At 44.5% G+C, this 252,723-nt stretch overlaps 1 protein-coding gene across 4 annotated transcripts; it reads left to right on the forward strand.

The window, feature by feature from the left end:
- Positions 1-45,744: 45,744 nt before the first annotated feature.
- Positions 45,745-217,157, forward strand: LOC122557045 (gamma-aminobutyric acid receptor subunit beta-4-like). Of its 4 annotated transcripts, none has more exons than XM_087991800.1 (9): positions 45,745-45,856; positions 47,618-47,709; positions 48,543-48,610; positions 190,010-190,230; positions 197,655-197,737; positions 204,669-204,806; positions 205,185-205,337; positions 206,519-206,763; positions 215,739-217,157. In XM_087991800.1, exons 3-9 carry the CDS (start codon positions 48,563-48,565, stop codon positions 216,087-216,089), a joined length of 1,239 nt encoding a protein of 412 aa, XP_087847926.1. In that variant the 5' UTR covers positions 45,745-45,856; positions 47,618-47,709; positions 48,543-48,562; the 3' UTR covers positions 216,090-217,157. The 4 variants fall into 4 exon arrangements, with proteins under 4 accessions (XP_087847926.1, XP_043560216.1, XP_043560217.1 ...); XM_043704281.2 differs by lacking the exon at positions 45,745-45,856 and adding an exon at positions 46,237-46,602; XM_043704282.2 differs by lacking the exon at positions 45,745-45,856 and adding an exon at positions 148,526-148,681 and having other exon boundaries at positions 47,651-47,709.
- Positions 217,158-252,723: the final 35,566 nt, after the last annotated feature.

Raw genomic sequence — 252,723 nt, forward strand, 5'->3', positions numbered from 1 at the left:
TCCAAAAACGCACAACCCAGATGGCCTCCTTCTTCAAGGACCGCAATTTCCCCACCAACGTGGTCGACGATGCCCTCCACCGCATCTCTTCCACTTCCCGCTCCTCCGCCCTTGAGCCCCACCCCTCCAACCGCCACCAGGACAGAACCCCACTGGTCCTCACCTACCACCCCACCAATCTTCATGTTCAGCGCATCATCCGCCGTCATTTCCGCCACCTCCAAACGGACCGCGCCACCAAGGATATATTTCCCTCCCCTCTCCTATCAGCATTCCGTAAAGACCACTCCCTCCGTGACTCCCTCGTCAGGTCCACACCCCCCACCAACCCAACCTCCACTCCCGGCACCTTCCCTTGCAACCGCAGGAGGTGCAAGACTTGCGTCCACACCTCCCCCCTCACCTCCCTCCAAGGCCCCAAAGGAAACTTCCATATCCGCCACAGATTCACCTGCACCTCCACACATATCATCTATTGCATCCTCTGCACCTGATGTGGCCTCCTCTATATTGGGGAGACAGGCCGGCTACTTGCGGAGCATTTCAGAGAACACCTCTGGGACACCCGGACCAACCAACCCAACCACCCTGTGGCTCAACATTTCAATTCCCCCTCCCACTCCACCAAGGATATGCAGGTCTTTGGACTCCTCCATCGCCAGACCACAACAAAACGACGGTTGGAGGAAGAGCGCCTCATCTTCCGCCTAGGAACCCTCCAACCACAAGGGATGAACTCGGATTTCACCAGTTTCCTCATTTCCCCTCCCCCCACCTTGTCTCAGTCTAATCCATCGAATTCAGCACCGCCTTCCTAACCTGCAATCTTCTTCCCGACCTCTCCGCCCCCACCCCAGTCTGACCTATCACCCTCACCTTGACCTCTTTCCACCTATCACATTTCCAACGCCCCTCCCCCAAGTCCCTCCTCCCTACCTTTTATCTTAGCCTGCTGGACAAACTTTCCTCATTCCTGAAGAAGGGCTTATGCCCGAAACGTCGATTCTCCTGTTCCCTGGATGCTGCCTGACCTGCTGCGCTTTTCCAGCAACACATTTTCAGCTCTGATAAGGGATATGGAACATCAAGTCAAGATTAGATTAGATTAGATTACATTACATTACATTACAGTGTGGAAACAGGCCCTTCGGCCCAACAACTCCACACCGACCCGCCAAAGCGCAACCCACCCATACCCCTACATTTACCCCTTACCTAACACTACGGGCAATTTAGCATGGCCAATTCACCTGACCTGCACATCTTTGGACTCTGGGAGGAAACCGGAGCACCCGGAGGAAACTCACGCAGACACGGGGAGAACGTGCAAACTCCACATAATCAGTCGCCTGAGGCAGGAATTGAACCCGGGTCTCTGGCGCTGTGAGGCAGCAGTGCTAACCACTGTGCCACCGTGCCGCCCACGAGGAAGAAAGAAGTTTACTTAAGGTTGAAGAGGCAAGGATCAGACAGGGCTCTAGATTAAATTAGATTCCCTACAGTATGGATATAGGCCCTTCAACCCAACAAGTCCACACCGAACCTCCGAAGAGTAACCTACCCAGACCCATTCCCCAACCCTACATTTACCCCTTACTAATGCACCTAACACTATGGGCAATTTAGCATGGCCAATTCACCTGACCTGCACAGCTTTGGATTGTGGGTGGAAACTGGAGTACTCGGAGGAAACCCACGCAGACACTGGGAGAATGTGCAAACTCCTCACCGACAGTCACCCGAGGCTGGAATCGAAGCCAGTCCCTAGTGCTGTGAGGCAGCAGTGCTAACCACTGAGCCACCGTGCCGCCCTAGAGGGTTACAAGATAGCCACAAAGGAACTGAAGAATGGACTGGGGAGAGCTAGAAGGTGACATGAAAAAGCCTTGGTGGGTAGGATTATGGAAAACCTGAAGGCATTCTATGCTTATGTGAGGAACAAGAAGGTGGCCAGCGTATGGGTAGGGCTGATGAGGGATAGTAGAGGGAACTTGCTCCTAGGCTCGGAGGAGGTAGGGGAGGTCCTTAATTAATACTTTGCTTCAGTACGTATTACTGAGGGAGACCTTGACGTTTCTGTGGACAGCATGAAACAGAGTGATATGCTAATACTGGTTGATGTTAGGAAGGTGGATGTGCTGAAAATTTGAAAAGTATAAGGATAGCTAAATCCCCTAGGCCAGACAGGATATACCCAAGGTTACTACAGGAAGCAAGGAAAGGGATTGCTGCAGCTTTGGTGATGATCTTTGCATTCTCACTGTCCACTGGAGTAGTACCAGATGATTGGAGGGTGGCAAATGTTATTCTCTTATTCAAGAAATATGTCAGTGGTGGGCAATGTATTGGAGAGGATTCTGAGAGACAGGGTTTATGATTACTTGGAAAACTGTAGTTTGATTGTGGATAGTCAGCATAGCTTTGTAAGGGGCAGATCATGCCTCACAAGCCTTATTGAATTCTTTGAGGATGTGACAAAACACATTGATGAAGGTAGAGCAGTGGATGTGGTGTGCATGGATTTTTGCAAGGCATTTGATAAGGTTCCCCATTGTAGGCTCATTCAGCTGGCCCATGGAAGACAGAATATGGTGGTAGATGGGAAGTATTTAGCTTGACCAGTGGTGTTCCGTAAGGATTGGTTCTGGGATCTCTGCTTTTTGTGATTTTTATAGATGGCTTGGATGAGGAAGTGGAAGTGTGGGTTAGTAAGTTTGCCGAGAATGTGGTGCTGGAAAAGCACAGCAGGTCAGGCAGCATCTGAGGAGCAGGAAAATCAATGTTTTGATTCCTGATGAAGGGCTTTTGCCTGAAAAGTCAATTTTTCTGCTCCTCAGATATTGCCTGACCTGCTGTGCTTTTCCAGCACCACACTCTCAACTCTAATCTCGAGCATCTGCAGTCCTTACTGTTGCCTGAGTAAGTTTGCCAATGAGACAAAGGTTGGTGGAGTTGTGGATAGTGTGGAAGGCTGTTATAGGTTGCAGCGGGACGTTGACAGGATGCAGAGCTGTCAGATAGTGTTCAGATGGAGTTCAACCTGGAAAAGTGTGAAGTGATTCACTTTGGAAGGTTGAATTTCAATGCACAATACAGGGTTAAAGGCAGGATTCTTAGCAGTCTGAAGGAACAGAGGGATCTTGGAGTCCATCTCCATAGATCCCTCAAAGTAGCCACCCAAGTTGTTAGGGCTGTTAAGAAGGTAAATGGTGTGTTAGTTTTCATTAGCAGGGGGACTGAGTTTAAGAGCCACAAGGTTATGCTGCACCATTACAGAGTCCTGATTAGACCACACTTGGAATATTGTGTTCAGTCCTGGTCACCTCATTATAGGAAAGACGTGGAAGTTTTAGAAAGGATGGGCGGCACGGTGGCACAGTGGTTAGCACTGCTGCCTCACAGCGCCAGAGACTCGGGTTCATTTCCCGCCTCAGGCGACTGACTGTGTGGAGTTTGCACATTCTCCCCGTGTCTGCGTGGGTTTCCTCCAGGTGCTCCGGTTTCCTCCCACAGTCCAAAAGATGTGCAGGTCAGGTGAATTGGCCATGCTAAATTGCCCGTAGTGTTAGGTAAGGGGTAGATGTAGGAGTGTGGGTGGGTTGCGCTTCGGCGGGGCGGTGTGAACTTGTTGGGCCGAAGGGCCTGTTTCCACACTGTAAGTAATCTAATCTAATCTAATCTAATGTAGAGGAGATTTACCAGGATGCTGCCTGGACTGGAGGGTATGTCTTGTGAAGAAAGGTTGAGTGAGCCCGGGCTTTTCTCAATGGAGCAAAGAAGGGTGAGAGGTGTTTTGATGGATGTAGACAAGATGTTGAGAGGCATAGATAGAGTGGATTGCCAGAGACTTTTACCCAGGGTGGAAATGTCTACCAAGAGAGGCCATAATTTTAAGATAATTGGAGGAAGGTATAAGGGAGATGTCAGAGGTAGGTACTTTACTCAGAGAGTGGTGGGTGCGTGGAACATTAGGGACATTTAAGCAACTCTTGGATAGGTACATGGAAGTTAGTACAGTGAAGGGTAGCCACACACGCAGACAACAAACAACATGAATTTGACTGGGACAACACTACTATCATAGGGCAAGCCAGACAGAGAACAGCCAGGGAATTCCTAGAGGCATGGGATTCATCCACAAACTCCATCAACAAACACATCGACCTGGACCCAATATACCAACCACTACAGCGGACAGCTGAAACTGACAACCGGAAGCGGCAGGGACAGACCACTATAAACACCGGAGGAAACATCAAAGAAGTGCTTCGCAGGAGGCTCCCAAGCACTGATGATGTCGCCTAGCCAGGGGACGAAACGTTTGCAACAAAAACTTCCAGCTCGGCGAACAGAACCACAACAACACAGTGAAGGGTATGTAGGTTAGTCTGAGAGTAGAATAAAATATCGGCACAACATTGAGGGCTGCTGGGCCTGTAATATGCCATACTGTTCTATGTTCTACAGCCACTTTGACTGTCTATTGTAAACTTATTCTTATCTAAGCGTATATTTAACTTATCGTGTATTGTGGCCTTCATTCATTTTCCCACTGTCGATGTCAAGTTGGTAGTTTCCTGGGTTATCATTTGCCCCTTTCTTAATAAATGGTTCACATTTGCAATGCTCCAATCCTAATCCCTGGCACTAATTCTGTGTTCAGGGAGGACTGGAAAATTCCTTTCTGCAGATCTGCAATTTTGTCCTATACCTTTCTCAGCAACCTGGATTCATCCCATCCAGACCTGATGACTTCTCTATCAGGAACGCAACTAGCGCTTTTAGCATCCCTTCTTTGTCTATCACTGTAATGTCAGCTACTTAACACCCACGTAAGCCATTGTCACTAATTTTCTGATTTGGCAAAAACAGAAGCAAAATTTTCATTTAGTACCTCTGCCATATCCTTTGCTTCAGTGAGCAGTTTACTCTGCTTGTTCCTTAGGGGCCTCACTCTATCCTTCACTAATCCCTTGCTCTTAATACGTTTGAAGAACTTTTCTGATTACCTGCTGTACCTGCACATTAACCTTCCATGACTCAGAGCAGCTCTGTAGGGAGAGAAACAGAGTTACTGTTTCACATTCACTATGAATGCCACTTGTACCTGCCAATCAGTCTACACTCTCCTCTCATGCAGTATAATTGCTAGTTCTCTCCTTAAATTGGTATTCTTGGGAGTTGTCCTGATGATTTCCAGAGAGTAGAATTTTTAAAAAACTTCAAATGCTGGAATCCAAAACAGACAAACAGGAGGCTGGAAGAACACAGCAAGTCAGGAGGTGGAGAAGTTTCAGGTGTCCTTCTAGCCTCCTCTTTGATTTCCAGAGGGTGTTGGGGATCTGGAATGCACTGCCAGTAGAGATGGTGGAAGCAGGCATCTTCGCAAAGTTTAAGGCATATACTGGAAGACACTTAATGGGAAGCAAACAGAGGGATAGGAACTGTGGATGGGCAATATGTAACAGATCTAAATAAAGATTAGGAATTAGAGCAGGCTTGGTGGGCCAAAGAGCTTGTTTCTGTGCTGTGCTGTATTGTATTACTATATTGATTGCATTATATAGTATTGTTCAAGATGAATATTCATGAATGCATGCTTACTGACAAATAACAAGTATTTTGGTGGTGCTGGAAAAGTACAGCAGGTCAGGCAGCATCCGAGGAGCAGGAAAATTGACGTTTTGGGCATAAGCCCTTCATCAGGATGTAACATTATGAATACATTACTTTATACCAACTTAATATAATGAAACAGAGCTCGCGTGGTATTTGATGTATTTCTAAATAGTCTGTTGTTACGTTATTTATAATAGAATCTTCAACATTTTCCCAATAATAGATGTTAAGCTAACTGGCCTATAATTACCTTTTTTATTGTCTCCCTCCTTTCTTAAATGGAAGTGTTACGTTGGCAATTTTCCAATCCTCCAGGACTTTTCCAGAATCTAAGGATTCCTGGAAGATTACTGCCAGTGCATCCTCTATCACTGTAGCTACTTCTTTTAATACCTTAGTAAACATCCCACCAGGACCAGGGCACGTATTGATCTTTAGTTCCATTAGTTTCCTTCATATTTTTTCTCTTATTATTTTATACATTTACCCCTTGAATACTTAATAATTTTGTATTGTAGTAGTGTCTTTTATTGTGAGGACTAATACAAAGTATCCCGCTAAATCAGTTCCCTTTTACCTCAGTACTGGTGTCAACTTCCCCATGAATTAAAATCCATTTCACCCACATCAATCTTTGAGATATACATTTTATTTCTTAACTTTATTTACCCCATGCCAGTTTTCCCATAGCTCAGGTAGTAATCCAGATATTACTACCTGGAAGGTTCTGCTTTCTAATTTTGCTCCTAACTGTTCAAAATTATTCAGAAGAACCTCATTTCCAGCCCTGATGGTACAACTGTAGACAATGACAACTCCCCAAGTTTTTTCTCCAGTGTTGAGGAGATGTCCTTAACCCTGGCACTGAGCTCACAACATAGTCATCAGGCCTCCCACTCATGGCTTCAGAGAACAGCATCTGTCCCCTAATTGTACTGTCCCCTGCCAATACTACATTACTATTTCCTTCCTCCCTCCCCCTTGAATAGCTTCCTGTACTAAGGTGCTGTGATCAGTTTGCTTATGCTCCCTGTAATCTTCATGCTCCTCCACACAGCTCACAAGAATCCTGTACTTGCTAGACAACTGCAGGGACTGAGGCTTCTCAACTGTAACACCTTGATTTGCAAACACTTACTAGATATGCCTTCACTCTGGATCACATTGGTTTCCAGAAACTTCCACATGATTCAGCAGCAATGCATCACCTAACCTGCCATCACAAACATATTTGATTTCTGAGTTATTCCAGATTCCCTGCTCTTTGTAATTCGCTGTAATCATATTTCATTTTTATAAACTAAAAGGAGAACACAAAAAAATCACCAGTATCAATCTAATATTTAAGCAGTTATTTTTAGAAAAGAAGAAAACACTGGAGACCCAATCACAAACTAAAGACCTTATTTTTACTTTAAAGACTAGAAACATTCACTAGTCCTACTAACCAATCGGCTTCTTTTCTCACATTCAGTCACATTACAGTTTGTGCCATCTCTTTGTCATTGGTTTCACTGCAGGAAGGCCTCTCGATCCAAACCTTTTATCCTCGCCCACTCATCTCTTGCTCTGGACCATTTACTTCCTGCAGTAAATCCTAGTTAAAACATTTCTGTCCACGGGTTGCACCAAATTTCCACTTTGAAGGAAATTTCCAGCAGTCGTCAGTCAGTCATTCTGTAACTTGCTTGTTCTTCATACCACTCTACTAAGATCCCACACTGCTGCAGTTCCAACACTAACTGTGCTCTTTGTAAACCACAGGGTGCCTTCTCTCTCATATGAAGGTCTGTTCAGAGAACCTGCTTAGCTACTTTAATCAATATCTGTTTTAGACAAAAGTGCTTGAATTCTTAAACAGACAGCAAGTACTTCTTTTAACTCAGCTATTTTACATACTTATCTAATCTAATTTCACTTCTACAAACTAAACATGGAAAGGACATACAGTTGAGTTTACACTTTGAATTAAGTTCCAAAAGTAATCAATCAGCAATTCACTTGGTCTTCATCTCACATTGCTGAAGTCCCACACTAACTATGTTCCCTCCCTTCCTGAATAGAGCGGTTTTATCTGCTAATTTCCAGAACCTTAACATTTTTGTCTCAAAATTACTTTCAAATTGTTTTCCAAATTCTCAAGCTCGAAATCAGTTGAGTAGCACCTGTTCTCTCCCAAGAGAGTCCGTTCCATAGACTGGCCACTCACTCTGAATTACTGTCTCCGCTACATTTGAATTAATCCCCTGTAACAGTATCCTCTGGTTCAATTTTGCTGCTGAAAGGATGTTGCCCCTCATGTGGGAATCTAGAACTGGGGAATATAATTTCATAATAAGGGTTCTCATATTTGAGATGGAAATGAGGTGCAATTTCTTCTCTCAAAATGTCATTACTCTAAGAAATTGTCTTCCCCAGAGAGCAGCAGATGCTGGCTCATTCAATATATTCAAGGCTAAGTTAGATTTTTAATGACAATGGAGGCCTGACAGAAAAGTGAAGGTAATGTGCAAAACAACTTCACAGAGGGTGAGATCCCACTCCCAAATTACTCTTTATTTACACATGTACAGTCCTTGAAGTAAGTGTTGCATCATACAGGGTCAGGCACCAGAGTGTCAGTATCTCTGACACTCAGCATTTTTATCTGTCAGTCAGGGCTGCCTGACTGAACCAGATTAACAACCCTTTTAAGAGAACTCATAACTCTGTGAAACCCAGCTGACTGACCTCTTTACAATCATTACAAAGTGATTATGTCACATCAGCCATAGAGTCATAGAGATGGACAGCACGGAAACAGACCCATCAGTCCAACCCGTCCATGCGGGCCAGATATCCCAACCTAATCTAGTCCCACCTGCCAGCACATGACCCATATTCCTCCAAACCCTTCCTATTTATATACCCATCCAAATGCCTTTTAAATGTTGCAATTGTATTAGCCTCCACCACTTCCTCTGGCAGCTCATTCCATACACGTACCACCCGCTGTGTGAAAATATTGCCCCTTAGGTCCCTTTTATATCTTTCCCCTCTCACCCTAAACCTATGCCCTCTAGTTCTGGACTCCCCATCCCTAGGGAAAAGACTTTGCCTATTTATCCTATCCATGTCCCTCATAATTTTGTAAACCTCTATAAGGTCACCTCTCAGCCTCCGACGCTCCAGAGAAAACAGCCCCAGCCTGTTCAGCCTCTCCCTGTAGCTCAAATACTCCAACCCTGACAACATCATTGTTCATCTTTTCTGTACCTTTCAAGTTTTGCAAGTCTTTCCTATAGCAGGGAGAGCAGAATTGAAAGCAGTATTCCAATAGTGGCCTAACCAATATCCTGTACAGTTGCAACATGATCTCCCAGTGCACTGACCAATAAAGGCAAGTGTACCAAACACCTTCTTCACTATCCTATCTAACTGTGACTGCATGCTACAATGTTGCTGCTCCTGATGCAAGGATACTATTGTGGGGTGTCACCATTTCACTGCCTTTAAGTCCTGAGTGCTGAAGCATTCAAAAGGCCATTCAATAGTTATTTAAATAGAAACAATGTACAAGGTTATGGGGAAAGGCCAAGGGAAAGGCACTGTCATCATAAACATCATACAAACATGATGGGCCAAATGGTCTCCTTCTGCACCATAATAATTCAGTGTGCAGAATAGGGAATAGAGTATTGGGTGAACAGGATTGTTATGGACCAGGCCAGACCTCTCAAAACATTTCAAGAAGATAACCCATGTCCTAACTTTTCTAGTCATTTTGAGCAGATGTACAGTGGATATTCCAGGAGGGTATGCAGCTGGCCCAACCACTCAGGTTTAAATAAAACAGAATTAATTTATACATGGACAAAAGAAAACAAAATTTACAATAACATAAACTAGATTGGCGGCGGAGGGGGAGGGAGGGTGGTTGGGTTGTATGAACCTGAGTATGGATCAGAAGATGGGGTAGGTAGTAAACAGCCAGACACAGTGTGCAGAGAGACTGTGAGGAGGGATAGGCACTTGATACGACAAAGGTGCAGCCACTGTGATGGGTTGAATTGCATCTATTTTAATGCAAGAAATATCAGGAATAAGAGGAAGAATTCAGAGCATGGATCAGAACTTGGAACTATGATGCTGTGGCCATTACAGAGACTTAGATATCACAGGGACAGGAATGGTTGTTGGATGTTTCAAAAGGAAAAGGGAGGGCGGTAAAAGAGGTGGGAGAGTGGCATTGCTAATCAGGGATAATGTCACATCTGCAGAAAGGGAGGTCATCGAGGAGGGTTTGTCTACAGAGTCAGTATGGGTCCAAGTCAGAAACAGGAAAGGAACAGTCACTTTATTGGGAGTTTTCTACAGGCCCCCCAATAGCAACAGAGACACGGAGGAGATGATTGGGAGGTAGATTTTGGAAAGGTGTAGAAGCAACATGGTTATTGTCATGTGTGACAAATGTTCTAAAAGAAAGACAGAAAAGCATTCTCAAGTAGATAAATCCAAACATATTGGAATGTCTGACTTTACAACCCCTCTGAAAAAAAACACAAGGACAATAGAACCTTGTTAAAGGAGCAGCATCGTTACAGGATATTGGTGCAGGTTGAGTCCACCTAGGTGGACATTCAGAAAGTTCAGTGTTGTACTGGGGTGACTGAATTGCATTCTTGTGGTGACTAGATGTGGCAAGGTACCAAAGCTTCTTCCAGTGGTGCGATCAACCAGGAGGTCAGCCAGTTACATGCTCATTGACCTGGAAAATGCAGCCATCCAATGTGCTTCCATCACTGGAATTCCTGAGCAGGAAAGCAAGCCATTGGAAACTTGATTCAGGAGTCATTACCTGAGGAAGAGTGTTAGCTCCAGGATTGTGTGCTGCATTACAGAACAGAGAACAGTATAGCACAGTATAGGCCCTTCGGCCTACGATATTGGGCTGAACATTTATCTTAATCAAAGATCAACCTAAACTACACCGCCCTCAATTTACTGCTATCCATGTGCTTGTCCAGCAGTCGCTTAAATGTCCCCAATGTCTCTGAGGTAAAAACAATGACTGCAGATGCTGGAATCCAGATTCTGGATTAGTGGTGCTGGAAGAGCACAGCCGTTCAGGCATCATCCGAGGAGCTTCAAAATCAGCGTTTCGGGCAAAAGCCCTCATCGATTTCGAAGCTCCTTGGATGATGCCTGAACGGCTGTGCTCTTCCAGCACCACTAATCCAGAACCCAATGTCTCTGACTCTACTACCACTGCCATGCATTCCACACACCCACCACTCTGTGTGTAAAGAACCTACCTCTGACATCTCCCCTTAATTTTCTTCCAGTTACCTTAAAATTATGACCCCTTATGATAGCTGATTCTGCCCTGGGGAAAAGTCTCAAGGCTATCTACTCTCTCTGTGCCTCTCATTCCCTTGTACACCTTTATCAAGTCACCTCTCTTCCTTCTTCTCTCCAGTGTGAAAAGCCCCAGCTCACTCAACCTCTCTTCATAAGACAAACCCTCCAATCCAGACAGCATCCTGGTAAATCTCCTCTGCACCCTCTCAAAAGCACCTACAGCCTTCCTATAATGAAGCAACCAGAACTGGACACAATATTCCAAGTGTGGTCTAACCAGGGTTTTATAGAGTTGCAGCAAAACCTTGCAGCTCTTAAACTCAATCCTGCTGTTAATGAAAGCCAAAACACCGTACGCCTTCTTAAAAACTCTAACAACTTGGGTGGCAACTTTGAGGGATCTATGTACATGAACCCCAAGATCCAGCTGTTCCTCCATACTGTAAAGAATCCTGTCTTTTAATCCTGTATTCAACATCCAAATGTGACCTTCCAAAATGAATCACTTCACATTTATTCAGGCTGAACTCCATCTGCCACTTCTCAGCCCAGCTCTGCATCCTGTCAATGTCTTGTTGTAGCCTGCAACAACCCTTGACACTATCTACAGCACCAGCGACCTTTGTGTCATCACAAACTTACTATTCTACCCTTCCACTTCTTCATCCAAGTCATTTATCCAAACTACTAAGAGCAGAGGCCCAAGCACAGATCCCTGCAGGACACCACTGGTCATTGACCACCAGGCCGAATACTTTCCATCCACTACCATTTGTTGTCTTCTTTCAGCCAGCCAATTCTGTATCCAGACAGCCAAATTTCCCTGTATCCCATGCCTCCTAACTTTCTGAATGAACCTAACATGGGCAACCTTATCAAATGCCTTACTGAAATCCACATACACCACATCCAGTGCACGACCTTCATCAACTTGCCTCATCACATCCTCAAAGAACTCAATAAGGATTGTGAGGCATGACCTGCCCCTCACAAAGCCATGCTGACCATCTTTAATCAAACTATGTTTTTCTAAATCGTCATAAATCCGATCTCTCAGAATCCTTTCCAGTACCTGGCTTACCACAGGCATAAGACTGACTGGTCTGTAAATCCTCGGGATTTCCCTATTCCCTTTCTTGAACAGAGGAACAACACTCACCTCCCTCCAATCATCCAGTACCTCTCTCGTGGAGAGTGAGGATGCAAAGATCATCGCCAGAGGTGCAGAAATCTCATTCCTCACTTCCTGTAGTAACCTTGGATATATCTGGTCCAGCCGTGGGGGCTCATCTGTCTTGATGCTTCCCAGAATTTCCAGCATGTCCACTTTCTTTAATATCAATCTGTTCAAACCTATTAACCTGGTCCACAGTGTTCTCACTATCAACAAGGTCTCTCTCTCCCTTTCATGAATACTGAAGCAAAAAACTCATTTAGGGCCTCCCCTACCTCTTCAGACTCCAGGCACAGGTTCCCTCCACTATCCCTGATCAGCCCTATCCTCTCTCTAATCATTCTCTTATTCCTCATGTAAGTGTAGAACACCTTTGGGTTTTCCCTAATCCTTCCTGCCAAGGCTTTTTGTGCCCTTTCCTAGCTCTCCTCAGTCCATTTTTGAGTTCTTTCTGAGGTACCCTGTAATCCTGTAAATCTGGAGTCTTTTTGAAGTCTTCCATTCCTCTGACTGTTGCCCAAATACTACAGCTGTTGTGAGTTTAATCCATTTTCTGTTCCTGCACATCAGATCAGGAAATTGTACCATCAACTCAGGCTTCTTTTGGAAATCACCAGTAACTATGAAGAATTTATGGGAACACCGGAAAGAGTGACCCTTTGCCTAATTGGATGTCATAGAACCATTTGCAGACAAGCGTTGCCACAATAAAGCAAAGATGGCATAGAACCATACAATCCATTGAGTGCAGACAGAGGCCATTTGGCCCATTGAGTCTGCACTGAACCTCCAAAAAGCATCTCTGTAACCCCACATTTACCTTGGACAATCCATCTAACCTGCTCATAGAGTCATAGAGTCAAAGTGATGTACAGCACGGAAACAGATCCTTTGGTCCAACTCATCCGTGCCGACCAGATATCCCAACCCAATCTAGTCCAACCTGCCAGCACCCGGCCCATATCCCTCCAAACCCTTCCTATTCATATACACATCCAGATACCTTTTAAATGTTGCAATTGTACTAGCTTCCACCACTTCCCCTGACAGCTCATTCCATACACTTACCACCGTCTGTGTGAAAATGTTGCCCCTTAGGTCTCTTGTATATCTTTCCCCTCTCACGTTAAACCTATGCCCTCTAGTTCAGGACTACCCCATCCCAGGGAAGAGACTTTGTCTATTTATCCTATTCACACCTCTCATGATTTTATAAACCTCTGTAAACCTCTCAGCCTCCGAGGCTCCAGGGAAAACAGCCCCAACCTATTCAACCTCTCCGTATAGCTCAAACCCTCCAATGTCCTTGTAAATCTTTTCTGAACCTTTTCAAGTTTCACAACATCCTTCCGATAGGAAGGAGACCAGATTTTGTTTGGGCTGAGGGAGGAAACAGGAGCACCTGAAAGAAACACATGCTATCACAGGGAGACTATGCAAACTCCACACAGACAGTTGCCCAAAACTGGAATTGAACCCAGGAACCTGATGCTGTAAGGCAGCAGTCCTAATCACTGAGCCACCGTGCATTTCATGGTCATTCAGCCAGCCATAGTAGGTCCCAGCAGTCGTGGGAGTACAAAACATTTATTTGATATTTTCCACCCCTCTCCATCCACAATTTTTGAAAAAAGACGTATGATGCTGGATTCTGAGTCAAAAGGCACAATATAAGATTTTTCATCTCTCCATGAAGGATTTACAATGCTCTGTTTCAATCTTGAATTTTCAAACAGAAAGAGGTTGTGCTTTAATTCTGTTGAAAAACAAAACAGACATTGAGGATATTTATAAAACCAAGCAAGGCAGGTTGAGAGTCCCAACTCAAAGCCAATGTTCCATCAAAATCCATTAGTCTAAAGTGGCCAGGATCCATTTTGAGATTGAGTGTCAACATTTCAGTAGACTTTCTTCAAGGGATCCCTCATCTCCCAAAGTAACTTAAGAGGAAAATTGGCCACTGACCAACAAAACAGTCTGCTCCAACAACTTGCATTTATATAAGAAATGTATTTAAATATAGTTATTTCAAATTTCCAGCATCTGCAGTATTTTGCTTTTATCTGCATTATAATAACATCTTTAAGGCAAAGTTAAAAATCACACAACACCAGGTTATAATCCAACAGGTTTAAACCTGTTGGACTATAACCTGGTGTTGTGTGATTTTTAACTTTGTACACCCCAGTCCAACACCGGCATCTCCGAATCATCTTTAAGGCAGTAAAACATCTCTTTACCGAAGAATGATTGGATAAAATTTGAGATGAAACATGTGAAGAGATGTTGGGGGGAAGTGACAGAATTTTGGCCAAAATGGTAGGTTTTAAAGACTATCTGAAAGGAGGATGTTATAAGATGAATCCTCAACACTGCCCATCACAGTGTAATATCCATCTGGTAAACTTGCTGCCACCCTCCCTTTCCTGGTTGGGATCTCCAGGGCCCAGTTGGTCTGGTGTTGTGCAGGAAAACCACTTGGTAGTCCAATCTGATGTAGTTTATTGCAAGTTAATGATCAGATTACATTGATCAGAGAGACATTGGAACTGAGACCATGACAGAGACAGAGTCCATCTCCCTCATGATCTAGGGCAGTTCTCCCCAGTCTGTCATCATCATGTGGGATGTTCTTTACTCTTCAGCATTAACCCTTTCAGATTCTTATAACAGAAGAAAGCAAGGGAAAGAGGTTTGGGTGTGTACAAAGAAAGTCCAGAGCTTGGGGCCTCAACAGTTTAGGCCATAGTCGCCCACGGTATAGCAGTTAAAATGAGTTAAAATTATGGGCGGCACGGTGGCACAGTGGTTAGCACTGCTGCCTCACAGCGCCAGAGACCTGGGTTCAATTCCCGCCTCAGGCGACTGACTGTGTGGAGTTTGCACATTCTCCCCGTGTCTGCGTGGGTTTCCTCCGGTTTCCTCCCACAGTCCAAAGATGTGCAGGTCAGGTGAATTGGCCATGCTAAATTGCCCGTAGTGTTAGGTAAAGGGGTAAATGTAGGGAATGGGTGGGTGGCGGGTCGGTGTGGACTTGTTGGGCCGAAGGGCCTGTTTCCACACTGTAATGTAACCTAATCTAATCAGACTGTACAAGAAACTAGAGTCAGGGAAGTGCAGAGATTGTGCAGGGTGCAAATGATTGGAGAAGATTACAGAAGTTGGGGAGGGACAGGACTAAGGAAAGATTTCAAAACAAAGGTGGAAATTTTGAAATGAGGGTGAAGCTGGATCCAAAGTCAGCGTGGAACAGCAACGAGCCTGGGGTAATGAGTAGATCGGACTTGGTGGAAGGTAGGACATGGCTAGCAATAGTTTGAATGAGCTGAAGGTTACAAAATTTATTGGGGAAACACAAATGAAATTCTACACCAAGTTTTTCATGGTCATTCACAATAGGATTCTGTTGAGATTATTCTACAACTTGGGTTGATAATGGGTCATACAGACATAAGATGCTTGGACTACTTCTGAAAGCGGATATTATCGTGGTACCTCAGAACTTATACAGCATGCAGAAAACCTGTAAAGAATGGATTGTTACTTGTTTAGAATGTTAGATTATTCCTGTGCTTAAACATTGACCTACAGAAACTTATTTCTGGAGATGGTCAATATGTGCTGGCTTTAGATTTTGTACTTGGGAACCATACTCCTCAGACCTGCTGCTCCTGTATTATTTATACAAGGTAACAAAGAGAGAACCTGCATGAGTGACACCTCATGATCCTCAAATAGGGTTCAATGTGACACCACAGAGAGATACTGTTCCAATGAGGCCTTTGTGTCACTGGTAACTCTCTGCAGTCAGCTGTTGTGGTTAAAGACTACAGGTTAAATAAGCTTGCATTGAGATAACCTCTGTCCCCCAAACCTTTCAAAATCAAGTCGCCAAGATTGCACAGAATAATTGTAGATTTGGGGACACAGGGATTTAGGGAATGTGATTGATATCTCAGTCCTGGGACCATACTCTGTCACAGACTAACTCAGGAGAAAGATGAAGGATTAGGCAAGGATGGGATCAGCATATTAGAAAGCTGCTAGCTAGCCTAGTGTGACTTACTAGATCCTGTTGCTTGGCAACATTGCATTGTGATTGAAGCCAGTGTAATTTTTTTCTTTGATTAAAAGCACATTTTTCAACACAAAGCCCGAGCTGTAGGGGGAGAAACTCCATCTGAAAATGAGCACAGTGAATACAATTAAACTAAAGCAGGAGAATACAATGCTCTCTTAGCCCCAGGGGCAAGAATAAACAAGGAGAGGTTAGAAATACTTTCAACACCAAATGTACAAGAGGTAATGTAATCACGGTCTTGTTCCCTGTCTGTCAAACTCTAAGAGTAATTTATGAACATCAAATTTTAAACACACAATTCGACACACGCCCACACCTCTCACAGGCATGGAATCTGGACATATAATCGAAAATCAATGCACACACAATCTTGAGTTTGCGTCAATAAATGGCACAGCACAAGGGAAGGCCATTCTACCTATTTTGATTCCACTTGAAAAGGTTCTCCAATTAATTCCACACTACCTACTGTTTTCATTTAGCCCTGCATTCCCTCCCACTCCTCACTCTCAAAATTATTCAATTCCCTTTGGAAAATTTCTACTGAGTCCGCTCCAAGCTCCCTCTCAAATGTTGCATTCCAGACCAGCAGCTGACTGGATCAAAAACATCTCCACGCCATCTCTGTTGGTTCTTTTCTGATGTATCCTAAATCTGGTGCTCCAGTTACAAAGTTTGTCCTTCCTTACTTTACCAAAGCAGCTCCTAATTTTAAACATCTCTGGTTAATCTTTACTAGAATCCTCTCTGCTCTAAGGGAAATGAAATCAATTCCTTCAGTCTCTTGTCAATGCCAGACTATATGAAGAGGATACAAAGAAACTTGTATCCTCGTCCATACTTTCAAATTTAAATTCGGGTTCTTTTTAAGATGGAAAACTTTGTTGGACTTATAAAATGATTCAGGCTGATCACATGATCATATTTCCTGAAGCTTGTGAAACTCACAAAGGACTCAGATGAGTTTTCTGCTTCAAAATTGCTCTGGACAAAAGAAGGTCTACATAACTCTAAAACTTTAGTTCAACCACACTTGGAATATTACGTACAGTTCTGGTCACTACACTACCAGAAAGATGTGAATGCTTTGGAGACAGTACAGAAAATGTTTACCAGAATGTTACCTGATAAAGGGGGATTTTAGATATGAGCAGAAATTTTAAAAGTAGGTCCTCAAGGGTAGTAATATCTGGATTACTCTCAGATCCATGAGCAAGTTAGGGGAGAAATAGACGGATAGAGCAGATAAATGTCTGGCTGAGTTGCTGGTGCAGGGGAGCAGGTTTCACTTTTATGAATGATTGGAATGTCTCCTGGGGTAGATGTTACCTGTATAAGAAAGATTGAAAGGGGACTAATAAACTAGTGGGGAGATTTGCTACAGCTGCTTGAGAGGATTTAAATTAGTAGGGGTGGGGATTGGGGTTGGTTAGGACCCAGGGAGACAGTGAGGAAAGACTTCAGGAGGAGCAGGTCAAATTGTCAGAGCAGGCAGGAACAAAGTAGTGGATGAGGTAGGACTGATTAATTAAACTGCATTGATTTCAATGCAAGAGGCTTAACAGGCAAGGCACATGAACTCGGAGCATGGTTAGGAATATGGGATTGGTATCTTAGCAATTACAGAGACCTGGGTCAGGGATGGGCAGGACTGGCAGCTTCATGTTCCAGGATACAAATGCGACAAGAAGGATAGAAAGGGAGGCAAGAGAGGAGAAACAGTGGTGTGTTTGATTAAGGATAGCATTACTGCTGTACTTTGGGACGATATTCCTGGGAATACGTATAGGGATGTTATTTGGGTGGAACTGAGAAATAAGAAAGGGATGAGCACCTTACTGAGATTGAATTATAGACTCCCCAATAATCAGCAGGAAATTGAGAAACAATTTTGAAAGGAGATCTCATTTATCTGTGAGAATAATAAGGTGATATGGTTGAGGATTTTAACTTTCCAAACATAGACTGGGACTGCCATAGTGTTAAGGGCTTGGATGGAGAGGAATTCATTAACTGTGTAGAAGAAAATTTTCTGATTCAGTATGTGGATGTACCGACTAGAGAAGTTGCAAAACTTGACCTGGAGTGCTCTGCCCCAGAGGGCAGTGGAGGCCCAGTCTCTGGATTCATTTAAGAAAGAGTTGGATAGAGCTCTCAAGGAATGTGGAATCAAGGGTTATGGAGATAAGGCAAGAACAGGATACTGATTAAGGATGATCAGCCATGATCATACTGAATGGTGGTGCAGGCTCGAAGGGCAGAATGGCCTACTCCTGCATCTATTGTCTATTGAACTACTCTTGGTAAATAAGGCAGAGCAGGTGACTGAGGTAGGGTGACTCAGTCAGGGAGATCTTTAGGATCAATGGCCATAATTTTATTTGTTTTTAAAAAGCGATGGAAAAGGATAAACTGCATCTAAAATTTAAAGTTCTAAGTTGGAGGAAGGCCAATTTTGAAAGGCAAGAACATTCAAAAACTGATTGGGGCCAGATGTTCACAGGTATCAGGATGGCTGGAAAATGGGAAGCCTTCAAAAATGAGATAACGAGAGTCCAGAGATAGTATGTCCCTGTTAGGGTGAAGGGCAAAGCTAGTAGGTGTGGGAAATGCTGGATGACCAGAGAAATTGAGGGTTTGATCAAGAAAAAGACGGAAGCATATATCAGGTATAGACAGCAGAAATCAAGTGATTCCCGAGAAAGGCATAAAGTCTGTATAAATATACATAAGGGGAAAATCAGGAGGGCAAAAAGGGACATAAGATGTCTTTTGCAAATAGGGTTAAGGGGAACCCAAAGGGGTTCCACAAATACATCAAGGACAAAATGGCAACTAGGGAATAGCGCCTCTTTAGGGATTAGCAAGCCTGATCAGTTCGCCTGACATTGGTGGTAGACAAGTTGTTGGAGGGAATCCTAAGGGACAGAATTTACATGCATTTGGAAAGGCAAGGACTGATTAGGCATAGTAAATGTGACTTTGTGCTTGGAAATTTTGTCTCCTGAGCTTGATTGAATTTTTGAAAAAGTAACAAAAAGAATTAATGAGGGTAAAGAGGTAGGCATGATCTATATGGTCTTCAGTAAATTGTTTGACAAGGTTTCTCGTTGAAGACTGATTAGCAAGATTAAATCACATGGAATACAGGGAGAAATAGTTATGTGAATACAGAACTGGCTTGAAGGTAGAAGACAGAGTGTGGTGGTGGAGGCGGAGGGCTGCTTTTCGAACTGGAGGCAATGGTCCACAAGGATCAGTGCTGGATCCTTGTCATCAATATAAATAGTTTGGATCTGAACATAAGAGTTATGGTTAGAAAGTTCGCAGATGAGCCCAAAATTGATGGTGTAGTGCACAACGAAGCACATTACCTCTGAGTATAATGGGATCTTGATCAGATGGACCAATAGACCAAGGAGTTGCAGATGAAGTTGAATTTAGATAGATGTGAGGTGCTGCATTTTGAAAAGACAAATCAGAGCAGGACTTATACACTTAATGGTAAGGTCCTGGGATGTGTTGCTTACAATGCTATTAGGCAGGAACTGGGGTGCCTAAATTGGGAACAGATTAGATTAGACCTGCTGCGCTTTTCCAGCAACACATTTCCAACAGATTAGATTAGGTTAGATTAGATTAAATTAAATTATTTACAGTGTGGAAACAGGCCCTTCAGCCCAACAAGTCCACACCGACCCTAAGAAGCGCAACCCACCCAGACCATTTACCCCTTCACCTAACACTATGGGCAATTTAGCATGGCCAATTCACCTGACCTGCACATCTTTGGACTGTGGGAGGAAACCGGAGCACCCGGAGGAAACGCACGCAGACACAGGGAGAATGTGCAAATTCCACACAGACAGTCACCCAAGGCTGAAATCGAACCTGGGTCCATAGCATTGTGAGGCAGCAGTGCTAACCACTGAGCCACCGTTCTCAGGGAAATGCACAACAGAAATGTAGAGGTTGTTTAAGAAGCTGAAAGTGCTGGACAGGTTTGTCCCACACTGAGACAAGGAAGGGATGGTAGGTTGAAAGAACTTTGGGTGACAAGGGATGTGGAACATCTAGTCAAGAGGAAGAAGGAAGCTTACTTAAGGTTGAGGATGCAAGGATCAGACGAGGCTCTCGATGGGTTACAAGGTAGCCAGGAATGAACTGGAAAATGGACTTAGGAGAGCTAGAAGGGGCATGAAAAGTCTTAGCGGGTAGGATTAAGGAAAACCCCAAGGCATTCTACACTTATGTGAGAAACAAGAGGGTGGCCAGAGTGAGGGTAGGACTGATCAGGGATAGTGGAAGGAACAAGTGCCTGGAGTCGGAGGAGGTAGGGGGAGGTCCTTAATGAATACTTTGCTTCAGTATTCACTACTGAGAGGGACGTTGTCATTTCTAAGGACAGTGTGAAACAGACTGATATGCTTGAACAGGTTGATATTAAAAAGGAGGATGCACTGAAAATTTTGAAAATGATGAGGATAGATAAATCCCCTCGGTAAGGTGGAGGAGCAGAGCGATCTTGGGGTCTATGTTCATAGATCTTTGAAAGTTGCCACTTAGGTGGATAGAGCTTGTAAGAAGGCCTATGGTGTATTAGCGTTCATTAGCAGAGGGATTGAATTCAAGAGTTGTGAAGTGATGTTACAGCTGTACAGGACTTTGGTTAGGCCACATTTGGAGTACTGTGTGCAGTTCTGGTCGCATCACTTTAGGAAAGATGTGGAAGCTTTGGAGAGGGTGCAGAGAAGATTTACCAGGATGTTGCCTGGAATGGAGAATAGGTCGTACGAGGATAGGTTGAGTGTGCTAGGCCTTTTCTCATTGAACGGAGAAGGATGAGGGGTGACTTGATAGCAGTTTATAAGATGATCAGGGGAATAGATAGAGTAGACAATCAGAAACTTTTTCCCTGGGTACAACAGAGTGTTACAAGGGGACATAAATTTAAGGTGAAGGGTGGAAGGTATAGGGGGGATGTCAGGGGTAGGTTCTTTACCCAGAGAGTGGTGGGGGCATGGAATGCGCTGCCTGTGGGAGTGGCAGAGTCAGAATCATTGGCGAACTTTAAGTGGCAATTGGATAGGTACATGGATGGGTGCTTAAGCTAGGACAAATGTTCGGCACAACATCGTGGGCCGAAGGGCCTGTTCTGTGCTGTATTGTTCTATGTTCTATGTTCTATGTAGGTTGCCACGGGAAGCGAGGGAAGAGATTGCTTTGCCTTTGCTGATGATCTTTGTGTCCTCACTGTCTATTGGAGTAGTGCCAGATGTTTGGAGGATGACAATTGTTCACCTTGTTCAAGAAATGGAACTGAGATAATCCTGGGAACTACAGATCAGTCTGTCTCACTTCAGTGGTGGTTAAAGTATTGGACAGGATTCTGAGACACAGGATTTATGATTACTTGGAAAACCATAGTTTGATTAGAGATAGTCAGCATGGCTTTGTGAGGGGCAGGTCATGCCTCATAAACCTTATTGAATTCTTTGAGGATGTGAAAAAACACATCGATGAAGGTACAGCAGTGGATGTGGTGTGCATAGATTTTAGCAAGGCATTTGATAAGGTCAAATGGAAGTCTCATTCAGAAAATAAGGAGGCTTGGGATACGGGGAAATCTGGCTGTCTGGATACAGAATTGGTTTGCCCATAGAAGACAGAGGGTGGTGGTAGATGGAAAGAATTCAGCCTGGAGCTCGGTGACCAGTGGTCTTCTGCAGGGATCGGTTTTGGGACCTCTGTTCTTTGTGATTTAGATTAGATTACTTAGTGTGGAAACAGGCCCTTCGGCACAACAAGTCCACACCGACCCTCCGAAGAGCAACCCACCCAGACCCACTCCCCTACATTTACCCCCTCCCTAACACTACAGGCAATTTAGCATGGCCAATTCACCTAACCTGCACATATTTGGACTTGGGAGGAAACCAGAGCACCCGGAGGAAACCCACGCAGACACGGGGAGAATGTGCAAACTCCACACAGATGCCTGAGGCAGGAATTGAACCCGGGTCTCTGACGATGTGAGGCAGCAGTGCTAACCACTGTGCCACCATGCCGTGATGTTTATAAATGACTTGGATGAGGCAGTGGAAGGGTGAGTTAGTATGTTTGCTGACAACACAAAAGTTGGGGAGTTGTGGATAGTGTGGAGAGCTGTTGTAGTTTGCAACAAGACATTGACAAGATGCAGAACTGGGCTGATAAATGGCAGATGGAGTTCAATCTGGAAAATTTGAAATGACTCAATTTTGGAAGATTGAATTTGAATGCAGAATACAGGATTAAAGGCAGAGGTCTTGGTGGTGTGGAGGAACAGAAGTACCTTGGGATCCATGACCATAGATCCCTCAAAGTTGCAACCCAAATTGATGGGGTTGTCAAGAAGGTGTATGGTGTGTTGGCTTTATTAACAGGGAGACTGAATTTAAGAGCCGTGAGGTTATTGCTGCAGCTCTACATTCCTTGTCACCTCATTCTAGGAAGGATGTGGAAGCAGACGAGATTTACCAGGATGCTGCCTGGACTGGAGGGCATGTCTAATGAAGAACGTTTGAGGGAGCTCGGACTTTTCTCATTAGATTGAAGAAGGATGAGGGGTGACTTCATAGAGGTGTACAAAATGATGAGAGGCATAGATAGAGGGGATAGCCAGAGACGTTTTCCCAGGGTGGAAATGGCTATCACAAGAGGGCATAATTTTAAAGTGATTGGAGGAAGGTTTAAGGGAGATGTCAGAGATAGGTCCTTTTCACAGAGAGTGGTGGGTATGTGGAATGCACTGCCAGTAGTGATAGTAGAGTCAGATTACATGAGGGACATTCAATCTTGAATAGGTACATGTACAAGGGTATGTAGGTTTGTTTGATCTTTGAATCTGATAAAAAGGTTGGTACAACATCAAGAGCCAAAGGGCTTGTACTGTGCTGTATTGTTCTATGTTCTATGTTCTAAAGAAAGCTTGGAATGCAAGTTCATAGTGCCTTGAAAGCTGAGTTACAGGTAGATAGGATAGTGAAAAGAGGAGTTTGGTATGCTTGCCTTTAGTGGTCAGTGCATTGAATAAGGAGTTGGGAAGTCATGCTGTGGCTGTACAGGACATTGGTTAGGTCACTGTGGAAATACTGCATATAATTTTGTTCTCCTTGCTATAGGAAAGATGTGGCTCCTGAAACAGCTCAGATAAGATGTACAAGGATGTTGCTGAGGTTTTTGGGCTTGAGCTAAAGGGTGAGGCTGAATAGACTGGGACTACTTTTTCTGGTGTTTTGGAGGCTGAGCGTGATTTTATAGAAGTTTATAAAATCATGAGGGGGATCGGGAGGGTTAATAGACAAGGTCTTTTCCCTGGGCTGGGGGAGTCCAAAACTCGATGGCCTGGGTTTAAGGTAAGAGGAGAAATATTTAGAAGGGACTAAAGGGACAATATTTTCATGCAGCGATGAATGAGCTGCCAGATGAAGTGATGGAGGCTGGTACGATTACAAAATTTACAAGACCTCTAGATGGGTGTTTGTATAGAAAGGGTTTAGAGGGATATTGCCCAAATGCTGGTAAAAGGGTCTAAATTTAATTAGGATATCTGGTTGGCATGGACGACTTGGACCACAGTGTCTATTTACATGCTCTATGAAAGGTTGGATAAACTAGGTTTGTTTTCACTGGAAAGCAGGGGTTTGAGGGACAACCTGATAGAAGTTTATAAGATTGTGAATGGTATAGATAGATTGGAAAGTGTGAAGCCTTTTGCACACAGTGGAGATGTCAATTACTAAGGGACACAGCTTCAAGATGCAGGGGGATGTTTAAAAAAGATGTGCAAGGCACACTTTTCACACTAAAGGTGGTGAGTGCCTGGAATGTGCTGACAGAGGAGTTGTTGGAAGCAGACCAAATAGCAAGAGGCATCTGGATGAACACATGAATAGGAAGGGAATAGAGGAATATGGATCCTGTAAGTGAAGACAGTTTTAGTATGGAAGGGCAGAATGTGTCAGCACAAGCTTGGAGGGCCAAAGGATCTGCTGTATTATTCTGTGTTTATTCTAAGACCTATAACGTTGAAATGGGCATTAATGGTTTTACAGTTACCTTGTCACTTTGTAATGCAAACACTAATGGGGGAGGTAAACTACACTGTTAGCCTAATAACCTTATCATTGTCTGAAATACCTGGCCTTCTCACAGGACTGAAATCAGAGCTGGTTGTGTGAAAGCACAATTCATGGATTCTATGTCAGTGATTTGACTTCCAGGAGGACAGCAGGACTCCAAACTGAGTTGGCAGCCTACCTTAGGACTCTCCTGCAAGGAGAAACCAGTGGATCCAGCACACCCAGGAAACTAATATTGGACACTGACTTCCAGGAAGTTGGAACTCATATGCACCCATTTTTAATATAGGTGTATTTATCTAAAGTGTGTAATTATAAACTATTTCAATTTCTGTCCTGACTTCCCAAACTTCCTGAGCACATATCCGATACAATTACCTGTGTTTTGAATGTTTTGTTAATAACCACTATCTTTGATTTCATCGTGAAAGTTTTTGCTGTAGGTTTATTTCAAGAATTGTAATATGAAGACCAGGGTTTGTGGAACAAACCTAAGGGTCATAATCCCTATCTATAAATCCATGTTGACACTGCCACAAAAAATTTGGGCTTGTTTAGGACAAGGATGGGCCAGGACAAATTTGTTGGTGATTGTCACTCCCAGGAACTTGATGCTCTCGACTTCACCTCAGCACCATTGACACAGACATGGCTGTGCCCTCCATTCCATTTCCTGAAGTCAGTGACCAGCTCCTTGATTTTGCTGATGTTGATGGAGAGATTGTTGGCTTTACAGCATGCCTTTGTGCACTCTATCTCCTTCTTGTACTCCATCTCATTATTGTTTGAGATGTGACCAACAACGGTGGTGTTGTCAGCAAACTTGTAAATGGTGTTCATGTGAATTTGACACACAGTTGTGTGGGTCTCAGGAGCACAATTAGGGGGCTCAGTACGCAGCCTTGTGGGGCATCGGTGTTGAAGATTATTTTTGAGGAGGTGTTGTCACCTATCCTTATTGATGAAGGAGCGTCGCTCCGAAAGCTAGTGTGCTTCCAATTAAACCTGCTGGACTATAACCTGGTGTTGTGTGATTTTTAACTTTGTACACCCCAGTCCAACACCGGCATCTCCGAATCATCCTTATTGACAGTAGTCTGATGGTCATTAAGTCTAGAATCCGATTACAGAGTGGTGAGCAGAGACCTAGACCGTGGAGTTTGGAGATGGGTTTGACTGGAATTATGATGTTGAAGGCGGAGTTGTAGTCAATAAGTAGGAGCCTGTTCTAGGTATCCTTGTTGTCCAGATGTTCCAGGGATGAGTATAGGGCCAGGGAGATGGCATTTGCCATGGACCTGTTGTGCCAGTAGACAAATTGCAAAGGATCAAGGCTGGAGTTGAGGTGAGCCATTACCAACCTTTTGAAGCACTTCATAATTATGGAGGCAAGAGCCTCCATTAGGGCAGTTCAATTTGAGGATGAATGACTTTCAATGACAGACTTTCAATGAGAGGCAATTATGACGCAGAAGCATTCCTGTCCTCTAAGGAATGCCTGATTTATGTTTTTTACATATTCAGCTTTTTTATAATAGAGGTTGTGATTCTCTATTATCCACTGGGATGAATGTCAACTCTGGAAAACAGGAATGATGATTGGGTTTCAGGAGTTAATCAGCACAGTGTCACCTCTCTGCACCTCACTGAGAGATGAATGGTCCTTGCAAACCAGTCAGGAGTCATATAAACACAGTCCACTGTAAATATGCTTAACTCCATTCTGATGTTCTGACCAGGAAATTGAAAGGGAGGTTATTGTTCAAAGGGAACACATTAACTGATAATTAATGGCAGAAAAAAACCACTGAAACCAAATCATTGAAGAAAGGATAGGGAAGGTGATTCAGGAGATGAGTGACAGTAATAGGGTGGTTGTTATGGGGGACTTTAACTTTCCTGATATTGATTGGGAAAGCTATAGCTCAAGTTCGTTAGATGGGTCAGTGTTTGTTCAATGTGTGCAGGAGAGTTTCCTGACACAATATGTAGACAGGCCAACAAGAGGTGAGGCCATACTGGATTTGGTTCTGGGTAACGAACCAGGACAGGTGTTAGAATTAGAGGTAGGTGAGCACTTTGGGGATAGTGACCATAATTCGGTGATTTTTACTCTCGTGATGGAGAGGGATAAGTGTGTACTACAGGGCAAGAGTTATAGCTGGGGTTAGGGAAATTATGATGCGGTGAGGCATGACTTAGGATGTGTGGCTTGGAAAAGTAGACTCCAAGGCAAGAGTGTAAATGATATGTGGAGCTTGTTCAAGGAGCAACTATTGAGTGTCCTTGATAATTATGTACCTGTCAGGCAGGGAGGAAAGGGTCGTGCGAGGGAGCCGTGGTTTAATAAGGAATTGGAATCCCTTGTGAAATGGAAGAGGGCGGCCTATCTCAAGATGAGACGTGAAGGTTCAATTGGGGCGATTGAGAGTTATAGGGTAGCCAGGAAGGACCTGAAGAGAGAGCTAAGAGCAGCAAGGAGGGGACATGAAAGGTCCTTAGTCGGTAGGATTAGGGAAAACCCTAAGGCTTTCTATAGGTATGTTAGGAATAAAAGAATGACTAGGGTAGGAATAGGTCCAGTCAAGGATAGTAGTGGGAAGTTGCGTGTGGAGGCGGAAGAGATTGGGGAGACACTGAATGAATACTTTTCTTCAGTATTTACTCAGGAACAGGGCATTGTCGTCGATGTGAATACTGAGTCACAAATAAGTAGAATGGATGGCTTTGAGGTATGTAGAGAAGAGGTGTTGGAAATCCTGGAAAAGGTGAAAATAGATAAGTCCCCTGGGCCTGATGGCATTTATCCTAGGATTCTCTGGGAAGCAAGGGAGGAGATTGCAGAGCCATTGACCTTGATTTTTATGTCCTCTTTGTCTACAGGAGTAGTGCCAGAAGACTGGAGGATAGCAAATGTGGTTCCCTTGTTCAAAAAGGGGAGTAGGGATAACCCTAGTAACTATAGGCCGGTGAGTCTCACTTCTGTTGTGGGCAAAGTCTTAGAGAGAATTGTAAGGGATAGGATTTATGCACATCTGGATAGGAATAATGTGATCAAGGATAGTCAGCATGGTTTTGTGAAGGGCAGGTCGTGCCTCACAAACTTTATTGAATTCTTTGAAAAGGTGACGAAGGAGGTTGATGAGGGGAAAGCGGTAGATGTGGTATATATGGATTTTAGTAAGGCATTTGATAAGGTTCCCCATGGTAGGCTACTGCAGAAAATATGGAGATATGGCATTGAGGGTGAGTTGGAGGTTTGGATTAGGAATTGGCTGGATGGAAGAAGACAGAGGGTAGTAGTTGATGGCAAAGTTTCTTCATGGTGTTCCGCAAGGATCTGTTTTGGGACCATTGCTGTTTGTCATTTTTATAAATGACCTGGAAGAGGGGTTAGAAGGTTGGGTGAGCAAGTTTGCGGATGATACGAAAGTCGGAGGAGTTGTTGACAGTGAGGAAGGATGTGGCAGGTTACAGCAGGATATAGAGAAGCTGCAGAGCTGGGCAGAAAGGTGGCAAATGGAATTCAATGTAGCTAAGTGTGAGGTGATTCACTTTGGGAAGAATAACAAAAAGATGGGGTACTGGGCTAATGGTCGGATACTTGGTAGTGTGGATGAGCAGAGGGATCTTGGTGTCCATGTACACAGATCTCTGAAAGTTGCCACCCAGGTCAATAGTGCGGTGAGGAAGGCATATGGCGTACTGGCTTTTATTGGTAGAGGAATTGAGTTCCGGAGTCCTGAGGTCATGATGCAGTTGTATAAGACTCTGGTGCGGCCGCATCTGGAATATTGTGTGCAGTTTTGGTCGCCATACTATAGGAAGGATGTGGAGGCACTGGAACGGGTGCAGAGGAGTTTTACCAGTAAATGATATGTGGAGCTTGTTCAAGGAGAAACTATTGAGTGTCCTTGATAATTATGTACCTGTCAGGCAGGGAGGAAAGGGTCGTGCGAGGGAGCCGTGGTTTAATAAGGAATTGGAATCCCTTGTTAAATGGAAGAGGGCGGCCTAACTCAAGATGAGACGTGAAGGTTCAATTGGGGCGATTGAGAGTTATAGGGTAGCCAGGAAGGACCTGAAGAGAGAGCTAAGAGCAGCAAGAGGGGACATGAAAGGTCCTTAGTCGGTAGGATTAGGGAAAACCCTAAGGCTTTCTATAGGTATGTTAGGAATAAAAGAATGACTAGGGTAGGAATAGGTCCAGTCAAGGATAGTAGTGGGAAGTTGCGTGTGGAGGCGGAAGAGATTGGGGAGACACTGAATGAATACTTTTCTTCATTATTTACTCAGGAACAGGGCATTGTCGTCGATGTGAATACTGAGTCACAAATAAGTAGAATGGATGGCTTTGAGGTATGTAGAGAAGAGGTGTTGGAAATCCTGGAAAAGGTGAAAATAGATAAGTCCCCTGGGCCTGATGGCATTTATCCTAGGATTCTCTGGGAAGCAAGGGAGGAGATTGCAGAGCCATTGGCCTTGATTTTTATGTCCTCTTTGTCTACAGGAGTAGTGCCAGAAGATTGGAGGATAGCAAATGTGGTTCCCTTGTTCAAAAAGGGGAGTAGGGATAACCCCAGTAACTATAGGCCGGTGAGTCTCACTTCTGTTGTGGGCAAAGTCTTAGAGAGAATTGTAAGGGATAGGATTTATGCACATCTGGATAGGAATAATGTGATCAAGGATAGTCAGCATGGTTTTGTGAAGGGCAGGTCGTGCCTCACAAACCTTATTGAATTCTTTGAAAAGGTGACGAAGGAGGTTGATGAGGGGAAAGCGGTAGATGTGGTATATATGGATTTTAGTAAGGCATTTGATAAGGTTCCCCATGGTAGGCTACTGCAGAAAATACGGAGATATGGCATTGAGGGTGAGTTGGAGGTTTGGATTAGGAATTGGCTGGATGGAAGAAGACAGAGGGTAGTAGTTGATGGCAAAGTTTCTTCATGGTGTTCCGCAAGGATCTGTTTTGGGACCATTGCTGTTTGTCATTTTTATAAATGACCTGGAAGAGGGGTTAGAAGGTTGGGTGAGCAAGTTTGCGGATGATACGAAAGTCGGAGGAGTTGTTGACAGTGAGGAAGGATGTGGCAAGTTACAGCAGGATATAGAGAAGCTGCAGAGCTGGGCAGAAAGGTGGCAAATGGAATTCAATGTAGCTAAGTGTGAGGTGATTCACTTTGGGAAGAATAACAAAAAGATGGGGTACTGGGCTAATGGTCGGATACTTGGTAGTGTGGATGAGCAGAGGGATCTTGGTGTCCATGTACACAGATCTCTGAAAGTTGCCACCCAGGTAAATAGTGTGGTGAGGAAGGCATATGGCGTATTGGCTTATATTGGTAGAGGAATTGAGTTCCAGAGTCCTGAGGTCATGATGCAGTTGTATAAGACTCTGGTGCGGCCGCATCTGGAATATTGTGTGCAGTTTTGGTCGCCATACTATAGGAAGGATGTGGAGGCACTGGAACGGGTGCAGAGGAGTTTTACCAGTAAATGATATGTGGAGCTTGATTCAACGAGCAACTATTGAGTGTCCTTGATAATTATGTACCTGTCAGGCAGGGAGGAAAGGGTCGTGCGAGGGAGCCGTGGTTTAATAAGGAATTGGAATCCCTTGTTAAATGGAAGAGGGCGGCCTATCTCAAGATGAGACGTGAAGGTTCAATTGGGGCGATTGAGAGTTATAGGGTAGCCAGGAAGGAGCTGAAGAGAGAGCTAAGAGCAGCAAGGAGGGGACATGAAAGGTCCTTAGTCGGTAGGATTAGGGAAAACCCTAAGGCTTTCTATAGGTATGTTAGGAATAAAAGAATGACTAGGGTAGGAATAGGTCCAGTCAAGTTGCGTGTGGAGGCGGAAGAGATTGGGGAGACGCTGAATGAATACTTTTCTTCAGTATTTACTCAGGAACAGGGCATTGTCGTCGATGTGAATACTGAGTCACAAATAAGTAGAATGGATGGCTTTGAGGTATGTAGAGAAGAGGTGTTGGAAATCCTGGAAAAGGTGAAAATAGATAAGTCCCCTGGGCCTGATGGCATTTATCCTAGGATTCTCTGGGAAGCAAGGGAGGAGATTGCAGAGCCATTGGCCTTGATTTTTATGTCCTCTTTGTCTACAGGAGTAGTGCCAGAAGATTGGAGGATAGCAAATGTGGTTCCATTGTTCAAAAAGGGGAGTAGGGATAACCCCAGTAACTATAGGCCGGTGAGTCTCACTTCTGTTGTGGGCAAAGTCTTAGAGAGAATTGTAAGGGATAGGATTTATGCACATCTGGATAGGAATAATGTGATCAAGGATAGTCAGCATGGTTTTGTGAAGGGCAGGTCGTGCCTCACAAACTTTATTGAATTCTTTGAAAAGGTGACGAAGGAGGTTGATGAGGGGAAAGCGGTAGATGTGGTATATATGGATTTTAGTAAGGCGTTTGATAAGGTTCCCCATGGTAGGCTACTGCAGAAAATATGGAGATATGGCATTGAGGGTGAGTTGGAGGTTTGGATTAGGAATTGGCTGGAAGGAAGAAGACAGAGGGTAGTAGTTGATGGCAAAGTTTCTTCATGGTGTTCTGCAAGGATCTGTTTTGGGACCATTGCTGTTTGTCATTTTTATAAATGACCTGGAAGAGGGGTTAGAAGGTTGGGTGAGCAAGTTTGCGGATGATACGAAAGTCGGAGGAGTTGTTGACAGTGAGGAAGGATGTGGCAGGTTACAGCAGGATATAGAGAAGCTGCAGAGCTGGGCAGAAAGGTGGCAAATGGAATTCAATGTAGCTAAGTGTGAGGTGATTCACTTTGGGAAGAATAACAAAAAGATGGGGTACTGGGCTAATGGTCGGATACTTGGTAGTGTGGATGAGCAGAGGGATCTTGGTGTCCATGTACACAGATCTCTGAAAGTTGCCACCCAGGTCAATAGTGCGGTGAGGAAGGCATATGGCGTACTGGCTTTTATTGGTAGAGGAATTGAGTTCCGGAGTCCTGAGGTCATGATGCAGTTGTATAAGACTCTGGTGCGGCCGCATCTGGAATATTGTGTGCAGTTTTGGTCGCCATACTATAGGAAGGATGTGGAGGCACTGGAACGGGTGCAGAGGAGTTTTACCAGTAAATGATATGTGGAGCTTGTTCAAGGAGAAACTATTGAGTGTCCTTGATAATTATGTACCTGTCAGGCAGGGAGGAAAGGGTCGTGCGAGGGAGCCGTGGTTTAATAAGGAATTGGAATCCCTTGTTAAATGGAAGAGGGCGGCCTATCTCAAGATGAGACGTGAAGGTTCAATTGGGGCGATTGAGAGTTATAGGGTAGCCAGGAAGGACCTGAAGAGAGAGCTAAGAGCAGCAAGAGGGGACATGAAAGGTCCTTAGTCGGTAGGATTAGGGAAAACCCTAAGGCTTTCTATAGGTATGTTAGGAATAAAAGAATGACTAGGGTAGGAATAGGTCCAGTCAAGGATAGTAGTGGGAAGTTGCGTGTGGAGGCGGAAGAGATTGGGGAGACACTGAATGAATACTTTTCTTCATTATTTACTCAGGAACAGGGCATTGTCGTCGATGTGAATACTGAGTCACAAATAAGTAGAATGGATGGCTTTGAGGAATGTAGAGAAGAGGTGTTGGAAATCCTGGAAAAGGTGAAAATAGATAAGTCCCCTGGGCCTGATGGCATTTATCCTAGGATTCTCTGGGAAGCAAGGGAGGAGATTGCAGAGCCATTGGCCTTGATTTTTATGTCCTCTTTGTCTACAGGAGTAGTGCCAGAAGATTGGAGGATAGCAAATGTGGTTCCCTTGTTCAAAAAGGGGAGTAGGGATAACCCCAGTAACTATAGGCCGGTGAGTCTCACTTCTGTTGTGGGCAAAGTCTTAGAGAGAATTGTAAGGGATAGGATTTATGCACATCTGGATAGGAATAATGTGATCAAGGATAGTCAGCATGGTTTTGTGAAGGGCAGGTCGTGCCTCACAAACCTTATTGAATTCTTTGAAAAGGTGACGAAGGAGGTTGATGAGGGGAAAGCGGTAGATGTGGTATATATGGATTTTAGTAAGGCATTTGATAAGGTTCCCCATGGTAGGCTACTGCAGAAAATACGGAGATATGGCATTGAGGGTGAGTTGGAGGTTTGGATTAGGAATTGGCTGGATGGAAGAAGACAGAGGGTAGTAGTTGATGGCAAAGTTTCTTCATGGTGTTCCGCAAGGATCTGTTTTGGGACCATTGCTGTTTGTCATTTTTATAAATGACCTGGAAGAGGGGTTAGAAGGTTGGGTGAGCAAGTTTGCGGATGATACGAAAGTCGGAGGAGTTGTTGACAGTGAGGAAGGATGTGGCAGGTTACAGCAGGATATAGAGAAGCTGCAGAGCTGGGCAGAAAGGTGGCAAATGGAATTCAATGTAGCTAAATGTGAGGTGATTCACTTTGGGAAGAATAACAAAAAGATGGGGTACTGGGCTAATGGTCGGATACTTGGTAGTGTGGATGAGCAGAGGGATCTTGGTGTCCATGTACACAGATCTCTGAAAGTTGCCACCCAGGTCAATAGTGCGGTGAGGAAGGCATATGGCGTATTGGCTTATATTGGTAGAGGAATTGAGTTCCAGAGTCCTGAGGTCATGATGCAGTTGTATAAGACTCTGGTGCGGCCGCATCTGGAATATTGTGTGCAGTTTTGGTCGCCATACTATAGGAAGGATGTGGAGGCACTGGAACGGGTGCAGAGGAGTTTTACCAGTAAATGATATGTGGAGCTTGATTCAACGAGCAACTATTGAGTGTCCTTGATAATTATGTACCTGTCAGGCAGGGAGGAAAGGGTCGTGCGAGGGAGCCGTGGTTTAATAAGGAATTGGAATCCCTTGTTAAATGGAAGAGGGCGGCCTATCTCAAGATGAGACGTGAAGGTTCAATTGGGGCGATTGTGAGATATAGGGTAGCCAGGAAGGAGCTGAAGAGAGAGCTAAGAGCAGCAAGGAGGGGACATGAAAGGTCCTTAGTCGGTAGGATTAGGGAAAACCCTAAGGCTTTCTATAGGTATGTTAGGAATAAAAGAATGACTAGGGTAGGAATAGGTCCAGTCAAGTTGCGTGTGGAGGCGGAAGAGATTGGGGAGACGCTGAATGAATACTTTTCTTCAGTATTTACTCAGGAACAGGGCATTGTCGTCGATGTGAATACTGAGTCACAAATAAGTAGAATGGATGGCTTTGAGGTATGTAGAGAAGAGGTGTTGGAAATCCTGGAAAAGGTGAAAATAGATAAGTCCCCTGGGCCTGATGGCATTTATCCTAGGATTCTCTGGGAAGCAAGGGAGGAGATTGCAGAGCCATTGGCCTTGATTTTTATGTCCTCTTTGTCTACAGGAGTAGTGCCAGAAGATTGGAGGATAGCAAATGTGGTTCCATTGTTCAAAAAGGGGAGTAGGGATAACCCCAGTAACTATAGGCCGGTGAGTCTCACTTCTGTTGTGGGCAAAGTCTTAGAGAGAATTGTAAGGGATAGGATTTATGCACATCTGGATAGGAATAATGTGATCAAGGATAGTCAGCATGGTTTTGTGAAGGGCAGGTCGTGCCTCACAAACCTTATTGAATTCTTTGAAAAGGTGATGAAGGAGGTTGATGAGGGGAAAGCGGTAGATGTGGTATATATGGATTTTAGTAAGGCGTTTGATAAGGTTCCCCATGGTAGGCTACTGCAGAAAATACGGAGATATGGCATTGAGGGTGAGTTGGAGGTTTGGATTAGGAATTGGCTGGATGGAAGAAGACAGAGGGTAGTAGTTGATGGCAAAGTTTCTTCATGGAGTGCCGTCACTAGCGGTGTTCCGCAAGGATCTGTTTTGGGACCATTGCTGTTTGTCATTTTTATAAATGACCTGGAAGAGGGGTTAGAAGGTTGGGTGAGCAAGTTTGCGGATGATACGAAAGTCGGAGGAGTTGTTGACAGTGAGGAAGAATGTGGCAGGTTACAGCAGGATATAGAGAAGCTGCAGAGCTGGGCAGAAAGTTGGCAAATGGAATTCAATGTAGCTAAGTGTGAGGTGATTCACTTTGGGAAGAATAACAAAAAGATGGGGTACTGGGCTAATGGTCGGATACTTGGTAGTGTGGAAGAGCAGAGGGATCTTGGTGTCCATGTACACAGATCTCTGAAAGTTGCCACCCAGGTAAATAGTGCGGTGAGGAAGGCATATGGCGTATTGGCTTTTATTGGTAGAGGAATTGAGTTCCGGAGTCCTGAGGTCATGATGCAGTTGTATAAGACTCTGGTGCGGCCGCATCTGGAATATTGTGTGCAGTTTTGTTCGCCATACTATAGGAAGGATGTGGAGGCACTGGAACGGGTGCAGAGGAGGTTTACCAGGATGTTGCCTGGTATGGAAGGAAGATCGTATGAGGAAAGACTGAGACACTTGGGGCTGTTTTCATTGGAGAAAAGAAGGTTTAGGGGTGACTTGATTGAGGTGTACAAGATGATTAGGGGGTTAGATAGGGTTGACAGTGTGAACCTTTTCCCACGTATGGAGTCGGGTATTACAAGGGGGCATAGCTTTAAATTAAGGGGGGGTAGATATAGGACTGAAGTTAGGGGTAGGTTCTTCACTCAGCGAGTCGTAAGTTCATGGAATGCCCTGCCAGTAGCAGTGGTGAACTCTCCCTCTTTATGGGCATTTAAGCGGGCATTGGATAGGTATATGGAGGATAGTGGGTTAGTATAGGTTAGGTGGGCTTGGATCGGCGCAACATCGAGGGCCAAAGGGCCTGTACTGCGCTGTATTCTTCTATGTTCTATGTTCTATGGAAGGAAGATCGTATGAGGAAAGACTGAGACACTTGGGGCTGTTTTCATTAGAGAAAAGAACGTTTAGGGGTGACTTGATTGAGGTGTACAAGATGATTAGGGGGTTAGATAGGGTTGACAGTGTGAACCTTTTCCCGCGTATGGAGTCGGGTATTACAAGGGGGCATAGCTTTAAATTAAGGGGGGGTAGATATAGGACTGAAGTTAGGGGTAGGTTCTTCACTCAGCGAGTCGTAAATTCATGGAATGCCCTGCCAGTAGCAGTGGTGAACTCTCCCTCTTTATGGGCATTTAAGCGGGCATTGGATAGGTATATGGAGGATAGTGGGTTAGTATAGGTTAGGTGGGCTTGGATCGGCGCAACATCGAGGGCCAAAGGGCCTGTACTGCGCTGTATTCTTCTATGTTAATATTTAAAAAACATAAATCAAGCATTCCTTAGAGGGCAGGAATGCTTCTGCGTCATAATTGCCTCTCATTGAAAGTCATTCATCCTCAAATTGAACTGCTCTCAGGTTCTCTTGAGCCTGTCTGCCTCATCTCACCACTGCCCTGGATTCCTCAGCTCCGTCAGTATCTCTATTAGATTCCCCTACTCCCTCATCATGGAAAGTAGTTGATCAATCCATGTCTTGCTCTTCAAAATTGTCCCTCTATTATTGAGCTCTGGTGTGAAGGCTGCAGTGAACAATCATTGTTCTGGAGACACTGTCCAGTGAGGAAACAGGAGTGTTCCTAAGTGGTCCAGGTAATAGAAGCAAATCTTCAGAAAAGCCAATGTTCAATGGCTCAAGCATTGTTCCATGGTTTGCCATCAATCAGAGGGTCTCACACTGGGGTCACTAGTCATGTCTTCTGGGGTTGACCCTTGTCAGCCGCAAGCCAATGTTGATGATGACGATGATGGTGGGGGAGGCATAACAAATGAAGCAACTTGGGAGGAGTGCAGAATGTAAACTGTCACAGCTCCCTGGAGAGTGGCAACCCACCTTCAGGATTGCTGCCTGTGTTCACACATGAGCTGAAGATTGAGGAGAGAAATCTGACCCTGTTCAGCAACATGGGTGGATGATGCCAGGTAACTCTGAGCATTATGTGGGCTACGGCTGGCCCCCTGTCCCCCAGGATGACTGTAAACCTGATGCTTCGGGCAGTTCAGTTCGTGGTGAACTAGACAAATTGCCCTGCATTCCTGTAAAGGGTATGATGATGGGAAGGAAACTGCAGGGGATGGACACACTTGAAATGTGGAGCTTATTCAAGGAACAGCAACTGTGTGCCCTTAATAGGTGTATACCTATCAGGCAGGGAGGTAGTTGTCGAGAGAGGGAGCCATGGGTTTAGATTAAATTCCCTACAGTGTGGAAACAGGGCCTTCAGCCCAACCAGTCCACACCAACCCTCCGAAGAGTAACCCACCCAGACCCATTTCCCTCTGACTAATGCACCTAATACTATGGGCAATTTAGCATGGCCAATTCACCTAACCTGCACATCTTTGGACTGTGGGAGGAAACCGGAGCGCTCGGAGGAAATCCACGCAGACACGGGGAGAATGTGCAAATTCCACACAGGCAGTCACCTCAGGCTGGAATCGAACCTGGGACCCTAGTACTGTGAGGCAGCAGTGCTAACCACTGAGCCACCGTGCCTCTTACTAAAGAGGCATGTGGCACAGTGGTTAGCACTGCTGCCTCGCAGCGCCAGAGACCCGGGTTCAATTCCCGCCTCAGGCGACTGACTGTGTGGAGTTTGCACGTTCTCCCCGTGTCTGCGTGGGTTTCCTTCGGGTGCTCCGGTTTCCTCCCACAGTCCAAAGATGTGCAGGTCAGGTGAATTGGCTATGCTAAATTGCCCGTAGTGTTAGGTAAGGGGTACATGTAGGGGTATGGGTGGGTTGCGCTTCGGCGGGGCAGTGTGGACTTTTTGGGCCGAAGGGCCTGTTTCCACACTGTGAGTAATCTAATCTAATCTAAAAAGGTTGAAGCTCTTGTCAAGAAGAAGAAGGTGGATTATGTGCAGATGAAGCGTGAAGGCTCAATTAGGGGGCTTGAGAGTTATAAGTTGGCCAGAAATGATCTAAAGAGAAGACTAAGAGGACCCAGGAGAGGACATGAGAACTTGTTGGTGGATAGGATCAAGGAAAACCCTAAGGCCTTCTATAGGTATATCAGGAGTAAAAGAATGACTAAAGTAACATTAAGGCCAATCAAAGACAGCAGTGGGAAGTTGTGTGTGGAATCTGAGGACATAGGAGAAATGCTTAATGAATACTTTTCATCAGTATTCACATTGGAAAAGGGCAATGCCAGTGAGAATACGGAGATACAGGCTACTAGATTAGATGGGATTGAGGTTGACAAAGAAGAAGTTTTAGCAATTTTGGAAGATCTGAAAATAGATAAGATCCCTGGGCCAGATGGGATTTATCCTCAGATTCCCTGGGAAGCCAGGGAGGAGATTGCAGAGCCTTTAGCTCTGATGTTTATGTCATCATTCTCGACAGGAGTAGTGCCAGAAGACGGGAGGATAGCAAATGTTGTTCCCTTGTTTAAGAAGGGGAGTGGGGACAACTGTGATAATTTTAGGCCAGTGAGCCTTACTTCAGTTGTGGGTAAGGTGTTGGAAAAGGTTATAAGAGATAGGATTTATAATCATCTGGAAAGGAATAACTTGATTAGTGATAATCAACACGGTTTTGTGAAAGGGTAGGTCGTGCCTCACTAACCTTATCGAGTTCTTCGAGAAGGTGACAAAACAGGTGGATGAAAGTGAAGCGGTTTATGTGGTGTATATGGACTTCAGTAAGGTATTTGATAAGGTTCCACATGGTAGGGTATTGCACAAAATATGGAATTTCGGGATTGAAGGTGATTTTACAGTTTGGATCAGAATTGGCTAGCTGAAGGCTAGCTGAAGGTGGTGGGTGATGGCAAATGTTCATCCTGGATCTCAGTTACTAGTGGTGTGCCGCAATGATCTGTTTTGGGGCCACTGCTGTTTGTCATTTTTATAAATGATCTGAATGTAGGCGTAGAAGGATGGGTTAGTAAATTTTCAGGTGACACTAAGGTAGGCAGAGCTGTGAATAGTGCCAAAGGATGTTGTGGTTACAGAGGGACATAGATAAGATGCAGAGCTGAGCTGAGAAGTGGCAAATGGAGTTTAATGCGGAAAAGTGTGAGGTAGTTCACTTCGGAAGAAGTCACAGGAATGCTGAATCCTGAGCTAATGGTAAAATTCTTGGCAGTGTAGATGAACAGAGAGATCTCAGTGTCTAGATGCATAAATTCCTGAACGTTGCCACCCAGGTTGATAGGGTTGTTAAGAAGGCATATGCTGTGTTGGCGTTTATTGGTAGGGGGATTGAGTTTCAGAGCCACGAGGCCATGCTGCAGCTGTACAAGACACTGGTAAGACCACACCTGGAGTAATGCGTGCAGTTCTGGTCACCGCATTATAGGAAGAATGTGGAAGCATTGGAAAGAGTTCAGAGAAGATTTACTAGGATGTTGCTTGATATGGGAGAAAGGTCTTATGAGGAAAGGCTGAGGGAATTGAGGCTGTTTTTGTTGGAGAGAAGAAGGTTGAGAGGTGACTTAATCAAGAAGTATAAGATAATCAGAGAGTTAGATAAGGGTGGACAGTGACAGCCTTTTTCCTCGGATGGTGAAGGCTAACATGAGGGGACATAACTTTAAATTGAGGGGTGATAGATTTAGGACAGGTATTGGGGTAGCTTCGTTACTCAGGGAGTAGTCGGGATGTGGATTGGCTTGCCTGCAACAGTAGTGGACTTGCTGACGTTAAGGGCATTTAAATGGGCATACATATGGGTAATAATGGAATGGTGTACATTAGATGGGCATTAGATTAATTTCACAGGTTGGTGCAACATCGAGAGTTGAAGGGCATGTAGTACACTGTAATGTTCTATATTCTATGAATTCAATAAGTACGCAGTGATCTCCCGATCAGGAGATACCACACAACTTTCTAGCTGTGGTTTGAAAGAAGTCAGTAGTGAAGACGTTCATTGTTGCTGTGATTTTTCAACACATAGGCATCGTGTTGCCTCCCAAGCCGACCAGCTGTAAATCCATCTGTACAAGGTGGCAGATGTTGTGATGGTGTCTTGAGTCAAGTGAAGGTACCTCCAACATCATAGTACACACATCTGGAAGGAGCTACAATGTCACAAATACAGTCTCTGCCGTAAACCCCCTTCTCACCCTTGTAAGTACAGCCTCTCCCTGTATACTTCCTCTCTACATGCCTCCTCTCTGTGCACACCCTCACTCCCCCTATTCTCCCTCTTAATACATCCCCTTCTCAGTACACCCCTTCTACTACACACTCTCTCAGTATAACCTCTCTCAGTATTTCAGCTTTCCACAACTCAGTATGATCCCCTCAGTACACAACTTCTCAGTATACCCTTATTCAGTACACTCACTCTCCATTCACACCCCTCTCAGTACACCCTCGCACAGTCCGCCCTCTCTCAGATAACCTCTTGATACACCTGCTCTTGGTGTGCCACTACTTGGTACACCCACTCTAACCAGGGGGTCAAGTTTAGAGAGTGCAATACTGGTGGGGTTTTATTACTCAGGAATGATGCATTTTCAGAGTTTCAGATCTGACAGCGTGCTGCTCAGGAACAGTGTTAGGGCTGCAGGGATGCTGCACTGTTAGAGGGTCAGTACTGAGGGAGTGCTGCACTGATGGGAGGGATGGTGCGGCTAGGTACATGCCTGTTGTCTAGAGCTGGGTTTGTAAACACACCTTCTTCTCATTTTGCCTAACACGTCTGTGCCTGTGAACGATACTCCAGCAGGCTGAGGTGTTAATGAGTGTTTATGACATGCTAATGAATGTAAAACAGGTTTGCAACAATGAAGCTTCTGAGAACTTAATATCACTACTTTAAACCAGCCATTGCGAAAGAACATTTTTGCCATCTACCCAGTTTGGTTCCTCCACTTACCCTTCCCAAAGATTGGAGCAGGTCAGAAAGATTCCAGCGCAGACTCTGTTTCTCCCTGCACAAAATAACCAAACCTGCCGAGTGTTTCTAGAATCTTCTTTCTATATTTTATATTTTCACTATGTTTGAGAATTACAATATGTGACATTTTGTGGGATTTCAAAGTCATTGTACTCAAAACACAGGAAATTCATGTTGATATAACCCACAAGTAGGAAACAAAGAGAACACAAGACGTTGTGTTGCAGAAGGAGGCCATTCAGCCCATTATGTCTGCATCTGCTGGTCAGACTAGCCACCAATTCTAATCCCACTTTCTAACACCTGGTTTATAACCTTGCGGGTTCCAGTGTTTCAGACGCAGATCAACGTTCCTTTTCAATGAGTTGAGGGTTTGCACCTCAACCACCAAACTGGGCAATGAATTCCAGACACCCACCATCCTCTGGGAATGAAAATGTTTTTCTTCATGTCCCCTCTAATCATTCAACCAATCACTTTAAATTTGTGTCACTTGGTAATTGACCTCTCCACGAGGAGTTACTTGTCCAATCCTATCCAAGCCTCTCGTTATGTGAGCACCACAATTAAGTTATCTCTGCTTCCTCTGGTCTCAAGTAAACAACCACAATCTCTCCAGTCTTTCCTCATAGCTGCAATTTAGAAACCGTGGAAACAGGGTATGTTCAATTTCATGGTAAAGCTGTTGGAGGATACAAATAATGAAGTCTTCCTGCAGGTATTTGGGTTTTGGCAAGATCATGTGTCTAGTTTTGCACCATTAATGAGAAAAGTAAGCTTACTGTAAAGGGAGGGTTACATATTTTGAGGATAGATGGTGTGAAATTAGCTTAAGTTCTCCTGATTTTAGAAGAATGAGATTGATCTCAGTGAAATCTATAAATTTCATTCAGAGTTCAATAGGGCAATTTGTTCCCCTGTTAGAAAGCTGAGATCTCAGAGTCTTCATTAAGATGCAAATAAGGAGATATTTGACAATCTTCTTCATTTTCTAACCCAGACAATTTGTGGCTGTTTCATCATCGATAATATTCATGAAAGAGATTGATAAGTTTTTCAATATGAAAGCAATGATTGGATGTAAAGAAAGGATGAAATCTTGGTGTTGAAGTAACTGCTCAGCCAGGATTTATCTCAAATGTCTCAATGTGTTAAATGTGATTTCATTCACACTGGACTAAAAACAAATCAGAATATTTCCCAAATGGTGTGGAATTTGGGAATGATTAAATTAGATTACTTACAGTGTGGAAACAGGCCCTTCGGCCCAACAAGTCCACACCAACCCTCCGAAGATCAACCCACCCAGACCCATTCCCCTACATTTACCCCTTCACCTAACACTACGGGCAATTTACCACGGCCAAGTCACCTAACCTGCACATCTTTGGACTGTGGGAGGAAACTGGAGCACCCAAAGGAAACCCACACAGACACGGGGAATGTAGAGGACTAAATAGATTAATGGATCTCAATGCAGAAATCACTAAAAATCACTAAAGAAAAATCTCCTCTAGTTGGCCAGAGATCATCATTGAAAGGGTGATGCAATCTGGAATACTCTTAAGTCTGGAGGTCATCAGAAAATTCTAAATGGATTTTTGTTGAACATTGATATAATAGATGTTGTTATTGAGACTGAGGGAGACCTCAATGGTAGTAGCCCCTTCTCCCTATGCCTCCATGACAGTTCTCCTTTCACCGTCCAAGTTCATAGAACAGCAATAGCTTGTATGGAGATTAATGCGGGAGAAAGTAAGGACTGCGAATACTGGAGACCAGAGTTGAAAAATGTGATGCTGAAAAAACACAGCAGACCAGGCAGCATCCGAGGAGCAGGCGAATCGACGTTTCAGGCATAAGCCTTTCTTCAGGAAGGGCTTATGCCCGAAACGTCGATTCTCTTGCTCCTCGGATGCTGCCTGGCCTGCTCTGTTTATCCAGCATCACATTTTTCAACTCTGGAGATTAATGCAGTCTTCAACATTAATTCTTTCAGAACCACGTATTATTTTCGAAATAGACAAGAGCAAAGGTGATACCATAAAATGTAGAAGCAGCAGTAGGTCCTTCAGCCCATTGGGTGTGCCCTGCCATTCACTCAGATAATGGCTGATCTGATAATCCACATCTGGACTTTCCTGCCTTTTCCCCATAGCCCTTGATTCCCCTCCTGATTAAACATCTGTCTGTCTCAGCCTCAAATATACTTAACAACCCAGCCTTGACAGGCTTCACTCATAAAGGATTCAACAGATTCACTCCCCTCTGAAAGAAGAAATGTCCTCTCATCCCAGTTTTAAATGGACAACCCCCTGTTCTGAGATTACCCCCTCTGGTCTTAGATTTCCCCCACAGAGGAAATAACCTCTCCTCACCTATCCTGTCAAGCCCCCTTAGAATCTTATATGTTTCATTAAGATCACCTCTTATTTTTCTAAACTGCAATGAGGACAAACCTACACCAGTCACAGGGCATATATTTGCAGCTCACATTGACCTGCAGAATGACATGGGGACAGGTGAGAAGTTGCGGTGAGGGGGAAACTGTACTCAGAGGGAGGAGTGGGATAGCTCTCAATTGAATTCAGAGAGCATTCCTCTTACTTATTTCCTCAGGAAGAAGGATGACAGAAGCAGTATTAACTAGAACACTGTCAGAGACTATCAGTGTCCTTCAATTATACATCAGGATACTTATTAAGCTGCAGACAGCAACATCACCTACATTTCTCAGTTCCCCACATGTCATTGGATCTGGGAGCTCACTAAGGTCCTGTTCAGGACAGGAGACTACTTTATCTTCTCTCTAACTAGAGAAGGTCAGGAGGAGTGGACTCCTGACATTGTCAAAGTAGTAACCATCCCCATGGAGCCATGTGCACATGTGGTTTTGTGCGGACTGGACCTTAAAACAGAGAATCATGACAGGTTACACTTTTCAACACTCAGTTAGTGTATGACTGCTCTTAGACTATCATATTGATGAATTCCTGTTATCTCACCAGCAGTCACAATGCTTTTAAAAACCTTGCACTAGTTAAGACCATCTATCACCATGTTGAGCCTGAGGATGGTTGCTCAGTGACATGATCACCCACCCTACATATTGGGGAGGACAGATATCACTAACTATCACACATCCCAGGGACTAATCAAGTGAAGCTTTCTAATAATTTCTCCATGGCTTCCAGAAATATGGAGACCAAAACTATGCTCAGTATTCCAGATGTAGTCTCACTAAAGGCCTGTACAATTGTAGCAAGACCTCTCCATCCCTGTTTGTCAACCCCCTAGCAATAAAGACAAAAGCCAATTACCTTTCAAATTTCTTGTTTCACATTGATGCTAACTTTCTCCTCACCCTGAACAAGCCCACCCAAAAGCTTGAATATCAACATTTACAAGTTTCATAGAACATAGGACAGTACAGCACAGAACAGGCCCTTCAGCCCACGATGTTGTGCTGAGCATTGATCCTCAAGTATGCACCCTCAAATTTCTGTGACCATATGCATGTCCAGCAGTCTCTTAAATGTCCCCAGTGACCTTGCTTGATCACACATTTTAAAAATATTCTTCTTTTCTAATGATTAGATTAGATTCCCTACAGTATATAACCAGGCCCTTCAGCCCAACAAGTCCACACCGACCCGCCAAAGAGTAACCCACACAGACCCCTACTCTATATTTACCCCTGACTAATGCACCTAACACTATGGGCAATTTAGCATGGCCCAATTCACCTGACCTGCACATCTTTGGTTTGTGGGGAGGAAACCCACACAGACACAGGGAGAATGTGCAAACTCCACACAGACAGTTGCCTAAGGTGGGTATCGAACAAGTGTCCCTGGTGCTATGAGGCAGCAGTGCCACCCACTGAACCACCATGCCACCCACACTAATCTTGTGACCACACAGTCCCAAAATACTCTATCTGTTATCTTGTCTTCCAATTTACTGAAGCTGACTCTATCTCTTTGCAGCCCCTCTGTAGCCTCCTCATAGTAAATTAAACCACTGACTGCAGTATTGCTGGTGGAAGGTTGCTGGCACTCACCAAGGAAGACTGTCAATGGCTTTGGAAGATGATGTCAACTAACTTCAGGCTTTGTGGGCCTGACTTCAGACTGTACAATCTGTATTTGGGAAGTTTTGCTCATTTGATCACATTCTTGAACACTGCTGACACGGCGGTCACTGGACTCGAATTTTTTAGCACTATTCTATCTTCGCAGATGCTGTCAGATCTGCTGACTTTCTCCAGCAATTTTTGATTGATTCAGATCTCCAGCAAACAGAATTCTTTGTTTTATTTTAGTGGTCTCATCAAGACCCTCTACAGTTGCAGCATGGCAATCCTGTTCTTTTACCTGAATTATCTGGCTAAGAAGGACAACATAATATTAAAGGTCTTTACTACCTGCTGCATCTGCATGCTTACTTTCAGTGACTGGTGCACAAGGACAACAGGTTTCATTGCAATTCCCCCCCTTTCCCAATCTATCTCCATTCAGATAATAGTCTGTTTTTGCTACTAAAGTGGATTTATCCACATCATACTTCATCTGCCATGCATTTACCCATCACTCGGCTTGTCCTCAACTTCAACAATTTTGTGAAATGGGCAAATAAAATTTGAGGTGGCAAATAAAATTTAATACAGAAATTATTGAAGGTGAAGGACACGTTGAGAAAAGCCATTAATAAAGCACATAGGACCCTCAGATTTAGCAGTCAGGGCAGAGACTACAAAAGCAAGGAAGTTCTGGTTAACCTGTACAAAATACTAGAGTATTGTTCTAGACATAACACTTTAGGATGGATGAGAAGACAGTAGAGAGGATGTAGGCTCACAAGAATGATTCCGGGGATGCGGACATTCTGTTAGAGATAAATTGGAGAAAGTAGGACTTCTCTTCTTAGAGAAGGGAAGGTTGAGAGAAGATTTTATCGAGGTGTTCAAAATCATGTGGGGTTCTGGAGGGAATGGATAGAGAGACACTGTTCCTACTGGTGAAGGAATCAGTATGAGACAGATTTGCAATGAGACCGGATGAGACAGATTTGCAATGATTGACAAGAGAAGCAATGGAGATACTAGGAGAAATATTTTCACACAGTGAGTGGTTACGATCTGGTATGCACTACTCAAGGATGAGGTGGGAGCCGTTTCAATTGAGGTTTTCAAAAGGGAAGATTTGGATAATAATCTGAAGTGAAAGAAAAATCCAGAGCTAAAAGGAGAAGGGAGGGAATGGGATGAGGTGAATTGGATCTTGCAGAGAGCAGACACAGAGATGGTGGGCTGACTGGGCTGTAACTATTAGATGACTTGAGTGTGTCAGTGTCAGTGGAAGAGAGGGCCCTGTGACACAGTCTCTCTCTCTCTCGATGGGTTCTCCTCTCTGATAAACATTTCAAAGTAGTCGTACACCCGTGATGTCGTGTTGACACATTTTCAAATGTTAGGCGGTGGGATTGGAGGGGAGGGGCATGTAGTCCAGACACACAGTGACATCTTTCAAATCGGCTCCTGATATTACATAATGTGTTCTTTATTGCCACATCTGCTGTGTCTGTAGGAGTGACTTTATTCTCTTCATTGTGGATCAGTGCAGAGACTGTGGACATACTGTAAAACACACAGCAAGCATTCTGTACCTGGCTTGCTCCAAGCTGGGCATCCAGGGTGGGGGGTGAGTATCAGTCTGCTGGGCGGGATGGTGCTGTCCATATCTTTAGGTCACATTTGAACACACCTGCTCCCAGCCCTCTCTATGGTGGTTGGCAGGGAAGGCAATTCTGACGTCAGGAACAGTCTTTGACAAATGTCTTTCCATGGGATTAGGAATTCCCCCCCACCCCGCCTCCCCTTCCTTCCTCTCTCCCTCCCATCTCCAGCCAAGCCTGCCACCTACCCTTGGACACAAGCTCCAGAAGAAAAATCCTTCGTCCACATCAGTTGTCCCTGAGTGTAGTGGGGAGGGGGCGGTGGTGGGAAAAGGAAAAGGGGGGCGGGAGCGAACGGGAAGAATTCGAAGAGCCAGCTGATCTGGAAGAATGCAGGAGCTGCAGCTTTCAGTCTAGAAAGAGAGAGAGAGCGAGAGAGCACTGCAGCGGCGGCGGCAGCAGCAACAGCAGCAAACTCCCATCGCAGCTCGTCCCATGAACCATCTTCCAGTCACACAGTCCGGCTGCATGCCCGGGCCGCGGCCACTGTCCCTCCTGGCCTGCCACGGGCAGCTGCCGGTCGGACTGCAGGGCTTGTTGTGAAATTGTGTGTGTGAGTGTGTGTGCTTCGCCCATCCGTGGCTGCGAGCCGGAGGTCACCGTGTAAATGAACTGAACCCGGAGACCCTAAAATGTGGAGACTCCACGAAGAGCGAATGTCTAGTTTTTGCTCCTTTCTCACAGGACTGTCTGTCATGTGCTGGCTACAAAGGTAAGGATTTTTAGTCTCTCTCTCTGAATACAGGATAGGCTTCTCTGGGCAAACGTGATTTGATAATGTATTTGCTGGGTCCTGTCAGGGTTCAGGAGAGCACGTTTTCAGTCCTGTCTCTCCAGATAGCACCTTAGACCGAAAGCACAGATGGATGGATCTGCTTCCATTCATCTCTACCATGTCCAAATGCTCTTTCCTTCTCGATCTGGAATTCAGATGCGTTTGACATATTCAGTCTTCAGCAGTCACTCGCAGGGCTGCTTTTATATAAGGGGAGACATAATGCAAGAGGAAGACACACAGACACATATTAACTATCGGTGTGCGTCTACACTGCTCAATAAACTGGGGCTGAATCATTGCATTCTGTTTACACCACTCATAGTGCATTCACGCATTGTCAGGTAGGTGTGTGCACAGTGGTCTGTGCTCTTGTTTGATAGGGCTGGGGAGGTCGTTTTGGGCTAAATGTTCCGTGCTGTTTGATGCTATGACTATATAATCACAGTGCATTCATTTGACCATTGGAAAAGCTGGTTATGTTTGAGGGGTGTTGGGTGCCTTTTGATACTCTAAATGCCATCTTCAGATGCACACAGTTGGGCCATGGGGCTGCATGGTTTTGCTGGAGGCCCAGTGAATCTCCTCTTCCAGGCGCCACAACCTTGCCCAATCTCCTACCTGCACATTGGCACCCGAACCAGCCATACCACGAATCATAGGATATCAAGGTCCAAGACTCCAAGTACCTCCCCCCTCTCACCCTCTGTTCCAGGACCTCCCCATTTGAGCACGGGGCTGCTGGTGTGTGAGGGTCAGGGGCTTGAATTTAGGCACTTCCAAATATCTAGGCCTGTACATACTGATACCTGCCTCTGCTTTTCTCAGTGTCAATGGACTGTCAATGTTTAGACCTGTACAGACTGATACCTGCCTCTGCTTCTCTCAGTGTCAATGGACTGTCAATGTTTAGACCTGTACATACTGATACCTGCCTCTATTTCTCTCTCAGTGTCAATGGACTCGGCAACATTTCCCTGGTTAAAAGAACAGTTGACAGATTGCTCAGAGGATATGATATTCGCCTTAGACCTGATTTCGGAGGTATTTCACATTGTTCTCAAAACTAAATATTATTAATTAATATTATTACAGGAACAATATATTGTCAAAGGTTGAATAGCTGCACTGAATATTCTGAGAACAGATTGCATGAAACAGGCTTGTGCTTGAGAAGATATTGAAGATTGACTGGTGACCTGATTGAGAAGTTTAAAGAACTTGATGGAGACAATCTCTGCTGGTGGGAAAATTCAAAGTATTGAGGGATGGAGTTGTGAATGGGGGCAGAATCTTATAATTCAGATCCAACCCCTCAAGAAGTAGTTTTCCAGCCAAAGGGTCGTGCACACATCTAAACTACTTTTCCCCAGCAAACCATTGAGGCTGGAGGTCAATTGAAAATTTCAACACTGCTTGTTAAATTTTGTGAGATAAGATAAGGTTGTGGGATGGATACAGCTCAAAAACAATTGAATTGAATAATGGTACAGGCTTGAGAGAATGAGTGCCTTGCTCTTGTTCTATGTTCTAAACTAGCATCAGTGTCTAATATTATAGCTCCACCTATGTCACTCAAAATGTTGCTCCTCACTTGTCATGAGGACTTCACTCTCCTACAGAAAGTTTCAAGTGGAAACTTCAGATCTCTCACTCATGTGTTTTGTTTGGGTTGGGTTTCCTTTAGTAGAATTGCTTTCTTCCCCATGAACTACTGTGGAAGAGTCTCATCATTTGGACGGTTTAAAGTGGGTGTCTACCTTCAGAGTGGAAGCAGTTTAAAGAGAGCACCTTTATTATATGTATTTAAGGAGGGATTGCAAGGAGAAAATGTGAACCCAATGAAACACTGTTTGTACTTTCTCTTCTGTTACCAGGGTCTCCAGTTACAGTGGGGATGAGTATTCATATAGCCAGCATAGACATGATCTCGGAAGTTAATATGGTAAGTCTGAGCAAAGGGTTTGATTTTGCTGTTGTGATTAAGTTGGTTAAAATTCAATCAAATGTGGATTCGACTGTGGTCAAGAGGTTACGTGGAGGTAGCCTGGCATGAGTGAACTTTTGCTGGCAGCTGTTGGTGGCAATTGAGATTGAAATACTGGGTAAGCCATCTGCAAGTGAAGTTGGTCAATCCATGTCACTTGATAGTGATCTCTCCAGTATGTAAACTTTAGGTCTGAATCCAGCTGTTTCAGGGTGTCATCTGATGAGATGCTAATTTAAGGCTCTGTTTGACCTCTCTGTTGAGCAAAGAAGATCCCATAGCATTATTAGAAGAACAGGAGAGTTCCCACTGTATCCTAGCTAGTATTTAACACTGGCCTAAAATCACCAAAGCAGGTTTTTGGCCAAACGTCACATTGCTGTTTCAGGGAGCTTGCTGTGTACACATTTTCTGCGGTGTTTCCGACATTACAAAAGTGTTTCCTACATTACATCTCAAAAATACTTCATGGCTGGAAGACACTTTGAGACATCTTGATGTTGTGTAAGGTGCTGTATCAATGCAAATTCTTTCTGCTTTTATGAATGAATATGGTATTTATTCATCAGGAATTTTGTATGTTTTGCACCAAACCATTGATCTACATTTTGTCCAACTGCATTTTTATTGTTGCTATAATTCTGAGTCAGGAAGGAATGAGCATCAAGGTGGGTTTTAAACTTAGAAATTCATATGTATGGATGTGGAATAGGAGTTGGCTGGATGTGGAATATCATTATCGAAATCCAGCTCCCGTAAAAGATGTTGAGTGAGCCTTGAGCTAGATAAAACCAGGACTCATCCATGGACTGTCCTTATAGCAATATTTTATCAAGTGAGCCCTGTATCATAAGAACTGTACTAAACATTGCACCAATGCCATTGCTGGATTTGGTGTATTATAGCTGTGAATAGAAATGGGAAAGTGACATTGACGCAGAAGGAATTTATTGTGGAACTAAGAAGTATCCACTTTTACAGGGAACATAAGTACATTAAGTTAAATTGGAAATTGAGGACAGGAACACTGGGGTAGTCCAAATACAATTCTCGCCTTTGTATGGGCAAAAACATTTCCCATTTGTTGATTTTCCTTCAGGATTGTGATCTATTAATATGCTCAACAGATCTACAGCAGGATTTGGAAAAATCAGAATCAAATTAAAACTTCAATAGATTTGTAATCAGGATTCAGTATAATCAAGATTACATTTCATTCTGTGCAAAATCTGAAAAAGGGAGTTCACTCCTAGGCCCAGCTCAGCCTCACTGTTAAGGATCACGCTGGTCAGAGAACATGATTTTGTGTTTGATTGAATCGGAAGCACTTCAGGATTTGTGTTTAAGAGAATAGCTTGTTCTGGGATTGAATGGATGCTGAGAGAGCCTGTGTAAGAGTTTCAGTGTTGCAGTTATTCAGGTGAGAGATTAGGGCTAAACATTGACATAGAAGTAACACATAGTGTAGGAGTATTAGAAAGGGAGTTCCAGGATTTTGACTCAGAGACAGTGATGAACAATGACATAATCAGCACTGATGTGTGTCTTCTATGGGATCTTGCTGTTGGTGATGTTCCCATGTGTCTGTTTCCCTTGTCTTTTGAGAGCTAGAAGTTGTTGATTTGGAAGATGCTGTCCATGGAACCAAGAGGTACTGCAATGCATCTTATAGATAATACACACTGCTGCATTGGTGGTGGAGGGAGTAAGCATAGTACCAATTAAGTGGGCTGCTTTGTCCTAGATGATGTTGAGCTTCCTGAGTGTTGATACAGCAAGTGGAGGATACTCTATAACAATTCTGAGTTGTGCCTTTAATTATGGCTGATCCAATTTAGTATAATGACATTCACTGACTGAATCAAGATTTTACTTCTGGGACAACCATAACAGGTTCCAGCTCTAGTGCAGTGTGAGTCTAATTTGTAAATGACATTAACAGAAGAAAGCATTTAGTCCCATCTGCTGCAAGAGTTTGTGGATCAAAAGCAGGCTGGATCACTCCAGGATTTTATACCAAAGAATTTAAAACACTGGAAAGTAGAATTGAAGTCATGCTTAAGTACGGTTTAAGCATGGTATTTAGTTTCCGGCAAACATCTTTATAGCATTCAGCAAAATACCAGCATCTGTGCACATCTCTGTACCAGCACTTATACCAGTGATGGTGGCAGCACCCAGAACATTCCTCCTTTTAATATTAATAGCCAGAATTTGTAGCTATTCCTATACCAACACTGGTGTGAACATTAATGCTAATATCTATACCAGCTTATGCATCAACATCCACCACCAACTGTATCAATACTTGTTTTAGAATCTGCACACATATCTTCCAAAATCTCTACCCTTATCAGCATCAACATTGGTGCAGTTACTGGTTCCAGAAGCTGTACCAATACCAGTTCTGATTCTAGTTCCAGAAGCAGTTTTCATAATGATACTGCATTCTGCACCTATGCCAGTATCTGATCAGGTTAATTGCCAAGATCAGTAGCTCCACTGGTACGTCAAATAATCCATGTGCTAGTTTCTTTATCAGAATCTTGAGCCATATCTGAAGCACATTAATATACCCATACACAACCTCTGTACTTATGTCTATTATGTCAGAAGTCAGATGACACCAGTTTATAGTCCAACAGGCTTATTTGAAATCACAAGCTTTCGGAGTGTTGGTCCTTCATCAGGCGTGATTTCTAATAAGCCTATTGGACTATTACTTGGTGTCGTCTGACTTCTGACCTTGTCCACCCCAGTCCAACACTGGCACCTCCATATTATGTTTATAACAACAATGTATCTGTGCTGCAACTGGTTTGAAATTCAGTACCTATACCATCACCTTTTCCTGCACCCACATTTTTGTCAACATGTTGGCATCAGCATCCCTCCCCATGCCATAAGAACACAAAGAATAGAAATAGACGACTCTGTCCTTTCAACCTGCTGTACCACCCAATCTGATCATTAGCTGATCTTGGGTTTCAAATCACAAGAATGGACCTGAAAGCTGTGTCCACCAGTGAGAGGAATGATATAGGTGCAGACATCAGGGAGAAGTCTGTGATGTAATTAAAGAAATTACCACATGCAGATTTTTAGTTTCTGGCAGGATTAAAAGTACATAAATTACCAGGACTGGTATCCCAGGCTGTTGAGTTAGGCAAAGGAGGAAATAACAGAAGTACTTGCAAAAATGTTCAAATCCTCTCTGATCTCAGGAGAGAACTGAAGCCAATGCGGTATGATTATTGTATAAGGTAGCAAGGAATAAACCAGGAAACTATAGGCTGACCAGTCCAGACTTGGTAGTGACAAAACTGAGAAAATGAGGACTGCAGATGCTGGAGATCAGAGTCGAGAGTGTGGTGCTGGAAAAACACAGCAGGTCAGGACGCACCAGAAGAGCAGGAGAATTTCGGGCATAAGCCCTTCATCAGGAATGAAAACTACTGCAAGCAATTCTGACGGCCAGAATTAATCTGCATTTGGAGAGGAGGTCTAAATCAAGAACAGTTCGCAAGGTTTTGTTAAAGGGAGGCCATATATCTGACCAATTTGTTTGAAATTTTTGTATAGGTGACCAGGTGTGTAGATGAAGGCAATGCTTTTGATGTAAATTAGAACATAGAACATTACAGCACAGTACAGGCCCTTCAGCCCTTGGTGCCGCACTGACCTGTGAAACCAATCTGAAGCCATTCTAACCTACATTATTTCATTTTCATCTATATGTTTATCCAATGACCATTTAATGCCCTTAAATTTGGCGAGTCTACTACTGTTACAGGCAGAGCATTCCATACCCTTACTACTCTCTGAGGAAAGAAACTACGTCTAACATCTGTCTTATATCCGTCACCCCTCAATTTAAAGCTATGTCCCTTCATGCTACCCATCACTATCTGAGGAAAAAGACTCTCACTGTCTAATCCTCTGATTATTTTATATGTCTCAACTTGTTCACCGCTCGACCTTCTTCTCTTGAACAAAACCAGCCTCAGTCCCTCAGCCTTCCTCATTAGGCCTGCCCTCCATATCAGGCAACATCCTGGTAAATCTCCTCTGTACCCTTTCCAAAGCTTCCACATCCTTCCTACAATGTGGTGACCAGAACTGTACGCAATGCTCCCAAGTGCGGCCACATCAGAGTTTTGTACAGCTGCAGCATGACCTCATGACTTCGAAACTCAATCCCTCTACCAATAAAATCTAACACACTGTATGCCTTCCTAATAACCCTATCAACCTCGGTGGCAACTTTCAAGGATCTATTTACCTGGACACCAAGATCTCTCTGCTCATCTACACAACCAAGAATCTTGCCATTAGCCCAGTACTCTTTATTCCTGTTGCTCCTTCCAAAGTGAATCACCTCACACTTTTCCGCATTAACCTCTTTTTGCCACCTCTCAGCCCAGCTCTGCAGCTTATCTATGTCCCTCTGTAACTTGCAACATCCTTCGCACTATCCACAACTCCACTGACCTTCATGTCATCTGCAAATTTACTAACCCATCCCTCTAAGCTCTCATCCTGGACATTTATAAAAATGACAAACAGCAGTGGGCCCAAAACAGATCCTTGTGTTACACCACTTGTAACTGAACTCCAGGATGAACATTTCTCATCAACCACCACCCTCTGTCTTCTTTCAGCTAGCCAGTTTGGATCAGAAATTGTCTTCTTTCAGCTAGCCAATTTCTGAATCAAACCGCCAAATCACCCTCAGTCCCATGCCTCCGTATTTTCTGCAATAGCCTACCGTGGGGAACCTTATCAAATACCTTACTGAAATCCGTATACACCACATCAACCGATTTATCCTCATCCACCTGTTTGGTCACCTTCTCAAAGAACTTAGTAAGGTTTGAGAGGCATGACCTTCCCTTCACAAAACTGTGTTGACTATCCCTAATAAACTTGTTCCTCTCCAGATTATTATAAATCCTATCTCTTATAATCCTTTCCAACACTTTACCCACAACTGAAGTAAGGCTCACTGATCTATAATTACCAGAGTTATCTCTACTCGCCTTCTTGAACAAGGGGACAACATTTGCTATCCTCCAGTCTTCTGGCACTATTTCAGTAGACAATGATGACATAAAGGTCAAAGCCAAAGGCTCTGCAATCTCTTCCCTGGCATCCCAGAGAATCCTAGGGTAAATCCTATCCAGCCTAGGTGACTTAATTATTTTCACACTTTCCAGAATTGCTAACACTCCTCCTCGTATACCTCAATCCAGTCTATTCTCCTCAACAATATTGTCTTTTTCCAGAGTGAATACTGATGAAAAATATTCATTTAGTGCCTCTCCTATCTCCTCAGACTCCATGCACAACTTCCCACTATTGTCCTTGATTAGTCCTAATCTTATTCTAGTCATTCTTTTATTCCTGACTTACCTACAGAAAACTTTTGGGGTTTTCTTGATCCTACCTGCCAATGACTTCTCATGTCCCCTCCTGGCTCTTCTTAGTTCTCTCTTTCGGTCTTTCCTGGATAACTTGTAACTCTTACGTCTCATCCTTACATAAGCCTCCTTCTCCTCTTGACAAGAGATTCAACTTCTTTAGTAAACCACGGATCCCTCGCTCGACCTGCCTGACAGGTACATACTTATAAAGAAAACACAGTAACTGTTCCTTGAATAAGTTCCACATTTCAATTGAGCCCATCCCCTGCAGTTTCCTTCTCCACCCTATGCATCCTTAATCGTGCCTAATCGCATCATAATTGCCTTTCCCCCAGTTATAACTCTTGCCCTGCAGTATATACCTAGCCCTTTTCACCGCTAAAGTAAACACGACTGAATTGTGGTCACTATCACCAAAGCACTCATCTCCCTCCAAATTTAATACCTGGCCTGGTGCAGTAGCTGGTACCAAATCTAGTGTGGCCTCACCCCTTGGTGTCCTGTTTATATACTGTCAGGAAACCATCCTACACACATGGGACAAAAACTGACCCATCTAAAGTACTCAAACTATAGCATTTCCAGTCAATATTTGGAAAGTTAAAGTACCACGTAACATCTACCCTGTTACTCTCGCTCCTATCCAGAATCATCTTTGCTATCTTTCCACTACATCTCTGGAACTTTTCTGAGGCCTATAGAAAACTCCCAACAGAATGACCTCTCCTTTCCTGTTTCTAACCTCAGCCCATACGACCTCAGTAGACGAGTCCTCAAACATCCTTTGTGTCACCGTATTACTGTCTTTGATTAACAATGCCACACCTCCCCCACTTTTACCACCTTCCCTGTTCTTACTGAAACATATAAACCCCAGTCCCTCCTCTGTCCATGTCTCTGAAATGGCCATAGCATCTGGAGTTTATATTAGATTCCCTACAGCATGGAAACAGGCCCTTTGACCCAACAAGTCCACACTGACCCTCCGAAGAGTGACCCACCTAGATCCATTACCCTACACTGTATTTACCGCTGACTAATGGGGTAATTAGTGGGCGGCACGGTGGCACAGTGGTTAGCACTGCTGCCTCACAGCGCCAGAGACCAGGGTTCAATTCCCGCCTCAGGCGACTGACTGTGTGGAGTTTGCACGTTCTCCCCGTGTCTGCGTGGGTTTCCTCCGGGTGCTCCGGTTTCCTCCCACAGTCCAAAGATGTGCAGGGTCAGGTGAATTGGCCATACTAAATTGCCCATAGTGTTAGGTAAGGGGTAAATGTAGGGGTATGGGTGGGTTTCGCTTTGGCGGGTCGGTGTGGACTTGTTGGGCCGAATGGCCTGTTTCCACACTGTAATCTAATCTAATCTAATCTAATGCACCTGGCACTAATGGCAGTTTAACATGGTCAATTTACCTGACGTGCACATCTTTGGATTGTGAGAGAAAACTGGAGCACCCGGACAAAACTCACGTAGACACAGGGAGAATGTGCAAACTCCACACAGTCATCTGAGGTAGGAATCGAAGCTGGGTCCTTGATGCTGTGAGGCAGCAGTGCTAACCACTGGGCCACCGTGCCATCCCAAGAGCAAGGACAAAGTCCAAATAATAAAGAAAATTCCAGCACATGAACAAGCCCTTTGGTCCTCCAAGCCTGCACCAATCCAGATTCTCGATCTAAACCTCTTGCCTATTTTGTAAGGGTCTGTATTCCTTTGCTCCCTGCCCATTCTTGTATTTATCTAGATACATCTAAAATGACGTTATCATGCCCACCTCTACCACCCTCTGCGTAAAGAACTTTCCATGCATGTTCATAGCACGGTGGTTCAGTGGTTAGCACTGCTGCCTCCCAGTGACCAGGGACCCGGGTTTGATTCCCACCTCAGGTGACTGTCTGTGTGGAGTTTGCACATTCTCCCCATGTCTGCGTGGGTTTCCTCTGGGTGCTCCACTTTCCTCCCAGAACCCAAAGATGTGCAAGTCAGCTGAATTAGCGATGCTAAATTACCTGTAGCATTAGATACATTAATCAGGGGTAAATATAGGGTCTGGGTCGCTTACTTTTCAGAGGGTCGGTGTGGACTTGTTAGGCCGAAGGGCCTGCTTCCCTACTTTAGGTAATCTAATCTAATCTAATCTAAACTTTTCCCCTCTCACTTTGAACTCATGACCCCTCATAATTGAGTCCCCCATTCTGTACCCCCTCTATACCCTCATGATTTTGTCGACCTCGATCAGATCCCCCCCAACCTTCGTCTTCTAATGAAAATAATCCTAACCTACTGAACCTCTCTGTAGCTAGCACCCTCCATACTAGGCAATATCTTGTTGAATGTCCTCTGCACCCTCCCAAAGCATCCACATCCCTTTGATAATGTGGCAATCAGAACTGTATGCTTTATTCCAAATGTGGCCAAACCAAAGTCTTATACAACTGTAACATGACCTGCCAACTTTGTACTCAATACCCCATTCGATGAAGGAAAGCGTGCCGTATGCCTCCTTGACCACTCTATTGGCCGTATGCCTCCTTGACCACTCTATTGACCTGTGGTGCCACCTTCAGGGAACAATGGACCTAAACACTCACATCTCTCTGTACATCAATTTTCCCCAGGACTTTTCCATTTACTGTATAGTTCGCTCTTGAATTGGATCTTCCAAAATGCATCACCTCGCATTTGCCCGGATGGAACTCCATCTGCTATTTCTCTACCCAACTCTCCAATCTATCTATATTCTGCTGTATTCTCTGACAGTCCCCTTCACCATCTGCTACTCCACCAATCTTGGCGTCATCTGCAGCCTTGCTAATCAGATCACCTGTACCTTCCTCCAGATCATTTATGTATATCACAAACAACAGTGGTCCCAGCACGGATCCCTGTAGAACACCACTGGTCACAGGTCTCCATTTTGAGAAATTCCCTTCCACTACTACTCTGTCTCCTGCTGCCCAGCCTATTCTCTATCCATATAACTAAGACCCCATGTGACTTCACCGTCTTCATCAGCCGACCATGGGGAACCTTGTCAAAACCTTACTGAACTCTATGTACATGACAAGCACAGCCCTTCCCCCATCAATCAGGTTTGTCACTTCTTTAAAGAATTCTATTAAGTCAGTAAGACATGACCTTCCCTGCACAAAACCATGTTGCCGCCCATTTTCTTCCAAATGGGAATAGATCCTATCCCTCAGTATCTTCTCCAGCAGATTCCCTACCACTGACGTCAGGCTTACCAGTCTATAATTACCTGGATTATCTTGGCTACCCTTCTTAAACAAGGAGACAACTTTTGCAATTTTCCAGTCCTCCGCAGCTTCACCCTTTTTTTAGATTAGATTACTTACAGTGTGGAAACAGGCCCTTCGGCCCAACAAGTCCACACCGCCCCGCCGAAGTGCAACCCACCCATACCCCTACATTTACCCCTTACCTAACACTACGGGCAATTTAGCATGGCCGATTCACCTGACCTGCACATCTTTGTGACTGTGGGAGGAAACCGGAGCACCCGGAGGAAACCCACGCAGACACGGGGAGAATGTGCAAACTCCACACAGTCAGTCTCCTGAGGCAGGAATTGAACCCAGGTCTCTGGCGCTGTGAGGCAGCAGTGCTAACCACTGTGCCACCATGCCGCTCATGTTCAAGGATGCTGCAAAGATATCTGTTAAGGCCCTGGTTATTTCCTCCCTCGCTTCCCTCGCAACCTGGGATAGGAGGTTGAACAGTTCATCCACTTTACTAACACCGTCCACCCCGACCTCAAATTTACCTGGACCGTCTCAGATTCCTCCCTCCCCTTCCTAGACCTCTCCATCTCTATCTCGGACGACCGAATCAACACGGACGTATACTATAAACCGACGGACTCCCACAGCTACCTAGATTACACCTCTTCCCACCCTGCCCCCTGTAAAAACGCCATCCCATATTCCCAATTCCTTCGCCTTCACCACGTCTGCTCCCAGGAGGACCAATTCCAATACCGAACAACCCAGATGGCCTCCTTCTTCAATTTCCCCTCAGACATGGTTGACGATGCTCTCCATTGCATCTCCTCCACTTCCCGCTCCTCCGCCCTTGAACCCCGCCCCTCTAATCGCCACTAGGACAGAACCCCACTAGTCCTCACCTACCATCCCACCAACCTCCAGATACATCGGATCACCCTTCGTCATTTCCGCCACCTCCAAACAGACCCCACCACCAGGGATATATTTCCCTCCCCACCCCTATCAGCGTTCCGGAAAGACCACTCCCTCCGCGACTCCCTTGTCAGATCCAGACTCTCCTCCAACCCAAACTCCACTCCCGGCACCTTCCCCTGCAACCGCAAAAAATGCAAAACTTGCGCCCACACCTCCCCCCTCACTTCCCTTCAAGGCCCCAAGGGATCCTTCAATATCCATCAGAAATTCACCTGCACCTCCACACACATCATTTACTGCATCCACTGCACCTGATGTGGTCTCCTCTACATTGGAGAGACAGGCCGCCTACTTGCGGAACGTTTCAGAGAACACCTCTGGGACACCCCACCAACCAACCCAACCACCCCATGGCTGAACACTTTAACTCCCCCTCCCACTCCGCCAAGGACATGCAGGTCCTTGGCCTCCTCTATCGCCAGACCATGGCAACACGACGCCTGGAAGAAGAGCGACTCATCTTCCGCCTAGGAACCCTCCAGCCACAGGGGATGAATGCGGATTTCTCCAGCTTTCTCATTTCCCCTCCCCCCACCTTTTCTCAGTCCCAGCCCTCAGACTCAGCACCGCCTTCTTGACCTGCAATCTTCTTCCGACCTCTCCGCCCCCACCCCCTCTCCGGCCTATCACCCTCACCTTAACCTCCTTCCACCTATCACATTCCCAACGCCCCTCCCCCCAGTCCCTCCTCCCTACCTTTTATCTTAGCCTGCTGGGCACACCCTCCTCATTCCTGAAGAAGGGCTTATGCCCGAAACGTCGATTCTCCTTCTCCTTGAATGCTGCCTGACCTGCTGTGCTTTTCCAGCAACACATTTTTAAGCTCGGATAGATCCCATCCAGACCTGGAGACTTGTCCACCTGAATGCCTTTTAGAATAGCCAACACTTCCTGCCTCCTTACATCGACTTGATCTTGAGTAATCAAACAATTATTCCTAACCTCAACATCCATCGTGTCCCTGTCCTTGGTAAATACCGATGTATAGTTCGCACTTGAATTGGGTCTTCCAAAATGCATTGCCTCGCATTTGCCCGGATTGAACTCCTTCTGCCCTTTCTCTACCCAACTCTCCAATCTATCTTTTTCTGCAGTATTCATCTTTTGGGTGAATGACAGTAAAGAGCTGATGGGATCCAAGGTAATTTGGTAAATTAGGTCCACAATTGGGTGAGTGGCAGGAAGCAGAGGGTGACGGTTGAGGGGTGTTTTTCTGAGTGGAAGACTGGCCAGTAAGGTTTCACAGGGGTCCGTGTTGGGCCCTTGCTTGTTGTTCAACGCTGGGTCAGAAGAACGGATATATTAAAATGATTGCAACTACTGTACTCATAAAGGCAAGGGTACAGATTTTGGGTAGAAAGGAAGAAACATTTCCCCTTGATCAAGGGGAAATGTTTCTTCCTGTCTATCCTATGTCTAGCAAAGTTTTATACATCTCAATCATGTCTCATCTCAATCTCCTCTGCTCTAAGGAAAACAACCCTTAACTGTCCAACCTCTCTTCATAACTGAAACTCTCCAGCCCAGGCAACATCCTGGGAAATCTCCTCTGCACCCTCTCTAGTCTTGTCAAGTCAAATCCAGTATAATATGGATTCCAGAATTGCACATAATACTCCAGCTGTGGCCGAACTAATATTTTGTACAGTTCCGGGATTATCTTCCTGCTCTTAAACTCTATGCCTCAGCTACTAAATGCCAGTGTCCCATATGTCTTCTTAACCACTTTATCCATCTATCCTGATACCTTAGGAACATACACACCAAGGTGTCTCTGATCCTCGATGCTTCATGGGATCCTGCCAATCATCAGTATCCCTGTGTGTACAATCTACAAGATGCACTACAGAAATTCACCAATGTTCACATCAGTACAGATATTGATGCAGACGTTATTACTGGTATCAGCACAGAAGTTTGAAAGGTTATGGCAGAGATACTGATATGGCTCAGATACAGTTTCTGGTTTCAGTCCGGATTCTTATTCAGATATGATGTCAGAACAAAGCTGTTACTGCAGAAGTAATAACGTGTACAGATTTCAGTATCAACATCAGCTCCAAAACAGTCACTAGCAACAATACTGGCACCAGTATCCATAGCGGTAATCAAATCAGCATAAGCATTTTGAATCTCATATCTCCACCTGTAGTAGTACCCATGTTTGTTCCAATTCAGTACAAACAGCTACACTGAAGACGATGAGGTGCTGCATTTTGGAAAGGCAAATCAGGGCAGGACTTATACACTTCACAGTAAGGTCCTTGGGAGTGTTGCTGAACAAAAAGACCTTGGAGTGCAGGTTCATAGCTCCTTCACAGTGAAGTTGCAGTTCGATAGGATAGTGAAGAAGGCATTGGGTATGCTTTCCTTTATTGGTCAGAGCATTGAGTATAGAAGTTGGGAGGTCATGTTGCGGCAATTCTGGTCTCGCTCCTATTGGAAGGATGTTGTGAAACTTGAAAGAGTTCAGAAAAAAATTAGAGATGTTGCCAGGGTTGGAGTATTTGAGCTATAGGGAGAGGCTGAATAGACTGAGGCCGTTTTCCCTGGAGCGTCAAAGGCTAAGGAGGTGACCTTATAGAGGTTTATAAAATCATGAGGGGCATGGATAGGGTAAATAGACAAGGTCTTTTCCCTGGGGTGGGGGAATCCAGAACTAGAGGGCATTGGTTTAGTGTGAGAGGGGAAAGATATAAAAGGGACCTAAGAGGCAACGTTTTCATGCAGAGGGTTGTACTTGTTTGGATTGAGTTGCCAGAGGAAGTAGTGGAGGCTGGTACCATTACAACATTTAAAAGGCATCTGGATGGGTATATGATTAGGAAGGGTTTGGAGAGATATGGGCTAAGTATTGGCAAATGGGACTAGATTAATTTAGGATATCTGGTCGGCATGGATGCGTTGGAGGAAAGGCTGTACATCTCTATGATTGTGAACACATACTGACACTAGCGATACCAGCGTCTCTACCTTCAACAGTACTAGCATCTGTTCCTTCACGGTCACTGGGTCAAAATCCTAGAACTCCCTCACTCATAGCATTGTTGGTGTCCCTTCACCACAGGGACTGCAGTGGTTGAAGAAGGCAGCTTACCACCACACCCTTCAGGGTAACCCGGGATGAACAATCAATGCTGGCCCAGCCAGCAATGCCCATGTTCTGTGAGTAAATTTTTTAAAAATACCAGAGCCTGTAATAATTTTTACATTAACATTTTGTAACCATCCTCAGTCATAGACTCAGGTACATATAGTTACTAGCTTTGTACTGATGGTGATATCAGAGTCTGTATCCACAGTTGAACCAGCATCTGCACTGGACTCAACTTCTATACCACTTCCTGTAACACTTCTCCTTCAAATCCTCCCACTTCCATCAAACCATCATACCACCCGCATGAGCCCCACCTATACCTGTCTCTTCGTTGGGTACGTGGAACAGTCCATCTTCCACAGCTACACCGGCACCATCCCCCACCTTTTCCTCTGCTACATCGATGACTGTATCAGCGCCACCTCGTGCTCTCATGAGGAGGTTGAATTTAGTTCATCAAATTCACCAACACATTCCGCCCTGACCTCAAGTTCACCTGGACCATCTCCGACACCTCCGTCCCCTTCCTAGACCTCTCCATCTCCGGTGACCGACTCAACATGGACATCTGTTTCAAACCCACCAACTCCCGCAGCTACTTTGACTACACCACCTCCCGTACAAATGTGATCCCTTACTCCCAATTTCTCCGCCTCAGCTGCATCTGCTCCCAGGATGAGCAATTCCACTCCAGGACATCACAGGTGGGCTTCTGTTTCAGGGACTGCAATTACCCCTCCCACATGATCAACAATGCCCTCCAGCTCATCCCCTCCACATCCCGTACCACTACCCTTGAACCCCACCCATCCAACTGCAACAAGAATAAAACCCATCCCTCCGGGTCCTCACTTTCCACCACACTAATCTCCAGATCCAGAGCATTGTCCTGTGACATTTCTACCACCTATAGTCAAACGCCACCACCAAGGATGTATGTCCCTCTCCACCTCCTATCTGCATTCCGCAGAGACCATTCCCATCGCAATTCCCTTGTTAGGTCTACGTTCACCCCCCACCAACCCACCCTCCATACACAGTACCCTCCCTCACGGCAAGATGTGTAAAACCCGGGCCCACACCTATTTCGAAGACCCCAATAGATCTTTTCACATCTGGCACATCCACTGCATCCATTGCTCTCGATGTGGTCACCGCTACATCGGGGGGACAGGATGTCAACCAGCGGAGTGTTTCAGGGAACATCTCTGGAGGACACGCACCAAACAACCCTACCGCGCTTTTACTTTTACTCCCCCTCCCACTCCCCCAAGGACATGCAAGTCCTGGGCAGCGTCTACTGCCAAAACCAAGCCACCCGCCAACTTCCACCTCATCTTCTGCCTCGGGACCTTAAAGCCACACGACATCAACAGCAACTTCACTAGTTTCCAAATCTCCCCACCCCCCACCTCACCCCATATCCAACCCTCCAACTCGGCACCACCCTCTTGACCTGTCCATCTTCCTTGCCTCCTATCCGTTCCACCCTCCCCACCGATCTATCACAATTAGCCCCCCCACCACCACCTGCATCCATCTATTGCCTTCCCACCTAGCTTGCCCCAGCCCCACCCGCACACCTCAGTTTCTCTCTCACATCCCTTCCCCCTCACATTCCTGATGAAGGGCTTATACCGGAAACGTCAACTCTCCTGCTCCTCGGATGCTGCCTAACCTTCTGTGCTTTTCCAGTGCCACCTTTTTTTGACACTTCCTGTAATAATACCTGTACCCACACCAAGGCAACCTTCTGTGCCACAACTGATTCCAGCTTTAGCATCCAGACTCATACTAACATCTGTACCAGTTATAATCTAAGCATCTGAGAACCATAGAATTACTACACTGTGGAGGCAGGCCATTCAATCCATTGAGTCCAGACTGAACCTCCAAAGAGTATCCCATCCAGACCAACCCCTCCCCACCCTGTCTCTGCAACCATGCATTTCCTATGGCAAATCCACTTTGCTTGCACGTTCCTGAACACAATGGGCAATTTGACAAGGCCAATCCACCTAACCTGCAAAAAGAACATAGAACATAGAACAGTACAGGCCCTTCAGCCCTTAATGTTGTGCCGACCTTTTATCCTACTCTAAGATCAGACTAACCTACATTGTACTATCTTCTCATGTGCCAATCCAAGAGTTGCTTAAATATGGCTAATGTATCTGACTCTACTACCACTGCTGGCAGTGCATTCCACACATCCACCACTCTCTGTGTAAAGAACCTTCCTCTGACATCTTCCCAAAACCTTCCTCCAATCACCTTAAAGTTATGCCCCTTCCTGATAGCCATTTCCACCCTGGGAAAAAGTCTTTTACTATCCACTCTATCTATGCCTCTCAACATCTTGTATTCCTCTGTCAAGTCACTTCTCATCCTTCTTCGCTCCAATAAGAAAAGCCCAGCACCATCAACCTTTCTTCATAAGACATGCCCTCCAGTCCAGGCAGCATCCTGGTAAATCTCCTCAGCACCCTCTCTAAAGCTTCAACATCCTCCCTATAATAAGGTGACCAGAACTAAACACAATATTCCAAGTGTAGTCTAACCAGGACTCTGTAGAGCTGCAGCATAACCTCGCGGCTCTTAAACTAAATTCCCTGGCCAGTAAAAGCCAACACACCATGTGCCTTCTTAACAGCCGCTATTACTAACATTCAACACTGGAGCCCCCCAGGGGTGCATACTCAGCCCCCTACTTTACTCACTGTATACCCATGGCTGCGTCACCAAATACCAGACTAATGCCATTTAAAAGTTCGCTGGTGGCACCACCACAGTTGGTCAAATCTCAGATGGCGACGAAACAGATTGCAGACGGGAGTGGCAAACCTGGAAAAAATGGTGCACTGAGAACAACCTTGCTCTCAATGCCGGCAAAATCAAAGAACTCATTATTGATTTTCAGTGAGATGTTACTCATGGCCCCCGGCACATTATCAGCACAGAGGTAGAATGAGTGGAGACTGTCAAGCTCCTGGAAGTGGTCATCCACAACAATCTTTCTTGGACTCTTCATGTGGATGCACTGGTTACAAAGGCCCAACAACATCTCTTCTTCCTCAGGCAGCTGAGGAAATTTGGCATCACAGTGGATACCCTTGCCAACTTTTATAGGTGCGCCCTCGAGAGCATTCTGTCTGGATGTATCACTACCTGGTTTGGCAGCTGTACCATTCTTGATCAGAGACAGTGACAAAGAGCGGTGAACTTGACCCGGACAATCACAAAGACCAACCTCCCATTTATAGAATCCATCTACCATTCCCGCTGTCAAGGAAAGGCCGCCAGCATTCTCAAAGATCCATCCCATCCTGGCAATGCTTTTCTACAACCTCTACATCAGGGAGAAGGTACAGAAGCCTGAACACACGCACCAGCAGGTTTCATAACAGTTTCTACCCTACTGTTGTTAGAATACTGAATGGATTCATGAACTCTTAACATTCACATGTGCCTGTGTTTTTGTTTTTGCTGCTGTTTACCTGTTCTATTCAAATTCAACAGCCATATCAAATTGGGTGGCAACTTTGAGGGATCTATTGATATGGACCCCAAGATCCCTCTGTTCCTCCACACTGTCAAGAATCATGCCTTTAACCCTGTATTCTGCATTCAAATTTGACCTTCCAAAATGAATCACTTCACACTTTTCCAGGTTGAACTCCATCTGTCACTTCTCAGCCCAGTTCTGCATCCTGTCAATATCTTGTTGCAATCTACAAGAGCCCTCCACATTTTCCACAACTCCAACAACCTTTGTGCCATTGGCAAACTTACTAACCCATCCTTCCACTTACTTATCCAAGTCATTTATAAAAATCATAAAGAGCAAAGGTCTCAGAACGAATCTCTGCAAACACCAGAGGTCACCAAGCTCCAGGCTGAATGCTTTCCATTTACTACCACCAGACAGGCAGATTTCCCTTTATCCCATGCCTCCTTGCTTTCTGGGTGAGCCTACCATGGGGAACCTTATCAAACGCCTTGCTAAAATCAAAATACACCACATTCATTGCTCTACCTTCATCACATCCTCAAAGAATTCAGTAAGGTTTGTGAGGCATGACCTGTCCCTCACAAAGCCATGCTGACTATGTGTAATCAAACTATAGTTTTCCAAGTAATAATAAATCCTGTCCAATACTTTGCCCACCACTGACGTAAGACTGGCTGGTCTATAATTCCCAGGATTATCCCTATCCCCTTTCTTGAACATTTGCCACCCTCTAATCATCTGGCACTATTCTAGTGGACAGTGAGGATGCAAAGATCATCGCCAAAGGCGCAGCAATCTCTTCCCTTGCTTCTTGTAGTAACCTTGGATATATCCTGTCTGGCCCAAGGGATTTATCGATCCTTATGTTTTTCAAACTTTTCAGCACATCCTCCTCAACATCAACCTATTTGAGTATATCATTCTGTTTCACGCCATCCTCAGAAATGTCAAGGTCCCTCTCAGTTGTGAATACTGAAGCAAAGTATTCATTAAGGACCTCTCCTACCACCTCCAATTCCAGGCGCAAGTTCCCTCCACTATTCCTGATAAGCCCTGCCCTCACTCTGGCCATCCTCTTGTTCCTCACATAAGTGTATAATGCCTTAGGGTTTTCCTTAATCCTATCCTGCTAAAGCTTTTCTATGCCCCCTTATAGCTCTTCTAAGTCCAATCTTCAGTTCCTTCCTGGCTACCTTGTAACCCTCTAGAGTTCTGTCTGATCAGTTATCCAAACAAAATACTCCCCGTCCGTCTTGTTCACAACATCGAGGTTTTACTGTATTCTCTTTTCAGGTCCTCCACCCTTTCTCTACTTATGTCTTTGGTATTGATGTGTACCACGACTTCTAGCTGCTCTCACTCCCTTGTATGAATCCTACAGACTCGATCTGAGACATCCCTGACCCTGGCACCTGGGAGGCAACAAACCATCCGGGAGTCTTGTTCACAACCACAGAATCTCCTGTCTGTTCCTCTCACAATTAAATCTCCTATCACATCCTTGGACTGTGGGAGGAAAGCGAAAGTAAGCCATACAGACACGAGGAAAACGTACAAGAATGGAACCAAACCTGTGTCCCTGGTGCTGTGAGGCAGCAGTGCTGACCACAGAGCCACTGTACCACCAGATCTAGTTCTGATCTATATCAGAAGTATCAATATCTGTACCAGCAACAGTTCCCATACCAGTGTTACAACTACTAGCAAAAATACTGATTCTACTAGCAGCAAGTACTAAATAGAGAGCAGGTGCAGATGAACAGGTGGCTGCAGGGCTGGTGTAGGAGTGAGGGCTTCAGATATGTGGATCGTTGGGATACCTTCTGGGAAAGGTGGGACCTGTACTAGAATGATGGGTTGCACCTGAAATGGAGGGGCACCAATATTCTGGGTGGGAGGTTTGCGAGTAGTAATCAATTCTAATAACAGCACCCTGTATCTATACTAGATCCAGCATTGGTACCCATATCTGTACCGTCTTGTAATGAAACCTAAACAAACACTTGGCCCCACACCGAAAGCAGTATCCTGTCTAAACCATTTCCACCATTTGTACTTGTACTTGTATTGATACAAGCACTCACATTTATATCGTTCCCTAAAACAGCTTCTGTATCGTTTGTGGCGTCACCATGATTGCTGATTCTTTTATCAAGATCTATGCACATACTTAGATAAGCATTCTACACTAGCTGGAACTTACATCGGTGTCCACTGTGGTATCAACATCTAGATTGATAGCTCTCTCCATCCTGATTTTAGTAGCAACATTCGCAACCATACTGTTGCCAGCTTCTGAATCCAAAGCTGTACCCAAATTTATACGGATCTTGAACCATTCCGTTACTAGTACAGATGCCAACAAGTGCACCAACTGTGTTACCAGAATCTGTGTCCAAACCATTACCAGCATTTGTACTTTTCTCTGCACAAATTATAGGACCAAAATCAGTACCGGGTTTTTCAGAAATGCTGACACCATCCAGTATCTATGATCATATTTTACACAGAGTGGTGGGTGCGTGGAATGCACTGCCGGCAGTGATAATAGAGTCAGATACATTAGGGACATTTAAGTGACACATCGGTAGGCACATGGATGATAGTAAAATGAAGGATATGGGGGTTGGTTTGATCTTAGAGTAGGATAAAATGTCGGCAAAACATCGAGGGCCGAAGGGCCTGTACTGTGCTGTAATATTCTGTTATATATCAGTACAAGCATTTTGTATCCATAGTGGCCCCACTATTGGTCTCGATGTTTGTATCAGCATCTCCAGTACTGGTATCTGTACCTGTAACTATACTGGATAGTCAACCCATACGTTACCTGTTCAAAGCAATCCAGGCCTCAGTTTTACAGTATCAGTACCTATATCCATTCTGCTGCAGTCTCCATAGCAACCAGCAATATTTAAAAAGGAACTGGAACTTCCAGTAAATTGCTGAAAAGATGACAAGATTTCCCATTTTACCATTAAAAAATGACTAAAAGAACTACTGTTGACTAGACACTTTTTTTGTAGAAAATGTATAATTTAAACCACAGAAAGGAATATTCTCCTTTTCAATTTTCATCCATCACACTCTCCATGGAGTTACATACTGTCATTCTCAGCTTCCAATGGAGGGGGGGTGGGGGGGCGCGGGGGGTGGGGAGATGGGGGGGTGGGAGGTGGTGGGGGTTAAAATTCACACTTAGGGATGTTTCAAATGACCATCTTCAGTTACTTGCCTTCATTTTCAGAGAACTCCCAGTGGTAAACCCTCTCCCAGTGATTTTTACTGTCAGAACAAATCTCCCAGGATCCTCAGATGATTGCAGGATGTTTTTCTTAGATGAGCCATACTTGCCTCTTGCGTCCAGTTGTGGTAATCTGCGAAGCTGAGCGGCTTCTTCCCTCTGCTACTACATAAGAGACTGTTACCCACACTATCACCATTATCACCAATACCAACAATGCATCTGTAGTCATACTGATACAAAACTTCCCTAGTGATGCCTCAATACACCTATACCAGCATCTGTATGTCTACTGTATTCAAATATCTCCACCGGCTTCTGTACTGACACCTCAACTGGCATCCGAACACAAAACTATAACCGTACCTGTGTCAAAATTAGTCCCAGCATTTGTATTTGTGCTTGTACTGAAATCTATACCTCTACTGGGACCAAGTCCTGCACTCAGATCTGAATTCACAACTGTAACAATTACAGCAATAGTATTTAGACTGATTCAGCCATACCTGTACCAAAATCAGCATTGATTCAGATTTCAACAACTGTACTCATGCCTGAAACAGAATCTGTACCCATTCGATTTCCATTCACTGTACCTACATTTGTGGTAATCAGCTTCTTTGGGCGGCACGGTGGCTCAGTGGTAGCACTGCTGCCTCACAGTGCCAGGGACCTGGGTTCGATTCCAGCCTCGGACGACTGTCTGTGTGGAGTTTGCACATTCTTCCCGTGTCTGCGTGGGTTTCCTCTGGGTGCTCCAGTTTCCTTCCACAATCTAAAGATTTGCAGGTTAGGTGAATTAGCCATTCTAAATTGCCCATAGTGTTCAGGGATGTGTAGGTTATTTGCATTAGTTAGGGGAATGGGTCTGGATGAGTTGGTGTGGACTTGTTGGGCCAAATGGCCTGTTTCCACACTTGTAGGGATTCTATGATTCAAACATAACATAAATGTACCTCATATCTTCCCAGTTCAGATACCAGCACTGGTATAGATGCCAGTATATAACTAGATAAAAGATATGAGCAAGAATAGGCCATTCAAACCCTCAATGGCCTATTATTAAGCTGGAGGTAGTTCAGAAGAGATTTACCAGTATGTTTCTGGGAATGGAGGGTTTGAGTCACAAGGAGAGGCTGGACTTTTTCACAGGAGTGTAGGAGATTGTTGGGTGAATTTCTCAGATATAGATAAGGTGAATGGCAGATGTGCTTCCAAAGGGCGGGGGATTTCAAGACTAGGGGACATACTTTTTCAAGGTGAGAGGAGAAAGATTTAAAAAAAACTAGAGGCACAGAGAGTGTTCTTGTGTGGATTAAGCTTCCAGAGGAAGTGGTGGATGCGAGTAGAGTTACAACATTTAAAAGACATTTGGTTAAGTGCATGAATAAGAAATATTTGGAGGGATATGAGCCAAGCACAGGCATGTGGGACTAGTTTAGTCATCATGGACTGGTTGGACTGAAAGGTCTGTTTCCATGTTGTGTGACTTTCTGATTGTGGCTGATCATCAAGCTCAATGCCCTCATTCCTCCTCCCCCCCATATCCCTTGATCCCTTTGGCTACAAGAGATGTATCTACTTTCTTTCTGAAAACACAATAGAACATTAAACATTACAGCGCAGTGCAGGCACTTTGGCCTTTGATGTTGCGGCAACCTGTGAAACTGATCTAAAGCCCATCTCACCTACACTATTCCATTTTTGTCCTTATGTCTATCCAATGACCATTTAAATGCCCTTAAAGTTGGCGAGTCTACTATTTTGCAGGCAGTGCATTCCATGCCCCTACTACTCTCTGAGTAAAGAAACTACCTCAGACATCTGTCCTATATCTATCACCCCTCAATTTAAAGCTATGTCCCACCATGCTAGCCATCAATATTCAAGGAAAAAGGCTCTCACTGTCCACCCTATCTAACTCTCTGATTATCTTATATGTCTCAATTAAGTCACCTCTAAACATTCTTCTTTCGAACGAAAACAGCCTCAAGTACCTCAGCCTTTCATACGACCTTGCTTCCATACGAGGCAACATCCTAGTAAATTTCCTCTGAATCCTTTCCAAAGCTTCCACATCCTTCCTATAATGCACCAGTGTCTTGACCTCAACCACTTTCTGAGGTAGTGAATTCCACAGGCTCACCACTCTCTAGATAAAGAAATTTTTCCTCATCTCTGTCCTAACAGGTTTATCCCTATCGTTAAACAATGATCCTGGGGATTCTGGACTTGCCCACCCTTCACCACCGCCCACTACCATTGGGAATATTCTTCCTGCATCTAACTTATCTAGACCTGATAAAATTTTAAAGGTTTCTATGAGGTGCCTCCTCATTCTCGTAAACACCAGTGAATACAATCCTAAATGACTCCATTCCTTCTCATACATGAGTCCTACCATACCAAAAATTAATTTGATAAACTTTTGCTGGACTCCCTCTATAACGAGAGCACCCGTCCTCAGATAGGAAGACCAAAACCGCACACAACATTTCAGGTGTAGCCTCATCAGTGCCCTGTATTACTATTCCTGTATCCTTGTTCCTGTACTCAAATCCTCTTGCCGTGAAAGCCAGCAAACAGTTACTCCTTTACTGCCTGCTACACCTGCACACTTACTTTCAACAACTGGTGCACAACCTGTATAAGGAATAGGGTAAATGAGCTTGTGGCGCAGATCCAAATTGGTAGGTGTGACGTGGTGGGCATCACGAAGACGTGGCTGCAAGGAATTCAGGATTGGGAGCTAAATGTCCAGGGATCGATGTTCTATTGAAAAGGTAGGCAGGTGGGCAAAGGGAGTTGCTTTGCCCTATTAGTAAGAAATGAAATTAAATCAATTGTAAGAAACAAAGATGGTGTAGAATCTGTGTGGGTTGAATTGAGGAATTGCAAAGGTGAAAAAAGCACAGTTGGAGTTATGTACATGCCTCCAAACAGTAGTCAGGAGCTGGGGCACAAGATACATCAGGAGAGAGAAAAGGTGTGTAGAAAAGACAAAGTTAAAGTGATGATGGAGGATTTCAATATGCAGGTGGACTGGGAAAATCAGGTTGGTGATGGATTGCAAGAAAAGGAATTTGTGGAATGTCTATGAGATAGCTTTTTGGAGCACCTTGTGGTGGAGCCCACTAGGGAACAGGCAATTCTGGATTTAGTGTTGTGCAATGAGGCAGACTTGATAAGGGAGCTTAAGGTGAAGGAACCCTTAGGAGGCAGTGATAATAATGATAGGACTTAATTTGAGAGGGAGAGGATTGAATCAGAGGTAACGGTATTATAGCTGAATAAAGGCAATCACAGAGGCATGAGGGAGGAGATGGGTTGAATTGACTGGGAGAGGAGCCTAGTAGGAAAGACAGTGGAACAGGAGTTTCTGGAAGTGATTCAGGAGATACAACAAAAATTCATTCCTAGGAAAAAGAAGCATAGTACAGGGAGGATGAGGCAACCATGGCTGACTAGCAAAAGAGAAAGCATATAATGTGGTGAAGGGCAGTGGGAAACCAGAGGATTGGGAAGCTAATAAAGACTAACAGAAGACCACAAAAAAAATGGAGGGACAAGATTAAATATGAGGGCAAACTAGCCAGTAATTTTAAGGAAGACTGTAAGAGTGTCTTTAAATATATAAAAAGCAAAAGAGAGGCAAAAGTGAACATTGAACCACTGAAAAATGACACTGGAGTGATAGTAGTGGGGAGCAAGGAAACGGCTGAGGAGCTAAATAATTACTTTGCAACAGTCTTCATAGTGGAAGACACAGGTAATATTCCAAAAATTCGAGAGTCAGGGAGCAGAGCTGAGTATGGTAGCCAGCACCCAGGAGAAGGTGCCAGAAAAACTGAATGGCCTGAAGGTGGATACATCACTTGGACCAGATGGACTACATCCCAGAGTAAAAAGGAGATAGTGGAGGAGTTAGTTGCGATCTTTCAGGAATCACTGGACTCAGGGAGGGTCCCAGAGAACATAGAACATCACTAAAGTGACACCCCTTTCAAAAGGGAGTAAGGCAAAAGATGGAAAATTACAGCCTGATTAGCCTAACCTCGGCCGTGGGTAAGATTTTGAAGCCCACTTTGAAGGATGAGATTTCCAAACACTTGGAAGTGTATGGTAAAATAGGGCAAAGTCAGCATGGATTCATCAAGGGGAGGTCATGCCTGTTAAATCAGCTAGAAGTCTTTGAGAAAGTAACAGACAGGTCAGGCTCAGGCTAGCCAATGGATATCATTTACCTGGACTTCAAGAGGCCTTTGTCATGGTGCCACACAGGAGGCTGCTGAGTAAGATAAGGGCCCATTGTGTAGAGGCAAGATGCTAGCCTGGATAGAAGCTTGGCTGTCTGGCAGAAAGCAGAGAGCAGGGATTAAAGGTTCTTTCTCAGGGTGGTAACCGGTAACAAGTGGTGTTCCGCAAGGCTCAGTGTTAGGATCACAACTTTTCACTTTATACATTAATGAATCTCGATGAAGGAACTGAGGGTATTCTGGGTAGGTTTGCAGACAATACAAAGATTGGTAGAGAGACAGGTAGCATTGAGAAGGTGAAGCTGCAGAAGGATTTGGACAAGTTAGGAGAGTGGGCAAAGAAGTGGCAGATGGAATACAGTGTGGGAAAGTGTGAGGTCATGCACTTTTGATAGAAAGAATAGAAGCATGGATTATTTTCTAAATGGGGAGAAAATTCAGAAATCTGAAGTGCAACGAGACCTGGGCATTCTAGTCTAGGAATTCTCTCAAGATAAACTTACAGGTTGGGTCAGTAGTTAGGAAAGCAAATGCAATGTTGGCATTCATTTTGAGAGGACTTGAATATAAAAGCAGGGATATACATTTGAGGTTCATTAAGGTTCTGGTCAGACCACATTTGTAACATTGTATGCAGTTTTGGGCCCGATATGTCAGGAAGATAGAAGGCCCTGGAGTGTGTTCAGAGGAGATTTGTGAGAATGGACCCAGGAATGAAAAGTTTAACATAGAGCCATAGAGCCATACAGCATGAAAACAGACCCTTCGGTCCAACCAGTCCATGTCGACATGCAGACTAGTCCCACCTGCCTGAACTTGGCCGAAAACCGTCTGAACATTTCTTATTCACAGACTTATCCAAATATTGTTTAAATGTCCTAACTGTACTTGTGTTCATCACACTTTCTCTGTGTAAAAAGTTGCTCCTCTTGCCCTTTTTAAAAGTTTTTCCTTTCACCGTAAAAATATGCCCCCTAGTTTTGAATTCCCCCACCCTAGGGAAAAGACCCTGGTCATTCACCTTATCTATGCCTCTAATGATTTTGTAAACCCAATAAGGTCACCAGTCAACCTCCTATGCTCCAGTGGGGGAAAAAGAATCCCAGTATTTCCAGTATTTTTATATCTCAAACCCTCCAGTCCTGGCAACACCCTGGTAAATCTTTTCTGAACCCATTTGAGAATTCTGGGTCTATACTCAATGGAGTTTAGAAAGATTTGGGGGGGAGGGGGCAGGGGGGGCAGAGGGATGTAATTGAAACTTACAAAATACTGAATGGCCTGGACAGAGTGGATGTTGGGAAGAGGTTTTCTTTGGTAGAAGACACTACAATCTTAGAGTAAAGGGAAGACCTTTTATAACGAAGATAAGGAGCAACATCTTCAGCCAGAGAGTGGGGAATCTATGGAATTCACTGCCATAGAATGCTGTGGAGGCCAAGTCATTGAGTTTGTGATAGATAGGTTCTTGATTGTAAAGGGGATGAAGGGCAATGGGGAGAAAGCAGGAGAATGGAGTTGAGAAGCTTATCAGCCATGGTTGAATGATGGGCTGAATGGCCTAAATTCTGCTCCTATGTCTTATGGTCTTGTTGAATATTCCACACTCTCAATTTACAACCAGTCGAACAATAATCTACCTTCCTATTTTTGCTGCCAAAATGGATGACCTCACATTTATCCACGTTATAGTGCATCTGCCATGCATTTGTTCACTCGCTCAGCCTGTCCCAACCACACTGCAACATCTCTCCATCATTCTCACAACTCACCCTTCCAGCCAGCTTTGTGTCATCTGCAAATTTTGAAAAATTACTTTAGTTCCGTCATCTAAATCATTAACATATATTGTGAATAGGTGAGGTCCTAGGTACCCTATGGTACCACATGAGTCACTGCCTGCCATTCAGAAAAAGATCCATGCATTCCTACTCTTTGTTTCCTGTCTGCTAACCAATTTTATATCTATCTCAATATAATTAGCCCAATCCCATGCACTTTAATTTTACTGGTACTGGTAGAAATACTGTTTCCGAATTTATTCTAGAGGTAATAGTATCACTATTCGTAAGGGTAAAGGAAGTGCAATGGTTACAATGGTATCAGTATCTACACTGGTACAGGTTTATGTACACATCCATCTGCCAACACTTTGTCCCATTCCAGAAACAACATTTAATTTTCTAAAACTTAATTTGTGTGATGCATCACTGGCAGGGCCAGAATTTATTGAACATTCCTAATTGCCTTCAAGAAAGCATTGTTTGGGGTCACTAGTGTCAATCTGGTGCAGGTACATCCACAATCATGGGAGAAAGGGAGTTCCAGGAGCTAAATCAAACAATGATGAAGGAGTGGTGATATATTTCCAAGGCAGGATGGTGAGTGGCTTGGAGGGAAACGTTGGTGTTATTCCTATGTTTCTACTGTCCTTGTCTTTCTAGATGGAAGTGGTGTTGGAGTTAGAAGGTGATGTCAAAGAACCTTGGTGAGTTGCTGCCATATATCTTGTAGATAGTACACAATATTGCATAACTGGTGAAAGGAGTGAATGTTGAAGGTGATGGTTAAGGTGCTGATCAAGTGGGCTACTTTGTCCTGGATAATGTTGAACCTTGAAGTGCTGTAGGAACTGCACACACCCAGGCAAGTGGGGAGTATTCCATCACATTTCCGACTTGTATCTCATAGATGTTGGACATACTTTGGGGACCTTGCTGCACGTAGACATAGACTACTTCAGAGTCATAAATAGTGCTGAACATTGGACAATCATCAGTGAACATCCCTACTTTTGACCTTATGATAGAGGAAATGTCAGTGATGAAGCAACTGAAGATGGTTGGGCCTGGGACACTACCCTGACAAACTCCTGCAGCAATGTCCTGGGACTGAAATGACTGACCTCCAACAACGAAACCTTTGTGATAGTATGACTTTAACTAATGGAGAGTTTTCCTCTATTCCCATCAATTCCAGTTTTGCTCAAGCTCCTTTCTGCCACATTATGCTTCCTTAAGGTCACTCTTACCTCACCTCTGAGATTCTGCTCTTTTGTGCATCATTACAGCAAGCTAATAATGGGGTGAAGAGCTGAGTGGAGCTGGTGTTAGTGAGCGGGTTATTGCTGCATTAGTGCTGCTTGACAGCTCTGTTTATGACCCCTTCCATCACTGCTGAATATTGTGGATAGTATGTGTTTATTGAATAAATTTAGGCCTAAGTATACATGATGAGGAACACTGTTATGATCCTTGCTGATGTTATTACAGAACCGGTCAGATCACAGATCAAAATCTGAGTTGTTAGATATTGTGTTTTGTTTTGTTTTGGTTTTAACAAGGTAGTCTCTAACTGAAACTTATGAACGCAGTGTTGCACATTTTGTTTAATAGTGAAACAGAAATGTATTAAACAAAAGAATTGGAGATAACAGAATAAACCATCCTATCACTTATAAATTTAAAGAGTTTTAACACACAGTAAAAATATTATTCTACACATCCCGAAACACTGCTTTACTAATTTCAAAACAAAAATATACTTGTACAAAATCCAATTGCAGTCCTTGCACTCACAGCAGAATTCTTTTTTCTAACTCCTCAAAAGCTTTAAGGTCACTGTGATTTGAACTTCTCGACTGGAACTCCAATGGGTTACTCATAGAGTTGTATTACACCTGATTTCAAACAATCTCAGCTTCAAGACCTCTTCAGAGTTTTATTCCAACACTCCACTATCACAAACTCCACATTCCAAGGTAATCTAGTTTTACCATATTCTTCCCTTCTCAGGACCACTGCTCTATACAATCACCTCCATTCAGGAACTTCACAGGACCACCCAAAACAGTAAAACAAAAACTCTCCTTCGAAGCTAGGGGCATTTCTCTCTCACAGCCCAGAAATTTCTGACAGAAATCTTGAAGTACAGTTGTCTATCTTGCTAATTCAATATCCAAAAGTAACTAAGAAATCATTATGCTGTCAAAGTAATTCCCAAAAACTGTTTTGAAATAAATCACCATGGCTAAAGAAATACTTAAAGTTAATTATTAACTACAGACAAAAAAACCCTAATATTTCAAAAAAAATTTTAAATCAGATAGTTTATATATCACAACACTCATTGGATAATAAGACACTAACCAACACAAAGGATGAATCGGAGGATTAGAAGCTCTACGTTTATCTTGTTTCACATTGCGAATGAATTGAAAACTGAGGAAAGATTGATTTATGGTTGCTTCTTTGACTGTTGAGCTGTCAGGGCTTTAACAGACTGATCACTTGGTAATTGTTTGGGTTGAATTTGTCTGCTTTGTGTATTGGTCATACCTGGGTAATTTTCCAATTTGTCGGGTAGATACCAGTGCTGTAGCTGCGCTAGGAAGAACTTGGCCAGGGGTGTAGCAATATGTGGAGCACGTGTCTTCATGAATCCTTCAGTTCTGAGGAAGAGTCATACTGAAATCAAAACATTAACTCAGTTTCACTCTCCATAATTGCTTCCAGACCTGCTGACTTATTCCAGCACCTTTTGTTGTTTTCCATGTTGCTGCCGGCATGTTGTCAGGGCCTTTGCAGTATCCGGTGCCTTCAACCATTTCTTAATATCACATGGAGCGAATTGAACTTACTGAAAGCTGTTAACCGTCATGTGGGTCTCCTGTGGAGGAGTTGAGAGTGTGGTGCTGGAAAAGCACAGCATGTCAGCCAGCATCTGAGGACCAGGAGAATTGACATTTCAGGCATAAGCCCATCATCAGGAATGAGCCCCTCATGCCTGACAAAGAGCTTATGCCTGAAATGTTGATTCTCTGCTCCTCGGATGCTGCTTGACCTGCTGTGCTTTTCCAGTATCATACTCTCGACTCTGATCTCCAGCATCTGCAGTCCTTACTTTCTCTCACCTCTGGAGGCCAACATGGATCATTCACTCAGCACTTCTGGCTGAACATTGTTTTGAATGCTTCAGCCTTATCCTCTCCCTTGATGTGTTGGGTACTTCCACAATTGAGAACAGGGGGATTTGTGGACCCACCTCTTCCACTGAGTTGTTTAAGTTTTTATGACTGGATGTGACAGGACTGCAGATCACATTAGTGATCTATTGGCTGTGGGATCACATAGCTCTACAATTTGTTGCTAATATTGTTTGGCATGCAAGTAGTCCTATTTGGTAGCTTCAGCAGGTTGACACCTCATTTTTAGGTATGCCTGGTACAGTTCCTGGCATGCCCTCCTGCACTCACCGTTGCGCCAGGTTTGATCTCCTGACCTGATGGTAATGGTTGAGTGGGGATAAGCCAGGCCATGAAGTTGCAGATTGTGACTGAATACAATTCTGCTGCTCCATCGCCACAGAACTGTGCAGTGATCACTATAATTATCATTCCTATCTAACAAGTAGGTTGGTGAGCTTTTTGCCTATTGTTGATTATCTCACCACTTGTTGGAGGGCATGTCTGGAAGGCAAATCCTGCACCACTTGAACAGCTACTACACCCAGGCTGCATGCATTCAAAGCAGCAAATACAGCAGACTTCATTCAAACTAAACGATCCCACATCAAATCAGATCAAATCTTTGGAATCCTGTCATATCCAGTTATCGGTTGTGGAGAATTAAGCTGCTAATGCTGCGATGAGCCTAAGTGAATAGGACAAATGATAGTAAGCCCATTTCTGCAGGAGTTCCTCTGAGTAGTTGCCTAGGCCCAAACTTCTTAGAATCCGTACAGTGCAGGTAGAGGTTCCGCGGTCCATTGACTCTGCACTGACCTTCAGCTGCTTCATCAAAGACATTTCCCTCCAGTGCAAGGTCAGAAGTGGGGATGTTTGCTGATGATCACACAATGTCCAGCGCCATTCACAAACAAGACTAGTACAACATCCAGGCATGGGCCAAAACATGGCAAAGAATACTCACATCACATAATTACCAGGCAATGACCACTTCCAAAACAATAGAATCTAACCATTTCCCCATGACATTGAATCGCATTACCATCGCTGAATCCTCCATTAACAACATCCGTTGATTTGAAACTTAATTAGATTTAATTCAGCTCCTGACTTCCCAACACCTGTCCCACCATCTAACAAGCATTAGTTAGGAATATTCTCGATTTGCTTGGTTAAGTACATCTCAGCAATACTGAAGAAACTCGACACCATCCAGGACCAAGCAGCTTACTTGATCTGCACATGCACCATTTTCAACATTTACTCCCTTCACCACTAATGCTCAGCCACAGCAATGGGTACTATCTACAAGTTGCATTGCAGCAGCACTTCCAGAGCATCTCTGACAGCACTTTATAAACTGGTAAACTCTGCCATATAGAAGGTCAAGGGCACCAGGTATGTGTGAACATATTATAGGAGAGCTGTTATGGTATTGGAGAGGATGCAGAGGAGATTTATCAGGATTTTTCTTTGAATGTAGAAGATTGAAGGGGGATGATTTAGGGGTGTAAACTATGAGGGGCAGAATTTCCCTTTTCCCTTGAATGGAGAGATCAATGAGTAGGGGCATTGATTTAAGGGATGATGCAGTAGGTTTAGAGGAGACGTGAGGAAAAGCTTTTTCACCCAATCCAGGTGGGAATCTAGAACTCACTGCCTGTAAGTCAAATGCTCAAAATGTTTAAGCAATATTGAGATGTGTGTTTGTGATGCCAAGGCATACAAAGGTGTAGGACAAGCACTGGAAAATGGGGTCAGAATACGGAGTTGGTTGCATCTGACAGATTAGAGTGGTGCAGGAAAAGCACAGCAGGTCAGGCAGCATCCGAGGAGCAGGAAAATCGATATTTCAGGCAAAAGCCCTTCGTCCAGCATCTGCAGTCCTCACTTTTGCCCTGCTTCTGACAGGCGCAGACATGATGGACCAAGGACCTTTCTCTGAGCAATGACCTCGATGATTATAACCACCATCTGCAAGCTCTCCTCCAAGCCACTCACCATTCTGATTTGGAAATATATTGCCGAACCTTCACTGTTGCTGGCTCAAAGTCCTCAAACTTTCTCCCGGACACCTTGTGCCTCAAGCACTGCAGTAGTTTAAGAAGGCAACTCAGCACCATCTGTTCCAGGACTGTTAATGATGGATCATAAATGCAGGCCTGCCCGTGAGGAAAAGCAAAATAAAATCTTTATTGCTACGTTAAGCCAACCATCAAACATACACATATCTGTACCAGCATCTGCACTCACAACAATGTCAATATATGTACTCATACCTTTAAAAGTATCTGTACCCACACCTATACCAGTATCCCTAACCACACCTGTCCTTATGTGTGTACCCACATCTGTACTGGTATCTGCACCATACCTGAACCAGTATCCGTACCAGTTCTATGTACACACCAGTACCAATTCCTGTACCCATACCTGTACTGGTCTCTATATGCTCACTTGCAGCAATATTTCTACCCACAAATTGCACCAGAATCCATACCCAGACCTTTATTTGTATTCTTGTAGCAGTGTTCTTTCTTGCACATGTACCCAAACCTGTATTGGTAATATTACCACACCTCTGACACTAACTGTAACCACAGTAGTATACGTATCCCTACCCACACCTCTGCCAGTTTCCATTCCATTCTGTATGCTTGTCCACATCTGTAATATTCCTCATAACTTTGCCTAAACTAGTATCCATACTTGCATCAGTAGCAGTATTTGTATCCCCATTTGTACCAGTGTTCCCATCCAGATAAATATCAGAATCCGTACCCGCAACTAAACTTGTATCTGTGATCACCAGCACAACTATTTCTATCTATATCTGTACTCACACCTGCATAATTAGCTGGACTTGCACACATTTCAGAATCCATACCCAGGACTGTACCAATTCTATGCCCACGTATGTACTAGTTCCTGCACTCTTCCCTGGGTGTGTATCTAACTAGTACATATTCCCATACCTGTACAAAGTACTTGTATTCATACTGGCAACATTATCCATAAGCACACCCATACCAGTCTCTGTACTCAAACCTCTATGGCTATATGTACACACGAATGTACCAGTATTTGTGCCCAAAGGTACAGATTCCTGTATCCATGCTGATAGCAATATGTGCTTTCATATCTGTAATAATTTCCATAATGAAACTTGCACCATTAGTCATACTTGTTCCAGTATTTGCATTCATACCTGCTCCAGTAACTATACCCATACTTCTTCCAGTATCTGTCTGCACCTGCACCAGTATCAGTACCCACACCTGTTCACGGATCTATACGCACACTTCATCGAGTATCGAACTAACTCTGCGCACGTATCTGCATCCACAACTGTATCACTGTTGGCATCCACACCAGTTCCAATAGCTGTACCAACAACTGCACCAGTATCATTACCTATACATATTTCAGTATCTGCACCCACACCTGCACAACTATTGGCACCTGGACCCACACCTGCTCCCGTACCTATCTACAACTTCACCAGTTTCTGTACCTACACCTTTCTCCATTTATTTAACCTTCACCTGCACCAAAATCTATGCCCACATCTGTTCCAGTTTGTGTATTCACAATCTTCAATAGCTGTACCCACACCTATTCCAGCATCCGCACCCACACCTGTTCCACCATTTGTACCCACACCTGTTCCAGCATCTGTACCAACACCTGTTCCAGCATCTGTACCCACACCTGTACCAGTATCTGTACCCACACCTGTTCCAGCATCTGTACCTACACCTGTTCCAGCATCTGTACCAACAGTTGTGCCAGCATCTGTATCCACACCTGTTCCAGCATCCGTACGCACACCTGTTCCAGCACCAGTACCTACACCAGTTCCAGCGTCCGCACTCACACCTGTTCCAGCATCTGTACGTACACGAGTTCCAGCGTCAGTGCCGATACCTGTTCGAGCATCTGTACCCACACCTGTTCCAGAATCTGTTCCAACACCTGTTCCAGCATCAATACCCACACCTGTTCCAGCATCTGTACCCACACCTGTTCCAGCATCAATTCCCACACCTGTTCCAGCATCAATTCCCACACCTGTTCCAGCATTTGTTCCTACACCTGTTCCAGCATCCGTACCCACACCTGTTCCAGCACCTGTAACTACACATATTCCGGCATCCGTAACTACACCTGTTCCAGCATCAGTACCCACACCTGTTCCAGCATTTGTAACTAAACCTGTTCCAGCATCTGTAACCACACCTGTTCCAGCATCTGTACCCACACCTTTTCCAGCCTTTGTCCCTACACCTCTTCCAGCATCGGTATCTACACCTGTTACAGCATCTGTACCTACACCTGTTCCAGCATCTGTACGCACACCTGTTCCAGCATCTGTACCTACACCTTTTCCAACATCTGTACCCACACCAGTTCCAGCATCTGCACCCACACCTGTTCCAGCATCTGCACCCATACCTGTTCCAGCATTCGTACCTACACCAGTTCCAGCATCTGTACCCACACCTGTTTCAGCATCAGTACGCACAACTGTTCCAGCATCAGTACCTACACATATTCCGGCATCCGTAACTACATCTGTTCCAGCATCTGTACCCACACCTGTTTCAGCATCAGTACGCACAACTGTTCCAGCATCAGTACCTACACATATTCTGGCATCCGTAACTACATCTGTTCCAGCATCTGTACCCACACCTGTTCCAGCATCAGTACCCACACCTGTTCCAGCATTCGTACCTACACCAGTTCCAGCATCTGTACCCACACCTGTTCCAGCATCAGTATGCACAACTGTTCCAGCAGCTGTACCCGCATATGTTCCAGCATCAGTACCCGCACCTGTTCCAACATCTATTCCTACACCTGTTCCAACATCTGTACCCACACGTGTTCCAGCATCTGTACCCACACCTGTTCCAGCATCAGAACCTACACCAGTTCCAGCATCCGTACCCACACCTGTTCCAGCATCAGTACCTACACCTGTTCCAGCATTTGTACCCACACCTGTTCCAGCATCTATAACTATACATATTCCAGCATCTGTAACTACACCTGTTCCAGCATCCGCACCCACACGTGTTCCAGCATCTGTACCCACACCAGTTCCAGCATCAGAACCTACACCAGTTCCAGCATCAGTACCCACACCTGTTCCAGCATCATACTGACACCTGTTTCAGCATCCGCACTCACACCTTTTTCAGCATCCGTACCTACACCTGTTCCAGCTTCAGTACCTACACCTGTTACAGCACCTGTACCCACACCTTTTCCAGCATCTGTACCTACACCTGTGCCAGCATCTGTACCCACACCTGTTCCAGCATCTGTACCCACACTTGTTCCGGCATCTGTACCCACTCCTGTTCCGGCATCTGTACCCACAGCTATCCAGCATCTGTTCTCACACCTGTTCCAGCATCTGTTCCTACAACAGTACCAGCATCAGCACCCACACCTGTTCTAGCATCCATACCAACACCTGTTCCAGCATTCGTACCCATACCATTTCCAGAATCTGGAACGACACATTTTCCAGCCTTTGCACACACACCTGTACCACCATCCGCACCCACACCTGTTGCAGCATCCGTACCTGCACATGTTTCAGCATTCATACCCACTCTGTTCCAGCATCTGTAACTACACCTGTTCCAGCATCAGTACCCACACCAGTTCCAGCATCTGTTCCTACACCTGTTCCAGCATCCACACCCACACCTGTTCCAGCATCTATAACTACACATATTCCAGCATCTGTAACTACACCTGTTCCAGCATCTGTACCCACACCTGTTCCAGCATTTGTCCCTACACCAGTTCCAGCATCAGTACCTACACCTGTTCCAGCATCTGTACCCACACCTTTTACAGCATCTGTACCCACACCTGTTCCAGCATCTATACACACACCCTGTTCCAGCATCAGTACCCACACATGTTCCCGCATCCATACCCACACCTGTTCCAACATCAGTACGTACACCTGTTCCAGCATCTGTACCTACACCTTTCCAGCAACTGCATTCACACCTTTTCCAGCATCAGTACCTACACGAGGTCCAGCATCAGTATCTGCACGTGTTCCAGCATCTGCTCCAACACCTGTTTCAGCATCAATACCCACAACTGTTTCAGCATCTGTACCCAAACTGTTCCAGCATCAGTACCCACACCTGTTCCAGCATCTGTTCCTACAACAGTACCAGCATCCGCACCTGTTCCAGCATCTGTGCCCACACCTGTTCCGGCATCTGTAACTACACATATTCCAGCATCTGGAACTACACCTGTTCCAGCATCTGTACTCACATCTGTTGCAGCATCAGTACCTACACCTGTTCCAACATCAGTACCCACACCTGTTCCAGCATCAGTACCTACACCTGTTCCAGAATCTGTAACTACACCTGTTCCAGCATCTGTACCACACCTGTTCCAGCATCTATAACTACACCTGTTCCAGCATCTGTAACTACACATGTTCCAGCATCTGTACCACACCTGTTCCAGCAGCTGTACCCACATGTGTTCCAGCATCAGAACCCAAACCTGTTCCAGCATCTGTTCCTACACCAGTACCAGCATCCGCACCCACACCTGTTCCAGCATCCATACCCACACCTGTTCCAGCATTCGTACCCATAAAATTTCCTGCATCTGTAACAACACATGTTCCAGCATTTGCACACACACCTGTGCCAACATCCGCACCAACACCGGTTGCAGCATCCGTACCTACACCTGTTCCAGCATCAGTACCTACACAAGTTCCAGCATCCGCACCCACACCTTTTCCAGCATCTGTACGTGCACGACTTCCAGCATCAGTACCTACACCAGTTCCAGCATCCGTACCGACAGCTGTTGCAGCATCAGTACCTACAACTGTTCCAACATCCGCACCCTCACCATTTCCAGCATCTGTACCCACACCTGTTCCAGCATCTGTACCCACACCTGTTCCTGCATCAGTACCTACACCAGTTCCAGCATCCGCACCTACACCTTTTCCAGCATCTATAGCTACACGGGTTCCAGCATCAGTACCCACACCTTTTCCAGCATCTGTTCCTACACCTGTTCCAGCATCTGTTCCTACACCAGTTCCAGCATCTGCACCCACACCTGTTCCAGCATGTGTACCCACACCTGTTCCAGCATCTGTTTCTACACCTGTTCCAGCATCAGTACTCACAACTGTTCCAGCAGCTGTACCCACACCTGTTCCAGCATCAGTACCCGCACCTGTTCCAGCATCTGTACCCACACCTGTTCCAGCAGCTGTACGTACACCAGTTCCAGCATTCGTAGCCACACTTGTTCCAGCATCTACACCCACATCTTTTCCAGCATCTGTACCCACACCTGTTCCAGCATCTGTTCCTACACCTGTTCCAGCATCAGTACCCACACCTGTTCCAGCATCTGTTCCTACACCTCTTCCAGCATCCTCACCCACATGTGTTCCAGCATCTGTACCCACACCTGTTCCAGCATCTATAACTACACCTATTCCAGCATCTGTAACTACAACGTTTCCAGCATCTGTACCTATACGTGTTCCAGCATCTGTACCCACACCTGTTCCAGCATCTGTACCCACATCTGTTCCAGCATCAGAACCTACACCAGTTCCAGCATCAGTACCCACACCTATTCCAGCATCAATACTGGCACCTGTTCCAGCTTCAGTACCTACACCAGTTCCAGCATCCGCACCCACACCTTTTCCAGCATCTGTACCCACAACTGTTCCAGCATCTGTTCCTACACCTGTTCCAGCATCGGTACGCACATCTGTTCCAGCAGTTGCACCCGCACCTGTTCCAGCATCTGTACACACACCTGTTCCAGCATCCGTACCTACACCTGTTCCAGCATCAGGACCTATACCAGTTCCAGCATCTGCACCCACACCTTTTCCAGAATCAGTACGCACAACTGTTCCAGCAGCTGTACCCACACCTGTTCCGGCATCAGTATCCGCACCTGTTCCAGCATCTGTTCCTACACCTGTTCCAACATCTGTTCCTACACCTGTTCCAGCATCTGTTCCCACATCTGTTCCAGCATCCGCACCCACACGTGTTCCAGCATCTGTACCCACACCTGTTCCAGCATCAGTACGCACAACTGTTCCAGCAGCTGTACCCACACCTGTTCCAGCATCCGCACCCACACGTGTTCCAGCATCTGTACCCACACCTGTTCCAGCATCTGTTCCTACACCTGTTCCAGCTTCCGCACCCACAGGTGTTCCAGCATCTGAACCCACACCTGTTCCAGCATCTGTACTCTCACCTTTTACAGCATTTGTACCTACACCTGTTCCAGCATCTGTACACACACCTGTTCCAGCATCAGTACCCACACCTGTTCCAGCATCCGCACCCACACCTGTTCCAACATCTGTAAATACACATATTCCAGCATCTGTAACTACACCTTCCAGCATCTGTACCCTCACCTTTTACAACATCTGTACCTACACCTGTTCCAGCATCTGTACACATACCTGTTCCAGCATCAGTACCCACACCTGTTCCAGCATCTGCACCCACACCTATTCCAGCATCAGTACCTACACCAGTTCCAGCATCAGTACCCACACCTGTTCCAGCATCTGTACCTACACCTGTTCCAGCATCCGTAAGCACACCTGTTCCAGCATCAGTACCCACACCTTTTCCAGCATTTGTACGTACACGAGTTCCTGTGTCAGTACCTACACCTGTTCCAGCATCTGTACCCACACCTGTTCCAGCATCTGTACCTACACCTGTTCCAGCATCTGTACCCACACCTGTTCCAGCATCTTTTCCCACATCTGTTCTGGCATCTGTACCCACACCTGTTCTGACATCAGTACCCACATCTCTTCTGGCATCTGTACCCACACCTGTTCTGACATCAGTACCCACATCTCTTCCAGCATCTGTTCCTTCACCTGTTCCAGCATCAGTACCCACAACTGTTCCAGCAGCTGTATCCACACCTATTCCAGCATCAGTATGCACAACTGTTCCTGCAGCTGTACCCACACCTGTTCCAGCATCAGTACCCGCACCTGTTCCAGCATCAGTACCTACACCTGTACCCACACCTGTTCCAGCATCTGTTCCTACACCTGTTCCAGCAGCCGCACCCACAGGTGTTCCAGCATCTGAACCCACACCTGTTCCAGCATCTGTACCCTCACCTTTTACAGCATCTGTACCTACACCTGTTCCAGCATCTGTACACACACCTGTTCCGGCATCAGTACCCACACCTGTTCCAGCATCTGTGCCTACACCAGTACCAGCATCCACACACACACCTGTTCCAGCATCTGTACCCTCACCTTTTACAGCATCTGTACCTACACCTTTTCCAGCATCTGTACCTACACGAGTTCCTGCGTCAGTACCTACACCTGTTCCAGCATCTGTACCCACACCTGTTCCAGCATCTGTACCTACACCTGTTCTAGCATCAGTACCCACACCTGTTCCAGAATCTGTTCCTACACCAGTTCCAGCATCAGTATGCACAACTGTTCCAGCAGCTGTACCCAAACTGTTCCTACACCTGTTCCAGCATCCGCCCCCACATGTGTTCCAGCATCTGTACCCACACCTTTTCCAGCATCTGTACCTACACGAGTTCCTGCGTCAGTACCTACACCTGTTCCAGCATCTGTACCCACACCTGTTCCAGCATCTGTACCTACACCTGTTCCAGCATCTGTACCCACACCTGTTCCAGCATCTTTTCCCACATCTGTTCTGGCATCTGTACCCATACCTGTTCTGACATCAGTACCCACATCTCTTCCAGCATCTGTTCCTTCACCTGTTCCAGCATCAGTACCCACAACTGTTCCAGCAGCTGTACCCACACCTATTCCAGCATCAGTATGCACAACTGTTCCTGCAGCTGTACCCACACCTGTTCCAGCATCAGTACCCGCACCTGTTCCAGCATCAGTACCTACACCTGTACCCACACCTGTTCCAGCATCTGTTCCTACACCTGTTCCAGCAGCCGCACCCACAGGTGTTCCAGCATCTGAACCCACACCTGCTCCAGCATCTGTACCCTCACCTTTTACAGCATCTGTACCTACACCTGTTCCAGCATCTGTACACACACCTGTTCCAGCATCAGTACCCACACCTGTTCCAGCATCTGTGCCTACACCAGTACCAGCATCCACACACACACCTGTTCCAGCATCTGTACCCACACCTGTTCCAGCATTCGTACCCATACCATTTTCAGCATCTGTAACGACACATGTTCCAGCATTTGCACTCACACCTGTACCAGCATCCACACCCACACCGGTTGCAGCATCCGTACCTACACCTGTTCTAGCATCAGTACCCACACCTGTTCCAGAATCTGTTCCTACACCAGTTCCAGCATCAGTATGCACAACTGTTCCAGCAGCTGTACCCAAACTGTTCCAGCATCTGTTCCTACACCTGTTCCAGCATCCGCCCCCACATGTGTTCCAGCATCTGTACCCACACCTTTTCCAGCATCTGTACCTACACGAGTTCCTGCGTCAGTACCTACACCTGTTCCAGCATCTGTACCCACACCTGTTCCAGCATCTGTACCTACACCTGTTCCAGCATCTGTACCCACACCTGTTCCAGCATCTTTTCCCACATCTGTTCTGGCATCTGTACCCATACCTGTTCTGACATCAGTACCCACATCTCTTCCAGCATCTGTTCCTTCACCTGTTCCAGCATCAGTACCCACAACTGTTCCAGCAGCTGTACCCACACCTATTCCAGCATCAGTATGCACAACTGTTCCTGCAGCTGTACCCACACCTGTTCCAGCATCAGTACCCGCACCTGTTCCAGCATCAGTACCTACACCTGTACCCACACCTGTTCCAGCATCTGTTCCTACACCTGTTCCAGCAGCCGCACCCACAGGTGTTCCAGCATCTGAACCCTCACCTTTTACAGCATCTGTACCTACACCTGTTCCAGCATCTGTACACACACCTTTTCCAGCATCAGTACCCACACCTGTTCCAGCATCTGTGCCTACACCAGTACCAGCATCCACACACACACCTGTTCCAGCATCTGTACCCACACCTGTTCCAGCATTCGTACCCATACCATTTTCAGCATCTGTAACGACACATGTTCCAGCATTTGCACTCACACCTGTACCAGCATCCACACCCACACCGGTTGCAGCATCCGTACCTACACCTGTTCCAGCATCAGTACCCACACCTGTTCCAGAATCTGTTCCTACACCAATTCCAGCATCAGTATGCACAACTGTTCCAGCAGCTGTACCCAAACTGTTCCAGCATCTGTTCCTACACCTGTTCCAGCATCCGCCCCCACATGTGTTCCAGCATCTGTACCCACACCTGTTCCAGCATCTATAACTACACCTATTCCAGCATCTGTAACTACAACTTTTCCAGCATCTGCACCCGCACGTGTTCCAGCATCTGTACCCGCACCTGTTCCAGCTTCTGTTCCCACACCTGTTCCAGCATCTGTTCCCACACCAGTTCCAGCATCAGTACCCACACCTGTTCCAGCATCTGTTCCTGCACCTGTTCCAGCATCGGTACGCACAACTGTTCCAGCATCGGCATCCACACCTGTTCCAGCATCAGTACCCCCACATGTTCCAGCATGTGTTCCTACATCTGTTCCAGCATCTGTTTCCACACCTGTTCCAGCATCAGTACCCACACCTGTTCCAGCATCTGTTCCTACACCTGTTCCAGCATCCACACCCACACGTGTTCCAGCATCTGTACCCACACCTGTTCCAGCATCCGTACCTACACCAGTTGCAGCATCTGCACCCACACCTTTTCCAGCATCTTTACCTACACGGGTTCCAGCATCAGTACCCACACCTGTTCCAGCATCTGTTCCTACACCTGTTCCAGCATCTGTTCCTACACCTGTTCCAGCATCGGTTCGCACAACTGTTCCAGCAGTTGTACCCACACCTGTTCCAGCATCTGTACACACACCTAGTCTAGCATCCGTACCTACACCAGTTCCAGCATCTGCACCCACACCTGTTCCAGCATCTGTACCTACACGGGTTCCAGCATCAGTACCTACACCTGTTCCAGCATCTGTACCTACACCTGTTCCAGCATCTGTACCCACACCTGTTCCAGCATCTGTTCCTGCACCTGTTCCAGCATGTGTTCCTACACCTGTTCCAGCATCTGTTCCCACACCTGTTCCAACATCAGCACCCACAGGTGTTCCAGCATCTGAACCTACACCTGTTCCAGCATCCGCACCCACACCTGTTCCAACATCTGTAAATACACATATTCCAGCATCTGTAACTACACCTACCAGCATCTGTACCCTCACGTTTTACAGCATCTGTACCTACACCTGTTGCAGCATCTGTACACACACCTGATCCAGCATCTGTACACACACCTGTTCCAGCATCCGCACCCACACCTGTTCCAACATCTGTAAATACACATATTCCAGCATCTGTAACTACACCTTCCAGCATCTGTACCCTCACCTTTTACAGCATCTGTACCTACACCTGTTCCAGCATCTGTACCCACACCTGTTCCAGAATCTGTACCCACACCTGTTCCAGCATCTGAACCCACACATGTTCCAGCATCAGTACCTATACATGTTCCAATGTCAGTACCCACTCATGTTCCAGCATCTGTACCCACACCTGTTCTCGCATCTGCACCCACACCTCTTCCCACATCTGTACCCATACCTGTTGCAGCATCCGTATTTACACCTATTCTCGCATCCACACCCACACCTCTTCCTCCATCTATACCCACATCTGTTTCAGCATCTGTACCCACACCTGTTTCAGCATCCGTATCTACACCTGTTCCAGCATCCACACCCACACGTGTTCCAGCATCTGTACCCACACCTGTTCCAGCATTCGTACCCACACGTGTTCCAGCATCTGTAGCCACACCTGTTCCAGCATCTGCACCCACACCTGTTCCAGCATCTGTAGCCACACATGTTCCAGCATCAATACCCACACCTGTTCCAGCATCAGTACCCACACCTGTTCCAGCATCTGTACGTACACCTGTTCCAGCATTCGCACCCACACCTGTTCCAGCATCTGTTCCTACACCTGTTCCAGCATCTGTACCTACACCTGTTCCAGCATCTGTACCCACCTGTTCCAGCATCTATAACTGCACTAATTCCAGCATCTGTACCCACACCTGTTCCAGCATCAGTAGCCACACCTGTTCCAGCATCTGCGCCCACACCTTTTCCAGCATCCGCACCCACGCCTATTCCAGCATCAGTTTCCAAACCTGTTCCAGCATCAGTTCCCAAACCTGTTCCAGCATTCGTACCCACACGTGTTCCAGCATCTGTAGCCACACCTAATCCAGCATCTGCACCCACACCTGTTCCAGCATCTATAGCCACACATGTTCCAGCATCAATACCCACACCTGTTCCAGCATCAGTATCCACACCTGTACCAGCATCTGTATATACACCTGTTCCAGCATCCGCACCCACACCTATTACAGCATCTGTTCCTACACCTGTTCCAGCATCTGTACCTACACCTGTTCCAGCATCAGTACATACATCTGTTCCAGCATCCGCACCCACACCTGTTCCAGCATCCGTTCCTACACCATTTCCAGCATCTGTTCGCACACCTGTTCCAGCATCAGTACATACACCTGTTCCAGCATCCGCACCCACACCTGTTCCAGCATCCATTCCTACACCATTTCCAGCATCTGTTCCGACACCTGTTCCAGCATCTGTTCCCACACCTGTTCCAGCATTCGTACCCAATGTGTTCCAGCATCTGTAGCCACACCTGTTTCAGCATCGGTACCCACACCTGTTCAAGCATCTGTTCCTACACCTGTTCCAGCATCCGCATCCACACCTGTTCCAGCATCCGCATCCACACCTGTTCCAGCATCCGCACCCACACCAGTTCCAGCATCTGTTCCTACACCTGTTCCAGCATCTGTACCTACACCTGTTCCAGCATCCGTTCCTACACCATTTCCAGCATCTGTTCCCACACCTGTTCCAGCATCTGTTCCCACACCTGTTCTAGCATTCGTACCCACATGTGTTCCAGCATGTGTAGCCACACCTGTTCCAGCATCGGTACCCACACCTGTTCCAGCATCTGTTCCTACACCTGTTCCAGCATCTGTACCTACACCTGTTCCAGCATCTATTCCCACACCTTTTCCAGCCTCGCACCTACACCTGCTCCTACATCTGTACCCACACCTTTTCCAGCATCTGTACCCACACCTGTTTCAGCATCCGTATCTGCACCTGTTCCAGCATCCGCACCCTCACCTGTTCCAGCATCTGTACCTACACCTGCTCCAGCATCTGCACCCTCACCTGTTCCAGCATCTGTTCTCACACCTGTTCTCGCATCTGCACCCACACCTCTTCCCACATCTGTACCCACACCTGTTTCAGCATCCGTATCTACACCTGTTCCAGCATCTGCACCCACACCTGTTGCAGCATCCGCACCCGCACGTGTTCCAGCATCTGTACCCACACATGTTCCAGTGTCAGTACCCACACTTGTTCCAGCATCTGTACCCACACCTCTTCCCACATCTGTACCCACACCTGTTTCAGCATCCGTATCTACACCTGTTCCAGCATCAGTACCTATCCCTGTTCCAGCATCTGCACCCACACCTTTTCCAGCATCTGTATCGACACTGTTCCAGCATCCGCACCCACACCTGTTCGAGCATCTGTATCCACACCTGTTCCAGCATTTGTACCTACACCTGTTCCAGCATCCGCACCCACACCTGTTCCAGCATCTGTACCTACTCCTGTTTCAGCATTTGTACCTACTCCTGTTCCAGCATCTGCACCCAAATCTGTTCCAACGTCTGTACCCACACCCACAGCTGTATCAGTAGCCTTACCTACACCTATATCATTATCTGGACGTACACTACTTCATGTAGCTGTACCAACAGCTGTTTTATATTCTTTACTAACATCTGTTCCTGTTTCTTTACCTACACCAGTACTATTATCTGCGTCTATTCTGTTCCAGCAGTTAGACCCACAGCTCTTCCAGTTACTCACAGCCATCCCAGGTGCTGAACCTACACCTATTCCTGTGGTTGTACTCACAACTGTTTGAGTATTTGTAGCCATACCATATCCTAGCTGTAGCTCCAGTTGTACAAGAACCTGTAGCCACACCTCTACCAGTACATGTACCTACACCTGGAATAGTTTCTGTACCCACTCCTGTTCCAGCATCAGTACCCACACCTGTTCCAGCATCTGTACATACACCTGTTCCAGCATTCGCACCCACACCTGTTCCAGCATCTGTTCCTACACCTGTTCCAGCATCTGTACCTACACCTATTCCAGCATCTATAACTGCACTAATTCCAGCATCTGTACCCACACCTGTTCCAGCATCTGTTCCTACACCTGTTCCAGCATCTGTACCTACACCTGTTCCAGCATCTGTACCCACCTGTTCCAGCATCTATAACTGCACTAATTCCAGCATCTGTACCCACACCTGTTCCAGCATCAGTAGCCACACCTGTTCCAGCATCTGCACCCACACCTTTTCCAGCATCCGCACCCACGCCTATTCCAGCATCAGTTCCCAAACCTGTTCCAGCATCAGTTCCCAAACCTGTTCCAGCATTCGTACCCACACGTGTTCCAGCATCTGTAGCCACACCTAATCCAGCATCTGCACCCACACCTGTTCCAGCATCTGTAGCCACACATGTTCCAGCATCAATACCCACACCTGTTCCAGCATCAGTATCCACACCTGTTCCAGCATCTGCACCCACACCTGTTGCAGCATCCGCACCCACACCTGTTACAGCATCTGTTCCTACACCTGTTCCAGCATCTGTACCTGCACCTGTTCCAGCATCAGTACATACATCTGTTCCAGCATCCGCACCCACACCTGTTTCAGCATCCGTTCCTACACCATTTCCAGCATCTGTTCCCACACCTGTTCCAGCATCAGTACATACACCTGTTCCAGCATCCGCACCCACACCTGTTCCAGCATCCATTCCTACACCATTTCCAGCATCTGTTCCCATACCTGTTCCAGCATCTGTTCCCACACCTGTTCCAGCATTCGTACCCAATGTGTTCCAGCATCTGTAGACACACCTGTTCCAGCATCGGTACCCATACCTGTTCCAGCATCTGCACCCAAATCTGTTCCAACGTCTGTACCCACACCCACAGCTGTATCAGTAGCCTTACCTACACCTATATCATTATCTGGACGTACACTACTTCATGTAGCTGTACCAACAGCTGTTTTATATTCTTTACTAACATCTGTTCCTGTTTCTTTACCTACACCAGTACTATTATCTGCGTCTATTCTGTTCCAGCAGTTAGACCCACAGCTCTTCCAGTTACTCACAGCCATCCCAGGTGCTGAACCTACACCTATTCCTGTGGTTGTACTCACAACTGTTTGAGTATTTGTAGCCATACCATATCCTAGCTGTAGCTCCAGTTGTACAAGAACCTGTAGCCACACCTCTACCAGTACATGTACCTACACCTGGAATAGTTTCTGTACCCACTCCTGTTCCAGCATCAGTACTCACACCTGTTCCAGCATCTGTACATACACCTGTTCCAGCATTCGCACCCACACCTGTTCCAGCATCTGTTCCTACACCTGTTCCAGCATCTGTACCCACCTGTTCCAGCATCTATAACTGCACTAATTCCAGCATCTGTACCCACACCTGTTCCAGCATCAGTAGCCACACCTGTTCCAGCATCTGCACCCACACCTTTTCCAGCATCCGCACCCACGCCTATTCCAGCATCAGTTCCCAAACCTGTTCCAGCATCAGTTCCCAAACCTGTTCCAGCATTCGTATCCACACGTGTTCTAGCATCTGTACCCACACCTAATCCAGCATCTGCACCCACACCTGTTCCAGCATCTGTAGCCACACATGTTCCAGCATCAATACCCACATCTGTTCCAGCATCAGTACCCACACCTGTTCCTCCATGTACCTACACCTGGAATAGTTTCTGTACCCACTCCTGGTCAAGTCGCTGTACCCTCATTCTCACCAACATCCATACCTTTATCAGTACCAATAGCTTTACACGCACCTGCACCAATTTCTGTACCTACACTGTTTCCACCACTGAAAGTACAGCTGAACCAGTTTCTTTACCCACGCCTGTACCAGTAGCTGTATCTGCACCAGTATCCGGACCTGTTCCAGCAGCTGTATCAATATCTGTACCTATACCAATTTCTGCACTCTGATCTCTACCTACATCTGAAACACCATCTGTGCCAATAGCTGTACCAGTAGCTATACCCACAACTGTTCTAAATTCTGTACCCACACCTATTACAGTAGAGGTACCCACAACTTTTCCAACAGATGTACCCACACTTTTATCACCATCTGTTCCCACACCTGTACCATTATCAGCACAACCATTCCACTAACTGTACCCACACCTGTACCAGTAGTTCTCAGCATTGTCCCAGTTTCTGTACCCACACCTTGGCCAGCATCTGTACCTATACCTGGACCATCAGCTGCATCCCTGACCTGTTCCTGTAAATGTACTGACAGCTGTCCCAGTTTCTGCATATACACCTGTTCTACTAGCTGTATCTTCACCAGTACCCACAGATGTTCCAGTATCTGTACTTAGTATGGAACTCTCATCTGTACTAATATCTGCACCCGGATCTACACCCACACCTGAACCAGTTTCTGTCCCCATACTTGTTCCAGCAACTGTTCCAACTGCTGTACTCACACCTGCTCCAGCTTCTGTACTCACACCTCTTCCAGTAGCTAAACCCACATATGTTCCAGTATCTGTAACCACACCTGTACAAGTATCCGTACTCACACATGTTCCAATGGCTATATGAACAACTGATCCAGTTTTCGTACAATACCTGAACCAATACCCATACCCTCGCCTGCACCAGTATCGGTACCCACCCATGTTCCAATAGCTATATTAAAAACTGTACCAGTTTCTGCACCATGCCTGTACCAGTAACTATATCCGCACTGTACCAAGAACTGTACCCACATCTGTACCAGTATTTGTGCTTATAATTGTCCCAGTTTCTGTACCCACACCTTTACCAGCAACTCTACTTATACCTGGACCATCAGCTGTACCCACAGCTGTCCCTGTTTCTGTACCTACCCCTGTTCCAGATGCTGTAACTGCTCCAGTAGCTGTAGCTGATCCAGCAGCCACAACTACTCTAACACCTGTCCCTGTGTTTATGCCTGTAGCAGAACTCTCACTTGTCCTAATATCTACACCCATATGTATACCCACATCTGAATGAATTTCTGTACTCACACTTGTTCCAGCAGATATACCACCATGGTTCCAGTTTCTATACTCACACATGAAGCAACACCCCTACAAGAATCTTTGCCCATACCAGTATTGGTATCATTGCTTACAAACATCAATATCCTAAATATCCTTCTCCAAAACTTGCTATCTTAACATATATCAGTTTTTGTAGCCACACATGTACCAGTATCTGTACCCACACCTGTACATTCCTTAAACGGTGTTGGTGAACATTTAAGAGAGAAATCAGGAGGGCTTAAAGGCAACATGAGATGGCATTAGTAGATAAGGTTAAGGAGAATCCAGAGAGATTCTACAAGTAATTAAAGGGCAAAAGAGTAACTAGGGAGATAATACAGCCTCCTAAAGATCAACAAGGTCATCCATGTGCAGAGCCACAAGAAATAGATGAGATCCTAAATGAATACTTCTCATCTGTATTTACCATAGAGGAAGATATGGATGCTAGGAAACTTGGGAAAACAGTGATGTCTTGACGAGTGTTCACATTAGAGAAGAAATAGTACTGGAATTTTTATATCGCATTACGGTAGATAAATCCCTGGGACCTGATGAAGCGTATCTCAGGACTGTGTGGGAGGCTAGGGAGGAATGTGCGGGACCCCTAGTGGAGATATTTGTTTCATTGACAGTCACAGGTGAAGTGCCTCAAGATTGGGCAATGCTAATGTTGTGCCATTATTTAAGAAAGACTGCAGGGAAATGCCTGGGAACTCCAAACCTAATGTCCGTGGTAGGTAAACGGTTAGAGGGGATTCAGAGATGGGATCTACAGGCGTTTGGAGAGACAAGGACTCATTTAGGATAGTTAGCATGGCTTTATGCATGGGAAATTATGTCTCACAAATTTTGGTTCAGTTTTTTGAGAGTGTGACTAAGAAAGTAGATGAGATGCAGCAGGCACTGTCAACGTTAGCAAGGCCTTTGACAAGGTAGTCCGTAATAGATTGATTAAGGTTAAATCTCATGGGATCCAGGGAAAGCAAATCAATTGGATACAGTAGAAGACCGAGGGTAGAGGGTTGCTTTTCAAATACAGACATTTAGATTAGATTAGATTACAGTGTGGAAACAGGCCCTTCGGCCCAACAATTCCACACCGACCCGCCAAAGCGAAACCCACCCATACCCCTACATTTACCCCTTACCTAACACTACGGGCAATTTAGTATGGCCAATTCACCTGACCCTGCACATCTTTGGACTGTGGGAGGAAACCGGAGCACCCGGAGGAAACCCACGCAGACACTGAGAAGAGGTATTAGTAAATCCACTATGTGTGTGTACAGATTCTTGTACAGATGCGAGTGCAGATGCTGATTCAAGTGTAAGTATAAATACTGAATAGGTGTGGGTGCAGCTACTGGTGCAGGAGTGGATTCAGCTACTGGTCCAGGTGTCTGTACAGATTCTAGTTCAGGTATGTGGATATACACTGGTACAGGTGTAGGTGCAGATACTGGCACAGGTGTGACTGTAGATTCTTGTATAGGAGTGTAAAGATTCTTGCGTAAGAGTGGTAGGGGCATGGGGATAGACGCTAGTACAGATGAGGGTATAGATATGGATACCGATATGAGTACAGATTGTTGTACAAGGAGTAGGTGCTGTTCCTGTTACTAGTGTTAATGCAGGTACTGGTACAGGTGAGAGTAATATACTAATGTTGGTGTAAAGATTCTTATACATATGTGATGACTATGACTGGTACAGTGGTTGGTACGGCTACTGGAACAGTGTGGGTGCAGATACTGGTACAGGTGTGGGTGCAAATGCTCGTACACGTGTGCTGGGAGATACTGGAACATATGTTCCTTCAGATACTGATGCAAGTGTGGGTGCAAATACTCATACATGTGAGAGTACATACACTGGTACAGGTTTGTAGAGGTGCAGCTATGGATACTGGAACAGATATGGGTGCAGGAACTGGTACAGGTTTGATACAGTTACTGGCACTGGTCTGAGTGCAGATCTTGCTCATGTGTGGGCAAAGATTCCTATGTGGGTTTGGGTACAGGTACCAGTATGAGTACAGATGTATGGAAATGGTGAGAGTTCAGTTACTGGTACAGGTGTGGTACAGATTCTTGTCCAGTTGTGGGTACAGATACTGGTGGACTATAGGTATAGTTACTGGAATAGGTGCGTATACCACTATTTGTACAGGTATCAGTAGAGGCACTAGTACCGATGTAGGTGTGGGTATTGATATTAATATGTGTGTTTTCTGACTCTTGTAAATGTGTGCAGGTACTGGTTCAAGTATGGGTACAGATAATGGTGCAGGTGTGAGAGTAGATACTCTTTCATAGAGTCACAGAGTCCTACAGCATGGAGACTGGCCTTTTGGCTCAGACTAGTCCATGCCAATCAAAATGTCCATCCATGCTAACCCCATTTCCCTGAACTTGGCCCATATCCTTTTTTCCTATCCATGTATTTGTCCAAATGCCTTTTAAATGTTATCAATGTACCGGCCTCAACCACTTCAGCTTGAAGCTCATTCCTTATGCATACCACCCTCTGTGTAAAAAAGTTGCCCCTCAGATTCCCTTTTATTCTTTCCCCACTCACCTTAAACTGATGCCCTCTAGTCCTTGATTCCCCATCCCTGGGGATTAAAGGTTGAGTACATTCACCCTATCCATGCCTCTCATGATCTTATACACCTCTATAAAGTTCCTCCTCAGTCTCCTGTACTCGAAAGAAAAAAGTCCAAGTTTGTTCAACCTCTCCCCTATAACTCAAACCATTGAGTCCAGGCAACGTCCTTGTAAATTTCTTCTGCACTCTTTCTAATTTAATAACATCCTTCCTACAACAAGGTGACCAGAATAGAACTCAATACTCCAAGTGTGGCTTCACCAACGCCTTGTATAATGGTAACATAACTTCCCAACATCTATACTCAGTGCCCTGATGAATGAAGGCCAGTGTGCCAAAAGCCTCCTTGGTGTGGCTGCAGATACATGCACAGATACTGGTACTGATGTGAACACATTCTTTCACAGGTTTGGGTTCAGATGATGATGCTGGTATATAGTACAGAAACTAGTACTTGTGTGGGTACAGATTCTCATGTTTCTTGGCACAGGTAAGAGTAGAGACTCTAGTCTAGCTGTGGGGATAGATACTGGTACAGGTGTGGTACAGATTCTTGTCCATCTATGGGTACAGATGCTTCTACACATGTAGGTACAGATACTAGTACAGGTGTGCCTACAGATTCTTATCTAGCTGGAGGTACAGATTCTGGTACAGGTGTGTGTACAGATATTGATATTGGCATGAGAACAGACTCCTATGTAGATGTGGGTCCAGCGACTGGTACAGTGATACAACTACTGGTACAGGTAAGACTACAGACTCTGGTACAGCCTTGGGTGCAGCTACTTGTGCACGTGAGCATATACCTGTACCAATGTGCAGGTGTAAGCAGTGTGCACCAGTCACTGTACCCATGCCTATACCAGTGTCTGTATCTACAGCTGTACCAGCACTATCAGTGTATGCACCCATATCTGTTCCAGTAGCTGTGCACTCACTCGCACAAGAATCTGTACTCACACCTACACAAGACCCCATGCCCACACAGTATCAGCATCCCTACCCATACGTATGCAAGAATCTGTACTCACAACCGTCTGCGCACATGTGCCCGTACCTGCATCCACACCTGAACCAGTACCTGTACCTAAACCAGTACCTGTATCTAAATCTGAACCACCACTTTGTACCCAGATCTGTACAAGAATCTTTCCCCAAATCTTTGTCATTAGCTGTACCAAATTTGTACAAGAATCTCAATCCATACCTGTAGAAGAATCTGTGCCTGCAACTACAAAACAATCAGTGCACACACCTACACAAAATCTGTGCCCCTACCTGTATAAGCATCTTTGATCATATTTGCATCAGTATCTGCACCCACACCTATGCCAGTATCTGCACTTACACCAGCTCAGTATCTGTCCCCTAATCTGTCCCCTCACCTGTATCAAGATCTGTACCCTCACTTGTACCAGGATCTATAAGCACACTTGTTTCAGTAATTGTCACTACACCTTCCAGTTCCTATCTACATATTCATCAGTTTTTGCACCCACACCTGTTCTAGTTTTTGTATCCACACCTGTACTCACAACTGTTCCAGTTTGTGCACCTACACCTGTTTCAAAGCTGTAACCACACCTGTACCAGATTCTGTACTCACACGTCTTCCAGTGGCTGCATCCACACTTGTTCCAGTATCTATCTATACCTGCAAGTATCTGCTGTACTCACACATGTTCCAGTACCTGTGGCTACCACTGGTATCAATAACTGCACCCAGACCTGTATAAGAATCTGTACATAGAACAATGCAGCACAGAACAGGCCTTTTGGCCCTCGATGTTGCACCAACCTGTGAACTAATCTAAACCCATCCCCCTACAGTATCCTATCATAATCCATGTGCTTATCCAAGGACTATTTAAATGCCCCTAATGTGGCTGTGTTAACTACATTGGCAGGCAGGGCATTCCATGCCCTTACCACTCTCTGAGTAAAGAACCTGCCTCTGACATCTCTGTTAAATCTATCACCCCTCAATTTGTAGTTATGTCCCTTCGTACAAGCTGATGTCATCATCCTAGGAGAAAGACTCTCACTGCCCACCCTATCTAATCCTCTGATCATCTTGTATGTCTCTATTAAATCCCCTCTTAGCCTTCTTCTCTCCAATAAGAACAGACCAAAGACCCTCAGCCTTTCCTCATAAGACCTTCACTCCAGACCAGGCAACATCTTGGTAAATCTCCTCTGCACCTTTTCCAATGCTTCCACATCCTTCCTGTAATGGGGCGATCAGAACATTGGGGAGACAGGCCGCCTACTTGGGGAAAGTTTCGGAGAACACCTCTGGGACACCCGCAAAAACCAACCCAACCGCCCTGTGGCTGAACACTTTAACTCCCCCTCCCACTCCGCCAAGGACATGCAGGTCCTTGGCCTCCTCCATCGCCAGACCATGGCAACACGACGCCTGGAGGAAGAGCGCCTCACCTTCCACCTAGGAACTCTCCAACCACAAGGGATGAATGCAGATTTCTCCAGCTTCCTCATTTCCCCTCCCCCCACCCTATCTCAGTCCCAACCCTCGGACTCAGCACCGCCTTCTTGACCTGCAATCTTCTTCTCGACCTCTCCGCCCCCACCCCCTCTCCGGCCTATCACCCTCACCTTAACCTCCTTCCACCTGTCGCATTCCCAACGCCCCTCCCCCAAGTCCCTCCTCCCTACCTTTTATCTTAGCCTGCTTGGCACACCCTCCTCATTCCTGAAGAAGGGCTTATGCCCAAAACGTTGATTCTCCTGCTCCTTGGATGCTGCCTGACCTACTGCGCTTTTCCAGCAACATATTTTTCAGCTCCGATCAGAACTGTACACAATATTCCAAGTGTGGCCACACTAGCATTTTGTATAGTTGCAGCATGATATTGCGGCTCCGGAACTCAATCCTGTACCAATGAAACCTAACACACCATGTGCCTTCTTAACAGCACTATCAACATGGGTGGCAACTTTCAGGAATCTACGTACATGGACTCCAAGATCCCTCTGCACATCCACACTACCAAGAATTTTTCCATTGACCCAGTATTCTGCCATCCTGTTATCCTTCCCTAAGTGCATTACCTCACATTTATCTGCTTTGAACTCCATTTGCCACCTCTCAGCCCAATTCTGCAGTTTATCCAAATCCCCCAACAACCTGCAACATTCTACCACACTGTCCACCACTCCACCAATTTTAGTGTCATCTGCAAACTTACTAACCCACCTATGCCTGCGTCCAAGTTGTTTATAAAAATGACAAACAGCAGTGGTCCCAAAACAGATCCTTGTGGCACACCACTCGTAACCGGACTCCAGGCTGAGTATTTTCCATCAACGGGGGAGTGGGGAGGAAGTGAAAAGGTACCAATCAAGGACATGCAATATCTGTTCCTTAAACCAGCTCCACAATTTTGATTGTCCCTATTCCCTGCATTTTGCTACCCAATTCTATGCATCCTAATTCTTGCCTAACCACATTATAATTGCCTTTCCCCATCTAAAGCTCTTACCCTGTGGCATGTATTTATCCCTTTCCATCGCTAAACTAAATGTAACCAAATTATGATCATTCTGTCCAAAGTGCTCACCTACAATTAAGTCAAACACTAGGCCTGGTTCATTACCAAGTACGAGATCCAGTGTGGCCTCCCCTCTTGTCAGCCCTTCGATATATTGTGTCAGGAAACTCTCCTGTACACATTGGACAAAAACTGATCCATCCAATGTACTAGAGTTATAGAATTTCGAGTCAATGTTGGGGAAGTTAAAGTCCCCCCTAATGACCACCCTGTTCCTTTCACTCCTACCCAGAGTCGTTTTGCCAATCCTCTCTTCCACATCCCTGGAACTCTGTGGAGGCCTATTAAAAACTCCCAGCAATGTGACCTCTCCTCACCTGTGTCTAACCTCAGCCCATACCACCTCAGTAGATGACTAATTGTCAAAAAATCTTTCAGCCACTGTTATATTGTCCTTGACTAACAAAGCCACAATGCCCCCTCTTTTACCACCTTCGCTGACCTTAATGAAAGATCTAAACCCTGGAACATGCAACATCTGTACTCACATCTGTGCAAGAATCCGTACTCAGGCAAGTATCGATACCCACCCTGGTACAAGAATCTGTACTCATACCTGTGCCAATGGCTGTACCCACTCCTGCTTCACCATTTGCACCCACACCCGTACCAATATCTTTGCTCTCACTGTAACAGAATCTGTACCCGGGCCCTACACCAGAATCTGTACCCGGGCCCTGCACCAGAATCTGTACCTGGGCCTTGCGCCAGAATCTGTACCCGGGCCTTGCGCCAGAATCTGTACCCGGGCTCTTCACCAGAATCTGTACCTGGGCCCTACACCAGAATCTGTACCCAGGGCAAGATTGAAGGGTACGAGGGGTCATAGTTTAAAGGTATTAGGGGAAAGGTATAGAGGAGATGTCTGAGGTAGGTTCTTTACGCAGAGAGTTGTGAATGCATGGAATTCGTTGCCAGCGGTGGTGGTAGAAGCAGAGTCATTGGGGACATTTAAGTGACTACCGGGCAGGCACATGGACAGCAGTGAGCTGAGGGGTGCATAGGTTAAGTTATTATATTTTACATTAGGATTAAACCTTGGCACGACATTGTGGGCCAAAGGGCCTGCTCTGTGCTGTACTTTTCTATGTTCTAATGTATCAGGACATGTCCCCGGGCCCTGCGCCAGGATCTGTACCTCGAATGTACCAGAATCACTACCCGGACCCTGCACCAGAATCTGTACCCGGGCCCTGGACCAGAATCTGTACCCGGGCCCTGCACCAGAATCTGCAACCAGCCCTGTGTCAAAATCTGTTCTCTAGCCCTGTGCCAGAATCTGTACCCGGGCCCTGGACCAGAATCTATACCCAGGTCCTGCACCAGAATCTGCAACCAGTACTGTGTCAAAATCTGTTCTCTAGCCCTGTGCCAGAATCTGTACCCGGGCCCTGCACCAGAATCTATACCCAGGATCTGCATCAGGATCTGTATCCAGGCCCTGCACCAGAATCTGTACCAAATCCTGCACCAGAATCTGTAACCAGGTCCTGCACCAGAATCTGTACCTGGGATCTGCATCAGGATCTGTATCCAGGCCCTGCACTAGAATCTGTACCAAATCCTGCACCAGAATCTGTAACCAGGTCTTGCACCAGAATCTGTACCTGGGATCTGCATCAGGATCTGTATCCAGGCCCTGCACCAGAATCTGTACCCGGGCCCTGCACCAGAATTTGTACCTACACCTTATAACTAGCTGTACCCACTTGTAGAAGAATCTCTGCCTACATGTATATAAGAATCCGTGCCTGCACCAATGTAAACATCAGTGCCCACGTCTGCAAAACAATCTTTTCCCACCCCCCCGTACAAGCATCTGTATTCACTCTTGTACCAGCATTTGCACCCACTCCTCCATCAGTATCTGTACTTACACCAGCCCAGTATCTATCGCCCAACTGGACCAGTAGCTGGACCCTTACCAGTAATTGCACTCACACCTTTACCAGTATCTGTTCCCACATGTATCAGGATCTGAACCAACACCTGTGCCAATACCTGTCTCTACTCCTACATAAGAACCGTTGCCCACAGTCATACAAGAATCTGTATTCACACCAGTGAAAGTATCTGTACCCACATCTGTACAAGTGCACCTGCACTCACACTTCCACATGCATCTGCAGCTACACTTTTGCCAATATCTGCACCGACACCACTGCTAGTATCTGTTGCCACATCTGCACTAGTAGCTGCACCAGGGGGTATCAGTAGCTGCACCCAGAGGGGTATCAGTAGCTGCACCCAGAGGAGTACAAGTAGCTAACCTCTGTCGTTAGCAAGATCCTGGAATCATTGTGAAGGATGAGATTTCTTGGAAGTGTATGGTAAAATAGGGGAAAGTCAGCATGGATTCAAGGGGAGGTCATACCTGACAAATCTGCTAGAATTGGGGGTTGCACAGTGGCTCAGTGGTTAGCACTGCTGCCTCACAGCTCCAGGGACCCAGGTTCGATTCCCACCTCGGGCAACTGTCTGTGTGGAGTTTGCACATTCTCCTCGTGTCTGTGTGGGTTTCCTCTGGATGCTCTGGTTTCCCCCCACAATCCAAAAGATGTGCTGGTTATGTGAATTGGCCATGCTAAATTGTCCATGGTGTTTAGGGATCTATAGGTTTAGTGCATTAGTCAGGGGTGAATGTAGGGGAACGGATCTGGTGAGTTACTGTTTGGAGGGTCAGTGTGGGCTTGTTGGGCTGAACTGCCTGTTTCCATACTGTAGGAAATCTAATCTAATCTAACTCTTTGAGAAGTAACAAGCAGGTTAGACCAAGGAGAGCCAATGGATGATATCAACCTTGACTTCAAGAAGGCCTTTGACAAGGTGCCACACAGGAGGCTGCTGAGTAAGATAAGGGCCCATGGTGTTGGAGGCAAGGTGCTAGCATGGATAAAAGCTTGGCTGTCTGGTAGAAAGCAGGGAGTGAAGATAAAAGGTTCCTTCTCAGCATGGCAGTTGATGACAAGGCTCAGTGTTGGCACCACAACATTTCACTGAGGGCATTGCAGATGATACAAAGCCAGATAGAGGGACAGGTAGCATTGAGGAGATGGGGAGGCTGCAGAAGGATTTGGACAGAAAGTGAGTGGGCGAAGAAGTGGCAGCTGGAGTACAATGTGGGGAAGAATGGGGTCATGCACTATGGTAGGAAGAATAGAGGCATGGACTATTTTCCAAATGGGGAGAAAATTCAGAAGTCTGAAATGCAGAGACACTTGGGAGTTCTTGTCTAGGATTCTCTCAAGGTAATCTTGCAGTTTGAGTCAGTAGTTAGGAAGGCAAATATAATGGTGACATTTATTTTGAGAGGACTTGAATATAAAAGCAGGGATGTACTTCTGAGGCTCTATAAGGCTCTGGCCACACCACATTTGGAGTATTGTGCGCAGTTTTGGGCCCTATATCTCAGGAAGGATGTACTGACCCTGGAGTGTGTTCAGAGGAGGTTCACAAGAATAGTCCCAAGAATGAAAACCTTAACATAGGAGGAGTGTTTGAGGACTCTGGGTGTATACTTGATGAAGTTTAGAAGGATGAAGGTGAATCTAATTGAAACATACAGAATACTAGATGTCCTGGACAGAGTAGATGCTGGGAAGATGTTTCCATTTGTAGGAGAGACTAGGACCCGAGAGCACAGCCTTAGAGTAAAGTTGACCTTTCAGAATGGAGATAAGGAGAAACGTCTTCAGCCAGAGAGTGGTGAACCTATGGAGTTCATTACCACAGAATGCTGTGGAGGCCAGGCCAGGTCATTGACTATATTTAAGACTGAGGTACATAGGTTCTTGAGTATTAAGGGAATCAACGATTATGAGGAGAAAGTGGGAGAAAGGGGTTAAGAAACTTATTAGCCATGATCGAATGGCAAAGCAGACTCAATAGGCTGAATGGCCTAATTTCTGCTCCTATGTCTTATGGTCTTCTGGGTATAAGTGGCTGTACATAATTCTGTACCCGTACCTGTACATGAATCTGTCCCACACCTGTATGAGAACCTGTACTTGCACCTGGACCTATATCTGCACCAACACTTGTTCAAGGACCCATTCTCATACCCGTATCAGAATCCATACCCGCACCTATATCAGTAGCCACACCTGTAGCCAGACCTCTATCAATGTCTGGAGCCACACTTTTACTAGAATCTGTACTCACATCCATATCAGGATCTGTGCACATACTTCAACAAGAATCTGTAGACACACTCATATCAGCATCTGAATCCATACCTCCACCAGTGTCTGCACTTATTCCAGACTAGTACTTGTCCCCTAATCTATAACAGTGTCTGTACCCACATCTTTATCAGTAATTTGCACTAACACATGTACTAGGATCTGTACCCACACCTTTACCAGGATCTGAACCCATAAATGTACCAGGATCTGAACCCACACCAATACCAACTCAGACATAAGAATCTTTGCCGACACCTATATACGAACCTGTATTCACATCTGCACCAATATCTGCATCCACACTTGTACAAGAATCCGCACCCACACCCGTTCTGGTATCCACACCAATATCTATTCTAGCATTAGCACCCACAACTTATTCCTTTATTTTCTTAGCTAAAATTAAGAAAGGCTTTAATGTTAATTATTACCCTATTTATTTACTTTCTACTCATTCTATGAAGTAATGCTTAACTTTTTAACTTACTACTTTGTACCTAAGGTTTTTGTACAAGATGCGTCTTGTCTGGCAACATTATACATTTTTCACTGTACTCCTCTACTTGCATACATGTGACATTAAAATTTAAAATCTAACTTGCACCCATACTTGTACCCAGTATCGTCACCAACATCTATTCCAGTAAAAACACATAACCTGTACCAGTATCTGCACCCACACCTATGCCAGTATCAGTACACAGAGATAAGTACCTTTCACTTGTATCAGTAGCGGGAAACCCACCCCATACCAGGATCTGAGTCCATGACCGTACAATAGTCTGCGTTGCTCCTTCATAAGAAACTGTGCTCATATCTGTACCAGTGGCTGGACCCGTGCCTGTACACACAGACGGACCCGTGCCTGTTCAAATATTAATATCCAAACCTGTACCAGTATCAGTGGCCACCCTTTTACAAGAATCTATACCCATACCTGTCTGAAAATATGTACCCCCACCTATCCGAGAATCTGTACCCACACTTGTATCAATATATGCACTCACACTTGTACAAAAAACTGTACTCACACTGCATTCAGAATCTGTACACACATTTGCACCAGCCTCTGTACCCTCAACTACACAAGCGTCTGTCCCCACACCTTCACCAGTAATGGGACCCACAGATTACCATACTTTGACACCCACACCTGTACCAGTATCTTCATGGGAGCTGTTTCAGTAGCCAGTACCTGCACTCACACGTCTACAAGAAGCTGTACTGAAACATGCATCACATTCTGTTCCCAGCATCTGTAGCTGTACCTGTTGAGGAATCTTATGGCTACACCACTACAGCTAATGTATCCACCCCACTGACAGTACTTGTATCGACACTGGTAGCAGTAACTACAACCACCCATGGAAACACACCCTTTTCAGTGTCTGTACCTACACCTATACAAGCATTATGTATATACACTCGTATCTGTATTTGCATCATTATTGGCACCCATGCCTGTACCACTGTCTGTACTAAAACTGTCTCAGTGTCTGTACTCAGATCTAATAGCACTATACCAAATCCTTTTCCATTTGTTGCACTCACACTTGCCCGAGGGCCTGCACTCACAACTGTTCCAGTACACACACACACACACACACACACACTGGAATAGCTGTCAGTGAAGATACTGGCACACACACCTGTACCAGTATCTTCACTGACACCTATTCCAGTACCTGCACCCACACCCGTATCAGAATCTGCACCCATACCTGTTCCATACTTACACCCTACACCAATATCTGGACTCACATCTGTCCCACTATCAGTACTCACACTGTAACAGAGCTGAATCTTCCACTAGCTGGATTCATACCTTTATCAGTAGCTGTACCTACACATACACAAGAATCTGAACGCACACCAGTATCAGTACCTGCACCTCTACTTGTACCAACATCTGCAATGACACCTGTACCCTCACCTACACCAGTATCTTTAATCAGAACTGTACCTGTCCAAGAATCTGTAGCCATACCCCTACAGGCAATGTACTCACACTGATACCAGTAACTGTATCAGCATCTGTACTCACACCCATTTCAGTACCTATACCCATAACTACACAAAAAATGTATACACACTCATATCAGTATCTGAATCCATACATGCACCATTATTGGCACCCACGTTTGTTCCATTGACCATACCCATGTCTGTTCCAATGTCCGTACTCACACCTTTTCCACTTACTGGACTCATACCTGTAGCAGTATCTGTACCCGGAACACCGCCAGTGTCTGTACCCATATCTGTTCCAGTGTCTGTATTTACACCTGTTCCAGTAGCTGTATTTATACATTTACAAATAGCTGTGCAGTCACCAGTGCAAGAATCTGTATCCAGTCCTGCACAGAAATCTGTGCCCACAACAGGCAATTAATTCACAGCCCTACCAGCATTTATATCCATGCTGGTTCCAGTATCTGCACCAATCCCTATATCAGCAGCTGTGCTTATGCTCATGTCAGTATATGTATCCATACTTGTACCAGAATATGTACACACAACTGTATCAGTATCTGAACCCATACCTATGTCAGTATTGCAAACCGCACCTATGGTACTGTCTGTATTCAACTGTACTAGTGTCTGTACTCATTATCTGTAACAATAGCTCTATCCACACCTCTTCCATTATCTGTACAAGACTTGCACAAGAACCCTTTCCCACACATGTATCTGTAGCCACATCAGTACCTTTAACTGCAGCCACACCAGTGCCAGTGTCTGCACTCATACTTGTTCCATTAACTGTGTGTACACCTGTCCCAATAGCTGTAGTCATTCCTTTACCAATAGTTGTGCACTCACCTTCACACGAATCTATATATCCACATATATATAAGAATCTGTGCCTACACAAGTATCTACATCATTGCCCAGACCTATGCAAAAGTCTGTATTCACACTAGTGCCGTTATCTGTACCCACACCTGTACCAGTACCTGCACCCACACTTGTTTGAGAATCCATATTCACACCTGTATCAGTATCTGCATCCACACCTGAACCAGTATCTGTACTGTGACCTGAACCAGTATCTGTACCCACACCTATTCCAGTATCTCTACGTAGACCTGTGCATGAATCTGTACTCCTACCTTTACCTGTATCTGTACCCACACCTGTCCAAGAATCTGTGCCCACACCTCTACAGGCAATATAACTGCTCCACTGCCAGTATTTGTATTGGTACCAGAATTGGCACCCACAGCTGCTGTCCTGGTGTCTGTACCCACACCTCAACACTAGCTATATCCACCCCTCTTCCATCAGCCGTACATACCCTTGTATTGGAATTTTTACCCAAGAGTCTATGCTAACACCTTTCCAAATATCTGTAACCACACACATCCGAGAATCTGCATCCACGCCAATTCAAGCACCTGTACTTATACTGAGCTTTTTATACTCAGTTCAAGCAAAAGGTCAGTATAATGGTATCACCTGTGCCGATAGCCCCTGACACATCTGTTCCTACAGTCACTGCTGCTGACGTCAGATCGGCCTTCTTGAGAGTGGACCCACAGTAAGCTATTGGCCCAAATGGAGTCCCTGGCTGTGCACTTGGATCCTGTGCGGACCAGCTGGCAGAAGTATTCGCTGATATCTTGAACCTCTCCTTGCTACAATCTGAAGTCCCCATCTGCTTCAAGGTGGCCACCATCATCCTGGTACTAAAGAAACCACAAGCAATGTGCTTCAACGACTACCACCTAATGGCTCTGATCTCCATAATTATGAAGGTGCTTCACGCGGTTAGTCATGGCTCACATCAACCCGAGCCTCCCAGCCTGCAATTTGCCTATTGGCGCAACAGATACATGGCAGATGCCATTTTCCTAGCCCAACCCATATCCCTGGAACATCTGATTAATAAGGATACCTAAACTAGGCTTCTACGTATTGACTACAGCTCCACCTTCAACACTATAATCCCAAACCAAACTAATCCCCAAACTCCAAGACTTAGGTATCTGCAACTGGATCCTCAACTTCCTGAGCCATAGACTACAATCAGTGAGAATAGGCAACAGCATCTCCTCCATGAAAATCCTCAACAATGGTTCGCCACAAGGATGTGTACTCAGCCCCCTACTGTACTCCCTGTACACTCATGATGCTCTGGCCAAATTTCATCCAAACTCCATCTACAAGTTCGCTAACAACACCATCATCGTAGGCCACATATCAAACAATAACAAGATAGAATGTTTGGTGCCATGGTGCAAAGATAACAATCTCTCCAATAATGTCAGCAAAATTAAAGAGTTGATCATCAACTTCAGGAAGCAAAGAGACAGACATGGCCCTAACCATCAAGCAAGCCAATCTTCCATCTCTTGACTCCATCTACACCTCACATTGTCATGGGAAGGCAGCCAACAAGGATTTTGCTTGGACTCAATGGTCTGAGATATAGGGAGAGGTTGGACAAGTTAGGACTTTTTTTCTTTAGAGCATAGGAGACTGAGGGGGGACTTTAGAGCTGTACAAGATCATGAGAGACATTGATAGGTTAAATGCACTCAGTCTTTTTCCTAGGGTTGGGATATAGAGGTCTAATCAGTTTTGTGTTATAGGGAAAAGAATAAAAGGGAACCTGAAGTGCAACTTCTTTACACAGAAGGTGATACGCATATGGAGTGAGCTGCCAGCGGAAGTGGTTATGGCAGGTACATTAACAAAATTATAAAAAACATTTGGACAAATATGTGGATAGGAAAGGATTAGAAGGATATGGGCCCAGAGCAGGAAAATGGGATTAGCATGGATGGACATTTTGGTTAGCGTGGACCAGTTTGGGTCAAAGGGCCTGTCTCCATGCTGTAGGACTCTATGACTCTAACATCATCAAAGATCACTCTCAGCCCAGATTTTAATTAGATTACTTACCGTGTAGAAACAGGCCCTTCGGCCCAACAAGTCCACACTGACCCTCCGAAGAGCAACCCACCCAGACCCATTCCCCTACATTTACCCCTTCACCTAACACTACGGGCAATTTAGCATGGCCAATTCACCTAACCTGCACATTTTTGGACTGTGGGAGGAAACCCGAGCACCCGGAGGAAACCCACACAGACACGGGGAGAATGTGCAAACTCCACACAGACAGTTGCCTGAGGTAGGAATTGAACCCAGGTCTCTGGCGCTGTGAGGCAGCAGTGCTAACCACTGTGCCACCCCCATATAACCTCTTCCATAAGGAAGATACAAAAGCTTAAACACACACCAATAGGTTCTAGAACAACTTCTTCTCTATTGTAATTACACTTCTGAATGGACCTCTCAAAGTTCAAATCTAATGTTGATCTCTCTTTTTGTACACCTTCCAGCTGTAACTGCATATTCCTTGCTCTGTTCAATCACCCTTGGATCATTGTGTCTTTCTATGTTATGATCTGCATGCAAGATAGAACATTTCACTGTACTTCAGTAAATGTGACAATAATAAATCAAGTCACGTTAAAAAAAGTATCAGTATCGACACCTTCACTTGTACCAGTATTGGCATCCACACCCATACAAGTATCTTCACTGACACCTGTTGCAATAGTTGTACCTATACCTGTACCAGTGTCTGTATCCACACCACTATCAGTGTCTGTATGCTTGGCTGTACCAGTGTCTGCGCTCATACTTGTTCCAATAGCTGTGTCTGCACCTCTTCTAGTAACTGTATCCACACCTTTGATATTATCTGTGCTCATACCTTTACCAGTAGTTGTGCACTCACCTGCACCCACACCTACACAAGAATCAGGATCCACACCAGGATCAGCATTGCTGCCCACACATATGCATTAATCTGTATTCACGCCAGTAACCAGTACCTGCACCCACACTTGTACGAGAATCTGTACTCACACTAGTATCTAGGTGCATCTGCACCTATTCCAGTATCTGCACCCACACATGTGCTAGTATCTACACCTCTATACACCTGTTCCAGTAGCTGTTCCCACACCTATACACGAATCTGTGCCAACATCTGTATCAGCATCATTGCCCACACTCACGCAAGAATCAGTATTCACACCGGTGCCGATTTCTGTACCCACACTGGTACCAGCATCTGCACCCAGCCCTGTAACACTAGCTGCGCCAATATTTGTACAAGAATATCTTTCCACACAAGAACCTGTGCCTGCACCTACATAAAATTCAGTGCCCATAACTGCACAAGAATCTAGGCCCATACTTGCACAAGTATATTTGCCTGTCTGTATTCACTCTTGCACCAGCATCAGCACCGATACCTCTATCAGTATCTGCACTCACACTTGTGGCAGTAACTGTACTCACACCAGCCCAGTATCTGACCCCTAACTTGTGTCTGTACCCACACATGTACCAATATTTGCACTCACACCTTTACCAGTGTTTGCAATCACACCTTTACAAGTGTCTGTACCCACACCTGTACCATAATCTATGTCCAGTCTGATATAATGATCTGCACCCATACCTACATAAGCCTGTGTACCTATGCAAATACAAGCCTGTGTACCCATGTCAGTACCAGTCTCAGCACCCACACCAATACCAAAATATATAGGCACACTAGTACACAGTATATATACCCACACTTGTACGAATAGTGGTACCCTCACCTGTACCGGTATCTTCAGCAACATCGATTCCAGTAGTTGTACCTGCACCAATGCCAGTATCTGTACCCTTACGTGACCCTGTTATCAGTACCCACACCTGTCTAAGAATCTATACCCGTGTCTACATAGGTACTGGCACCCATACATGTACCAGTGTCTGTACCCAGTGTCTGCACTCATATGCATCCTAGTAGCTGTGTCTATATCTGTTCCAATAGCTGTACTCATACCTTTCCCAATAGCAGTGCATTCACCTGTAAAATAATCTGCGTCCACACTGGTATCAGCACTGTTGCCCACACATATGCATGTATTGGTTTTCAAACGAGAACCACTAACTATTCCTGCACCCACACTTGCATGAGAATCTCTACTCAAATCCCTACCTGTATCTGCACCCACACATGAATCAGTATCTGTACTCACACCTATTGCCGTATCTGTACCCAGACCTGCACAGGAATCTATACCCACACTTGTATCATGAACTTCACCTACTTCTACAACAGTCTGTAGCCACACATATACGAGTACCTATGCCTGCACCTATGTCACAATCAGTGCCCACACCTGCACAAGTATCTTTGCCTGCAATTGTACCAATATCTGTACTCACGCCAGCCCAATATCTGTACTCACGCCAGCCCAGTATCTGTACTCACGCCAGCCCAGTATCTGTACTCACGACAGCCCAGTGCCTGTCCCCAAACCTGTACCACTGTATACGCTCCCACCATCACCACAGTTTATAATCACACATTTACTAGTAAAGTGTCCATTCCTACATAAAAATCTGTTCTCACAACTCATCAGAGTCTGTACCCATGCCCTATTCAAGTGTGTGTATACCCATATCCTGTCCAAATGCATGTACCCATACCCTGTCCAAGTGTGTATACTCATACCCTGTCCAAGTGCGTGTACCCATACCCTGTCCAAGTGTGTATACTCATACCCTGTCCAAGTGCGTGTACCCATACCCTGTCCAAGTGTGTGTATACTCATACCCTGTCCAAGTGCGTGTACCCATACCCTGTCCAAGTGTGTGTATACTCATACCCTGTCCAAGTGTGTGCACCCAAACCCTGTCCAAGTGTGTGTACCCGTACCCTGTCCAGGCATGTGTATACCCATAGTTGAAACTTTATTGCTGGAACAGCACAGCAGGTCAGGCAGCATCCAAGGAACAGGAGATTCGACGTTTCGGGCACAGGCCCTTCTTCAGGCCTGTGCCCGAAACGTCGAATCTCCTGTTCCCTGGATGCTGCCTGACCTGCTGTGCTGTTCCAGCAATAAAGTTTCAACTTTGATCTCCAGCATCTGCAGACCTCACTTTCTCCATGTGTATACCCATACCCTGTCCAGGCGTGTGTATACTCATACCCTGTCCAAGTGTATGTATACCCATACCCTGTCCAGGTGTGTATACCCATACCCTGTCCAGGTGTGTGTATACCTATACCCTGTCCAGGTGTGTGTATACCCATACCCTGTCCAGGTGTGTGTATACCCATACCCTGTCCAGGCGTGTGTATACCCATACCCTGTCCAGGCGTGTGTATACCCATACCCTGTCTAAGTGTGTGTATACCCATACCCTGTCCAGGCGTGTGTATACCCATACCCTGTCCAGGCGTGTGTATACCCATACCCTGTCTAAGTGTGTGTATACCCATACCCTGTCCAGGCGTGTGTATACCCATAGCTGAAAATGTGTTGCTGGAAAAGCACAGCAGGTCAGGCAGCATCCAAGGAGCAGGAGAATCGACGTTTCGGGCATGAGCCCGTCCTGAAGAAGGGCTCATGCCCAAAACGTCAATTCTCCTGCTCCTTGGATGCTGCCTGACCTGCTGCACTTTTCCAGCAACACATTTTCAGCTCTGATCTCCAGCATCTGCAGTCCTCACATTCTCCTCGTGTGTATACCCATACCCTGTCCAGGTGTGTGTATACCCATACCCTGTCCAAGTGTGTGTATACCCATACCCTGTCCAGGCGTGTGTATACCCATACCCTGTCCAAGTGTGTGTATACCCAGACCCTGTCCAGGCATGTGTATACCCATACCCTTCCAGGCGTGTGTATACCCATACACTGTCCAAGTGTGTGTATACCCATACCTTGTCCATGTGTGTGTATACCCATATCCTGCCCAAGTGTGTGTATACCCATACCTTGTCCAAGCGTGTGTATACCCATACCCTGTCCAGGCGTGTGTACACTCATACCCTGTCCAAGTGCGTGCATACCCATACGCTGTCCAGGCGTGTGTATACCCATACACTGTCCAAGTGTGTGTATACCCATACCCTGTCCAGGCGTGTGTATACTCATACCCTGTCCAAGTGTGTGTATACCCATACCCTGTCCAAGTGCATGTACCCATACCCTGTCCAAGTGTGTGCACCCAAACCCTGTCCAAGTGTGTGTACCCGTACCCTGTCCAGGCATGTGTATATCCATAGTTGAAACTTTATTGCTGGAACAGCACAGCAGGTCAGGCAGCATCCAGGGAACAGGAGATTCGACGTTTCGGGCACAGGCCCTTCTTCAGGCCTGTGCCCGAAACGTCGAATCTCCTGTTCCCTGGATGCTGCCTGACCTGCTGTGCTGTTCCAGCAATAAAGTTTCAACTTTGATCTCCAGCATCTGCAGACCTCACTTTCTCCATGTGTATACCCATACCCTGTCCAGGCATGTGTATACTCATACCCTGTCCAAGTGTATGTATACCCATACCCTGTCCAGGTGTGTATACCCATACCCTGTCCAGGCGTGTGTATACCCATACCCTGTCCAGGTGTGTGTATACCTATACCCTGTCCAGGTGTGTGTATACCCATACCCTGTCCAGGTGTGTGTATACCCATACCCTGTCCAGGCGTGTGTATACCCATACCCTGTCCAGGCGTGTGTATACCCATACCCTGTCCAGGCGTGTGTATACCCATAGCTGAAAATGTGTTGCTGGAAAAGCACAGCAGGTCAGGCAGCATCCAAGGAGCAGGAGAATCGACGTTTCGGGCATGAGCCCGTCCTGAAGAAGGGCTCATGCCCAAAACGTCAATTCTCCTGCTCCTTGGATGCTGGCTGACCTGCTGCACTTTTCCAGCAACACATTTTCAGCTCTGATCTCCAGCATCTGCAGTCCTCACATTCTCCTCGTGTGTATACCCATACCCTGTCCAGGTGTGTGTATACCCATATCCTGTCCAAGTGTGTGTATACCCATACCCTGTCCAGGCGTGTGTATACCCATACCCTGTCCAAGTGTGTGTATACCCAGACCCTGTCCAGGCATGTGTATACCCATACCCTTCCAGGCGTGTGTATACCCATACACTGTCCAAGTGTGTGTATACCCATACCTTGTCCATGTGTGTGTATACCCATATCCTGCCCAAGTGTGTGTATACCCATACTCTGTCCAAGTATGTGTATACCCATACCTTGTCCAAGCGTGTGTATACCCATACCCTGTCCAGGCGTGTGTATACTCATACCCTGTCCAAGTGCGTGCATACCCATACGCTGTCCAGGCGTGTGTATACCCATACACTGTCCAAGTGTGTGTATACCCATACCCTGTCCAGGCGTGTGTATACCCATACGCTTGTCCAGGCGTGTGTATACCTATACGCTGTCCAAGTGTGTGTATACCCATACCCTGTCCAGGCATGTGTATACCAATACGCTGTCCAGGCGTGTGTATACCCATACGCTGTCCAAGTGTGTGTATACCCATACCCTGTCCAGGCGTGTGTATACCCATACCCTGTCCAGGCGTGTGTATACCAATACTCTGTCCAGGCGTGTGTATACCCATACGCTGTCCAAGTGTGTGTATACCCATACCCTGTCCAGGCGTGTGTATACCCATACCCTGTCCAGGCATGTGTATACCCATATGCTGGCTTAGTGTTTGTATACCCATACCCTGTCCAGGCGTATGTATACCCATACCCTATCTAAGTGTGTGTATACCCATACCCTGTTCAGGCGTGTGTATACCCATACCCTATCCAAGTGTGTGTATACCCATACCCTGTCCAAATGCGTGCATACCCATACCCTGTCCAAGTGTGTATATTCCCATACTCTGTCCAAGTGCCTGTATACCCATACCCTGTCCAGACGTGTGTATACCCATACCCTGTCCAGGCATGTGTATACTCATACCCTGTCCAAGAGTGTGTATACTCATACCCTGTCCAATTGCGTGCATACCCATACCTTGCCCAAATGTGTGTATACCCATACCCTGTCCAAGTGCCTGTACCCATACTCTGTCCAAGTGCATGTATACCCATACTCTGTCCAAGTGCGTGCATACCCATACCCTGTCCAAGTGTGTGTATACCCATACTCTGTCCAAGTGCCTGTACCCAGACTCTGTCCAAGTATGTGTACCAATACCCTGTCCAAGTGTCTGATCCTGCACGTAAACAAGCATCTGTACCCACACCTACGTCAGTATTATGCCCCCACTTGTACCCGTATTGCTACCCACACCAGTGTGAATGCAATCAGACCAGATGTGGAAGAAACCGTACTTAAATCTATGCCAGTGTGAGGACTCAACCGTACCAGCATTCAAACCCGTACCAGCATTCAAACCCGTACCAGCATTCAAACCCGTACCAGTATGTGCAACCACAACAGTAATAGTATCTGTATTCACATCTGTATCAGTATCCATACTCATAACTGTAGCAGAATCTACCCAATCTGGTGCCTGAATTCTATTCCTGCACTGGTTGAGGTTACCATAAAAGGGCTGTCCTTCTCAGCCTCTCTGTCGCCTGAGGTGTGGTGACCCTCAGGTTAAATTACCACCTCTCTGAACAATGAGAGAGTAGCCTATGGTATGGTAGAATCATGGTGAATTTAACTTAGCTTCAAACCAGCAGTAGGGTTCATACACACACAGTGCCAGCATCAATCAGTGTGCATCTACACTCAGACCTGCACTAGCATTTGTATTCCACCCATTCCCAATCTAATTATGGCCCTGTACCAGTATTCATTATTCAAACCTGTGCCAGAATCAGTATCCACACTATACTAACTTCTGTACTTAGTGTACTGTTTCTCATTATTGCATCATTATCCGTATCGACCCTATGATAGGCTCTGTACTTATATTGTACTGTGACAAGAGGTGATTTTGTCCTTTTTTGAACAGAGATTATAAGGCAGAGGTACAGAACTGACTACTGAAGACAACTTGAGTAAATAGCTTGGGAGGCCTTATATTTTTTTGTTAAAAAACAGCCTGAATGTGCGGTCAGCTCTCACAGATACAGATATCTGGGTTTTGTTTTTTTCAGTAGTATAAGAAGCCTTTGGGGTCTCTAAAGAGTTCAGTAAATGTCTCTTCGCTGCTAGATGGTCTGAATTTTCTCTTGAAGATATTTCCTCCTGGATTGGAGGAATGCATGTGAGAATCTGTTTCTGAATTCGCCTCTTTGCCAAGGGGTGTGTTTATGGGATGTTACTATATATTGGAACAGTTAATTAGTAATAGCCACTGTATCTATTATTTGATCACGTTTTCCAATACTTGAGTTATTCTGAATTCCTCTTTCTTTTGTTTGCATTTTAACGATGGTGTTTAAATAAATTGTGTTTTCTTAATATCAAGTAGTTTGACCAGTCGCATTGCAACTGGGCACCCACTTCACATCTGCCTTTAAAATAAGAAATAGTTAGAGTCAGGGCCACCTTCTTACAATATTTCGAGGGGGTCTTGTCTGGCCCATAACAAATGAGGGTGGTGCTGGAAAAGCACAGCAAGTCAGGCAGCATCCAAAGAGCAGGAAAATTGACATTTCGGGCAAAAGCCCTTCATCATTCCTGATGAAGGGTTCTTCCCCAAACGTTGATTTTCCTGCACCTCGGATCCTGCTGTCCTGCTGTGCTTTTCCAGCACCACTCTAATCTTGACCCTAAGGCTGCAAGTGGTAAGTGTTAGTATCTTTTGTTTCGGGTGTTAAATTTGGTTGCTTTGTGTAGTAATGGTTCTGCGTAGTCACTAAGTGTTTTCTGGGGATGGAATAAGTGACTTTGGGAGTTTTACGATAAGTGAGCAAGGCAAAGCTTTCAGAATTGGCCAACAAGCTGGAGTTGGGGTTGACTGGGTCTACAAGGAAAGGGGTTAGCGAGTTTTGAGATGATTTGTAGTTCAGGTTGAGGTTCTGGATGTAGGTTTGCTCGCTGAGCAGAAAGGAAAGGGGAGATAGTTGTGGCAATTATTGCCAGAAATGTCATCGGAATCTTTGGAAATGGCTAAAATTCAATTGCAAAAGAAACTGTTTGAATTAGAGGCAAAAGAAAAGGAATACCCCTGGCAGAATGAAAAGAAGGAGAAAAGGAAATTAAATAGATACATTTATTATTAAAAGCAGAGGAAAACGAAAAAGAGGTGAAGGCCCTAGCAGAAGAAAAAAAGAGAGAGAAGAAGAGCAGAAAGGAGAGAGAATTTGAACTTCAGAAGTTGGAAATGAGAGAGAAAACTCAACTGAAAAGGGTGAAGGTGAAGGTAGAAGGATAGTGGTGATGAGCAAACACATTGTAGCCAAATGCCTGGTGGGGAACTATATAAATATGTCCAAGCATTGCCTAAATTCAACAAGGAGGATTTGGAAGCCCTTTTCATTTCATTCGGGCAAGTGTCTAAACAAATGAAGTGGTTGGTGATGATGTGGGTTTTGTTAATCCAAAGAAAATTGGCAGGCAGACTAGTGAGGTATTTGCATCGTTATGCCAGGAGCCCACAAAAACCTTTCAGGAATCTCTGAAGGGATCCTGGTCAAATGTACATTGAGTTTGAAAGGATCAAACAAAATAATTTTTAGAGGTGGAAATTGAAAGTAGATCAAATATGCGAACTCTTAGAGAAACAATCATTTTGAAGAAGTTCAAAAATTCACTTCCTGAGGTAGTGGAAGAGCAGAGTTAAACAGCACGATTAGCAGCTGAAATGGCAGATGATTATGAGTTGTTTCTTAAATCAAAGTTTGGCTTCTGACATCAATTTCAATCTGTGAGGGATAATAACTGGGGAAAGAGAAATCCTCAGGTGTTAAGGGGAATGGAGATCTCACTGAAGATAATAACGAAAGTTTATCACAGGATAGAAAGGAAACCCATGGGGGAAAAAGAGAAGGAAACACCTCAGGTGTTTTCACTGCAATAAAGTAGGTCAGATGAAGTAGCAGTATTGGTGGTTTAAAAAAAAGTAATGGGAAGACAGATGTGAGAAAACAGGATAAGCCAGTGAATTGTGATGAAGTCGGAAAGGAAAGCACAGTGAAAGCTAAAAAGCTGGACCAAGATGTACAACCAAGTCAGGTTGGTTGAGAAGAAAGTCCGAGATACTCTCCCATTTACTCACGAAGATAAGGTTTACTCGCATATGCCAGGAGGAGCAGGTAAAAAAATTACAATTTTAAGAAATACAGGAGCACATCAATATTGGATGTTGAAAGATGAGGTAATATTTAATTAAGAAGGACTATTGCCAGGAACTGTGGCAATATGTGGAATTCATGGTGAGATGAGAAGTAAACCATTATGTAAAGTGAGGTTGGAGTGTCCGGTGAAAAGTGGAGAAATGATGGTTTGAGCTCTCACTTCTGGGAATACTATTTGTCCTTGGTAACGGTATAACTGGATTATAGGTGGGAGTGCTACCTACTGGGGTTAACAGGCCAGTGGGAAATCAGGCAACTGAGTTTTTACAGGAAGTATATCTTGGGATTTTTCCTAACTGTGGGACAGCAAGATCACAAAGTCACAGGTTGGAGCAGGAGGAGTAATCAAAGAGAAAGGTAAAGAGGTTGAGTACAATTACCAAAGGGAAAACATGAGGATTGCAGATGCTGGAGATCAGAGCTGAAAAAATGTGTTGCTGGAAAAGCGCAGCAGGTCAGGCAGCATCCAAGGAGCAGGAGAATCAACGTTTCGGGCAGAAGCCCTTCTTCAGGAATGAGGAGGGTGAGCCAAGCAGGCTAAGATAAAAGGTAGGGAGGAGGGACTTGGGGGAGGGGCGTTGGGAATGCGATAGGTGGAAGGAGGTTAAGGTGAGAGTGATAGGCCGGAGAGGAGGTGGGGGCGGAGAGGTCGGGAAGAAGATTGCAGGTCAAGAAGGTGGTGCTGACTCCAAGGGTTGGGAATGAGATAAGGTGGGGGTAGGGGAAATGAGGAAGCTGGAGAAATCTGCATTCATCCCTTGTGGTTGGAGGGTTCCTAGGCGGAAGATGAGGCGCTCTTCCTCCAGGCGTCGTGTTGCCATGGTCTGGCGATGGAGGAGGCCAAGGACCTGCATGTCCTTGGCAGAGTGGGAGGGGGAGTTGGATTGGTTGGTGGGGTGTCCCAGAGGTGTTCTCTGAAACGTTCTGCAAGTAGGCGGCCTATCTCCCCAATGTAGAGGAGGGCACATTGGGTGCAGCAGATGCAGTAAATGATATGTGTGGAGGTGCAGGTGAATTTGTGACGGATATGGAACGATCCCTTGGGGCCTTAAAGGGAAGTAAGGGGGAAGGTGTGGGTGCAAGTTTTGCATTTCTTGCGGTTGCAGGGCAAGGTGCCGGGAGTGGAGGTTGGGTTGGTGGGGGGTGTGGACCTGACGAGGGAGTCGCGGAGGGAGTGGTCTTTCCATAACGCTGATAGAGGAGGGAAGGGAAATATATCCTTGGTGGTGGGGTCTGTTTGGAGGTGGCGGAAATAACGAAAGATGATACGATGTAGGTGGGGGTTGGTGGGGTGGTAGGTGCGGACCAGTAGGGTTCTGTCCTGATGGCGATTGGAGGGGCGGGGTTCAAGGGCATAGGAGCGGGAAGTGGAGGAGATGCGGTGGAGAGCATCGTCAACCACGTCTGAGGGGAACTTGCGGTCTTTGAAGAAGGAGGCCACCTGGGTTGACCAATTCCTACATAAAGGTCAGTGCCCATAACTGCACAAGAATCTAGGCCAATACTTGCACAAGTATATTTGCCTGTCTGTATTCACTCTTGCACCAGCATCAGCACCGACACCTCTATCAGTATCTGCACTCACACTTGTGGCAGTAACTGTACTCACACCAGCCCAGTATCTGACCCCTAACTTGTGTCTGTACCCACACATGTACCAATATTTGCACACTCACACCTTTACCAGTGTTTGCAATCACACCTTTACAAGTGTCTGCCTCACATTCTACATAGCTATGGAAACGGAGAGGATTAGGCAAAATGGGAGGATATTTAATTGAGGAAGAGGAAACTATGATTCAATTAGACATGAGTTAGGAAGCATGGATTGGGAGCAATTGTTCCATGGTAAAGGCACTATAGACATGTGGAGACTGTTTAAGGAACAGTTGTTGCAAGTGATGAATAAATCTGTCCCTCTGAGACAGGTAAGAAGTGGTAAGATAAAGGAACCTTGGATGATGAGGGCGGTAGAGCTTCTTGTCAAAAGGACAAAGGTAGATTACGTAAGGTGGAGGAAACTAGGGTCAAGCTCAGCTCTACAGGATTACAGGCAGGCAAGGAAGGAGCTTAAAAATGGTCTGAGGAGAGCCGGGGGGGGACACGAGAAAGGCTTGGCAGAACGGATTAGGGAGAACACAAAGGCATTTTACACTTATGTGAGGAATAAGAGAATGGTCAAAGAAAGACTAGGCCCGATCAGGGATAGCATAGGGAATTTGTGTGTGGCGTCTGAGGAGGTAGGGGAAGCCCTAAATGAGTTTTTTGCTTCTGTCTTTACGAAAGAAACAAACTTTGTAGTGAATGAAACCTTTGAAGAGCAGGTGTGCATGCTGAAATGGATAGAGATAGAGGAAGCTGATGTGCTGAAAATTTTGTCAAACATTAAGATTGACAAGTCTCCAGGCCCGAACCAGATTTGTCCTCGGCTGCTTTGGGAAACGAGAAATGCAATTGCTTCGCCACTTGCGAAGATCTTTTCATCCTCGCTCTCCACTGAGTCGTACCTGAGGACTGGAGAGAGGCAAATGTAATTCCTCTCTTCAAGAAAGGAAATAGGGAAATCCCCGGCAATTACAGACCAGTAAGTCTCACGTCTGTCATCTGTAAGGTGTTAGAAAGGATTCTGAGGGATAGGATTTATGACCATCTGGAAGAGCATGGCTTGATTAAATGCAGTCAACATGGCTTTGTGAGGGACAAGTCATGCCTCACAAACCTTATCGAGTTCTTTGAGAATGTGACTAGAAAAGTTGATGAGGGTCGAGCTGTGGATGTGGTGTATATGGACTTTAGCAAGGCATTTGATAAGGTTCCCCATGGTAGGCTCATTCAGAAGGTCAGGAGGAATAGGATTCAGGGGAACTTAGCTGTCTTGATACAGAATTGGCTGGCCAACAGAAGACAGCGAGTGGTAGTAGAAGGAAAATATTCTGCCTGGAAGTCTGTGGTGAGTGGTGTTCCACAGGGCTCTGTCTTTGGGCCTCTATTGTTTGTAATTTTATTAATGACTTGGAGGAGGGGATTGAAGGATGGGTCAGCAAGTTTGCAGACGACACAAAGGTTGGAGGTGTCGTTGACAGTATAGAGGGCTGTTGTAGGCTGCAGCGGGACATTGACAGGATGTAGAGATGGGCTGGGAGGTGGCAGGTGGAGTTCAATGTGGATAAATGCGAGGTGATGCATTTTGGAAAGTCCGAATTTGAAAGCTGAGTACAGGATTAAGGATAGGATTCTTGGTAGTGTGGAGGAACAGAGGGATCTTGGGGTGCAGGTACATAGATCCCTTAAAATGGCCACTCAAGTGGACAGGGTTGTTAAGAAAGCATATGGTGTTTTGGCTTTCATTAACAGGGGTATTGAGTTTAAGAGTCATGAGATCTTGTTGCAGCTCTATAAAACTTTGGTTAGACCGCACTTGGAATACTGCGTCCAGTTCTGGTCGCCCTATTATAAGAAAGATGTGGATGCTTTGGAGCGGGTTCAGAGGAGGTTTACCAGGATGCTGCCTGGACTGGAGGGCTTATCTTATAAGGAGAGGTTAACTGAGCTCGGACATTTTCCATTGGAGAAAAGGAGGAAAGAGGGGACCTAATTGAGGTATACAAGGTAATGAGAGGCATAGATAGAGTCGATAGCCAGAGACTATTTCCCAGGGCAGAAATGACTAACGCGAGGGGTCATAGTTTTAAGCTGGTTGGAGGAAAGTATAGAGGGGATGTCAGAGGCGGGTTCTTTACACAGAGAGTTGTGAGAGCATGGATATGCATTGCCAGCAGCAGTTGTGGAGGCAGGGTCATTGGGGACATTTAAGAGACTCCTCGACATACATATGGTCACAGAAATTTGAGGGTGCATACATGAGGATCGTGGGCTGAAGGGCCTGTTCTGTGCTGTACTGTTCTATGTTCTATGTTCTAAATAAAATGGCATTAAAAGCTGCTGAAACCTTTCTGCAGGTCGAAAAGATGTTGCTGATTAAATTGGCAAATAAACTAGAAGTGGAAATGCCTGTCAGGTTGAAGAAGGGAGAGAAATGTAAAGGACGAGCACAGTATTTACGCTTGAGACAACAGGAAGTGCGAGTAGATGCACACTGGAGTCAGCTGTGATTGGGTTACAGTTAAGGCAGTCTGATCATGATGAAAAAAAAATGTTGCTTGAGACAGAGAAAGAAAGAACATTGTTATTGAAAAGGATGGATATACAAATGAAAATCAGAATTAAAATTGTGAAGGGAAAGATGAGATAGAGAGAACAAAACTATAAGCTTAAAATAGTGCTTAATATCAGCCCCTTAAAAAAGACATCAGATGCCAATGCAGGTCAGTCTGAGCCATAATTCTCAAAAAAAATGTTTATCGGTACAGAGCATACCATGGTTTGAGGAGAAGAATGTGAAGACATTCTTTATTCTTTCACTTGAGAATGAAATAAAGCAAGTGACTTAAGGAAAAGCAGACATTTCCCATAGAGAAAGTTGGCAGGTACAGTACATGAGATTTATGATTCACTGTCAGAGGAGGATTCAATGGATTATGATGCTGTGGGAGACTATCTTGGACAGTTTGAGACAGTTCTTGAAGGAAAAAGTTCAGAAATTTGAGGAAGCAACGTGTGAAGAAAATCTTGATTGAATTTGAAAAGGTAAAGGAAAAGCATTTTTGCAGGTGGATAGGAACATTAGGATGAAATGCCATGTATGAAGCTCTCACAAAAGTTATTAATTTAGAAGAATTTAAAAACTTGCATAGTCAGAACTCCTGTTGAAGACCAGCTGGTAATAATTGCTACAAACTGATTCATGAAACTAAAGCTTCTCAGTCAGCCACAGAACCCAAGTCGTATAAAACCTGGGAGAATAAAAGGGAGGGAAGAAGCTGGTAAGTACTAGCTAGGAATGGCTCAACGACCACAACCCCACACCCTGTACTCGTAGGTGAAAAATGAGAATACTGAAAATGAGAATTACTTTGTGACTAGGGGACTAGCAGGGATTGCAGTACAGGGAGAGCAATGTTCCTCCTGCATGATGTTTGAGGTCAGGGACGCCAATAGTGTCCCATCCAAGTACATCTGTAGGAAGTGCACCCAACTCTCTCTCCTCCAAGACCGTGTTAGGGATCATTCGGGAGGCAGAGGCTGTGATAGGTAGGAGTTACAGGGAAGTAGTTACTCCGAGGCAAGAAGAAAGCTGGGTGACTGTTTGAAAGGGGGAAAAAACAGTCAATGGAGGAATCCCCTGTGGTCGTTCCCCTGAAAAACATGTATACTGTTGAGGGGGACAACTTACCAGGGGTATGCAGTAGGGCTCAGGTCTCTGGCACAGAGCCTGTCCTTGTTGAACAGAAGGGAAGGAGGGAAAGGAGGAGAGTGTTAGTCACTGGGGACTCAATAGTTAAAGGCTCAGATAGGAGGTTTGTAGGGAATGAACGAGACTCACGGTTGGTATGTTGCCTCCCAGGTGCCAGGGTCCGTGATGTCTCGGATCGTATCTTTGGGGTCCTGAAGGGAGAGGGTGACCAGCCTCAAGTCGTTGTCCATGTAGGTACCAACAACACAGGGAGAAAGAGGGATAGGGATGTAAGGCAGGATTTCAGGGAGCTAGGGTGGAAGCTGAGAACTAGAACAAACAGAATTGTTATCTCTGGATTGTTACTCATGCCATGTGATAGCAAGGCAAGGAATAGGGAGAGCTATCAGCTAAACATGTGGCTGCAAGGATAGTGCAGGAGGGAGGGTTTCAGGTTTTTGGATAATTGGGGCTCATTCTGAGGAAGGTGGGACCTGTACAAACAGGACGGTCTTCACTTGAACCAGAAGGGTACTAGTATCCTGGTTGGGACATTTGCTGGTGCTATTCGGATGGGTATAAACTAGCTCAGCAGGGGTATGGGAACCGGAGGTGTAGCTGCAGTGCACAGGAGGATGAGAGTAGGAAGGACAGGGACAGGATTTCAGGGTCACAGGAATGTGCCGGCAGACAGCAAACTGGTTTGAAGTGTGTCTACTTCAATGCCAGAAGTATCAGAAATAAAGTATGTGAGCTTGCAGCATGGATAGGTACCTGGGACTTCGATGTTGTGGTCATTTCAGAGACATGGATAGAGCAGGGTGAGGAATGGATGTTACAGGTTCCAGGGTTTAGATCTTTCATTAAAAATCAGCAAGGCAGTAAAAGAGGGGGAGGCGCGGCCTGAGGGAACTTTTGATGAGGACTCGTCTACTGAGGTAGTGTGAGCTGAGGTTAGAAACAGGAGAGGAGAGGTCACACTTCTTGAAGTTTTTTATAGGCCTCCACAGAGTTCCAGGGAGGTGGAAGAAAGGATTAGCAAAATTATTCTGGGTAGGAGTGAAAGGAACAGGGTGGTCATTATGGGGACTTTAACTTCCCCAACTTGACTGGAAATGTTATAACTCTAGTATGTCGGATGGATCAGCTCTTGTCAAAGTGTAGAGGAGGGTTTCCTGACACAGTATATCGAAGGGCCGACAAGAGGGGAGGCCACACTGGATCTGGTACTTGGTAATGACCCAGGCCAGGTGTTTGATTTAGTTGTAGGTGAGCACTTTGGAGAGAGTGACCATAATTCAGTTACGTTTAGTTGAGCAATGGAAAGGGATAGGTACATGCCACAGGTCAAGAGTTATCGATGGGGCAAGGACAATTATAATGTGATTAGGCAAGAATTAGGATGCATAGAATAGGGTAGCAAAATGCAGGGGATGCAGACAATCGAAATGTAGAGCTGGTTTAAGGAACAGATATTGCGTGTTCTTGATAGGTATGTCCCTGTCAGGCAGGGAGGAAGTGATAAGATAAGGGAACCGTGGTTTATAGAAAGTGCATCCCTTGTTAAGAAGAAGGAGGAGGCTTATGTGTTGATGAGCCAAGATAGTACAGATGAGGCGATGGAGTGTTACAGATCAGCTAGGAAGGATTTAAAGAGAGAGTTAAGAAGAGGAAAGAGAGGACACGAGCAGTCTTTAGCAAATAGAATAAAGGAGAACCCGAAAGCTTTCTCTCGGTATGTGAGGAATAAAAGGATTATTAGGGTAGAAATAAGGCCAGTCAAAGACAGAAGTGGGAAGTTGAGTATGGACCCTGTAGAGATTGTAGGGTTGCTAAATGAACATTTCTCATCGGTGTTCACTCAGGAAAAGGAGAATATTGTAGAGGAGAAGAATGAGGTATGAGATATTAGACTAGAAAAGATCGAGGTTAGTTACACACAGGTGTTATCAGTTCTAGAAAGAGTGAAAGTAGACAAGTCCCCTGGGCTGGATAGGATTTATCCAAGGATTCTCTGGGAAGCTAGGAAGGAGATAGCAGAGCCTTTGGCTTTGATATTTGAGTCGTCATTGTCTACAGGTAGTGTAGATGTGCAGAGGGATCTTGGAGTCCATGTGCATAGATCCCTGAAAGTTGCCACTCAGGTGGATAGTGCTGTTAAGAAGGCATACGGTGTGTTAGGTTTCATTGGTAGAGGGATTGAGTTCCGGAGCCGCAATATCATGCTGCAAAAATACAAAACATTGGTGCGGCCACACTTGGAATATTGTGTACAGTTCTGGTCGCCCCATTACAGAAAGGATGTGGAAGCATTGGAAAAGGTGCAAAGGAGATTTACCAGGATGTTGGAAATTTGGGTCTGTTCTCATTGGAAAGAAGAAGGCTTGGGGGGATTTGATAGAGACATACAAGATGATCAGAGGATTAGATAGGGTAGACAGAGAAAGACAATTTCCTATGATGATGATGTCAGCTTGTACAAGAGGGCATAACTACAAATTGAGGGGTGATAGATTTAAGACGATGTCAGAGGCAGGTTCTTTACGCAGAGAATGGTAAGGGCGTGGGATGTCCTACCTGCTAAGGTAGTCAACTCAGACACATGAGGAAGATTTAAACAATCCTTGGACAAGCACATGGATGATTTTGGGATAGTGTAGGGGGACGAGCTGAGAATAGTTCACAGATCGGCGCAACATCGAGGGCCGAAGGGCCTGTTCTGCGCTGTATTGTTCTATGTTCTATGTTCTATGAGGGTGGAGGTGAAGATCAAAGGTCAAAGTCTTTCCTTTGTAATAAATCTTGACTTAGAAATATATCCTCACTCTTTCACTGTTACTAATCCTGGAACTCGCTATCGAACAGCACTGTGGGTGTATGTATACTAAATAAATTGCATCAGTTCAAGAAGGTACCACCTCAAGGACAACTACATTGGGCAACAAATGCTGGCCCAGCCTGAGACACCCACATTCCATGAGTGATCAAAAAAACAAGAGGGACTCTTATGTTCCAAATGCTGGTAGTCACAATGGAAGCCTATGGGATTTATTGGAGATAATAAGAATAATTCCGAGAAAGGAACTCAGAAGGGAAATATTACTGCAATTTTAACTGCAACTTTGAGATTGGAGATAATGGTGCTGGAAATGTAGGAGAATTGACAAAGGCAGACAAGAGATATAAATGCTTTTTTTGTCAAAATGAAAAGTAATCACTTCTCTTTCAAATGTGGATGCTAAATCTGTAACTATGTAAAGAGACACTCAAATGTGGACTCTTTGTAACATGAACTGTGGACTCTCACAAATGACTCACAAACCTAAGAGGTTAGGTATCCTCTGCTTCAAATCACCTGCAGATTTCCAATAACTTGTGGTCTGCAAGATGCACAAACTATATAAATAGGCCAACTAAAGGGAGGCCATTTTGGATTTGATGTTTGGCAACAAGCCAGGCCAGGTGTGTTGTATTTCATATTTGGCAACTGTGCTTCCTGGCCCTTCATCCAAGTCATTCAGATCAATTATTAACAGTTGAGGTCCCAACATCGTTCATTATATGTTTTCAAGCTGAAAAACTCCACTCTGCTTCCTGAAAGCCAGCTACTCTTTTATCCATGCCAACATGCTCTTCCCAATACCATGAGATTTTACTTTCTGCAATACTTTTGATGTGGTAGGTTATCAAATGCCTTCTGAAATTCTAAATACATCTGTTAGTTCATCTTTATCAGCAGCATTTGTAACTTCCTCCAGTAACTCCAATAGATGGGTTAAACATGATTTCTGTTTTACAAACCTTTGTTGATTTTGCTTGATTACTTGAAATAGAGGGTTTCTTTGCAAACCCTCCAGGAACAGCATCTATTGATATAGATCATAGCACCTGTACCTACAAGAACATCAGTATCAGTACTCATTCAATTATTAGCATCAAAATACCATACAACATCTACTTATTCCGGTTCCAGAAATTGTGTCAGTACTGGGGTCTGGCATCTGTACTTACACAGGTAGCAGCATCTGGACAATACATTGAGCTGCATCTGTCTCCATTCAGGTATCAGAATCTGTGCCCACTCCTGTACCAGTGTCTATACCCATATAGATAGCAGCACTTGTAACCTGTTGGGATCCCAGAGATGACTGCCAAATTAATGTTACAATCTGACTAGGCAGCAGTAACTTTACCATTAAATAGATAAAATGAGAGTAGAGTGGAATTGCTAACATAAACCCGATGAAGGAGCGTCGCTCCGAAAGCTAGTGTGTTTCCACTTAAACCTGTTGGACTATAACCTGGTGTTGTGTGATTTTTAACATAAACCCATAAGATGTTTGGAGCAGCATTAGATTATTTGGTCCATTGAGTCTGCTGCACCATTCGATCAGAGCTGATGGGTTTCATAACCCCCTTTTCCTGCCTTTGTCCTGTAACCCTTGATCACCTTACAATCAAGAACCAATCTTTAAAAAAAAAGTGGGCGGCACGGTGGCACAGTGGTTAGCACTGCTGCCTCACAGCGCCAGAGACCCGGGTTCAATTCCCGCCTCAGGCGACCGACTGTGTGGAGTTTGCACATTCTCCCCGTGTCTGCGTGGGTTTCCTCCGGGTGCTCCGGTTTCCTCCCACAGTCCAAAGATGTGCAGGTCAGGTGAATTGGCCATGCTAAATTGCCCGTAGTGTTAGGTAAGGGGTAAATGTAGGGGTATGGGTGTGTTGCGTTTCGGCGGGGCGCTGTGGACTTGTTGGGCCGAAGGGCCTGTTTCCACACTGTAAGTAATCTAATCTTTATTTTAAACACACTCAACGACTTGACCTCCATAGCCTTTTGCGGCAATGAGTTCCATTGATTCATCACCATCTTGCTGAAAAAAATGCATCGTCGTCCTCAATTCAAAAGAGTTGCCCTTTCACTCTGAGGTAGTGGCCTCAGGTCCTAGTCTTTCTTACTACTGGAAATACCTTCTCCACACCCACTCTATCCAGCTCTCTCAATATTCTGTAAGTTTCAATGAAATTCCCCTCATCGTTTTAAACTCTACCAAGTACAGATCCAGAGTCCTCAACTGCTCATATGACAAGCTCTTCATCACTGGGATTATTCTTCTAAACCTCCTCTGGATCCCTTCCAACTCCAGAACATCCATCCTTCGATACAGGGCAGAAAACTGCTCTTAAAATTCTAAATGTGGTCTGACCAGAGCCATAAACATCTTCAGCAGGACATCCCCGCTCTTGTATTCTATCCTTCTTGAAATGAATGCTAAAATTACATTTGTCTTCTGAACTGCCAGTTAAACCTATGTTAACCTTAAGAGAATCCTGAACTAGGACTCCTAATCCTGTGAACTCTCTTGAAGTTCTGGTATGCAACTGGAGTATTCAACCATGAAGCCTGACACAAAGTATCTACCAACTTCCTCTATCATTTCTTTGTTCCCTATTATTACTTCTCCAGCTTCATTTTCCAGCAGTCCAATGTCCACTATTACCTTATATACATTTAAGAACTCTTGCAATTTTATTTTATATTACTTGCTAGCTTACCCTCATATTTCATCTTCTCCGCCCATGTTGTTATTTTGAGTTATCTTCTGCTGTTTTTTTAAAGGCTTCTGAATCCACTGGCTTCCCACGAATCTGTACAATATTGTATGCTTTTTCGTCTGCTTTTACGTTGTTCCTGATTTGCCTTGCCAGCCATGGTCGTCTTGGCCTCCCCTTGGTATGTTTCTTTTTCCCTTGGTGGGAAGTTTTGCTGTGTCTTCTGAATTACCCCCAGAAACTCCTGCCGTTGCTGCTCTACCATCTTCCCTGCTAGGCTCCCCTTTTAATCAACTAAAGAATGGGGGCAGGAATTCAGATTTTTAGATCATTGGGACCTTTGCTGAGGCAGAGGTAACGTGCTTAAGAGGGATAGGTTGCATCTGACCTGGAGGGGAATCCAATATTTTGGCGGCCAGGTTTGCTAGTGCTACAAGGGAGGGTTTAAAGTTAAAAATCACACAACAGCAGGTTATAGACCAACAGGCATATTTGGAAGCACTAGCTTTCGGAGCGCTGCTCCTTCATCAGGTGGTTGTCACAAGGTCTATATGTTCTATGAGGGTGAAAGGCAAGATTGACAGGAATAGGGAACCTTGGATGACAAGAAATATTGAGTATTTGACCAGAAAAAATGAGGTATGACTCAGGCACAAGCAGCTGGGATCAAGGGAATCCCTGGGGGTAAACAGGAAATACAGGAGTTTACTGAAGAAGGAAATCAGGAGGGCCAAAAGAGGGCACAAGATAGCCTTGGCGGAGAAGATTGGGGTGAATCCAAAGAGGTTCTTTAAGAATATTAAAGGAAAAAGAATAACTAGAGAGAGCATATGGCCCATCAAAGACCAAAGTGGACATATATGTGTAGAACTGAAGGAGATGGGCGAGTTCCTCAATTAATATTTCTCCTCTGTGTTTACTGTGAGAAAAACATGAAGACTTGGGAACTCAGGGAAGTTAGTGGTAATATCTTGGGGACAATTCATATCGTAGTAGATGAGGTATTGGGTGTATTAGAGTGCAGGAAGGTGGATAAATCTCCTGCTCCTGACTAGATTTATCCAAGAACACTGCAACAGGTGAGAGAAAAAATTGCAGGGGCCCGAGGTGATACTCTTGCATTGTTAGGCAAGGGGTGAGGTCCCAAAACACTGGAGAGTTGTGAATGTTGTGCCCTTATTCAAGAAGGACTGCAAAGTAAAACTTGGGAACTATAGACCAGTAAATTTAACACGGCACGGTGGCACAGTGGTTAGCACTGCTGCCTCACAGTGCCGGAGACCTGCGTTTAATTCCCGCCTCAGGTGACTGACTGTGTGGAGTTTGCACATTCTCCTCATGTCTGCGTGGGTTTCCTCTGGGTGCTCCGGTTTCCTCCCACAGTCCAAAAATGTGCAGGTTAAGTGAATTGGCCATGCTAAATTGCCCGTAGTGTTAGGTGCAGGGGTAAATGTAGGGGAATAGGCCTGGGTGAGTGCATTTCGGCGGGTTGGTGTGGACTTGTTGGGCCGAAGGGCCTGTTTCCACACTGTAAGTAATCTAATCTGTGGTGGGTAAGTTACTTAAAAAGATTCTGAGAAATAAAATATTCATGCATTTGGAAAACAGGATTACGTAGGAATAGTCAGCATAGCTTTGTGTGTGGGAGATCATGTCTCACAAATTTGTTAGAGTTCTTTGGTGAAGTGACCAGGAAGGTTGACAAGGGGTGGGTGGTAGATATAGCCTACATGGACTTCAGTAAGGCCTTTGATAAGTTTCCACACGGTAGTCTGCTCTAGAAGGTTAGATTGCATGGAATCTGGGGGAGCTTGCAAATTGGATACACAACTGGCTTGACAGTAAGAAGCAGGGTGTAATAGTGGAAAGATGCTTGTCGGACTGGAACTCTGTGACTAGTCGTCGGTGCTGGCCCCATTGCTGTTTGTTATCTATATCACTGATTTGGATGAGAATGTCCAAGGTGTGATTAATAAGTTTGCAGATGACATTAAAATATTATTAAATTATTTCTTCCGAAGTGAACTACCTCACACTTTTCTGCATTAAACTCCATTTGCCACTTCTCATAAGCTCTGCATCTTATTTATGCCCCTCTGTAACTCACAACATCCTTCGGCAGTATCCACAACTCTGTCTGTCTTAGTGTCATCCGCAAACTTACTAACCCATCCTTCTATGCCCGGATCATTTATAAAAATAACAAACAGGAGTGGCCCCAAAGCAGATCCTTGCGGCACAGCACTGATAACATTTCCCAGGGATGAACATCTCCCATCAACCACCACCTTCTTTCAGTTAGCCAATCTCTGATCCAATTCGCTAAATCACCTTCAATCCCGAAACTCCGTATTTTGTGCAATAGCCTACTGTAGGGAACCTTATCAAGTGCCTTACTGAAATCCATATACACCACATCAACCGCTTTACCCTCATCCACCTGTTTTGTCACCTTCTCAAAGAACTCAATAAGGTTAGTGAGGCACGACCTACCCTTCACAAAACCATGTTGACTATCCCTAATCAAATTATTCCTTTCCAGATGATTATAAATCCTTTCTCTGATAACCTTCTCCAACACCTTACCCACAACTGAAGTAAGGCTCACTGGTCTATAATTACCAGGTTGTCTCGACTCCCCTTTTTAACAAGTGAACAACATTTGCTGTCCTTCAGTCTTCTGGCACTACTCCTGTCGGGAATGATGACATAAAGATCAAAGCCAAAGGCTCTGCAATCTCCTCCATGGCTTCCAGAGAATCCGAGGATGAATCTCATCCAGCTCAGGGGTCTTATCTATTTTCAAATCTTCCAAAATTGCTAAAACCTCCTCGTTGTCAACCGCAATCCCATCAAATCTCGTAGCCCGTATCTCCATATTCTCATAAACATTGCCCTTCTCCAATGTGAATGCTGACGAAAAGTATTCATTAAGCGCTTACCCTATATCATCAGATTCCACACACAACTTTTCACTACTTTCTTTGATTGGCCCGAATCTTACTCTCATCATTCTTTTATTCCTGATTTACCTATAGAAGGCCTTAGGGTTTTCCTTGATCCTATCCGCCAACAACTTCTCTTGTCCCCTCCTGGCTTTTCTTAGCCCTCTCTTTAGATCTTTAATGGCTAACTTATAACTCTCAAGCCCCCTAACTGAGCCTTAACACCACATCTGCACATAAGCCGCCTTCTTCCCCTTGACATGAGCTTTAATTTCTTTAGTAAACCATAGCTCCCACTCTCGACAAGTACATCCCTGCCTGATAGGTACATATTTATCAAGGACCCGCAGTAGCTGTTCCTTGAATAAGCTCCACATTTCAAGTGTGTCAATCCCCTGCAGTTTCCTTCCCATCTTTTGCATCCTAAACCTTGCCTACTTGCATCATAATTGCCTTTCCCCCAGTTATGCCTCTTACCCTGTGGTACATACCTATCCATGCCCATTGCTATTGTAAACATAACCGAATTATGGTCACTATCACCAAAGTGCTCACCTACCACCAAATCTAACACCTGGCCAGGTTCATTCCCCAGTACCAAATCCAATATGGCATCACCCCCTGTTGGCCTGTCTATATACTGTGTCAGAAAACCCTCCTGCACACAATGGACAAAAGCTGACCCATCTAAACTAATTGAACTATAGTATTCCCAGTCAATATTGGGGAAGTTAAAGTCCCTCTTAACAACTACCCTGTAACTCTCGCTCCTATTGAGATTCATCTTTGCTATCATTTCCTCTACATCCCTGAAACGATTTGGAGGCCGATAGAAAACTCTCAACAGGGTGATCTCTCCTTTCCTGTTTCTAATCTCAGCCCAAACTACCTCAGTGGATGAGTCCTCAAACGTTCTCTCAGCTGCTGTAATATTACCCTTGATTAACAATGCCACAGCACACCCCTTCTACCAGCTTCTCTGTTCTTGCTGAAACATCTAAATCCTGGAGCGCAACAACTATGCCTGTCCCTGATCTAGCCATGTCTCTGAAATGGCCACAACATCGAAATCCCAGGTACCAACCCATGCTGCAAGTTCACCCACCTTATTCCGGATACTCCTGTCATTGAAGTACACCCATTTCAAACTAACACCCTGATTGCCAGTGCCCTCTCGCGACCTTGTAAACCTATCCCTGACCTCACTACCTTCAATCTCCTGGAGAGTGGAACCACAATTCAAGTTCCCATCACCCTGCAGCACTAGTTTAAATCTCCACCGAAGAGCAATAGCAAATGTCCCACCCAGGATCTTGGTACCCCTCTGATTCAGGTGAAGACTATCCTGTTTGTAGAGGTCCCACCTACCCCAGAAAGAGCCCCATTTAACCAAGATTATTTAATGTAGATAAGTGTGAGGTCTTGCATCTTGGAAAGTCAAATCAAGGTAGGAGTTTCATGGTGAATGTTAGGGCATTAAGGAGTGGAGTGGAACAGAGGGACCTTGGAGTTTGGGTGCACGGTTCTCTGAAAGTGGAGACACAGGTAGACAGGGCAGTGAAGAAGACTTTTGGCACACTGGCCTTCATCAGTCAGGGCACTGAGTATAGAAGTTGGGAAGTTATGTTGCAATTGCACAGGACGTTGGTGAGGCCGCACTTGGGAGTAATGTGTTCAGTTTTGATCACCTTGTTATGGGAAAGATATTACTAAACTGGGAAGAAGAAATTTACAAAGATTTTGCCAGGACTCAACAGTCTAAGTTATAGGGAAAGGTTGGATAAGCTAGGAAGTTTTCTTTTGAGCGTAGTTGAATGAGGGGGGTTCTTCCAGAACTGTATAAAATCATGAGAGGCATGGATAGGGTGAATACGTTCAGTTTTTGTCCCAGGGTTGGGGAATTGAGGACTGGTAGGCATCAGTTTAAGGTTAGAGGGGAAAGAATGAAAGGGAACCCAAGTAGCAACTTTTTCTCATAGAAGGTGGTACGCATATGGAATGAGCTGCTAGTGGAAATGGTTGAGGTAGGTACATTAACAATATTTAAAAAGCATTTGGACAAATACATGGATAGGAAAAGTTTAGAAGGATATGGGCCAAGTGCAGGGAAATGGTGTTAGTGTGGATGGACATTTTGATAGACATGGGCCAGTTTTGGTCAAAAGACCTATCTCGGTGCTGTAGAACTCTATGAGTCTATACGTCTGGCCAACTCCTCTCTCATTTCTTTGTAGTACCACTACTCAATTTTAGTAACGTTCCATCTGATTCCAGCTTCTCCCTCTCAAACTGCAGGGTAAATTCTATCATGTTATGGTCACTGCTCCTTCAGGGTTCCTTCACCTGAAGCCCCCTAATGATGTCTGCCTCATTACACATCACCAAATCCAGAATTGCTGGTTTCCTAGTGGCAAGAACTGCAAGCTGCCATAAAGGATATCTCAAACATTCTGCAACTTCCTTTCATAGGATCCCCAGTATGGATACAGGCCTTTTATTTTCTGCCACCTCCTGACTACTGCTGGAAGGCCTGTACATAAGTTCTATCAGGGTATTTTTTCCTTTGTGATTCCTGAACTGTACCCATCTAGAATCTACACCTTCTGACTTTATATCACTTCTGGGCAATCAATTTAATTTCATTTCTTACACACAAGACAGCCCTGCTTTATCTGTCCATCTGCCTGTACTTTTGAGAGAATGCGTATCTTTGGATATTTAGTTACCATGGTATGGATCAGACCAGACCCCTCAAGATATTTTAAGAGGGGTGTCCTGGACCCTAACCTTTTCTTATTTTAAAGGCAAACATAAAGTGCCATGTTCCAGATATAATGCAACAGGTCAAACCACTCAATGTTAACCAAATTTATTTAAACATTATAGTTAAAATACAGTAAAGGAAAGAGGAATTTAGAATAACTTAACTCTATATGAAAGCTTGACCAAATAACAGATACAGTAACTATTACTAATTAACTGTTCCATTCTAGTAACATCCCATAAATACACTCCCTGGCAAAAAAGGCTAATTCAGAAAAATGGATTGTCTTACAAGTAGCCCAGCAGCAGAGAGAAACTATTTTAGCTGTAACTGAGAGGGAGAAGAGACAGACTCGACTTCTTCAAAAACTCCAGCAGCTTCTGCCCTGTTGACGTTCCAACATTTTACTGCTTAAAGCTAAACCCAAAAACTAAAAAGACTACAAATCCTGGTCTGTGAGAGCTGTTTACACTGATCTAGGCTGCGCCTATTGTCCGAATTTGAAAAAAAACAACCCAAGGCCTCACAAGCTGTTTACTGGCTTTTCAAGTAGGCAACTTGACACCTCTGTCTTAAAATATCTCTCTTAAACAAAAAAACAAAATAGTCTCTCTACGCCACAGCATCGTTACACCAGCCTTGATCCCCTTGCAGCCACATCTCTGTGATGCCCACGACATCATATCTGCCATTTTCAATCTATGCAATTAGCTCATTTACATTGTGTGTTTAAGCAGGAATCCCTCAGTCCTATATTGCCCCCCTCCCCCGTTTCGCTTGGTGAAGCTTGCTGCCTGTGAATGATATTGGAGGGCAGTTTCACTTGTCCCCTTATCTGCTGTGCCTTAAGTTACATTCCTGAGCCTCTCCATACTCTTATGTCCTTGTCATTACTTGTTACGGAAACTTTAAGGCTTCACCTGAGCACGTTTCCCTCCTACAGTTAGTTTAAGGTCCTTGCAATCTTGTTCTTGATTTGCACTGTCAGTTCATCTGCCTTATTCTGAATGCTGTGTACATTAGATAAAATCTCTAAGTTTATTATCAAATTTCTGTAAATTCCCTTGGTACGGTGGCACAGTGGTTAGCACTGCTGCCTCACAGCGCCAGAGACCTGGGTTCAATTCCCATCTCAGGTGACTGACTGTGTGGAGTTTGCACATTCTCCCCATGTCTGCATGGGCTTGCTCCGGTTTCCTCCCACAGTCTAAAAATGTGCAGGTTAGGTAAATTGGCCATGCTAAATTACCCGTAGCGTTAGGTGAAGGGGTAACTGTAGGAGAATGGGTCTGGGTGGGTTGCGCATTGGTGTGGACTTGTTGGGCCGAAGGGCCTGTTTCTGTACTGTAAGTAATCTAAACTGCTTGCACTAAGGTCACAAGATTCCATGAACAAAAAATAATAAACATTTACAATGTTTGAACAGTAATACAAATGATAATACATGTACAACACTCTAACACCCAGAGTTAATATAAGGTTAGTATGGGTAACAGACTATAATTGAATATCCCACAAAACATATCAAATGGCAAATGTGATCAAGATAGATCCCTGGTTTTCTCAACAAAACTCTTGTCAAATGTTAATGACTTGGTGTGTCATCAAATCTCATTAAACTTCACAAGTGGTTACAATTCTTCACTTTTACTGATCTTGCTTTGTAACTCTCCCTCAAGAAAGGCTTCATCATGGACTCACTACTATTCCTCCTCTGGTTGATCACCTTCCTTACCTGAGGTGAAGCTTCCCTAGACACTGACAGTACACTCCAGTATCATTAACGTGCATAACTTAATCTCTTCACTGACAGTAAGTGTCACCAAGCAAAGCCCACCCTTGGTTTTTACCCTAGCTCAGTCATGTCAAGCAAAAATACTGCTTGTGGGTTTTTCACTGCCTCCTCTTTCAGCCGCACTGAAGTATTAATGCTCACAGACTTCATCTGAGTTCCTCAGCACTTTTCCCATTGCAGCCATTTCCTGAGAGTTAAAAATCACACAACACCAGGTTATAGTCCAACAGGTTTAATTGGAAGCACTAGCTTTTGGAGTGCTGCTCCTTCATCAGGTATGCTCCGAAAGCTTCTGCTTCCAATTAAACCTGTTGGACTATAATCTGATTTTGTGTGATTTTGAACTTTGTACACCCTAATCAACACCGGCATCTCCAAATCATTTCCTGAGAGCTTCTTCTGAACCTTAATTGCACTTTCATAGATTCATACAGCACAGAAAAGGTTTTAGGGCCCATCAAGACTGCACTGACATCACTACCACTGAAAGTGCACTAATCCCAGTTTCCTGCACTTGTCCCAGACCCTTGAATGTTCTGATCTTTGAAGTACTCATCCAAATATTTTTTAAAAGATTGTAAGGTTTCCAGCTTCCACTACCTTTCTAGGCAGTGCATTCCAGATTCATGCTACCTGCTTTAGTGAAATCCCCTCAGAATCTCCAACCTCTTACACAACCCCTCAACCACGGGGAGTAGCTGTTCTCCATTCACCCTGTCCATACCCCTTATAGCCTGATGCACCTCAGTCATGTTCTCACTCAATCTTCTCTGCTCTAAAGAAAACAATCCAAGCCTGTCTATTCCCTCTTGCAGCTCAATTTCTCCACCCCAGGCAACATCCTGTTGAACCTCTTCTGTATCTCCTCTAGTGTTTTTAGATTAGATTCCCTTCAGTGTGGAAACAGGCCCTTCGGCCCAACAAGTCCACACCGACCCTCCGAAGAGTAACCCACCCAGATCCATTTCCCCCTGACTAATGCACCTAACGCTATGGGCAATTTATCATGCTAATTCATCTGACCTGCACTTCTTTGGATTATGGGAGGAAACCGGAGCACCCGGAGGAAACCCACACCGACACGGGGAGAATATGTAAACGCCACACAGACAGATGCTCGAGGCTGGAATTTAACCTGGGTCCCTGGTGCTGTGAGGCTGCAGCGCTAACCACTGAGCCACCATGCCGCCATCACATCCTTCCTCAAGTGAGACAACCAGATCTGCACACAGAACTCCAGTTGTGGTCTGATGAACACTCTGTAAAACTCCAACATTTCCTCTTTGCTCTTATACTCTTTGCCACAACTGTTAAAAACAAGTATCCCATATGCCTTCTTAACTATGTATCATGTTCTTGTGCTCTACTAATTTCAGGGATCTGAGAATACTTACCCCAAGATCCCTCTGGTCCTCTAAGCAACCCAGTGTCCTGCCATTCTTTAAGTACTTCCTCATCTTGTTTCTTCTTCCAAAGTGCATCAGTTTGCACTTATCAGGGTTAAATACCATCTGCCACTGCTCTGCCCATCTGACCAACCCATGTGTATCTTCCTGTTACCTACAACCATTTTTTTCAGTATTAACCATTCCGCCAATCTTTCTGTCATCTGCAAATTTGCTCAACATTGCCCCAACATTTTCATCTATAACATTTATGTATATAACAAACAATAAGTGTACCAGTACTGATCCTTGTTGTACACTACTGGACACCAGCCTCCAGTCACTTGAACAGGCTTCTACCACTACCCTTTGTGTCCTAACGCTAAGCCCAGTTTCTGATCCATATCTCTAGGTTTCTCTTAATTCCACATGCTTTGACCCTCTCAGTCAGTCTCCAATGTGTCAAAAGCTTTATTAAACTCCATACAAACTACATCAACTAAACGTAGCTCATCACATGTTAAAAAATCTAATAAATTTGTTAAGCATGACTTCCCTGTGACAAAGTCATGCTGACTACCCCTAATTAACCCATGCCTTTCCAAATGAGTATTAATTTGCTCCTTCAGAATTTTCACTAATAGTTTCCCAACCACTGACATGAGACTCACTGGTTGTAAATTCCTGGTTCATATTAGATTAGATTAGATTAGATTACTCACAGTGTGGAAACAGGCCCTTCGGCCCAACAAGTCCACACTGACCCGCTGAACCATATTAGCCATTCTCCAGTCCTCTGGCACTTCTGCTGTGGCCAGAGAGGAATTTTAAAATTGTGTCGGAGTCCCAGCAATTTCATGCCTCACCTCCCACAGCAGCCTGGGAAACAATTTGCCTTGGCCAGGGATTTGTCTTCTTTAAGTCTGGTGGAGCCTCCAATACCTTCCAATTTCCTATATCAAACTGTGCACAGTCCTGAATTCTGAATATACGTTCTCCTTTTCCTGAGTGAAGACTGAAGTATCCATTCAACACCATTCCTATTTCCTACTGCTTCACTCACTCACTTGGTCCCTACTCTTGCCCTGATTAATGTCTTCCTTTTAATGTACTTATAAAATATCTTAGGATTCTCCTTAATCCAGTTTGCAAGTCCTTTTAATGCGCCCATTTTGATCTTCTAAATGATTTCTTTAGATCCCCCCACACTTCCTGTATTCCTCTCAAGACACAGCTGAATTTCTCCATTTGGACTTGCTAGAAGTCCTAACCTTCTTTATCTAGTCCTGGATTGACCTGGACATTCCTGGATTCTCTGAACTTATTGCTCCTACATCTGCCCCTAAAGAGTACATGTTGGACCTGTACTTTCCCCAACTTGTCCCCAGACAATGCTTTGCTGTAGACTTACACCCAAGGAGCTGCTGTCTGTCTACAGTGGTCAGATCCAGCTTTATTCTCATAAAATCTGCCTCACCCAATCCAAAGCCATCTTTTCCTTGTTCGGAACAAATTTGAACCATATCATGTTATGGTCACACTTAGCTGTTTATTACTTCATCCTTAGTTCTGACAATAGTCATCCAACTGCTTTTGACTTCTCACTGAGTCCCCTAAAAATTGATATTGTTCAGCTACTTATCTTCAGTCCAACTCGTCCATGCCAACCAGCTATCCTAAATGATAGGTCATTAATGAGGTAAATTGAGTAAGATGGAGAGAAAACTTAGTAGGTCCAACAGCAACAATCCTTCTACAGAACCCAACACAACACAGCCAGAAAAAGCACAAGGTTCAGTCCTCGGTTACAGCACCAGATTGAATGTAGCAAATGCCACATCAACATTGGTGCTTTCAGAATCATTACTTCATACAACATTCTCCCTCCACTCTGCCACGCCTTCTCCTCTTCCCCCCGCCCCCACTCCCCATAGTTAATGTTTACATGTTCAGGTGTGTAACTACTTTTACATTTACTATAGCCCATCTCCATTCAGGACTCTTACTTCACAAAGGCAGATGTTCTTATCTGAGTCTGAAAGGTTGATAGGCTTGAGGGTTGTTGATCTTGATTGTGATTTTCGAGGAAATTACTTAGTCTGAGACTCGGAATTTTGTTTCAAGAAGCTTTGTTTTTCGTGAATTCACGGAGAGGCTGCTACTATCGTCACTGTCTCACAGCACTCTCTCAAGCTGAATAGTCAGCCTATACTTATACAATGATACAAACAACTTTGCTTGCATTCCACACTTTACAATTATCGAAGAAAAAGATAAGCACAGTACAGCTATCACCTTTGATTTTTGATGTTGCTCAAGGACAGAGAAACTAATATGCTAAAGATGCACTTCCCTCTAACGAGCTTAAGATACACTCCCTATATTTTATCAAACTATAATTACACAGCCTCAGTCTTTATCTCAAGTATTATTTTTCCACCAAAGCTGTGAGCCCAAGAGCCAAGATACCTTTTTTGAAACTTTATTGCTGGAACAGCACAGCAGGTCAGGCAGCATCCAGGGAACAGGAGATTCGACGTTTCGGGCACAGGCCCTTCTTCAGGAATGAGCAGAGAGTGTTCAGCAGGAGTATCTTCTCCTGCTGAACACTCTCTGCTCATTCCTGAAGAAGGGCCTGTGCCCGAAACGTCGAATCTCCTGTTCCCTGGATGCTGCCTGACCTGCTGTGCTGTTCCAGCAATAAAGTTTCAACTTTGATCTCCAGCATCTGCAGACCTCACTTTCTCCTCCAAGATACCTTTTACCTTGGTCAAATGTCCCATCATGCAACAGTATGCTAAGTTCTTATTACTTGCACACTGATCTTGGCCTTGATTGATCTGCGGGAGGACCTTTATAAAGGATGGTATTCGTACTTGACCGTGGAATTGATTCATTACCTACCAAGAGGACCTTTTATCAATGGAATTTCCTGTGTTGAACTCTCCGTTGCTGATTCAAGGAATTGCCACATAGCCTGTGCTGCACTGTTACAACTACTTTCTTTGTGACATATTCTTGCATTTCAGGACCTAGTAGTAGTTTTGTTTTGGACAGGTAGCTTCTTTTTTTCAATATCCTGGATGCTAATACCAAGCAGTTTCTTGTTTTGATCATTTCTCAAATCTATGGACATTGGTCAGGCTCAGATGGGGTTGCACTTTGTACAAGCAAATCTTTGCTCTCAGTCTCATGTATCTGATTTGAAGATTTTAGGTCTCTCTATTTGAACCTGCTGATTAGATTGGGGTGTATTAATTCATCCTCTGTGAACAAGACATTTCTCCGTTCTCCATCACGTTACTTGAGGACTGTTGTTCACTCACCATGATCTTTGACACTGGCACTGATCATTTTGATCTGTAAGACAAATGATTACAGTGTTCTTCAGTGATGGTGGAGACAAAAAGCAGTTTCATCACAGTAAATTCTGTAATTTCCTTCCTGCTAACAGTTTGATACAATTCTCTCATTAATATTAAGTTGAGATCAATTTTGGTAACCTTTCTGTCTCGGCGCTGTCCTGATTCAAAGAAACCCAATGAAGTTTTCAACCAGCTGTTCCATCATCAGTAGGCACCTAAGGGTCCATTTCTGGGTCAGTTGTTATCAGGGAATGAGTCAAACTCTTTTTGCTACTATAATGATGTTCAGGCCAAGACATTTAGGTTCAAATGTGAGGTTTGCTAACTGAATCATGTAAATGTTTTTACTCCCTTCTCCTCTTTGTGTTGCAGTGTTACTTCTAGCATACCCATCCTGTTGAGAGTTTTCATGTGCTCCATGAAGTCTCATCTATACAGGCTTTAACTTCCTAAGAACACAGGAACAGGCCATTCAGTCCCTCATGCTTAGTCTACCATTCAATGGCATCATGTCTAATTTATGGCCTAACTCATTGGCCCGTATCCCTTAATACCTTTGCTTAGCAAACTTTCTAAATGTCAGATTTTAAAATTAGCAATTGATTCAGCATCTACTGCCATTTGTGGAAGAGTATTTAAAATATTTACCACCCTTTGAGGATAGAAGTGCTTCATAACATCCCTCCTGAACAGTCTGGCATTAATTCTCCAAGCCCCAAATTTTAGAATCCCTAACCAGTGGAAATAGTTTATTTTTATCTGCCCTGTTTTCTCCTGTTATTATCTTGGAGACATTGATCATATAACCTCATAACCTTCTAAATGCGAGAGAAAACTGGCCTAATTTGTATAATCTATCCCTGAAGTCCAGGTATCATTCTTGTAAACTTATGATACACTCCCTCCAAGACCAGTATATCCTTTCTAAGGTGCTGTACCCAGATCTGTTCACAGTACTCCAAGTGACGTCTAACCAGAATTTTGCCTAACTGCAACATCACTTCTGCATCCTTGAACTCCAGTCTTCTAGATATTTAAACCACCATTCCATTAGCCTTCTTGATTATTTTCTGCACCTACTTGTGACGTTTTAAGGATCTATACATCTGAATTCCCCAAGTCTTTTTGGATATCTACTATATTTAACTGCATACTAACTATAAAGTACCCTATTGATAACTTCACAATTGCTTACATTGAACTCTATCTGCCACATTTTTGCCAATTTACAAAGTCTATCGATATCCCTTTGTAATTTTATGCTGCCATCTACGTTGTCTACAATGCTACCTAACTGGATCATTTGCAAACTTCAATAAATGGCTGGCTATGTCATTACCCACATTGTTAATAAATAGTATGAATAATTTAGGCCCTAACATTGGTTCTTGTGGGGCAACACTGGTCACATCCTGCCACTCTTCTGCAGCTGTGGTATTTGATGCAATGTGATAGTGACACTCAAAACTGTATCAAAGTGAAATTAATAGGATGCCCAATGTGACAGCTGGCATTTAGAGGGAAAAATGTGTTGGTAACCAAGCTCACTACTCCACAGGTAGCAGTATTGGATAAGTGGTTTGATTGAGTAATCAAAATGACCAGTTTGCTTCCCTCTATAAATGGTCTAAACAGAAGAAGATCTTAATGGTATTCCAAAAATACTAAATATTCAAAGAACAAAAGGAGAAGAGCAAATAAATGCAATAATTATCACTAGAAATGGTGCAAAAAAAAAACTAATGGGGGAAAAAACAATAAGTCCCCTGGAATTGATGGAATGTATTCTGCATCCTAGGATATTCGAAGAAGTAGCTACAGAAATAGTGATAGTAATCTTTCAAGAATCCTTAGGTTCTGAAAAGTGCTGGAGGATTGGAGATATGCCAAGTTTGTAGATAACTTAAAAATTAGGTGGAAAGGCAAGTGGTGAGTATGACACAAAGAGTCTGCAGAGGGATAGAGATGAGTTAAGTGATTGGCAAAAATTTGGAATAGAATGTGGGAAAATATGAGGTCACAACCTTTGGCAGGACAAATAGAGGAGGGGAACTTTATTTACTTGGAGGAAGGTTTTGGAAAACTGCAGCACAAGGGGATTTAAGAGTCATCATACATAAAACAAAAAAGTGAGCATTCAAGTTCAGCAAGTAATAAGGAAGACAAATGAAATGTTGGATTTTACATCAAAGGGAGTAGAGCATAAAAATAGCGATGTCTTATTAAAACTCAATAAGGCACTGGTCAGACTACAATTGGAATAGTGTGTCCAGTCCTGGGCCCCTTAGCTAAGGAAAGATATACTAGCATTGGAAGCAATCTAGAGAAAGTTCACTAGCTGATTTCAGGCATGGTGGAGCAGGTCTTATGAGGAGCAGCCAAACAGGTTTGGCCTTTACCTCATTGGAGTTAAGAAGAATCAAACCTTTAGGATTCTTAGGAGTTGTGACAGGGGTAACATAAAAAAAGTTGTTTCCCCTTTCGAAAGAGCCTAGGACCGGGGACATAATTTCAGAATAAGAGTTGCCCAATTAAAACAGAGATGAAGAGGAATCTCAGAGGGTAGTGAAACTATGAAATTCTTTACCAGAATAGTCGAGACTCGGTCATTCAGTATCTTCAAGATTGAGATAGATTTGTCGTCAGCAAAAGAATCAAGGGTTATGAAGAAAAAACAGCAAAGTGAAGTGGACGTTTATCAGATCAGCTATGATGTCATTGAATGACCCAGCAGACTTGATGGGCAGAATGGCTTACTTCTCCTCCTATGTCTTATGATCTGGAGGAAAGTGAGGACTGCAGATGCTGGAGAGTCAGAGTCAAAAAGTGTGCCGCTAGAAAAGCTCAGCCGGTCAGGCAGCAACTGAAGAGCAGGAGAGTCAACATTTCGGACATCTGACGAAGAGCTTTACAGTGCCACACTGTTCGACTATGTCTTATGATATTACCATCACAATTCAAATTTACAGGATTTGTAAGGTAGTTAAGATACCATGAAATTGTATCTTTGTCCAGTTCCCAGATGCTTCAACCAAGAGAGAATTTCAAGAAGAGTAATGTTGTCTTTAATGCAAGTTTTGGAAGTTTGTTTTTCTCCCCCATCTGACTCCACAGATTTTTTAAATTGTAAAAAAAAATCATAAAGGGTGTATAGACAGTCATCAGCAGAGTGACCTAGATGTAGCATTCCTTTGTTACAGTTGTGTACTGCCTTTGTGGCTTTGTTGTTCTGAGGTGCTGGTTTGAAAACTCTCAGTTTTTCTCAAGGGTTAGGTCTGAAGATGTGAAAGAAATCCCAGTTCCATAAACCTGACCTTTAAAAAGGCCACCTGCACTTTCCATCACATTTTAAAACTTCATCAAAACTAGCTGTGCCTTCTCTGATATTTTGGAGGTTTACAATATTTTCTGTGGAATATAGCAGTGCACTTATGTGTTCAGCTTAAAATTTAGTGTTTAGTCATGGAGTAATTTCTGTACCTTAAGAATTTTCTTCTTCGAGATGGCAATTCTGAGCTCCATTCAGCCCATCTCTGTCATAGAATCTTCTTGGGGAAATGACTCTTTGACTCTATTACTTCTCATTCCATTTCTTCTTAACGTGTTTGTTTCTTCTTATTCCATTATAGTTGTTTTAAACCTATAGCAGCTCAATGTCATATGGAATCTTTGAGTTTGTATTCCTGTATTAAATCAATGCTATTTAAATGCTGTCATAAAGTTTCTTCAGATTCCTGAGAGCAATTTTGCAGTATTTTGTCTACAGATTTTAAATATGAATTATGACAATACTGTATGATGTTTTTCCAATAAAGCTTAAAATCAGTTAATTAGCAAAACTGCATTGTGCTCCTTCTTTCAAGTTTTAATTTGTGTTAAATGGCAATGTTGCATCTCTGTACTGTTGCTTCTTGGGTTCTTTTCTTGCTTTCTGGGGGTTCTCACCTTCTACAACCATGATGGAGGTTTCCCATTTCTTAGGCCTAACTAGTCAATATTAATTCTACCTATAAACAATACATTATTAGGTAAGAAAAGAGCCTCTGCTTATTAAGATTCTCTCATGGTTTATCTTCTATCATTGATAATTCAGCAGGCCTTTTCACTCAGCTTAGCAAGGAGGATTAATGGCAATGAACTATACCAGCCGTGATTCTTCGGTGATTTTTATCCAATGTCCCAATATGACATGGTGATCAGCAGTGGGCATCTTTGCTGAAGTATCAGAAAATAATAACAGTAGAGAGAAAACATTTAACTCTGGAGAATAAAAAAAATAAACAAAAAGAGTTTACCAATGAAAGAACATTACTACTTTAAGAAGTCATGGACAGTTAGTCAGTAGCGAAATACATAAACCAACAGTCAGCAGTGCTCATGGGTGAAAGCAGTATTCAAGAAGAAAACCTTCACCTCAGAGTTGGTAAGAGGCACAAGGAGAATAGTGTGGGCTAGGAAGAGAGTGAAAGGTAGCAAAGTATGCAAAATCATGGTAGGATTGGACTATATAGGTAGGCAGAATCTGTTGCCATTGGTGGGAGATTTGAAACTAAGAGAGCAGTGATTTAACGTGATAGACAAATCAACAAGGAGCAAGCATTGTTCCATGTAATGAATGCTTCGGGTCTGAAATGGTCTGCCTGAGAGTTGGGGTGGGAGCAGGGTGAATCTGAGGGAATTAGGTTATTATTTGAAGGGGAATGTTTTTGCAGAGCTTATAGTGGGAGGAGCAATGAGCAGGGAGTGGGGTTAGGTGATGTATTCTTACAAAGTGACAGCATGAATACATTGGATCAAACTCTCTCTTCTGCTATCGATTCCTTGAGTCAACGAAGAAAATCTCCAGTGTGCAACAAGTGCAGGAATGTTACTTAACTGGATTGTTGTTCTAAAGAGTTGGTGCAGGCTAAGTGGTCTCCTCCTGAGGTGCACTGTGGAATGATTGCAGACAAGAATCTAGAAATATTGAACCCACACTGTGTCAAATTAAGGTTGTGTCCCACACTGGTACGTTGCCACGAACTAGCACCAAAGAGTTCGATGTGACAGAGTGGATGGCCTAATAATAGTTGCGAGGTTTGGAAGCATCGTGGCATTAGGTGTGGGAACTAACGTTGTGATGGATCTGAAGTCCTTTTTCTTGCAGGAAGTTGGTTCACTCACTGAAAGACAAAGGACAATGGTGGTCATCTCCTGTCCTGCGGGGTCAGCAGAATCATCAGACCCGACCTGGGGCTCATGGACCTGTTTAAATGGGAGAGACTTGCTTTCATAGACAACTGGGGAAAAGTACAGCAGCAAGGTAAGCACTTTAGGAGGGCTGGCCTCCATCTTAAATCTCAGGGTGCACAGATGTTGGCCAAGGATTTTGACATAGTTCAAACACTGTTTTGAGACTTCTTGAGGCAAATGGTAGAAGTGATAAACTAGAGTCCTTCTAATGGGTTAGTTCGGATTAACAGACTGGTTAGGGACAGGCACTGCAAAGGAATGGCACCTACAGTCAAGGAACTGACTCAAAGTGTATTTAGGCCAATGAAAGTGAAATAAATGTTGAGGACTGTGTCTCTACCTTCAACAAGTCAGGATGTAGGTTGTCACTGAGACATGGTTACATTTCAATAATATAATATAACCATGAGACAGGTAAGATGAAATGGAAGGGAGAAGTGCTCGCCTCATTTACTAGGCCCAATCTAACATGATTCAGCAGCTATTCATCCAAACCAATGCCTGTTGGATAGTCAGTTTTTCCAAGTTTTTATTCCAGAAAGGAAAAAAGTCTTTGTATTTCCACAGCATTCTCAATGATCTCACAAAGCAACTCACAGCCAGTGATGTACCTGTTGATGTGTACTCACTATAATTGTAGATTAGATTACTTACAGTATGGAAACAGGCCCTTCGGCCCAATAAGTCCACACCGACCCTCCGAAGAGCAACCCACTCAGACCCATTCCCCTACATTTACCCCTTCACCTAACACTACGGACAATTTAGCATGGCCAATTCACCTGACCTTCACATCTTTGGACTGTGGGAGGAAACCGGAGCACCCGGAGGAAACCTACGCAGACACAGACAGTTGCCTGAGGCCGGAATTGAACGCGGGTCTCTGGCGCTGTGAGGCAACAGTGCTAACCACTGTGCTACCATGCCACCAACTGAAGATCGCAGCCAACATATGCACAGCAAGCTGCCACAGATACAAATGAGATCATTGAGTTTTCTGATGTTTTTAGGATAAAGATTTCCCAGGACATTGCCCTGCATTGCAACTGGTGACATGGAATCTTCTGTCATCCAAAGGAGAGAGCAGATGGGACTTCAATGTAATACCTCATCCAATAGGGATCTTATATGGCACTGCTCCCTCAGCACTGACCTTCTGAAAGTACAGTGATCCCAACTGACGTCACTACCAGACAATTCAAATTGGCCGAGCAAAGAGGCTTGGGAGAATCTTGTGTGGTACCGAGTGATGGCTTTCTTGATGCTGAGATTGACAAGTCACATTTTCCAATCAAGTTCCAAAACACCAAGATGAGATTATTGCTTATGAACGGCAAGCGGTCTCTTATCAAGGATTATTGCTCATTACTCCCTCATCTCACCTGACAAATATAAAGCTCCTACTCCACACCTGCAAGATAGAAACTAGATGCTAAGAATTTCCAACATGAAAGTCTGAGTGTGTACCTGGTCACTACAGGTCACCACTTGCTTCTCCGGACAGCCATCTTCGAAACTACGCACCATCATTTCAGAGCACACTGTGTGGACAGTGGGATGTTGGCTATCTGGCACATGCCACCCTCTCCACATCATCATGGCACATTTCCAATCCACTTATAGTACATCTCTGCACTTTAATGATGCACTTTGCAGTATACTGGCAACTATCAATGGAATACTACCGCAACAAGTGTGCAAAAGTGTCACCAGTCTTCACCAGACTGCTCACACGTTCTCTTCACGCTTACTCACTTTACACCTGTCAGGATGCTCACGGCATCCCATCCTTGTCATTGCTTATGTTTCAGTGCTTCACCCCCTCAGCCAGGCTCTCAGTATGTCTGTCTTGCCTTTCAGACACAAAGCCAGGCAGATTGTCATGGTGGTCAGCAATCAACAGACTGAACGTGTTGTTAAACAGTACTGTGCTATGTCAATTTCACACCAGCACCATGTGCCAGTGGTTTACTCAGCAAACACACTATATGGGACAAGGATAGCCTGAGATTACAGGAGGGTGTAGTCAGGCTGATTAGATGGACTGATCGATGGCAAATAGAATTCAATCCAGATAAATGAGAGATGATGCAATTGGGCAGGACCAACAGGCAATGGAATACATGATGAACAGTGGGACTCTGAGAAACACCAGGAATCAAAAGGACCTTGTGTGTATGTACACCGAGGCCGTTTCAAGGTATCGGGCAGGTGGATGAAGTGGTCAAACCGACATATGGGATACTTGCCATTATTAGTTGAAGCATCGAGTTCAAGAACAGGGAGATTATGCTGGAGTTGTATATAATGTTGGTTAGACCATAGCTGGAGTAATACAGTTGTGGAATCCATATTTTAGGAGAGTCGGAACAGCACTGAAGAGGATGTAGAGAAGATTTACCAGAATGGTGTCTGGGCTGGAGCATTTCAGTTATGAAGTGAGATCGGACAGACTGGGATTGTTTACCTTAGAGCAGAGGAGATTGAGAAGGGATATGATTGAGATGTATAAAATTATGAAGGGTAGACAGGAAGAGACTTTTCTCCTTGATATAGGAATCAATGATCATGGGTCAGAAGGTTTAGAAGAGATATGAGGAGACACTTTTTCACCCAGAGTCTGAGAATCAGGAACTGTCAGGATGGTAGAGACAGAACCTCTCTCAATATTTAAGAAGTATTTAGATGTGCATTTTGTAATGCCAGGGCCTAAATGGCTATGTGCCAATTGCTACAAATGGGGTTAGAGTAATGAGGAGGTTGTTTTTGACCGGCACAGATATGATGGGCCACGGGAGATTTTTCTGTGCTGTAGACCTCAATGCCTCTGACAGTGTGGCATTCCCTCAGTACTGACCTTCCAACAGAGGCATGGTGTTTAAGAGCAGGGAGGTTATGCTGGAATTATATAAAATGTTGGTTAGGCCATAGCTAGAACATTGTATGTAGCTCTGGAATCCACATTATTAGAGGGATGTGATAGCACTGGAGAGGATGCAGAGGAGATTTATCAGAATGTTGCCTGGGCTGGAGAGTTTCAGTTATGCTAAGAGATTGAACAGACTGGGATTGTTTTCCTTAGAGCGAAAGAGGTTGTTAGGGAACATGCGCGAGATATACAAAATGGTGGGGGCACAGAAAGGGTAGATAAAAAGACACATTTCCCTCTGGAGGATCAAATGACCAGGGAGCATAGATTTAAGGTGAGAGACAAAAGGTTTAGAAGAGATGTGAGGAAAAGGTTTTTCTTCCAGAGTGTGGTGGGAATCTGGAACTCACTGTCTATAAGAGTGGTAGAGACAGAAACCTTCATACCTTTAAATGGTATTTAGATGTGTAATGCCAAGGCATTTTGGCTACATGTCAAGTGCTAGAAAACGGAATTAGAATAGTTAGGTAGTTGTTTATGACCTATGCTGACTCGATGGGCCGAAAGGTTTTTTCTGTCTGTAGATCTTTACGATTCTACATAGTGGCATTAGTGCAATGTATAATTGAAGCATAGTATTCTTGTCTTTTCAGTTCCTCTCACAATAAATTACACCATCCCATTAGTCTTCCTGACAACATGATACACCTGTATCTTTAATTTTTGTGACCAGTACACCATTTAGACCCATTTAAATGTGCTCTCCATTTCCTACCAGCCAGCCAATTGTCTATCCATGCTGAGACACTGTCCCCTGCGTGAACTTTTATTTTCCACAATTTGCTCTAATGTGTCACTCCATCTAATGTTTTATGCAAAACTAAGTAGAGTGTATCTCCACATTCCCCTTTATTTGTTGCACTTGTTACTCTAATTGGGTTAAATCTAAATTTGCTTTGACTAACCAAGCTGATATTTCTCGATTACCTAGAGTTTTTCCAAGTACACAGTCATTAACTCTTTAATGATCAATTGCGAAATGCTCTCCATGACTGATGTCAAAATAGCAGGTCTCTCATTCCCTATTCTCTGCCTCCGCTTTCTTGACTGGAGGGATTATATTTCTCTTTTTTGAATCTGAAGTGTCATTCCTAATTGCCCTTGAACTGTTGGTTTGTTGAGCCATATCGGAGAGTGCTTGAGAGTCAGCCACATTGCTGTGGGTCTGGAGTCTCATATAGGCCAGGTTGAGTGGGGAGTGGGTGGCAGATTTCCTTCCCTCAAGGACATTCATGAAACAGATGGGTTTTTTGAACAATTGACAATAGTTTCATCACCACCATCAAGCTTTCAATTCCAGATTTTATTGATTGAATATAAATTCTATGTAACTGCTGGGTTTAGGTTTGAACACTTGTCCACATAGCAAGGGGAGAAACAAATGACTACAGTTGTTGGAATCTGTACTGAAAACAACAAATGCTGGAGATCACAGCGGGTCAGGCAGCATCCATGAAGAGAGAGCAAGCTAATGTTTCGAGGTCAGATAACTCTCCATCAGGGCTGGAGTAAAGTGTGGAGGGGACAGCATTTATGCTATTGTTTTGTGGGGAGAGGTGGAGGGTGGAGGGTGATATGGATGTGGGGGTAGTGGCTGTAGGGTGCTCATGGAGAAAAGATGTTGATAGTTCAGATTAAGTGATCAGAATGTGAGAATGGCAGGACAATGATGTATCTCCAACCAGACCTGAAAGGACAGTAACTGGGATGGGAGAGGGGAGGACATGACAAGCTAAAAGAAAGAGAAGAAATGGTTCACAATTAGAAGGTGTTGAACTCAATATTGACTCCAGAAGGTTGTAAAGTGGCTACTCTGAAGGTGAGATGTTGTTCCTCCAGTTTCCGCTGTGACTCATTGGACCACTGCAGCGTGTCAAGGACAGACAAGTGGGCACGCGAGCAGGACACTGTGTTAAAATTGCCGGCTATGGGAAGGTCAGGGGCACTGCTTGCCCACAGACTGGAGATCTTCCACAAAGTGGTCACCCAGTCTGCGTTTGGTTTCTCCAATGTAGAGTAGGCCACACCGGTGCAAAGATACAACACCCAAGATTGGAGAAGGTACAGGTGAAATGCTGCTTCAACTAGAAAGATTGTTGAGGCCCTTGGATGGTGAGCAGGAACGAGGTGAAGGGGCAGGTGTTGCACCTTTTGAGGTTACATGGGAAGGTGTCATGGAGAGCAGGATGGGGGATGGTGTTAGTGTTTGTAGAATGGACTAGGGTATCCTAGAGGGAATGATCCCTGTGAGATGCAGACAAGGGGAGTGAGGGAAAGATGTGTTTGGTGGTGGTGTTCTACTGGAGATGTCTAAGATGGCAGAGAACGATCCTTTGAATGCAGAGGTGGTGGGATGAAAACTGAGGACAAGGGGAACCCAATCATGCTGTTGTGAGGGATGGGAAGGGGCAAGAGTGGAAGCACAGATGATAAGTTGCAGGGCCTTGTCAACTGTGGTGGATGGGGAACCATGGTCACAGAAGAAGCAAGCCATGTTAGCAGAACTGTTTTGGAAGGAGGCATCATCCAAACAGATATGATGTAGGCAAAGAAAGTAGGAGAATGGGATGGATCCTTACAGGACGTGGGGTGTAACTACAGCTCATCACACACCACATCTTGAAAGGACTCCATCCCATTTTCCCAGTTCCTTTGCCTACATTGCATCTGTTTGTATGGTGCCACCTTCCAAAGCAGGGCTGCCAATATAACTTGCTTCTTCCATGACCGTGTTTTCCCGTCCACTGTGATTGAAAGGGCCCTCAACACAACCGATCTATCACCCGTGCTTCCACCCTTGCCCTTTCCTGTCACTCACAACAGCGTGATCAGGTTCCCCTTATCCTCACTTTTCATTCCACTAGCCATTCAAAGGATCATTCTCTGCAATTTCAGACAACTCCAGCAAAACGCCATCACCAAACACATCTTCCCCTCAATCCGCCATCTGCATTTCACAGGGATCATTCCCTCTGGGATACCCTCATTCATTCCACAACCAGCACTACCCACCCCCCAGCTCCATGGCACCTTCCCATGTAATCGCAGAAGGTGCAACACCCCTCCTTTCACATCCTCCCTGCTCACAATCGAAGGGTCGAAACAGTCTTTCCAGGTGAAGCAGTATTTCACCCGTACCTCCTCCAATCTTGTGTATTGTACTCACTGCACCTAATGTGGCCTACTCTACTTTGGAGAAACCAAATGCAGACTGACTGACCACTTTGCGGAACACCTCTGGTCTGTGCAAGGCATGACCCCAACTTTCCCATAGCCGGTAATTTTAACACAGTGTCCTGCTTGCATGCCCACTTGTCTGTCCTTGGCATGCTGCAGTGGTCCAGTGAATCACAGCATAAATTGGAGGAACAACATCTCATCTTCAGATGAGGCCCTTTACAAACTTCTGGAATTAATGTTGAGTTCAACACCTTCAAATTGTGAACCATTTCTTCCCTTTCTTTTAGCTTGTCATTGTCCTCCCATCGCCCCATCCCAGTTACTGTCCTTTCAGGTCTGGTAGGAGACACGCCATTGTTCTGCCATTCTCACATCTTGATCACTTAATCCGAACTATCAACATCTTTTCTCCAGCAGCATCCTACACCCACTACCTCCACATCCATCCATGTTCCCCCCACCCCAAACTATAGCATAAATGCTGTCCCCTCCACATTTCACTTCAGCTGTGATGAACAGCCATCTGGACTCGAAACATTAGCTTGCTGTCTTTCCATGGATGCTACCTGACCCATTGTGATCTCCAGAATTTCTTGTTTCCTGCATCACAAAGGACTGGGCCTTTGGATCACTTGACCGTTGACACTATTCTGTGGTACCATTTCCTCCATGGCCATTTTGATTCAAGATTGAGATTTATTATGTTTATTCAATGATGTTTGGAGGATTTGTTGTTTCATGGGACTACTTTTTGAAAGAATTTACAAGGCCTATTGAATCCTCCAGTTATTCATCCATTGATTCCTGCCTGAACAGAACTGCCTGAAATCTGAGTTCACAAACTGAGAATTGCTACACTGATTCAAAGGACTACCACGTGGCTATTCATAATTCTGGGGTTAGCAAGAAGAAATAAATGAATAACTTGTATTTTTATAGCACCTTTCACAGCCTCAGGATATCACAAAATACTTTACAGCCATATTTTTGAAATAGAATCACAGTTGTAACAGGAAATGTGGCAGCCAATTTTGCAGAAAGCGAGTTCCCACAAACAGCAGTGTGATAATGTCTACATGATCTGTTCTTATGATACGGTCTCATTAAAATAGTGACTAGAACACCTGGGAGAATTCCTATCTTCACTCAAAATATCTATCAAACATTATTTGGGTTCTGCCTGAAAGTGTAGATTCCATCTCCCTGCACTAGAGACTGGATTTTGCGCTCAAGTCTTTAGATTGCTTAGAACCCAATGTTTATGGCTCAAAGGTGAGATGCTGCCAAATGAGCCTCAGCTGACACTCTGAAGTGTAATCACAATAATACAGAAAAGAAAAAAGACAAAACACTGAGGATGTTGGAAATTGGAAGCAAGCAAAAGAGTGTTGGAGAGACTCAGTAGCTCTGGCAGTCTGTGTAGAAAGAGGAACAGGAGAAATGTTTTCGAGTCCCTCTTCATGTCTGAAGGAGAGTCATTCCAGACCCGAAACGTTAACTGTTTCTCTCTCCACTGATGCTGCCAGCATTCTCTGTGTTAATACAGAAAATAAATTTGTAAATTCTTTAAAATGTCGGGGACTCTGTAACTGTTTGCAAGAGTATTTGAAGAAATTTTAAGAGCTACCTCCAACATTACCCCCACTCTATCCAAGTCATGATCAAAACTTTCCATGTGACCTGGAAAAAGCTGGAAGCACTGCCAATTGGAAATTATGAAATTGCACGTGGTATCACTACCAATAGAAAGGAAACTAAGGTACAGGTGTCACGTGACCAATGTCAAAGAAGCTACGCTGAAGGGAGAACACATGGGAGCTTGGCCCAAAGGGCCTGTTCCCCCACTGTATGGAACCTAATCTAATCTAAAAGCAGAGGGACAGAAAGCTCAAGACAGAGTAAGGACAGGAATTGTGAATTTGACAAGCCCACTACTATCCTTCAGTTTTGCCATAGCTGATCTGACCACTTAACAAGGTTTATGAGCAGACTTCTGAAGAATCAAGACCATCATGAACTTAACAAAAGTGGTTGTGCAACAATGTACCATTTGGATGATGACTGTTTCTAGGGAGCTCAAATGAAGTGTGGCAGTTGTTGCAAGTGATTCAAACACCAAATCTATTGAAGGAGAAAAATAAACATCCTATGTTCTGGAGGCTGAATTTGAATAATTGTTAAATCGTACATTGTACAACATTACTGTGAGGAGAATGCTTGTAATCTTTAGAGATATTCTCTGTTCCTTTCTACTTTACCATGGGTATTTTACAGAGTGATGGAGTCATACATCTTGGAAGCAGACCCTTTGGTCCAACTTGCCCATGCCAACCAAGCTCTCCATACTAAACTAGCCCCATTTGCCTGCGTTTGGCCCATATTCCACTAAACCTTCCACATTCATGTACCTGTCCAAATGTTTTTTTTTAAATATTATAACTGTACCTGCATCTACCACTTCCTCTGGCAGTTCATTCCACATACAAACCATCCTCTGTATTGCCTCTCAGGTCCCTTTTAAATCTTTCTGCTCTCACCTTAAAGTTATGCCCTCTACTTCTGGTCTCTGCTCCCTGGGGAAAAGACCTTTGCTATTCACCTTACCTATGCCTCTCATGATTTTATAAACATGTATAGTGTCACCCCTCAACTTCCTATGCTTTAGTGAAAAACGTCCCAGCCTACACAGCCTCTCCTTATAACTCAACCCTCCAATCCCAGCAACATCATTGCAAATTCTTTCTGCACCTATCCATCCAGGATGTCTCGAAGCAGCTTCAGAATGTTCTGAAGGGGGAAGGTGAGCAGCCAGAAGTCATTATGCACGCTGGGGCACAAATGATATACATAGAAATAGGGATGTATTCCTGCAGAGCGATTATAGAGAGCTAGGAAAATAGTTAAAAGCAAGAACCCATCAGTGATAATCTCCGGATTACTTCTAGTGCCATGTGCTAGTGAGAGTAAGAACAGGAGGAAAGGCAGATGAATGCATGGCTAAAGAATTGGTGCAAGGGACAGAGATTCAGATTTTTAGATTATCGGGATCTTTTCTGAGGCAGAGGTGACCTGTTCAAGAGAGACGTGTGAGATGGGGACCAATAACTTGGTGGCCAGGTTTGCTAGTGCTACTCGGGAGGGTTGAAACTAGATTGGCAGGGGGTGGGATTCTCAACAACAGGGAGGCAATTCCCAGGCTGAAAGGAGCTACAGTAATCAGAAATAGTAAGCTGAAGAGACAGGTCAGGCTGGAACATGACAAGGAGCAAGGAATGCCCGCTAGGTTAAATTGCATCTATTTCAGTGCAGAAGGCTTACAGGGAAGGCCAATGAACTCAGGGTGTGGAGAGGTATGTGGGACTGGGATATTATAACCATTACAGAAACATGGCTAAGGGAGGGACAGCTTAATGTACCAGGGTACAGGTGCTTTAGGCGGGACAGAGGTGGTGGAAAGAAAGGAGGGGGAGTAGCATTTTTGATGAAGGTGAGTATCACAACAGTAATCAGTGACTCAGTAGGGGCGGCACGGTGGCTCGATGGTTAGCATTGCTGCCTCACAGTGCCAGCAAACCAGGTTCAATTCCAGCCTTGAGCGACTGTCTGTGTGGAGTTTGCACATTCTCCATATGTGTATGTGTTTCCTCCGGGTGCCGGTTTCCTCCCACAATCCGAAGATGTGCAGGTTAGGTGAATTGGCTGTGCTAAATTGCCCATAATGATCAGGGATGTGTAGGTTAGGTGCATTAGTTAGGGGTAAATGCAGAGTAATAGGGTAGGGGAACGGGTCTTGGTGGGTTACACTTGGGAGGGTTGGTGTGGACTTGTGGGGCCAAATGGCCTATTTCCACACTGCGGGGATTCTATGATTCTAATCACAGATGAAGTAATTGAAGAATCATCCAGTGAGGCCTTGTGGAGCTAAGAACTAAGAAGGGGATGGTGATGGTTGTATTAAAGGCACATTAGTGAGACAGGTTCACAATATTCCAAATGTGGATTAACTAAAGTTCTATAAAACTTGCCAATTTTTAAAATCTGTGCCCCAACACGGAACATTTCAGGGAACGTCTCTGGGACACATGCACCCTGCAACCCCACCGCCCTGTGGCCGACCCCTTCAACTCTCCCTCCCACTCCACAAGTCCTGGGCCTCCTCCACCACAAAATCCAAGCTACCCTATGCCTGGAGGAAGAACACTTCATCTTCTGCCTTGGCACTCTCCAACCACACGGCATCAATGTCAATTTTACCAGTTTCCTCATCTCCCCTCCCTCTACCTCATCCCAGATCCAACCCTCCAACTTGGTACTGCCCTCTTGAACTGTCCTACTTCTCCATCTTCCTTCCCAACTATCTGTTCCACTCTCCCCTCCGACCTATCACACCCCTACCTCCATCTACCTATTGCCTTCCCAGCTACTATCCCCACCCACATCCTCCTATTTGTCTCAGCACCATTCCCCCCCGCCCCATCCCCCGAACCAATTTCCTGATGAAGGGCTTATACCCAAAATGTCGATTCTCCAGCTCCTCAGATGCTGCCTGACCTGCTGTGCTTTTCCAGCACGACATTTTTCAACTCTTGTACTATGGCCCCCAATTAGTCAACAGGAATTAGAGGAACAAATATGCAGGGAGACTGGGGAGACTTGCAGGAACAATAGGGTTGTCATTGTGGGGCATTTTAATTTTCCTAACATGGACTGGGACTGCCAGAGCTTTGATGGGGTGGAATTTATTAAGTATGTTCAGGAAAGTTTTCTCAAACAGTATATACAGGGTCCAACTCGGGAAGGATCAAACCTCAACCTACCCTTGGGAAATAGGACAGAGTAGGTGCCAGACGTGACAGTGGGGGTAAACTTTGGAACCAGTGACCATAGTTCTATTAATTTTAAAATGGTTACGGAGTGGGACAGAACTGGTCCACAGATTCAAGTTCTAAACTGAGGCAAGGTTAAATTTGATGGAATTAAACAGGAGCTTGCAATGGGTTGTTTGCAGGCAAAGGGTCTTCTGGCAAGTGGGAGGCCTCTAAAAGTAAGATAGCTAGACTATAAGATCTTTATGTTCCTGTGAGGGTGAAAGGCAAGGTTGACAGGAATATGGAACCCTGGATGACAAGAGGTACAGGGGCTTTAACCAGATAAAAAGGATGTATAGCACATATGCAGACAGCTGGAATCAAGGGAATCCCTGGAGGTATACAATCATAAGACCACAGATTAGAAAACTTAGGAGCAGAAATTAGGCCATTCCACCCATCCAGTCTGCTCTGCCATTCAATCATGGCTGATAAGTTTCTCAACCCCATTCTGCCGCTTTCTCCCCGTAACCCCGATTCCCTTGATATTCAAAAACCTATCTATCTCAGTCTTAAATATACTCAATGGCCTGGCCTCCACAGCCTTCTGTGGCAGAGAATTTCATAGATTCACCACTTTCTGGCTGAAGATGGTTCTCCTTATCTCTGTTATAAGAGGTCTTCTCTTTAGTCTAAGGATATCCTTTAGGGGATAAGGAGTTTACTAAAGAAGGAAATCAGAAGGGTGAAAAGGAGGCATGAGATGGCCTTGGCTGAGAGGATTAGGGTGAATCCAAAGAGATCATTTAAGTATATTAAAGGAAGGAGAATAACTAGAGAGAGAATAGGACCCCTCAAGGACCAAAGTGGACAATTATGTATCGAACTGCAGCAAATGGTCGAGGTCCTCAATGAATATTTTTCCTCTGTGTTTACCATGAAGAAAGACATGAAGACTTGGGAAAGTCAGTGGTGATATCTTGGGGACAGCCCATATCACAGTAGAGGAGGTGTTGGATGTATTGGAACGTATGAAGATGGATACATCTCCTTGTCCTGACCTGACATATCCAAGAACACTGCAAGAGGCTACTGAAGAAATTGCAGAAGTCCTGGCTGATATTTTTGCATCATTGTTAGCCATGGGTGATGTCCTGGAAGACTGAAGGGTAGTGAATGCAAAGAAAATCCTGGGAACTATAGACCAGTGGTAGGTAAGTTACTTAAGAAGGTTCTGAAAGATAAAATTTACATGCAATTGGAAAGACAGAATTTGATTTGGAATAGTCAGCTTTGTGCATGGGGGATTATGCCTCACAAATTTGTTGGAGTTCTTTGATGAAGTGACTAGGAAGGTTGACGAGAGCAGGGCAGTAGATGTAATCTATACGGACTTCAGTAAGGCTTTTGATAAGGTTCAATGTGGTAGGCTGCTCTGAAAGGTTAACTTGCATGGAATCTAGGGGGATCTGTCAAATTGGATACACAGTTGGCTTGAAGGTAGGAAGCAGAGGGTAATTGTGGAAGGATACTTGTTGGACTGGAGGCCTGTGACTAGTGGAGTGCCTCAGGGGTCGGTGCAGGGCCCATTGTTGTTGTTTAATCTATATTAATGGTTTGGATGAGAATGTACAAGGCATGATTAGTAAGGTTGCAGATGACACTAAAATAGGTGGTATCGTGGACAGGGGGGCAGGTTATCAGAAATTGCAGCAGGACCTTGATCAGCTGGGGAAGTGGGCCAAGCAATGGCAAATGGAGTTTAATATAGATCAGTGTGAGGTCTTGCATTTTAGAAAGTCAAATCAAGTTAAGAGTTTCATGGTAGGATCTTAAGGAGTGTAGTGAAACAGAGGGACCTTGGAATTCAGGTGCATGGTTCTCTGAAAGGGGAGTCACAGGTAGGCAGGACAGTGAAGAAGACTTATGGCACACCGGCCTTCATTAGTCAGGGCATTGAGTATAGAAGTTTGGAAGTGTATATTGCAGTTGTACAGGATGTTGGTGAGACCACACTTGTTGTATTGTGTGCAGTTTTGGTCACCTTGCCATAGGAAGGATATTATTAAACTAGAAAGAGCGCAGGAGAAATTTACAAGGATGGTGTCTGGACTGAATAGTCTGAATTATACGGAGAGGTTGGACAAGATCAGATTAGATTAGATTACCTACAGTTTGGAAACAGGCCCTTCAGCCCAACAAGTCCACACCAACCCTCTGAAGAGCAACCCACCCAGACCCATTCTCCTACATTTACCCCTGCCTAATGCACCTAACACTACGGGCAATTTAGCATGGCCAATTCACCTGACCTGCACATTTTTGGACTGTGGGAGGAAACCGGAGTACCCGGAGGAAACCCACGCAGACACGGGGAGAATGTACAAACTCCACACAGACAGTTGCCCGAGGTGGAAATCGAACCTGGTCCCTGACGCTGTGAGGCAACAGTGCTAACCACTGAGCCACAATGCCGCCCCAAGCTAGGGCATTTTTCTTTAGATCGTAGGAGACTCAGAGGGGAATCTTATAGAAGTGTATAAGACCATGAGAGGTATGGATAGGGTGAATGTACTCAGTCTTTTTCCCAGGGATGGGGAATCATGGACTCGAGGACATCAGTTTAAAGTTAGAGGGGAAAGAATAAAAGGGAACCTGAGGGATGACTTTTTTACACAGAGGATGGTACGCACATGGAATGAGCTGCCAGCACAAGTGGTTGAGGTGGTACATTAACAACACCTAAAAGGCATTTGGACAAATACATGAATAGGAAAGATTTAGAAGATTCTGGGCCAGATGCAGGGAGTTGGAGTTGGCGTTGACGGACATTTTGGTTGGCGTGGACCAGTTTGGGCCAAAGGGCCTGTCTCCGTGCTGTAGAACTCTATGACTCTCCAGTTTAGTAATATCCTATAGCAGGATGACCAGAACTGAACACTGTACTTCAAAAGTGACCTCATCAACATTCTTTACAACCGTAACAAGATACCCTAACTCCTATAGTCAATGGTCTGAGCAGTGAAGGCAGGCGTGCTAAATGCCTTCTTTACTACCGAGTCTGTGATGCAAATTTCAATGAACTGTATACCTGAACCCTCAGAGTGATAATACTCCTCAGGGCCCAACCACTGATGTCAGATTACTGGTCTATAGTTCCCAGACTTTTCCTTGCAGCTGTTTTTTTTCATAAAGGCACATCAGCCACCCTCCAGTCTTCTGGCACCTCACCCGTGGCTGTGAAGGAAAGGTCTTTTCCCTGACGTGGGTGAGTCCAGAACTAGAAGGCATAGGTTTACGGTGAGAGAAGAAAGATTTAAAAGTGGCCCTGCAATTTCTTCCTTAGCTTCCCACAATGTCCTCCAGTGCACTCGATCAGGCTCTGGAGATTTATCTACCTTTATGCCTTTTAACACCACCAGCATTTCCTCTTCTGTAATGTGGACTGTTTTCAAGACATTTGAAGGTAAAGGACAAAGGGTGGCAGTGGATGGTTGCTTTTCAGACTGGAGACTTGTGACCAGTGGTGTGCCAAAAGGATTGGTGCTGGGTCCACTGCTTTTTGTCATTTATATAAATGATTTGGATGTGAACATAGTGGGTATGGTTAGTAAGTTTGCAGATGGCACCAAATTTGGAGGTGTAGTGGTCAGCAAAGAATACAACGGGATCTTGATCAGATGGGCCAGTGGGCTGAGGAGTGGCAGATGGAGTTTCATTTAAATAAATGTGAGGTGCTGCATTTTGGAAAAGCAAATCAGGGCAGGACTTATTCCAGCCTCAGGTGACTATCTGTGTGGAGTTTGCACATTCTCCGTGTGTCTGCGTGGATTTCCTCCGGGTGCTCCGGTTTCCTCCCACAGTCCAAAGATGTGCAGGTCAAGTGAATTGGCCATGCTAAATTGCCCATAGTGTTAGGTGCATTAGTCAGAGGGAAAATGGGACAGGGTGAGTTACTCTTCGGAGGGTCGGTGTGGACTTGTTGGGCCGAAGGGCCTGTTTCCACACTGTAGGGAATCTAATCTAATTTAATCTTAATGGTAAGGTCCTTAGGAGTATTGCTAAATAAGGAGACCTTGGAGTGCAGTTCATAATTCCTTGAAAGTAGAGTCGCAGGTAGATAGGATAGTGAAGAAGGCGTTTAGTATGCTTTCCTTTATTGGTCAGAGCATCGAGTATCGAATTTAGGAGGTCATGTTGTGGCTGTACAAAACATTGCTGGTCCACCTTTGGAATGTTGTGTGCAGACTGGTCTCCCTCTTATAGGAAGAAGTTGTGAAACTTGAAAGGGTTCAGAAAAGATTTACAGGGATGTTGGCAGGGTTGGTGGGGTTTGAGCTATAGGGAGAGGCCGAATAGGCTGGGGCTGAGGGGTGACATTATAGAGGTTTATAAAATCGTGAGGAGCATGGATAGGTTTAATAGACAAGGTCTTTTCCCTAGGGTGGAGGAATTCAGAACTAGAGGTTTAGGGTGAGAGGGGAAAGATTTAAAAAGGATCTAATGGGCAACTTTTTCACGCAGGCAGTGGTGTGTGTATGGAATGAGCTGCCAGAGGAAATAGTGGAGGCTGATACATTACAACATTTAAAACACATCTGGATGGGTATATGAATAGGAAAGGTTCAGAGGAATATGGACCAAGTTCTGACAAATGGGCCTAGATTAGTTTTGGATATCTGGATGACATGGACGAGATGGACCAAAGGATCTGTTTCTGTGCTGCCCATCTCTTTGACTCTGACTATTTACTTCCCCGAGTTACGTAGCTTCTATGTCTTTCACCACAGTAAATACTGATTCCACACATAGTTCATACTAATTGTAATTCATGTTAATTTACATTGACTCTATTCTGGGGAAGTAAAAGTTATATAAAGTGAAACATTGATAAATTTTCATTTGGGCATCATTTGATGTGTCTAATTCTTTTGGTTTATGGTTCTCCCATAGGATTGATAACAGAAGACGACTTCATTTTGGTTAGTTGAATATCATTAAACTTTCACAAATAAATCCAAACAAGTCTATAAATGGTCAATGTGTCAGGCATTATCTGTGGTAAGAGAAAGAGAGTTAAATATTTAAGGTTGATGAGTTTTCATCAGAACTAATAATTAGATAGGTAATGGAGTGGAATAGATGTGGTCCAGATCCATTGGCTGTATAAAGGTATCTCACTCCACTGATGCCACCAGACTTGCTGAGTCACACAGATGGAACTACCACGTGAAGGGCCTCATTGAGTGGTATTTGAGGTGGTCTCCATTTCCTCATTAAGACTTTATGTCTTTTAAATACTAGCACTTAGAATCAGAGTTACAAAGCATGGAAATAGACCCTATGCTGCACTCATCTCTGCCAACCAGATATCCTAAACTGACTTGGCCCATTTCCCACTAAACCCTTCCTATTCATACACCCTTACAGATGCCTTTAAAATGTTGTAATGGTACCAGCCTCCACCATCTCATCTGACAGCTTGCTCTGTTCATGCACCACCCTCTGAGAAAAAGTTGCCTCTCCAGTCCCTTTTAATTCTTTTCCCTCATCCTAAACCTATCCCTTCTTGTTTTGGCCTCACCCTATCCTGGGGAAAATGTCTTGGCTATTCACCCTATCCATGTCCCTCGTGACTTTATAAACCTCTATAAGGTCATTCCTCAGCCTCTGACGCTCCAGGGAAAATAGTCCCAGCCTATTCAGCCTCTTCCTATAGCTTAAACCTTATTTGAAAGCCATTTTAAAAATCACAAAGCCGATTCTCTCTGATTTAATGAAAAGTATTATTTATTCACACATTCAATCCTGGAAAGGACTGATGCACCTTCGTGCATGCATTCTCATACCTTTACATTCCATTAGACAGACAAACACATTCACTCATACAACCATCTACAAACACACTCACACACGCAAACATACACTCGCAGATGCAGACACACATTTTGCCCTGATTTAATAATGCTGTCTTAAATCAAGATGCATTTGTTGCATTCCATTAACGAGAAGGTATTAGCTTTATTGTTTTTACCTTCATCCTTTTTACTGACACCTCAAGCACTGTGTCAATGGTTGAATTTCCATATCATCTGTCTCCTTCTGGGGTTAATTCTTTCTTTCCCTGTCTAATTCTGTGGACCCAAGATCTAGTCACATATTCATAGCCGTATTTATCAAGATGCTGTATAAAGTGCAGGCATCCTTCGGCTGCTTCAATCTCACAGCATTTTTATTCCAAATGAAATATCTTTCAACTTTGTCCTCTATAAATGTATGCCTTTAATGAAAGCCTTTACTTGACTCAAATGCCTTAGTGCAAGCCTCGGATTCATCCTCTGAGCAACGACTCTTCTCTCTTCTTTTACTCGTGGAGTCAGGTTGTTGTATATTTTTAAAATGTTGTTGCTTGTCACACTGCCCATCTCCCATTTTGCCAGTTCAAGCTTTATTGTTTCCATTTTTCCTCTCCTTTTTTCACTATTCTTTTCATCTTTTATCATTCAAGTACTCTATTTAACTCAAGATGCCAGGAAATCACTTTAATCATATCATTCCTGCAAGATCTTGCTTTCATCTCTACCATCAAATTGTCTGCTCATTCTTAGTTTAGTCTTATTCAAAGATTTTAAATAATCCACTGTTACATCTTCCTCTCACAGAAAGGTCTTAGTAATAGTCAAAACTATTTTAAAATTCCAACCTGTGTAATAATAACTGTGCCTCCTGTTCTTGTGTCCAGTATCTCTGTATACATGTTTCGTTAAAGTTGCACCAATCCCACTTTTCATTCTTCAAGGGTATCCATTTTGTTCTGACCTCAGTGATTCTTGACCAATTGAGATGCCAGGGTGAAACTTGACTTGTTAGATTTTAACTTATGTTTGAAGCATGAAGGTCGGTCACTGCACATATTCCCAGGAGGCTACCAGTGTACATTTAACACAAAATAAAGTCTTTTTCTTAAGAAAAAGGAAAAGAAAGATCTTCATTATACTAGATAAAAAGGTTTGAAAGATTTAATTGCAGAAACAAGAAAACAAACAAGAGTGACTAATGTAAATGTTAGTCCTTTAGAGGTTCAGAAGGGGCAGTTAATTATGGGATATGATGAAATGGTTGAGGCATTGAACAGGTACTTTGCATTGGTCTTCACAGTGAAAGATGCTAATAACATGCCAGTAAGTGACAAAGGGACGAAGATAAATGAGGACCAGGAAACAATTATTATTACAGAAGAGTTAGTGTTGGGTAAGCTAATGGAACCAAGGATAGAAGAGCCTGGCCCTGATGGAATGCATCCCAGGGTACTTAAAGAGATGGCAGGAGCAATAGCAGGTGGACTGGCGGTAATCTTCCAAAATTTGTTGGACTCTGGGGCAGTCCCAGCAGATTGGAAAATAACAAATGTGACGCCACTGTTTAAAAAGGGAAGAAGAAAAAATATGGGGAATTATAGACCAGTGAGCATCACCTCTGTAGTGGGGAAGATACTTAAAAGTCTATTATCAAGGAAGAAATAGCAGGGTATCTTGAAAGAAATTGTGCAGACTCAGCATGGGTTCATGAGGGACATGTCATGCTTCATAAATCTTCTGGAATTCTATGAAAACATTTCAAGCTAAGTGGACAAAGGGGATCCAGTAGATGTGGTGTACCTAGATTTCCAAAAGGCCTTTGACAAGTTGCTGCACATGAGGCTGCTACATGGTGTTAGGGGTAGAGTATTAGCATGGATAGAGGATTGGTTGATTGCCAGGAAGCAAAGAGTGGGGATAAATGAGTGCTATTCTGGCTGGCAATCAGTGACTAGTGGTGTGCCTCAGGGATCGGTGTTGGGACCACAATTATTTACAATATATGTAGATGATTTGGAGTTGGAGACCACGTGTACAGTGTCAAAATTTGCCGATGACAATAAGACAAATGGCAGAGCAAAGTGTGCAGAGGACTGTGAAACTTTGCAGATTCACTGAGTGAGTGGGCAAAGGTCTGGCGGTTGGAATACAACCAATGTTAGTAAATGTGAATCATCCATTTTGGTAGGAGTAACAGCAAAATAGATTATTACTTGAATGGTTAAAAAGTTGCAGCATGCTGCTGTGCAGAGGGACCTGGATGTCCTTGTGCATAAATCGCAGAAGGTTGGTCTGCAGGTGCAACAAGTAATTAGGAAGGCAAATGAAATTTTGTCCTTCATTGCTAAAGGGATTGAGTTTAAAAGCAGAGAGGTAAAGCTATAGCTGTACAAGGTGTTAGTGAGGCCACACCTGGAGTACTGTGTGCAGATTTGGTCTCCTTACTGGGCGGCACGGTGGCGTAGTGGTTAGCACTGCTGCCTCACAGCGCCAGAGACCCGGGTTCAATTCCCGACTCAGGCGACTGACTGTGTGGAGTTTGCACATTCTCCCCATGTCTGCGCGGGTTTCCTCCGGGTGCTCCGGTTTCCTCCCACAGTCACAAAGATGTGCGGGTCAGGTGAATTGGCTATGCTAAATTGCCCGTAGTGTTAGGTTAAAGGGGTAAATGTAGGGGTATGGGTGGGTTGCGCTTCGGCGGGTCGGTGTGGACTTGTTGGGCCGAAGGGCCTGTTTCCAAACTGTAAGTAATCTAATCTAATCTAATCTAATCTAAAAGGATGTACTGGCACTGTAGGGGGTGCAGAAGAGGCTCACTAGGTTGATTCCAAAGTTGAGGGGATTGGTTTATGAGGGAAGGCTGAGTAGATTGGGATTATATTAACAGGAATTTAGAAGAATGAGGGGTATTTTATAGAAACATATAAAATTATTAAGGGAATTGATAAAATAGAAGTAGAGAGGATGTTTCCACTGGTAGGTGAAACTAGGACAAAAGGGCACGGCCTCAAGATTAGAGGAAGCAGGTTTAAAGCTGAACTGAGAAGGAACTTCTTCACCCAGAGGGTTATTAATCTCTGGAATTGCTTGCCCAGGGATATAGTTGATGCAAGCTCAGTAATAGCTTTTTTAAAGCTATTTTTTGAAAATAAAGTAATTATGGGATATGGTGAAAACTCAGGTAAGTGAAGCTAAATCCACGAAAAGAGAAGCCATGATCCTATTGAGTGGTGGGGCAGACTCGAAGGGCCGGACGGCCTGCTCCTGCTTCTGCTCCTAGTTCTTATGTTTCTATGTTCTAAAAAGCCATACTATTTCTTTTACCCAGAAATATCCTTCCAAAATTCTCTGCCTCCCTCAGACGTCCACTCAGTGAGTTCCTTTCTCACTGCCACATGCCGTAACGTCCTCAGCCCTCCAGCTCTTTGACCGCACGATGCAACAAACTCGCTACCACAGCCACATGATGTCCCTCAGCTCCATTCCTCCCATTGACCAACCAGGTTGTACCCTCTACTTGTCCTCACCTATCCCCACTTCACCATCGTGCCCCTGCCACCCTTTTTATCTGCAGCTTCCCCCACACCCACCCCCAGTCCTGAAGAAGGGTTATAACCAAAACATCGACTTCTCCACCTCTTCATGCTGCTTGGCTTGCTGTGTTCTTCCAGCCCTCTGCCTGTCCAATCCAGACTCCTCAGTGCCAAGGCCCCAGGCTCACGAATGAAACTTTAAACAAAACCAACCCTTCTGAACTGGTAAATATAAAAATATAAATTAAAGTTAATGTTACACATTGTTCTTCACAAAAGAGATTGGTAGTTAACATAAATCCCAAAGTCTTGTGCAGATATATACATGGTAAAGGGTAATAAAAGGGGGAATGGGGTCAATAGAGACTAATAAAAGACTTAGACATAGAGGCAGGGGACACAATTGAGATATTAGGTGAACACTTTGCATCTGTCCACAACAAGAAAGATGCTACTCAAGTCATGATGAAAGAAGAGATACATCAGGTACTTGGAGGATTTAAAATTGTTCAAGTAGATGAGTTGGGTGAATAGTCAACACTTAAAGTTGACAAGGCACTAGGGCGAGACCCCAGATGCATCCAAGGAATTTGAGGAAAGTGAGAGTGGAAATTGTGCAGTTACTGGTCACAATCTTTCAGTTTTCCTTTAACTCAATGTGATTCCAGGACGTTACACCCTTTGTCACAATATGGATTAAAGATAAACCCAGCAACCATTTCCCTTCGACTGGTTGGCAATCTTTTAGAAAGAGCAGTTCACGGGAAAATTTCTAGTCACAACTAGGCAGATTCAGCATAATAAAGGAAATCTAACATGGATTTGTTGAGGACAATTTGTCTGTATTTGGATGAATGATTTCTCATCAGTCCTCCTCTACAATGAACAGTACAGTAAAATACAGTGATGTTATTTAAATGGAGTTTTCTGAAGAGACAAAGAGGGATGATGACGATAACACTGTTGATGTAGTGTACATGGACTTCCAAAATGTGTTTGATTCAATGAAACACAACACACTTGTGAACAAATATTGGTATAAAATGAAAGGGATACTAACAATATGGATAAAGAAATAGTTGAGTAATTGGAAATAGGGAGTAGTGATTAATCAAATGAAAACAGAAAATGCAGGAGAGACTCAACAGCTCCAGCAGCATCACAGCAGAGAGAAACACTGCTAACATGTCAAGTCCATTATGCCTGCTGAGTTTTTTTGCTTTCATTTCACATTTCCAGCATCTCAGTTTTTTTGCTTTTAGTATTGTTGTGGTTTTTATTTGTTCTTTGGGCTTGAGGACGGTTTTTCAGCAGAGTCCACAAGAGGTGATTATCGGGACTCTTGATCTTCCTGTCATTTATTAATGACTTAGACCTTTGTGTACTTTCAAGTAATGACTGTGAACCTTAAGGAGGAGGAGCATGTAGTGCTTGTAAAGGGAGCAGACATACAAGTGGAATGGGTGACAAATAACTGATGAACGTTAACACGGCAATGTAAAGCAATTCGTTTTGCTATGAAAAATGCACAATGCCTGTGGAAAAGAAAGGGCATAATTTTAAAGCGAGTGCATAAGTAGCGGGTGCACTTGTATGTACATGTGCAAAATCTGTTGGATGTGGCAGATCAGGTTGAGGATGTGGTTAATGAGGCATGAAGAATCCTAAGTTCCATTATCATTGTGTCGAGTACAAAAGCAAGGAGGTTAAGTAAAATCTACATAAGACAGCAGTTCAGCCTGGATTGAAGTGTCGGGCCTATTGCATATAGGTTTAAAAGGGGTAAGAATGCAGAGTGCCATAGGCAGTACGCAGTGTGATAATTTCATATGTACAGGTGGGCTGAATGGTAAGAGTGAGTCGCAACATCTCAATCACCTCAAAGTTCCTGTACCAAAGTCTGTCATAGCAATATAACCTAAATCTAGTTATAAAATGCAATATCTCATTAATACACAATATGTTTTTGTTGTTTGACCTGGCACTGGTTTTCCTCTGAAATAAGCTTATATTTTCCTACACTTAAGGATTATAGGGACAGCAACATTCAACCTGAGCAGCAGTTCATACAATATCATTAGCTAACTTGTCTATACAACATGGTGACAGTGGTATGGATTTGATTTGACTTTTCATGGGTGGTGGTTTGAGATTGTCAGACTCAGCTTGCAGCTGCCTGTTCATATTGTACAGTCAGGAAGGAGCTGAAGATTTTGAGACCTCTGCAGAATTACCCGAATGGCAATCCTGAACAGTGACCTGAAAAGAGATGTACTACAATGAAAAGAGTTTGGAACTCCCTCGAGAAGGAAAACTAGCAATTCCAAAGCAAATGCAGATGCACCACGAGCTGCTAGCTTGTGGAAGTGATTCAGGAATCAGGTATTTTAAAAATTATTTACAGCTCAGGTCAAGCATCACTGCCATAACAAGCAGGCACCATGAGGCACAGCTACACAAATGGAAGACCACAGAGAAATATTTGTCTAAGGTCTAAATGACAAAACCAGTAATTATCAGGATAATGTCAGGAAAATTGAAGGTCTAAGTAGACCTTGTGTAAAAGGGACAGGAAGTTTGGGAAACTTTATTCAGGCAGGAAGATCCTTTATAACAGCTGCAATAAATGTAAGAATAATTTACTGATATCATGAGAGGCAGGACGCATTCAATAAAACTAATTAAAGCGGGAATCATTAATTAAAGCTACAAAGAGTGGGATTCATACTAAAATGCAGGAATTCTCTACTTTTCCCATGAAGGGCAAGAATACTGCGTTTTAGTCAAAAATGCAGAATAACCAACCATTACAATAGCAGGACAGCATAACAGTTTTCACTGCAAACTGGGAGTCTTCTAAGTGAGAAATATATATGAGATCACATTTGGTAAACATGGCATTAGAAAAAACATTGCTTGGAAGGCTTAATTTGATACAGGGTCAAAAGTGAACACAGAATTCGAGATCTTGCAGAAAATAATTTCTGCACTACAAAAAAATTTCTAAAATGGCTACTAAATCAGAAGATGAATAAGTAAATACACATCTGTACATAAATGGGAGTGTAACTAATGACATTGTACTTTCCCAAGAGATAAAACAACCAACAGATACTTTTGAACATGTGCTGAAAGTCTTTTACAAATCACTTTAATCTCAGAACTATTACAATTCTGAAAGAGTTAAAAATCACACAACACCAGGTTATAGTCCAACAGGTTTATTTGGAAGCACTAGGTTTCAAAGCGCCACTCCGTCATCAGATGATTATAAAGGTTAAGATCATGCTCACAGAATTTATAGCCAAAAGAATGCAGTGTCATGTAGATGTGATGCAGTAAACAATGTTGGATTAAAACTTTCATCTTTTATAATGGGATATTCTGGTTTCTGTTCTTTGGTATGTAAATCCCAAAACTTCTCTTCAATTTCATTTTCAAGATAGCACAGCTTTTTGGACAATAGGTGTGAAGTCTGTCTGTGTCCCAATGCTCTGTCAGACTGACAAACTCTCTGTATAGTTTTACAGAGTTTTACATGGATTCGTGCAGTTTTTGAGCAAAATAAAATATAACTCTGCAAAACCAAATTCACCCATAAGCTTATATGTGTGCACATGCAGGAGCGACAGATTGAGTGTGTACGTGGTAGTATATATATGTGCGCATGTAAGCTTGGTTAAGTGTGTGAGTGTGATGGGGTATGTGTTGGTGTGAGCATGAAGTGGGATATGTGTGTGCATATGAGAGAGAGAGCTTGTGTGTGAGGGAGGGTCTGTGTGCGTGTGTGTGCATGTGTGTTCAGCCTCGGAACTCCAGGTGACTATCCTCCAAGGTGGACTTTGTGACAGGCAGCAGTGCAAAGTGGCTGAGCAGAGGCTGATAGCCAAGTTACGTACCCATAAGGATGGCCTCAACCGGGACCTTGGGTTCATGTCACATTACAGGTGACTCCACTGCATGATGCAGTCTCTCTCTCTCTCTCGGTCTCTCTGAGACACACACACACACTTCTACATACTGACACACTCACGCAGACCCTCCCTCACACACAAGCTCTCTTTCATATGCACATACATATACCCCTGCATTCACACCAACACACACACACCCTTTCGCACTCACACACACACTTAACCAAGCTTATCCACACACTTTAATTAATAAGTTCAGTTCTTGGGACACAATGTCATCTGTAAGGGAATCATGATGGACCCTATAGAGCCATTAGAGTTTACAGATGAGTGGCACTGGGTGCAGTGGATGGATAAGCAATGCAAACATTATCGGTGTTAAAAATTAGATATTCATTTACCATGTATACCCGTGTAAAAGTCACATTTTTAAGACTTTTCTTTAAGGTTAAATTTGAGGTTGACTATTACATGGGGGGTCTGAAATTCATGCTATAATTCAAAATACCGTATCGTTAGCAGAAGCCCAACTGATCTCTAAATGAATAAAAAACACACAAGTTACAGTAATTGCTCCTACACAGTTACTTGTTTTCTTTGCAATTTCAGTAACTTACAGTTTAAATGCTGCTGTATGTTTTTTGCTTTTTCTGGAGGTCATTTTTACATAAAACGATGAAGAAATTTCAAAACCTCAACTAGGTATATGACTGTATTCCATGAGCATTACAGGGAAACTGAGCTCAGCTGAGCCACATGCCTCTGACTCTGACCTGATCCGTCTTAAAGTTTCTTCTATTTCCCTCCATTTTCTCTCATCTGCAGTTGTTTTAGTTTTTCAAACTAATATTTTTAAACTATTGTTTCTGATTTTAAAAAAGTTACATTTGACTCTCATACAGTCTCACTGATTATTATAGCCGTAACATTTATGTACAGGATTAGACCTTGGCTCATAAATGTTGATCTGTTATCTGCAAAGAACTGGAGTCGAATTTTACACGGGATGTATGGAAAATTCCAGACATTTTGGCCAAAAATAGGGGGGGTCGACCTTTACAAGAGATCGACTTTTACTTGAGTGCATACAGTAACTCATTTTCTTTCACCTCATCAATTTAAAACAGTAAATTACCAGGCAAACTCATACAATGTTATTGGGGAGAGATTTACATCTAGATAAGGGAGGGACAATATCACATGAAAATCCATTCAATTTCAAAGAAAAGCAGGCAAATTCTCTGGTGTCAATCAATATTTATCCCTCCGCCAATGCCAACAAAACAAATTTGAGAAAGAAATGGAAAATGCGAAGAAATGTCAACACGACTTGCAATACCTGTAGGAAGACATGTGGAGTAGAGGAGAATAGTGAGGAAATCTCAGGTACCAATAGAATAAAACATTGCAGGTCAAGGAGTTTTCAAACAGATTATCCACTCTTATCAAATTTCTGTTTGTGGAATTGTGTTGCCTAACTGGCAGCCACATTTCCTACATTACAAGTGAATACGTTTCAAATATTTTTTGATTGTTACATGTATTGAGACATTTATCTGAATGGCCTTTCATCATAGCTAAAAACTGTGCTTTGGGGGAGGCTTCATTCTAACAGCTGGAGTTCACTCTGTTCGTCATCACTTTCGTTTAGCTGCCTTGATTCCAGAACACAACTTGCTGATAGGACACCACCATCTGTGCATCAAATAAAAATGTCAGCATTATTAGTTTGAGAGGTTTATGATTTAAGTTAATTAGACTGTAAGAACATTGTAAAGAGCCACAGGAGAGATTTCAGACCCCATTATAACTGATGTTCATTCAAAGGTGTGCTTGTGTAACGCTCCTCACCCTGTGATTTTAGTTAAGCAAATAGCCCAATTGAAAGGCATTAATAGTCATCGTTACTGTATCCCTGAATGTGTTTACTGAGAGCTTTCATATTGTCCAGAATAAAGGTTGCCACAGCATCGTCACACTATATTCGTATTTAAAATGCTATTTTTTTTCATTCTTGAGCAACCATGGTAACAACTAAACTGTAAAAATTGAAAGCTGAGAAGTCATTGGAGTTTTCAGCAGTAGAGGGAGTCTTTAACTTGATTGGTGCTAGGTGAGGGCTCCTTACAACTCCAGACATTTGACAGTCTAAGTTGGCTTCTACTCTAAGACAGTGTGAATGGAGTGCTCTCCAGTGGAGAGAATGGGATATTACACCAAGGCCCTTCCTGACTTCAGGTGCATATAATGAATTCCATCATACTATTTCGTGGTGTAATGAGATTAGATTAGATTAGATTAGATTAGATTTCTTACAGTGTGGAAACAGGCCCTTCGGCCCAACAAGTCCACACCGACCCGCCGAAGCGCAACCCACCCATACCCCTACATTTACCCCTTACCTAACACTACGGGCAATTTAGCATGGCCAATTCACCTGACCCTGCACATCTTTTAGACTGTGGGAGGAAACCGGAGCACCCGGAGGAAACCCACGCAGACACGGGGAGAACGTGCAAACTCCACACAGTCAGTCGCCTGAGTCGGGAATTGAACCCGGGTCTCTGGCGCTGTGAGGCAGCAGTGCTAACCACTGTGCCACCGTGCCGCCCAAATAATGATATCCATTTCCAGCATCCTGTGGGAAAGTAAAATTCCAGATACACTCAGTTCTAAGGAGGGCATGACTTGACAATTTCAAAATGTAAGTAATATTCCATTTGACCTGGAATTTTGCAAAATTCATGATAGGGCACTGAGGACAAATCAGGGAGCGATGAAGAGGAGTTCAAAGGTTACAGGCTGTGATGAAATGAGAGACACAGAAGCAGTGATGAAGTCAGCTGTGCTGCTGAGGGGACAGCTACTACACAGACTGTACAGGAGACTCCAGGAGCAATCAAGAGCCACTAAATGGGTTTATGCTGTTGGGACTCCAGAAGAAGTTTGAGAAATTAATAGATAGCTAACAATTTGAGTCAGGACTCCCAAGAGGTACTCAGGAGATGAGAAAATAGGGAGGTTACTGGTTCTGTGTCTGGGGAAGCTGTGAAATGTTTTTTAAAAGTCTGCATCAATTAATACATCGGTGTAGCCAGTACAGTGAGGTTGAAAAACTCAAAAATAGCAGTTGCTTCCAACAATTGAGCAAGATTGGAACTCAGGATAGGGGGTGTGGGGGCAAGGTTAGCTTTAGCTTAGTGAAGGTAACTGTGTGTGAAGAGCTGGAGTTATGCTTTTGAACATGCGAGGGTGTGCAGTTTTAGAGTCCAGGACATCATAGCAGTCATCGGGATAGACCATGACAATGTGACTCTATACATATTTTATGTATAGAACACCTATAACTATGACAGAAGAAGGTGCAGCCACTGAAGGATTCCTCCTGAAATGTGATTCCAGTTCTACAAAGTATTCAGGCAAAGTATTTGTACAAAGGTCAATAATACCTGCATTAATGACTTGCATAGGAGAGATGCAGCAACTCTTACCACTTCATGGTGCCCCAGAATGGTTTGGAGCCTATTAAGTAAAAACCTTAAAGGAAGTGAGAGTTTTGTGTTGACAGTTAAGATTAGTGTGATAAGATCTGATGGAACAGTTGTCAGTTTGCACCCTCTGTGTCCAGTGTCACTGCCACAGCAAGAAAATGTGTTGCTTCAGATATGAGCAGGTGATTGTTAGGCTGGGAGAGGAAATATAACTCCATGAAGCGCTGATTTTTGAAACTAATTAGAATTTTCATTTCTCTGACAAGACTAGCTGGACTGGAGGGGGTGGTGTGGCCCTATAAAGTAGGAAACGGTGAAACTCCATTTCAGCAGTGTGCAGAAGGGACGTTCTCTCCCATGGAATAAAAGTTAAGCTCTGAGCAATGTGCTGCTGGATTTGACCCAGGGCTGGATTTATTTCTTCAGTCTTCAGGTGGCTTACCTAGACATGAAATGTGGCACATGCACAGATCTCCAATCAGCAACAATCCATTGTCTAATTATGTCAAAAGACTCAGTGGGTGTGCAGACTCTGACAATATTAACAGAGTTGTATTTAAATTCATCATTGGAAATAAGTTCTCTCCCTTATCTACTCTAAATGGGCGGCACGGTGGCACGGTGGTTAGCACTGCTGCCTCACAGCGCCAGAGACCTGGGTTCAATTCCCGCCTCAGGCAACTGACTGTGTGGAGTTTGCACATTCTCCCCGTGTCTGCATGGGTTTCCTCCGGGTGCTCCGGTTTCCTCCCACAGTCAAAAGATGTGCAGGTTAGGTGAATTAGCCATGCTAAATTGCCCGTAGTGTTAGGTTAGGGGTAAATGTAGGGATATGGGTGTGTTGCGCTTCGGCGGGGCGGTGTGGACTTGTTGGGCCGAAGGGCCTGTTTCCACACGGTAATGTAATCTAATCTAAATTTCAGCACAAGTTACAAAATCAAGTGATGAATAAATTTATTTCTGAAACAAAGGTTTCTATACAGTTTTTTTAAGAACAAAGCAGAGTAGAGGTGCTTCATTTAATAATATACTGCTTATCCCTCTTTAAGCATGCTTTATCACACTGTTTAATACACAAACTCTATTGACCAGTACTACAAAAACACAAATTTTGATTGTCTGATGCCCTGACGCTACTGGAGTCCATTTGCGCCGTGCTTCTTTGGCACATTCACAGTTGCTCTTTTAATTCTCAGTTCCACATTTTTAACCATTACCTCAGAAGCTGCAAAGCCTTTAGGGATATTGTCAATAGAAATATAAACCGAGAACTCAAAAACAACCTTAGAATTATGCATAGAGTTGATGTTATGAATTTATGAATAAATAGCTTGCTACAGTTGTCAATAATTGTTTATTAAAAAAACTTTTCTGAATTGCTTTGCTGGACAGGTTGGCTGGTGGAGCATCTGTTCAAGAAGTTTGAATAGAGCCTTTTTTGTTGGCATTTCCCTCGGGGTTATGAATGCCGGGCTGATGTTCAAAAGCTTTAATAACTCCAATTTATGAGCAGGCAGTTTTATGGTCACAGTTTGACTAACATATTAAAGAGGCTAGTGAAGTGCTAAGGGCATGGATCAAAGTGTGCTTCAGTACAAAATAAACCACGTGATATTTAAAAAGTTTTGATTCCTCCATTCCTCTTTTCACTACCAGATCTGTGCAGTAAGAACAGTAATAGATGGTTAGAATTGTTTTTCTTGCACATGGTTTCTGAGTGTGTCCATGAGATGAATGGTATATGGGATGAGTTAGCATGGAATTTGTTGGGATTTAGAGGCATTAGCTGGCATTGAGTTAGCATTAAGAAAATGATGGATCCAGGGGATAAATGTAGGTAGGAGTAAAGAGATATGAGAGGACCCCAACATGTGTAATAGCTGTGGTCAAATCACTGTACATCAGCCTCTGAACTAAGAGGCTGATGTACAGTGATGCTTCTTGTGTATCAGGGCACAGGTCATCTATATTACACCTCAAACTACCACCTATTGTTTTCTCTCAATTCAATTTTCACTAAGATAATTATATCATTTTTTGTTACACAGGGTCAGCAAGCAGCTGATACCAGTGTGTGTGCGTGCTCACTCACTCAGAAACTGAGGTTCCCCCAATTCGTTGGTGACTTGTCAGGATGAGAAACTGGGCATTTCATTAAACACCCAGAGAATAAACGTCCCTCCTCTTAAAATGTTCCCACCTACTGTCCCAGCCGCATCAATTAAAATCAGAGAGGAGGTCTGGAAAATGTGAATCACTTCCCATAAGTTGGTAACATCCTCTCAAAAATTACCTCGTAATTATGCTCCAGGCAGTCACACCCTGCACACTGATTCAAAATTGATCTGTGATCAGGGACGGAAGTGAGTGAGTGCTGGTCAGGCAGATTTGAGGACGGAGGGGTTACAATCGAGGAGCCTCAGCCCTTACAATTGTCCAACACTTCCAAGGTTCTTACAAGCTGTTTGGACAAGACTGAGGACTGCAGGGAGCATAAGCAAACTGACCACTTGTATAGAGTAGCGTTCAAGTCGGTGAGGAAATAGGAAATATAGTAGTGGTAAGAGACAGTAAATTAGGGCAATAGATACTGTTCTGTGCAGCTATGAGTGGGAGTCGCAAAGGCTGTTCCTGATGCAAGGATTTAGGATACCTCCTTGAGGGTGGAGGACAACTTGGAGGTGAGGTAGGAGGGAGCTAATTGTTGAACCAATATATAGATGCAAGTGCCCTATGATCATTGTGTTACATTTGTTAAAAGCTATTCATATTTCATGATTAATGTATTAATAGTTTGAATGTGTGAATAGACTGTTTTCACCAGCATTTTATGTTCATTGTATTTCTTATCTTCATTCAAAATAGTTTTATTTCTTGGCCTCATGATTCTAGGTGCTTCCTCAGTGCTGGTCTTTTGTCACTCTTTATATTATTACCCACCCCAATCGGATCACAATGGCTGACTTTTTAAGATCAAGCACCCTGAATATTTGGCTCCCATCATCAGTTGCCATGCAGCTGGATCTCTGCTGTAGCGATTCAGTCAAACCCATTTGTCACTCTCCCTCCCATTAATTTGTCTGTCACTTGCAATTGCTTTATGCATTTATATACAGTTTGCAATGCACAGATATTTTCATAAACTTAACTTTTATTTTTTTTTGCTAGTTATCTCAGTGTTTCTGAAGGATTAGAAAATTGGCTGAGTGGTAGGAGACAGCAAGCATTTATTATATCGATGAATAATTGACAATGGGATAGCAAGTCCTATATGCAATGTGTTTTTTTGTAAATTTATTCATGAGTCATGGGTGTTACTGGCTGGGCCAGCATTTACTGCCTGGTTGCCCTGAAAACATTGGTGGTGAGCTACCTCTTCGAACAGCTGCAACCCAAGTGCTGTACGTAGACCCATAGTCCCATTAGGAAGGGAGTTCCAGGATTTTGATCCAATGTCACTGAGGGAACAGTGATATATTTCCAAGCCAGGATAGTGAGTGGTTTTGAGTGGAACTTGCACACGGTGGTGTACCCATGTGGTAAAAACAATGACTGCAGATGCTGGAAACTAGATTCTGGATCAATGGTGCTGGAAGAGCACAGCAATTCAGGCAGCATCGAGGAGCTTCAGCAAAATCGACGTTTCGGGCAAAAGCCCTTCATCAGGAACCCATGTACCCATGTACCTGCTGCCCATGTCTTTCTAGATGAAAGTGGTCATGGGTTTGGCAAGTGCTGATTGAGAAGCCTTGGTGAATTTCTGCAGTGAATTCTCTAGGTAGTGTATACTGTTGTTACTGAGTGTTGGTAGCGATGGATGTGATGCAAGCATGCTCCTTTTTCCTTGATGATGTAAAGCTACTTGAGTGCTGTTGGAGCTGCACCAATCCAGGAAAGTGGGAAGTATACATATTTATGTAGATTATAGTTGTTTGGAGTGTGTCCAGTGTATACTTACCAGAACTCAAATTGAGAAACAGGATTCTGCAGACAAAGGTCGTGTTCCTTGGAATTTGAAAGGTTTCAAGGTAATTTCATTGAAAACAAATAGGGGGAGAGAGAGAGAAACTGTTCCCTCATTGGAGAGTTTAGTATCAAGCGACAAAATCTAAAAGTTGTGAATGCATAGAATGCGTTGCCAGCCGTGGTGGTGGAAGCAGAGTCATTGGGGACATTTAAGTGACTGCTGGACATGCACATGGATAGCAGTGAGTTGAGGGGTGCGTAGGTTAAGTTACTACATTTTACATTAGGATTAAATCTTGGCACAACATCATGGGCCAAAGGGCCTGTTCTGTGCTGTACTTTTCTATGTTCTATGTTCAAGGCAGTCCTTCAAGGCATCATTCTCGAATCACTACCATCCTAAAGCCAAGAGAATGGGGCCACAATCTGGAAGATACTAATCCATTACCACACTGGCTGTAAGTTGATTGAACAGCTCAGTCTAAATGGACAAAAAAGATTTTGGAAGCTGCCACACCCAACCCAAATCCTGCATCCAGATCTGAAGAGTTCAAATAGATTTCAGAGAGAGGAGAAGCTGCTGGAACCAGCTCCTTGCATTCCCACCAACATTGAGACAGTCCTGGGAGCAGCTGAAGACTAAAGCTGATTTTATAAACTTTGCATTGACATGTACCTTCGATCTGATGCAGAGATCTGTCTCACACACACACATACACTTTGCTGAAGAGATGCATTTTTTTTTGCTTAATTAAGTCTAGTAAAAAATAGCTAAAATGCTGTAACTGCAAACTCACACACTCAAGGACCAGCTACAGAGTGGGTGCTCTCGTATGTAGCCCCATAAATGTTCAAGGTAAACTGATGACTGGGATGGCGTCAAGGTGAACGCAATAAACCTCTCGAATGGGCATTGAGATGACTTAACTATATAATTAGATTACTTACAGTGTGGAAACAGGCCCTTCGGCCCAACAAGTCCACATCGACCCACTGAAGAGCAACCCACCCAGACCCATTCCCCTACATTTACCCCTTCACCTAACACTACAGGCAATTTAGCATGGCCAATTCACCTGACCTGCATATTTTTCTTTGGACGGTGGGAGGAAACCAGAGCACCCGGAGGAAACCCACGCAGACACGGGGAGAATGGGCAAACTCCACACAGTCAGTCACCTGAGGCGGGAATTGAACCTGGGTCTCTGGCGCTGTGAGGCAGCAGTGCTAACCACTGGGCCACCGTGCCGCCCTCCATTATGCAACCATGCCTCAGATGATTTATACCTATTCTTCATTACAAGGGTGTGGAGAGAGAATAACATCCAGTTACGGGTGCTGCTTCTCCAGTGTTCTCTTCAGCTTTTGTCCTTGTTGACTGGAGAAAAGTTTCTGAAAGACGAGAGAGTTCATGCCTTTGTCATATGATCCATCTTACCAATGATCTAAATATAGTGGATTGCAATTGCTTCATTTTGACCGGATTAGATTATGGGTGGGTAAATTACCGTGTTGCAGAACTCATCTTCTTTTCACATTTATTGGCTTCTTCACCATCCTGATTTTGTCTGGATGTTCTGTAACTGGGTCAGAAGGTATTTCACATTTATATTCCCCTTGGCTGATTATCTTTAATGGACCCCTGGAAACAGGTTGATTCCATTTTATTGGCTTTGGTATTAGTAAAATTGAGTGATGTAAATGTTCTTGGAAACTATATTAAAGTTGTGCTGGAAAAGCACAGCAGGTCAGGCAGCATCCGAGGAGCAGAAAAATAGACATTTCGGACAAAAGCCCTTCATCAGAAATAAATCAGAAAAGCCCTGAAAAAGGGCTTTTGCCCAAAACGTCGATTTCCCTAGCACCACTCTAATCTTGACTCTAATCTCTTAAGTACCCACATCTGCCATCTTAGAAACTGCTGATTCAAGTCAGTATAATATGCTCTCAGTCTTTTAAAACTCAGTAATTTTTAGCCAGTAAATAAATAGCCATGCTTTTTTTTAATCAAAAATGTCTATCACCTGTGTATAAAGTTAAAAATCACACAACACCAGGTTATAGTCCAACAGGTTTAATTGGAAGCACACTAGCTTTTGGAGCGACGCTCCCTCATCAAGTGATTGCCTGATCAGATGAAGGAGCGTCACTCCTGTTGGACTATAACCTGGTGTTGTGTGATTTTTAACTTTGTACACCCCAGTCCAACACCGGCATCTCCAAATCATGACCTGTGTATAAGTCAGTCTTGTAATATAATTGACATGTAGTCTTTTCAATAGTCAATACTTTGGGGAAGTTACTCCGATTTGATGACTTCATTCATTTAAAGGCACACAGAACATTTAGATATTCTCTCCACCAGATGAAGTGACAGCCTCCAACCAATTGACAAGATTAATGTGCACCACGGCGGCACAGCACTGCTGCCTCACAGCGCCAGAGACCCAGGTTCAATTCCTGCCTCAGGCGACTGACTGGAGTTTGCATGTTCTCCCCGTGTCTGCGTGGTTTCCTCCCACAGTCACAAAGATGTGCAGGTCAGGTGAATTGGCCGTGCTAAAATTGCCCGTAGTGTTAGGTATGGGGTAAATGTAGGGGTATGGTTGGGTTGCGCTTCGGCGGGTCGGTGTGGACTTGTTGGGCCGAAGGGCCTGTTTCCACACTGTAATGTAATGTAATCTAATCTAATCTAATCTAATCACATGACCTGTCACAGTGTCCTTAAGAAAGGGTAACAAGGATTAAGCTCAATGTAAAACTGCAGGAAAACGTGACTGAACAGGTAAACAAACATCAGAAACATGTCACAATATCAGCCACAAAACATTGGCTCCATGCCCTAAGGGAAGTGAAGAATGATGGCAGTTTGGGGTTCAAGGCTAATGCCAGGTAGTGTGTAAGATTTAGAGAAAGACACAATTCAGTACTCCACCAGGAAACAGATGTTTGACAGAATCTGCCTTCTGAACTTGATAATAAAACCATTTAATTTCATTGCTTCATCACCCAACCTTAGAAGAAGACTGGGACATCTGGAAGTACTCAGGGATGGCCTCACAAGAACAGGGTACAATGCCCAACTCATCAACTGCCAGTTCCGACGTGTCACAGCAAGGAACTGTAATGACCTCCTCAGGAGACAGACATGTGCTGCAACTGACAGGGTACCCTTCGTTGTTCAGTATTTCCCAGGAGCTGAAAAACTAATGTTCTTCGTGACCTGCAACACATTATCAATGAGGATGAGCACCTCACCAAGACATTCCCCACACCTCCACTACTTGCCTTTAAACAACCGCCAAACCTCAAACAGATCATTGTTCGTAGCAAGCTGCCCGGCTCTCAGGACAACTCCATACAACCCTGTCACGGTAGGCGCTGAAGACGTGTCAGAGTGTGGACATAGATACCACCATTACGCATGGGGACACCTCCCACCTTGTACATGGCAGGTACTCATGTGACTCAGCCAACGTTGTCTATCTTATACATTACAGGCAAGGATGCCTTGAGGCATGGTACATTGGGGAAACTGAGCAAAGGCTACGACAATGGATGAATGGGCACCGCACAACAATCAACAGACAGGAGGGTTCCCTCCCAGTTGGGGAACACTTCAGTGGTCCAGGACATTCAGCCTTGGACCTTCGGGTGACCATGCTCCAAGGTGGACTTCGGGACAGGCAGCAGCAAAAAGTGGCCGAGCAGAGGCTGATAGCTAAGTCCGATACCCATAGGGAGGGCTTCAACCGGGACCTTGGGTTCATGTCACATTACAGGTGACCACCATTGCACTATACACATACATAGATACTCCTACACACACACACTCTCTCACTCATACACACAGGCACTCCTATACACACTAACGCACGGACACACATGTACACAGACACGCACACAGACACCCAAACACACCCTTACAGACACACACACTCCCACACTCACACATGCACCCCCTCACAGACTTAAGACACTCCCACACTCACTACACACACACATACACTTTCTCATGCTCACAACCCCCAACCTAGACAGACACACACACACAGACAGACAATGACCCACATGCACACATATATTTTGTGGGGTGAATTTGTATTTGCAGGGTTACATTGTATTTTGCTCAAAAACTGCATGCATTCATGTAGAACTCTGAACTCAAAAACTGCATGAATTCATGTAAAACTCCATTATCTCACTTTTTAGATTAGTATCAATCTAAACATCATGGCATAGACAGAGAACACAGGGGGCCAACACCTTCAAGATATTGTCTAGCTATCACCATTGTTAACAGCTAACCTGAGAATGCAACTTTTTAAAAAAAGGTTTTGTGATTTACACATGAAAGAAGTGAAACTATCATGGTATTCAAACAGATGAAAGACTCAACAGACAATCAATTTTTCAATGTATAATTTCAGTTACTTCACACTGTAAATTTTTGCTATAAATTCTGTGTTTTAGGATTGAGCCCTCCACTACCACCTGATGAAGAAGTGACGCTCCGAAAGCTAGTGTGCTTCCAATTAGTGGGCGGCACGGTGGCACAGTGGTTAGCACTGCTGCCTCACAGCGCCAGAGACCCGGGTTCAATTCCCGACTCAGGCAACAGACTGTATGGAGTTTGCACATTCTCCCCGTGTCTGCGTGGGTTTCCTCCGGGTGCTCCGGTTTCCTCCCACAGTCCAAAGATGGGCAGGTAAGGTGAATTGGCCATGCTAAATTGCCTGCAGTGTTAGGTAAAAAGGGGTATGGGTGGGTTGCGCTTCGGCGGGTCGGTGTGGACTTGTTGGGCCGAAGGACCTGTTTCCACGCTGTAAGTAATCTAATCTAATCTAAACCTGTTGGACTATAACCTGGTGTTGTGTGATTTTTAACTTTGTACACCCCAGTCCAACACCGGCATCTCCAAGTCGAGAATCAATTAGTCTGCAATGGAAACGTGGATGAACTTCCACGTGCCAGCAAACAAGACTGTGACCAAGACTGGTGAGAAAACCACTCTTGTAATGATGACTGGCCCCAAGATGACTTGGCTCACAATGGGTTTACCTTTTAAGGCAGATGACACAAAATTAAAGTCATTGGGCGATATTCATGCACAAAATTCTCCCAAAAAAGAAATTGCACAAAGGCATTGTTCACCGGAAAGGAGAAAGATGTTTGCATGATCATAAGCATGAGGCGTTTGAGACCAAGAGGACGATGCAGAGAAACAAGTTTGTTCATCCTGGGCATTTCATACCCCAGTCATGTAGACCATGATGAGGATCAGCCAATACTGACACAGTTGTTATTCTGGTGGTTCTCTTATGAGTATTATTCAACCTTATTAATAACCCTCTCAAGAACACTGTCCAATAGATGATGAGACAAGTAGACATGATGAACTAAACCATAAAAATCAATGAACTGCAGTGTTGGAAATCTAAAATGAAAACAGAAATTGCTGGAGAAACTCAGCAGGTCTGTAAGTGACTGTGGACAGAGAAACAGAGTCAACATTTTGCATCCATGATCTTGACGGTGACAGTGAAAAAAGTATCAGCAAAGGTAGAAATACTTGAGCACCCTCATGACCAACATTATGCCAATAGCTCAAAGAATCTTGGAATGAACTTGACTCAAATAATGACAAAAGAAACTTCTAAAATGTGGAATAGCTAATGTGCGTGATGGCACTGATGATGATACGTTGTGGAATTAGGATCCTGAATTGACTGGTACAACTGATGACAGCGATGAAGCTGGTGAAGATGAGGAAGATCATTGTGATGATGTTGTACACTCAAACTATAGGGACAAATTGATTATTGATTCAAATACTGTTGAGGCTGATTTTAAAGGAATTCAGTACAAAATGTCAATCACAGGGCAAAATACAGAATGCTATGGCATGTAATGCTGTCGTAATGCTTGCTCAGAGGCATGCAGCCACTGAATACAGATTGTTTAAACACCAAGAAGATAATGTAATGTGTGCTTAACTCCTTTCAGAATCTCTCGGAGCGAGTGCATTTCCCATGTGACATGAGTTGTGACACCACCATGCTCTATTAGATGAATTAAGTCATCAGTAACAGTGGCTTTCACACTCAAAAAGACTCAAAAAGCTCAAAAAGAAGCATAGATAATTGTGGGAACTAGTATTCCTGCAGCTGAATGCAACCCATGATGAAGGAGAAAAGCAACAGTTCACCACCGAAACAATAGCTGAGACACTGAGACCTGACCTGTCTTGGAGAGGGTGGATTCAATGAGTCAAACTACCAATACTGAAACATAAGGGATGACCCACAGAGCAATGATGGCCAGGAACCACAGGCAATGAAACCCATCATGTCAAGCTGTCCACTAACACCAGTTACAGGGGGCAGGCATCTCACATTTCCACTCAGCATCACAGGACACGCATTACATTACCCTCTTGGTGTTTAAACAATTTGTATTCAGTGGCTGCATGCCTCTGAGCAAGCATTACAACAGCATTACATGCCATAGCATTCTGCATTTTGCCCTGTGATAGACAAAGAGGAATCCAAACATAGACAACCCATTTAGACCTTTATAAACAAATGAAACCAGAAAAGAGAGAGAGAGAGTGTAAAAGATTACTTTTAATTTGGAGATTGCAAGAAATGACTACTTGGTGTGCCCATGCTCAGCAACACCTCCTCCACGCCACCTCATCACCAACATGTTCCTTCCACTCCACCTCATCACTGACCAACCCCACCCCCCCTCCAAAGCTGCCTCGACACCCATGCCTCCTCCACACCAGCTAATCACCCAACCCATCCCATGCTATCTCGTCATCTAAACACTCTCCAAACCGGGTCATCACTGACACCATGCCACACCAGCTCATCACTGACATGTTCATGTAGTTATAACAAATAGTAAACGTAATTATTTTTCATAAATGCACTGTATCCCAATTTATCTCACCTTCAATTCAAAGTCAATAGAAAGCATGGACCAGGTTTCTGTACTAAAGAAAAACTGTACTAATTAAACTAAAGCTACTGATTAGCAAGACTTGGAGCTCAGGTTGAGGTTCTGGATGTAGGTTTGATCACTGAGCTGGAAGGTTAGTTTCCAGACGTTTCATCCCTATACTAGGTACCATCAGCAGTGAGCCTCCAGTGAAGCACTGGTGGTATGGCCCGCTTTCTATTTATGTGTTTAGGTTTCCTTGGGTTGGTGATGTCATTTCCTGTTCTTGTTCTCAAGAGATGGTAAATGGGATCCAAGTCAATGTGTTTGTTGATAGAGTTCCAATTGGAATGCCATGCTTCTAGGAATTCTCGTGCATGTCTCTGTTTGGCTTGTCCTAGGATTGATGTATTGTCCCAGTCATAGTGGTGTCCTTCCTCACCTGTATGTGAGGATACTCGTGAGAGTGGGTCAAGGCTTTTTGTTGATAGATGATGTTCATGAATTAATTCACTCAATTAAATCACCTCTCAACCTTCTCTCTTCGGAAAACAGCCTCAAGTTCCTCAGCGTTTCCTCACAAGACCTTCCCTCCATACCAGGCAACATCTGAATAAATTGCCTCTGAACCCTTTCCAGATCTTCCACATTCTTCCTATAATGTGGTGACCAGAACTGTATGCGATACTCCAAGTGTGGCCGCACCAGAGGTTTGAACAGCTGCAGCATGACCTCATGGCTCCAAACCTCAATCCCTCTACCAATAAAAGCCAACACACCGTATGCCTTCTTAGCAACCCTATCAACCAGGGTTGCAACTTTCAGGGATCTATGAAGACCACCCTCAATACCACCCTCAATTCCATTTCTCCATATTTTGTGCAATAGCCTACCATGGGGAACCTTATCAAATGCCTTACTGAAATCCATATACACCACAACAACTGCTTTACCCTATCCACCTGTTTGGTCACCTTCTCAAAGAACTCAGTAATGTTTGTGAGGCACGACCTACCCTTCACAAAACTGTGTTGACTATCCCTAATCAACTTATTCCTTTGTCAATGAATATAAATCCTATCTCTTTTAACCTTTTCCAACACTTTACCCACAACTGAAGCTCACTGGTCGATAATTAACAAGGTTGTCTCTACTCCCCTTCTTGAACAAGGGGACAACATTTGCTAGCCTCCAGCCTTCTGGCACTATTCCTATAGACAATGACGGCATAAAGATCAAAGGCAAAGGCTCTGTAATCTCCTCCCTGGCTTCCCAGGGAACTAATGCAGCCCAGAGGAGTTATCTATTTTCACACTCTCCAGAATTGCTAACACCTCCTTGTTGTGAACCTCAATCCCGTCTTGTCCAGTAGCCTGCATCTCAGTATTCTGTTTTTTCCAGTGTGAATATTGACGAAAACTATTAATTTATTGCTTCTCATATCTCCTCGGACTCTACGCACAACTTCCCACTACTGCCCTTCATTGGCCCTAATCTTACTCTAGCCATTCTTTTTTTTTTCCTGATATACCTTGGGAAAGCTTTAGGGATGGAAAGCTTTCTGCAGCTAGTACAGAGCAACTGATTCACTTGGAAAGTGTTTCTTACTTACTAGTTCAAAAATTCACAGCTCATAGCAACTGCTGCAGGAAATGGAAGTGGTTATCGCGATGTTTAACTGTCTCTTTTTACTGAAGAGAACAAACAGCTTCTGCTGTGGAGAGCAGTAACACACCTTCCAGTGTCTTACTCTCTTTCTGTGTCTACGTGTTTGTAATTTGTCTCCAATTCTAACCTGCTTAGTTACTTGAGAATGAACCAGCTTCACTTCAAACTTTCTGTTCCTGGTAGACGGCACATTACAGGAATCAACAGCCAAAAAGAGATTGCAACAGGTACCAAAACTCCTTGCTACAAAATTATGCAGATATCCTGGTAAATCCATTTTGAAAAATGTTCTTGTTATTGTCGTCCACAGCTTTTAAAGAGTCAAAACTAAGAAGATGATTCTCGTACAAATTGCTTGTCTTTTAATGTTGTAATACTCTTTGTCTGTTATGTAAGAACATACTGTCACTAGTCTGTGTTTATTAAAGCTTTTGTTTAAAACTGCTCAATAGTATAATATGTGGAGGTCTTTCCTGTCGTACTAACATGGGCTTATCTGCAGTTGCTGATGGACGTTTTGTGTTTTCTTTCTCTGAAAATAGTCAGTGCTGTTATTCATAACTTTTTACAGTCCACCACTACAGCATGTCCCAATCCTTCACAGCCATTAAAATGAGAAAAGAAAATTTGCATTGATACAGCACTTGCTCCAGATGTCACATAATGCTCTCCAGCCAAAAGACTACTTTGTATTAAGTGTTTTCAAATTGTTTTGTAATATGCACTTATGTGCAGCAGCATGATAGTGGGCAGGTCATCTGTTTTGTGATATTGCTTGGGGGATAGATACTGTGGAAAAATGGATAAATATACGAGGGTCTATTACATTTGACTGAGGGGGCAGTCAGGTCTTTGGTTTAATTCCTCAGTAGGTTCGGCTGTGTAGCACACCCTCGGCACTGCACCAGGCGTATCAGCAGACACCATGTGTTCACTCCCGAAAACATTGGGTGAGCAATGTCGCGAAAAACAAGCTACCCACAGCAAAACACAGAACAGCAAGTGTTGTGCATGTTTAACCGAGACAGTGATTAAAAAATGCTCCTTTTAATATTTGGGTTTGATCAGCAAGGCAGGTATAATTGACCGATGTTTTTGTTTTGCAGGATTATACTATTACCATGTATTTCCAACAAGGTTGGAGGGACAAGCGTTTGTCATATACGGCTCTCCCGCTCAATCTCACCCTGGACAATCGGGTGGCTGATCAGCTGTGGCTCCCAGACACGTACTTCCTGAACGACAAGAAATCCTTTCTCCACGGGGTGACCGTGAAAAACCGTATGATCCGCCTGCACCCTGATGGCACTGTCTTGTACGGACTCAGGTAGGTGCTATGGCAGTTCATGCATCCTCCAGCTTAACGTACCTCTATCCATTAATTAACTGGGTGGCTAACATCAAAAGTAGGCTCCGTAACTAAAAGGTAAATACATGGGCATAAAAGCCAGAGTTGAACTGAAAAGATCTTTTATGATAGTGAGTCAGTGCAATGTGGAACAGGCTACCTAAAAGGATAATGGTAGCAGATTCAATAATAACTGTCAAATATTAGTTATATCATTCATACGATCACCAGGAAAATCTATTGGGGCTATTGGGGTTGGATGGGTTGCAAGGGACTAGTCTGAGAGTGCAGTCTGAAGACAGCACAGGCTCACTAGGCCAAATGGTCACATCCCGCACTATAAAATCCTCTGACAAGATTGAATTCTCTTGTTAATTTGAGAATCTTTCTGTAAGGCAAGTTTCATTTCTGTGTGATGGGCAGCGGCAGAGGTAAACATAAAGCTGAACGATGGACAATTCCAATTGGTGCTTAATCAGTCTGAATGCTACCTGGACTTGGATTACAAGATGAAAGAGAGTGGTCTCGCCTAATTAAACAAATGCATTTCCCTCATTTTAAAACTGTGCTGCCTCTATTTGATTACACTGTGATATGTTCAAGACATTGTTAAAGCTCCAGAATACTAAACTGCAGCATTTTCTCAATGACTGATATCTACAGTCTCTTTAGAAGCAAATGATTTGGAGACGCCGGTGTTGGACTGGGGTGTACAGAGTTAAAAAACTCAACGCCAGGTTTTGGTCCAACAGGTTTATTTGAAAGCATTAGCTTTCAGAGCGCTGCTCCTTCATCAGGTGGTTGTCACCTGATGTTTCAAGTCCAGTAATTCTTCTTCAGAACTTTTTGATTCATCAGAACAGATATGGTGGCACAGTGGCCTCACAGCACTAGGGACCATCAGGCACATTCTCCCTGTGTCTGCGTGGGTTTCCTCCAGGTGCTCCGGTTTCCTCCCACAGTCCAAAGATGTGCAGGTCAGCTGATTTGGCCATGCTCAATTGCCCATAGTGTTCCGGGATGTGTAGGTTAGGTGCGTTAGTAAGGGGAAAATATAAAGTAATAGGGAAGGGAAATGGACCTGGGTGGGATACTCTTCGGAGGGTCGGTGTGGGCTCGATGGGCCAAATGGCCTGTTTCCATACTGGAAGGATTCTATGACGATTCTGTGATGGATATAGAGAAAGTAGCAGAATGGAATGGAGTCCTTGCAGCAAGCAGGGTGTGAGGAAGCGAATAGAAGGTAGTTGGGAGTCACACAGTATACAAACAGACCCTTTTACTCCAACTCATCAGACCAGATATCCTGAATTACTCTAGCCCCATTTGTCTTGATTTGGCCCATATCCCTCTAAACCATTCCTATTCAGATACTCATCCAGATGTCTTTTAAATGTAGTAATGGTACTAGCCTTCATCATGTCTTAGATTAGATTACTTACAGTGTGGAAACAGGCCCTTCGGCCCAACAAGTCCACACTGACCCGCCGAAGCGCAACCCACCCACACCCATTCCCCTACATTTACCCCTTCACCTAAAACTACAGGCAATTTAGCATGGCCAATTCACCTACTCTGCACATTTTTGGAATGTGGGAGGAAACTGAAGCACCCGGAGGAAACCCACACAGACATGGGGAGAATGTGCAAACTCCACACAGACAGTCGCCTGAGGCGGGAATTGAACCCAGGTCTCTGGCGCTGTGAGGTAGTAGTGCTAACCACCGTGCCATCGTGCCATTTTCTGGCAGCACACTCTATGCACCACCCTCTGCATGAAAAGTTTGGCCCTTAGATCCATTTTATATCTTTCCCCTGCCACTCGAAATCCTTTAGTTTTGGATTCCCCTGCCCTGGGAAAAAGACCTTAGTCAACATATCCATGCCTCTCATGATTTTACAGAGGTCACCTGTCAGCTTCTGTCAGGTTAGATAGGGTGGACAGTGAGAGCCTTTTTCCTCAGATGGTGATGGCTAGCATGAGGGGACATCGCTTTAAATTGAGGGGAGATAGACATAGGACAGATGTCAGAGAGTAGTAAGGGCATGGAATGCCCTGCCTGCAACTGTCATAGATTCACCAACTTTAAAGGCATTTAAATGGTCATTGGATAAACATATAAAGTGGAATGGTGTAGGTTAGATGGGCTTCAGAGTTTTTCCACATTGAGGGCCAAAGGGCTTGCATTGCACTGTAATGTTCTATATTGAATAAGAAAATTTTAATCCAAGCCCTTAACACTATGTCAGTCCCAGTTTATGTTTGAAAAGTTAAAATTCTCTACCATTACAACCATATCATTCTTATAGACATCTGAGATTTCCTTACAAATTTGCTTCTCAATTTCCCACTGACCACTGGGGGGCCTATAGTACAATTCCAAGAAGATGATCATCCCTCTTTTGTTGCTCAGTTCCACCCAAATACTCCCAGGAATATCCTCCCAAAGTACAGCCATATATTTTTTCCTAACTAAGAGCGGCACTCCACCTCTTCTCTTGCCTACCTCTTCTTTCTATCCTTCCTGTCATATCTATATTCATCCCTGAGCCACTTTTCTGTAACAGCTATGATATCCCAGTCACATGTTCCCAATGTTGCCCTAGTTGATCTGCATTACTTGTTAGGCCTCTTGCATCGAAATAAATGCAATTCAATATATCAGTCCTACCATGTTCTCTGCCTTGCTCCTGCCTGCCTTGACTGACTTACGCCTCTTCTCAACTGTACCAGCCTCAGACTTATCTATTTTTTCACTATTTCTTTAGGATCCCTCCCCCCTTACTAGTTTAAATCCTCCCAAGTAGCTCTTCCAAATTTCCCCTCCAGGATATTAGTCCCCTTTGAAGTCAGGTGCCAACCATCCTTCTCTATTCCAAAGACATTCCAATGATCCAGAAATGTGAATCCCTACCCCCCCTGCATCAGCTGCTCAGCCACACCTTCATCTGCTCTATCCTCCTATTCTTATTCTAGCACGTGGCACCAGGAGTGTTCCAGATATTACCATCCTTGAGGACCTACTTGTTAACCTCATACCTAATTTCCTATATTCTCTGCTCAGATCCTCATCTCTTTCTGTTCCTATGTTGTTGATACCAACCTTACCCCAGTTCCAACCTTCCAGCTTAGCACTGTCTTCATGATCTGACCCAGCTGCCAATCTCCCTTCCCACCTATCCACTCCACCCTCCCCTCTGACCTATCACCTTCATCTGCACCTCCATCCACCCATTGTACTCTTTGCTACTCCCCCCACCCTCCTCTCTGACCTATCACCTCCATGCCCACCCCCATTCACCTATTGTACTCTTTGCTACCTTTTCCCCAGCCCCACCCCCCACCCCCCACACCCCATTTATCTCTCCATGCTGGAGCCTCCCTGCCTTCATTCCTGATGAAGGGCATTTACATCCTTCCTTGAATATGGCGTCTAGTGCTGTACACAACACTCCACATGCAGTGTCACCTGTGCCCTGCATCACTGAAGCATAATCTGTTACTTTTATATTTAATTTTTCCTTAAGTTACATTTGCCCAAAACATCAATTTTCCTGCTCCTCGGATGCTGCCTGGCCTGCTGTGCTTTTCCAGCACCACTCTAATCTAGACAGCCGATAAAGAGGAACCAGTTGATATATTGTATTTCGACTTCCGGAAGGAATTTGCTGCTGTTGAAAATAAAAGTTTGTGGTGTTAAGGGTAACATATTGGCTTGGATAGAAGATTGACTGGCTGATAAGAAGCAGAGAGTATGAATTAATGAGTTGTTTTTTTGGTTAGCAAGATGTAACAAACCTAGATAAGGTAACTAAACTTGCTGAAATGCAAATGGTCATTATGAAGGTAAGACACGTAATTATGAAAGCTATCGGCTGTCTAGATTAGAGTGGTGCTGGAAAAGCACAGCAGGCCAGGCAGCATCCAAGAAGCAGGAAAATTGATGTTTTGGGCAAATGTAACTTAAGGAAAAATTAAATATAAAAGTAACAGATTATGCTTCAGTGATGCAGGGCACAGGTGACACTGCATGTGGAGTGTTGTGTACAGCACTAGACGCCATATTCAAGGAAGGATGTAAATGTGTTAGAGGCAGTATAGCAACTCAAAGAAGGTTGATTAGACTCATACCTGGAATGGGCAATTTGTCTTGTGATGAAAGGTTTGACAGGATTGGCTTGTATCCATCAGGGTTCAGAAGAGTAAGAGATGACTTGCCTGAAAATTACAACACCTTGAGAGGTAGTGACAGGGTGGATGTGTGGAGAATGTCTCCTCTTTTGAGAGAATGTAGAATGGAGGCTCAATTATTATCCCCATTTAGAATAGAGATGAGGCACAGCTTTTCTCAAACTCATGAGACTTTGATCTCTCCCTCAAAAGGCTGTGGAAACAGAGCCCTTGATATTTTTAAGGCAGAGGAATAGAAGGGAATGAAAGATTATCTTGGGTTATCAGGAATGTGGTTAAGATTACAGGTACAATCAGATCAGCCGTGACCTTATTGAATGGTTAAGCAAGCTTGAGGGACTGAATGGTAAATTCATTCTTCTGATTTGTATGTCTGCAAAGTGTTCTTCCTTACATTCCCCCCCGAATCTTTTGTCCAAAACCTTAAATTTCTTGCGGAGTGTACTGTCAGCCAGTGGGAATATCTTTTCTTTGATTTTTGGTGTTTGAGGTTTAATAAACGTTTAATGATCAACGTTTAACAGGAGACAGTCTCAGAATAACAGGGTGTCCATTTAGCACTTTAAGGCTCAATGGGGCCAAATGGCAAGTTTTGCCATGTTTCCTGGAGGCCCAACCTGTCTTTATTTTGTCCACCTTATTCAAATCTCCCCCACAATCTCCTTCACTCCACAGAGAACAACCTCACCTTCTCCAACTTTCTCCTTGTCATTAACATTTCTGATCTCTCAAACATTCTGGTAAATCTTCCTGCAACCTCTCAAGGTCCCTCATGTCCTTCCTAAAGTATCAAGACCAAAACTGAATGCACTGCTGTAGTTGTGGATGAACCAGATCTTTATAAAGGTTCAGGTTTTGTATCAATATCTCGATTTATGAAACCCAGAGTCCCATAGGATTTGCTAAACACTGTCTGAAAATCTTTAATGATCAACGTACATCCTCTGTCCCTGCAAATTACTTAGAGATTGGCCATTCATTCTGTATTTCCTCTCCCTACATGTTCCACCAAAACTACATCACTTCATAATTCACTGTGTTAAACTCTATCTGCCTCTTGTCTTCCCGTTGTGCCAATCTATATCTTGTTGGAGTTGATTAGTATCAGCTTTGCTGTTTGCCACATGTTTGTTATCATCAGTAGATTGTAAGATTCTGTTCTGTATTCCAATTTCCAAATCAATTAATTGTAGGAAAAGAAGCCTAGATCTCAGCACTGCCCCTTGGTGAACACCTCTACCTATTATCCTGCAGTTTGAACAACATTTACTATAACTCTCTGTTTCCTGTTCTTAAGCCAGTTAGTTTCCAGTTGAGCATTAATGATCCTATTCCATAGTTCTCAATGTTATCAATCATCTTTTGTGTGATACTTAGTCATACAATTTCTTAAAATCCACATAGACAACATCCACCACATTCCCTTCATCAACATTGATTAGATTACCTACAGTGTGGAAACAGGCCCTTCGGCCCAACAAATTCACACCGACCCTCCAAAGAGCAACCCATCCAGACCCATTGCCCAACATTTACCCCTTCGCCTAACACTACGGGCAATTTAGCATGGCAAATTCACCTAACCTGCACATTTATGTACTGTGGGAAACCCACACAGACACAGGGAGAATGTGCAAACTCCACACAGACAGTTGCCTGAGGCGGGAATTGAACCCGGGTCTCTGGCGCTGTGAGGCAGCAGTGCTAACCACAGTGCCACCGTGCCGCCCACAAAAAAATTTCTCCCTTTGCTGGGTGGCTTTAGGGGCCTGACTCCAGCAGAATCTGAATTTTTACTTCTTCAAAATATTCAACAAGATTTGTTGAAAAACCATCTGTCTTTTCCTAACCAATGCTGGCTCTCCTCCATTCACTCAATCCTCTCTGAGTGCTGGGGTGTCTTCCTTCATTATTGTGTCTAAAAGCTTAAACACCTCTGATGTTAAACTGACTCGCCTGTAGTTACTAAAAATGTCCTTGTATGCTTTCTTGAATATTTGGCAATCATTTGTCAACCTCAATCCTCTGGCACTCCTATCCCTCTGTACCCCAGGAAAATTGGACCCTCTGCTGTCTCCAACACATATCTTTTAAAAAGCTGAGGTACCAAGCCATCTTGACCATGTGAATTATCCACACTTAAACAGTCCCAGCCTTCCAATACATTGTTCTTTATTCTTTCTTGGATATGGTTGTCACAGGCAAGAGAACATTTATTGCCTATTCCTCATTGGTCTTGAGAAAGTGGTTGTATATGGTCTAGTGAGAAATGTTTGAGAGATCTAGTGAGATACGTTTGAAGCATCAAGTGAGGTTGTGTTGATCCATTTGGTGAGATATGTTTGAGGGATCTGGTGAGATTAGACTAAATATCTCAAGAGGTTTGTTGAATAATCTGGTGGGATGTGCTTGAGAGATCTGATGAGCTAGACAAATCTTGAGTATTTTGATAAATGGAACTTTGTTAAAACAAAATTGAAAAACCCAAAGCAAACTCCTTCCCCAAATCTGAGTATTTTCCATTATCAACCCGACAGTGGTCGGTCCCCTTGCAGACCCTCCCTGACATTGTCTAGACTAACTGATAAGGAGGACAATCAAAATCAATGAGAGTGCCTATCTGTCTTTCAGGTGAGATGTTACACACAGACTCAGGTTCGCCCCTTGGTAGAGATGGAAATCAGAAAGGAGCAAAGAACATTCTGGTTATATATTGGGCAATGGTTATTCTGCTAGGAGAATGTGAGGACTGCAGATGCTGGAGATCAGAGTTGAGAGTGTAGTGCTGGAAAATCACAGCAGATAGGGCAGCATCCAAGGAGCAGGAGAATCAACGTTTCAGGCATAAACCTTTTATTCCTGATGTAGGGCTTGTGCCCGAAACGTTGATTCTCCTGCTCCTCGGATGCTGCCTGACCTGCTGTGCTTTTCCAGCACCATATTCTCAATAATAGCTATTCTGCAGCACATGTGACCAACTGGCAATACCTTTACTCTGATGCGCCATCAGAGCTCCCTCAAATTTGCCAGTTAATGGAACAACAGCTGTGAGGTAGAGTCAGGACCATAGGAAGATTCCGTGTTGGTGTCTTTAGAACGCAGTGATGGGATTTAAGGCTCAGTATGAACAGCTGAGGTGTGACTAGTTGGGATTCTGACTGGCCTGATGAGAGCCCACACTAACTGTTGTTTCTGGTTTTCTTATTTTTAGGATCACCACCACAGCAGCTTGTATGATGGACTTGCGCAGATACCCCCTAGATGAGCAGAACTGTACTTTGGAAATAGAGAGCTGTAAGTTCGACTCAAGGAATTACTATCTCATTCAGGGTTTTATCAACCATTCACACTGAGCCAAGGGTTTCAGCATGCAGTCATTCGGGATCACAAGGATTCAATTTCTTTTCCTTCCCCTCCCCTCCATCTCAAAGGTATTCTATCATTGGGGACTTCACCCAGTGCTCAAGAACTTAGTGGACAACAGCACAGTAAATATCAAGGGGAATAATGTGATACACAGACCCACACACTGACAAAAAAAAACCACAAATAGACAGACGTACACACATATGTACAATCTCATTACAGACAGTTTCACAGATATCATTGCAAACACACAGGCTCAGAGGTGGAACCACATACAATGCCCATACAGATGCCCACACCCATCCACAAACACACAGACTCACATACATATTCACTCTCTCTCAGAGTCACTCTCACCCCTCTGGCTTGGTCCACAGAGACCCTATGTCCAAACCACACACAAGCATAGCCACATGTCCAAACAAACAGGCCCACAAAGCAACACACACCTACACAGATTTCTGCACATGGATGGTAATATGTGTACACAGACATATCAATACTCAAAACACAAACACACATATGGATCCACATCCTCACACTGACACAGATCCACCAACACACTCTGATATACAGAGATATACACAAACACACACATTATAAACAGTATTGGAATCGAGACCATATTTGTTATGGGGTTAGTGCCCAGTGATCTTAATATCTGATAAGACAGAGTTTTAACAGGAGAATAGATAGGACTGGATAACTTTGATTTAGGTTTTTGTTATTAGTGATTACTTTACTGAAGCACAAACACACAATGTTGCAGCTTTTGTTTTAGTATTAAGTGTATAAATGACAGAAGTGAAGATAAACAACAGAGAAAACTCTATTCCCTTGTAAGACATATTTTTAAACGCGCAGTAGGAATGAGTCAAGCCACCTTTATAGATTAAACAGAAACAACAGCTTTATATCAGAACCAGTACATCCTGGTACAGGTTATAAACATTGATGCAATTCTAAGAGCATCTCGCACTGTGTCTCCAGCAAAATCCAGTCTAGTTCATCTCCGGGGTAGGGGGGGGCGGGTGGTCAGAGAGAGACTTTGATGGGCTTGAACTAATTAAAATTTCAACTTCCCTTCCAGAACTATAGTTAGTTCTTGCTTAATTATTATGCTGCTGATGTTAGTTTTCTTCCAGTTTGAAACTATTCCTGAAATAGCTTTAATACATTTTCTTATTTTAAATATCTTCAAAAGCACTTAACTCCACTTTTATTCCAATAACTGTATCCCAGCACTCAGTCTGGAAATAATGGTAACTTCTTTATCTAAAATTGGTTTATTATTTTAAACTCATGCTTAGACATATTGCTTAGCACATGTTACTTGTCACTTAATACACATTTCTCTCTCAAATGAGTTTCCAGCACAGGTTCAAAATGAAAGTCAGTGTCTGAAAAGTATTTCCAGTAAGCCCTCTGGGTAGTTACCTTGGGATTCTCACTTGGTATTATGGATATTGATGAAGGAGCAGCGCTCTGAAAGCTCGTGCTTCCAAATAAACCAGTTGGACTATAACCTGGCGTTGTGTGACTTTTAACTTTGTAAAGTTAACACCGGCATCTCCAAATTTGGAGGTTGTATGGATGTGCAGGTCAGTGAATTGGCCATGCTAAATTGCCCGTAGTGTTAGGTAAGGGGTAAATGTAGGGGTATGGGTGGGTTGCGCTTCGGTGGGTCGGTGTGGACTTGTTGGGCCGAAGGGCCTGTTTCCACACTGTAATGTAATCTAATGTAAAGTATAATGTACATTGTTTTTATTGAAATAATCATCCAATAAAAACCCTCAGCTGATACTGTCTCCAATACACAGGCAGGCAGTACATTCCAGACCTTAACTACTTTCCTGTGTGGGAAAAGATTTTTCTCAAATCACATGTACTTTTTTTTTTACAAATTATCTATGTGCCCTCTCATTCTTGATATTTTTGCAAATGGGAACAGTTGCTCCCTGTTTCGTCTGACTGGATGTCAGATGATTTTGATAGCTTCAATCATATCTTTTCTCAGTCTCCTCCTTGACATTGAAAACAGCACTAAATTCTCCAATCTATCACCTTAATTGGAATTTCTTATCCTTGGAATCACTGTTATAAATCTGTACTTTTTTCATTCATTAAAGTGCTTGGGGGATGCTGGCTGTGACAACATTTATTTCTCCTCCTGAATTGCCCTGAAAAACTGGTGCTGAGCTGCCTCTTGAACTGTTACAGTTCATTTGGTGAAGGGACACATAGAGTGATGTTAGGGACGGAATCCCAAACTTTTTACCCAGCAACAGTGAAGGAACAGAGATGTATTTCCAAGTTAGGATGGTGAGTGACTTGAAGAGAAACTTTCAGATAGTGGTGTTGCCATGGATCTGCCATCCTTGTTCTTCTCGATGGAAGTGGTCATGGGTTTTGAAGGTGCTGTCTAAGGAGCCTTGGTGAATTTCTGCAGTGATTCTTGTAACTAGCACATAGAGCTGCTACTGAGCATTGGTGATGGAGAGAATGAATGTTGGTGGATGGTTTGCCAATCAAGGGGCTTCTCTGTCTTGGACAGTGTCAAGCTTCTTGAGTGTTGTTGGAGCTGCACTCATCCAGGCAAGTGGGGAGTATTCCACCACGCTTCTAACTTGTGCCTTGTAGATGGTGGACAGGCTTTGGAAAGTCAGGCAGAGATTTACTCACTGCAGGATTCCTCGCCATTGACCAGGTCCTATTGCCAGTGTATTTATATGGTGAGTCCAGTTCAAGTTTAGATCAATGATAACCTCAAAGATGTTAAGTGTGGGGGATTTAATGATGGCAATACCTTTGAAGATCGGGGGCAATTGTTAGACTCTTCATTGTTAGAGATGATCATTGCCTCATGATTGTGTGTTGCGAATGTTACTTGTCACTTTTCAGCCCAAACCTGGATATTGTTCAGGCTGTTCTGCGTGCAAAGATATCGAGTCAGACAGTCAGAGGTCTACAGCACGGAGAAAAACCTTTTGGCCCTTTGTATCTTTACTGGTTAAAAGAAAGCTTTTAATCCCATTTTCCAGCCCCAAGCCTTGGCATCGTAAGTATACATCTAAATAATTGTTAAATGTAATGAGGGTTTTTGCCTCAACCACCCTTACAGACAGTGAGTTCCAAATTCCCATTATTCTCTGCATGAAAAGATTTTTCTTCACATTTCCTCTAAACCTTCTCCCCTTAAATTTCCATCATTGTAATCTTCATCATTAATCACTCCACCAAGGGAAACTGCTTCAGTTTCTAAGGAGTTGTGAACGAAGCTGAACATAGTGCAATCATCAGCAAACATTCTCACTACTAACCTTACAATGGAGTAAAGGTCATTGATGAAGCAGCTGGAAATGGGTCTAGGACACTACCCTGAGGAACTCCTGCAGAAATGTCTTCTTTTGTGCCAGATATAAGTCTAGCAGGGGAGAGTTTTCCCTCTGATTCTAATTAACCTCAATTTTTCGAGGGCCTTTTGATACCACACTCTGTCAAATGTAGCCTTGATGTCAAGGGCTGTCAGTCTCCCCTCCCTTCTGGAATTCAGCTCCTTTTTGCCCATGTTTGAACCAAGGCTGTAATGAGGTCAGGAGCTGAGTGACCCTAGTGGAACCCAAACTGGGTGTCACTGAGCTGGTTATTGTTGAGCAGGTGCAGCTTGGTGGCACCTTCCATCACTTTACTGATGATCGAGAGTAGGCTGTTGGAGCAGTAATTGGCTGGGTGGTATTTGTCCTGCTTTCTGTACACTGGACATATCTGGGCAAATTTCCACATTGTCGGGGAGATTCCAGAGTTGTAATTGTACTGAAAGAGCTTGGCCAGAGGTGTGAATAGTTCTGGTGTACAAGTCATCAGTACTATTGCTGAAATGTTGTCAAGGACCATAGCCTTTGCAGTGTCCAGTGCCTGCAACTGTTTCTTGATAACATGTGGAATGAATCAAATTGGCAAGACTGGTATCTGTGATCTGGTGACCACTAGAGGAGGCCAAAATAGATCATCCACTCGACACTTTTGGCCGCATATTCCTGTGAATGCTTCAGCCTTCTCATTTGCATTGGACTCTTCCATTGTTGAGGATGAAGATACTTGTGACTCTCCTTCTCTGTGAATTGTTTAATTGTCCACCACCATTCATGACTGGATGTCGCAGGACAGCAGAACTTAGCTCTGGTGTTGGTTGTGGGATTGCTTAGCTTTGTCTAGAACTTGCTGCTTATGCTATTTGACATGTAAGTGGTTCTGTTTTGTGGCATCACAAGGTTGACACCTCATTTTCAGGTATGCCTGGTGCTGCTCCTGGCATACCCTCACCATTGAACCAGGGGTGATCCCCTTGGCTTGTTGGTAATGGTTGAGTAGGGGATATGCTGGGCAATGAGGTTGAAGATTGTGCTGAAGTCCAATTCTGCTGCTGTTGGCCCATAACACCTCATAGATGCCTAGTCTTGAATTGTTAGATCTGTCGATGTCCGTCCCATTGATCACAGTGATAGTCTCACGTAACAGGATGGAGGGAAATCTCAATGTAAAGGTTGTACCAATACTGTCGTGGTAAGTGCAGCTGCAGCTGGCAAATCGTCAAGGATGAGGTCAAGTACAGGTCGTTATGTTATAACGTGCATTCGTCAATGCGCATTCGCTGTAACCCGATTGACGAATTGCAGATGCTGTTTCTACAGCGCAAACTTTTAAAATGTATGTTGGCAGTAATGCAATTACAGCGCCAACACTTTAAGCGCTGTTTTAAAGCATGATTTTTCTACAACATGTGGTTGCACAAAAACACAGCCATCATATTATAGAAGACCTGACTGCATATTTATCCCTCTAGTTGGTCATCTCACCACCTGCCGTTGACCCTGTCTAGCAGCTATGTCCTTGGCGACCCAACCAGCTCAATCAGTAGTACTGCTGCTGATGGTGATGGACATTGAAATTCCTTATCCAAGAGGACGTTTTATGTGCTTGCCACCCTCAGTGCTTGCTCCAAGTGTTGTTCAATGTGGAAGATTACCGATTCATTGGCCAAGGGAGGACAGTGCGTTGTAATCAGCATGAGGTTTCCTTAGACTTATTTGACCATGGGGTTACATGTCAATGCTGAGGTCTTGAAGGGCAACTCCCTCCCAACTGTATACAGAACAACCTCAGTTATCTGAGCATCAATTGTCCAAATTTCAGAGATCTCAAGGTCCCGTTATCTGTTATCTGAACAATCAGTTATCCAAACGCACAGTTATCCGAACAAAATACTCCTCGCCTGTCATGTTCGGATAATCAGGTTGTTCTATACACTGTTCCACCATCTCTGCTGGGACTGTCCTGTCGGTGAGACAGGATATATCCAGGAATGGTAATGGTAATGTCTGGGACATTGTAAGGTACAATTCTGTGAGTATGACTCTGTCAGGCTGTTTCTGCCTAGTCTGTGAGACAGCACTAGCCTCCAGATTTTACTGAGGAGGTTTTTTACCACTGTCACTGCAGGTGGCTACATTGATGCCAGATGGTCTACCTAGTTTCAGTGGCTCAGTGGTTAGCACTGCTGCCTCACAGCACCAGGGACCCAAGTTCAATTCCCACCTCTGTGTGGAGTTTGCACATTCTCCCCATGTCTGTGTGGGTTTCCTCTGGGTGCTCCGGTTTCCTCCCACAATCCAAAGATGTGCAGGTCAGGTGAATTGGCCATGCTAAATTGCCCGTAGTGTAAGTCAAGGGTAAATATAGGGTAGGGGAACGGGGCTGGGTGGGTTACTCTTCGGAGGGTCGGTGTGAACTTGTCGGGCCAAAGGCCCTGTTTCCATACTGTAGGAAATCTAATCTACACTTCCTCCTGCACTCCCTCCTACATTCCCTTCTGCACTCCCTCCTACATTCCCTCCCGCACTCCCTCCTGCACTCCCTCCTACGTCCCTTCCAACATTCCCTCCCGCATTCCCTCCCGCATTCCCTCTCGCACTGTCTCCTGCACTCCCTCCCACACTCCCTCCCGCATTCTCCGACGCACTCCCTCCCGCACTCCCTCCTACTCTCCCTCCTTCGACTCCCTCCTACATTCCCTCCTACTCTCCCTCCTGCACTCCTTCCCACACTCCCTCCCGCACTCTCTCCCGCACTCCCTCCCACACTCCCTCCCACATTCCCTCCTACTCTCCCTCTCACACTTCATCCCGCACTCCCTCCTGCACTCCCTCCTGCACACTCCCTCCCGCACTCCCTCCTTCACACCCTCCTACACTCCCTCCTTCACACCCTCCCGCACTGCCTTCTGCACACCTTCCCACACTTCCTGCCATATTCCCTACCACACTCCCTCCCATATTCCCTACCACACTCCCTCCTTATTTTCCCCTATGCCCCTATTCATATAGACTAGAAAACTATGTTTTATTAACTGCTCACAAACTGTCCTGACATTTTTAACAGCTTCTATACTTTTCCACTTCTGTCCTCTGCACACCCTTTCAAATAGATGCCATTATTTTACACTGTCACTGATGATCTTTATACCAATGAGTCTGATGTCAAATGTCTTTGAACTGAACTTTACCTGGCACCTATTAGCTCACCCCATTAATAGACAGCAGTCTGGCTTAACCTTGTGAATGAAGACTTGTGGATTCTGATCAAACTTATTCAAACAGCTCCTTCATCTATCTTTCTCATGTCAATGTGAATCTACTGCTTGAAAAATCGTGGCGAGGTCATTAGCATTTTTGGTATTTAACATAAAAAACTGTTATAGGCTGAGGTTCAGGCTCTGGTTAATATCTGCTGCGTTGCACATACTGGACCTGTTACCAGCAAGGAACGTCGTCGGCTGACTCTTTCTACACTGTCTTTGCAGATGGATACACGACAGATGATATTGTGTTTCACTGGGAAGGTGATGATGCAGCCGTGACTGGGGTAGACAACCTTGAACTCCCTCAGTTCACAATTGTCAAACTGAGCTTGCTATCAAAGGAGGTCGTTTTTGCGACAGGTAATATGTTGGAAGATTTATGTTATTATTTATACCATCTGAGCTCCTGTGTCTCTAAGTATTGCTGGTGTCAGTGTAGACAGCTCTTGACTTACAGTTTTAAAATAAGGGAGCTTTATTATTTATCTTACCCCGTGCTGTCCCTGTTCTGGGAACGTTTGATGGTGACAGTGGAGAGAGAGCTTTATTTTGTATCTAACCCTGTACTATCCCTGTCCTGGGAGTGTTGCATGGGGCAATGTAAAGAGAGCTGTACTCCATATCTAACCCTGTGCTGTACCTATCCTGGTTGTTTTTGATGGGGACAGGGTAGAGGGAGCTTACTCTGTATCTAACCTTTACCAGCCCCCTGATTATTTCATGTTCTGTTGCTGCCAGGTTCATATCCTCGCTTGTCACTCAGTTTTCGAATCAAGAGGAACATTGGCTATTTTATTCTGCAGACCTATATGCCATCGATCCTTATCACCATCCTGTCCTGGGTCTCTTTCTGGATCAATTATGATGCTTCAGCTGCACGAGTGGCCCTTGGTGAGTTACAACCAATCAAACCTGCATCATCCCCACATCCCATATGACCAGGATCATCGGATGCAGGGGTGGGGGTTAGAGGGAGTGAATGGACTATTCTTCAGGGAAATCCCATAATACCCTTGTTGCTTGGTCTCTGTCCACCCCATAATCCCAGAATACTTAAAGCACAAAAGGAGACCATTGGTTTCTGCACCACCATACATTACATTACAGTGTGGAAACAGGCCCTTCGGCCCAACAAGTCCACACCAACCCGCCGAAGCGCAATCCACCTTACATTTACCCCTTACCTAACACTACGGGCAATTTAGCATGGCCAATTCACCTGACCTGCACATCTTTGGACTGTGGGAGGAAACCGGAGCACCCGGAGGAAACCCACGCAGACACGGGGAGAACGTGCAAACTCCACACAGTCAGTCGCCTGAGGCGGGAATTGAACCCGGGTCTCAGGCGCTGTGAGGCAGCAGTGCTAACCACTGTGCCATCGTGCCGCCCACATGGTTGAGGGCTTGAATAATGCTTGCCAAAGGGTATCCTAGTAACGTCACTCTCCAACATCCAAACTGTCGATCACTACTTGGACAGTGGTCCTTTGTCTCTAAAGCACCCTGACATATCTGAAGTTTTTTTGATTAGATTAGATTCCCTACAGTATGGAACAGGCCCTTCAGCCCAACAAGTCCACACCGACCCTCTGAAGAGCAACTCATCCAGACCATTCCCCTGCATTTACCCTGACTAACGCACCTAACAACTATGGGCAATTTAGCATGGCCAATTCTCCTGACCTGCACACCTGTGGACTGTGGGAGGAAACTGGAGCACCCGGAGGAAACCCACACAGACACGGGGAGAATGTGCAAACTCCATTCAGACAGTCACCCATGATTGGACTCGAACCCAGGTCCCTGGCACTATGAGGCAACATGCTAACCACTGAGCAGTCTCAAAGGTTGCTATTGAATGCTCCTTTCCTGTCCTTGGCCAAGGAACAATGATCAGTTGTAGTGCACCAAATGATTGCTGTGCTGGCACTGGGATTGAACCCAGAGAAAGCTGATCTGTACAAGTCTGTACCAGATGGGCAATGGGTTAATACTGCAGTTGGAAGGAGCTGGGTAAACACAAAGTTTGTCTGAAATCTTTAACCACGCTTCACCTTGCCTCTGATCCAGGTGTTACCACTGTGCTGACCATGACCACCATCAACACCCACCTACGGGAAACCCTCCCGAAGATCCCCTACGTGAAAGCCATTGACATCTACCTGATGGGCTGCTTTGTCTTTGTGTTCCTCGCCTTGCTAGAGTATGCCTTTGTCAATTACATCTTCTTCGGCAAAGTCCCAGCCCAACCAAAGAAGCCAATGGGGAAAACCAGCAAAAGCAACACGGAGAGGGGACGGCTTGGCAACACCAGAGTGAGTGGGGATACAGGGAAAGGGGGAGGCAATGCTGCTATTCACCTCTGGCTGACCGAACTTCTGTCACATCCATATCTTCCAAAGAGAGGGCAGTCTTCACACGAAACACTTTATGGATTGTAATACAGTTAATCCAAAGTCTGTATTATTCTAGATTGTAATGATATACACAGATAATTCCACAGCCTATATCCTTTGAGATTATAATGAAATACAGAGCAAATCAAATGGTTGTACCATTTTGGGTATTACCTGATGGAGATATTGACCCACGCAAGGCAGAGTTAATCGCAGACCAGTCCTGAGACCATTTAGTGCTTTGGTTTTACGGAATTCAAACCGACCCCTGTTCAACAGCATACAAGAGTCAGATGGCAACAAAAAGCCTTGTGAGACAGGAGGAGCATTCAGTCCCATGTGGTCTGGATCTGGGGGCCTCCTCCATTGCCCGTGGCCAAACACTTTAACTCCCCCTCCCACTCCCCCAAGGACATGCAGGTTCTGGGCCTCCCCCTTTGCCGCTACCTCACCACCCAACACCTGGAGGAAGAACGCCTCATCTTCCACCTTGGGATCAATGTGGATTTCACTAGTTTCTTCATTTCCCCTCCCCCACCTTTTCCCAGATCCAACCCTCAAACTCGGCACCGCTCTCTTGATCTGTCCTAACTGTCCATCTTCCTTCCCACCTATCCTCTCCATCCTCCTCTCCGACCTATCACCTTTTCCTCCACCCTCATCTATCTATTGCTTTCCCAGCTACCTCTCCACTGCCCCAGCCCCATCCTCCTCCCATTTATCTCAGCCCCCTTGGCTAACAAGCCTCCTTCCTGATGAATAGCTTATGCTGCCTGACTGGCTGTGCTCTTCCAGCATGACACTCTTGATACAGATACAGATGTTTAAATATATTTCCTGAAATCAGACAGACCATGAGTGCAGACTGTACTTCATAGCAGGCTGCCTGATTTATTTGTGAACTAGCTGAGATACTGAATTGTGGACTAACATATTTAGATTAGATTACTTACAGTATGGAAACAGGCCCTTCGGCCCAACAAGTCCACACCAACCTGCCGAAGCGCAACCCACCCAGACCGATTCCCCTACATTTACCCCTTCACCTAACACTACGGACAATTTAGCATGGCCAACTCACCTAACCTGCACATTTTTGGACTGTGGGAGGAAACCGGAGCACCCGGAGGAAACCCACGCAGATACAGGGAGAACGTGCAAACTCCACACAGTCAGTCACCTGAGGCGGGAATTGAACCCGGGTCTCTGGCGCTGTGAAGCAGCTGTGCTAACCACTGTGCCACCGTGCCTCCAGACTGCCTCTGAATGTGGCAGATCAAGACAGTGCCAGATTACATACTGGGTGCATTACATTTGCTGTGTATAGCATCAGATTGCAGCTTCTGGACTGCATCTGAGAGTGCACCAAATTACACTTAGACTAAGTACACCAATTACAGTGCAGGTCAGATTCATATTTGTCTTTTCAGGGAATGTGGGCATCACTATTTGAGCCAGCATTTATTGCCCATTCCTAGTTGCCCTTGAGAAGGTGGGGGTGAGCTATCTTTTTGAACTGCTGCGATCCATGTGCTGTTGGTAAACCCGCAACGTCATTAGGGAGGGAGTTCCAGGATTTTGACCCAGCGACAGTGAAGAAACAGTGATGTATTTCCAAGTCAGGATGGTGCATGGCTTGGAGGAGAACTTTTGGATGGTGGTATTTTCATGTATCTGCTGCCTTTGTCCTTCTATATAGAAGTGACTATGGGTTTGGTAGTTGTTGTCTAGGGAACTCTGGTAAAGATCTGCAGTGAAGCCTGTAGGTACACTGCTGCTCCTGAGCTTTAGTGGTGGAAGATGTGAATGTTTGTAAATGTTGTGCCAGTCAAGCAGGCTGCTTTGTCCTGGATTATGTCAAGCTTTTTGTATGTTATTTGAGCTGCACCCACCCAGACAAGTGGAGAGTACTTTATCACACTCATGACTTGTGCCTTGTAGATGGTGGTCAGGCTTTGAAACCAAGGCTGTAATGAGGTCAGGAGCTGAGTGGCCCTGTTGTGGTTCTGTTGGCCGAGCTGGGAATTTGTGTTGCAGACGTTTCGTCCCCTGTCTAGGTGACATCCTCAGTGCTTGGGAGCCCCCTGTGAAGCACTTCTGTGATGTTTCCTCCAGCATTTGTAGTGATTTGTATCTGCCACTTCTGGTTGAGTGGCCCTGGAAGAACCCCATCTGAGTGTGACTGAGCAGGTTGTTGCTGGATAGCATTGTTGATGACACCTTCTATCAGTTTTCTTCTGATCAAGAGAAGATTGATGGGGCAGTAATTGGCCAGGTTGGATTTGCCCTACATTTTAAGCTTTGACAAACACTAGCATTGGACAGAATTAACAGTCAGCTAGGCAAATATGAGTTAAAAACTAAAGACAACCAGCCTGGACTTCTTAAGGACAAATTATGTTTAATTAATTTGGAGGAGTTTATTAAAGTGGCAACAGAGAGGACTAATGAAGGTTATGCTGTTGATGTGGCATACCAAGGACGTTAAAGGCTTTTTAGGCTGGTCAGTTTAACTTCAGATGCGGTGTAAGGTTTTAGAAACAACCATCCTGAAAAAGTATCCAAATATTGTAATGTTGTTATATGTTGTCATTTTATTAAAAGCAAAATATTGCAGATGCTGGAAATCTGAAATTGAAAAAAATCAAAGTGCTGGAGAAACTCAGGAAATATGCAGCATCTCTGGAGAGAGAAACAGAGTTAACGTTTTGAGTCTGGTAAGACTTCTTCAGAACTAAAAGGGGTTGGAATTTTTGTTTTGGTACTTTTGACGGAGGCAGAGCAGGAGTGAGTGGAACAGATGGTGAGGGGGCCCAGTGCAAAAGACAAACAAAAATACTGATGGTGGTGAAGGAGAGATAGAAATGTAAAATAGGTTTTAAACAGTAAGTACGAAAAGGAAGTACAGGGTCCACTCTGCTGTGAGCAAAGCCTTCAACACACAAACAAAATGCAACTGAGAGAGTAGGCGGGTGGTGGGATCAAAATGAAGGACAAAGTTCATACTCCACCTTGTAGAACTCAGTATCGATTCTAGAGAGCTATAAAGTTCCTAGGCAGAAAATGAAGTGTTGTTCCTTGAGTTTGTGTTGTGCATTGTTGGAACAATGCAGCAGGCCCAAGACAGAAATGTTGGATGAGACCAAGTAAGTTGGCTTATTGAAATACTAAGTATCTGGGAGGTTGGGGTCATTCCTACCAATGCAGAGGAGGCATTCCACAAAGCGGTTACTTAATCTGGTCATGTAAAAGAGACCACACTGTGAACAGCAAATACAGTAGACTTGATTGAAATAAATAAAAGTGAAATGCTGCTTTACTTGGAAGGTGTGTTCGAGGCCTTCATGAATTAGCAAATTTTACACCTTCTCAATTGCATGGGAAGATGCCATGGGGGAGATAGGGAGCATAAGGAATGATGAAGGAGATACCAGAGAATCATGGAGGGAATGGTCCCTGTAGAATGCTGAGGGGAAGGGAAGATGTGTTTGAGGGAGGTACAGTGGCTCAATGGTTAGCACTGCTTCCTCACAGTGCAAGGGACCCAGGTTCAAATCCACCCTCAGGCGATCGTGTGGAGTTTTCACATTCTCCCCATGTTGGTGTGGGTTCCCTCTGGGTGTTCAGGTTTCCTCCCACAATCCAAAGATGTGCGGGTTCGGGGAATTGACCGTGCTAAATCTACCCATAGTGTTCAGGGATGTGTTGGTTAGGTGCATGAGTCAGCTGCAATGTAGAGTAATAGGGTAGAACATGAGTCTGTTGCCACATTGTAGTGATTCTATGGTCATGCTAAAGGTGGCAGTGAATGCAGAGACAGGTGAGGGCAGGGGAAGCCCAATTATTGTTCTGGGAGGTAGGGGAAGGGGCAAGAACTGAAGTGCAGGAGATAGGTCGGACATGGCTGAGGGTTCCATCTACCATAAGGTGGGAAATCATCAAGTGAGGAAAAAGGAGACAATGCCAGGTGCAACCTGATGGAAGATGGCAGGGGTGAAGTTAGTCAGAGAAGACACAAGCTGCTGGAGTGACCATCTCTCTCTAATTAACAAGCTAAGCTTTGAAAGTTACTGAGAAAAAAAGTAGGTCTACAATCTTATAATGGATAGAACCTCAACTAAAAGGCCTTGCCCAGGGGAAAAGGAATATACTTTTCAAAACCTCAAAGCAACTCTCAACTGCAAATGTTATCAGTGAATCTTTAGGGACTTTTCTATATTTTTTTCATCAGCAAGTTGCATTTTCCTTGCTGGCATGGGCTTTTTTAAAAATTCATTCATGGTATGAGGCCATCACTGGCTAAGCCAGCATTATTACCCCATCCCTAATTGCCTAAAGGGCACTTAAGAGTCGGCCATATTGCTGTCGTTGGGAGTTATATGTAGACCAGACATGATAAGGATGGCAATTTTCCTCCCGAAAGGACATTAATGAACTAGATGTGCTTTTCTGATATTCAGGAATTAATTCATGGTCATTATTAAACTCTTAATTCCAGGATTGTTTATTGAACTCAAATTCAAAATTGGGATTTGAACCCAAATCCCCAAATATTATCTGGGTCTCTAGCATTAAGTCTATCACCTCCCCTGATTAGCAATAAAACCAACCGTCATCATGTGTAATTCAAGGAATCTTATCTGGCCTCATTCTTATACACAGCACAGTACAAATACATTAGTGATTTGGTGCAATACAGCATCCTTATAAAATTCCAAAATCTATTCTGTTGAAGTAAGCAGATGCTAGGAAAGATTTGAGTTCATTTAGGAGATCTAACAGCAGATTTGTGAAATACACACCATGTTGATGAAGACATTTGTAAAAGACAGACCATGTTGCTGAAGACATTTGTAAAAGATAGACCATATATTTGTTGATGAACTAAGAGCTAGAGAAGGCTGATCAAGGGAATGTAGTGGAAGCTATTTATATGAATTTTAAAGCCATCAGCAAAGTATCACAGAAAAGGCTGGCTAACAAATTTGAGTCGTATGCAGTAGGAATCAGTGTCAGTAGCTTGGATGAAATTATTGGCTGAAGGGAAGGAGACGATAGGTCACAGTAGCTGGTTGGTTGTCAGACTGCAGGATAGTAGGTTGTGGTGTTCACCAAGGGACAGTGCTGGACTACTTTTTTTTTGCTACAATTTAATGAGTAGGACATTGGAACATAGAACAAAATTTCAAGAGTTGCTGGTGATACCAAATGTGGAGATGTGGCAAACAGTGAGGCAAACTTCAATAGGACATAGAAAGATGAGCAGAATCGGCAAACAAGAGGCAGATGGAATTTAATACAGGAGATACATTTTAAAAGAAGGCATAGGAAATGTCAATATTTGATTGATGTCAACAGTGGTTGGAATCAGACCTGACACATAAGAAGATGGTCATGATTGTTGGAGGTCAGTCATCTCAGCTCCAGAATATCTCTGCAAGAGTTCCTCAGGGCAGTGTCTGAGGCCAAACCATCTTCAGCAACTTCATCAATGACCTTCCCTCCATCATAAGGTCAGAAGTGGAAGTATTCACCAATGATTGCACAATCTTCAGCAACATTCACGACTCCTCAGATACTGAAGCAGTCTATGTTCAAATGCAACAAAATCTGGCCAATGTCCAGGCTTGGGCTGACAACTGTTAAATAACATTTCTGCCACACAAATGTCAGGCTATGCCCATCACCAATAAGAGACAATGTAACCACCCCTCCTTGACATTCAATGGTGTTACCATCACTGAATCCCCCTCGATCAACACTATCAACTGGGGTTATCATTGACCTGAAGCTCAACTGGACTCACCCAATGAACACAGTAGCTGCAAGAGCAGGTCAGAGGCTAGGAATACTGTGGTTAGCAACTCACCTCCTTACTTCCCAAAGTCTGTCCACCGTCTACAAGACACAAGTCAGGAGTGTGATTGAATAAACCCCACTTGCCTGGATGAGTGCAGTCCCAACAACACTCAAAGATTTGACACTATCCAGGACAAAACAGATTGCTTGATTGGCATTACATCCACAAGCATCCACTCCCTCCATAACCGATGCTCAGTAGCAACAGTGTGTACGATCTACAAGATGCACTGCAGAAATTCACCAAAGAACCTCAGACAGCATCTTACAAACCCACAACCACTTCCATCCAGAAGCATAAGGGCAGCATATATATGAGAAAACCACCACCTTCAAGTTCCCCTCCACACCACTCACCATCCTGACTTGGAAATATATCAGTATTCCATCACTGTTGTTGGGTCAAAATCCTGGAATTCCCTCCCTAAGGGCATTATGGATCAACCTACTGGTGGACTACAGCAGTTCAAGAAGACAGCTCACTACCACCTTCTCAGGGGCAACTAGGGACGGGCAATAAATGGTGGCCAGCAGTAATTTTTATTTTGAAAACATAGAATGAATATCCTAATTTGAAAGAGTTTTCAGTGACAGAGTGACCTGAGGGATCATGGGCATCAATCATTGAAGTTGATAGGACACATTGAAAAAGTGATTAGTTAATCCTATCGTATCTGTGCTTCAACGTTTTTGGTGCGTGTGACCAATAGAGTGGACAAGGGTGAATCAGTAGATGTTGTGTATCTGGACTTTCAAAAGAATTTTGACAAGGTTCTGTGCAAGAGATTAGTAAGAAAAATTAAAGCTCCTAATATCTGAGGTAATGTATTGATACGAATAGAGAACTCATTGGCAGACAGTTGGAATAAATGGCTCCTTTTCAGAGTGGCAGGCAGTGGCAAGTGGGGTACTGCAAGGTTCAGTGCTGGGACCCCCACCTTTTCACAATATACAGCAATGATTTGGGTAAAAGAATTTAACTAATATCTCCAAATTTGCAGATGACATTCAGCTGGGTGGCAGTGTATGCTGTGCAGAGGATGCTAAGAGGCTGCAGGGTGACTTGGACAAGCTAGCTGAGTGGGCAAACACTTGGAAAATGCAAAATAATGTGGATAAATATGAGGTTGTCTACTTTTGTTGCAAATTCAGGAAGGCAGCTTATTATCTGAATGATGGCAGTTTAGGAAGAGGTGAGGTGCAATGAGACCTGGGTGTCATGGTGGAACAGTCTCTGTAGGTTAACATGCAGATGCAGCAGGCAGTGAGGAAAGCTAGTAGCATGCTGGCTGGCCTTCAGAGCAAGAGGATTTGAGTCTAGGAGAGTCTAGATTAGAGTGGTGCTGGAAAAGCATAGCAGGTCAGGCAGCATCCGAGGAAAATCGATGTTTCGGGCAAAAGCCTTTCATCAGGAAAGAGCCAATTGCAACATTTAAAAGGCATCTGGATGGCTATATGAATAGGAAGGGTTTAGAGGGATATGGGCCAAGTGCTGGCAAATGGGACTAGGTTAAGTTGGGATATCTGATCGGCATGGACGAGTTGCACCGAAAGGTCTGTTTCCGTGCAGTACATCTCTATGACTCTATGATTCTAGTCTTGCTGCAGTTATACAGGACCTTGGTGACACCTTGAGTATTGAGTACAGTTTTGGTCTCCTAGTCTGAGGAAGGATATTCTTGCTATTGAGGGAGTCTTGCAAACTGATTCCCAGATGACATGACTAACATATGAAGAAAGATTGGATCGACTGGGCTTGTACTCACTGGAATTTACAAAAATATGTGGTGATTGCATAGAAACATATAAAATCCTGATGTGACAAGACAGGCTAGATGTGGGAAGAATGTTCCCGATGTTGAAGAGGTCCAGAACTAGGGTCACAGTCTAAGAATAAGCGAGAAGCCATTCAGGACTGAGATGAAGAAGAATTTCTTCCCTCAGAGAGTTGTGAACCTGTGGAATTCTCACCCACAGGAAACTGTTGGGGCCAGTTCATCAGATATTTTCAAGAAGGAGCTGGATATAGCCCTTGCAGTTAATAGGGATCAAAGGGTATGGGGAGAGAGCAGGATTGGGATACTGAGATTGCATGATCAGCCATGATTGTATTGAATAGTTGGGCGGCCAAATGATCTACAACAACTATTTTCTGTGTTTCTATGTATTGATGTTTCCTTAATAGAGATTTTTGATACTAAAGCAAAGAGGTTTTGCTGAACCTTTATAAAGATCAGGGCAGCCACAACTAGAACATTGGGTCCAGTTCCGGTCCCAAAACTTCAGGAAGGATGTGAGGGACCTTTGATGCAGAGGAGATTTACCAGATTGCTCCAGGGATGAAGGAGTTTAGTGACAAGGCTTGATTGTTCTCCATGGAGTGAAAGAGACTTAGGGGAGATTTGATTGAAGTTGACAAGATGAGGAAAGGTTTGGAGATGATAGATAAGGAAAGATTGTTCCCATTGTCTGATGGTACAAGGATAAGGGGTAATAGGTTTTGAGTCAGAGATGTGGGGGAGGTGTAGAATGTGAGGAGGAATATTATATACAAAAAATGCGAGTGATAATAACCTGTTACTCACTGCCTTTGAGGAAGTGAAGACAGTCAATTATTTAAATTCAGTTACTGAATGGGGAATACACTAACAAATGTATGGGGATAGAGTGGAAGAAAGAGACTCAGAGTTTAGTATACAGAGAGCCAGCATGGACTCAGTGAACTAAATGGCCTCAGTGTGTGGTGTAATGGATCTCTGACTCTATGCTGTCCTGACTCTCATGATTCTAATGGGCTTTCTCAGTGATGATCATCATTCCTGGAAGTAACTTTTGAATCCAGCTTTAATTGTAGCAGGATTGTGCCTTCAGATCATGAATAGGAGTTGTGAATATGATACTGTACCAGTCAGCAGTGAACCTAACCTCGATTGCAACTCCACACTGCAGAGCTGAGAATGGTTGCTTTTGACTCGAGTGGTATGAAGGGATGTGTGATATGAATAACCCTGAAGCTGTGTTCTTTCTGCATATAGGTTGATGCACATGGAAATATCCTCCTGAGCACGTTGGAACTGAACGATGAAGTCCTCCCATCAGAGGTTGCTAGCAGTGTGAGCGATTCACGCAATTCCGTCATGTCCTTTGACAGCTCTGGGATCCAGTTCCGTCGAGTCGGATCCAGAGATGGTCTAGGGCTGAGCACCAGAGAGCGAAACATAGACCGTGACCCCACCAAGAGCCGCCTCCGTCGCCGGTCCTCCAAACTCAAGCTGAAGATCCCAAAGTTGACGGATGTTAGCGCCATCGATAAATGGTCCCGGGTGGTGTTTCCCATAACGTTTGGCTTGTTCAATGTGATTTACTGGCTGCACTATGTGCACTGAGAGGGCGAAGAGAGAGAAAGAGAGATGGACAGGTCACATGGTCATCTTAAATCAACTGCCAATCTTCGTGTGACCAGGACTTTGTACACATGTAAAAACAAGGACAATTTGGAAAGGTCTTAACATCCATCGAGAATGTTATGTCACCTTTCGATTGCCAGCTGTTTTGTTTCCCCTGAAATCCAAACATGGCTTCCCAAATTTCTGCTGTTAATGGTGCATGACGATCATTTTAAACCTGTACAAATTACAAACTCTATTGTAGATGGCTTTCATGGACTGCTGCATCCCATGACAAACCATCATTTTGAATGACTGAACCCTCTTCATTCATAAAGCATAGTTGAGAGAAAATATTGGGGTGGAGTGTGCAAGAAGGAGGAGGTGTCATTGATGGAAGAGAGAAGGTTAGAACTGAAAGCAATTTGCAGTTAGCTGTTCTGAACCATGAGCCCAGACAGGAAAGCTCCATGAAGATTGGCTCCTGTGGCTTGTTCTCTGCTGCATGGAGGATGAGCAGAGAGCCCTGCAGGGAGGCTTGTAGCTGTTAACCCATTTACAAGGAGCGCTCAGTGAATTCGAGCTGTGGAATAGCCTCATGGTTATGATCTATTCTCCACTGGTCAAACATGCGTGTTTGTTGCTCGTACAGGAGACCTTTGAGGTCCAGTCTATCGCCATGTACTAATCCACTTCCATCTGATCCTTCACTCCCAGTCAGCAGTGGCTGGTTGTTGCTCCTTTTGCATTGTCCGACCAGACATGAACCAACCTGAATCAACTTACCCAATGACCGACTCAACTATGCACACAAACTTGTCCATTGGACTTCTCTTTACCAATGAATGAGTCCTGGGCACTGACTGAGAGGTGGACATTTCATTTCAGTCTTCAAGCAAAATGTTGCCTGTATTTTTCCAGCAGGAAATGTCCAAACACTTCCTGCTTAACATACATTGTTAAATCCACTGACAACTTGTAGTCACATAGGTTTGGCAGTATAACACCAGGCCGAGAAGATTCAAATTATTCAGAAAGGTTTCATAATTGTGACCTGTATCCCCTTGAATTTTGAGAATTTGGGGAACCATCTGATCAAGTTTCTAAAATAATAAGTGTGGGGGGTGGTGGAGGTGGGGAAGGGAGAAGAGGGGGAGATGGAAGGGGGGAAAGATGGGAATTGGTGATGGGGGAGGGATAATACAGGGAAAGGGGGAATCAAGGGCAGGAGATGTGAAGGGGAAGGAAGTGACAGGGGAGGGTGGGGTCAGGAATGATGGGAGGAGTGTAGGGGAATAGTGGGAGGGAACAGGATGAAGGAGACAAAGGAGGAAATGATGCAGAAGGTGGGGGAGAGGGAAGGGAGCAGATGCAGAGGGAGGATGATGGAAACTGGTGAGGGAATAAGGGGGATAATGGGGGGAAAAATGTTTCACAAGTAGCTAATTGAAATTGGACCAATATTAGTCTTCTCCTGACAACTAACATTACAAGAACTCATTAATCATCCATGCAGAATTGGTTATAACAGATGTAATTTTCCTACTGTATCAAACATTTAACCCATACATTTAATGCAAAACTAGTCTCAACATGGTCCTTATGTAACAAACTCAAGGAGCTTAAAGGGTCTCCTCCTGTTTCTCTGAGGAGCTGAGAAGCCTACTCATGGTTTTAATGTTACAGTTTCTGGGATGCAAGGAAAAACTTTCATGCCCTCAGGATGTTCCAAAGTCTTGAACATTGTACGTTGGTGATCCATTGCCTGAACATACCCTTTCCTGACTGGCTTCCACATTCCAGTAAAACTCTGTTGGCCATGTCTTTTGACACCATTACTCTGTCATCACTGTGCGCACTGACTGACCTTGACTCCAGCTCAAGTAAAGTCTCGATTTCAAATCACTCCATGGCCTTGCCTCTCCTGACTTCTGTCATCTCCTTCAGTACAGTCCTCTGAAGAAGAAGATGACCCAGCATTGCAGCTTTGCTCTTGAAACAGCCTGATGTTTAGAGCCCTACCATTGCTGGCCATGTCTTCAGCTGCACCGAGCACTATAGACAGTGCTTATAAGGATAGTAGGCTTAACGTGTCTGAACCCCAATTGCTCCCTGACACACTGATCCAAATACACTTCCTCAGCTTACTGCCAACATTCCTTTCGTCATTTTACTTTGTTCAGTCTCTCTGAAAATTAAATACCCGAGCTTATTTCACTATATTCCAGATTTTTACCTGTGCTGTACCTGTCCTGGGAGCGTCTGGTGAGGATAGAGTACCGGAAGTTTCATTCGGTATCTAATCCTATGCTGTCCCTGTCCTGGGATTGTTCGATGTTAATGGTGTAAAGGAAGCTTTACTCTGTACCTAACCTGGTGCTGTCCCTGTCCTAGGAGTGTTTGATGGGGGACAGTGTACAGGAAGCTTTACTCTATATCTAACCCTGTACTGTACTTTACTGTGTATATGATCTGATGTGTACCTGTCCTGGGAATGTTTAATGTGGACAGTGAAGAGGAATCTTTACTCTGTATACAACCGTGTGCCGTAACTGTCCTGGGAATATTTGGTGGGGTCAGTGGAGAGCAAGCTATGCTCTATATCTAACTCCATGCTACACCTCTTCTGGGACAATGTAAAATATATTCTGTTGGCCTACATGTGCATTCCTCCACATGACACGAAGAGGAAAGCAATGCAAATCTCCCTGGATTTCTGCTACCACTGATCGACAATCAAAAATCCTGGACTGTTTTCCTTTCCTGGAACACTTTGGGGTGGGGGGGGGGGGGGGGGGGGGGGGGGAGGTTGATACAATTCCAGCAGATGGTTTAACTTCAGAAAAATCCAACTTTCAGCAGCATTCATTGTGCTCCTCCCTCACCCCCCGAGACAGACAATGATGGGAATTGGCAGCCATGTGTATAGTTACTATTCCACGAGGTGCAGGCAATGCACCTTCATGTGCCCTTGGAGTCTGTGACTCAGTCTGATAATTACACTATCCCTTTCAAAGGTCTAGAACCTTCACCGTCAACATGCACCACAGTATCAGCAATTCTCGCAGCATCAGAGATCACTCAGCCCATCTCGTGTTTGTTGACTCTAGTGCCAATTTCAACTTGTCCCATTGTCCTGCTCTCTCCTCAGAGCCCTCCAAACCCTCTCAAACATGTTTCCAATTTCCTTTTGAAATTTGACATTGTATCTCCTTCACCCATTTTCTCCCCAGTTTAACAAATTTAAACAGTTCTTTAATATAAATATGAATACTGGTGATGCTGATTGTGGTCCCAATGATTGTGGTTTCCAGTCCCAACTCTTGTCGGAGTTGAGGACTGGAAATTGCTGCATCATATCTGAAGAAAGGTAAAGGAAGCTGTCAGACAGGGGACTGTGCAGTTTTTCTCGCTCTATGGAGAGAGGAAATGCCACTCTGAATGAGGAGCTGAGTCACATTCAGAAGCCTCTGGATCTCAGTACTGCTAGGTGACACAGACCTTTTTCTGGTTAACTCAAAAATGCATGCCATGTGGGTAACCCTGACAGAGAGAGTTAGCAGTACACTGGGGACAAAAGCAGCATTTGTTGAACCCGGAGTAACTATATAGCTGACTATATAGCTGACTAATTGAGACTTATGAAAGTCCTGGATTGACTGAATTCTGTGATTGTTGTTCTTGGGCTGGTATTTATGGTCCATTCAAAAAAAGATTCTCGAACAAAAAAGGTAGGCAGTGAGGCAATTCCCACAACATTGGGAGAATGAATATGGCTGATTTTTACCAGCAAGCCTCAAAGAGATAGTGCACTGTATTTCAGTGCAGTGAGTGGATATGCTGCAGGCTGCGCTGTGAATTGACCCACTCCATGTAGGACTCAGGTTGCAGATGCAGGAAGAGAGAGAGAGAGTGTGTGTGTGTGTGTGTGTGTGTGTGTGTGTGTGTGTGTGTGTGTGTGTGTGTGTGTGTGTGTGTGTGTGTGTGTGTGTGTGTGTGTGTGTGTGTGTGTGTGTGTGTGTGTGTGTGTGTGTGTTGGGGTGCACTTCATGTTGACGTAAAGCATGGCTTTCCTTCCTGAGTGAATGGAGCCATTCACTGGTCATAATAAATGAGTTACTGCCTCTAATAAAGGTGAATACATTCAAATGTTTTGTTAAACGTATTGGTGGTTTAACTGCTAATATTCTAATGTTCAGTTTGAAGCCCAGAGTTAGCTGCAGGGAGAAGCACTGGGTACAGTGTCTGCCTCCTCCATCCCCAGTACTCTGTGGGGTCTCAGATGCAGTGACTACCTGCTCCCCAAACCCAAGATACAAGATTATCACAATCCTGAGACATTTTCCTCAAAACTTCAAGGATCCTGTGAAATGTTGTAAGGTGCTTTCAGCACCCTCCGCTGCTAAGGCCCAACCAAGACAATCAAACCCTCTAAAGATTTGAATCTTAGTGATGTCTCTGGCATATAGAGGATGGGAATTTGAAAACACTGTTCTCAAGTGAATTTGAACTTTCCCTTAAAGTGATCCTTTTACAGCTCAGACATTTGTTCAGATTGTAAACAAAGCTTATTAACAGGGTTAATGCAACACAGCCAGATGTGGGGAGGCAGTGGCACAGGGCTAATGTGGTGGTTCAGTCTCCAGACCCTGGGTTAATAATCTTGAGCTCAAATCCCACCATAATGGAAATGGAAGTTGAATTCAATGAAAATCTAAAATTTAAAACAAAAAGTTAGCTCAGTTGTGTCAAACTGGTGAATCCTGTTTGGTTCAGTAATGTCCTGGTCTGGCTCACACGTGACTCCAGACCCATAGTGGTTATGCCTGATTCTTAGCTGCCACCCAAAACCAAGAAACAATCTGAGCTCCAACTGAATGCCATGTCAGCTTTACAAGGAGTTAAGTACGTTGGTGTACCAATGCATATTCACCTGGGTATCTGCATTCCTCCTAGCGCCTGCAAGAACAAGTTGTTACTGCTGCTGCTCTCAACCTACTTTCCAAGCAAACAGTCAACCAGCTCCATTGTGGCTCTGAATTACAAACCAACAGCACAATCATGTGGACCACAGTGCAGAGTTTGCAGAAAGCACAGCATGCTCCTTGTGTAACACTGGGACAGGGGATTTACAAAACAGTTACAGTTATGAGCAAGAGGGTACCTCGGGAAATGGTCAGTCCACTCAAAGATAAAGGAGGGAATTTATGTGTGGAGGCAGAGGATATGAGGTCCTTAATGAGCTGGAAGATTCATTTTCAGATGTTTTGTCACCATACTAGGTAACATCTTCAGTGAGCCACCGGACGGATGTCACCTAGTATGGTGACGAAACGTCTGAAAATGAACCTTCCAACTCAGCGAGCAAACCTACATCTAGAACCTCAACCTGAGCTACAAATCTTCTCAAAAGTTGTGCTTAATGAGTATTTCGCACCAAAAAGAAGGACGTGCAAGATAGTAAGATTAGAGAGCGGTTTGTTCTAGGCATATCAATATTAAGAAGGAAGAGAGGTTGGGTGTCTTGAAAAACATTAAGGTAGATAAGTCCTCATGGTTTAATAGGTTCTAACCCAGGATACTGAAGGAAGCAATGGAGTTTGCTGGGGCCTTGACAGAGACCTTTGTATTCTTTTAGCCACAGGAGAGGTCCCAGAAGACTGATAAATAAACAATGTCTATTCATTTACCTGAGAAAGGCAAAGGCAACAATCCAGGAAATTATAGGCCAGTCAGCCATACATCAGTGGGAAGGAAATCTTTAGAGCAGATTCTTACATTCAGGATTGACTTGTATTTGGAAAAGAATGGAATTATGAGGGATAGTCAGCATGGCTTGATGTGGGGGAGGTCCTGTCTCACAATTTGATTGAATGTTTTTGAGGAAGTGATTGATGAGGACAGTTTAGTGGATGTTATCTCCGTGAACTTTACTAATGCATTTGATGTGATCACTGATGGTAGGCTGGTCCAGAATATTAAGTCACATGTTGGTTAGTTGGATGCAAAATTTGCTTGGTCATAGAACACAGAGGGTTGTTGTGGAGGAGTGTTTGTTTCTGACTGGAGGTCTGTTATATGTTCCACCAGTATCAGTGCTGGGACCTTTGTTGTTTGTAATATAGATAAATGATGTGGATACAAATGTAGGTGATAGATGACATGAAAATTGGAGGAGTTGTGGCTAGGGAGGAAGCTTGTCAAAGGATACAGCAGAAACAGATCAGTTAGAAAGTTGGATGGAGAAATGGCAGATGTTGTTTAATCTGGACTAGTGTGAGGTGTAGCATTTTGGGAGGTCAAGTGCAAGAGGAAGTTATGCAGTAAATGGCAGCAAAAGAATTTTACCAGGGTGTTGCCTCGATTAGTTGTAAGGAGAGGTTGAACACACTTGGTATATTTTTGTGACAGCGTCAAAGGTCGAGGGGTGACTTGATAGAAGTACATTTAATTATGAGAAGCATGGATAGTCGATGGTAGATAGTCGAAATCTTTCTTCGAGGGTGGAAATATCAAATATTAGGGAGGATAGGTTTATGGTGAGAGAGAGAAAGTTTAAATGAAATGTGCAAAACAAATTTTTTTTCCACAGAGGGTGGTAGGTGCCTGGAATGTGCTACAAGGGAGGTGGCAGAAGCAGCTATGTTAGCAATATTTGCAAGGCAGCTAGACAGACACATGAACAGGCAGGGACTAGAGGGATGCAGACTATGTGTAGGCAGTTGGGATTAGTTTAGAATGACATCAAGATTGCTGTGGGCATGGTGCCACCAAAGGGTCTGTCCCTGTGCAGTGTTCTGTGTTTTAGAACTGGAAGCAATTTAAAGCATCAAAATAATTTCAGCAATGAAAACAATGGAACATACAATTCGAACTGGAGAACATATATCACACAGCTCTTGCATGCAGTCTCACTGGGGATGTAGATACCACTGTGGCCTTAATCTGGCTAACACTGGCCAATGAGGACAAGGTCAATTTTACAGCACAGGCACATTCTGAATAATTGTATTGTCTGTCCCCATTTTCATGCTGCTGCACCATGTTTCCCAACAACACTAAACTACAGGCTTCCACTGAGACGGAGCCACAGTCCAGCACCGAGACTGAACCATACTCCACCACCGAGACTGAGCCACACTCCACCACCGAGACTGAACCACCCTCCACCACTGAGACTGAATCACACCCCACCACTGAGACTGAGCCACAGTCCATCACCGAAACTGAACCATACTCCACCACCGAGACTGGGCCACACTCCACCACCTAGACTGAACCATACTCCATCACTGAGACTGAGCCACACTCCACCACCGAGACTGAACCACACCCCACCACCGAGAGTGAGCCACACCCCACCACCGAGACTGAGCCACACTCCACCACCAAGACTGAACCACACTCCACCCCCGAGACTGAACCACACTCCACCAAGACTCAACCACACTCCACCACCGAGATTGAACCACACCCCACCACTGAGACTGTAACATACTCCACCACCGAGACTGAACCACACCCCACCACTGAGACTGAGCCACACTCCACCACCGAGACTGAACCACACCCCACCACTGAGACTGTAACATACTCCACCACCGAGACTAAACCAAACCCCACCACCGAGACTGAGCCTCACTCCACCACCGAGACTGAGCCACACTCCACCACCGAGACTGAACCACACTCCACCACCGAGACTGAGCCACACTCCACCACCGAGACTGAGCCTCACTCCACCACCGAGACTGAGCCACAGTCCATCACCGAGACTGAACCACAGTCCATCACCGAGACTGAACCAAACCCGACCACCGAGACTGAGCCACACCCCACCACCGAGACTGAACCACACTCCACCACCGAGACTGAACCACACCCCACCACTGAGACTGAACCACACTCCACCACCGAGACTGAGCCACAGTCCATCACCGAGACTGAGCCACAGTCCATCACCGAGACTGAACCAAACCCGACCACCGAGACTGAGCCACACCCCACCACTGAGACTGAACCACACTCCACCACCGAGACTGAACCACACTCCACCACCGAGACTGAACCACACTCCACCACCGAGACTGAACCACACTCCACCATCGAGACTGAACCACACCCCACCACCGAGACTAAGCCACAGTCCATCACCGAGACTGAGCAACACTCCACCACTGAGACTGAGCCACACTCCACCACCAAGACTGAACCACACTCCACCACCGAGACTGAGCCACATTCCTTCACCAAGACTGAACCACATTCCACCACCGAGACTGAACCACACCCCACCACCGAGACTGAACCACACTCCACCAAGACTCAACCACACTCCATTACCGAGACTAAACCACATTCCACCACTGAGACTGAGCCACACTCCACCAAGACTCAACCACAGTCCATCACCGAGACTGGGCCACATTCCACCACCAAGACTGAACCACACCCCACCACTGAGACTGAGCCACAGTCCACCACCGAAACTGAACCACACCCCACCACCGAGACTGAACCACATCCCACCACCGAGACTGAACCACACTCCACCACCGAGACTGAACCACACCCCACCACCGAGACTGAACCACACCCCACCACCGAGACTGAACCACACTCCACCACCGATACTGAACCACACCCCACCACCGAGACTGAACCACACCCCACCACCGAGACTGAACCACACCCCACCACCGAGACTGAGCTACACTCCACCACCGAGACTGGGCCACACTCCACCACCGAGACTGAACCACACTCCACCACCGGGACTGAGCCACAATCCACCACCGAGACTGAGCCACAATCCACCTCCGAGACTGAGCCACACTCCATCACCGAGACCGAACCACACCCCACCACCGAGACTGAGCCACACTCCACCACCGAGACTGAACCACACCCCACCACCAAGACTGAACCACACTCCACCACCGAGACTGAGCCACAATCCACCTCTGAGACTGAGCCAAACTCCACCACCGAGACTGAACCACACTCCACCACCGAGACTGAACCACACCCCACCACCGAGACTGAGCCAACTCCACCTCCGACACTGAGCCACACTCCACCACCGAGACTGAACCACAATCCACCTCCGAGACTGAACCACAATCCACCTCCGAGACTGAGCCACAATCCATCACCGAGACTGAACCACGCCCCACCACCGAGACTGAACCACACTCCACCACCGAGACTGAACCACGCCCCACCACCGAGACTGAACCACACTCCATCACCGAGACTGAACCACAATCCACCACCAAGACTGAGCCACAATCCATCACCGAGTCTGAACCACGCCCCACCACCGAGACTGAACCACAATCCACCACTGAGACTGAAACATGCTCCACCACCGAGACTGAGCCACAATCCATCACCGAGACTGAACCACGCCCCACCACCGAGACTGAGCCACAATCCATCACCGAGACTGAACCACGCCCCACCACCGAGACTGAGCCACAATCCATCACCGAGATTGAACCACGCCCCACCACCGAGACTGAGCCACAATCCATCACCGAGACTGAACCACGCCCCACCACTGAGACTGAGCCACAATCCATCACCGAGACTGAACCATGCTCCACCACCGAGACTGAACCAAATGTCAGTGAATCCTGGAGCTAATTTTGTGTCAGTAAGTAGAGCAATGGCAGAGGCTGCGTAACCATGGAGAGACCAATAATATGACCAGTTGGGGATATCTGTGTGTGGATTTAGAGCCATTGTAGATCATTAGAGTGATTGGAATAAAGGAACTGTTAGGTGATGATTAATGTGTAATATGGGCTTAATGGAGCAGGTAGGAGTAGACCATCTTAAATGGACCAGAGGTTTAAATGGAGGAGGGAAGTGAAGTACAGGTAAGTGCAGAGGGTGTGGAATGAGAGGAGTTAAACCAAGCAGAAGTACATGAAGGTTAAATGGTGCCATGGTGCAAGAAGTGCTGAACGGATCAAATGGAGCAGTGGCGATAAAATCTGGGGGAAGTGTAAATTTGTGTAACATCAAGTGGAGTAAATCAAGTGGATGGGTAAATTGAGTAGTGTGGGGAGTAAATCAATTCATATGGGGGTAAGCTGATGAGTATGGGGTAAATTAAGAGGTGGGAGTTTAAATTGAGGGGTGTGCAGCTAAATCAAGGGGAGGGGAGGTAAATTGAGATGTGTGGGGATAAAGTGTATAATGTGAGGAGCTATTGAGGGGTGCAGACGTATCTCAAGTGAAGGAGGAAATGGAATCGTGTGGGCAACACGGGTAATCAACAGAGGATTGTTGACAATCAGGAAAAGAATAATAAATCAAAGTAAGAGATCCACTGAAAAATAATTGTTTGGTTATTGACGATCTCTCTCTAATTCTTTCTCAAAGTACCACATAGGTTTCAATTAGGACACCAGAAAATAAAACAAAAAGTTCTTAGCCATTTAATAAACTCTTATCAATACAGATCAAGGCTAGAGGCATTCATTAAAATTAATTGTTTAAACAAGGTATTAATTAAAGTCTAGGAGAAAAAATAAAGCTTTTCCATTTGAGATTAGTTCCATTTGAGAAGGGGCCTGGGAGACCACGTTTGGTGGAGTGTTTGAGCAGGAATGGGCAAGTTAGAATCAGCACCAACCCAAACCCAGGTTCAAGACTGGAGAGTTTGAGGAGCAGTGAAGGTTCCTGCCAAATGTACGGGTCACACATTCTGAGAGATGAACACTCAAAGGAGCAGGAGGTCAGGATCATCAATGGGTGTCGATTGGGAAGAGGCAGGGTGTTTTGACAACGACTGCCTCTCTCAGTTCTGGAGATTGCTGCAATCATGACTCCTTGAATAAGTTGCTACAACCCGAGGATTCCCAAACTGTTAAATTCCAGGGATGAATTGGTTCACCCACCCACTCAGTTGGTTGCACCTGAGAAACGATCCCTTCCCTTATGGATACTGCTTTTCCCAGACCTCAATGAAGCCTCAATGTTTTACAATGAGCCAATTTAACCTGGTATTCTTTAGTTAACAAATCATGATTTTATTTATCACTAACCATGAGAAGAATTAATATGACACTTCTTATTTCGAATCTGTGTGTGACTCCAAAATTTCTGCATTTAGGGTAAATTGGATTCCTTTGTTCTCCTAGAACAGAGAACTGTACGGTACAGGAATGAGTTGTTAGCCCACGATGTTTTACCGAACGTGATGACAAATTAAACAAATCCCTTCTGTCTGCCCTTTGTCCATATCCCTCCATTCCTTGCATATTCATATACTTATCTATATGTCTACACCAGCCCTCCCCTTCCCAGTGTTTTCCACACTCCCACCACTCTCTGTGGTAACAAAAATCTGCCTTTCACATCTCCTTTGAACTTGCCCCCTCCACCTTAAATGCATGCCTCCTTGTATTAGACATTTCAACTCTGGGAAAAAGATTCTGACTGTCAACCCTATCTATGCATCTCATAATTTTATAGACCTCGCTCAAGTCTCCCCTTAGCATCTGCCACTCCAGAGAAAACAACCCGTGTTTTTGTAGCCTCTCTTAATAGCTCATACCCTCTAATCCAGGCAGCATCCTGATAAACCTTTTTGACACCCTCTCCAAAGCTTCCACATCCTTCCTGTAATGTGATGACCAGAATTGAATGCAGTACTCTAACTGTGGCCTCACCAAAGTCTTATAAAACTGCACCATGACATCCTGACTCTCATATTCAGTTCCCCAACCAATAAAGGCAAACATGCCATACACCTTCTTTACCACCTATCTACTAGCGTGCCCACTTTCGGAGAGTTATAGACTTGAACCCAAGATCCCTCTGTACATCAATGCTGTTCAGGATCCTGCCATTAACTGCATACTTTTCCTTAGCATTTGACCTCACACTTACCCAGATTAAACTCCATCTGCCATTTCTCTGCCCGTATCTGCAACTGATATATATTCTGCTGTATCCTTTGACAAACTTCTACACTATCCACAACTGCACCGATCTTTCTATCATCTGTAAACTTACTATCCTACCCATTTTCATTCAAGTCATTTAAATATATCACAAACAGCAGAGGTCTCGGTACAGATCCCACTAGTCACGGACCTCCAGCCAGAAAAAAACACTATCCACCACTACCCTCTGCCTTCTATGGGCAAGCTAATTCTGAATCCAAGCAACCAAGTCACCGTGGATCCCATGAGTCTTAATCTTCTGGATGAGCCTACCATGAGGGACCTTGTCGAAAGCCTTACCAAGATCCATTTAGACAACATCAACTGCTCTACCCTTATCAATCATTTTCATCACTTCAAAATTCAATCAAATTAGTAAGGCAGGATCCAGCCTGTACAAAGCATGGCCTAATTAGGGACTCTCCTGAATTAGGCCATATTTTCCAAATGCGCGTAAAGAAAAAGTGAGGACTGCAGATGCTGGAGAGTCGAAAATTGTGGCACTGGAAAAGGCACAGCAGGTAAGGTAACATCTGAGGAGCAGGAGAGTCAACATTTTGGGATAAGTCCTTCATCAGGAATATAAGAATTTCATTAGGAATGTAAGAAATGTGTGTAAGAATTCTCTCCAATAGCTTCCCAACCACCAATGTGAGATTCACTGGTTTATAATTTTCTAGAATATCCCTATTTCCCTTCTTGAAAAGAGGAACAATATTAGCTACTCACTAATCCATGGGACCTCCCCAGTGGTTAGCAAGGATACAAAGATCTTGGCCAAGACCCCAACAATCTCCTCTCTTTGCCTCTCTCAGTAACTTGGGGTAGATACTATCAGGCACTGGGGTTTTACCCACCTTAATGCTCTTTAAGAGATCCAACACAACTTCTTTCTTGATCCCAAAATGCCCTAGCCTATTAGCACCCTCCACACTAATCCCACTACCCTCCATATCCTTCCCCTGAATGAATACCAACATAAAATACTCATTTGGGATCTCACTCACATCCTCTGCCTCCAAGCACAAGTTCCTTCCTTTATCTTTGAGTGGTCCTACATTGTCCTACATCTTCTTATTTTTAGCATACTTACACAATGCCTTTGGATTCTCTTTAACCTTACTTGCCAAGGTAATCTCATGGCCCCTTCTTGCTCACTTAATTCCCTGCCTGAGTTCTTTATTGTTTTCTATACATTTCTCACGGGTCCTGTCTGATTTTACTTTTTAAACCTTATATATCTTTCATTTTTCCCTTTTGACTAAATTCACAACCCCACTCATTATCCAAGGGTCCCTTGTGGGCCATCCTTGTCCTACCTCCTTACTGGAACATGTTGGTCCTGAATTCTCCCCAGAAGGTCTTTAAACAATTCCCTCATCAAATGTGGACTTACCTAATAACAACTCCTCTCAATTAACACTCCCCAGCTCCTGCCTAATACTGACATAATTTGCCCTCCTCCAATTCAGTACCCGCTTGCAAGGCCCTGACTTATCCTTAACCACAGCTATCTTAAAACTTAAGGAAATTTGATCACTGTTTCTAAAATGCACACCTCGTCAGGGTCCAGAATGGCCTCTCCTCTCATTTGGACTGGCCACTGGACTATTGGACTACAATTTGAACAAAACCCTCTTGGATGTACTTAACAAATTCCATCCCGTCTAAGCCTCTTGCTATAAGAGAATCCCAGTCAATATTGGGAAAGTTAAAGCCACTGATATGACAACCTTGTTGTTATTGTATATTTCCATAACCTGCCTGCATATTTGTTCCTCAGTGTCGTGGTGGCTGTTGGGGGCCCATAGTATAATTCTATCAGAGTGATTGCACCTGTTTTATTTTTGAGCTCGACCCATGTTGCCTCAGCAGATAAGCCCTCCAATATGTCCTCTCTGAATGGAGGTGTGACATTCTCCCTGATTAGTATTGCAACTCCTCCATCTCTTTTTACCTTCCTCTCTACGTCATCCAAAACAACAAAATGTTGAGCTGTCAGTCCTGTCCGTCTCTCAACTAAGTCTCTGTAATATCCAGGAGAAAGTGAGGATTGCAGATGCTGGAGATCAGAGTTGAAAATGTGGAAAAGCACAGCTGGTCAGGCAGCATCCTAGGAGCAGGAGAGTCGACATTTTAAGCATGAGCTCTTCATCAGGAATGAGGGGGGTGGCCCAAGGGGGCTGAGAGATAAAGGGGAGGGTGGGCTGGGGGGGTGCAAGGTAGCTGGGAATGTGATAGGTAGATGAAGGTGTGGGGTGATGTTGATAGCTCGGAGCGAAGAGTGGAGTTGATAGGTGGTAAGGAACTTTGACAGGTAGGACCTGAGAGTGGTGCTGAGTTGGATGGTTGGATCTGGGATAAGGTGGGGGGAGGGGAAATGAGGAAACTGGTGAAATCAACATTGATCCCATGTGGTTGGAGGTCCCAAGGTGGAAGATGAGGCATTCTTCCTCCAGGCATCAGGTGGCAAGAGTTTGGCAGTGGGAGGATGCCCAGAACTTGCACGTCCTTGACAGGGTGGGAGGGGGAGTTAAAGTGTTCGGCCACAGGGTGATGGAATTGTTTAGTACATGTGTCCCAGAGATATTCTCTAGAACGTTCTCTCAGAGATGTTCTCTGAAACGTACCATTTCCTCATCAACTCCCTTGTTAGGTCCACACCCCCCCCCCACCAAACCGACCTCCAGTCTCGGCACCTTTCCCTTGCCACCGCAGGAGGTGCAAAACCTGCACCCACACTGTTCCCCTCACCTCCATCCAAGGCCCCAAAGGATCCTTCCACATCTGACAGAGATTTAGCTGTACGTCCACACACACCATCTACTGTGTCCGTTGATCTCTGTGGGTCCCTCCTCTACATTGGGAAGACAGGATGCCAATTTGCAGAACATTTCAAAGGACATCTCTAGAACACACGCACTAAACACCCCCACAGCCCTGTGGCTGAACACTTTAACTTCCCCTCCCACTCCGCCAAGGACATGCGGACCTGGGCCTCCTTCTCCGCCAAACTCTAACCACCCAACGCCTGGAGGAAGATCGCCTCATCTTCCGCTATGGGACCGTCCAACCACACAGGATCAATGTCGATTTCACCAGCTTCCCCATTTCCCCTCCCACACCTCATCCCTGATCCAACTTTCCAACTTGGCACCGCCCTCTTGAACTGTCCTACCTATCCATCTTCCTTCCCACCTATCCGCTCCACCCTCCTCTCCGACCTATCAACATCACCCCCCACCTTCATCTACCTATCACAGTCCCAGCTACCTTTCCCCCCAGCCCTACCCCGCACACCCAGTCCCCATTTATCTCTCAGCCTCCTTGGGCCATCCACTCACTCCTGATGAAGAACTCATGCTGGAAACGTCGACTCTCCTGCTCCTCAGATGCTGCCTGACTAGCTGTGGTTTTCCAGCACCACACTCCCAACTCTGTAATAGCCACAAAGTCATTGTCCCACATACTGATCCAGGCTCTAAACTCCTCTGCCTTACCTACAAAACTCCTATTTCTTATTTAACTGGTTTGCAACACTTTCATAGAAAGTCCTTACCTGCAACATAGGGGTAATTCGGTGATAATTCTGCCATTGTGACCATCACAGCATGCAGCTTGAACATCACAGTTTGAACACAGTTTGGTATGCACAAGACTATTAAGTCCCACTAGTGCCCTCCAGTAGAGGTAAAAACTGGCTTTTCAACCCAATGGCTTCCTGCAGAGAGGGCAGATAGCTCGTCCTCCCATTATCTCTTCCTATTAAGTCTCTTCTTTTGAGGTTTCCTGACAGTATGAACATGCATATTGTCAGTCAGTCACTGAATCTCGGACACTGATTTTTCTGTAATACAGTACTCCTTTTAAAATCAACACAGATTGATGTTAAAAGTAAACAACTGTCTATCAACAAAGAATTCAGGGTTTTGATCTATCATCATGAGTCCAGTCCCAGCAATAGCTCCTGTGGGCAAGGGACCATATCGGAGGGAACAGCAAAGTGTAGAAATGCAGTCATTATCGGGTCAAAGAGAAAATCTGTCATTGTTAATCCTATATGGTGAGTTGTGCGCCGAATGCTAGGGCAAAGGACATCATGAAGAGGGTGCAGAATATTCTGCAGTATAAAAAGAATGAGAAGGAATGGCATTTCATAATGACAGACATTCAGCTTCTGTGGTCAGATTTTCAAGATCTAGGGAGGAAATTAAAAAGTGAGACTTTAATCTTTGAATTACATTAGAAGGCTTGTGACATGGTGCATGAGGGAGATATTCAGGTTCTTGAGACACTGAATTAAAAACAGAAACTGATAGAAAAATTCAGCAGGAACTGGCTGCATTGCTGGAGAGAGAGAGAAACAGAGTTAACTTTCAAATCCAAAAGGATTACTCTGTTAAAAAAAACAACTGAAGAACTGCAGATGCTGACAACCAAAACTAAAAATAGCAAAAATACAAAAATAAACATAGTAGGTCTGGCAACATCTGTAGAGAAAAAAGCAAAGTTAGCATTTTGGGTCCAGATGACCCTTCTTCAGAACTGAGAGTACCTGGGAAAAGGTTGAAGATGGGGAGAAATAAACAGTAAGTGGAGATGAAGAGAGAGAGAACAGCAGTTAGATAGACAATGGAAGCCTGAGAGAATGAATAACTGCAAATGGGGACCGTTAGTGGCTGACAATAATTTTTTTTTGTGGTAGCAGCCCATGTGATGACAAGGTTTGGTGTAGTGAGGGTTGGGGAAAGGACATGAAGAAGGTGATCAGGCCCTAAAATAATTGAGCTCAATGTAAAGTCCGGAAGGCTACAGGATCTCCAAACAGAAAATGAGATACTGTTCTTCCAGCTTATTGGAGCAGTGCAGCAAACCGGTGCAGAGATGTTGGCCAGGGAACATGGTGATACGTTGCTGTGGAAGGCGACAGGATGTTCAAGGTCTTTTCCCTGGTCAGAACGTAGGTGTCATGTGACTCAGTCTGTGCTTTGTCTCCTCAATGTAAAGCAGACCACGTTATAGGATCATAGAGTCCTAGAGTTATACAGCACAGAAACTGACCCTTTGGTCCAACCAATCCATGTCAACCATATTCCCAAACTAAACTAACTCCTCTTGCCTGAGCTTGGACCATATCCTTCCAAACATTTCCTATTTACCTGAATGTCTTAAACATTATAACTGGAGCTGCACCCACCACTTCTTCTGGAAGTTCATTCCACACACAAACCATTCTCTGTGTAAAATATTGCCTCCCACGTCTTTTTTAAATCTTTCTCCTCTCACCTTAAAAATATGTTCTCTAGTCTTGAAATCCTGCATCCTAGGGAAAAGATACCTGCCATTCACCTTATCTATATACCTCATTACTTTATAAGCCTCTATAAGGTCAGCTCTCAACATCCTATGCTTCAGTGAAAGCAGTGTCAGCCTATCTAACCTCTCCTTATAACTCAAATCCTCTATTCCCAGCACATCCTGGGAAATCTCTTCTGAACCCTCTCCAGCTTAATATTACAGGGCAACCAGAACTGGACACACTATTGCAGAAAAGACCTCACCAATGTCCTGTACTACCTTAACATATTGTCCCAACTCCAGTCGTCAAAAGTCCGAGCAATGAAAGCCTCATCCTAAATGCCTTCTTAACCACCTTATCTATGTACGATGCAAATTTCAAAGAATGATGTACCTGAAATGCCAGGTCTACAACACTGTTCCACAACACTGTCAAGGTCCTACCATTAATTGTATAAATAGTGTTTTTCATTGCTTTACCAAAACGTAATACCTCACATTTATCCAAATTTTCTACTTTTCAGCCCATTGACCCAACTAATCAAGATCTTTTTGTAATCTTACATAAGCTTCTTCATTGCCCACTATACCATTAATCTTGGTGTCATCTGCAAACTTACCAACCATGCTTTCTATATTCTCATCTAAATCATTTGTATAAATGACAAACAAAAGCTGACCCAGCACTGACCCCTGTGGAACACCGCTGACCGCAGGTCTCCAACCCGAAAAACAACCCTCCACCATCACTCTGCCTCCTGTCGTTAAGCCAATTTTGTATCCAGTTGGTCAGCTGACCCTGAATCCTATGTAATATAACTTTAATCATATGGAACCTTGTTGAAGGCTTTACTAAAGTGCAAGTAAACAATGTCCACTGCTCTGCCCTCCTCAATCTTCTTGGTTACTTCCTCAAAAAACTCATCAAGTTTGTGAGACACAGTTTCCCTCTAACAAAATAATGCTGATGATCCATAGTCATTCCTTGCCTCTCCAAATGCACATTTGGTTAGCACTGCTGCCTCTCAGCACCAGGATCCCAGGTTCGATTCCAGCTACTGTCTGTGTGGAGTTTGCACATTCTCCCCGTGTCTGCGCGGGTTTACTCCAGGTGCTCCAGTTTCCTCCCACAAAGATGTGCAGGCCGGGTGAATTGGCCATGCTAAATTGCCCTTAGTGTTAAGTGACATTAGTCAGAGGGACTGGATGGGTTACTCTTTGGAGAGTTGGTGAGGACTTGTTGGGCCAAAGAGCCTCTTTCCACACTGTAGTGAATCTAATCAAAAATCCTATCTTTCAGAATCACTTGAACCAACTTACCCACCAATGAAGTCAGAATCATGGGGTCTACAGTTGCCAGGCTTCTCCTTAAATTCCTTCTTAAACAAAGGCACAGCATTAGCTGCTGTCCAGTCATTTGGCACCTCACAAATATTTCTGTAAGGGACTCTGCAATTTAGTCCATAACCTCCTACAAAGACCTGGGATCTACTAGATCAGGACCTGGAAATTTATCCACCTTTATATTTCCTAAAACCTCCAGTACTTCCTCTTGTGTAATGTGAACTGTTTTCAAAACATCAATGTCTATTTCTGAGTTCTCCTGCCTCCATTTCTTTCTCCACTCTAAAAACTGATGCAAAGTATTCACTTCATATCTCTCCTATTTCCTGAGGTTCGACACAAAGACAACCTCTTTGATCTTCAAGGGCCCTTTACTTTCTCTAGTTGTTCTCTTGCTCTTAATGTACTTGTAGATTCTCTTTCAATTATCCCTAACCTTATTTGCCAAGGGTATCTCATATTGTCTCTTTGCCTTCCTGATTTCCCTCTTAAGAATGCCTCTGCACTCTTTGTACTGTTCAAGTGATTCATTTGAGTGCAGCTGTTTTTAGCTAATATACGATTCTTTTTTATTCTTAACTATTATTGACTCTTTATTCATCCATTGTTCTCTATTCCTACTACCCTTACTCTTTATTGTAACAGGAATATAATGACCCTGAACTCTCGTTATCACACTTTTGAAAGCCTTATCTGATGTCCCTTTATTTGTGAACAGTTTACTCCAATCAGTCTTTGGAAGTTTTGTGAGTGTGAACACAGTATTAGATTAGATTAGATTACTTACAGTGTGGAAACGGGCCCTTTGGCCCAACAAGTCCACACTGACCCGCCGAAGCGCAATCTATCCAGACCCATTGCCCTACATTTACTCTTTCACCTAACTCTACGGGCAATTTAGCATGGCCAATTCACCTAACCTGCACTTTTTTAGGACTGTGGGAGGAAATCAGAGCACCCAGAAGAAACCCACGCAGACACGGGGAGAACGTGCAAACTCCACACAGACACAGACAGTCGCCTGAGGCGGGAATTGAACCCAGGTCTCTGGCGCTGTGAGGCAGCAGTGCTAACCACTGTGCCACCCAGTAAGCTAGATTGAGTGAAGTGCAGGTAAACTGCTGCCTCACATGGATAGTGTGTCTGGGGCCTTGGATAGATAGGAGTGGGGAAAGTGAGGACCAGTGGGACTCAATTACTGTTGTGGGAGGGAAGAGAAGGCGTGAGGGACGAAGTATTTGAGATGGGGGTTGAGGGTGGGGAATCGTCTGTTGAGGAAGAAGGTGGACATTTCTGAGGTCCCCTTGTAGAAGCTGACATCATCAGAGAAGATGCAATGGAGATGGCGAAATTGGGACAATGAAACAGAATCTTTAAAGGAAGCAGGGTATAGTCAAGGTAACTGTGGGTGTTGGAGGTGTGGTCATGGATATTGGTGGCCAGTCTATCCCCAGAAAGGAAACAAGGAGTCAGAAATGGACCAGGTGAAGGTGAAAGCAGGATCGTAATTGGAAGCGAAAGTAACAAACTCTTCCAGTTCCAGCTGAGAGCCCTGATGATGTCATCGGCATAGCGGAGAAAAGCTGTCAGTGGGAGCCCGAGTAGACTGGAACTAGAAATTCTGAAACTGACTGATGGTCACTAATCTTATTTCATCTGGTGATCTCCCCACCATTGCCTCCAAGCTCTTAGTTCGCCAACCCCACACAGCCTGCGTTTCTATCCTTGCCAAAATCCACAAACAGGACTGCCCTAACAGACCCATCCTGCCTCATACTACTCATCTTTCTACTTTGACTCAACTTTTTCATCACTTTGTCATATCCCTTCCCACTTACATTTGCGATTTTCATGATATTTTACATCAGTTTCAGAATTTCCAGTTGATGGGCTCCAGCCACCTCCTCTTCACCATGACATACAAACGCTATATACATCCATCCCTCTCAGGATGGTACCTGGACTCTCCGCTTCTTCCTGGGGTAAAAAAAGGCTTGAACCATCCCCACTATCCATCCCCCCTCAATCTGGCTGAGATCGTCCTCACTGAAGTGGGCGGCACGGTGGCACAATGGTTAGCACTGCTGCCTCACAGCGCCTGAGACCCTCACAGCGCCTGGTTCAATTCCCGCCTCAGGTGACTGACTGTGTGGAGTTTGCACGTTCTCCCCGTGTCTGCGTGGGTTTCCTCCGGGTGCTCCGGTTTCCTCCCACAGTCCAAAGATGTGCAGGGTCAGGTGAATTGGCCATACTAAATTGCCCGTAGTGTTAGGTAAGGGTTAAATGTAGGGGTATGGGTGGGTTTCGCTTCGGCGGGTCGGTATGGACTTGTTGGGCCGAAGGGCCTGTTTCCACACTGTAATCTAATCTAATCTAATCTGAACAACCTCTCCTTTAACTCCTCTTATTTCAGCAAGTTTTGAGAAAATTTGGCTGAGGTTCTGGGTGTAGGTTTGCTCACTTCCAGCTCAGCAAACAAACCTAAATCCAGATCCTCTTACTTTCTTCAGACTGAAGGTGTGGCCATGGGAACTGGCATGGGCCCCAATTATATCTGTCTCTTCGTGGGGTATATGAAATGTTCCTTGTTTCATCCTATTCCAGACCCAACCGCAACTCTTTCTCCATGATGTCTCTAATCTAGAATTGGATAGGTTTATCAATTTTGCTTTCAATTTCCATCCTGCTGTCTTCTTCACCTGGTCCATCTCTGACTCCTTCCTAACCTCCCCAGCATCTCTGTTTCCATTTCTGGAGAGAGGCTGATCTTGGGATTTGTCTACTTTCAAGCTTGCTAATACTTCCGCTGTTCCAATGCTAATTTATTGTTTATATCACAGTCCCCTTACTGATTTCTGGATTTAGATCATCCTTCTCAATGGTAAATACGGATGCAAAGTGTTAATTTAGAACTTCATCTATGTGTTCTAGTTCCACTGCTAGATTGTCTCTGATTACTACTCTTTTCCTGATTATTTGCTTGTTCCAAATATATTTAGAGAATGCTTTTGGATTTTTGTTAATGTTACCTTCCATGTGTTTTTTCATGTCTCCTCTTTGTTCTCCTGTGTTCAGATGGGCAATGGGCTGAGGAATGGCAGATGGAATTTAATTCAGATAAATGCAAAGTGCTGCATTTTGGAAAAGCAAATCTTAGCAGAGCTTATACACTTATATACTAAGGTCCTAGGGAGTGTTGCTGAACAAAGAGACCTTGGAGCGCAGGTTCATAGCTCCTTGGAAGTGGAATCTCAGTTAGATAGGATAGTGAAGAAGGCGTTTGGTATGCTTTCTGTTATTGGCCAGAGTATTGAGTTACAGGAGTTGGGAGGTCATGTTGCGGCTGTAGAGGACATTGGTTTCTGTCAGTAACCCCTTGCACTTTCTATGCGCTTCTTGATAATCTGCTGGTTTTGGTATCTACCATGAGCTTCCATGCCATGAGTTCCCTTATCTGAGAATCAGGGTAAATACAATAGAATGTAGGGAACTGAAGAGTAAAATAAAATGGCAGAGTATAAGTATAAACTATCAGTTAACAAGAAACAAACCCATTAATCTTCAATCAGTGTCTAATACTGTGTTAAGTGGTTATGAGGTGGATGTGGCATATTTGGCATAAAATGGGACACATATGCTTAGGGTGCAAAGCCAGAACACTTAAAATGAGAAGGGGATCGCATAGAATCTGGTTCTCGAAGGGAAAATGAGCATCCAACACAGCTCTGAGGAAGGTGAGCAGTGTTAAGGTATGTAAGTTACTATCTTTCTTATTCTTTTACTCTGATAGCTATGAGAGGGGTAGTGATAGCGGTTAGTAGAGTGGTATGCTCCCCTTGTGAGACGTGGGAGATCACAAAGAAGTCAAATGTCCTCACAACTATGTCTGCAGGAAGTGTGTCCAGATGCAGTTTCTCTCATAATACTTAGAGCAGTTGGAATTGCAATTGGGCTCACTGCAGAGCACATAGAGTCACAGAGCCAGAGTCCTGCAGCACCGAGACAGGCCCTTTGGCCCAAAATGGTCCATGCCAACCAAAATGTCTGCCCACGCTCACCCCATTTCCCTGCACTTGGCCGATATCCTTCATAGATTCCCTACAGTATGGAAACAGGCCCTTCAGCCCAGCAAGCCCACACCAACCCTCCGAAGAGTAACCCACCCAGACCCATTCCCCCACCCTATATTTACTCCTGACTAATTCACCTAACCTACACATTCCTGAACACTATCAGCAATTTAGCATGGCCAAACCATCTAACCTGCACATTTTTGGACTGTGGGAGGAAACTGGAGCACACAGAGGAAACCCACGCAGACACTGGATAAATATGCAAACTCCACACAGGCAGTCATCCGATGCTGGAATTGAACCTGTGTCCCTGGCACTGTGAGGCAACAGTGCTAACCACTGAGCTACCATGTTGCTCCATCCTGCTAAACCTTTCCTATGCATGTATTTGTCCAAATGCTTTTTAATGTATTACAGAGGAGGTGATGCTGGATGTTTTGAAACACATAAAGGTAGAAAACTTCACAGAACCTGATCAGATGTACCCTAGACTCTGTGGGAAGCTAGAGAAGTGATTGCTGGGCCCCTTGCTGAGATATTTGGATCATTTGGATATTTGGGTAGCACAGTGGCACAGTGGTTAGCACTGCTGCCTCACAACGCCAGAGACCCGGGTTCAATTCCCGCCTCAGGGGACTGTCTATGTGGAGTTTGCACATTCTCCCCGTGTCTGCGTGGGTTTCCTCCGGGTGCTCCAGTTTCCTCCCACAATCCAAAAATGTGCAGGTTAGGTGAGTTGGCCATGCTAAATTGACTGTAGTGTTAGGTGAAGGGGTAAATGTAGGGGAATGGGTGTGGGTGTGTTGCGCTTCGGCGGGTCGGTGTGGACTTGTTGGGCCTAAGGGCCTGTTTCCACACTGTAAGTGATCTAATCAATAGTCACAGGTGAGGTGCCGGAAGACTGGAGGTTGGCTAATGTGGTGCCACTATTTAAGAAAGGTGGTAAGGACAAGCCAGAGAACTATAGACCAGTGAGCCTGACATCGGTGGTGGGCAGATAGTTGGAGGGAATCCTGAGGGACACAATTTCCATGTATTTGGAAAGGCAAGGACTGATTAGGGATAGCCAACATGGCTTTCGGCGTGGGAAATCACAAACCTGATTAAATTTTTTGAAGAAGTAATGAAGAGGATTGATGAGGGCAGAGTGGTAGATGTGATCTATATGAACTTCAGTAAGGCGATCGACAAGATTTCTCATGGTAGACTGATTAGATCACATTGAATACAGGGTGAACTAGCCATGTGGATACAAAACTGGCTCAAAGGTAGAAGACAGAGGGTGGTGGTGGTGGTGGTGGAGGGTTGTTTTTCAGACTGGAGGCCTGTGACCAGTGGAGTGCCACAAGGATCAGTGCTGGGTCCTCTACTTTTTGTCATTTGGATGTGAACATAGGGGTTTATAAGTTTGCAGATGACACCAAAATTGGAGGTGTAATGGACAGCGAAGAAGGTTACCGCAGATTACAATGGGATTTTGATCAGATGGGCCAATGGGCAGAGAAGTGGCAGATGGAGTTTAATTCAGATAAATGCGAGGTGCTGCATTTTGGGAAAGCAAATCTTAGCAGGACTTATACACTTCATGGTATGGTCCTAGGGGGTGTTGCTGAATAAAGAGACCTTGGAGTGCAGGTTCATAGTTCCTTGAAAGTGGAATCTCAGTTAGATAGGATAGTGAAGGAGTTTAGTATGCTTTCCTTTATTGGCCAGAGTATTGAGTACAGGAGTTGGGAGGTCATGTTGCAGCTGTACACGACATTGGTAAGGCCACTGTTGGAATACTGAGAGCAATTCTGGTCTCACTCCAATGGGAAGTGATTCGGAGATGCCGGTGTTGGACTGGGGTGTACAAAGTTAAAAATCACACAACTCCAGGTTATAGTCCAACAGGTTTAATTGGAAGCACACTAGCTTTCGGAGCGACGCTCCTTCATCAGGTGATTGTGAAGGGCTCGATCGTAACACAGAATTTATAGCAAAAATTTGCAGTGTGATGTAACTGAAATTATACATTGAAGAATTGATTGTCTGTTAAGCCTTTCATCTGTTAGAATACAGTGATAGTTTCACTTCTTTCATGTATAAATCACAAAACCCTTTTTTTAAAAATTGCATTCTCAGGTTAGCTGTTAACAATGGTGATAGCTAGACAATATGTTGAAGGTGTTAGCCCCCTGTGTTCTCTGTCTCTGACCTGATGTTTAGATTGATTGCAATCTAAAAAGTGAGATAACAGAGTTTTACATAAATTCATGCAGTTTTTGAGCTCAGAGTTCTACATGAACGTATGTGGTTTTTGAGCAAAGTGCAATGTAACTCTGAAAGTACCAAAAAAAGTCACCACACAAAATATATGTGTGCATGTGGGTCTTTGTCTGTCTGTGTGTGTGTCTGTCTGGGGTGGGGGTTATGAGTGTGAGAAAGTGTGTGTGTGTGTGAGTGTGTGTGTGTAGTGAGTGCAGAGTGTCTTAAATCTGTGAGGGGGTGCATGTGTGGGTGTCTATGTGCGCGTCTGTGTGTATCTGTGTCCGTGTGTATGTGAGAGTGTGTGTGTGTAGGAATATCTGTGTGTGTGTGTGTAGTGCAATGGTGATCACCTGTAATGTGACATGAACCCAAGGTCCTGGTTGAGACCCTCCCTATGGGTACCGAACTTAGCTATCAGCCTCTGCTCGGCCACTTTCCTCTGCTGCCTGTCCCGAAGTCCACCTTGGAGGATGGTCACCCGAAGGTCCAAGGCTGAATATCCTGGACCACTGAAATGTTCCCCAACTGGGAGGGAACCCTCCTATCTGTTGATTGTTGTGCGGTGCCCATTCATCCGTTGTCATAGCCTTTGCTCGGTTTCCCCAATGTACCATACCTCCGGGCATCCCTGCCTGCAACGTATAAGATAGACAATGTTGGCTGAGTCACATGAGTACCTGCCATGTACAAGGTGGGAGGTGTTCCCACACGTAATAGTGGTATCTATGTCCACAATCTGACACGTTTTGCAGAGTCCACTGTGACAGGGTTGTATGGAGTTGTCCTGAGAGCCGGGCATTTTGCCAAGAACAATGATCTGTTTGAGGTTTGGCGGTTGTTTAAAGACAAGTAGTGGAGATATGGGGAAGGTCTTAGTGAGGTGCTCATCCTCATTGATAATGTGTTGCAGGTCACGAAAAACATGGCGTAATTTTTCAGCCCCTCGGAAGTACTGAACAACGAAGGGTACCCTGTCAGTTGCAGCCCATGTCTGTCTCCTGAGGAGGTCATTACAGTTCCTTGCTGAGGCATGTCGGGACTGGCGGTCGATGAGTTGAACATCGTACCCCGTTCTTGTGAGGGCATCCTTGAGTACTTCCAGGTGTCCGTCACGTTCCTCCTCATCTGAGCAGATCCGGTGTATGCGTAGGGCTTGTCCATAGGGAATGGCTGTTTTTATATGTTTTGGGTGGAAGCTGGAGAAGTATAGCATAGTGAGGTTGTCTGTGGGTTTGCGGTAGAGTGTGGTGCTGAGATGTCCGTCCTTGATGGAGACGCACGTGTCCAAGAATGAGACAGACAGTCGAGAGTAGTCCATGGTGAGTTTTACACATGAAAGAAGTGAAACTATCACTGTATTCTAACAGATGAAAGGCTTAACAGACAATCAATTCTTCAATGTATAATTTCAGTTACATCACACTGCAAATTTTTGCTATAAATTCTGTGTTACGACCGAGCCCTCCACAATCACCTGATGAAGGAGCGTAGCTCCGAAAGCTAGTGTGCTTCCAATTAAACCTGTTGGACTATAACCTGGAGTTGTGTGATTTTTAACAATGGGAAGTGTGTTGTGAAACTTGAAAGGGTTCAGGAAAGATTTACAAGGATGTTGCCAGGGTTGGAGGATTTGAGCTATATGGAGAGGCTGAACAGGCTGGAGCTGTTTTCCTTGGAGCGTCGGAGGCTGAGGGGTGACCTTATAGAGGTTTATACAATTATGAGGGGTATGGATAGGATAAATAGACAAAGCCTTTTCCCTGGGATCGGGTAGTCCAGAACTAGGGCGTAGGTTTTGGGTTAGGGGGGAAAGATTTAAAAGGGACCTAAGGGGCAACTTTTTCACCCAAAGGGTGGTGTGTGTATGGAATGAGCTGCCAAAGGATGTGGTGGAGGCTGGTTCAACTACAACATTGAATAGGAATCTGGATGGGGATTTGAATTGGAAGGGTTTAGAGGGATATGGGCCAGGTACTGGCAGGTGGGACTAGATTGGGTTGGGATATCTGGTCGGCATGGACAAGTTTGACTGACGGGTCTGTTTTCGTGCTGTACATTTCTATGACTCTATGATATCTGATCAGCACAGATGAATTGGACCGAAGGGTCTGTTTCTATGCTGTATATCTCTGTGACTCTACATATTGTTGATGTACCCACCTCAATCACACTCATTCACAGCTCATTCTATACGCATACCATCTTCTGTGTAAAAACATTTGCCCCTCAGTTTCCCTTTTATTCTTTCCCTTGTAACCTTAACTCTAGTCCTCGATTCTCCAACCCTGAGAAAAAGACTGAATTTATTTACTCTATCCATGTCACTCATAATCTTATGCACTTCTTTAAAATCCCTCCTTAGTCTCCTTTACTCTAAAGAAAATCCTAGTTTATTCAATTTCTCCCTATAACGCAGATCATTGAGTCCTGGCAACATTGTTGTAAATTTCGTCTCCACTATTTCTAGGTTAATAACATCCTTCCTATAGCAAGATATCCAAAACTGAATACAATACCCCCGAGTATGGCCTCACCAATGTCCCTGTACAACTGCAACATAACTTCCCAACCTCTATATTTAATGCCCTGACTAATGAAGTCCAGGGTACAAAAAGCTTTCTTTACTGCCCTGTCTACCTGGGACTCCTCTTTCAGAGAGCTGTGCTCCTGAACTCCCAGGTCCTTCTGTTCCACTACACTCCTTAAGGCCCAATAGGAGGCAGAAAGACTTGAAGAGATGTGGTCAACCAAAGTTTCAGCCAGATTGCAGGCAGTGCAGGAGTCCCCTATAGCCATTCCCTTCTCAAGCAGGTATACCCTTTCAGATACTGCTGCTGAATGGAGCGAAACAACAGCCACAGCCATATCAGTGGCACGATGATCGGCACTGTTGAACATCAGGAAGAATCGACATTTAGGGCAAGCAATAGTGATTGGGGCCTCTATCACTATCCGGGAAGGTGGCAGTGGAGTGGGATGCTCCAGCCGCAGCTCCTCTGCTCAGCCTGTTCTTCTGCCCCCCCTCTCTCCGCCCATCACTTCACTTCAGACACCAATCCCCAGCCTCCAAGGCAGGGTCAGCAGTCAGTCAGTAGTGGCTGGAGTGGGGATGCCAGTGACCAGCTCCTCGAAAACAGGGACATCAGTGGGCAAAGCGGGGATGCTAGCAACCAGCGGGACAGGTAAACCCGGTGCAAGACCGTGGCAGCAGCCCGGTGCGGAGCAGGAATAACCCAGTGCAGGAATGGGGCAGTGGCCCGGTGTGGAGCAGGGGTAACCCAGTGCAGGAATGGGGCAGTGGCCCGGTGCGGAGCAGGAATAACCCAGTGCAGGAGCGTGGCAGCGGCCTGGTGCGGAGCAGGGATAACCCAGTGCAGGAATGGGGCAGTGGCCCGGTGCGGAGCAGGGATAACCCAGTGCAGGAGTGTGCACCAGGTTATCCCTGCTCCGCACCGGGCCACTGCCCCATTCCTGCACTGGGTTATTCCTGCTCCGCACCAGGCCGCTGCCACGCTCCTGCACTGGGTTATCCTTCAGGAATGAAGAAGGGCTCATTCCTGAAGAAGGGCTCATGCCCGAAATGTCGATTCTCCTGCTCCTTGGATGCTGGCTGACCTGCTGCGCTTTTCCAGCAACACATTTTCAGCCTTGTGTTGGTCTACTGTGGGGAACCTGTGGAGAGAGAGAGACTGTGATGTTTGTCTGTTTAACTTTGCTGCTTGATTTTTCTGACCTGTGGTTATATTGTGATTCTGCAAACCTATACTGTGTATAGCTCTAATGTAACTTATTCTTTTCTTCATTTCTTTATAATGTACCCAAGGATTAGCAGGTGTAGTGGTCTGAGCTATATTTAGAACATAGAAGAAGAAGAATACAGCGCAGTACAGGCCCTTTGGCCCTCGATGTTGCGCCGATCCATGCCCACCTAACCTACACTAGCCCACTATCCTCCATATGCCTATCCAATGCCCGCTTAAGTGCCCATAAAGAGGGAGAGTCCACCACTGCTACTGGCAGGGCATTCCATGAACTCACGACTCGCTGAGTAAAGAACCGACCCCTAACATCTGTCCTATACCTACCCCCCCTTAATTTAAAGCTATGCCCTCTCGTAATAGCTGACTCCATACGTGGAAAAAGGTTCTCACGGTCAACCCTATCTAAACCCCTAATCATCTTGTACACCTCTATCAAGTCACCCCTAAACCTTCTTTTCTCCAATGAAAACAACCCCAAGTGTCTCAGCCTTTCCTCATACGATCTTCCTACCCCACCAGGCAACATCCTGGTAAACCTCCTCTGCACCCGTTCCAGTGCCTCCACATCCTTCCTATAGTATGGCGACCAAAACTGCACACAATACTCCAGATGCGGCCGCACCAGAGTCGTATACAACTGCAACATGATCTCAGGACTCCGGAACTCAATTCCTCTACCAATAAAAGCCAGTACGCCATATGCCTTCTTCACCGCACTATTTACCTGGGTGGCAACTTTCAAAGGTAATGCAAGAGTATAACAGGAAAGGCAGATAAGATTAGAGACTGGACTGGTACATGGAACAATCATAGAATCCCTACAGTGTGGAAACAGGCCATTTTGGCCCAACAAGCCCAAACCAACCCTGCGAACAGTAACCCACCCAGACCCGTTCCCCTACCCTATTACTCTATATTCAACCCAGACTAATGCATCTAAACTACACATTTCTGAACACAGTGGGCAACTTAGCATGGCAAATTCACCTAACCTGCACATCCTTGGATTGTGGGAGGAAACGCACACAGACACAGGGAGAATGTGCAAACTCCACACAGACAGTTGCCCGAGGTTGGAATCAAACCTGGGCCCCCAGTGCTGTGAGGCAATAGTGCTAACCACTGAGCCTTCCAATACAGATACCATGCAACCAATACAGAAACATAGTTGAGAGAAGGATGGGACTGATGGTTCAATGTTCCACAGTTTAGATCTTACAGGTATGATAGAGGTGGATGCAATTTTGATTAAGGAGAATGTCATAGTTTCATTGAGAAGACATCTTGGAGACCGTATGGGTAGAATTAGAATAAGAAAAGTGCAATCAATATGATGGGGTAATACAATAGGCCTCTCAAAGCCAGTGGGAGATAGAGGAACAGACATGTAGGCAGATCATGAAAAGATGTAAAAACAACTGGATTGTTGTAGTCGGAGATTTTAACTTGCCCCAAAATTGGCTGGAATTCCTTTAGTGCCAGAGACTTCGATGGGCCAGAATTTGTTAGGTACATGTAGGACATATTCTTAAAGGAATACTTAGTCCAACTAGGCATGGCACCATTTTAGACCATAAGTTGGGTAACGAATGTGGTCAGATGAACAAATTTCAGTGGATGAACATTTTGGGAACATTTTGATTGTAATTTCAGAAATTTTAAGATAATTATGGATAAAGATAAGACTGGTCCTCAGGTTAAAGTGCTAAATTATGGGAAGGTTAATTTCAACATTATTATGCAGGAACTGGTGAAATTGGATTGAGGCAGCTATTTGAGGGTAAATCCATACCTGACATATGGGACTCTTAAATACCAGTCAAACAGAGTTCAAGTCCAACATGTTCCTGTGAGGATGAAGGATAAGGATGGCAAGATTCAGCAACCCTGGGTAACAATAGATATTGAAAGTTTAGTCAAAAAGGAAAAGGACGCATATAGAAGGTTTAGGAACTGAAATCAGACAAGGCCATTGAGGAATATTGAAAAAAACAATTAAGCTAAGACTTAGAGGAGTGCTAAAAGGGGGCTGTGAAATGTCCTTGGGAAGAAGGACTAAGGGGAATCTCAAGACACTTCATGTGCGTATCAGGAGCTTTTGCTAGGAAAAGGACAGGTCCACTCAAGGACAAAGAATGGAATTGATGCGTGGAGACAGCAGAATTGGGGGAGGTTCGTAATGAGTACTTTGCATTGGCATTCACCAAGGAGGACATGGCTGAAGGTAAGATTAAGGAGGGGTATGTGGATATTCGAGAGCAAGTTGATATTAGAAGTGGTGGTGTTGGGGGGTCTTGAAAAATAGGATCTATTTCAGGATACTGAAGGAGATTGCTGGGGTCTTAATAGGGATATTTAGGCAAAGGAGAACTTCTAAAGGACTGGAGATTAGCCAATGTTGTTCCTTTGCTTAAGGGCAACAGGTATAGTATAGGAAACTATAGGGCAGTTAGCCTTACATTAGTAGTAGGGAAATTATTAGAAGATGTTTAGGTTCAGGATTTATTCGAATTTGGAAAAGAATAGAACTTTAGGGATAGTCAGCATGGTTTTGCGTGGGGGTGGTCTCGTCTCAAGCTTGATTTTTTGAGGAAGCAACAATGATGATTGAGAAGGGTAGGGCAGTGGATGTTGCAGAGCTAAAGCATTTGACAAGCTGCCTCATGGCCAGTTAGTCCAGAAGATTAAGTCATTTGTGAACCATGGTGAGTTGGTAAATTTTAGATACAAAGTCGGTTTGGTCAGAGAAGATGAAAGGGTAGTTTTGGGTGTTCTTCTGACTGGAGGTTTGTGACCAGCAGTGTTCCACAAGAATCAGTATTGTTTGCAATATATACAAATATAGACGGCACAAAAATTGTGAATAGCAAGAAAGGTTGTCAAAGGATAAAGCAGAATATAGATCAGTTGGACAGAGAAATAGCTGATGGGAGTTTAATCCAGACAAGGGTTCAATTCCCGCCTCAGGCGACTGTCTGTGTGGAGTTTGCACGTTCTCCCCGTGTCTGCGTGGGTTTCCTCTGGGTGCTCCGGTTTCCTCCCATAGTCCAAAAGATGTGCAGGTCAGGTGAATTGGCCATGCTAAATTGCCCGTAGTGTTAGGTAAGGGGTAAATGTAGGGGTATGGGTGGGTTGCGCTTCGGCGGGTCAGTGTGGACTTGTTGGGCCGAAGGGCCTGTTTCCACACTGTAATGTAATCTAATCTAAAAAAAGTGTGAAGTGATGAATTTTGGGAGGATAAATGCAAGAGAAAAGTAATGACAGGATACTAGGAGCATTGATATACAGAGAGATTTTGGGGTGCAAGTCCATATCTCTCTGAAAAGTGGCAACACAAGTGGATAAGGTTGTAAAGAAAGCTTATGGCATGCTTCATCAATTAGTGCACTGACTATAAAATTTGGCAAGTCATGTTGCAACTGTATAAAGAGAGGGCAAAAGAGGTTTACCAGGATGTTGCTTCGATTAGAGTGTGTTAGGTACAAGGACAGGTTGTACAAGCTTTCACTAGAGTCAGAGGCTGAGGAGCAACCTAATAGAAATATTTAAAGTTATACAAGGAGTAGAGAGAATTGATAGTTGGAGTCATTTTCCCAACATGGAAATGTCAAATACCAGGAGCATTGGTTTAAGGTGGATGGATGAAAATTTAAATTTGTGTGAGGGTTTTTTTAAAGTAAACAGAGGGTGCTAGGTGCCTGGAACATGCTATTAAGGCAGAAGGTAGAAGCAGATATAATCGCTATGTTTAGGAGGCATTTGCACAGAAACAGAGGACCAAGTGCAGGCAGATAGGATTAGTTTGAATGGCAGCATGTTCGGCACAAACATGGTGGGCCGAAAGGCGTGTTCTCGTGCTGGTCTGCCCTGTTCTAGGAGTAATTTAAAAGAAAGAAGCATCTGCCAAAACAGAATAGTAGGGAAGATAGAGATAATGGCTGGAGCAACAAATGATTAAATATATATACCTACTGGAAAAGGTGGCTTTTCTTAGAGCAGCAAGTCACATGATTCAATGGCTTTGATTCCCTATTACTAAATGGAGTGAAGACTAGTGGAGATGTTTGTTTAAGTACAAGAGAAGGAATGTGATGCTGTCTGTATGAATCTTTAAATAATTGGTTGATAAATGGGTTAACACGTTAAATCAAGACTCGTGGAACAGGAGAGTCAATGTCCAATTGTGTTAAAAACATTAGCACAATTTCCCAAAACAACATCAAACTCCCTTGCTATCTGTATCTAAATTGGCACTTAAGCTGGGTAATGTAAATTAGGCTCTGACAAAGCTCTGGTGGGCACACAAGTTGCAATTCCCTGGGAGGCTTAAATGTCCAATGGACTTATTAGCACTCTCCAGGACTCTCTTGAAGTGCCTTTGACACTGAGCTGTCTAAGTCCATATACCTGTAATTAAGTCTTATCCAAACATTGCCATATTGCTTAGTACCTTTTCAATCTTGAGATTGAGTTCAGTAATTGAACCAACACCATAATCAAAGCCACCCTCCAGAATGGAGACCACCTGACCCTTCCAGCAGGAAACACTGCACTCTGATTGTTCTCACCATACGTTGGTCCTCTCTCCCAACTGTGACTGTTCAGTCACCTACCTTTTGACATCCTCTGCCACCAATTGTTCAACCACCCAAATAGAGAGCCCCTGTCCCACTACTGGTTGGCTTACTCATCGATTCCTTTACATCCACCAGAGACTCCAACTCCCATTGAGTGCTTAGCCACAAATCCACCCAGAGAACTCTTCTTCCACCTAGTGACTACTAGGCAACCCATCATTTGACCCCTATCCAGGGGGACTGGGAGGAAGCAGCCAGTGCAGGGACCCCCTGCGGCCGTTCCCCTCAAGAACAAGTATACCGTTTTGAATACTTGTGGGGGGGACGACTTACCAGGGGTAAGCAATGGGGTTCAGGCCTCTGGCACGGAGCCTGTCCCGTTACTCAGAAGGGAAGGGTGGAGAAGAGCAGAGCAATAGTTATTGGGGACTCGATAGTTCGGGGCACAGATAGGCGGTTCTGTGGGGGCGAGAGAGACTCACATTTGGTATGTTGCCTCCCAGGTGCAAGGGTACATGACGTCTCTGATCGGGTTTTCTGGGTCCTTAAGGGGGAGGGGGAGCAACCCGAAGTCGTGGTCCACATTGGCACCAACGACATAGGTAGGAAGAGGGCTGAGGATGTTAGGCAGGCTTTCAGGGAGCTAGGTTGGAAGCTCGGAGTTAGAACAAACAGAGTTGTTGTCTCTAGTTTGTTACTGGTGCCACATGATAGAGAGTCGAGGAATAGGGAGAGAGAACAGTTAAATGCGTGGCTACAGGGATGGTGCAGGAGGGAGGGATTCCGGTATCTGGATAACTGGGGTTCTTTCTGGGGAAGATGGGACGTCTATAAACAGGATGGTCTACACCTGAACCTGAGGGGCACCAGTATCCTTGGAGGGAGGTTTGCTAGTGCTCTTGCGGGGGGGTTTAAACTAACTCTGCAGGGGCATGGGAACCTAGACTGTAGCTTTAGGGTGCAGGACCTGGAGTGTAGGGAGGTTAGGAACATGGCATCAATCTCAAAGAAAGGTGCCTGTAAACAGGAAAGTGGCTTGAAGCGTGTATACTTCAATGCAAGAAGTATACGAAATAAGGTAGGTCAACTTGCAGCGTAGGTTGGTACCTGGGATTTCGATGTTGTGGCTATTACGGAGACATGGGTAGAACAGGGACAGGATTGGCTGTTGCAGGTTCCAGGGTTTAAATGTTTTAGTAGGGTCAGAGGTGGGGGTAAAAGAGGGGGAGGTGTGGCATTGCTTGTCAAAGATAGTATTACAGCGGTGGAAAGGACGATGGATGAAGACTCGCCATCTGAGGTAGTTTGGGCTGAGGTTATGAATAGGAAAGGTGAGGTCACCCTGCTAGGAGTTTTCTACAGGCCTCCTAATAGTCCTAGAGACGTAAAAGAAAGGATTGCGAGGATGATTCAGGAGAAGAGTGAAAGTAATAGGGTGGTTGTTATGGGGGACTTTAACTTTCCAGATATTGACTGGGAAAGCTATAGCTCGAGTTCTTTAGATGGGTCGGTGTTTGTCCAATGTGTGCAGGAGGGTTTCCTGACGCAATATGTAGACAGGCCAACAAGAGGTGAGGCCATACTGGATTTGGTTCTGGGTAACGAACCAGGTCAGGTATTAGAACTGGAGGTAGGTGAGCACTTTGGGGACAGTGACCACAATTCGCTGACTTTTACTCTAATGATGGAGAGGGATAAGTGTGCACTGCAGGGCAAGAGTTATAGCTGGGGGCAGGGAAATTATGATGCGGTGAGGCACGACCTAGGATGTGTGGCTTGGAAAAGTAGGCTTCAAGGCATGGGCACAATTGATATGTGGAGCTTGTTCAAGGAGCAACTATTGAGTGTCCTTGATAAGTATGTACCTGTCAGGCAGGGAGGAAAGGCTCGTGTGAGGGAGCCGTGGTTTAATAAGGAATTGGAATCCCTTGTTAAATGGAAGAGGACGGCCTATGTAAAGATGAGGCGTGAAGGTTCAATTGGGGCGATTGAGGTAGCCAGGAATGATCTGAAGAGAGAGCTAAGAGCAGCAAGGAGGGGACATGAAAAGTCCTTAGTTGGTAGGATTAGGGAAAACCCTAAGGCTTTCTATAGGTATGTCAGGAATAAAAGAATGACTAGTGTAGGAATAGGTCCAGTCAAGGATAGTAGTGGGAAGTTGCATGTGGAGGCTGAAGAGGTTGGGGAGACACTGAATGAATACTTTTCGTCAGTATTCACTCAGGAACAGGACATTGTTGTCGATGTGAATATTGAGTCACAATTAATTAGAATGGACGGCTTTGAGGTATGTAGGGAAGAGGTGTTGGAAATTCTGGGAAGGGTGAAAATAGATAAGTCCCCTGGGCCTGATGGCATTTATCCTAGGATTCTCTGGGAAGCAAGGGGGGAGATTGCAGAGCCATTGGCCTTGATTTTTATGTCCTCGTTGTCTACAGGAATAGTGCCAGTAGACTGGAGGATAGCAAATGTGGTTCGCTTGTTCAAGAAGGGGAGTAGGGATAACCCTAGTAACTATAGGCCGGTGAGTCTCACTTCTGTTGTGGGCAAAGTCTTAGAGAGAATTGTAAGGGTAGGATTTATGAACATCTGGATAGGAATAATGTGATCAAGGATAGTCAGCATGGTTTTGTGAAGGGCAGGTCGTGCCTCACAAACCTTATTGAATTCTTTGAGAAGGTGACTAAGGAGGTAGACGAGGGTAAAGTGGTAGATGTGGTGTATATGGATTTTAGTAAGGCGTTTGATAAGGTTCCTCATGGTAGGCTACTGCAAAAAATACGGAGGTATGGCATTGAGGGTGAGTTGGAGGTTTGGATTAGGAATTGGCTGGCTGGAAGAAGACAGAGGGTAGTAGTTGATGGTAAAGGTTCATCGTGAAGTGCAGTTACTAGCGGTGTTCCGCAAGGATCTGTTTTGGGACCATTGCTGTTTGTCATTTTTATAAATGACCTGAAGGAGGGGCTAGAAGGTTGGGTGAGCATGTTTGCGGATGATATGAAAGTCGGTGGCGTTGTTGACAGTGAGGAAGGATGTGTCAGGCTACAGCGGGATATAGATAAGTTGCAGAGCTGGGCAGAAAGGTGGCAAATGGAGTTCAATGTAGGTAAGTGTGAGGTGATTCACTTTGGTAAGAGTAACAAAAAGACGGGGTACTGGGCTAATGGTCGGATACTTGGTAGTGTGGATGAGCAGAGGGATCTTGGTGTCTGTGTACACAGATCTCTGAAAGTTGCCACCCAGGTAAATAGTGCGGTGAAGAAGGCATATGGCGTACTGGGCTTTTATTGGTAGAGGAATTGAGTTCCGGAGCCCTGAGGTCATGTTGCAGTTGTATAAGACTCTGGTGCGGCCGCATCTGGAGTATTGTG

The sequence above is a fragment of the Chiloscyllium plagiosum genome, unplaced genomic scaffold (genome assembly GCF_037043375.1).
Source record: "Chiloscyllium plagiosum isolate Xiang-an unplaced genomic scaffold, Cpla_swu_hap1 HiC_scaffold_11, whole genome shotgun sequence".
NCBI lineage: Eukaryota > Metazoa > Chordata > Chondrichthyes > Orectolobiformes > Hemiscylliidae > Chiloscyllium > Chiloscyllium plagiosum.

Coding starts and splice junctions, on each gene's coding strand:
- LOC122557045 (XM_043704281.2), top strand. CDS start 46,523: ATGTGGAGACTCCACGAAGAGCGAATGTCTAGTTTTTGCTCCTTTCTC. Junction 47,710..48,542: donor CCTTAGACCTGATTTCGGAG/GTATTTCACATT, acceptor TTCTGTTACCAG/GGTCTCCAGTTACAGTGGGG. Junction 205,338..206,518: donor AGCTGCACGAGTGGCCCTTG/GTGAGTTACAAC, acceptor CCTCTGATCCAG/GTGTTACCACTGTGCTGACC.